The 288358-nt window shown below is 46.3% G+C and overlaps 3 protein-coding genes across 3 annotated transcripts; 1 reads left to right on the top strand and 2 right to left on the bottom strand.

Annotated features, from left to right (window-relative positions):
• Window positions 1-56293: 56293 nt before the first annotated feature.
• On the top strand, window positions 56294-253522 carry LOC144759902 (uncharacterized). The gene is made up of 5 exons (XM_078646507.1): window positions 56294-56429; window positions 88905-89094; window positions 124606-126137; window positions 193192-193922; window positions 253409-253522. The coding sequence occupies exons 3-5, from the start codon at window positions 124637-124639 to the stop codon at window positions 253520-253522; spliced, it is 2346 nt and encodes a 781-aa protein (XP_078502633.1). The 5' UTR covers window positions 56294-56429; window positions 88905-89094; window positions 124606-124636.
• Window positions 253523-256194: 2672 nt separating this feature from the next.
• On the bottom strand, window positions 256195-257137 carry LOC144768997 (uncharacterized). Its single transcript, XM_078653017.1, has one exon. The coding sequence runs from the start codon at window positions 257118-257120 to the stop codon at window positions 256317-256319; it is 804 nt and encodes a 267-aa protein (XP_078509143.1). The 5' UTR covers window positions 257121-257137; the 3' UTR covers window positions 256195-256316.
• A 7430-nt stretch (window positions 257138-264567) lies between these two features.
• Window positions 264568-282611, bottom strand: LOC144759886 (uncharacterized). The gene is made up of 4 exons (XM_078646506.1): window positions 282473-282611; window positions 269328-270870; window positions 268784-268955; window positions 264568-264626 (listed from the first exon to the last, which is right to left on the bottom strand). The coding sequence occupies exons 2-4, from the start codon at window positions 270837-270839 to the stop codon at window positions 264568-264570; spliced, it is 1743 nt and encodes a 580-aa protein (XP_078502632.1). The 5' UTR covers window positions 270840-270870; window positions 282473-282611.
• Window positions 282612-288358: the final 5747 nt, after the last annotated feature.

Below are 288358 nucleotides of genomic sequence, written 5' to 3'. Positions count from 1 at the left end.
CAGTGCTGCGTCCAAGGCTGCAGAACTACAGGAGCTGCACACAGCCTTCAAGGCAGGCCTTTCGATTACACGTTGTTCCGTAACATGCGGCAGCCAGCATTCTGAGGCTCATTCCAGCCAGCCTTGTCCTCTGGTTTTAACACGTATACTGCACGAAGCTCTCAACATCGGGTCCCACTCCCAAGACATGACAACATTGTTAGCAAGTTACAGATGCCCTGATGACAGTGACCCTGCACCCACAAAGGTACTGTGAGGCGGGTTGGGTCGAGCAGAGTGGTAAAGCCGCCCTGCTCTCCTTTACGGGTGGCTTGGTTTCCCTTGGGCAAAGAGACCCGATTCAAGTGGCTCCGGTGGGCTCCAAATTCGCAAGAGCGTGAGGGGCATTTCTTGTTCAGCATTGTCTCTGCTCTGGAGATGACCTCAAGAATGGCGCAGGCCGTCCATAGAGGAGAACTGCTGGAAGACTCAAGCTCAATTACTGTTTGGCGTTTAGTAGGTGCTCCTGTGCCGTACGTTTGGTTTCTAAATCCAATCACTTCAACCACGTTCACTACAGTTACCATATGAAGTGTAATAGGAGCGCAGGTGCGCTGTTACCTATGTTTTCATAGTAATTTGTTTTGTGTTTTTCTCTATCAAACCTGCATTATTTGCACTAACGGTGTGATTTAAGTCATTTTGGTCTTGTTTGATGTACAATATAGAATCTATTTTTACTTAATCCTGCGTGGATTCCCTTTTGTGGTTTACTCACTGTGTTGCTGCACTAGTGTGTTGCACAACTGCTTTGCACATTGCCTCTTTAAACTAGCCTCATTGCTCTGCGCCAAGCTACCAGAGGGTGAGCACAGGTTATCTCAGGTGTGTATCTGGCTCACCCTGACTAGAGTGGTGGATTCTGCCTGGCTTAGGTGCCTACCCTAGCCAACCAGAAACCCCATGTCTAACAGTGGTTCTTGTGAATCACTTGATTTCCCTGCATGCTCCTGCTGCAGGACTAGGTCAACACACTTTATGTAGGAGGACTAGCCACCATTTGTGTCTCAAAGGGAACTGTGACTCTTTTTCTTAGAACATCAATTTTTCCCCTGAATTGTAACTGTTCACTTCTCCATATTATATCAATGCAGCTTTTTCAATAAATATTTTCCATGTGTAATTTTCAATGTTTTTTCTATTTTGCAGAACAACAATCACATCTAGAAAGTATGAATGGGAAAGAAAGCCATAAAGGTTCCGGAGGCAAGATGAATTTTACTAAAAATATCTACTTAAAAAAACGGCGCAGAATGCACATGAGGGAGAGACGCTTTGCTTGTAATGTGTGTGACAAAGGATTTATCAATGAGACACTTCTTGTGAGGCACAAAAAAAAAAAACACCAGCCTCCGGCCATATTCCTGCGAAACGTGTAAAAAGTGTTTCACTCAAAAGGCAACTTTTTTACAGCATCAAAGAACACACACTGGAGAGAAGCCGCATCACTGCACAGTGTGTTCCAAGCGCTTTGCTTATAAGAAAGGCCTTGTACAGCATCAACACATACACACAGGAGAAAAGCCTTTTCACTGCACCATGTGTGAGAAGAGCTTCAATCAAAAGGCAACTCTACTAAAGCACCAACTTATACACACCGGAGCGCGACCTCATCACTGCACTGTGTGTTCAAAGCGCTTTTCTCAAAAGGGAGACCTCGTACGGCATCAAAGTGTACACACAGGAGAGAGACTTCATCATTGCACTGTGTGTGAGAAGCGCTTTTCTCGTAAGTCGACCCTTGTACTGCATCAAAGAACACACACCGGAGAGCGCCCTCATTACTGCACTGTGTGTTCAAAGCGCTTTTCTCAAAAGGGAGACCTCGTACGGCATCTAAGTGTACACACAGGAGAGAGACCTCATGTGTTCCAAAATCTTTTCTGAGAAGGCAACCCTTGTACTGCACCAAATCGTACACACAGGAAAGAAGCTTTATCACTGCACTGAGTGTTCCAAGCACTTTGCTTATAAGGGAGGCCTTGTACATCATCAAAAAACACACAAAGGAGAAAAGCCTTTTTGCTGCACTGTGTGCGAGAAGAGCTTCAATCAAAAGGCAAATCTACAAACGCACCAACTAATACACACTGGAGAGAGACCTTATCATTGCTCTGTGTGTTCAAAGCGCTTTTCCCAGTACGGAAGCCTTGTACGGCATCAACGCGTGCACACATGAGAGAAGCCTTTTTACTGCACTGTGTGCGAGAAGAGCTAAAATCAAAAGTCAATTCTCGTAACACCAAACACACAGGAGAGAAACCTTATCACTGCAAAGTGTCTTCCAAGCGCTTTTCTCAGAAAGAATGGCGATGTATGGCATCAAAGTGCACACACAGGAAAGAGGCCTTATCACTGCACTGTGTGTGAGAAGAGCTTTACTGGTAAGACACATCTTCTACGGCTCCGAAGTTTACACTCCAGTGAGAGGCCTCATCGCTGCACTGGGTGTGAGAAGAGATTTACTCGAAAGGCACATATGCAACGGCACCAAATAATACACACTAAACTGAACCCTATCACTGCACAGTTTATGCCAGGAACTTCACTCAAAACGAAAGTTTCTACAACACCAGTTAATACAAACAAGATAGATCCATTTTCACTGTAACAATCTTATGTCCTTCTTACCCCAAAGTAAGTTTTACTGGAATGTAATTTAGCTAGGGCTTATAGTCAAAAATGCCTATTGGCCAGTGTTCCCTGTAGGGTACGTGCATATAGTGTAATAACCACGAGTGCGCAAACTCCGTTGCGAATCGCATACACTTCACACATCACTGAGGCACAATTTGTAGCTTTTGCTTTTCAAAAGCGAGCAGCGTGGAAAAAAAGATCTCTTGCGTGAAGGAGCACAGAGAGCAGATCTTGGGCCTAGCAACATACCACAGCGGAAGAGGGGAGAACGTTGCAGCGTGCCTCTTAAACGGCAGGTATCGGGTTGCCGAGGTTCACAAGTTGTGCAGCATCTTTCTTCTTCACATGCCATTTGCTGCACTAGTTTCTGAGAGAGGCTGCAGAGCTTTACAGGCAGCTGTGGCACTCCAGGCATGATCCGTCCCTTTCAGATTCATTTATCTTAAAAGGCCATGCACTAATTAGCATTGTTCGGTATTTAAGGGCATGATGTGCGGCATACTGATGTTTAAGTCCCAGCTAAAAGTGTTCAAAAAGCAAGCACTCGGTGCATAATGGTATGCCTGTGCTAAACGTATTTAGAGAAGTAATTTCTGACCCTGCCGCAAGCATGCTTAGTCATATGTGCCCGCAGTGAGGCAGCATCATTCAGATGAGTCATTTTCCCGGCTCCGTAATTGCAGCTCTGGTCACCTGTGAAGCGTGATTGCGAGCAGCCATACAAGAATGTAAGGAGATATGATCGGTAACCAATCACACCCTTGTGTTATTTCTTTATAAATGTCCAGAGCGTTTCTCACTGCTAGTTTATTCTATTGCACCAACCAAATATAGGATTCATTTACTACCTCGCTCACGCCGTTACATGAGGGCACAGCCGCAAATCTCTCTCGCCATCTTACAAATCACACACTAAACTACTACTTACACGTCACAACAACTTTGAGCTCACCGCTAGGGCTCTCAGCACAGCCCCCTATTTGCAGATGCCAATGTGCTAACAAATCGAAGCCCGATGCCCCTCTGCAGCGCACAGAGGTACTCCCCTCGCGGAACAGACTTGCTTCTGTCTTCAGCCCAGGTGCTGCTTTTCCCTTCCCTTCATACCTTTTACCACATATGTTTAAGAGTTAGTAGTTGAACTGTGGTTATTGCAGATGTATGTAGACCTATTTTCCTAAATAAATCCTGCTGTATCTTGCATTTCAATGGGTTCGAGTCAGCATTCTGTGCATTTAAGATCCCCTCCTATAGGGCGCAAATTTATTTTTGTGTCGCTCTGTAAGCTCTACAGCGCTCAGGCTTCGGTAGTGAAGAGTGCTGCTGCAACCAACTGCAAAGCAGCTAACCCACTGAGCAGCCCTGTATCTATGAGTGCCGCCAGGTATAACTTGATTTACCTCCTGTAAGGAGTAAGTACTGTGTCCAGACTGATTTTTTAATTTCTTTTTTTCAGCCCTGCCCTTTTTTGCTTTCCTCAGTAGAAGAATGCAAAATACACCAAGACTTAGGGCAGGACGAACTAGCATCAGAATACCGATTTCTTATTTGCGATACTCTACGAGTCGCAATTTGGAAATCGGGATTCGTAATGTATGAAACTCTTTTGAGTTTCGTTAGCGATTGCTAGCGAGTGCCAAATAGACCTGCCTCATGCATATTAGTGAGGTAGGTCGCAATTTGAGACCCATTTGGAATCAAAACCATCACAGAGATGGAGCCTACTGAGGTCAGCAGACCACCATGTCTATGATTTGGTTTTTAAAAAAGCAGTCTGTTTTTTTTTTAATGCAGCCTATTGTACTTAAAGGAAAATGGGATGCATTTAAAATGATAAAAAAATAAGCAGTCTGTTTTTTTTTTTATGCAGCCCATTTTCCTTAAAGGATAATGGGGTGCATTTAAAAAGAAAAGAAATTAGCTTTTTCGTTTAATTTTTTAAGAGTAGACAGTGGGTTCCGTAGGACAGCCGCCTGCTCTTAAAAATATTTGTTATCCATTCTTCAAAGGACCCCTACCTATTTGCAAATGGGTTACCACCTACTTCAGGGAGTCAGTAAAATTTGATCTTGATTCAGTCGCAAAACATTCATACAGCCAATTCAGATTCAGTCATTGGAAGAGATGCCGTAAACACGCCCCTTTTAAATACTAAATCACACACACTAATTGCGAGTAGGTAGCATGTTACCGAATCACAATTTGTATTTGGTAGATTTGTAAAAGCATTTTTGTGGTTGGACGTTTCCGACTGCAAAAATGCTTTGTACAAGGGGCCCCTAATGATTTACTCCCCCAGCAGGAGAACTAGCCAATAGGGCACTAAACTAATGGTGCAGCGACAGCTTTGCACGTGTGCAGCAACAGCGGTGGCATGAGTACTGGCACATTTAAAAAAAAAAAAATTTAAACAAATGAATCACTGCAAGCATTCATTTATTTGTGCTCCTTAGGCTTGGAGATGTCTCTTTCAGCCTTAGGCTTGGAGATAATATTTTGTTTGAAGTCCATGTTAGTGTTTTCCCAGCGGACGGCAGATGCTCCTGCTGTTCTTGGTCCATTCATCACACACTCCAGCTGGTGCTTGCTGACTCTTCATGCTTCTGTTCACTTTACTAACGGTGCAGCAGGTGCAGTGGCACGGGGCCCAGGACTGTGAGGGGCCTGTTGACCCTGTAAATTACTGTATATTAGCAGCCCAACAACAGTCAAATTGGTGATTTCCTTTGATTGCACCTGAGCTTATGGCATCCTGGTCTTTTTTTTAAAAGATTTTTATTATTAATTTCATTCAGCACTCAGTTGTGAATTGAGCATGGTACATAGCATAATGGTTTATACAGTCAATACACAAATAATAACGATATATTTGCAGAGAGCACCTGGCATAACGTAACATGATCAAATCCAATCATATCCATTTTGAAATAGGAGCACAAACTTTTTGACCAAATGTCTTCCTTTTTAAACCTTTAGATCTATAAATCGCCATTTCTAATTGATATATCGATAACAATTTTAATTGCCAATGATTAAAAGCTGGAGGCTCAGGATCTAACCAGCGAGAAGTAATACAAAAAACGAAAAACTGACATACAGATAAATAAAAAGCCTTCTTCAGCGGCTGATCTTATTCCTATATGATCCGTTTGAAGACCAAAAATAATAATTTCGGCAGTTAATCTTTTAGTAATCCCCAAACTATTATTTAAGAAAAATTCGACATCTAAGATAAATTAAGAAAGTTTCGGGTAGTTAAAAAACATGTATAGAATCAGCAGCTACTGCATCACATCGTTTACATTGATCCCCATTACTGACTTTCCATTTAGCCAATTTAGCCGGAGAGTAATATAAATCATAAATTGACATGAAATGCTGGCTTTGAAGCGAGCCATTAAATAACATCCTAATCGATAGTTCAATAGATCTACGTATATCAACTTTTTCAATTTCAAGTTTCCTCTGCCATTTACGCTCAATCGAACTCAAGTCGTCATCCAATTGATTTACAGTCATCTGATAAACAAAACCTATTTTCTTTACTTTTCTACTGATTTCTAGAATATTATTTTTACTCATACATTTATGGTCAAGAAGACCCTTAGATTCCAGAAAGCTCCGTACCTGGAGGTATTTGAAAAAATAATTTCTAGACAGTTTATATTCTAGTTGTAGATTAGAGAATGAGACGATTTGAGTGCCTTGATAGAAGTCCCCCAATAAACGAATCCCAGCTAGATGCCATCTTTTCATAATTTGGTCATTAAAAATCTCAGGTAACATACGATTATTCAAAACTGGAGAGAAATAGTTTAGATCACCACACCGAATAATTTTCTTTTTTATCTACCTCCAGATTACCGAGGCTGCTATTAAAGTTTTGAATTTAGTCTTTTTATAGTAGCTGGGCTCTACAATTCTTACTAAACATTGAGAGACTTCCTCACCTAATAGCATTTCATAAATTGAAGGGTGGATCGGTTCTTCCGTGATAACGTCTGGAAAGATTAATATCCCCATATATCTTAATGAGATAAGCCAATAATATAGCCTGAAATTGGGGATCCCCCAGACACCCTTCATTCTCGGAAGAGAGCACCATTTCAGGGCCCGTCTGGTTCGATGATAACCCCAAAGGATCCTGGATGCCATTCTATCAATTTTAATAAAATAAAAAGACGAAAACAAAAGAGGTGTTGTTCGAAATAAATACAAACATTTTGGAAAAATCAACATTTTTAATATATTAGCACGGCCATGGAGTGAGAAATGTAAATTATTTAGCCTTTCCAAAATGTTATTTGAAGATTTTAACTTTTTAATATATTAGCACTGCCATAGAGTAAGAAATGTAAATTATTTAGCCTTTCCAAAATGTTCATGGAAGGAGAGTAGATCTCTCAGGACCATGCTCAGATAAAATGATCATTATTACGAGTCACTGCAGTGCCGACGCCTGAGCAGCAGGAACCCTTCGTCTACCTCTTCTTGGTTCATGCGGGACTTCATTCTACCTAAAATATGTTTCCCGTATGTTTCATTTAACAACACAGTTTGCATCCTAAATGCAACTGCAAAGTTAGATTTTAGTGGGATGAACAGCACAGAGGATTATACCTGCAAGCGTTTTGGAAACAGACACACACACGCATCAACCCTTTTAAGAATATCCACACCTTATGTCCATTATACTCCACTCCACGTGTTGTATAGCATTCCCCATCATAGGGAGGGGACGCCTTCACAAAAGAAGGGTCGAGGATGTGTTGCATCTTAAAAGGCTGCAAGCCTGTGCTCTGCGTGCTGCAGATGTCCGCAGTGGATGCGTTAACCATCTGCGCTACATTACATGCTTACTAAGACACAGGAACAACTGTGTATGTGTGTAAATTGTAACTGAGGATCAACAAACTTTTTGGTGGTGAGGATCGCCTAAACCTGTTTGTTTAGTAGCTACAAGCACTTTCTTTCTTTAGGACTTTTCCTTTCATGTTCACTGTGCTGCGGCTAACCATTACCAGTCCACCGAAAACAAAATGCAATTGAGAATTGGTTGCCAGTTGCAGGCTCCACTCATCCTCCACCGTTCCACGTGCAAGTAGTTTGGAGCTTTCATTTATTTAAGGCAATTCCTGAAAATATCAGAAATGGCTGTATAGTCCAGAAACATCTTTCACACTCTCAGGGGCTTCCTTTCTTTTCTTGTCCAACTCCCTTGCTGCTGGTTTTTTTAAAATTCTTTTTATTAACATTTTAAAGATCACACATGCATATTTGACCACCTCTTAGTCCCACTTTATAACATAGTTCTTGTATGATACAGAAAGTAGTACAAAGCATTCAGTGGTAAGTGGCGCTCTTCAGTATACCTTTCTGCTGCTGACAGTCATTCGATAGACCTCTCAGCACACATCTGCCCCACAGGACCTGTCGTCCGTACATTCTTCAACTGCATACATTTGTTCGTTCTTTGCAGGGGTCTGGTGTTACCGCAGCCCCATTCCAAAGCCCACCACGCTGCAGCCTGCAATCCTCTTTTAGTATCCTGTGTCCAGCATCACCCCTCTACGTGCCCTTCCTCATCGGCATTTTCGCTTTTATCCACTAAGTATGCCTTATAAAGGGACCAGTAGTCCCTAGGGCGGTTCTGCACAGACTGAAGCTCATTAAAAGTGTCTAACTACTCATTACTGTGTGCCATGTCCGAGTGCCGAATCCCCAATTTTGGAGCTGGGCAAATAGTAGTCCTATAGCTACTAGCTTTCTTTTTTTGTGTTGAAATGGTTTATTAGCATTTAATAAATATAATACAATAAAAGCAATAAAATACAGAAATGTGCAATATGATAGCATAAATTACATTGGAAGTAACGCATAAAGGTAAATATATATGAATTCATAAGGATGAAGACTGTATCTTATTTTAATACAAGTAATACAATAATAAGATGAAAGGAGGATAAAAGAATTGAGTTGTGAATAAAACCATAAGGTATTTGATTGAAAAACTCCAATGACTTATGGTGAGATAAAAAGTAATTTTTAAGCAAATGTGGGTAGAGAGAAATGAAGAATAATAAAGGAAAGGTATCAATGCAGAAAAGTATAAAAGAATGGAACGTATAGTATAGGAAATTATATAGAGAAATTAACCAAAGATAAAAAGGAAACAATTGGAAGAAATAAGATGAGAGCATTGGTTCCATCTGTATAGTGAGGCTGTTATAGCCGTCAATGCCTGGAAAACTCCCTCCCAGAATTGAAGTATCGCTGGACAGTACCAAGCAGCATGTATAACCCCTGCTTCCTGCTCTTTGCATCGCGGGCAGTTTGCAGATTCCCGTAGGCCAGTGTTTCCCTAACTGGGGTCCGCGGACCCCCAGGGGTCAGTGACACATTCCCAGGGGGTCCACAGGCCGCAGTTTTAAAAGTTCTGCAAAGTTCCTTGTATAATTAGCCATTTTTGGCCAACAATAAAAGTGTCAAGAGAACGCCAGAGAATAATGTACCTGCTGAAGAGAAATTAGAGTGTTGTGCAGTCAATCAATCAATCAATCATGACACTTGTATAGCGCGCTACTCACCCGGAAGGGTCTCAAGGCGCTTGGGGAAGGGGTCCGCTACTGCTCGAACAGCCAGGTCTTGAGTTGTCTCCTGAAGGCGAGGTGGTCCTGGGCCAGCCGAAGGTGGATGGGGAGGGAGTTCCATGTCTTGGCCGCCAGGTAGGAGAAGGATCTGCCTCCGGCGGTGGTTCATCGGATGCGTGGTACGGCGGCGAGGGCGAGGCTAGCAGACCGTAGCTGGCGGGTGGGCGTGTGGAAGGTCAGGCGGTCGTTGAGGTACTTAGGGCCCAGGTCGTGGAGAGACTTGTGTGCGTGGGTGAGGAGGCTGAACGTGATCCTCTTGTTGACGGGGAGCCAGTGCAGGTCCCTCAGGTGGCCGGAGATGTGGCTGCGTCGGGGGATGTCCAGGATGAGTCGGGCGGAGGCGTTCTGGATGCGTTGGAGTCTTCTCTGTAGCTTGGCTGTGGCTCCGGCGTAGAGGGTGTTTCCGTAGTCCAGCCGGCTGGTGATGAGGGCCAGGGCAGTTCTCATATATGTTACCAGTACTAACGAGAGCCAGGTGCACCGCTCTAGTTTAACATGAACACATCATATGAACAAATAAAACTCTTTTAGGAAATGCAAGATGGATCAAAGCATGTGAAATGTGAACGGGGACTGCTCTGCTGACCTGGGGGACGTTAGGGTTTTTACAGTCATCTCTGAGAAATTAAGTTAAGAGCATAAACATGAAGTTTTAAAGCCCTAGGGGGGTCGAAGGTGTAAAGAGACTACAGAGGATCATGGGATTGTCCAGGCCAGCAGCGGTATGAGAGCGGCCGGAGCTAATGATGAAGGGGAATAGAGTGGGATCGTATAAGAGGTGTGACTCAGGAGAGTTGAGGGAGTGTTAGTGAAATTAAATTAAATTTAATTTAATTGGGATAGACCTCTTCCAAGATCCAGAATATGTTAAAATAGTTTATACAGATTTCCAATTGCATCGTACCACGATATATCACGAAATACATTATATACAAAAGAGATTATTATTCTTAATTGAAACATATCTAAAATAGGGGGAGAAACACTTTAAAAAAATTCAAAACTTTGTGACATACAAATTCATCTGGTGGGGTTCCTATAAGCTCAAGCAGATCCATTGTTCTAAAAATATTATAATTTGTGCAAATCGGTTTTAAGAATCAATTGCGGGCATGGACCAAGCTGTTATTTGGACAGGCAAATAGGACATGTACCAGATCTAGGATTCCTCCTCTACACAAATCACATTGGCCGGTTTTATCAAAATTACCACCCCATTTTTTGTTATATCTTTTAGCTGTAATGTCCTCAGTCTTAGCATCAGGATGCAACACCTAACCTTAGGGTCCAGTGTAAAACTCAAATAGTTTGGGATCTCTTTATACTCCACCCTGGCTATTGAGAGCTTATAATGTACTATCTGTTGACAATAAAGTTTATCCATTTCATAGCTCAAGCTCGGAGTAAATTTTTTCAGAAAAAACTTTAGGAATACTGGAGACCAACTTTGTAAAAGATTAATGGAGCACTGGAAGTGCTCCAAAGTAATCTCTAAATTTCCTTTAAACGTATTTATTCCGAGCCCAGCCTTAAAAGTTTCTTGACATATAATTGCCCTCAACGTTCCTTCAGGTGCAAGCAATATGTTATAAGCCCACCTGACAAGGTTTGCCAAAGCTCTTGTATATGCAGTCACTACCCCTAATTCCAGTTGGAGTGCGTGAACAGAAGTGGCTTGACTTGTAGTAGTAAGCATACGTAAGAGTTTTCCCTACTTGAGATTTAAAAAAAAAGATTGATTAATTCTAGGAATATATTCTAAACCATACCTAAAAATAGGGGTAATCTTTGTTCAATAAATTTCAAAGAGGGCTGAAAAATGTTGCCTCTCTGTAGATCAATACAACTTTTTTACAGCACAAGCATGGGATACTATTTTTAGTGCAGTCCGTTGAAAATGCGAGGCAGTTCCAATAGACTGGGAGAAAACTCTCCCTAAATAAATGTAAGTAGATGCTGTATCTACTCAAGTGCCTCCTAATTTCCAGGCAAAAGGTACTATTTTTATTTTTGAGATATTTATTCTTAAACAAAATTTCTTGGAGGGCGTGGCGTGGGGCGTCAAGATGGCTGTCGCACTCTGAGAGTTCTGCGTACCCCTATGTTATCCACTCCGAGTATCCGCCACCATCAGCAGCTGTCTTCCCTTCCAGCGGAGATACCCATCTAACAGCAGCCAGGGGCGGATTTTCGCATGGAGCCGACCCAAGAAACGCAGGGTGCAGCAGTCGGATCCGCCCTGGTCCTCCCGACTGCACCCCTGACAAAATGGCCAAGTACATCCTTTCTGCGCCCTACAGGCGGTGGACCTTAACCCTTACACCTGCATCCTACAGGCAGCAGCCCCCAAGCAGAGCAGGGGATGAACACCTGACTTGGCCCTGGGGGCATCCCGTACCGGGTGTGCAGCTGTCACCAGACTAATCTGGACCGCCCTGACTGCTGGTGGGGGGACGGCCCAGGTGGCTGAGTGGGGAAGGCCCGACGTTGAGTGGAATTGGTCCACTTTCCCCCCACCACTGCCCCCGGCAATGCCCATCATGCCCGCCACTGGAGGCTCAGCCCTGAAGAGAAAAGCACACTACAACCATGGCGGCAACCCCTGGCTTAAACTCTTCCAGGACCTTGTCTTTCCCCTGCCAACCCAATCAGCCCTGCCCTTCACGTATCAGAGAATCTAGTGAAACTTCGGGTTGAAGTGGCCGTATCCCAAGGACTTGCCTACCCCATCCTTATTGTGGCTCTGAGGCATCTACTGTGGGGCCCTGCTCTGCCTGACGTCGGGTCCTACCTCAGCACCGCCACGCGGAACGACCTGGGTGATAACAGGGTCCACTCCAAACGCCCAAAAGACCAGCAAGGACTCACATGAACCCACAAGACGCCTGGACAAAACCAAACATGGGAATCACTGTAGAGACCACCTGACTCTAAGTAGCCCCAACAATATCTATTGCCTGCCCTTCTTTTCTGCAAACCATGGGGAAAGACCGCGGTCCAAAACCTCCTGCAATACAGACCAAAATCGACCAATACACTAGCAACGATGCTCGGCCCCTGTCGGGGACCACCGAGAGGCCTGCTCCGGCAGGATACGACCTTCATACGATCCTGCAAGCCATTAGTGCCTCCCAGGCCTCTGTTGGCAAAAAAGATCGGGGAGGTCCGGGTGGATAAGGCCCTGCTCTGACAGTGTGGTATATAAATAAATAATACCGGATCTATTTTTGGATGAATGAATGAATAACAGATAGCTCAATAAAATAAGAGTCAAGATTCGAGGTAGTAGGAGTATCTGCAGGTTTATTACAGCATAAGGACAGGATCAGGACAACCTGCATGGGATGACCCAGCAGCTGCTGGGGCCGGGTCTGGGATGAGCGCGCTAACTTTTAATAACAATACATTGACTTATATACATAGCGCAAACACATAGCATTACATTGCAGTAGGCGTAACAGTGGGTAGAGCAGAAGGCGTGACGCGTGGCAGTCGCGAAAGATAACAGTAAAAAGAGGTGTAACTGGGAGTATACATAGACATGTGATGCAAACGTAACAGAATATGTCATGAAATGGGGCGGAAACATAGGAGGGGGCTACCTAAGGAGCCGGGACCTCTAACCTAATGGTGCGCGAAAACTGGCAATGACGTGTTACTAGGAGAAGCTGGGGGCTACGAACTCTGTGCTAGGAGCAGAGACTAGAGTCTGGAGGGTCGGAGCGACATGTACCTAAACCCTATCTGGTATCTGATGTTTAGGGAACATGTTGATATAAACTAGAAGTCATGAGGGGAAAAGCTAACTCGACTCTAGGACTGGACCATGCATTATTCTACATGTAGTGCGTGATGAAGAATATTAAATGACCATTAATACAGTATTTCTCTTAACGTGGAGCCGTGAAGGCTAGACAATGACGGAAACTATTGATGCAGTTCAGTAGCTTAGGAATGCAGAGGAGGAGGACTGAACTGATAACTGGAACTATAACATACTCTTGGCAGACTCAGAGGCAGAGCCAGGCTGCACCGGGCACTGCGAGGCAGGAAGTAAGTGAAAGGTCGAGGATACAGGTGGGGGCTGTATCGCTCCTCAGCGAGGCTTTCAGGAGACAGGAGCTGAATCTGTGGTCCGGGCCCTGTTGAGGCCTGGAAACGGGGACTTTATAATGAAATAACGTGTACACTGGGAAACGTGGCAACATAACTTTACATAGGCCTGATATTCGTATTATTCACGAGGACTGGAAAATGACATATCAGAGGTGGACACAACTGGAATTGCGTCATTAATCGGACATGGGGAATAACATATGCATATTGGTCATGCACACATAACATATGATGGATGAGGCGTAGGGACACAGAACATGGCAAAATTTACTTTTCCACATTCCCTCCTTGTCACTACGTTTCCATCAGGAAACATCAATTTTCATGATACCGTCTATCATTTCATACAGTACCATTTGCTCGTCTCGAATTATCCTGGAACGGGATTTAGAACGGGGCTTGGGACTAGGAATACAAGAGGTAGCACACATGCTGCAAATCGCAGGGCCACATTGTATACAGAGGCAGCAGCTAAATATGATCGCTACTGCAATACCTAGAAAGGACAGGACTTTCCATCCCCATGCGGAAATTATATTCCAGAACCAACCGGACCATGTCCAGGTGCCTGGATCTTGGTGTAACAGATGGGCAATTTTATGGAGTCTGGTTATAGCTGAATAAACAGACGGCGCGTTATTTGGAATGAAAATGCAGCAACTAGATCCGATGACTCTACAGGCCCCGCCCCTATCGGCCAGTATGACGTCAAGGACGAGACGATTTTGCAAAACGACAAATCTCATAGCAGATTGTTCTTCGGTTAGGTTACCTAGAGCAGAGGCAGTCTCATTTACTACAGCTTCAAGGGTTCTTGTTAACCTACGGATCAGTTTACTATTCTGGACAGGTCCTACAAAGAAGAAGAAACCTTTATTGAAATCTGTATACTGTTCTAGAGTAGTTTCAGTATAATCGACAATTGGGGACTCCCTTCTATGTCTAATGTGTACTAGATGTGTGTTTCTGTGATAATCAGATGGGGCTAGAAAAACAGGTGGCAGTAGGAAGGCAATGTAACAGGTTCCCTCCCAATCGAGGGGCAGACGGACATATGCAGTTTGACCACAAATAAAATAAGAATGACGTGAAGCTTTGAAAACAGATTTCCCACTGTCACTATACTTGACAATAGTAGTACATTCACTATGACCTATGTGTATGGAACCATAACTACGGACACATAATTCGCCTTTGACAGGTAGTACTGAAATAGCAGGTAAGTCTGGAGTAGTATCAGACTGAACATTCAGGACCATGAGATTCGACGAATAGTTACCTAAATTATAAACTTCATTTTCTAGATCTAAACCTGTTCTGTGGGGGAGACCTTGCTTGTCTGAAAAACATGTACTGTTAAGAAAAGACATATCTGTTGAGGATGACGTTAACGTGGACCATGCTCCACACGAACCATTGTGTGAGAATGGATAAGGAAACAGTGGCAGAACTCCCTTCGGTGTCTGGAAAGGGGGGAGTCGACCACACACCCAACAATTAGTGGCATTGCTGGTCTGGTGTGAATAATGTAACATACGGATAAATGTGTTGTTGCGCATAGCGAGGCGGTAAGAGAGTTCATGAGGAGGCAGATCACTAAACGTGTGCTCTACTGTAGCATTAGCAGACATATTTACATGAGGAACTGGATAATACAGATAGAACGCATAGCTGGTGCAGGAAATCATTATGCTGATGAATAATATGAAACTCAGAAAAACGATACATCTGATTGAACTTTGACTGACTCTCTCACTATGGGGGTCTATTTTATACATGTCAGAAACAGTCTAACCGTTTCACCTAGGGGAGGACTTATACAATCAAACTGACTGACTTATTTTACTAGACCTGAGCTTTAACTTATACTCCTGCTGCGGAGTTTTCTCTAACAAGGGAGGGGTTGTAATAATGTCTTGTGCGGGACAGTCCTTAAGAGCAATGTTCTGGCAGTCCTTCAAATCCTGGGAAATGTTTTTAGAAACGGATTTCAGTCCTTTAAAAAGTTTTACATGAGAAAGGTGGACCCACCCCTTTCTGCCTTCCAACTTGACGGCGGTACGGGTGGTCAAGAGGACCTGACGTGGCTCTTTCCAACGTGGTTCCAGCGGACTTGATCTGTCGAAATTTCTGATCATCACCAAGGAGCCTGGAACGATCTCGTGCGGTGCCACCTCGGTATTGTCTGGAAAGGCGGCAGCAACCTGTGAACGACATGAGTTGAGGGCAGACATCAAGGAAGCTAGGTAATCTGTCAGCATATTACATGAAACATCAGTAATACTTCGGGGTCTAGGAGTACCCCACATGTTAGGGGGGCGGCCGAATACGACCTCATACGGGGACAGACCTGATCTGGAATGTGCGACCATGCGCATATAAAACAAAGCGACTGGCAGAGCTACTAGCCAGTCCACACCTTTTTCTTTACAGACTTTGGCAATGCGGATTTTCAGGGTCTGATTATGTCTCTCTACGAGACCGGCTGCTTCAGGATGGCGTACACAATGGAACTTCCACTGGTACCCTAACAAAAGGGAAACGTGCTTCATTAACTCTGAGGAGAATGGCTGACCGTTATCAGAATATACGACTCTAGGGAGTCCGTATCTAGGGAAAAATTCACGAACCAACTGCTTGGCAGTGGTCGCGGCTGTGTAATCTGGGACTGGATATGCTTCTGTCCACCTGGACAAAGCGCATACAACTACAAGGACATACTTGAAACCTCGACATCGCTCCATCTGAATATAATCCATCTGGAGGACCTCAAAAGGGTGGTCAGGGGGCTGGAAACCACCTTGTTCCACCGGGACACTTTTACCTGGATTAAACTGACAACATATCATACAGGTGCGGACTTTCTGCTTGGCTGCAGCTCGTAAATGCTTGTTGAACCAAATGTTCTGGATACTGTCTAACATAGCTTTTTCTCCTAAATGGGCTGGACTATGTGCGGTATTGATGATGACTTGAACCATAGAGTCGGGGAGAAACCATGTGGCTCTACCCTTCGTTAACCATCCTTGATCTGTCTGGACCCCTCCTTGTTCAGACCATTTCTTGATTTCATCGGGAGTAGCATGTAACTGGATATCTATGACATCTTGCGTAGGGTCCTTAACTGTCATGCATGTAGTCGGATCTGGAGTATGTGTCATGTTATCTGGAATGTCTGGAGTCTGTGCTGTAAGCTTGGCTGTGCGATCTGCTAGATCGTTACCTTGGGAAATAATGTCTGTAACTTTCGTATGTGCTTTGCATTTCATGATGGCAATAGATGTCGGTAAATGTATGGCATCTAACAGGGCTTGAATAAGGAGACCATGCTGAATCTTGGTTCCATGAGAAGTCATGAAACCTCTCTCCTGCCAGAGCACTCCGAAGTCGTGTACAACTCCGAATGCGTAACGTGAATCTGTGTAAACATTAACTTTCAGGTTCTTGGCGTGTATACAGGCTTGTATCAGAGCGACTAGCTCTGCTGCTTGAGCGGACAGGGTATCAATACGGTGTGTTTCAATAACTTCAGTGTCAGTAGTCACTGCATACGCGGCGACTAGTTCTCCTGTACTAGTTCTCATACATGAACCATCCACATAAAGTGTCAGGTCGGGATCTGGTAACGGAATGTCTGTCAGATCTTGTCTTGGCTTTGTCGTAATATTAACTACTTCCACACAGTCGTGTGGGTCTGGATTTGAATTAACTGATGGTAACAGTGTAGCAGGATTCAGAACGTTGCAGCGTCTAATTTCTATGTGTGGCTGGAACAGTGTCAATTCATAACCTGTTAAACGTGCAATTGTCAAGTGCTGTGTTTGTGTTCGGTTTAAAAGAACTTCTACTGAATGTGGGACTTGTACTGTCAGAGTATGTCCTAAAACTATGGAATCACTTTGTCTGATAGCTAGTGCTGTGGCTGCAACTGACTTGAGGCACGCAGGCAACGCCTGGGCGACTGGATCTAATGTGCTCGAAAAATAAGCACAGGGCTTGTATTGTCCTGCTTGATCTTGTGTGAGAACAGACAATGCTGTACCTTCGCGTTCAGTAACGAAAAGTGTAAAAGGCTTACTGTAGTTCGGTGTAGCTAGAACTGGAGCTTGACATAGGGCTTTCTTTAACTCGTTGAAACTAAGTGTATGGTCAGATGTCCAAGGGAGGACAGTCGATACGGCTGCCTCCTGTGTCGTTAACTGTATCAGTGGCTTGGCTAGGAATGCATACTGGGGAATCCATTGTCTACAATAAGAAGTAAGGCCGATAAAAGCACGTACCTCCTTCTGGGTTCTGGGCTGGGGAAGACTCGCTATTAACTGGATACGGTCTGGTGTCAACTGCCTACCCCTCTTGGACAGCAAGTGTCCTAAGTATACCACTTGCTGGACACAGAATTGAAGCTTCGAAGGTGACACCTTGTGCCCCATCTCGGCTAGAAAATACAGGACTGTAAGTGATGCTCGCTCGCAAGCGCGTTCAGAACGGGCTGTGATCAGGAGATCATCGACATACTGGAGCAGGGCAGTGTCAGTTGGCATGTGAATGTTGTCTAGTTGTCTCTTAAGTGCTTGACTGTAAATACTAGGGCTTTCTGTGAAACCTTGAGGAGCGCGTGTAAACATATAGCTCCTTCCATTTAAACAAAATCCGAAAAGAAACTGGCTGTCTGGATGAATAGGAACACTAAAAAATGCATTCTTGAGGTCAATGACAGTGAAAAACATGGCTTCGGAATCAATGGCTGTTAACAGGGATGAGATGTCTGGGACAACTGGGTACTGAGGAATAATACATTTATTAAGCTCTCGTAAATCAATCACCAATCGATATACTGGGGGTGCATTCGGATCAGTACGTTTCATGACTGGAATGATCGGAGAATTACATACATTGGAGTCAGTTTCTACAACTACTCCTTGAGCCATGAGCTCGTCAATAATTTTGGATAAGGCTGCTACAGCCTCAGGTGGCAATCTGTACTGTCTGATTCGGGGTAACACTACACCTGGCTTGAGAGTCACACGATGGGGTGTGATTTGCATGTAACCTACATCAGTTGGACCTTGCGCCCATAGATGCTGCGGAACATTAGACAATCTTGAATCAAAATCTCGTAATACATAGTGACCCTTAAAGTCACGTAGGAACAGACGTATTCCCTCTGGGGAACAGCAAATAACTGCACCTAATTCTTTCAGTGTCTTAATGCCTAATAGATTTTCTGGACATGACTTAGTAAGTAACAGATCAGTAGTACGGGACAATGGGCCTACTTCTAGAGTGACTGGCTTTGATATCTCATTAACGATGGGTTTTCCTGAAAATCCAAGGGAAACATTTCTTGAGCCTGAGAGCGGAGCCCCTGGAACTTCGGCATGACTAATTGTGGTCCTACTTGCCCCTGTATCGATCAAAAACTTTCTGTCTTTCCCTAATACTTGACTGTGAACATAGGGACCTTCTTGATCTACAGGTATCTCGATGAGAGGCAAGCCTACCTCCCTCTCTAGGCTGTTTCATGAATATGACTGGTACTCTGGATACTCAGACTGTGCATACTGATACATCTGCGATGTAACGTGCTGTGTTGCAGCAATAGGCTGCGGTGCTGTAACTGTCTGTTGTGCATTCTGTGGCTGAGGAATCTGTGAAACTTGTTCTTGTCTAGGCGGACGTGGTCTTTCTTTAGTCTTACCAGTAGCTATGTTATGTTTCAGAACTGCACACTCGTTTATAAAATGACCTGGCTGTTTACAATAATTGCAGTTCCCTTTAACGGGAGCTGCAGGATGACTGGCTTGATTCGGACCCCTCTTCTGACTGTCTTGAGGAACAGATTGTGCAACTAGCACTTTCATTTTCGTGTCTTTCATACGTTTTCTCTCGTGTTCTTGCTCTTCTCTGATTCTATTCTGGTGATACTGGAGCATCTGGAGCATCTGGGACGGAGTATTTGCTTGCCAGGTGCTTTCGACTTTCAAAACTCGGTTTTTAATTTGTGGACTTGAATTCTCGACTAATTTGGTAACGAAAAGGTGAGGGTATGACTCACTACTTGTCTTGAGACCACTATTAATACTGAAGCATTTTTCAAATCTAGAATAAAAATCACTAATATCTTCATCTTGTTTCTGTTTACAGGCTGAGATTGCATCCCAGTCTTCTTTTCTCGTTGTCAATAATCTGGGTAAAACTTGAATCAATAATTCTGGTAATTCTTTACATTTATCTCCAAGACCGGTACCTGGTACTCGTGCCTTGTCTTCAGCTTCTAGAGCTGTCCAATCGATCTTTTTCTCTCCCACCTCCCATTCTTTTTCCTTTAACTTTTCATACACCCCTGCGGGTAACAGGACCTTTAACATTTTAATAATATCTGGGTAAGTGTATTCTCCCATACGGAGCATGTCTTTTAATTCTCTATGGAACCCTGCTGGATCTTTGTCATGACAGGGAATTAATTTCTTCATTTCAAGAAGTTCCATCTTTGAAATCGGAGTGTATACAAACACTCGTTGCATTACGCCACCCGCCCCTTGGACTGGGTGGACTTCTCGTAACGGATTCTGTCTGTCTATGTAGAATGATTTATTTTCTGGGGGTGAGACATGAACAAAATGCGGGTTCAGAAACGTTCTATATTTGTGGCGCTGTTCTAGAATGACACTAATTAAATCGGTACCTAGACCTCTCCATCTATACTGGAGTAACTCGTTCAGGACATCGTGTAACGGGCCTGGGTCAGAATGTTGACCCTCATACAGAGTGATGAGGTGCTGAATCATATACATACCCACCAGTCGTTGCTCGGCTGGGGGCAGTTTCAGAAACATTTGTGCCACTATTTCGTCTGGAAAAGTGGTAGAATCAGTAATCCATCGGACTGCTGATCGGGCTAGTTCTTGTTCATGCATAGTACTTAATTCACTGTAACCGATTCGTGATTTCAGAATGTGATCGGTAGCTTGAAATACTTGTTCTAGAGAACCTTGTTCTGGTGCTGAATGATGACAAATAGACTTGTGTTCTAGACGTAAATGGCGATCTGGAAATCTAGATTTTCCTACATACGCTATTCTGGCGGGATTCTCGTCTTCCTCTTCAGGATCAGAGATACTTTCTTTCTCGCTTACTTGTGCTGCTTTACGCTGGTCGTGTAACCTTATTATTTCTTTACGAATTTTCTTGTACATACTCTCCATGGCACCGACGGTCTTGTGCTTACCCTCGGCTATATTATCACTCCACCTTGTCAGGATTCTCATTTCGGCGGGATCTTTAGACGGATAATCTTGTTCTCTTATTAGACAATTGATCAGGAACTTTAATGTCATGAGCTGAATCTCGGCTTTCCTTTGAGACATAATCTCGCCAATACTTTCTGGATCATCCCCTGTACGGATGAAACGATATATTCTGTCTAGATCTTCTTTCATATTCGGTAAGGTGACTAGATACTCGGTCACTCTCCTTACACGTACGGAATATAAAACCATATTATACTCGCCTGGGACTGGATCATAGACACATTCGCCAAGGGCTTGTCTGATTTCTGTGACAGACTTATCACTTTTAGGAGTACGCTGTGATGCTTGAGCATGTAATTCGAGTGCTGATAAACGCTTGTGTGGCGGCGGGGTTTGAGGAAGACCTCCTCCCGCGGCCCCTAAACTGGAATCGTCAACTGACATTCTTCGTCCTGGCAGAGTCGGTAATTGTAACGTGGGCTGGACTTGTATGGCGGACTGGACCGGGGGTACCGTAACAGGTACTCCGGTGTCTGGAGGAGCGGGAAGTGCCTGGTTTACAGGGACTGGCGGAGCGCGAACAGGATTTGCATATTCGGGGACTGTGTCGTCCAAATAGGACGAAATAAAAATATCAGCTGCGGTCTGTTTGTGACGTCGCTTGGTCGGAACTAATGGCGGCGGGAAATTACTGGATGCCTCTGGGGTCGCTTTTGGCAAACCTTCGGCAAGAAGAGGATACATACCCTTAATTAGGGCATGCCTCTGTCTGTCTGACTGTTCGGTTTTGACTTGTTCACCTATCTCGATTAATTCTCTTTCTTGGGCTCGTTCCTGGGATTTTCTACTTAACTCTGACTTTCTGACTTCCTTTTCCGTTCTTCTATGAGCTTCCTTGCGCCATAACTCGATGGCATCTTTCTGTGACTGTCTGGCTTTCTTTTTCCATAATACTTCTTCTACTCGCATGATACATTCGGCATCCCATGTACCCGATACGGGCCATCTGTACTTTTCTTCTAACTGTTTGGTATACTCTACCCATAAATCTAGATACATTATGGCGCTTATGCCATGTTTCTGATACATAAAGTGACCTGGACTGTCCCTAGGCGGGACAGGAACTGCTTCCTCTAACAGACCCTTTCTAGTTTTTAACTGACGTAACTTGGAAAAGAGCGGCATGACTGAACTGTAATCTGGACACAATACAATACACAATGAAACACGAAATCACATCACACTCATACCACAACATTAAAATACATAAAGAACATTATGAAATAACAGTTTGAACAGAATATTACCTGGAATACTGAGAACAGAAATACAAGAATTTTCTCGAGAACGGAACAGACTAGAGTTACTGGATGCACTGCTGTAACAGTACGGAACATACCGGTCCCATAAAGGGACGCATCAAGACCCGTATCCACCTAGGTGAACACTTCGTTTGTGAGTCTGGGCACCACCAACCCACGGACCAGGAGTCAATTTAGATTGGTCCTGTCTAGATACTACCCCAGCAATGGTACTCACCGGGCAGCACGGAACGGAAGGCCTCGGACGGGACTGGACTGCTACGACGACGAACTTCGGACTTCAGTTACGGGTGGGCCTCCGGATACCTCGGACCTTGGACTCTCGGCTTGGGCTCTGGTCGGGACTCGCCGCGTTCCTCCACCGTCTCGTTCGGATGCTGGACCGCCTCCTCCGTCTCCTCCGTGGGCCTGAGGGATACTTGAAGCAGAAATATCTGCACGTGGCCGGTATGGTTCCGTCACGGCTGCAGAGGGTCAGGGGGTCGGCGTGGCTTCACCGACGCGTGGGGAAAGGGCAAGTCCCTGTTCGGGCGCCATTATGTGGTATATAAATAAATAATACCGGATCTATTTTTGGATGAATGAATGAATAACAGATAGCTCAATAAAATAAGAGTCAAGATTCGAGGTAGTAGGAGTATCTGCAGGTTTATTACAGCATAAGGACAGGATCAGGACAACCTGAATGGGATGACCCAGCAGCTGCTGGGGCCGGGTCTGGGATGAGCGCGCTAACTTTTAATAACAATACATTGACTTATATACATAGCGCAAACACATAGCATTACATTGCAGTAGGCGTAACAGTGGGTAGAGCAGAAGGCGTGACGCGTGGCAGTCGCGAAAGATAACAGTAAAAAGAGGTGTAACTGGGAGTATACATAGACATGTGATGCAAACGTAACAGAATATGTCATGAAATGGGGCGGAAACATAGGAGGGGGCTACCTAAGGAGCCGGGACCTCTAACCTAATGGTGCGCGAAAACTGGCAATGACGTGTTACTAGGAGAAGCTGGGGGCTACGAACTCTGTGCTAGGAGCAGAGACTAGAGTCTGGAGGGTCGGAGCGACATGTACCTAAACCCTATCTGGTATCTGATGTTTAGGGAACATGTTGATATAAACTAGAAGTCATGAGGGGAAAAGCTAACTCGACTCTAGGACTGGACCATGCATTATTCTACATGTAGTGCGTGATGAAGAATATTAAATGACCATTAATACAGTATTTCTCTTAACGTGGAGCCGTGAAGGCTAGACAATGACGGAAACTATTGATGCAGTTCAGTAGCTTAGGAATGCAGAGGAGGAGGACTGAACTGATAACTGGAACTATAACATACTCTTGGCAGACTCAGAGGCAGAGCCAGGCTGCACCGGGCACTGCGAGGCAGGAAGTAAGTGAAAGGTCGAGGATACAGGTGGGGGCTGTATCGCTCCTCAGCGAGGCTTTCAGGAGACAGGAGCTGAATCTGTGGTCCGGGCCCTGTTGAGGCCTGGAAACGGGGACTTTATAATGAAATAACGTGTACACTGGGAAACGTGGCAACATAACTTTACATAGGCCTGATATTCGTATTATTCACGAGGACTGGAAAATGACATATCAGAGGTGGACACAACTGGAATTGCGTCATTAATCGGACATGGGGAATAACATATGCATATTGGTCATGCACACATAACATATGATGGATGAGGCGTAGGGACACAGAACATGGCAAAATTTACTTTTCCACAACAGGATCACCTCAATGAGACAGCCCGCATTACTGAAACTGAATCCCGCATCTCCTCGGTTGAAGATGACGCCCAGAGACTGAAAGAACAGATAACCCAACTACAAACCCAAGCCAAGGAACTACATAAAAGGGCTGAGAACAGATCTAGATGCAACAATCTGCGCCTGGTGGGATTTCCGGAGGGCTAAGAACAAGGCCGGGTGGAGTCCTTTGTTGGGCAATGAATCACCTCATGGATGCCCAAAGACTCTTTATCATCTTAGTTTGCAGTAGAATAGGCCCATCGCTCCCTGGCACGAAACCCCTTCTCTCCCCCACGGCCCATCATTGCCAGGATCCTCAATTTCAGAGACAGAGACTCTATCTTACGGCAGGTTCGAATTCAGAAAACCCTATCCTACCAAAACCATACTATTATGATATTCCCAGACTACACAAGGGAGGTCAAAACCCAAAGACGTTTGTACATGGAAGTCAAGCAAAAGTTGTCCACTCTCAATCTACAATATAGACTGCTCTTCCCAGCTCGGCTACGCATTGTCTTTCAGGATAAAACATATTTCTTTGACACCGTGGAATCGGCTTGGACCTGACTGACCGAAGAACGCCCTCTCAGACTCAGAGCCGTGATCCTGCCCTCAAATGCTCGAGCCACCTCCACTACCACCCCTACTTCAAGAGGAGGCGTACGCATTCCTGCAACGGTCGAAGAAGAAGCAGACTTGCCAGCAACTGGGGCCCCTGACCCCCAACGCTGTCCACCGGAGCCTGTCCTTCAGCGCAGACCGGCTCTCAAGATCACTCGGCCATGAGAGACAACTCTCCTAAGATTTTGGGTGCTGAATCCACAGACTCCGACCTCTCCTAGAGCCTGGCATTTCTCGGCTGACATGCCCCGCGAGGAACCATGAACGGTGCCCTCCAGGCCAGGACAACCTCTTTATACATAGACACAACACACCACGCCAATCAGATAAATCTGCCGATATACGATCTTATTCTGTAATGATGGGGTCCTCCATGCTACCCTGAAATTAAACATTATAGTTTAGCCTGTTTCTTCTACAGTTATAGGACGACAGATGCTTCTGTTCTCTAAGTATAGGGTGGAGGGTTGCGGGGTTTGGACCGTTGGCTTGGGTTCGCACCTAGTTAAGCAGGTCAAGGTTCACAGCACTTCAGCCTTGCACCAACACGACCTTACACTCCAACTGCACACCAACAGGCGAGGCCTCCAGCTCCACTAGTAATCGTCCCCAAGCATTCCCTTCACAACGGCAGGACCCCGGGATTCCTTGGGCCCCCCACACCGGCCATGGCACAGATGGTACATAGAGAGCACTCTCTCCGGGGAATGTCATGGAATGTCAACGGCCTGCTGGACAGAATCAAGCGGACCGCTGTTCTGCGACATGCCCAACATACTCCTGCTCCAGTCAACCCATCTCATGGGTAATCTCTGTCCCTTTTAATTATAAAACGACAAACATGAACATTGCCTGCGCCATCTTGCTTAGCGAGAGCCTCTGCGTGCGCGTAAGTGGTGGCCATTTTAGACATCGCGGCCATTTCGTACTCTGCTGGACACCTATGTTTTCACCCTGTCCTCGCTATCATCCCCCCAACGCTCTGACTAAACCAAATCGATGTGCTGGGGGCTGTAAAACCTTGTTATCATGACAAAGCCCCGGTGCCACTTCCCACCCCAAACTTGTTCGTCCTTTCATCTCCGTGTGCAGACAAGTCCTTTTGATCATCTCCCTCACCGCACCTGGCTACTTAATCCGGTCCCAGGTACCAACCGACCCTTACGACAGGACTTGTTTTTCTAAAAAAAGGGACCTGATTTAATCAATGGTACGGACCCTGAGATCTGACCGATCCCACGTGTTTTAAGATCCTGTCGGAATGTCCAGCTGCGAGATAACGATTATCTGTTAGATCTGGGTGGGGGACGATTGCTGCTGGGTTTGTGTGGGAACCTGCCGGAGTGGGGATTCCAAGGATGTGTAAGCATGCTAATAAACTTATGCAATGTACCTAAATACTGTTTAAAAGGCCGAGCCACGGAGATGCAGTTAGAGCACCTCCCTGAGACATCCCGGTGTCTGAGTCGATGTGTTAAACCTTTTTCTTGCCTTCCAGTGCCAGCGCCTGCCTTGTTATTTTAATAGAGAACTAGAAGTGAATTAAAGGTGAGTCTGCGCTGAGCAGCATTGGTGGTCTTAGGAGAGTTGCTGCTTTTCACATCCCTTCCTCGCGAGATATGTGTTCGACAGAACCTGGCACTCAGGCTTCACACGGTGCTCACGGAGAGTGGCGATCCTCCTGAGGCGTAACTTGCCCTTCATACCTACTCAAATCACCAGGGATCCCCACAGACGCTTTGTTGCCCTCTCCGGAACAATGGGCGAAAACTCCCTCAACGTCCTCAACATCTGTGCCACGCACACATAGACTCTAGGCTACACCGGTGAAGTGATTAGCTCCTTGCCGCCAGGAACAAAGGTGGTAGGAGGAGACTTCAATGCAGTCATGCAGCACAGTCTCGACACCACAGGGACCCCCTCTGCCTCACACATTCTATATGCCAAGCAATTGGCAAGCTGGACGGAAGCCATGAGTATTTGTGACATATGGAGGACGTGGAACCCGCAGGACACCCAATACATGTAACCTCAGCAGCACAACGCACTCAGGCCCACATCGACATGATCTTTATGCCGGCTCCCGAATGTGTCTTCAATAAATTACACAAACAGTTATATGTTCAAATATACTCTATTCAAAAAACGTAATCTGTGATGATTTCATCAGTAAAGTTAACGAATTTGTACAGTTGATTTCATCAAAAACAGAATACTGTATTATAAAGAATGTAGATTTTCATCATGTTAACAAAAAAACTAATTAGTTTTAACTCCACATATATACAGTCAGTGACATATGACAATCCCTGTCTGCAATATATTAACAAAAACAATCCCAGCGCATTTCGGGTTCACTCAGAACCCTTGTTCAGGGAATAAGTATCATCACACAATAACTGTGTAGAGTCTGGTATGTTCTCCTCGGGAATCTACAACACAATTATGAACTAATCACACATTATGTCTTAACCATTCAGATATGAGTAATAAAGCAATACATTAAATGCATAGCATTTGCACTCAAAAGTGAAGCAATGAAGAGAGAAGGAAAAGTGGGTGAGTAGTGAGCATGCTGTCCTGTGAGTAGCGAAAATGCACATACGCTAAGATCCAGTAACATAAACCAAAAAGTGCAACCGTTTCCAAACACTGTCGTGCCCTACAGAGCCTCCGTGCTATTCCTGAGAAAACCACGTGGCTACCCAGTATTCGATAAAGTGTCAACAGTAGACTCTTACCCTTCAAGCTGAAAAGGAGCTTGGTGAGTCACTATAAGATAAATGCCATTGTATTATTCTAATGAGCCCCAGGGGAGATATAATCTATGCGATAGATTACAGAGTCGAATACGTCCACAATGAATCTTACCCGACACTACGACCAGCGTGGTCAAAACCAACGCTTCCGTTACATAGATCCGTTCAGGCAGATATTCAGCGTGTCACTAAAATACATGACACAATTTAATTAACTCCAGGAAATCCAATGGTTGAATATAGCAGCAGAAAACATCTGTGAAATATCTTACCTGGCTCAGCTGCCTTATGTTACTAAAAGGGTGAGGGAGCTCAAACGTCCGTCTAAGCCCCTGGGATTACCACCCTCCGGGGCTTTTTATATTTTGGGAGGGGGCCCGCGTGGTCCCCATTCTGGAGCAGCCGAAAGCCTTGGGGAACACCAAACCCCCAGGTGCGGCTCCTGTTGTGTCTCGGGGTGTCTACCACCAGTACACTGCTGTTTGCTATGGCAGGGCGAGAGTTGAGGTTCCCGCTGTGTCATAGCAAACTTGAGGGCATATTAACAAGTGCCATTTCACCGCAATCTATTTTAAAATGCCAAAAATTCGGTGAAAATTATATCGCCCTATTTACTAGGCGACACTAAGATGCATTAATGCATGTTATCAGCCGGTTTGCTAAGGGCTCGCCTCGTATCTCCAATGAGTTGCAATGTAGGTGTTCTCAGTGGCAAGGTGGGTGTTCCTATGACAATATAAAAAGGAAGAGGGAGGTATGACAACAGCGTTGTAGTTAGAAGGCGGCCCTGGACTCGAGGAGCGATAGCAAAACTCTTGCTAATTGCGGTTTATGTCGGATCCTAACATCTGTTCTGAAGTAGACTTAAGCATGTTTAATATTCGAGGTGGATTGATATTTTAAGTCCACAGCCTGTTATTAACAAGCTTTTCACTTGCGAACATGAATTATCGCTGTATTTCTCGCAATATTGGGGGCATATTTGCAAGGACAGCGTTAAAATTATCGCCGCTTTAGAGTAGAAAAGTGCTGTTAAAGCGGCCATAATGGGCTTAATAATAGGCTTTTGAGAATTCGTGACAATTCCAATAGAAGCCCAGGTTTACACCAGAACATTTTAATGCTGTCCTTGTAAATATGCCCATTACAGACTCCTAATTTTACGTTAAAAAAATCACCTACTATTAATTTTCATTCTTCTTCGGGATCCCATCCCACGGGATACAACGTTGGGGACTGTGGGTGGAGGCCCAATGTCCCTACGGTCCCAGTTAGCTCCCTGCATTCTTCGGAAGCTGCCATTACTTTTGCACAAGGTACCTGATAATATGCAGCTCCCCGTGGGCATAAGCATTCTGCTTTGCATTTTAAAAGAGAGTGTAGGTTTTCGCGTTCTCTCTTTCAAAATGCAAACCAGGTCTGCTATGGCAAGGCGAGAGCCTCGGCTCTCACCCTCCCATAGCAAACAGCAGTGTTGAAAAAATTGTCCGGTAAGATAACAAATGATTTTGAAGTCCATTATCGCTGTTTTAGTTGTAGTTTGCTGCCGTCTTTGTAAATATACCCCTATGTTTTATAATGTCGACAATCTCGTCTCCCATTTAAATAGGTGCAAAGTATTTAGTGAATTGCATTGTGAATCGTGAAGCAACACTGTCTAATTGTGATCGATAAAGAATTCGAAGAGTTGTGTACTTCTTTTTCTCGTAATATACATAGGGGCAGATTTACAAGTACCATGCGCCACTATTGCGTCACTTTTAACATGGGAAAAGTGATGCAAAAGTGGCGCAAGGGGCTTGTAAATCTGCTCCACAGTGTTCTGTCGTCTCAGTTTGCTTTCCCCTCTGTCATGTAGAGGATCCTGGGTAAATATAACAGTTTCTGTACATCCAGTACCTTTCAAACCTACCCCCAAACTGCTTGCTGCCTGTTACCATAGTAACAGTTGATGGAACACTTAAGTGAGCACACAGGCCACAAGTTCACCACACAATGTTGCTAATCCAAACAGTAACTGTGCTGGAGTCTTTAAAATTTTCCATAGGAATCGTTAATCGCAGCTACAGACTCTGGTAAAGAGCTGGTAAAGAGTTAGCCTTATTATTATACTTCTAGTTTTAAACATCATTTGTACTTTTTATTGTTTAATGTTCTCTAAGCATTTGATTATCACACTAAATAATAGTAAAATGTTGTCAGAAAAAGAAGACGTATACATTTTTTTAATTAACTTTTATTACAACAAAAATAAATAACTAGAAACATAACTTTAACATACCAATATAATTAATAACTAGAAACGTAACTTTAACATAACAATATAATAAACAAACTGTGAGATTGACTCCAATGGTAGGAGGGTAGGTAACCTGCAAAACAAAAATGAAAATAAGTGTTTAAAATTAGATCGATGTGACTGAATGAGGTCAAAGATCACAAATTAACATAACACTTGGCAATATTGGTTATTTACACGTCTGCAGTGTGCTTGATACATCCCATTCCTCTCATAGGCCAGCGTTGAAGAGGTGTCTGTAGGGAAGTGCCTACTACTTCAGATCTACAGTATGGTCCAGCAGGTCTTTAAAATGATTCAGAGATGAGACAGAATTATGTGAAAGATCACGTCATTATGCATGACAATATTGTTTATTTGCAACACATTTAATTGGAGGCATTGTGAATCTAGGCCGCTCTGCTTACCTTTTGTAAACACTGTGTTCAACAGAGCTCACAACTTAAGTTCTGCTTTGTTTCTACACTGCAGACTGTATTAAATTCAGTCTTGATTAATTTATCTGCAGAGTGAACAGCAGCGTCCATAACTTGAAAAGAGAAAGAGACACAATATGAGAGAGCGGGAGAGAAAGAGAGAAAAAACAACATTGAAAGTGTGAGAGAGAGAAAGTAATAGATGGAGCAGGAGAATATCTTCGTAGCTCACCTTTTTGCCTACGTGTGTCCAAGCACGTGCCGGTACATAGTGTACCCTCAAGTTTAGCGATCTGAAAGATAGTATAGAGTTAGTAAAAGCAGAGTACATACAACTGCACAAGTATTTTTCTGCTTTATGCCTTTGGACACTCCAGATACTGTATTACATCAACTTCCACTGCAAGGTGGTGTCTGTGCTCTCTTTTTCTCTCAGAGTACTATACCCAATGCACTCCCACTCCATAGCGGTGAATTCTTATTACTGCGCACCCAGCCTGTTGCACCCTATTGACTCCCAGAGTCTGGAGGTGAGTGCCTTTTCTTGCGTACTCAAACTGTTCCAACCTATCCATTCTCTCTGCCCGGAGGTAATTGTACATTCCTACGCAGTCAACTTGCTGCACACTATTCAGTCTCTCCGCCCACAGGTGACTTCTCGTTTTTTTGGTAACAAGCTTCTTTGCTCACCTTTTGCCATTGGCATGATTCAAAGAGGGTGCACAAAGTGTCGAAGCAGCCTTCTCAGGCGTTCTTGCGATGGCCACGCATCATCGCAGAATCATCAAACGTTGAGCTTTGGAGGTATTGGGGAGGGGAACGCCAATTTGTGAAACACAACCTGTTAGATAAAAAGGAAGATAAGATTGTGCGTCATTTCTTTAACAAAGGAGAAAGGAAGTGACAGAGTGACTCAACTTTTTGTCACCGGTGTGTCTTCCACCACGTGCCGGGACATAGTGCACCCTGAAGCTCTACATCTAACAGATAGTAAAAGAAAGATGTTATGATTGGTAATTGTCACTATCTTAATGTGGAGTAGAATAACATCGCCCTTTCATACACCTTCCCTCCTGCATAAAAAATACAACTATTTGTACAGTTCCAACTTGTTTAATAGGCTTCCATTTATGAAGAATTAGTAGAGTATTAATGTTTTCCATCCGGTTGTGAAAGCAAGTGGTGCGCAGTGATACACATGGTTTCAATCATCACGAGCGACAAACATTTAATCAACTATAAAAACTTTCCTGATATTGGAAAAAAAATACAAATGCAATAGGATACAGTATATAGGACTGGATAAGCCTAAATCGCTGTGTCGCCTTTTTGTATCCAGTCTGCTACACCCCATCTACTCCCTCCACTGTGTACCCAGGCCTCACTGCTCACCTTTTCGCGGACAGGGTACGTTCCACATCATGCAGTCCCACTCTGCCACCAAGAAGTCTCACATTTGGTGCTTGATATCACTATGGCAAAGGACATACTCGTGCACCCATCATCATTGCAGGTTCCATACCGGCACAGTCCTTGCGGTACCACTAACTCAGTGACCAAAGAGGCCACGCACGTGGTAGTGGGCCCCCCTGTTCAGTAGTTCAGGCCTACATGAGGCATTTGAACGTCTAGGACGGGCCATCACAGCGCTTGCGATGGGAGCAACTCTAAAATGGCGTAGAGCACGTGCACCCCGTCTTTTTTATTAGTAGGGTCACGTGTGTAGTGACGCATGTGCTGGATGGGTGTGGTGTGGGTGTATACCAGCTGTGAGGGAGTGTGTGTGCCGTTCTGACAACTAGACCTGGAAGTAGGAAATCACTACAATGGAAATCTGGGCCATGTAGCGTTGTTGTGTTATCCTGGTAGGGTAAGCGGAATGGGCTGGCCTGACGTATGCCAGTGCTGCGCGAGGCTGTGAACGATGACTCCGGAGCTATGGGCCTCGTTCCGTCTTGAGCTATATGAGAAATCAACTGATTTGGGTGTCCGTGTTGTAGTGTTGCCATCACCCGGGTCTTAAACGCAAATGTGTCATTGTCTGTAAAGTCCCACAACATGGCCAACATGGAAGGTACGGGGAATCACTGATCCTACATTCATCCATAGTTGCACACATAAAAGATGGTGAACATGACGCATTTCTGCGAATATGAATGTTTGTTGTACATTCAGTGGAGTGTTGTAGCTGTAGTAATACAGGGCTGTGAGAACTTTAGGTTGCAGTTTTGGCACATGAAGGGCAGTTAATATATATATATGTATGGAGTCATTCAGGTATACTGTCGAACTTGGCGCTGGAAATCAGTGTTCGAGGCGCGTCCACATCCTGTTATTGTAGAGAAATTATATTATCTACACGTGCCTGAAAATGTTCTGTAAATATGGTGCTCATGTAAATTGCTAATATAGTTTTGGGTTGACTTTGCGCTATATAAATATGCTAAGAAAAACAAGAAATAGCACACGCTTATAAATTTACTATACACTTTCTTTGCAGTATTGTAATGATCCAGTTTGTATGTTCTTATTTGTAGAAAGAGCGAGAGAAAGTTGTATAATCTAAGTTTTCTTACTGGCAGAGGTAAGATGGTTGCATACACTGTTTACAGTACAATAAAATGTGGTAGGGCGCAGGAGCAGCATTTTACAAATATAATAAATTCTCGGACACAGATAGATAGTTGAAGTGGGTACGGGCACGTGTGCTCAACTCCATTTTATTACGTTGCTGTTGGTAACAAGTAGAATAGTAATCAGGATATCATACACAGATATTCAATCCTAAACGATTTATGACTTCTGCTGTACAAAGATAGGAGCAATATATGTGAAATAATACACAGAAGATTCTATCATAAAGGGTTCATGAGTTGTGGTGCAATAAGGTAGTGTCGGTTTGTGTGGAACCTGCGATGATGCGTGGTTCAGGCAGACCACACTGGTAAGAATGTCTTTTGGCTACTGAATTTTGCCTTAATAAGGCCACGTGGCGATTATTTATGATGCACTGAGTTAGTGGTACGTATGGTGCTCACCGTGTTGCCTACTGGACTGCATCATCTGTAATCACGATTGAAATAAAAGATTAAACATGTATGGAATACATTGTCGAAATATATGTTTCAGGGACATTATATTTCAAGGTGTGCCCTGTGCTGTCCGCAGTGTAGACTATCATTGAGTATGCCTTTGTACTTGCAGCATGAATTTTGTTTTTCAACTAAACCTAGAACTGAACTAAAAGAATTTTTGAAGGAAGGCTACTAAAGGGATATTGTGTAGGTTTGAGGGACGTTATACTTTTTTTGGTACTGCACTCTATAAATAATGAATGAAGAGTCAGTTGAATTGTGGTTGAATACGGCCATGTGGCGATGAATTATGCTGCACTGAGTTAGTAGTACCTGTGGGACTGAGCGTGTACGTAACCTGTGATGATGCGTGGTCCGGGCAGGCTGCACTGGGGGTAATGTTTTTTGACTACTGAATTTTGCCTTAATAAAGCTTGTGGTGATCAATTATGGTGTACTGAGTTAGTGGTACGTCTGATGTTTAGCATGTGCTCACCCTGCGATGATGCGTGGTCTGAACGGGCTGCACTCAAAGCATTGACTGTTGCATACTGGACTGCATGTATTTTGAGGGGGGGGAAAAAAGTACCATTGATGGTTATCAATTTTTCAGCAACAAAATGATAAGAATCAGATGATTCTTCCAGTGGTGTAGCCATTTTTGTGTCCAAAAAAGAAATTCAGGTTTCCAATGAAGAAAAAGTGAGGTTCAAATTGTGACCTATGCTGTCCGCAGTGTAGACTGTCATTAAGTGTACCTTTGCACTTGCAGCGTGAATTTTATTATTGAACTAAATCTGTATGTCATTTGAGATGTCATCCGTGATGTCATCAGTGATGTCACTGACCATGTCATGAATGATGTAATACGTGACATCATCACCAGTGGATTGCGGGCGCGAGAGTTACAGTTAGTACAACTAACTATAACGGAGGAATTTCAATGGTTTTGTATGAGTGAAATGTCCAGCTAACTATAACACCCCTGAAACCTATGGTTTTTTCAATGAATATATATAAATATATACACACACACACATATTAATTGAAAAAACAAAGGTTAAAGTAACGATATAGTTAGGTGAAAATGTCAGTATAAAACATACTGTTTTAAAACAAACAAAACTACTAAAATTCATCATTTATAGTTGACTTAAGTATCTATAACTTGCACAGCTTTCTCAACAATAATTTCATTGCAAACATTGCAGTGATATTATCAACAATGTCATAGAAGATGTCGTGAGTGATGTAATATGTGGTGTAGTTAGCAGTGCATGTTACTTGAAATAACTATAACTAGTGAATTTCTGTGGTTTTGTTAGTTTAAAATGGGATGCTTTAACTGATATTTTCAGCTATCTATAACATTACTTTAACCTTTTGTTTTTTCAGTGAATTTAGTTTTTTTAATGTAAAGTAATATTTTATTACCATATCTAAAGCCATCCCCTGCAGCAAAAGCCCTTTGGCCGAGTGCAGCGAGGAGTTGGCTGCAGGGTCTGGCCTGTGGCCAGTGCCTCCGTCTAACAAATTGGTACAGTCCCCCACCCCAAGCCACTTTGGGCCACGGGGAACCCATCCACCGCAGCTTGTTTTCTCTTAAAAGAGGGAGGCCTTTGACCCTCTCCACTCTGGGCCCCAGGGAGCACATCTCCGGGGCCTCACCCACCCCCACTTTAATGAAGGCACCGGAAGCCAATAGTTGTCCAGGGGACCCCATCCCCAGATCCTGAAATTCAATTATAAGAGGAAGGGGCATATGCCTCCTCCCTCTTCAAGCCTTAATACGCTCCGGGGACCCTCTCCCCTGGGGCGAAATCCATTTGGGAGGGGCCTCACTTTCACCCTCACCAAGCCTTAATGGTTCACTTGGAGTTGTAACTTAATAATTTCTTGCATCTTATCTGTATGTATGTGTATTTTTTTACACACAAACCAAAAAAAGTCTACTCGCTATGGCAAGCCAGATTTAATCAGGACAAGCTCGGTTTTGGGCCTACTCGCCCTTTCTAGCGAGCTGAAAATGCAAGAAGACAAACTGACCTTTGACACCCGTCTCTGAAAGCGAAGCAAATGTGACAAGATAACAAGATTAAAAGGCATCTTTATTGGTCACAAAGTGAATGAGCACTAAAGATGCCTTTAAATCAAGTTATCTTGTCTCATTTGCTCTGCTATCAGAGACGGAGGTCAAAAATCAGTTTGTCTTCCTACATTTACTTTTCTTTCTGTGACTGAAGTAGAGGACTTTGATAAGGGAACTGTGTGACAATTGTGTTGAAACCAATTCACGGGTCATGTACAATACATTTTTCAAGGTACTAGACTTGCAGGTCTAGTAAAAATTTTCTGAATTTTTGTCACAGTATTCATATGGGACACCTAACATTAAAAATTGAGGATAAGCATCAATCTATAAGCATGCCAATGTTAAGGAGCTCTTGTTTGGTGCAAACCTGTGATTGTCATGACTTGGTAGTGCAGTGGTTGCTTCTGAATTGATAGTAGGCCAGAATTGAGAAATGTATAGTTGGATGTTAATGTGTGGATTTCACAGCAGGTTTTATAGAGTTGTCTGTCAGTATCCTTCCTCCCAGTTGACCCATTCCCCAGGGTCAGATGGCAGTAAAAGGGGTGGGCAGCATGCACCCTCTTCCCACAGGCTTCAAAGGTTCCTGGGGACCTCACCCCCCTGGGCCGAATGCTATTGAAAAGGCGAGGCAGATCATGCGGCCCTCCATATTACTGGAAAGCTGACAACAACAAGGAGATAATCGTCTAAGCTGAACTGATCACTGCACCAACCAGGACAGGTGCACAATTTCAAATCCAATACATTTATTTATTTAAGGTCTTAAATAGCGCGAACATGACCCAAGCGGGTATCAGAGCGATTTACATGATACTAAAGAAAGGTGAAATTGGTGGCTTTCAGAAACGAAACCTAGCGATATCAATAGATATATTATGGTATTAAAGGAATTCTGGGCCAAACTGACGTCTCATGATACATCTGGCTTCTTGGGGGGGTAAAGGTGATTCCAAAGAGAGCAATGAAGATTCAGATTGAGGCCAGCTGCCAGGCATTCAGGAAATATAAAAAATAAAGAGTTAAAAATGGTGTGCCCTTAATGGATGTCACATAGGATGAGTCATGGAAGGAAGTGTGGCATTATGCCAGGAGAGATGTTTTAACTCGTTTTCTCATTGTACAGAATAATATATTCCAACATATGCATTGTACAGCCCTGTCATCTTGGTAGTTTAAGATCACAAATAACTAATACATCTCTCCACCACTTTTTAGCATTATCATTTACAGATATGGATCCATACTCTATACTGCATGACCATCAAATTGGACATTGAAGAAACCTTCACTACACACTGGATGCTACTGATAAACTCAAGGCAGTCATTTGCAATACCTCAGAAGGATGAAAGGCTTGACACATTTTTACTAGACCCATGTGTTTAACAATGTTATAGTTACGATTGTCAGAAGGTCTCCCCTCGAACTTCTTTCCACAAAGATATATATTTTAGGTACAGATTATTAAGTCAACATAATTAGTTAATTATTTTTTATTTAGTAAAGAGTTGGTGATGGGATTAAGCGATTATTATTATTATTTCCAATTATAGCGTACTGGCTACCCAACGGGTTTCCAGAAGCTAGGCATAGGTAGAAGTGTCTAAATGAGAGATTAAAATAGCCACATTTTAAGGTGCTTGAGAAATAGGAACAGAGAGGCACAGTGTCTTAAGAATTGTAGTAGGCATTCCAAAGTTTAGGGCCCAGGTATGCGACGAATTCTGGGCACACGGCATATAGCCTCATTCTCAGATCTCAGCCTCAGACTGGACTGATAAGGAGAGGCCAGCTCCAGTGCATAGAGAGGGCCAAGCCCAGCTCTACCTTTAAATATGAAGCATAGAGTTTTAAACTCAACTCTTTTCAATTGGACGCCAGTTTAGTTCACGAAGAATATGAGCAGCCATGGTATACTTCGAAAGCTGAACAAGCATTGGCATAGCCAATCGGTCTCGCTTTTGAGTCCTTAAAATCACGCAACAGTTGATGTTGTTGAACCAAGGATATTCTGCTGCATAACTAAACACTTATAGGGTACAAAAAGCGAGACCTATTGTCTATGCCAATGCTTGTTCTTATTGCAAACCAATTTATAGGCGTTTATTTTTGGATCTGAGGCTTATAAAGAATTCTTTGTGTGGCGTCGTCTGTGGATGGTTATGTGAAAGTGTTCATTTTTTCTTTAATTTACTTCCGTTGTTTGTGTGCGTCTTTGCTTTTGATAGTGGGTGTTGTCTGACATGTGTCTTTTTTCTCTGGATGTAATAGTCCCATTTGGATGTAGGAAGACGTTGTGCCAAGCGCATTTTAGACTGTTTGCTTCAGGAGACGTTAGCTTTCCACAACAATTCCAGAGGACATGGGACTGTGTGAGTTATGACAAAGGATGTGTGCAGTGAGTCTATGTATGTCATGATCATGGCAGACATAGTGTGTTCTATACATGGCATTACGAGTGATGCAGACAGCGGGTGAGATGTTATTCCGTGTGACGTTTGGGCTCTGTGAGTGATGGCAGACAAAGGGTGTGCTTTAAATCTGTATGAGAACTGGTCTCGGTGAGTGATGGCAGAGCGAATGTGTGTGATACTATCTGTTTGAAGATTGGGCTCTGTGAGTGATGGCAGACAAAGGTATGCTGTTAATCTGTGTGAGGGTTGGTCTGTGAGGGATTACAGATATTGGGTGTATTATTCGTGTCATGGTTGGTCTATGTGAAAGTTTGACCGTGTGTTGGATGGCAATCACAGGGAACGCTATTGGTCCATGAAGGTTAGTATGTGTAAGCGATGGCAGACACCAAGTGCGCTATCAGTTGGTGTGTAGGTTAGTCTGTGTGAGGGATGCCATACATAGCTTGTGCTATTGTTCGGTGTGAGGGTTGCTCTGTGTGAGGCATGCCAGACACAGGGTGCGCTATTAGTTTCTGTCAAGGTTGGTCTGTGTGAGCTATGGTAGAAACATTGTTGGTCTGTGTTGTGGAAAAGTAAATTTTGCCATGTTCTGTGTCCCTACGCGTCCTACATCATATGTTATCTGTGCATGATTAATATGCATATGTATTCCCCATGTTCGATTAATGACGCAATTACAGTTGTATCCATCTCTAGTATGTCTATTTCCAGTTCTCGTGAATACTACGAATATCAGGCCTATGTAAAGTTACGTTGCCGCGTTTCTCAGTGTGCACGTTATTCCATTGTAAAGTCCCCGTTTTTAGGCCTCAAAAGGGCCCGGACACCAGATTCAGCTCCTGTCTCCTGAAGCCCTCGCTGAGGAGCGATACAGCCCCCACCTGTATCCCTGACCCTTCACTTACTTCCTGCCTTGCAGTGCCCGGTTCAGCCTGGCTCTACCTCTGAGTCTGCCAAGAGTATGTTATGATTCTAGTTATCAGTTCAGCCCTCCTTCTCTGCATTCCTAAGCTACTGAACCGCATCAATAGTTTCCGTCATAGTCTAGTCTTTACGTCTCCATGTAAGAGAAATACTGTATTTAATGGTCATTTAATATTCTTCATCACGCACTACATGTAGAATAATGCATGCTCCAGTCTTAGAATCAAGTTAGCCTTTCCCCTCCTGACTTCTAGTTTATATCAACATGTTCTCTAAACATCAGATACTAGATACTGTTTAGGTACATGTCGCCCTGACTCTCCAGACTTCAGTCTCTGCTCCTAGCACAGAGTTCGTAGCCCCCAGTTTCTCCTAGTAATACGTCATTGCCAGTTTGCGCGCACCACTAGGTTAGAGGTCCCGGCTCCTTAGGTAGCCCCCTCCATGTTTCCGCCCCATTCATGACATATTCTGTTACGTTTGCATCACATGTCTATGTATACGCCTCTGTTACACCTACTTTCACTCTTATCTTTCGCGACTGCTATTGACCACACCCACTGCTCCGCCTATCGTATGTATTGTAATGCAACTGTTTTAGTATATATGATCGTGTATTGTTATTAAATGTTAGCGCGCTCATCCCAGATCCAGCCCCGGCAGCTGCCGGGCCCTGCCATCCTATTCCTATGCAGGTTGTCCTGTTCCTGTCCTTTATACTGTAATAAACCTGCAAACTCCTACTACCTCGAATCTTGACTCTTATTTATTGAGCTATCTGTTATTCATTTATCCATTCAAAAATAGATGTATTATTTATTTATTTACCACATAATGGCGCCCGAATAGGGACTTGCCCTTTCCCCACGCGCCGGTGAAGCCACGCGTGCCCCCTGACCCTCTGCAGCCGTGACGGAACCATACCGTGCACGTGCAGATATTTCTGCTTCAAGTATCCCTCAGGCCCACGGAGGAGACGGAGGTGGCGGTCCAGCATCCAGACGAGGCGGTGGAGGAACGCGGCGAGTCCCGACCAGAGCCCAAGCCGAGAGTCCAAGGTCCGAGGTATCCGGAGGCCCACCCGTAACAGAAGTCCGAAGTTCGTCCGTCCGGCGTCGAAGCAGTCCAGTCCAGTCCGAGGCCTTCCGTTCTTGCTGCCCGGTGAGTACCGTTGCTGGGGTAGTATCTAGACAGGGTCAATCTAAATTGTCTCTGGTCCGATGGGTCTGGGTACGCAGATCTGAAATGAAGTGTTCACCTAGGTGGATACGGGTCTTGATGCGTCCCTTTATGGGACCGGTATGTTCCGTGCTGTTTCAGCAGCGCATCCAGTAATTCTAGCCTGTTCCGTTCTCGAGAAATTCATGTGTTTCTGTTCTCAGTATTCCAGGTAGTATTCTGTCCGAACTGTTGCTTCATAATGTTATTCAATGTATTTTCAATGTCGTGGTATGCCTGAATTGTTTTCTCAATTGTTATTGTCCCTCGTGTATTGTATTGTGTTCAGATTCAAGTTTGCAATGTCCCTCTTTTCGAGATTACGTCAGTTAAAAACTAGAAAGGGTCTGCTAGAAGAAGCAGTTCCTGTCCCGCCTAGGGACAGTCCAGGTCATTTTATGTATCAGAAGCATGGCATAAGCGCCATATTGTATCTAGATTTATGGGTAGAGTATACCAAACAGTTAGAGGAAAAGTATAGATGGCCCGTATCAGGTACGTGGGATGCCGAGTGCATCATGAGAGTAGAAGAAGCATTATGGAAAAAGAAAGCCAGACAGTCACAGAAAGACGCCATCGAGTTATGGCGCAAAGAATCTCATAAAAGAACCGAAAAAGAAATCAGAAAGTCTGAATTAAGTAGAGAATCCGTAGAGCGAGCCCAAGAAAGGGAATTAATCGAGATTGGTGAACGAGTTAAAACCGAACAGTCAGACAGACAGAGGCATGCCCTTATTAAGGGTATGTACCCTCTTCTTGCCGAGGGCTTGCCAAAAGCGACCCCGGAGGCATTCAGTAATTTTCCGCCACCCTTAGTTCCGACCAAGCTACGTCACAAACCGACCGCAGCTGATATTTTCATTTCGTCCTATTTGGACGACACAGTCCCGGAATATGCAAATCCCGCTCCGCCAGTCCCTGTAAATCAGGCACTTCCCGCTCCTCCAGACACGGGAGTACCTGTTACGGTACCCCCGGTCCAGCCCGCCATACAAGTCCAGCCTGCATTTCCATTTCCCACTCTGCCAGGACGAAGAGCATCAGTAGACGACTCTAGTTTAGGGGCCGCAGGAGGAGGTCCTCTAGGAACCCCGCCGCCACACAAACGTTTAACGTTAGCCGAATTACATGCACAAGCGTCACAGCGTACGCCCAGATATCAGTCTGTTGCAGAAATAAGAAAAGCCCTTAACGAATGTGGCTATGATCCAGTCCCAGGCGAGGATAATATGGTTTTATATTCATTACGCGTGAGAAAGGTGACCGAGTATCTAGTCACCCTACCAGATATGAAAGAAGATCTAGACAGAATATATCGTTTCATCCGTACAGGGAATGATCCAGAAAGTATTAGTGACGTCATGTGCCAAAGAAAAGTTGAAGTCCAGCTCATGCTATTAAAGTTTCTGATTAATTGTTTAATACGAGAACAAGATTATCCGACCAAAGATCAAGCCGAAATGAAAGTCCTGACAAAGTGGAGTGATAATATAGCCGAGGGTAAGCATAAGACCATCAGTAGTATAGAGAGTATGTACAAGAAAATTCGTAAGGAAATAATAAGGTTACACGAACAACGTAAAGCAACACGAGTAAGCGAGAAAGAAAATGACTCTTCTACAGAAGAGGTAGAGGACGAGAATCCCGCTAGAATAGCGTATGTAGGAAAATCTAGATTTCCAGATCGCCATTTGCGCCTAGAACACAAGTCAACTTTACATCACCCAGCACCAGAACAAGGTTCTCTGGAACAAGTATTTCAAGCTACCGACCACATTCTGAAATCACGAATCGGTTATAGCGAGTTAAGTACTATGCATGAACAAGAACTAGTCCGATCAGCAGTCCGATGGATTACTGATTCTACCACTTTTCCAGACGAAATAGTGGCACAAATGTTTCTGAAATTGCCCCCAGCCGAGCAACGACTGGTGGGTATGTATATGATCCAGCACCTCATTACATTGTATGAGGGTCAACATTCTGATCCAGGTCCGTTGCATGATGTCCTGAACGAGTTACTCCAGTATAGATGGAAAGGTTTAGGTACCGATTTAATTAGTGTCATCCTAGAACAGCGCCACAAATATAGTATGTTTTTGAACCCGCATTTTGTTCATGTCTCACCCCCAGAAAGTAAACCCTTTTACATAGACAGACAGAATCCGTTACGAGAAGTGCATCCAGTTAAGACAGAGGGTGGTGAAATGCAACGAGTGTTTGTTTACACCCCGATCACAAAGATGGAACTCTTAGAGATGAAAAAGTTAATTCCCTGTCATGATAAAGATCCAGCAGGGTTCCACCGAGAATTAAAAGACATGCTCCGTATGGGAGAATACACGTATCCAGATATAATTAAAATGTTAAAAGTCCTATTGCCCGCAGGGGTATATGAAAAACTCAAGGAAAAAGATTGGGAGGTGGGAGAGAAAAAGATCGATTGGGCAGTCCTAGAAGCTGAAGACAAGATACGAGTACCAGGTACCGGTCTTGGAGATAAATGTAAAGAATTACCTGAACTATTAATACAAGTTTTGCCTAGATTATTGACAACTAAAAAGGAAGACTGGGATGCGATCTCAGCATGTAAACAGAAACAAGACGAAGACATTAGTGATTTTTATTCTAGATTTGAAAAATGTTTTATTATAAACAGTGGCCTCAAGACGAGTAGCGAGTCATACCCTCATCTTTTTGTTACTAAACTAGTCGAGAATTCAAGTCCACAAGTTAAAAAATCGAGTTTTGAAAGTCGAAAGTACCTGGCAAGCTAATACCCCGTCCCAGATGTTACAGATGCTTCAATACCACCAGAATAGAATCAGAGAAGAGCAAGAACACGAGAGAAAACGTATGAAAGACACGAAAATGAAAGTACTAGTTGCACAATCTGTTCCTCAAGACAGTCAGAAGAGGGGACCAAATCAAGCCAGTCATTCTGCAGCTCCCGTTAAAGGGAACTGCAATTATTGTAAACAGCCAGGTCATTTTATAAACGAGTGTGCAGTTCTGAAACACAACATAGCTACCGGTAAAACTAAAGAAAGACCACGTCCGCCTAGACAAGAACAAGTTTCACAGACTTCTCAGCCACAGAATGCACCACAGACAGTTACTGTACCGCAGCCCATCGCTGCAACACAGCATGTTACACAGCAGATGTACCAGTATGCTCAGTCAGAGTACCCAGAGTATCAGCCATATTCATGAAACAGCCTAGAGAGGGAGGTAGGCTTGCCTCTCATCGAGATACCTGTAGATCAAGAGGGTCCCTATGTTCACAGTCAAGTACTAGGGAAAGACAGAAAGTTTCTGATTGATACAGGGGCAAGTAGGACCACCATCAGTCACGCCGAAGTTCCAGGGGCTCCGCTCTCAGGCTCTAGAAATGTTTCCCTTGGATTTTCAGGAAAACCTATCGTAAATGAAATTTCAAAGCCAGTTACTCTAGAAGTAGGTCCACTGTCCCGCACTACTGATCTGTTACTTACGAAGTCATGTCCAGAAAATTTGTTAGGCATTAAAACACTGAAAGAGTTAGGTGCAGTTATATGCTGTTCCCCAGAGGGAATACGATTGTTCCTACGTGACTTCAAGGGTCACTATGTATTACGAGATTTTGATCCGAGATTGTCCAATGTCCCGCAGCATCTATGGGCGCAAGGTCCAACTGATGTTGGTTATATGCAAATCACACCCCATCGTGTGACTATCAAGCCAGGTGTAGTCCTGCCACGAATCAGGCAGTACAGATTGCCACCTGAGGCTGTAACAGCCTTATCCAAAATTATTGACGAGCTCATGACTCAAGGAGTAGTGGTAGAAACTGACTCCAATGTATGTAATTCTCCGATCATTCCAGTCATGAAACGTACTGATCCAAATGCACCTCCAGTATATCGATTAGTGATTGACCTTCGAGAACTTAATAAATGCATTATTCCCCAGTACCCAGTTGTCCCAGATATCTCTTCCCTATTGACAGCCATTGATTCCGAAGCTTCATTTTTCACTGTCATAGACCTCAAGAACGCGTTTTTCAGTGTCCCCATTCATCCAGACAGCCAGTTTCTTTTCGGATTTTGTTTAAATGGAAGGAGCTATATGTTCACACGAGCTCCTCAAGGTTTCACAGAAAGTCCTAGTATTTACAGTCAAGCACTCAAGAGACAACTAGACAATATTCACATGCCAACTGACACTGCCCTGCTCCAGTATGTCGATGATCTACTGATCAGAGCCCGTTCTGAACGTGCTTGCGAACGAGCATCCCTTACAGTCTTGTATTTCCTAGCCGAGATGGGGCACAAGGTGTCCCCTTCGAAGCTTCAATTCTGTGTCCAGCAAGTGATCTACTTAGGCCACTTACTGTCCAAGTGGGGTAGGCAGTTGACACCAGACCGTATCCAGTTAATAGCGAGTCTTCCTCAGCCCAAGACCCAGAAGGAGGTACGTGCTTTTATCGGCCTTACTTCTTATTGCAGACAATGGATTCCTCAGTATGCATTTCTAGCCAAGCCACTGATACAGTTAACGACACAGGAGGCAGCCGTATCGACTGTCCTCCCTTGGACATCTGAACATACACTTAGTTTCAATGAGTTAAAGAAAGCCCTGTGCCAAGCTCCAGTTCTAGCTACACCGAACTACAGTAAGCCTTTTACACTTTTCGTTACTGAACGTGAAGGTACAGCATTATCTGTTCTCACACAAGATCAAGCAGGACAATACAAGCCTTGTGCTTATTTTTCGAGCCCATTAGATCCTGTAGCCCAGGCTCTGCCTGCGTGTCTCAAGTCAGTTGCAGCCACAGCACTAGCTATCAGACAAAGTGATTCCATAGTATTAGGACACTCCCTGACCGTACAAGTTCCACACTCCGTGGAAGTTCTTTTAAACCGAACACAAACTCAGCACTTGACAATTGCACGTTTAACAGGTTATGAATTGACACTGTTCCAGCCACACATAGAAATCAGACGCTGCAACGTTCTAAATCCTGCCACACTGTTACCGTCAGTTAATCCAAATCCTGCCACACACGATTGTGTGGAAGTAGTTAACATCATGACCAAGCCAAGACAAGATCTGACAGATATTCCATTACCAGATCCCGACCTGACACTTTATGTGGATGGTTCATGCATGAGAACCAGTACCGGAGAACTAGTAGCCGCGTATGCAGTGACTACTGACACTGAAGTTATTGAAACACACCGTATTGACACCCTGTCTGCTCAAGCAGCAGAGCTAGTTGCTCTGACTCAAGCCTGCATACACGCCAAGAACCTGAAAGTTAATGTTTACACAGATTCACGTTACGCATTTGGAGTTGTACACGACTTTGGAGTGCTCTGGCAGGAGAGAGGTTTCATGACTTCTCATGGAACCAAGATTCAGCATGGTCTCCTTATTCAAGCTCTGTTAGATGCCATACACTTACCGACATCCATTGCCATCATGAAATGCAAAGCACATACGAAAGTTACTGACACTATTTCCCAAGGTAATGATCTAGCAGATCGCACAGCCAAGCTTACAGCACAGATTCCAGACATTCCAGTTAATAAGACACCGACACACACTCCAGATCCGACTACATGTATGACAGTTAAAGACCCTACTCAAGATGTCATAGATATCCAGTTACATGCTACTCCCGATGAAATCAAGAAATGGTCCGAACAAGGAGGGGTCCAGACAGATCAGGGATGGGTAACGAAGGGTAAAACCACATGGTTTCTCCCCGACTCTATGGTTCAAGTCATTATCAATACCGCACATAGTCCAGCACATCTAGGAGAGAAAGCTATGTTAGACAGTATCCAGAACATTTGGTTCAACAAGCATTTACGAGCTGCAGCCAAGCAGAAAGTCCGTACCTGTATGATATGTTGTCAGTTTAATCCAGGTAAAAGTGTCCCGGTGGAACAAGGTGGATTCCAGCCCCCTGATCACCCTTTTGAAGTCCTCCAGATGGATTACATTCAGATGGAGCGATGTCGAGGTTTCAAGTATGTCCTTGTAGTTGTATGCGCTTTGTCCAGGTGGACAGAAGCATATCCAGTTCCAGATTACACAGCCGCGACCACTGCCAAGCAGTTGGTTCGTGAGTTCTTCCCCCGTTATGGACTCCCTAGAGTCGTATATTCTGATAACGGCCAGCCATTCTCATCTGAGTTGATGAAACATGTTTCCCTGTTGTTAGGGTACCAGTGGAAGTTCCATTGTGTACGCCATCCTGAAGCAGCCGGTCTCGTAGAGAGACATAATCAGACCCTGAAAATCCGCATTGCAAAAGTATGTCAAGAGAAAGGTGTGGACTGGCTAATAGCTCTGCCAGTTGCTCTGTTTTACATGCGCATGGTCGCACATTCCAGAACAGGTCTGTCCCCGTACGAGGTCGTTTTCGGCCGCCCCCCTAACATGTGGGGTACTCCTAGACCTCGAAGTATTACCGATGTTTCAAGTAATATGCTGACAGATTACCTAGCTTCCTTGATGTCTGCCCTCAACTCTTGTCGTTCACAGGTTGCCGCCGCATTTCCAGACAATACCGAGGTGGCACCGCATGAAATCGTTCCCGGATCCATGGTCCTAGTGCGAAATTTTGACCGTTCAAGTCCGCTGGAGCCTCGCTGGAAGGAGCCCCGACAGGTCCTCCTGGCCACCCGTACAGCCGTGAAGTTGGAGGGACGCAAAGGCTGGGTGCATCTTTCGCACATCAAGAAATTTTATGGATTGAAGCCAGTTTCAAAGAACATTTCCGAGGATTTAAAGGACTGCCAAAGTACTATTCTTAAGGACTGTCCCGCAAAAGACAATGTTACTGAACCCTCCCTGTTAGAGACAACTCCGCAACAGGAGTATAAGAAAAAGTTAAGGTCTAGTAAAATAAGTCAGCCAGTCTGATTGTCTAAGTCCTCCCCTAGGTGAAACGGTTAGACCGGTTTCTGACATGTATAAAATAGACCCCCATAGTGAGAGAGTTAGTCAAAACTCAATCCGATGTATCGTTTTTCTATGTTTCATATTATTTCTCAGCATTATGATTTCCTGCACCAGTTATGCATTTTATCTGTATTTTCCAGTTTCTCATGTAAATAAGTCTTCTAATGTTACAGTAGAGCACACGTTTAGTGATCTGCCTCCTCATGAACTCTCTTACCGCCTCGCTATGCGTAACAATTCTTTTATCCGCATGTTACATTATTCACACCAGACCAGCAATGCCACTAATTGTTGGGTATGTGGTCGACTCCCCCCTTTCCAGACACCGAAGGGAGTTCTTCCACTCTTTCCTTATCCATTTTCACATAATGGTTTGTGTGGAGCATGGTCCACGTTAACGTCATCCTCAACAGATATGTCTTTCCTTAACAGTACATGTTTTCCAGACAAGCAAGGTCTTCCCCACAGAACAGGGTTAGATCTAGAGAATGAAGTTTACAACTTAGGAAATTATTCTTCGAATTTCATGGTCCTGAATGTTCAGTCTGATACTACTCCAGACTTACCTGCTATTTCAGTACTACCAGTCAAAGGTGAATTATGTGTCCGAAATAATGGTTCTGTACATGTAGGACATAGTGATTGTACTACTATTGTCAAGTATAGTGACAGTGGGAAATCTATTTTCAAAGCCTCACGTCATTCTTATTTTATTTGTGGTCAAACCGCATATGTTCGTCTGCCCCTCGATTGGGAGGGAACCTGTTACATTGCCTTCCTACTGCCACCAGTTTTCCTAGCCCCACCTGATTATCATAGAAACACACATCTAGTACACATTAGACATAGAAGGGAGATCGAGTCCCCAATTGTCGATTATACTGAAACTGCTCTAGAACAGTATACAGATTTCAATAGAGGTTTCTTCTTCTTTATAGGACCTATCCAGAATAGTAAGCTAATCCGTAGGTTAACAAGAACCCTTGAAGCTGTAGTAAACGAGACTGCCTCTGCTCTAGGTAACTTAACCGAAGAGCAATCTGCTATGAGATTTGTCGTTTTGCAAAATCGTCTCGTCCTTGACGTCATACTGGCCGATAGGGGCGGGGCCTGTAGAGTCATCGGATCTAGTTGCTGCATTTTCATTCCAAATAACGCGCCGTCTGTTTATTCAGCTATAACCAGACTTCATAAAATTGCCCATCTGTTACACCAAGATCCAGGCACCTGGACATGGTCCGGTTGGTTCTGGAATATAATTTCCGCCTGGGGATGGAAAGTATTGTCCTTTCTAGGTATTGCAGTAGCGATCATATTCAGTTGCTGCCTCTGTATACAATGTGGCCCTGCGATTTGCGGCATTTGTGCTACCTCTTGTATTCCTAGTCCCAAGCCTCGTTCTAAATCCCGTTCCAAGACAATTCGAGACGAGCAAATGATACTGTATGAAATGATAGATGGTATCATGAATATTGATGTTTCCTGATGGAAACGTAGTGACAAGGAGGGAATGTGGAAAAGTAAATTTTGCCATGTTCTGTGTCCCTACGCGTCCTACATCATATGTTATCTGTGCATGATTAATATGCATATGTATTCCCCATGTTCGATTAATGACGCAATTACAGTTGTATCCATCTCTAGTATGTCTATTTCCAGTTCTCGTGAATACTACGAATATCAGGCCTATGTAAAGTTACGTTGCCGCGTTTCTCAGTGTGCACGTTATTCCATTGTAAAGTCCCCGTTTTTAGGCCTCAAAAGGGCCCGGACACCAGATTCAGCTCCTGTCTCCTGAAGCCCTCGCTGAGGAGCGATACAGCCCCCACCTGTATCCCTGACCCTTCACTTACTTCCTGCCTTGCAGTGCCCGGTTCAGCCTGGCTCTACCTCTGAGTCTGCCAAGAGTATGTTATGATTCTAGTTATCAGTTCAGCCCTCCTTCTCTGCATTCCTAAGCTACTGAACCGCATCAATAGTTTCCGTCATAGTCTAGTCTTTACGTCTCCATGTAAGAGAAATACTGTATTTAATGGTCATTTAATATTCTTCATCACGCACTACATGTAGAATAATGCATGCTCCAGTCTTAGAATCAAGTTAGCCTTTCCCCTCCTGACTTCTAGTTTATATCAACATGTTCTCTAAACATCAGATACTAGATACTGTTTAGGTACATGTCGCCCTGACTCTCCAGACTTCAGTCTCTGCTCCTAGCACAGAGTTCGTAGCCCCCAGTTTCTCCTAGTAATACGTCATTGCCAGTTTGCGCGCACCACTAGGTTAGAGGTCCCGGCTCCTTAGGTAGCCCCCTCCATGTTTCCGCCCCATTCATGACATATTCTGTTACGTTTGCATCACATGTCTATGTATACGCCTCTGTTACACCTACTTTCACTCTTATCTTTCGCGACTGCTATTGACCACACCCACTGCTCCGCCTATCGTATGTATTGTAATGCAACTGTTTTAGTATATATGATCGTGTATTGTTATTAAATGTTAGCGCGCTCATCCCAGATCCAGCCCCGGCAGCTGCCGGGCCCTGCCATCCTATTCCTATGCAGGTTGTCCTGTTCCTGTCCTTTATGCTGTAATAAACCTGCAAACTCCTACTACCTCGAATCTTGACTCTTATTTATTGAGCTATCTGTTATTCATTTATCCATTCAAAAATAGAGGTATTATTTATTTATTTACCACAGTGTAGCCGATGGCGGGCACGGGGCGCGCTATTGGTCTGTATCTGGCAGCAGGCTTGAATAAAACTGCTCTAAAAGACACTTCATTGTCAGCTGCCTTTGATTCCGGTCACGCGCACACAAGCCCGGAGCAGGATGTGAGCGCAAGCGCTGTGCGTGGTCGTGATGATGCTACAACATGTAGGAAATGCGCGCGCGAGCGTTGTGCGTGATCGCGATGACGCTACAACATGCAAGGGATGCGCGCGCTTCTGGCAAGCTGATCGCCGGCCAAGTAGCATTTCTCAGAGCCCTACTAAAAGCCTCGCCCAGACAGCACATGTGCTGGCTCGGGTGAGACCTAAAAAGGAGTTGGTGAATACAAGTCTTGTCTATTCCCAGGTAGAGAATGTTACCGCAATCCACTCGTGCGAGTAACAGGGCCTGAATAAGCGTTCTTTGTGCCATGTGAGGAATGATCCAAATAATCTTCCTCACACTTCATCGCGACAAAACAGGTGGATGCTGCTTGCGGACGCATAGACAGGGTTTTATCCAGCTAGAATCCCAAGTTTATAACTTGGGGGATAAAGTTAGAAGAACCCTCAAAGACTCAGGTAAATGTTGTGGTCCCTAGAGCTGTAGATTCCTACCTAAAACCATAACCTCGGTTTTATCATTGTTGAATTTAAGGAAGTTACTTTCCATCGAAGAAGCAACTCGTCTTAGACCAAGATGAAGGACATCCACTGTGCCAGCATTTGAATGTGTGACCTGCAGGTTCATAAACGCTGTAGTGAACATGCTGCCCGCGGATCTATCATACCAGGTAATAGGATACATTTCCAGTAGATTTTTACTATGTTACAATGATAATTCTGACAGTATGAGTGGTCTACTGTGCTTTAGCAATCAAAACAATTCCTAAAACATATATACATACTGATTGAGTGTCCTACACATCCGGCGCCCACCGATGAAAACATAGTGCATACAATGAGTCCGCGGACTTCAGCTATTGGTTATACTCTCAGATGAAGGATGGCATTTGATGATCACGTGCATATCTACCTGAAAATAAGTGCAATTCAGTGCCAGGACAGCGTGCCCGGTCTCTCAATCTTCCTTTTTCTCTTTTTATATGTTTCCTTAGTTTCTTTCTCTTTTATAAATGTTTTTAGAGCAACCTGCTGCTCTCCACACAATAAAACTGGGCAGCTTGCTTGACAGACATTTCATTTGTGGTGCACTGCATCCAGAATGATCACTTCCACTAAACTGGGCAGCAATCTTGAGACTCATTATTTTACCACTCCAAGATTTTAGTAACACTGTGTCAGCAAGCTGTGACTGGAAGTAACATTGATACTAAGCAAAATAACATTCAAAGATGGGTGACCATCTTGGAATGATATGTGTTCGGTGATTCGATGTTTAATCGCTGCAAGACAGCCACCATGATTCATTTAAATCTGGCAGTCATGAAGGATCTTGAAAACAATGGGAATTTAATTCCAACACCAGTGAAATCCAGGAGTCTGCTGATAAGTACAGTTTAATTATTTAATGCAAGCATATGCTCGCCATGTTTAAGCTGAGGCATATTTTCTTTTTTTACTTCTTCTCTTTAATCTTCTATATGCCTGTTGAGTTTGTGTGCGTTTTATCGTCAGGAGATAAGTGAGTGAATGTAAGAATGAGCCAGTGGGTTAATGAATGAACACTTGAGTGAAAGCACGAGTGACAGCTCATGTGTGATGAAGTGCCTAAACTCACCTGTGATTTCAGACGCACTTTCAGCTACAAAACATAATTACTAGTATTGTCAAGGCTTGTTGATTAAATAGGGACTTGATTGCTCCATTATAAAGCTAAGCGCTTTGGCTTTCTAGAACTAAATTTGAGTACACAAATCTGCAATATATAATTCTACCAAGACAGCTGGAGTTCTGCAATCAGCAAAGCCAAAGGGGAAGATGGACGGAGTGTTGACCATTGCAAGCACTCACACCAAGTCAACTGATCTGGGTTTAATCCATCATCATTCTTTAGCTCACTCTGCCACCCCAGTTCAGACATGGCCATATGCAAATCAGTTTTCCTGTGCCTTATGGGAACAGTGCAGCCCTAACTGCCAAGCCATGTCTTCCCTGGACCGGGAACAAGCATCATGGGACCGGTTTCTGGCTAATCTACCGTTATCAGCCAGGCTAGCTTGAATCCAGTGGCAAAGTGAGCAAGGGACCCACGTCTGGGCATACCCTGCCAACTTAGGGCAAACAAAGCAAAACCAAAGGGGATGATTGACGGAGTGTTGACCATTGCAAGCACTCACCGCCAGTCAACTGATCTGGGTCTGAAATCAGTCAACCAAAAATAGGCGTTTGCTTAATTATGTACCATCCTAAGACGACTACTTCTTCTTTGCATTAAAACACATAACTTTCTAATGTTAGCAGACCACTTCTGAATAGTACAAAAAATCACTATCAATCAGGTAATATGACAATTCTATTTACAATAACAACCATACATTATTGTACTGATGAAATCAACTACTGTCAATACATTATAAGGGTATGACAGGCCATTGGCGAACTCACTGATCAAAATTAAGAGAACAAAGCAATTCGGCCATTTCCCCCAGGCTTCATCTTATTATGATATGGTTGTTGGCTCTTGTTCACCGGGACCAAAATTGATGTACTTTGCATGAAGATCAATTACTGTAGGAGCACTTTAAAAATGGTGGAAACTACTTAAACTGTGAAAAGCAAATGGAAAACTACACAGAAATGCAACCAAAAAAAGACCCTGCTGTCATTATAAATCAGGCATAGGTGAAAAAACTCATGATACCCTTTCTTAAGATGGGGGTAACTGACTACGCCGCTTATGGCAAGCTAATCCATTTCCCTTAACTACTGTGTTTCACGGGCTGGAGGGACTCGCTTGTGCATGCTGTGTCAGAAGCTTCAGAGTGTCCTGTAACCTCTCCTTATGTCATGAGTTGCAGATAGTTCATTTCTTCACCTGTGCCATAAGCTGCATGATTCACATGGCTTCGCCTTTGCTCCCTGCATTCAAAGGCTGAGGGATTCGGACATGTCCACTCTTCAGTCAAGCAATGCAGTTCAGTTACTCACCTAGAAAGTGTCCACTTCCTCACAATGCTCATGTCCTTTCATACAATGCCTCATCCTCGACTTCACCTACCAGGCTTCCCCTTCATATCGCCCTTCTACTGGGGTCTACTCAGTGGCGCCTCCAGGCCTTGCACCTGCCGTACATTCATGAAGATAGCGGATATCTAGACTATTGTCTTCTCAATTACCCCATTCCTCCCTCCTTTCGCAACTCCAAGTCTAGGCCGAACATCCCCAGACTTGCATGGACCGTTAGCAAGCCCTCCCCTTCTGCCCGGTTGCTTACCGCCTCCAAGGCGTGCTGCAGTATAGGTAGGATCTAGGAGAACATTCTGGAGTGCTGCAACCGCTGCCGGGAGTTCCTGCTAAGCTCTTCCAGCCGCCGCCGCCGCTCCAGGGTCAAGCCGGGCCGGGGGCTATCTCTGCTAAACGGCCTGTTGGGTTCCCGGACACCGTGGTACTGACAGGAGAGGCAGAGCACCGAGCTGGTGCTACCACCGGCGACTGCTCGTGGCACCCGAATCACAAACCACCAGCTGACAACTACTGGGATTGACGTCAGCAGGTGGGCATCCTTCTGCTTGCAGATCACACGGGTAAGGAAGAAGGACACTCAAAACAAATCAGAGGGTCCGCCACATCTGAATCTGGTTGTGCTCCTTTCATTGTATTGTACGAGTAGCATTCCGGTTCTAAAATGGAAAGCATGCGCACGCTAAAAGCAGTTTACCCCATTACAATGCGTCCCCATCTTCGAACAATGACGTACCCATGGCTACCTCCCACACTGGGGGCGTTGAGCCAGCTGGAGCGTCTCCGGGTCAGAAGAGGCTGCTACAGGCAAGGGGTGCGCAGACTTTTCTGTTTGTCAGCTTTCTTATCTTTTGGGGCCAAACACATGGCCCCATAAAGATAAGAAAGAGTGTACTTCAGCTGGAAAGCGGATGAGCCTGTAGAAGTAGGCCGTCTGAAAAACAGAAAAGTGTATGTAACAAAAAGCTCTTTCCCAATGGCTGGCCACCGTTTAGCATTAATGGTGACGCGAGCCAATGGGAAAGAGAGTCGAGGCTTAAAACCTGATAATCAAAGCCCCTCTAAATCATTAGATCTCGCCAGCGAGACTGCGCATGCGCAGCCTACGCAGGCTCAACCTAAAAAGGTATGACAAATGTACTTTAGTGCAGGAATGTGGTGAGATGCACTCCAATGTGTTACACTAACACCTGATGTGAAGTACTGGGTTTTTCAGAACCGAGCGGTGCCAGGGAACACACCCTAAGACTTCGAGTCCTTCCTGTTTCAGACTACAGAAACACAGAGTCTTCTTGGTGAAGTCAAAGATCGTATTTATTGGCTGCAGCCAGTAACCGGTATCCTAGAAGTACAACACGTTGTATATTCTCAGGAGACTGCTCAATCTTACAAAGCCAGCCTTCTCTTTTTATACAAAATATTATGCCTTAGGCAAACATTCCTTATTTTACAGTTGACCATTCACATATTTTCACTACAAAGAAAAAGCAGAGTCATGATGACAAGCCCATATTTCAGTTTGTTCAGCCCACAATCAATTACCCGTCAAGGCCCAGTATTTTCATCAGATATCGACGGGACCCCAATAAAAACGGGCACCTCCTCCTCGTAAAGCAAGTCATAAAGAAAGAAACAGGGACAGGTGTGTGTAAGATTAGGCATGGTTTGTGTGTGATGAAAGGTTTATGATATGTTGTACCTTGATACTAATCTCATTCGGCCACTGGGAAAGGAACTGACCGAACAGGTTTGGCTTCAGGCAGTGGAATCAGCTTGCCCAGGTCACACAGAAGTCAGCAAAGGTGTACGTGTCCTTCAGACTCGTTTTTGGCCTTAGTCATCGGCCTATGTGAGGGCAACCCACAAAATGGCTGTCGTACACAAAATGGAACCCGAGGGTTCAGGACGGAAACTCTGATTTCAGGGTGATTTCGTCACTGGAATATGACGAAAATGCTTGTGCATGATATACTAGTCATTCTCGGTCTGCTGATACCAAAATCGTCATGATACGACGATGCTTATGACACGGGTCCAGAATTTTCAGTACCACAGATGCGCGGCACTTGGCACGGCTGATACTTGAAAATGCCTCCTCCCTGGCGGAACATCATGAAAACTCTTGCACCTAAATTCAAAACGAAAGTGAAAAACAGAATCAACAAAGAACATCTTTCACCTACTTTAAATACAGAAAGGCAGACTCTCTGATCTCCAGAAGATAAGTGGAAGAAGCCATCAGCACCCTCTCCCTATAACGTACAACAGCCTAGGAAAAAGAAACTCCAGTAACATTAAATACAGAAGCTCTTTCCCTTAAGATTAAATAAAAGCACCTAAGAATGAAATATTTCAGCAAACTCCTCTTTTCCTCAAGCATGTCCCTTAATTGCAGATATGTAAAGTGCGACTCATCAGCCCTAAGGGTATCCAGGCGCTGGGGCTGTCGGGGAGATGACGTGAGCTGTGGCCCAAAGTCACATGATGCTGAGCTGCGGCCAGTGAGGGACTCGAGCAGTGAGCCCTGTGCGCCAGAGTCAGCTGCTCTGGCCGCTGCGCCACACCTGTCCCTGGAGCCCTGTGATCCAGAGTCAGCTTCTCTGGCCGCTGAGCCACACCTGTCCCCAGAGCCCTCTGCTCCAGAGTCAGCTTCTCTGGCCGCTGCGCCACACCTGTCCCCGGAGCCCTGTGCGCCGGAGTCAGCTGCTCTGGCTGCTGCGCTACACCTGCCCCCGGAGCCCTGTGTTCCGGAGTCAGCTGCTCTGGCTGTTGCTCCACACCTGTCCCCGGAGCCCTGTGCTCCGGAGTCAGCTGCTCTGGCCGCTGTGCCACACCTGCCCCCAGAGCCCTGTGCTCCGGAGTCAGCTGCTCTGGCCGCTGCGCCACACGTGGCCCTATAAAAGAAAACTACCAGCCTGACACTGAATACTAAGGCTGACTTGGGAAACTGACAGGTTTATTAAGTGGGATGGAAAGTTGGATCCTTTCTTACAATTTTGGCTGTCACTCCTTATATTTACATTTATAAATGGAATTGACACTCTTTAGTTTCTCTTGTTCTTTTTCTTGTCTGGGGTGAAATGTTTAAACATTTAATACAAAGATACATTTAAAAAGGTTTGCTTTTGAGTCACTGAAGGCTGGGCCTGGCAGGACTCACTGCTGGTGCTGACTCTGCCACAAATGACCCAGAGACTATTCACACTCACAGGAAGAGAAGAGCTCCGCAGCCTCCGCTGCTTGTGCTAACTCTGCCATCAATGACCCAAAGGACTCCATTCTACATACAGCCCTGAGAAGAGCTCTTGGCATCCGCTGCTGTCGCTGCCGTCGGTGACCCGGAAGTGAACGCGTTTACATTCGCCTACACTGAGTTTGGAGGGAGCTTCGAGGGAAGAGAGAGGGTGAGTCTGAGGAGGACCCAGAGAGGAAGGGGATGGGGCGGGAGAGGGGGGAGAGGAGGGGCAGAGAGGAGGGGGAGGGGGGCTGGGGCAGGGAGGAGGAGGAGGAGGGAGGGGGCAGAGAGGAGGGGGGATGGGGGCTGGGGCAGAGGGGGCGGGGCGGGGAGGAGGGGCTGGGGGAGGGGAGGAGAGCTGGGGGAGGGGAGGGGGCTTCTATGTTTAGTGGACTAGTGCATAATATTACAATAGAAAGACATTTGCATATTACACTTGAAATTGTAGCTTTAGTTGCTGAAACTGTGTTACCATAAATATAGCTCCTTTCACCATTGCATTCCTGCTACAGCAACGAAAAATCAAAGCACTGCTCGGAGGATTTTCACAGTCCCATCTAATAACTCCCCTTTATTTCTCTTCCCCTGCCTTGTCCGTCTTCACTTCTATATATGTGTAAACCTCTCCAGCTCGGCAGGCACCTGTGACCCTCCTGAGTAAGATGATGGGACCCGCCAGGATACAGGAGATGCACTGAGACTTAAAGAGAAGAGTAGAGCGAGAGACATGAGGTGGAAGGGAGAGACGGAAATGATGTAGAAAGATATGTGAGGTAATGAGGAAAAGAATATAGATAAATGTGAGGTAGCTGGATGGAAAGATGAAGAGTGGTAGAGGAAGATGTTAATGAGAGGTAGAGAAACAGCTAGAGTTTATGGAGAAGGTAATGTAGAGAGGCAGAAGAGGACAGTGTTCCAAGGGGGGAGGTAAAGAGAGAGAGAGGTAATGTATATAAAAGGTGAATTAGAGAGAGGTAAAAGCAGCAAGAAGTGGACGATGCACGATAGAGTGTGCAAAGTGAGAAGAGGTAGAGCACAACATTTCAGGTAACAAGAGTGGAGAGGGGTGAAGTGTATAAAGAGGAATTTGAAAACATATGAACTAGAGAAAGAGAGGTGATGTTAATATGGAGATATCGAGTTGTGGGAACATAAAAGAGGAAGAGACAGTTAGGTAGAGCGATCCGGACAGATAAAGTTTGAGAGAGATAGTTGAGATGGAGGGGGTGAGGTGAAATGGAGAAGGAGGTCCAGAGAATGATGTGTGTTTTAGTGAAAGAGTGAGTGAGACAGAAAGAAAGAGAGAATAGTTAATGGTTGAGGTAGAGCAATCGAGGTAGCCAGAAACAAGTAATATATTTAGAGAGGTGAAGGAAAGGGAACAGAGGTAGAGGGTGAGAAAGAGAGGTGGAGAGATTAGGCAGTAAACTAATAAGGAGTTCAATCTAAAATGTATGTAGTGAGAGAGGGTTTGGTGGGGCAGAGAGAGGTGAGGTAGAGAGAAATGAGCTAGAAAGGAGAAGATAATTGTGAGGCACAGAAAGGTATGAATGAGAAGATGATAGGGTTTAGGTAAAAGGACGTGAAGAGAGGATGGAGGTGAGGTAAAGCTACAGATGAGTTTGTGTGAGAAGGGAAATGGAAGGAGGAGAGATACAGGGATGTAATAGAGAAACAAAATAAGTGTGGTACAGAGATAGGGATGAGGTCAGATAGGATGAGGTAGAGAGAGTTGTGTAAGAGAGCAGGGTTAAGAGTGACAGATTTAGATGTAGGTACAGAGACTGAAGAGAGATAAGGGTGTGAGAGAGCAATATAGAAAGATGGAGCAGAGTGAGGTATATTGAATGAGAGGTTAGTTAGATGAATCTGAGGTAAAGACATCAGAGATAAAAGAGGGTGAAGGTACGTAGAGAAGTAGACATAGGTTAAGCGGGGCGGTGAGGGGAAGTACGGAGAGAGTGTATATGGTATGGTATGGTAATCTTTATTGCTTAATTAATTAAAATTTTAGCAATCTATACAAAAACACATATTTAGAACAAATTCATATTTCATTTAAAACTAAAACTCTATATTCTTGGTCTTGGAATTTCCTATTTACAATACATACACAATGCAAACAACGGAAAAATAAAAGAAAAAGAAAATAAAAGGGTTGTGGGGTAACGGGTACTACTTGGCAGAGTCCACCCGTTAAAAGTCAGTTACAGGCTTGTTTGATTTGGCCATTAAGGCTATTCGAGCATGATAGATGAATTTTGCAAAGTTGGCCATATGCTTCACTGTGTCCAGCAGGTATAGTTGGAAAACAGCCTCTTCTGCCGTCCGTACTCCTATTTGGAGGAGGATAGGTCTTAGATAGATTCTTCGAACTGTCAGGAGTACAGGACAGCATAGTAAAATATGAGATAAAGATTCCCGCTTATATTGACAGAGTCGACATTCCTTGATCTCTGGAGCAGCTTTAACAGATGGATAGAGCTGTTTTAAGGGGAGCGCATGGAGTCTTGCAGACAGGATCCTTTGAAGGGCTTGCCGGCCCACCGACTGTACCAAGTGAGGTTTTAGACCATTTAAAATATGCGGGGAGCTTTGAGTATCATGCAAGCCTCTGATTGTCAAGGCTTCGATGTCCAGGTTTCGTGAACGAGTTCTTACTTGTTTTCTCATGACTGCTTTTATGTTTGTGTATTTTATTATGTTGGGATCCCAGTTTTCTATTGCTAGTTCCAGATGTTCTTTAGCTAAAGTCAGGCAGTCCGACCAGGGGTTACCAGATTTTGTGAATATTTTATTTATTACTTGCTTCATCGAATTCTCTGGAGCTGCTGTCGTTAGATAAAAGTATTTTGCCATGCCAGCCAATTCTTCCAAGAATTGTCGGGTAAGATTAAATTCAAGGCGAATTAGGGCATTTCTTGTACATGCTGGTAGAAAGAATAGCTTTTTATATGCTGCGCAATTAAGCTTTTCAAGGTCTTGCGACAGTTTTCCTGGAAACGCCTGTATACCGTAATTGACTGAAGGTAGTAGTTTAGCTTTCAAGACCCGTTGGATTGCCACAGTGGTCGGGCTTTCCAAGGTTGCGTTTAATTAGCAAATTGCATAGGTTACCATTTTGGCTTTCTGCATAAGCTTGAGTCGATGAGCGTGAGGCCTGCCGGTTTCACTAAGCCATACTCCAAGGTAATTATATGCTTGAGTCGTGGATAACGTGAGCGATCCCAGTCTCCATTTTGTTAATTTCTTGTTTGGGTATCTGCCAAAAATCTGTATTTTGGATTTTGATTCGTTTGCCACCAGTTTATTTTTGGCGTTGTAGATTGCTAGGGCAGTTAGCCCTTTTTGAAGGCCGACTTTTGTATGATCCAATATGACCAGATCGTCGGCATACTGCATCAATTGAAGTCTGGTTTCCCCGATCTTCAGAGTCACCAGGTTTGCTCTCTTAAGGGCTTTGCCCAAATCAGCTGTGTATAAATTAAAAAGTAGCGGGGCAAGGACACACCCCTGCTTTAGGCCTTGATCTGCGTCAATTTTTTCCGTGGCTTATTGGCTCGAAAGTTTGACTCTTACCCACGTCTGGGTGTACAGGGATCTGATGGCTTGTAAAAGTTTCGGACAGATGTTCCAACCTGCCAGTTTGGTCCATAGGATGTTCCGGTCGACACCGTCGAATGCTGCCGTGTAATCAATAAAGCAGGCAAAAAGAGGTTGGGCACCCTGGGCCGTTGATTGTTGAGCAAGGTATGAGAGCACTATGATATTATCTATGGTTGAGCCTCCTGGGCGGAAACCCGTTTGGTGGAAGGGGAGCAGGTTTTCCTTGGTTGCCCAATTTGTTAGTTCTGTAAGGAGAGAGCTTGCATATGCTTTACCTTCCACATCCAGTAGGGCAATCATTCGATAGTTCTTTGGGTCGACGCATGCCCCTTTTTTGTGGATTGGGTGTAGCAGGGATCCCCTCCGCATACAGCAGACTCAGGCTCTCAGTCCAAAAGTTGATGTCCTCTCTGAAGAGAGAGCCAGGGAGGCCGTTTGGTCCAGGTGCCCCATCGGGGCGTATTTTTTTCAAGATTGCTCTCAGAGCCTTGTTTCCAGCTGGTGTTGCATTGGCATTAAAGGGCGTTGGTTCTGTTAATTTGTCAATTAGCCGGTCATCAAGAGAGGATTTTTTACTTGGGTTTGTTCCCCAGTCGTTAGTATAGAGGGATTTTACGTGGGCTACCCACGTGCTCGCATCAATCGAATTCTCTCTATTGCAAGACCCCTGGCTGAGTTTGTTTATATAATGGCAAAATTCTTGTGTCTTGGAAGGAGCGAGCAGTTTGAAGATTGTCAGCCATTTTTGCTCAGTTGCCTCATGTTTCACTTGCCTGACGATTTTTTTATGAGCCTTGGCCGCCTCCTGTAAACCCTTTTTGTCGATTATTGTTCCAGTTGCCCTGTAAGCCCTGCGTTTGGAATTGAGCACTTTTTTGGAGCCCTTTATTGCAGGATGGAATCCCAGTTTGTATACAGTGTTGTCACGAGCTCTTTGATTAGTGTTCCCTCGGAGCTGTTGGGCATGGTCGTATGCCAGGGCACCCCATTCTCCAATTCTTCCCTGGTCCTTATGGTCAGTCTGCCACCCTTTCCATAATGATTTCCATTCTGCAAATTTATGGATCGGGAGCAGTCCCCATTTGATTCTTTTGGGCATTTTGTATAGTTTGTCTCCATTTGAGGATCCTATGTGTTGAATAGGCTGTCTAAAGTTTGCGCTCATGGACAGCTCTAACAAGAGTGCAGCGTGATCACTGTCAGACCGAGGTTGGACGGTGTAGCGTATCATGTGCTTTTGTAAGTATTCGCTTAATAAAATATAGTCAATTGTTGTATGATTATTAAAGGTCGGGGGTATCAATACTGTTGGTTTGTACTTCATGGAAATTTGATGTGTTGTTCCCAATTTGTAGGCTCGCATTAGGGCATTGAGTTTTCTTGTGTTTCCGCTATGGTGTTTTTCATCAGTAGGGTGCCCTATGTCATGCAAGTTAAAGTCGCCCAAAATGATTGGATCCATGGCCGCGTGACATATCAATAGGTTTTCGATCTGTTGTAGCAGGTCGGAGAATTTATCGTTTGAATTTGACCCGTGGTAGTTGTAATAAATATTTATAAGAAGAATTGAAGTCTGACCCTTGGGCGTTATTAAGCCTTTCAAGATCCCTGCCAGAAACATGTCTGAGTCATGCTGTATTACTTCAAAGTTCACCTGTAATGCGTGTCTGATATAAGTTGAAATACCCCCCCTGATGGTCTCCCAAAGATGTTAATCTTTTTTGCGGGTTTAAAATATTCAGCGTAGTTACGTAATGGTGTTGCTGAGATGGCCCATGTTTCCTGAACACAAACTATGTCTGCTCCAACCATAAGAGCTATAGCGTCGGAGCTTTGCAGGGCTTTGTTTAACCCTTTAACATTCCAGGATATTATATTGATGGTTGGATTGTTTGTTGAACTGATTTTCGAGTTTCCACATGTTTTGGAATTTGGTTGTGCAGTGTGATATCTGGTCTCTTGGTCAGAGCTGGTGGTATACGAAGCAGGTACGATGCGCCAGCTAGTGTCCTGCATGTTCATTGTTGTGGGCAGAGGGTTATTTAACGGAGGCCCTCTAATGCTGTTAGGAAGTGGAGTTTAAAGCCTGGGCCAACCAAGACCAATCTTTAGGGCCCTGCCCCAATATTGAGCAGGATCAATGACCACCAGCTGTGTGTTTAAAGATTTGTATTGAGTTACTGACCAACTCGGTTGCTTGTGTGCCTCCTAGTGAGCCATGTAAGATAGATCTGCAGGAGGGTGTGGTTAAACGAATGGTGTGCGTGGTTTTCCTCTCCTTCTTGTCTTCGTCTCCCTGTTGTCTTATTTTTCCTTTCAGGATTTCCGGATATTTCATCGATGGTGGGGTTTTGATTTGTATTCCCCAGTTGTCCAGCTGTATTTTGTGTCACTTCAGGGCCTTCGCCATGTTGGAATTGGCGAAGGTTATCTCGGTAGTTTCATTTTGTTCGCTAGGCCCTGGGCCAACGAATGTCACCCTCTCAATGTCCGTTGATTTTATGCTCTCCAAACCTGAAATATTTTTGCAGAGTTTCAGGAGATTCCCTCTGTTGAGGATGTCCCAGCTCCCTTGTGAGTTATATTCTGGGTATAACCATACTTTTTGATTTTCTGACTCAAAGGCTAGTGATTGGGGGGGATTAGTTGTATTTAATGGCGCCGTGGAAGCCAGTCAAGTCAAGTCAAGTCAAAAAGGCTTTATTTCGATAAAAAATTATCATAAAAGCAGCACAGAAATCACAGTAGAACCATTTTAAAAACGAACGTGAACGTGCAATAAAGATTTAACCTATTTAGAAAAAGTTAACAAAACAGTACATTAGGCAATCAATTAAAAAAATTTAAGCAATCAATATTAGCCTATTAGTTCATTTAGTTTTTACAAATTTGCAAGGCAGTTCATAAAGCAGTTCATTAAAACAGTGAATTTAAAATGAAATTAAACAGTCAATTTTAGCCTTTTGGTTCGAATGGACCAAGCCCATGATAAAAATTTGGCTAAAGCACAAACGTAGGTCGCACGGCTGTCAGATATTAGTATCCTGATTGCATCCGCATGGCTCCTAGTGCCCAGCTGCCGACATAAGTTTTTGAGCCAAACCCTCCTGGGTATTGTATACTCTCTGCACTCGAACATAAGATGTGCCAATGACTCTGGTTTGTCTAGGCATGCTGGGCAAAGCTCTGTAGTTTGTACACGAGATTTCCAACGTGAAGTAAAAGAATTGAGGGGAAGGGTTCCTATTCTAAATCTGAAGTACAAAGCCCTGTCGAAAGGTTTTTCAATAATGTCAAGGTACACTTCCCGTTTGGGTTGATCTTTGAACTTCAGGAAGTCCTCCGTGAGTCTGCCCGTGGTGGTACTAATGTTCCTCTGAGAAAGGATCCAGTCCCAATAAAGTTTCTTAAGAACTAACTTCGGGGGTGAGGTTCTATTTGCCCATGCTTCATTCAGGCCCAAATTTAGTAGCAGCGTCTTCATATCCCTCAACCATTTGATTTTATGCCACCCTGGTAGTGACATAATTTCTGCTAGACCTTGGCATATCTGCTAAGTTCCTCCACACGCCACAGGCGTGCCCATAGCAATAGTGGACGGAATTTTGCAACGTCATCAATTGGGCGGCAGCCTAAATCCAACATTACCGGGACTGTAGGAGTGCCCTGCGGGAGAGACATAATCGCTCTACAAAATTTCCTCTCTGATCTTGGCAAAGCGTCAGTAATGGATGAGCCCCAAAGTTCGGCCCCATAGAGAGCAGAACTAACCCCTTTGGCCGAATAGATCTCAAGGACTGTAGCTATTGGTCTTATTATACAGGAGCGTTGTTCTTTCAAGAGAGCTCCTGTGATCCTCTTATGAGTTAACAGCATTTTGTCCAAGTGTGGGGTCCATTCCATTTTATGTGAAAGGCGTATCCCGAGATAGTCGAAGACCTCTACCCTCTCCAAAAGTTCAGCGTTCAGGGTAGGAGAGCGGACTTGCTTTTTGGGAGGGTTCAGCACAAGGTATTTAGTTTTACTTGTGTTGATTACCAGGCCTCGTTTGGTGCAAAAGGATTGAAAGTTGTCTAGGAGCCTTTGGAGGCCTATGGGGGTTTTAGAGATTAAAAGCGTATCGTCCGCGAAGAGGAGGGTTGGTATACGTTCGCCAGCCAGGGATGGTTCATCTGAAGGATGTTTCTGAAGATGCTCAACCACCCCATTGATGTAAAGGGAAAAGAGGGTGGGAGCTAACACACATCCCTGGCGGACACCTCTCTCAACCGGGATACTATTTGTTTTTCCCCCCCCCTGGGCCCCACCTAACCTGGGCAAAACTATTTTGATGTAACCTAACAAGTAGGGATAGCAAGTAGTGGGGCAGCCCCATGTCAGCCAGTACACTCCATAGGGTCTCCCTGGGTACGAGGTCAAAGGCAGTCTTTAAATCGATAAACGCGAGATAAAGACTGCCCTTGCCTATGACCACAACTTTCCAATACACCATCATGAGTCTAAAAGCTTGTTCAATTGTCCCGGTACCCACTCTAAAGCCCGCCTGATAGTCAGAAAGAATTTTGTTTTCTTCTATCCAATTTAAAATTCTGACCAGCAGAACCTTGCCGACTACTTTTTGACTGATATCTAAGAGGCTAATGGGCCTATAATTGGATGGGTCATCCCTAGAGCCTTTTTTATGGAGAGGGACCACCTCAGCCCCTTTCCACGAAGAGGGGATAGGGGCGCCCCTACAGATAGCAACAAGTAGGGAGTAGATCAGTTTCCCCCACTTCATGGTATCAGATTTCAAGAGGTCGCCAGGGATACCGTCCGGACCAGCCGCTTTTTGGGGAATGTGAGAAGTTGGCCTGATAGGTGATTTTTCCAATTCTGGAACCACCGGTTATCAGACCAAACAATCACTTATGGTGTCTGGTTGTAAGTCAACCTTATTAGACAAGCTATCCTAGGGGTAGCATGGACTAAGCAGCCTAAAGGCTTAACTTAAGAGGTCGTGTTAAGCGAGCTGTTTTACCACATACAATCCTGTAATATCAAATGAAAGGACACCACACAAGTATATATTATAAAAATATATGTGTTTATTACTAAAAACAATCCCCAGTATTCTTTATGAATAAAGGGGCACAAGCGTTAAATCAAAAGCACAGTTTAAACATACAAAGTTGCACAATTATGGATGAGGGCGGGTGGCCACTCAAACCATATACTAAACAAGTGGTATAAGAGATACCAATCGAACAGTGGTTAGGCCTAGGGCCTAGGGAATCGCTGGGAGCAGTCGGGACAAGCAATGCTGAAGTCGGGAGAGGCCCACGGCCAGGTAAGCCTATATTGCCTGAGTGGCCATATAAGGAAGTACCTGCACTAGCATGGGTACCCCCTGTCTCATGGTCCACTAAGCAGTCCCTCACCCTTTGGGTATTAGAGGGTCTCCACCATAGGGAATCACTACCTTGGGTGTGTTTATGCAAAGTTAAAGGCTGGTTTGGATATGGAGTATTGAAGTGAGGCTCTACTAAGTTAGGGCTTGGCTTCCTCCAATTATCTTCCACCATGTGTGCCTTTCTTTCTTTAACTGAGTTGCACTGTGCTCTCAGGGTCAACCTCTGGCTACCTAAAGCTGGAGGCTGGGTCCCTCTGTTTGGCTTGCTGGAGGGCCAGTTCAGGTTTGGGACCTTTGGGTCCCAGGTGTGGCTGTGCCCAACAGAATCCATCTGTGGGAGGTCCCTAACTGTTTTCACCTCACTAGGGCTACTAGTTTTGGTGCCCCTAATCTGTTGATGGGGGTGCTTTATTTGACAGGGGGCCCTGTGGGTCTCACTGTCCTTCTTGTCCTCTGCAGCCCTGGGCTGGCTAAGGCAAGGTAGAGAGGGGCAGGTTACCTGCTCCAGACTGGGTCCCACCTGAGAAGGGTCCACTGACATCAGAGGTTCTGTCAGGCTAGGCCCAACCACCTCTGGGGCAGTTCCTTCATCAGGGGTAAGATCAGTTCCCTGAGGAGGCTGATCCTGTCCTAAAGTCTGGTGAGGGGGAGATTTCTCTTCCTCCTCCATGCTCTCAGTTTGTGTGGAGTTATCCATCATTTCAGGTTTCACAACACACATATCAGTTTGAGTTTGGGCTGTGGCCATCACAGCCCCACCAACCTTTTCAGGAGGAGACTCAGTTTGGGTTTCTGCTGTTATCATAACAGCTTTGCTATTCTGTTCCGGAAGAGCTTTTGCTAAAGATGGGGCAGAGAGTTTCTCAGCCCTACCAACCTTTTCAGGAAGGACATCTTGAATTGGGGCTGTAGCTATTACAGCCCCACTAACCTTTCCATTGGAATTTACCATTCTAGAATGGGTTTCCTGTTCAACCTCAGCCCAGGCTGAGATTTCCAAATCATTACCAAGTAGGCAGTCTACAGGCAAGTTTGATGACACTGCCACTCTCTTTGGGCCAATGACACCTCCCCAGCTGAGACTTACTACTGCCATGGGATGATTTGTTTTGATGCCATCAATGTTTGTTACCTGGTATGTGGCACCAGGTAAAAGTTGCTTAGAGGGGACTATACCATCAGCCACCATGGTGATGCTAGCCCCTGTGTCTCTAAAAGCTTCAACTTTCAAATCATTGATGATGGGTTCTTGTCTATATTTGCTCAAAGTATTTGGGCAATCAGAGAAGTTGGCAAACCCCATGCCAGTCTCATAAACAAGATTATTTGGGGATGGGGACCTGGATAGGCCAGGGTCCTCCTGGGCTCCAAAAGTAAACCCACCCAGATTCCTGGGTGTGCTCCCACTTCCTGGGGGATTACTGCTGACAGTAACAGGAGGTGCTGGAGCTGGCTTTGGAGGTATATTCTCTTTATTGCCATTCTATGGGACAACAGTTGTCTGTTTTGTAATGCCCAACCTGCTTACAGATATGGCAATAGGGCTTTTTCTCTGTTGAAGAAGTGTCTTGGGACCCACCCCCATTCTTGGAGTTTTGGGGCCCTGGGGAAGTCTTTTCTTTATTTTTATCCCCACCCTTATCTTGAGGCTTGGTAGACTCCTTCTTCTGGTTACTGTCCTGATTCTTAGGCCTAATCCTGGTTCTGACCCATTTGTCTGCCTTCTTTCCCAATTCTTGGGGAGAGGTCAGATCAGAGTCCACCAGGTGCTGGTGTAAGAGCTGGTTCTGACAATTACTTAGGATCTGCTCCCTCATAATCAAATTATACAATCCTGTAAAGTCATGTACTTTGCTGCCATGTAGCCAACCCTCCAGAGCCTTAGTAGCACAATCTACAAAGTCAGTCCAGTCCTGAGTCTGTGTCTTCTGGGTGTCTCTGAACTTCAACCTGTACTGTTCAGTGGTTAAGCCAACCCCATCTATTAGAACACTCTTCAGGACTTTGTAATTGTTTGCATCCTCATGTCTAACAGTGAGGAGCTTATCTCTCCCTTTCTCTGAAAAGGAGTACCATAAGATTGCTGCCCACTGTTCCTCAGGAACCTGCTGTACCATGCAGGCTCTCTCAAGAGCAGTTATCCACTTGTGGATGTCATCCCCTTCCTTGTAGGGGGGCACAATCTTTGTCAGGTTTCTACTATCATAGGACCTGAGTTTCTCTTTAGGAATATTGCTGCCACCAGTGGCATCTAAGCCACACAATGTTTGCTCTCTTGCCAAGGCAAGTCTAGCTTGAGCCAAGGCTACCTCCTCCCTCTCTATTTGGAGTTTGACAGCCCTCATTCTGGCCCTATGCTCTAGCTTTTGAGAAGCAGTCATGCCTCTCTGAGATTCTCTTGAGGCACTAGAAATATGAGAGTCCCCTGAGGGAGATCTCACTCTTCTGTTGCCTGGGAGAATGACATGGTAGGATCTGGGGAGGTGCTGGCCCTCTCCATTTCCCAGTAGGTCTAAGTTGGCCTGGTTAAGCCTGGCAACTAGGACCTGGCTACCCCTCTGATCCTGATCTTCTGGGTCCTCTACATCTGAGTCCTCCTCCCCCTCCTCTCCTTCTTCCTCTGGAGGGGTATCAGTTACAGTGGGGTTCACTCCATCTCCTGACTCTAAGGGAACTTCATTCGCCTTCTCTAAGTCATCCTGTTCTAGAATGGCTATCAGGATAGGACAGGTGGGACTTCTGCCCCTTTTTAACCCTCTTGAGATGCACAAGGCAATCAAGTCCTTTCAGGTTAATTTGTCATAGCTGGAAGTTGCCTTGGTAAGGTCAACTGTCACAGGAGTAGACCCTGAGGCTATTCCTGTGTCAGACATGACTCTAGTGTGGTGTAAGTGATGCACCTACCTACACTAAGTGTTTCCCTACTGTACCTTGCTAGTGAGTTGTAGTCAGGGTGTGCTAATCCCTTTAATCTACAACTACTAAGTTCAGTAGAACTTAAATATGCTAAGCTTTTGATTTATATGTACCTAGAGGTACTTGATGTGATCTTTCAATTTGATAAAAGATTGCAATGGTAAAACAACAGCAAGCTCAAATCCGCACCGCTGCTCACCAATGTGAGAAGTTGGCCTGATAGGTGATGTTTCCAATTCTGGAACCACCGGTTATCAGACCAAACAATCCCTTATGGTGTCTGGTTGTAAGTCAACCTTATTAGACAAGCTATCCTAGGGGTAGCATGGACTAAGCAGCCTAAAGGCTTAACTTAAGAGGTCGTGTTAAGCGAGCTGTTTTACCACATACAATCCTGTAATATCAAATGAAAGGACACCACACAAGTATATATTATAAAAATATATGTGTTTATTACTAAAAACAATCCCCAGTATTCTTTATGAATAAAGGGGCACAAGCGTTAAATCAAAAGCACAGTTTAAACATACAAAGTTGCACAATTATGGATGAGGGCGGGTGGCCACTCAAACCATATACTAAACAAGTGGTATAAGAGATACCAATCGAACAGTGGTTAGGCCTAGGGCCTAGGGAATCGCTGGGAGCAGTCGGGACAAGCAATGCTGAAGTCGGGAGAGGCCCACGGGATTCGGGTGCAGTGCGGAAAGCGCACGCATGCACCAATGTTAACCAATGGTGCGTAAAAGTTGTAGAGTTAAAGTTTAAGGACACTTCCGCTGAACCTAGAGGAACAAAACTTAAGACACAGACCCTAGAGATGTGTACCAGTGTGGGAACACCGGCGGAGCAAAGTTACCTCACCCACAGGAAGCGGGTGCACAGGGTCGAAGTTGAGTCGGGTTTCGTCACGCAGGCTCTTGGTGCTTGAAGCTGAAAGGGCTGCAGGCGGGGTGAAAGAGAAGTGTCCGGTGGAGTCCAAGGGTGGACCCAAGTCGAAAAGTACCTGAACGCAGAGGGGACAGAGTCTGGGTCACTCAGCAGTGACCAGGGTGGAACCAGGACGGAACCAGGCAATGTCGGGCGCAATCAGGTGGTCGTCGAGGAGCTTCTCTCCGCTGTCACGTGGGCTCTGGGGCATCTGCGACGTCCAGGAGCGGGTCACGATCTGTCCCACGAGGGCTCTCACCGTCGGCGCAGTCGGCTTCAAGTTTGGAGCAAACAACACTTGGCAAGAGCAATCCACGCGGAACCGGGAGATTGCTTCTCACTCGAACCAGGAGGGTCAGAGTGAGGGCTCCTTTTCAGGGGAGCTGGTGCAGATCTGGAGCAACCAGATTTGCAGGTCGAATTTCAAAGTTCGTCGGCACAGGGGCCACTAGCGGCTGGCAAGTGACCGGGCCAACGCGTTGAGCTAAAAGTAGCAGAAGGGCCCCACGCAGCACTCAATGAGTGTAGAGGGGTGAGCTTCGGTGCAAGAGTGGCTCAGGGTTGGGGCTTCTCAAACCCCGGTGTACAGCTTCGAGGGTCACTCGTGGGCTGCACGGTCAGCGTCTCGTTGTCTTTTCAAGATGGCGTGCCCCACGCTTCCGGTCGCCTCCACGGGTCTCAGCTCTGCAGGGACTGTGGATCGGGCTGTTGGAAGGCAGGCAAGCTTGATCTCGTCGATCTCTGTCGCTCGAGTTCCGGCGGGAACTGCGACAAAGCAGACGTCGATGGCTGGATGGTGCCTGTTTGCACAGGGTGGTCACTCCTTGACCACAAGGGAGATTCTTCGGGCTTCCACGTTGAGTAGGATGTCGAAGGGTCCAGAGTTTCGTTTCTTATGTTTCATCAGGATAATCTGAAGTGCATTGGCACTGCTCCCAGTCTTATACTAATTTTGGGGGCTGGATTACCTGCTAGGTCCCCTCCTATGGGTGGGACCCAGGAAGTGGGTGGATACACCCCCTTCCTTTGATCCAGGCCGCCCTGGCACGAGGGCTGGAGTGCCCCAGAACCGGTTTGGCCGGATCATGCAAGGGGCAGCCTTGTGCGCCCCAAGCAGTGTCTGGTTTCTTTCAAACCTCCCTGCTACAATCCACTATCTCCTGTCTGGAGGGTGGTAACACCCCCCTGCGACAGGAAACCCTTTGTCCAGGCCCCATTTGGCTGAGTTTCGGTCAGCTTCAGGGGGTCAGACTCTTGTCTGTGGCAGAGGCATCCATTTTGTGGATCTAAGGTCCTTTTAGAAATTAACCGCATTTAAGTAAAGTAACATGTCTTACCCCTCTAGAGGGGTGAAATGCTATCCCCGTCGCCAGAACTGGCGAGGGGATAGTATTCCAAATCGTATGACACCTTACACGACATGTTTTGATAAAGCCAAACCAAAGTTGCTATATAACCGCGAGGATTATAAGGCACTTAAGAGTATATGGTATGGCCTTATCCTGAAACAGCTTAGGGAGTTGTTCCCGGCAGCTGCAGACAGGCTCAGCTCGTGCTAGAGCTCCATCTCACATTAAACCACGCACTCTGCCTCCAGGATTGATGAGGCCTCCCATAGGAGTGGCTCACAGGTTTATATGTGTCCAGATATAGGTTTAGATATAGGTATACTATATCTAAGTAAGGGGTGGTTACACCACCTTACCCCAGCTGAGTGATCAGCCAGTTGTGTCAATTTAAGAACCAGCCAGGGGTGGCAAAAGATATGCTGCAGCCCCTGGTAGGCCTTGGTGGCTCCTATGCCCTGGGCACCTATAGTGCATTATACAGGGGCGACAAGGAGTCCATTTCCAATTGTGGTATGTACCTAGGGTACATGGAATCCATTTTACAGAGAGAGCAGATGGCCTGGGGCCCTGATTAGCAGGGAACCAGGTCAACTAAGTCAAAAAACCAGCTAAACACAGGCAAAAAATCTGGGGTAACCATAGTCAGGTAGCCACCTTCCTACAGGGAGTAATAGTGCTTATTGCATAATCCACTTCCTTAATTGTAAAATCAAAGTCATTAGGCTGAATGTCCCAAATTGGGGGGAACAATAGTGAAGCCACCACCCCCCCTTCAGGATCACAAGAAACAGTAGGAGTGAGATAATGGTCATGACGGGTATAGAGTTTTGAAAAGTGTTTGACCCACGCCTGACTTGGGATATTAAAAGTTATCAGGTCACTATCTGGCCTATTACGAGCTCTTATAGTATCCCAAAACCATTTTGAATCTTTCTTAGAGCTAGCTTCTTTAAGGGTAGACCAATGGGCCTCTTCCCACTCCTTTTTTGCTAACCCCAATGTTCTCTTGTGTTCTTTCCTGGCTATCTGTATTAGGGATTGGGACTTGCCCTTAACGGCCTCAATTAGCCTAGTCTTAGCTTTCCTACATGCTACAGTGTACCAATCATGTGTCCCTTTAGATTTGTTCTGGGACATATTCTTCCCTGTGGTACCCTTTACCCAGAAAACTTCCCCTATAGCCTTTACAGCTGCTTCAAAAATGGGTGTTGCCCTATCTGCTGCCGTGACTAAATCAATAGTGTTGATCTCTGCTTGTGAGGCTATAAGGACCTCTTCTATGGTAGAAAGTTTGTCAGCATTGCTGGCAACTTTGTTCCACTTTAAGCGTCTTCCACAGGAGGAGACAGTAACCCTATGTATACATTTAGGTGGTGCTAACAATGCTCCATTAAACCAGGAATTCGTAATGGTTAAGGAAAGCGAATTATGGTCGCTCTCCACAGTCGGTATAATTACCATATCTTTAACCGAACTCCAGAGCCCCAAGTCCAACAGAATATAGTCAATCCTCGAGGTATGACCAACCCTGTTGAACGTTGGAGCACCCATCCGGTCAGAAGATGTACGGCCATTAGTAGCTCTTAACCCAAACTCCAGAGTCAGTGCATTTAACTGCACTGCACTACGGGTCCAACGTTTAATCGGAGGGATGGAGAGTGTTGGAATACCCCATTTACTATCTTCTTCACCTAGGTCAGGGATTCCATCCAGGGGAAGTGGCTCATATGTGCAGTTAAAGTCGCCTGCTACTAAGGTGTGGTCAGCTTCTTTATAATCCCTAAGCTGCACCTCAAGATCGGATATTACAGATGAGGTGCACCCATTTTTAGTGCCTCTAGCATAGACATTGTAAAGATCTAAGGTCAAACCTCTACAGTGGTTAGACAGAGAAATGCCCAGAATATCTGGGTTATTTGTCTGCTTAGAGGTTATTCGGCAGTTAAGAGAAATGCTTACCCAAATAATGAGCCCCCCCGAAGGGCGCCCCTTCCCATGCCTGGGTTTTTCTGCTGGAACAAAATAGGTGACAAACCCAACTCGGTGGAGTGGTTCAGTGCTCCAGGTCTCCTGAAACACACAGATCTTGTGTGCTTCAACCAAATCACTCCACTCGGGCAGACCTAATTTCCTGTGGATCCCCGCGAGATTCCAACTGAGAATTTTTATTTTGTCGTTGATGGTTTCTCCTCTAGTGTCATTAATGTGGGATACTTGTAAAGCGCACTGTTACTCTACCCGAGTGTCCTGGCGCTGTAGACCGCTGGGGAACCCGTCCTGGTTTTCCCTGTGAGATGGTCCCTTTCTGGGTATCTCCAGGGTGAAACCAGGCATCCCTGGCGTCTGTGGGGGGCCGTTGTAGAGATGAGGCTAGCTTAATGCCCAGAGTTACCGAGTGTGTTCCCTGGTTAGAGTAGGCACTGAGGCGAGAATTATCGAGTCCGTTGACCTTGGTCCAAGACCCTGCCGCGTCGGGAATTGAACCCTGGTCCCGGGCCGTTCTCTGCTTACAGGTCTGCCGCCTCTAACCAGTGAGCCACACCTCTCCACATAATAGCTCTAGAGTTATGGGAATCTACACAGTCCCTATCTAGAGCAAAAGGTATTGGCTCGGTCAGGTTGGTAGCCGCCGCAGTTGGGAGATTAGGACATAAGGGGTGGGGTGTGACTGAAGAAACCTCCTCCTCGCCCCTATTAGTATCAAGATGTATGGAGGAAGCTTCGTCAGAATTGAGTCAATCAACCTCATCCAGCGCACAGAATCTATTCCAGTGGGCAAACTGTGAAACAAAGGGGTCAAGTGGGGGAGGCGGTCCATGCCATGGTTGCTGCCACTGATGAGTAATATGTTGTGGAGCATGTGTGTACCCTCTATTAATTGGGAAGCTGAACCTAGGGGGATTTTGTCTTGGGGGCATGGGTAGGAAGTAGGACAAGGGAAGTGGATTAATTTGAGTAGCAGGTCCACTACAGGGTGTATTACATATATAATTCACTGCCCCTGTATCCCTGAAATTAACAGTAATTACATCTCCTGCTATGGTCTTGGTGCTCCTGCCCACCCACTCTCCTCTACGTACAGCAAGAATTTCACCACTCATATGGATGGGTAGAGGTTTGTGCAACTGAAGCCACTGGGCACATTTGTTTCTCAGTTCAACAAAAGTTTCTCTTCTACCCTCCTTCAGTGGTGGTACACCCGTCAAAACAACCACAAAGGGGGAAACTTCCGGCGGCAAGTTGATTGTCTTGAAACGAGCCAGCCTTGTCTTTGGTTCCTGAGTCTTATTTGAGGAAGAAGTTGATGTCAAGTTGGTATCCAAACCGTTTGATCCCTGTACTAGTTGATTGCTCCCTTTTTTTGGGCCAGAGGATGTTTGTATCATCGGGGTGGGACCAATCACACTAGGGGTTGGGGGGGATACAACAGATTTACCCCCTATTTGATTCAAATGCTGTGTTGCTGTTCCTAGGTTATCTGGTGAGATTTTGGCCTTAGTAGAAGAATCTCTCGAAGGCTTGGTACTAGATGTATTTTCCAGAGGCACTTCTTTTGTTATCCCACGCGTCTGTGTAGGTACGTTCCCACTTGTCTTATTGGCCCATTTTGAATTGATTAGCGACGTCAGTCTATCAATTTTGGATATTAAGGGCTTAATTTGAGCCGCTATCGTAGCTTCAAGATCCGATTTTAAATCTATTACCATATTTTCGACCCAGCAAGGTATGCCTGATGCAGAGTTTGGGGTAGGTGAGACAAGGTTATGGTTCCTAATTTTGGTTTTAGGCTTTTCCTTAGTCTTAAACGCGTTCTTAGTAGAACCTGTATTCCCTAAATCTGGCAATACAGGAATAGCTCCTACACTTGATACTTGGGGATGTTTATCTACACTTAACTCTGACTTTTCGGATGATTGGCAGGCTTCTAGGTCTGGAGTGGCCTCAAGATCGACAAATGACGGGTCAGAATCTGATTGAGTTACTGATAGGTCGACAGCGTTTGGGACTGTGTATGTGCCAGCAGCAGTCGAAGGTAAAGGGAGGGAACAATTTGTTAGAGGTTGCTGGACGGGTGAACTTGCAGTTGCTAAGAGGCCCAAGGACGAGCGTTTAGCATTCATAAGGTCCAGGGATACTCTTTTTTCCAATAGAATAATGCTATGGTCAATTGTCTCATTAACCCGGGAAATAAATTGGTCTATAGGCCCAGTAACTTGTGCTACGGCCATTGCTTTTTTAGTATTACTTCTAGTTCTACCGCGCATGGTAGACATTTATTTTATAGAGGCCTATGCACTGAGTATTACCAGTAATAACTATTAGGTCCAAGGGGGGTGGCCCGGTCCGGTCTCTACCGGGCACTAACGGGCCCGCCCTTTGCCCGGGCTTCGCCCGGCGCACGCCCGCGCGCGTCCCGCGATGCGCGTTAGTGGACAGCCTAAAATACTTGTATGGTGAAAGGGGGCGGGCACTGGGAGGGGGCGCGGCTCACGCGGGAAGAGGACCAGCTGCTGGTGTTGAATGCTGGTCCTCGCAGTCCCGGGGCCGCGCCTCTCACCTCCGCTGCGGCCTCGCTGGTCGGCTCCTCTGCTCCTCTGCACGCTGAAAAGCAAGTTGGCAACTCCTGTTGCGTCAGTCAGGGAAAAGGGTAAAGTTAAGGCAAAACCTCACTACGAGCGGCTCCCGCGAAGCGGGGGCCGCGAGAGGTTAAGAGGACTTTGATGGGGGCGGGCTCTGGGAGGGGGCGCGGCTCACGCGGGAAGAGGACCAGCTGCTGGTGTTGAATGCTGGTCCTCGCAGTCCCGGGGCCGCGCCTCTCACCTCCGCTGCGGCCTCGCTGGTCAGCTCCTCTGCTCCTCTGCACGCTGAAAAGCAAGTTGGCAACTCATGTTGCGTCAGTCAGGGAAAAGGGTAAAGTAAAGGCAAAACCTCACTGCGAGCGGCCCCCGCGAAGCGGGGGCCGCGAGAGGTTAAGAGGACTTTGATGGGGGCGGGCTCTGGGAGGGGGCGCGGCTCACGCGGGAAGAGGACCAGCTGCTGGTGTTGAATGCTGGTCCTCGCAGTCCCGGGGCCGCGCCTCTCACCTCCGCTGCGGCCTCGCTGGTCGGCTCCTCTGCTCCTCTGCACGCTGAAAAGCAAGTTGGCAACTCCTGTTGCATCAGTCAGGGAAAAGGGTAAAGTTAAGGCAAAACCTCACTGCGAGCGGCACCGTGGAAGCTACAGTGGGTTCTCTTGGGTTATGAGTGTAATTGGCCCCTGGAGCCCTTTCCTCGTCAGACCCTTTTGTTCTTGTGGCATAATCATACTGGATGGACCCAGAGGCGGTTGTGTGTTCCCCCTGAGATCGATCGCCTTTATTTCTAGCTTGGGTGGTGGTTTGTTCCCCTTGTGCTTTGGATGTTAGTTCCTGCTGGCGGCCGTTATCGGCATCAATCTGGACTGTTTTTAGACTGTTATAGTCCTCAGCATAGTGAGCCGGCATGGTTGGTGCTTGAGTCAGTTGGCTACGTGGCACAGGAGCTCTGTCGATTAAAGTTTCGGGCAAGTTTTCCCTGGGCAAGTTATCCCTGGGGGCGTCTGTTAAGCGTCTGTTAGCCCTTCCTATGGTGGTTATTTCATTTGTTTGTTTTTGGATGTCTTTATTTTGATCTATCGGTCTTAAGCCACGGCCCTTCTCCTCCCCCATATTCGATCCTTTGTGCACCTTGTTTACAGGTGTGAACCAGTGATCAATTTTCTCTTTTGCATAACTTTTATCTTTTTTTGCTTTGTTGAGTTTTTTCAATTTTTTCTTGTTTTTCCTTGATATGGGTTGTTGGGCTGGAAGTAGTGGAGTTAAATCGTCCAAGGTGCTGGAGCTGGTGTTAGTTGTTTGATTGGATTGAGGGTGTAAGTTGGAGTTCAGAAGGTGGAGGCTCCGTTGGCTGTTTGTTTCATATTTGGTATTGCTGGAGGTTACTTTGGGTCTCTCCGGGCTATTCCAGGCTGTAGGAAGGTGGCTACCTGACTATGGTTACCCCAGATTTTTTGCCTGTGTTTAGCTGGTTTTTTGACTTAGTTGACCTGGTTCCCTGCTAATCAGGGCCCCAGGCCATCTGCTCTCTCTGTAAAATGCATTCCATGTACCCTAGGTACATACCACAATTGGAAATGGACTCCTTGTCAGCCCCTGTATAATGCACTATAGGTGCCCAGGGCATAGGGGCCACCAAGGCCTACCAGGGGCTGCAGCATATCTTTTGCCACCCCTGGCTGGTTCTTAAATTGACACAACTGGCTGATCACTCAGCTGGGGTAAGGTGGTGTAACCACCCCGTACTTAGATATAGTATACCTATATCTAAACCTATATCTGGACACATATAAACCTGTGAGCCACTCCTATGGAAGGCCTCATCAATCCTGGAGGCAGAGTGCGTGGTTTAATGTGAGATGGAGCTCTAGCATGAGCTGAACCTGTCTGCAGCCGTCGGGAACAACTCCCTAAGCTGTTTCAGGATAATGCCATACCATATACTCTTAAGTGCCTTATAATCCTCGTGGTTATATAGCAACTTTGGTTTGGCTTTATCAAAACATGTCGTGTAAGGTGTCATACGATTTGGAATACTATCCCCTCGCCAGTTCTGGCGACGGGGGTAGCATTCCACCCCTCTAGAGGGGTAAGACATGTTACTTTACTTAAATGCGGTTAATTTCTAAAAGGACCTTAGATCCACAAAATGGATGCCTCTGCCACAGACAAGAGTCTGGATCCCTGCAGCTGACCGAAACTCAGCCAAATGGGGCCTGGACAAAGGGTTTCCTGTCGCAGGAGGGTGTCACCACCCTCCAGACAGGAGATAGTGGATTGTAGCAGGGAGGTTTGAAAGAAACCAGACACTGCTTGGGGCGCACAAGGCTGCCCCTTGCATAATCCGGCCAAACCGGTTCTGGGGCACTCCAGCCCTCGTGCCAGGGCGGCCTGGATCAAAGGAAGGGGGTGTATCCACCCACTTCCTGGGTCCCACCCATAGGGGGGGACCTAGGAAGGTAATCACGCCCCCCCAGATTCGAATAAGAGTGGGAGCAGTGCCAATGCACTTCAGATTTCCTGACGAAACATAAGAAACGAAACTCTGGACCCTTGGACCTCCTACTCAACGTGGAAGCCCGAAGAATCTCCCTTGTGGTCAAGGAGTGACCACCCTGTGCAAACAGGCACCATCCAGCCCTCGACGTCTACTTTGTTGCAGTTCCCGCCGGAACTCGAGCGACAGAGATCGACGAGATCAAGCTTGCCTGCCTTCCAACAGCCCGATCCACAGTCCCTGCAGAGCTGAGACCCGTGGAGGCGACCGGAAGCGTGGGGCACGCCATCTTGAATTGACCACGAGACGCTGACCGTGCAGCCCACGAGTGACCCTCGAAGCTGTGCACCGGGGTTTGAGAAGCCCCCACCCTGAGCCACTCTTGCAACGAAGTTCAGCCCTCCACACTCGACGAGTGCTGCGTGGGGCCCTTCTGCTCCATTTGGCTCAACGCGTTGGCCCGGTCACTTGCCAGCCGGCTAGTGGTCCCTGTGCCGACGAAACTACAAATACGACTTGTGAATCTGGTTGCTCCAGATCTACACCAGCTCCCCTGAACAGGAGCCCCCACTCTGACCTTCCTGGTTCGAGTGAGAAGCAATCTCCCGGTTCCGCGTGGATTGCTTTTGCCAAGTGTTGTTTGCTCCAATCTTGAAGCCGACAGCGCCGACGGCGAGAGCCTGCGTGGGACAGATCGTGACCTGCTCCTGGACGTCGCAGATGCCCCAGAGCCCACGTGACAGCGGAGAGAAGCTCCTCGACGACCACCTGATTGCGCCCGACATTGCCTGGTTCCGTCCTGGTTCCACCCTGGTCACTGCTGAGTGACCCAGACTCTGTCCCCTCTGCTTTCAGGTACTCTTCGACTTGAGTCCACCCTTGGACTCTACCGGACACTTCACTTTCACCCCGCCTGCAGCCCTTTCAGCTTCAAGCACCAAGAGCCTGCGTGACGAAACCCGACTCAACTTCGACCCTGTGCACCCGCTTCCTGTGGGTGAGGTAACTTTGCTCCGCCGGTGTTCCCACACTGGTACACATCTCTAGGGTCTGTGTCTTAAGTTTTGTTCCTCTAGGTTCAGCGGAAGTGTCCTTAAACTCTAACTTTACAACTTTTACGCACCATTGGTTAACATTGGTGCATGCGTGCGCTTTCCTCATTGCTCCCGAATCCCGAGGGCCGTTCCCGACTTCAGCATTGCTTGTCCCGACTGCTCCCAGCGATTCCCTAGGCCCTAGGCCTAACCACTGCTCGAGTGGCATCTCTTATACCACTTGTTTAGTATATGGTTTGAGTGGCCACCCGCCCTCATCCATAATTGTGCAACTTTGTATGTTTAAACTGTGCTTTTGATTTAACGCTTGTGCCCCTTTATTCATAAAGAATACTGGGGGATTGTTTTTAGTAATAAATACATATATTTCTATAATATATACTTGTGTGGTGTCCTTTCATTTGATATTACAGGATTGTATGTGGTAAAACAGCTCGCTTAACACGACCTCTTAAGTTAAGCCTTTAGGCTGCTTAGTCCATGCTACCCCTAGGATAGCTTGTCTAATAAGGTTGACTTACAACCAGACACCATAAGGGATTGTTTGGTCTGATAATCGGTGGTTCCAGAATTGGAAACATCACCTATCAGGCCAACTTCTCACATTGGTGAGCAGCGGTGCGGATTTGAGCTTGCTGTTGTTTTACCATTGCAATCTTTATATCAAATTGAAAGATCACATCAAGTACCTCTAGGTACATATAAATCAAAAGCTTAGCATATTAAGTCCTACTGAACTTAGTAGTTGTAGATTAAAGGGATTAGCACACCCTGACTACAACTCACTATCAAGGTACAGTAGGAAAACACTTAGTGTAGGTAAGTGCACCACTTACACCTCACTAGTAGTCATGTCTGACACAGGAAAAGCCTCAGGGTCTACTCCTGTGACAGTTGACCTTACCCAGGCAACTTCCAGCTATGACAAACTAACCCGAAAGGACTTGATTGCCTTGTGCGTATCAAGAGGGTTAAAAAGGGGCAGAAGTCCCACCTGTCCTATCCTGATAGCCATTCTAGAACAGGATGACTTAGAAAGGGCGAATGGAATTCCCCTAGAGTCAGGAGATGGAGAGAACCCACCTGTAACTGGTACCCCTCAGGAGGAAGAAGGAGAAGAAGGAGAAGAGGGGGATGAGGACTCAGATGTTGAGGACACAGAAGACCAGGATCAGAGGGGTAGCCAGGTCCAAGTTGCCAGGCTTAACCAGGCCAACTTAGACCTACTAGGGAATGGAGAGGGCCAGCACCTCCCCAGAACCTATAACATTCTCCCAGGCAACAGAAGAGTGAGATCTCCCTCAGGGGACTCTCATATTTCTAGTGCCTCAAGAGAATCTGAGAGAGGTATGACTGCCTCTCAGAAGACTGAGCATAGGGCCAGAATGAGGGCTGTCAAACTCCAAATAGAGAGGGAGGAGGTAGCCTTGGCTCAAGCTAGACTTGCCTTGGCAAGAGAGCAGAAATTGTGTGGCTTAGATGCCACTGGTGGCAGCAATATTCCTAAAGAGAAACCCAGGTCCTATGATAGTAGACACCTGACAAAGATTGTGCCCCCCTACAAGGAAGGGGATGACATCCACAAGTGGATAACTGCTCTTGAGAGAGCCTGCATGGTACAGCAGGTTCCTGAGGAACAGTGGGCAGCAATCTTATGGTACTCCTTTTCAGAGAAAGGGAGAGATAAGCTCCTCACTGTCAGACATGAGGATGCAAACAATTACAAAGTCCTGAAGAGTGTTCTGATAGATGGGTTTGGCTTAACCACTGAACAGTACAGGTTGAAGTTCAGAGACACCCAGAAGACACAGACTCAGGACTGGACTGATTTTGTTGATTGTGCAACTAAGGCTCTGGAGGGTTGGCTACATGGCAGCAAAGTACATGACTTTACAGGATTGTATAATTTGATTATGAGGGAGCAGATCCTAAGTAATTGTCAGAACCAGCTCTTACACCAGCACCTGGTGGACTCTGATCTGACCTCTCCCCAAGAATTGGGAAAGAAGGCAGACAAATGGGTCAGAACCAGGATTAGGCCTGAGAATCAGGACAGTAACCAGAAGAAGGAGTCTACCAAGCCTCAAGATAAGGGTGGGGATAAAAATAAAGAAAAGACTTCCCCAGGGCCCCAAAACTCCAAGAATGGGGGTGGTTTCCCAGACACTTCTTCAACTGAGAAAAAGCCTTATTGTTATGCCTGTAAACAGGTTGGGCATTACAAAACAGACAACTGTTGTCCCAAGAATAACAATAAAGAGAATATACCTCCAAAGCCAGCTCCAACACCTCCTGTTACTGTCAGCAGTAATCCCCCAGGAAGTGGGAGCACACCCAGGAATCTGGGTGGGTTTACTTTTGGAGCCCAGGAGGACCCTGGCCTATCCAGGTCCCCATCCCCAAATGATCTTGTTTATGAGACTGGCAGGGGGTTTGCCAACTTCTCTGATTGCCCAAATACTTTGAGCAAATATAGACAAGAACCCAAAATCAATGGTTTGAAAGTTGAAGCTTTTAGAGACACAGGGGCTAGCATCACCATGGTGGCTGACTGTATAGTCCCCTCTAAGCAACTTTTACCAGGTGCCACATACCAGGTAACAAACATTGATGGCGTCAAAACAAATCATCCCATGGCAGTAGTAAGTCTCAGCTGGGGAGGTGTCATTGGCCCAAAGAGAGTGGCAGTGTCATCAAACTTGCCTGTAGACTGCCTACTTGGTAATGATTTGGAGATCTCAGCCTGGGCTGAGGTTGAACAGGAAACCCATTCTAGAATGGTAAATTCCAATGGAAAGGTTAGTGGGGCTGTAATGGCTACAGCCCCAATTCAAGATGTCCTTCCTGAAAAGGTTGGTAGGGCTGAGAAACTCTCTGCCCCCTCTTTAGCAAAAGCTCTTCCTGAACAGAATAGCAAAGCTGTTATGATAACAGCAGAAACCCAAACTGAGTCTCCTCCTGAAAAGGTTGGCGGGGCTGTGATGGCCACAGCCCAAACTCAAACTGATATGTGTGTTGTGAAGCCTGAAATGATGGATAACTCCACACAAACTGAGAGCATGGAGGAGGAAGAGAAATCTCCCCCTCACCAGACTTTAGGACAGGATCAGCCTCCTCAGGGAACTGATCTTACCCCTGAGGAAGGAACTGCCCCAGAGGTGGTTGGGCCTAGCCTGACAGAACCTCTGATGTCAGTGGACCCTTCTCAGGTGGGACCCAGTCTGGAGCAGGTAACCTGCCCCTCTCTCCCTTGCCTTAGCCAGCCCAGGGCTGCAGAGGACAAGAAGGACAGTGAGACCCAGAGGGCCCCCTGTCAAATAAAGCGCCCCCATCAAAAGATTAGGTGCACCAAAACTAGTAGCCCTAGTAAGGTGAAAACTTTAAAAACTCCTGAAGGAGCCCCCTTAAAAACAGTTAGGGACCTCCCACAGATGGATTCTGTTGGGCACAGCCAAACCTGGGACCCAAAGGGCCCAAACCTGAACTGTCCCTCCAGCAAGCCAAACAGAGGGACCCAGCCTCCAGCTTTAGGTAGCCAGAGGTTGACCCTGAGAGCACAGTGCAACTCAGTTAAAGAAAGAAAGGCACGCATGGTGGAAGATAATTGGAGGAAGCTAAGCCCTAAATTAGTAGAGCCTCACTTCAATACTCCATATCCAAACCAGCCTTTAACTTTGCATAAACACACCCAAGGTAGTGATTCCCAATGGTGGAGACCCTCTAATACCCCAAGGGTGAGGGACTGCTTAGTGGACCATGAGACAGGGGGTACCCATGCTAGTGCAGGTACTTCCTTATATGGCCACTCAGGCAATATAGGCTTACCTGGCCAAGGATAGCCTTATCTCCTTTCGTTTGGGGGGGGGGGTTGTGTAGGAAGGTGGCTACCTGACTATGGTTACCCCAGATTTTTTGCCTGTGTTTAGCTGGTTTTTTGACTTAGTTGACCTGGTTCCCTGCTAATCAGGGCCCCAGGCCATCTGCTCTCTCTGTAAAATGGATTCCATGTACCCTAGGTACATACCACAATTGGAAATGGACTCCTTGTCAGCCCCTGTATAATGCACTATAGGTGCCCAGGGCATAGGGGCCACCAAGGCCTACCAGGGGCTGCAGCATATCTTTTACCACCCCTGGCTGGTTCTTAAATTGACACAACTGGCTGATCACTCAGCTGGGGTAAGGTGGTGTAACCACCCCTTACTTAGATATAGTATACCTATATCTAAACCTATATCTGGACACATATAAACCTGTGAGCCACTCCTATGGAAGGCCTCATCAATCCTGGAGGCAGAGTGCGTGGTTTAATGTGAGATGGAGCTCTAGCATGAGCTGAACCTGTCTGCAGCCGTTGGGAACAACTCCCTAAGCTGTTTCAGGATAATGCCATACCATATACTCTTAAGTGCCTTATAATCCTCGTGGTTATATAGCAACTTTGGTTTGGCTTTATCAAAACATGTCGTGTAAGGTGTCATACGATTTGTAATACTATCCCCTCACCATTTCTGGCGACGGGGATAGCATTCCACCCCTCTAGAGGGGTAAGACATGTTACTTTACTTAAATGCGGTTAATTTCTAAAAGGACCTTAGATCCACAAAATGGATGCCTCTGCCACAGACAAGAGTCTGGACCCCTGCAGCTGACCGAAACTCAGCCAAATAGGGCCTGGACAAAGGGTTTCCTGTCGCAGGAGGGTGTCACCACCCTCCAGACAGGAGATAGTGGATTGTAGCAGGGAGGTTTGAAAGAAACCAGACACTGCTTGGGGCGCACAAGGCTGCCCCTTGCATAATCCGGCCAAACCGGTTCTGGGGCACTCCAGCCCTCGTGCCAGGGTGGCCTGGATCAAAGGAAGGGGGTGTATCCACCCACTTCCTGGGTCCCACCCATAGGGGGGGACCTAGCAGGTAATCACGCCCCCCCAGATTCGAATAAGAGTGGGAGCAGTGCCAATGCACTTCAGATTTCCTGACGAAACATAAGAAACGAAACTCTTGACCCTTGGACCTCCTACTCAACGTGGAAGCCCGAAGAATCTCCCTTGTGGTCAAGGAGTGACCACCCTGTGCAAACAGGCACCATCCAGCCCTCAACGTCTACTTTGTTGCAGTTCCCGCCGGAACTCGAGCGACAGAGATCGACGAGATCAAGCTTGCCTGCCTTCCAACAGCCCGATCCACAGTCCCTGCAGAGCTGAGACCCGTGGAGGCGACCGGAAGCGTGGGGCACGCCATCTTGAATTGACCACGAGACGCTGACCGTGCAGCCCACGAGTGACCCTCGAAGCTGTGCACCGGGGTTTGAGAAGCCCCCACCCTGAGCCACTCTTGCAACGAAGTTCAGCCCTCCACACTCGACGAGTGCTGCGTGGGGCCCTTCTGCTCCATTTGGCTCAACGCGTTGGCCCGGTCACTTGCCAGCCGGCTAGAGGTCCCTGTGCCGACGAAACTACAAATACGACTTGTGAATCTGGTTGCTCCAGATCTACACCAGCTCCCCTGAACAGGAGCCCCCACTCTGACCTTCCTGGTTCGAGTGAGAAACAATCTCCCGGTTCCGCGTGGATTGCTTTTGCCAAGTGTTGTTTGCTCCAATCTTGAAGCCGACAGCGCCGACGGCGAGAGCCTGCGTGGGACAGATCGTGACCTGCTCCTGGACGTCCCAGATGCCCCAGAGCCCACGTGACAGCGTAGAGAAGCTCCTCGACGACCACCTGATTGCGCCCGACATTGCCTGGTTCCGTCCTGGTTCCACCCTGGTCACTGCTGAGTGACCCAGACTCTGTCCCCTCTACTTTCAGGTACGCTTCGACTTGAGTCCACCCTTGGACTCTACCGGACACTTCACTTTCACCCCGACTGCAGCCCTTTCAGCTTCAAGCACCAAGAGCCTGCGTGACGAAACCCGACTCAACTTCGACCCTGTGCACCCGCTTCCTGTGGGTGAGGTAACTTTGCTCCGCCGGTGTTCCCACACTGGTACACATCTCTAGGGTCTGTGTCTTAAGTTTTGTTCCTCTAGGTTCAGCGGAAGTGTCCTTAAACTCTAACTTTACAACTTTTACGCACCATTGGTTAACATTGGTGCATGCGTGCGCTTTCCGCACTGCTCCCGAATCCCGAGGGCCGTTCCCGACTTCACCATTGCTTGTCCCGACTGCTCCCAGCGATTCCCTAGGCCCTAGGCCTAACCACTGCTCGAGTGGCATCTCTTATACCACTTGTTTAGTATATGGTTTGAGTGGCCACCCGCCCTCATCCATAATTGTGCAACTTTTTATGTTTAAACTGTGCTTTTGATTTAACGCTTGTGCCCCTTTATTCATAAAGAATACTGGGGGATTGTTTTTAGTAATAAATACATATATTTTTATTATATATACTTGTGTGGTGTCCTTTCATTTGATATTACAGGATTGTATGTGGTAAAACAGCTCGCTTAACACGACCTCTTAAGTTAAGCCTTTAGGCTGCTTAGTCCATGCTACCCCTAGGATAGCTTGTCTAATAAGGTTGACTTACAACCAGACACCATAAGGGATTGTTTGGTCTGATAATCGGTGGTTCCAGAATTGGAAACATCACCTATCAGGCCAACTTCTCACACAGGCAGTCTTTGAGTCTTTGAGCATTGGTTTGGAGGCGAATTATTCTGTGAGTTTGATTTTTTCCTCCTGTTCACCTCTTGCTTAAGATCCATAACTAAGGTGTTCATTATTTCCGGAAGTTTTTCCAGGGATTGCAGTATCGGGGAGCATCCGCAGTCCATAGTTTTCATCGTTATTTCTGTGTCCGCCTGCGCTCTGCGTATTAAGGAATTTAGGTGTTCCAATTTTAAGTCCACTCCAGAGATAGAGCTTGCTATTGACTGCAAGATATTTACTTGGATGTCTAATTTGTCTGCATGCATTAGTGCCGCATTTCCCATTGATATCAAGGCCTCGTTAATTACCGCAAGGTAGTTTTCTATCCTTTGTGAGGCCAGAGTGGATTCCCAGCCTGGCAAATGGGCATTCAAGGTTGTTATGCTTTCCTCCGACCCGGGAACCGAGTGTTTGTTTCCTTGGGGTCTCGCCTCTGCGTCTTCTACCCCCAGGTTGATGGGCGTCTGCGGGGTTGTTGAGGTTATAGGATTACCCGGGTAAGCCCCAGTAGTTTTGGAGTGGGCAGGGGTTTCTATTTTAGTGTTGAGTTGTTTATTTAGTTCTCTACCCCCAGGGGCAGTAGTGTTTAATTGTTTTTCTGATGGTACGTCAGGTGAGCTTTCAAGTACCAGAGTGTGAGCTCCTATGTCATTAGCTCCAATTGGGTTGTGCTCCTTTGCGGATTCTTCAAATTGTTTCATATTGCCTTTAATAATCAGGATGTTTGGGAAAAGATGGGCTACTGGTACAGAGTTGTGGTTGTGTGAGGTCTTTTCGGCACTGTCTGCAGTTTTGGTGACGTTGTTGACGTTAGAACAGTGAATGGCCGGCTTGGAGACTGCAGGGGATGTGTCGATTGATTCTCCATAAGCTGGAAGGTTGCTTTGGTTCGGTTGTTGTTGCAAGTATTTCCTAATATCATTGTCTCCATTGGTGCTTTTACTATTGCAAGAGATGAGGCTGTCATCGTTTGCATTTGGCTTTTTCTTGTTGCCAGCTCTGGTGTCCGTGTCGTTGTTGTATCGTGGTGTTCCTAAAGTACCAGTGACCCCATTTATACTTGTGTGTCCAGTAACTGATGAAGAGTTAGCTCTTTCTACTGTAGACCTGTCATATGGAGTCGAGTCATGTCTTATGCTGTCTACGGAGTACAACATCTTGGCCTTTTGGCGTCTCGCTGCTTTGTGGGGACGGTAGTTAGAGAGAGGTTGTGTCAGACCGGCGTTCCTTGTCCGCATAATGGGTCTACGCCAGTTGGTACTTGGTGCTGTCTTAGCTCTATTACGCCGTCTGATGTTTAATGCTGTGGCAGTGATGGATGCCGCTCTTATTCCTGCGCTGCACTACTCAAATCAAAGCTGTGTGGGTCGCTGGATGGGATGTTGATATGGATATGGGTGAGGCTGTAAGGCTGTGGGGCTGTGAGCGGAGCACACGGGGGAATCCTGCCGGCGGAGGTGGACCTAGTCACGTCTGCCCAGGTCTTGCCCCCCGGCTCTTACTTAGCGACCGCCTCTATCGGCAGTCGCGCTCACGTCCGTCGTTGCCGCCTGCCCTCACCTCCTTGCTGTTACTGAAGTTAATGGAAAGAGAGGTGGTATGGGCCTTCTATCATGTGTCATTGTGTGGGGCAAAGCGGCTGGGGCAGAGGGAGAATCAGGGGCAGAGGATTAACAGTCTAACAGTTTGCGGCAGCACTGTTCTACCGCCTTCTGCCTTCTGTCTGAGCTCAATTGTGGTCTGTTGTCATGGTGTGCTTTTCCACCTGCCGTTTCCGCTCGAGCCTCCTGCCCGCTTTTAGCCCGCACCCGCTTGCACCGTCTGGGGACGACCGGAGCCCCTAGTGTAATTTCGCGGCCGTTATTTGACTGGTTTTGGTGGTTCTCGGAGGTCCGGCGGCGCAGTCTGGGGGCCCGGGTTTTCCCGAGTTCTCTCCGCTGCTGACGGCACCTGCACTGACGGCGCCCGTGCCGAGCAGCTCTAATACGGCTCTGCGGCTCCGATTGCCGCTGCCGCTGCCTCTTGCCGCTTCCTGCTCGCCGCTCGCCTCCTCGCTCGCCTCCTCGCTCGCCTCCTCGCTCCTTGCAGCTCGTTCTCTCGCGTCTCGTATCTCACGTGATGTGGGCGGAGAGAGTGATGAAACTCACTTATTTCACTGTAATTGCCACCAGCTGCCGGAGAATGTGAGGGTTAAGACTAGGCAGACCACGCATGCACAAGAGAATGTGAGGGTTAAGGCTGGGCATACCAAGCATGCACAAGAGACTGTGAGGGTTAAGGCTGGGCATACCAAGCATGCACAAGAGACTGTGCGGGTTAAGTCTGGGCACAACAAGCATGCACAAGAAAATGTGGAGATTGAGGCTGGGCAGACCACGCATGTACAAGAGAATGTGAGTTTTAAGGCTGGGCAGACCACGCATGCACAAGAGAATGTGAGGTTTAAGGCTGGGTATACCAAGCATGCACGAGAGAATGTGAGGATTGAAGCTGGGCAGACTAGGCATGCATAAGAGAATGTGAGGGTTGATTCTGAGCAGACCGTGCATGCACAAGAGAATGGGAGGGTTAAGGCTGGGCAGGCCATGCATGCAAACTACGGAGCAGATTTATTATTTTTTAGTGCACCGCAGTGCAGCAGTTAGGTTCAGCGCTGTGATGTGCGAGGAGAAGAAAGGAGCGCTGAGCCAGATTTATGAAATACAGCACGCTGCTGCTCACTACCCCTGCACAAGTACACAGTACCTAGTGCCACACAAAACCAGTTTACCCCAAAAGCAGTTTACCCCATTACAATGCGTCCCCGTCTTCGAACAATGACGAACCCGTGGCTACCTCCCACACTGGGGGCGGTGAGCCAGCTGGAGTGTCTCCGGGTCAGAAGAGGCTGCTACAAGCAAGGGGTGTGCAGACTTTTCTGTTTGTCAGCTTTCTTATCTTTTGGCGCCAAACACATAGCCCCATAAAGATAAGAAAGCTTGTACTTCAGCTGGAAACAGGATGAGCCCGTCCAAGTGGGCCGTCTGAAAAACAGAAAAGTCTATGTAACAAAGTGCTCTTTCCCAATGGCTGGCCACCGTTTAGCATAAACGGTGACGCGAGCCAATGGGAAAGAGAGTCGGGGCTTAAAACCTGATACTCAAAGCCCCTCTAAATCATTAGATCTCGCCAGCGAGACTGCGCATGCACAGCCTACGCAGGCTCGACCTAAAAAGGTATGACAAATGTACTTTAGTAAAGGAATGTGGTGAGATGCACTACAATGTGTTACACTAACCCCTGATACGTGGCACTTGGCACGGCTGATACTTGAAAATGCCTCCTCCCTGGCGGAACATCATGAAAACTCTTGCACCTAAATTCAAAACGAAAGTGAAAAACAGAATCAACAAAGAACATCTTTCACCTACTTTAAATACAGAAAGGCAGACGCTCTGATCTACAGAAGATAAGTGGAAGAAGTCATCAGCACCCACTCCCTATAACGTACAACAGCCTAAGAAAAAGAAACTCCAGTAACATTAAATACAGAAGCTGTTTCCCTTAAGATTAAATAAAAGCACCTAAGAATGAAATAATTCAGCACACTCCTCTTTTCCTCAAGCATGTCCCTAAATTGCAGATTTGTAAAGTGTGACTTATCACCCCTAAGGGTATCCAGGTGCTGGGGCCGTCGGGGAGATGACGTGAGCTGTTGCCCAGAGTCACATGATGCTGATCTGCGGCCAGTGCTGGGACTCGAGCAGTGAGCCCTGTGCGCCGGAGTCAACTGCTCTGGCCGCTGCGCCACACCTGTCCCCAGAGCCCTGAGCTCCAGAGTCAGCTGCTCTGGCCTGTGCGCCACACCTGTCCCCGGAGCCCTGTGCTCCGGAGTCAGCTGCTCTGGCGGCTGTGCCACACCTGCCCCCGGAGCCCTGTGCTCTGGAGTCCGCTGCTCTGGCTGCTGCGCCACACCTTCCCCTAAAGAAGAAAACTACCAGCCTGATACTGAATGCTAAGGCTAACTTCGGAAACTGACAGGTTTATTGAGTGGGATGGAAAGTTAGATCCCTTTCTTACAATTTTGGCTGTCACTCCTTATATTTACATTTATAAATGGAACTTACACTCTTTAGTTTCTCTTGTTCTTTTTCTTGTCTTTGGTGAAATGTTTAAACATTTAATACAAAGATACATTTAAAAAGGTTTGCTTTTGAGTCAGTGAAGGCTGGGCCTGGCAGGACTCACTGCTGGTGCTGACTTTGCCACAACTGACCCGGAGCCTATTCACTCTCACAGGAAGAGAAGAGCTCCGCAGCCTCCGCTGCTTGTGCTGACTCTGCCACCAATGACCCAGAGGACTCCATTCTACATACAGCCCTGAGAAGAGCTTATTGGCATCTGCTGCTGTCGCTGCCGCCGGTGACTCGGAAGTGAACGCGTTTACATTCACCTACACTGAGTTTGGAGCTTCGAGGGAAGAGAGAGGGTGAGTCTGAGGAGGACCCAGAGAGGAGGGGGTGGTCAGGGGGTAGGGGGGAGAGAGAGGTGGGGGGGGGAGAGAGGGGGCTGGGGCGGGAGAGGGGGGAGAGGAGGGGTAGAGAGGAGGGGGAGGGGGGCTGGGGCAGAGAGTAGTGGGGCTGGGGCACATATGAGGAGGCAGGGGGGGATGGGGGCTGGGGCGGAGAGGAGGGGGGATGGATGCTGGGGCAGAGGGGGGGGGAGGAGGGGCTGGGGCAGAGGGGGAGGGGAGGAGGACTGGGGGAGGGGAGGGGGCTGCTATGTTTAGTGGACTAGTGCATAATATTGCAATAGAAAGACATTTGCATATAACACTTGAAATTGTAGCTTTAGTTGCTGAAAATGTGTTACCATAAATATAGCCCCTTTCACCATTGCATTCCTGCTACAGCAACGAAAAATCAAAGCACTGCTCGGAGGATTTTCACAGTCCCATCTAATAACTCCCCTTTATTTCTCTTCCCCTGCCTTGTCCGTCTTCACTTCTATATATGTATAAACCTCCCCAGATAGGCAGGCACCTGTGACCCTCCTGAAGATAATGGGACCGATCAGGATACAGGATATGCACTGAGACTGAAAGAGAAGAGTAGAGCGAGAGACATGAGGTGGAAGGGAGAGACGGAAATGATGTAGAAAGATATGTGAGGTAATGAGGAAAAGAATATAGATAAATGTGAGGTAGCTGGATGGAAAGATGAAGAGTGGTAGAGGAAGATGTTAAGGAGAGGTAGAGAAACAGCTAGAGTTTATGGAGAAGGTAATGTAGAGAGGCAGAAGAGGACAGTTTTCCAAGGGGGGAGGTGAAGAGAGAGAGAGGTAATGTATATAAATGGTGAATTAGAGAGAGGTGAAAGCAGCAAGAAGTGGACAATGCACGATAGAGTGTGCAAAGTGAGAAGAGGTAGAGCACAACATTTCAGGTAACGAGAGTGGAGAGGGGTGAAGTGTAGAAAGAGGAATTTGAAAACAGATGAACTAGAGAAAGAGAGGTGATGTTATTATGGACATATCGAGTTTTGGGAACATTAAAGAGGAAGAGACAGTTAGGTAGAGCGATCCGGACAGATAAAGTTTGAGAGAGATAGTTGAGATGGAGGGGGTAAGGTGAAATGGAGAAGGAGGTCCAGAGAATGATGTGTGTTTTAGTGAAAGAGTGAGTGAGACAGAAAGAAAGAGAGAATAGTTAATGGTTGAGGTAGAGCAATTGAGGTAACCAGAAACAAGTAATATATTTAGAGAGGTGAAGCAAAGGGAACAGAGGTAGAGGGTGAGAAAGGGAAATGGAGAGATTAGGCAGTAAACTAATAATGAGTTAAATCTAAAATGTATGTAGTGAGAGAGGGGTTGGTGGGGCAGAGAGAGGTGAGGTAGAGAGAAATGAGCTTCAAAGGAGAAGAGAATGGTGAGGCTCAGAAAGGTATGAATGAGAAGGTGAGAGGGTTTAGGTAAACAGACGTGAGAGAGGATGGAGGTGAGGTAAAGCTACAGATGAGTTTGTGTGAGAAGTGAAATGGAAGGAGGAGAGATACAGGGATGTTATAGAGAAACAAAATAAGTGTGGTACAGAGATAGGGATGAGGTCAGATAGGATGAGGTAGAGAGAGTTGTGTAAGAGAGCAGGGTTAAGAGTGACAGATTTAGATGTAGGTACAGAGACTGAAGAGAGGCAAGGGTGTGAGAGAGCAATATAGAAAGATGGAACAGAGTGAGGTATATTGAATGAGAGGTGAGGTAGATGAATCTGAGGTAAAGACATCAGAGGTAAAAGAGGGTGGAGGTACATAGAGAAGTAGAGATAGGTTAAGCGGGGCAGTGAGGTGAAGTACGGAGAGAGTGATGAAACTCACTTATTTCACTGTAATTGCCACCAGCTGCCGGAGAATGTGAGGGTTAAGACTAGGCAGACCAAGCATGCACAAGAGACTGTGAGGGTTAAGTCTGGGCACAACAAGCATGCACATGAAAATGTGGAGGTTGAGGCTGGGCAGACCACGCATGCACAAGAGAATGTGAGGTTTAAGGCTGGGCATACCAAGCATGCACGAGAGAATGTGAGGGTTAAGGCTGGGCATACCATGCATGCACAAGAGAATGTGAGGGTTGAGGCTGGGCAGACCACACATGCACGAGAGAATGTGAGGGTTGAAGCTGGGCAGACTAAGCATGCATAAGAGAATGTGAGGGTTGAGGCTGGGCAGACCACCCATGCACAAGAGAATGTGAGGTTTAAGGCTGGGCATACCAAGCATGCACGAGAGAAGGTGAGGGTTAAGGCTGGGCATACCAAGCATGCACAAGAGAATGTGAGGGTTGAATCTGGGCAGACTAAGCATGCATAAGAGAATGTGAGGGTTGAGGCTGGGCAGACCACGCATGCACAAGAGAATGTGAGGGTTGAGGCTGGGCAGACCACACATGCACGAGAGAATGTGAGGGTTGAAGCTGGGCAGACTAAGCATGCATAAGAGAATGTGAGGGTTGAGGCTGGGCAGACCACGCATGCACAAGAGAATGTGAGGGTTAAGGATGGGCAGACCATGCATGCAAACTACGGAGCAGATTTATTATTTTTTAGTGCAACTCAGTGCAGCAGTTAGGTTCAGCGCTGTGATGTGCGAGGAGGAGAAAGGAGCGCTGAGCCAGATTTATGAAATACAGCATGCTGCTGCTCACTACCCCTGCACTAGTACACAGTCTAGTGGAGAAGTGTGGCTCAGGGGTTAGAGGCGGCAGACCCAGAAGCTGAGATCGGTCCTGGACCAGGGTTCAATTCCCCGCCTCGGCGGGTCTTGGGCTAAAAAATTCCACGGACTCGATAATTCTCGCCCCGGTGCCTCCTCGACTCACGGGTTCACACTCTGCGACTCTGGGCAATAGCTTGCTTAATCTCCACAACGGCCCCTCGCGGCGGGATGCCTGACTTTCACCTTGTGGATACCCTGCTATCTCACAGGGGAATACCAGGACGGGTTCCCTAAGCAAGCGCCGGGAAACCCACTGCAGGTAGCTGTGCGCTATATAAGCTCAACTACATTTACATTTACCTAGTGCTACACAACACCTTTACACCATAGGGCAGAGGAGTGTGTGCTGTCTTAGCAGAGGATTCGTACTGGAAACACACCATTCCAGTATAAAATCCTATACATAGAGTAATCCTTAAACACTACAGAGTTTGTGTTTGTGCTGTAAAGTGCTACACAGGTTGTGTTTGTGCTGTGAAGAGCAGGGCAGGTTGTGTTTGTGCTGTGGTGTGCTGCTCGCATGCAATGTGTGGAGTGTTTGAAGAAGTTACAGTTTCTCTGTGTTATCACCTGCTTCAATGGCTTTTTGAACATACAATTAACAGATCCTCAGTACTCTCACAATGCGATATTGAACCCTTGTACATTTTTCCATATTTCCGCGCGTCGCTAATATATGAAGTATTGTGTTGTGGTATATAAATAAATAATACCGGATCTATTTTTGACTGGATATAGTAATAACAGATAGCTCAATAAATAAGAGTCAAGATTCGAGGTAGTAGGAGTTTGCAGGTTTTAATACAGCATAAAGGACAGGAACAGGACAACCTGCACAGGACTAGGATGGCAGCGCTGCCGGGGGCAGGATCGGAATCGGCGTAACATTTAATAACAGTGCACAAGTATATATACTAAAACAATTGCATTACAGTACATACAATAGGCGGAGCAGTGGGTGTGGTCAATAGCAGTCGCGAAAGATAAGGGTGAAAGTAGGTGTAACAAGAGGCGTGAACATAGACAAGTGATGTAAACATAACAGAATATGTCATAAAATGGGGCGGAAACATGGAGGGGGCTACCTAAGGAGCTGGAACCTCTAACCTAGTGGTGCGCGCAAACTGACAATGACGTGTTACTAGGAGAAGCTGGGGGCTATGACTTCTGCGCTAGGAGCAGAGACTGAAGTCTGGAGAGTCAGGGCGACATGTACCTAAACACTATCTAGTATCTGATGTTTAGAGAACATGTTGATAGAATCCAAAAGTTATCAGGGCAAAGGCTAACAGACACTAAGACTGGTGCATGCATTATTCTACATGTAGTGCGTGTTGAGGAATATTAAATGACCATAAATACAGTATTTCTCTTACATGGAGACGTAAAGGCTAGACGATGACTGAAACTATTGATGCGATTCAGTAGCTTAGGAATGCAGAGAAGGAGAGCTGGACTGATAACTAGAATCATAACATACTCTTGGCAGACTGGCAGGCAGAGCCAGGCCGAGCCGGGCACTGTGAGACAGGAAGTAAGTGAAGGGTCAGGGATACAGGTGGGGGCTGTATCGCTCCTCAGCGAGGGCTCAGGAGATAGGAGCTGAATCTGGTGTCCGGGCCCTTTTGAGGCCTAGAAACGGGGACTTTACAATGAAATAACGTGCACACTGAGAAAACGTGGCAACGTAACTTTACATAGGCCTAATACTCGTAGCTTTCACGAGAACTGGAAACTGGCATACTAGAGATGGACACAACTGTAATTGCGTCTTTAATCGATCACGGAGAATACATATGCATATTAATCATGCACATACAACATAGGATGGGGAACACGTAGGGACACAGAACATGGCAAAATTTACTTTTCCACATTCCCTCCTTGTCACTACGTTTCCATCAGGAAACATCAATATTCATGATACCATCTATCATCTCATAAAGTATCATTTGCTCGTCTCGAATTGTCTTGGAACGGGATTTAGGACGGGACTTGGGACTAGGAATACAAGAGGTAGCACAAATGCCGCAAATCGCAGGGCCACATTGTATACAGAGGCAGCAACTGAATGTGATGGCTACTGCAATACCTAGAAAGGACAACACTTTCCATCCCCAGGCAGAAATTACACTCCAGAACCAACCGGACCATGTCCAGGTGCCTGGATTTTGGTGTAACAGATGGGCAATTTTATGCAGTCTGGTTATAGCTGAATAAACGGACGGCGCGTTATTAGGAATGAAAATGCAGCAACTAGATCCGATGACTCTACATGCCCCGCCCCTATCGGCCAGTATGACGTCAAGGACGAGACGATTCTGGAGCACGACAATTCTCATAAAAGATTGCTCTTCGGTTAAGTTACCTAGAGCAGAGGTAGTCTCAATCACTACTGCTTCAAGTGTTCTGGTCAATCTACGTATCAATTTACTATTCACGACAGTACCTAAGTAGGGAAAGACACCTTTATTGATATCTATGTATTGTTCTAGAGCAGTTTCAGTATAATCGACAATCGGGAGGTCTCTCTTGTGTCTAGTATGTACTAGGTGGGAGTTCCTATGATAGTCAGGTGGGGCTAGGAAAACTGGTGGCAGTAGGAAGGCAATGTAACAAGTTCCCTCCCAATCGAGGGGCAGACGAACATATGCGGTCTGACCACAAACAAAATAAGAATGACGTGAAGCTTTGAAAATAGATTTCCCACTGTCACTATACTTGACAATAGTAGTACAATCACTATGTCCTACATGTACGGAACCATTATTTCTGACACATAATTCGCCTTTGACTGGTAGTACTGACATAGCAGGTAAGTCTGGAGTAGAATCAGACTGAACATTCAGGACCATAAAATTCGAAGAATAATTACCCAAATTATAAACTTCATTTTCTAGATCTAACCCTGTTCTGTGGGGAAGACCTTGCTTGTCTGGAAAACATGTACTGTTCAGGAAGGACATATCAGTTGAGGATGACGTTAACGTGGACCATGCTCCACACGAACCAGTATGTGAAAATGGATAAGGAAAGAGTGGCAGAACTCCCTTCGGTGTCTGGAAAGGGGGGAGTCGACCACACACCCAACAATTAGTGGCATTGCTGGTCTGGTGTGAATAATGTAACATGCGGATAAAGGAATTATTTCGCATAGCAAGACGATAAGATAGTTCATGAGGAGGCAGATCACTAAACGTATGCTCTACTGTAGTATTAGAAGACTTATTTACATGAGAAATTGGAAAACATAAATGCAATGCATAACTCGTGCAGGTAATCATAAGGCTGAGATATAGCAGGAAACATAAAATAATAATGCAACTTTTAGAGTTCTCACTAACTCTCTCTCTATGGGGGTCTATTTTATACATGTCAGAAACCGGTCTAACCGTTTCACCTAGGGGAGGACTTAGACAATCAAACTGGCTGACTTATTTTACTAGACCTTAATTTCAACTTATACTCCTGCTGCGGAGTTTTCTCTAACAGGGAGGGCTTTGAATCAGTGTCTTTTGCGGGACAGTCCTTGAGAATAGTACTTTGGCAGTCTTTAAAATCCTCGGAAATGTTCTTGGAAACAGTCTTTAGTCCATAAAACTTCTTTACATGCGACAAATGCACCCAGCCCTTCCTGCCTTCCAGCTTGACGGCAGTACGGGTGGCCAGGAGGACTTGCTTGGGCTCCTTCCAGCGGGGCTCCAGCGGACTTGAACGGTCAAAGTTCCTTACGAGAACCAGACTTCCGGGAACGATTTCATGCGGTGCCACCTCGGTATTGTCTGGAAATGCGGCGGCAACCTGTGAACGACAAGAGTGTAGGGCAGACATCAAGGAAGCTAGGTAATCTGTCAGCATATTACTTGAAACATCTGTAATACTTCGGGGTCTAGGTGTACCCCACATATTCGGGGGGCGGCCAAAAACGACCTCGTACGGGGACAGACCTGATCTGGAATGTGCGACCATGCGCATATAAAACAGAGCGACTGGCAGAGCTACTAGCCAGTCCACACCTTTCTCTTTACAGACTTTAGCAATACGTATTTTCAAGGTTTGATTATGTCTCTCTACGAGACCGGCTGCTTCAGGATGGCGTACACAATGGAACTTCCACTGGTATCCTAACAACAGGGAAACGTGTTTCATCAGTTCAGATGAGAATGGCTGGCCGTTATCAGAATATACGACCCTAGGGAGTCCATAGCGGGGGAAGAATTCACGAACCAACTGCTTGGCAGTGGTCGCGGCTGTGTAATCTGGGACTGGATATGCTTCTGTCCACCTGGACAAAGCGCATACAACTACAAGGACATACTTGAAACCTCGACATCGCTCCATCTGAATATAATCCATCTGGAGGACTTCAAAAGGGTGGTCAGGGGGCTGGAATCCACCTTGTTCCACCGGGACACTTTTACCTGGATTAAACTGGCAACATATCATACAGGTACGGACTTTCTGCTTGGCTGCAGCTCGTAAATGCTTGTTAAACCAAATGTTCTGGATACTGTCTAACATGACTTTTTCTCCTAAGTGTGCTGGACTATGTGCGGTATTGATAATGACTTGAACCATAGAGTCGGGGAGAAACCATGTGGCTTTCCCCTTCGTTACCCATCCCTGATCTGTCTGGACCCCTCCTTGTTCGGACCATTTCTTGATTTCATCGGGAGTAGCATGTAACTGGATATCTATGACATCTTGAGTGGGGTCCTTAACTGTCATACTAGTAGTCGGATCTGGAGTATGTGTCGGTGTCGGATTAACTGACATGTCTGGAGTCTGTGCTGTAAGCTTGGCTGTTCGATCTGCTAGATCATTACCTTGAGAAATAATGTCTGTAACTTTCGTGTGTGCTTTGCATTTCATGATGGCAATGGATGTCGGTAAATGTATGGCATCTAACAGAGCTTGAATAAGGAGACCATGCTGAATCTTGGTTCCATGAGAAGTCATGAAACCTCTCTCCTGCCAGAGCACTCCAAAGTCGTGTACGACTCCAAATGCGTAGCGTGAATCTGTGTAAACATTGACTTTCAGGTTCTTGGCGTGTATGCAGGCTTGTGTCAGAGCAACTAGCTCTGCTGCTTGAGCAGACAGGGTGTCAATACGGTGCGTTTCTATAACTTCAGTGTCAGTAGTCACTGCATACGCGGCTACTAGTTCTCCTGTACTTGTTCTCATACATGAACCATCCACATAAAGTGTCAGGTCAGGATCTGGTAATGGAATATCTGTCAGATCTTGTCTGGGCTTAGTCATAGTGTTAACTACCTCCACACAGTCGTGTGTGGCAGGATTCGAATTAACTGACGGTAACAGTGTAGCGGGATTTAGAACGTTGCAGCGTCTGATTTCTATGTGTGGCTGGAACAGTGTCAGTTCATAACCTGTTAAACGTGCAACTGTCAAGTGCTGAGTCTGTGTTCGGTTTAAAAGAACTTCCACGGAATGTGGAACTTGTACTGTCAAGGAGTGTCCTAATACTATGGAATCACTTTGTCTGATAGCTAGTGCTGTGGCTGCAACTGACTTGAGGCACACAGGCAGAGCCTGGGCTACTGGATCTAATGTGCTCGAAAAATAAGCACAAGGCTTGTATTGTCCTGCTTGATCTTGTGTAAGAACAGATAATGCTGTACCATCACGTTCTGTAACAAAAAGTGTAAAAGGCTTACTGTAGTTTGGTGTAGCTAGAACAGGAGCTTGACATAGAGCTTTCTTTAACTCATTGAAACTAAGTGTATGTTCAGATGTCCAAGGGAGGACAGTCGATACGGCTGCCTCCTGTGTCGTTAACTGTATCAGTGGCTTGGCTAGAAATGCATACTGAGGAATCCATTGTCTGCAATAAGAAGTAAGGCCGATAAAAGCACGTACCTCCTTCTGTGTCTTGGGCTGAGGAAGACTCGCTATTAACTGGATACGATCGGGTGTCAACTGCCTACCCCACTTGGACAGTAAGTGGCCCAAGTAGATCACTTGCTGGACACAGAATTGAAGCTTTGAAGGGGATACCTTGTGCCCCATCTCGGCAAGGAAATACAAGACTGTAAGTGATGCTCGCTCGCAAGCACGTTCAGAACGGGCTGTGATCAGTAGATCATCGACATACTGTAGCAGGGCAGTGTCAGTTGGCATGTGAATGTTGTCTAGTTGTCTCTTAAGTGCTTGACTGTAAATGCTAGGACTTTCTGTGAAACCTTGAGGAGCTCGTGTGAATTTATAGCTCCTTCCATTTAAACAGAAACCAAAAAGGTACTGGCTGTCCGGATGAATGGGGACACTGAAAAACGCGTTCTTGAGGTCAATTACGGTAAAGAATATTGCCTCAGAATCAATGGCTGTCAACAGGGATGAAATATCTGGAACAACTGGGTACTGGGGAATAATACATTTATTGAGTTCTCGAAGGTCAATCACTAATCGATATACTGGGGGTGCATTTGGATCAGTACGTTTCATGACTGGAATGATCGGAGAATTACATACATTGGAGTCAGTTTCTACAACTACTCCTTGAGCCATGAGCTCGTCAATTATTTTAGATAAGGCTGCTACAGCCTCAGGTGGTAATCTGTACTGTCTGATTCGTGGTAACACTACACCGTGTTTGAGAGTCACACGATGGGGTGTGATTTGCATGTAACCTACATCAGTTGGACCTTGCGCCCATAGATGCTGCGGGACATTAGACAATCTCGGATCAAAATCTCGTAATACATAGTGACCCTTGAAGTCACGTAAAAACAAACGTATTCCCTCTGGGGAACAGCAAATAACTGCACCTAGTTCTTTCAGTGTCTTAATGCCTAACAGATTTTCCGGACATGATTTTGTAAGTAATAGATCAGTAGTGCGGGACAATGGACCTATTTCTAGAATAACTGGCTTTGAAATCTCGTTCACAATAGGCTTTCCTGAAAATCCAAGGGAAACATTTCTAGAGCCTGAGAGCGGAGCCCCTGGAACCTCGTCGTGACTTATGGTAGTCCTACTTGCCCCTGTATCAATCAGAAACTTTCTGTCTTTTCCTAATATTTGACTATGAATATAGGGACCTTCTTGATCTACAGGAATCTCGATGAGAGGCAAGCCTACCTCCCTCTCTAGGCTGTTTCATGAGTATTGTTGGTACTCTGGATACTCTGTCTGAGCATACTGATACATCTGCTGTGTAACATGCTGTGTTGCAGCGATAGGCTGCGGTGCTGGTACTGTCTGTTGTGCATTCTGTGGCTGAGAAGTCTGTGAAACTTGTTCTTGTCTAGGCGGACGTGGTCTTTCTTTAGTCTTACCAGTGGCTATATTATGTTTCAGAACTGCACACTCGTTTATAAAATGACCTGGCTGTTTACAATAATTGCATGTCCCTTTAACGGGAGCTGCAGGATGACTGACTTGATTCGGACCCCTCTTCTGACTGTCTTGAGGAACAGATTGTGCAACTAGTACTTTCATTTTCGTGTCTTTCATACGTCTTCTCTCGTGTTCTTGCTCTTCTCTTATTCTATTCTGGTGATACTGGAGCATCTGTAACATCTGGGACGGGGTACTAGCTTGCCATGTACTTTCGACTTTCAAAACTCGATTCTTAACTTGTGGACTTGAATTCTCGACTAGTTTAGTAACAAAAAGATGAGGGTATGACTCGCTACTCGTCTTCAATCCACTGTTTATAATGAAACATTTTTCAAATCTAGAATAAAAATCACTAGTGTCTTCATCTTGTTTCTGTTTACAGGCTGAGATTGCATCCCAGTCTTCCTTTTTAGTGGCTAACAATCTGGGCAAAACTTGTATCAACAGTTCTGGTAATTCTTTACATTTCTCTCCAAGACCGGTACCTGGTACTCGTATCTTATCTTCAGCTTCTAGAACTGCCCAATCGATCTTTTTCTCTCCCACCTCCCATTCTTTTTCCTTGAGTTTTTCGTATACCCCTGCGGGCAACAGGACCTTTAGCATTTTAATAATATCTGGATACGTATATTCTCCCATACGGAGCATGTCCTTTAACTCTCGGTGGAACCCTGCTGGATCTTTGTCGTGACAGGGGATTCATTTCTTCATCTCTAAGAGTTCCATCTTTGTAATCGGGGTATAAATAAATACTCGTTGCATTTCACCATCTGCTGTCCTGACTGGGTGTACTTCTCGTAACGGATTCTGTCTATCTATGTAAAACGGTTTACTTTCTGGAGGTGAGACGTGAACAAAATGCGGGTTCAAAAACATACTATATTTATGACGCTGTTCTAGAATGACACTAATTAAATCGGTACCTAAACCTTTCCATCTATACTGGAGTAACTCGTTCAGGACATCATGTAACGGACCTGGATCAGAATGTTGACCCTCATACAATGTGATGAGGTGCTGAATCATATACATACCCACCAGTCGCTGCTCGGCTGGGGGCAGTTTCAGAAACATTTGTGCCACTATTTCGTCTGGAAAGGTGGTAGAATCAGTAACCCATCGGACTGCTGATCGGACTAGTTCTTGTTTATGCATAGTACTTAACTCACTATAACCGATTCGTGATTTCAGAATGTGATCGGTAGCTTGAAACACTTGTTCTAGAGAGCCTTGTTCTGGTGCTGGATGATGAAAGACTTTCTTGTGTTCTAGGCGTAAATGTCGGCCTGGAAATCTAGATTTACCTACATACGCTATTCTGGCGGGATTCTCGTCCTCTACCTCTTCGGTAGGAGAGTCATTCTCTTTCTCACTTACTTGTGCTGTTTTACGTTGTTCGTGTAACCTTATTATTTCCTTACGAATTTTCTTGTACATACTCTCTATACTACTGATGGTTCTGTGCTTACCCTCGGCTATATTATCACTCCACCTGGTCAGGGTTCTCATTTCGGCCGGATCTTTGGTCGGATAATCTTGTTCCCTTATTAAACAATTAATCAGAAATTTTAATATCATGAGCTGGATCTCAGCTTTCCTTTGAGACATGGCTTCGCCAATACTTTCTGGATCATCCCCTGTACGGATGAAACGATATATTCTGTCTAGATCTTCTTTCATATCCGGTAGGGTGTCCAAATACCCGGTCACCCGTCTTACACGTATGGAATATATAACCGTACTATCATCGCCTGTGACTGGATCATAGCGGCATTCAGTAAGAGCTCGTCGGATTTCTGCAACTGACTTATATTTGGGCATACGCTGTAACGCACGTTCATGTAACTCGACTAACGTTACACGTTGGTGTGGCGGCGGGGTACCAGGAGGACCTCCTCCTGCGGCCCCTAAACTGGAATCGTCGACTGATACTCTTCGTGCTGGCAGAGTGACTGATGTGGCGGGAAGTTGTACTACGGGCTGGACCGGGGGTACCGTAGCAGGTACTGCAACAGGTGCCCTGGTGACTGGAGGAGCAGGAATTTCATCATTTACAGGAACTGACGGAACAGGATTTGCATATTCTGGGACTGTGTCGTCCAAATAGGACAAGATAAAAATATCAGCTGCGGTCGGTTTGTGACGTAGCTTGGTCGGAACTAATGGTGGCGGAAAATTACTGGATGCCTCCGGGGTCGCTTTTGGCAAGCCCTCGGCAAGAAGAGGATACATACCCTTAATGAGGGCTTTCCTCTGTCTGTCTGACTGTTCGGTTTTAACTCGTTCACCTATTTCGATTAATTCCCTTTCTTGGGCTCTTTCTATGGATTCTCTACTTAATTCTGACTTTCTGATTTCTTTTTCGGTTCTTTTATGAGATTCTTTGCGCCATAACTCGATGGCATATTTCTGTGACTGTCTGGCTTTCTTTTTCCATAATGCTTCTTCTACTCGCATGATGCACTCGGCATCCCACGTACCTGATACGGGCCATCTATACTTTTCCTCTAACTCTTTGGTGTACTCCACCCATAAATCTAGATACAATATGGCACTTATGCCATGCTTTTGATACATAAAATGACCTGGACTGTCCCTAGGCGGGACAGGAACTGCTTCTTCTAACAGACCTTTTCTAGTTTTTAACTGACGTAGTTTGGAAAACAAAGGCATGACTGGACTGTAATCTAGACACAATACAATACACAATGAACACGATAATTACACCACTTTCATTCCACGACATTAAAATACATGAATGACATTTTAAAATAACAGTCTTGACAAAATACTACCTGGAATACTGAAAACAGAATACATGAATTTTCTCGAGAACAGAACTGACTAGAACAAAAACTAGATGCACTGATGAAACAGTACGAAACTTACCGGTCTCATAAAGAGACGCGTCAGGACCCGCATCCACCTAAGTGGACACTTCGTGTTGGATCTGTGTACCACCAAACCCACGGACCAGAGTCAATTAGATTGACCCTGTCTAGATACTACCCCAGCAACGGTACTCACCGGGCAGCAAGAACGGAAGGCCTCGGACTGGACTGGACTGGACTGGACTGCTACGACGCCGGACGGACACACTTCGGACTTCTGTTACGGGTGGGCCTCCGGATACCTCGGACCTTGGACTCTCGGCTTGGGCTCTGGTCGGGACTCGCCGCGTTCCTCCACCGCCTCGTCTGGATGCTGGACCGCAACCTCCGTCTCCTCCGTGGGCCTGAGGGATACTTGAAGCAGAAATATCTGCACGTGGCCGGTATGGTTCCGTCACGGCTGCAGAGGATCAGGGGGCTTGCGTGGCTTCACCGGCGCGTGGGGAAAGGGCAAGTCCCTATTCGGGCGCCATTATGTGGTATATAAATAAATAATACCGGATCTATTTTTGACTGGATATAGTAATAACAGATAGCTCAATAAATAAGAGTCAAGATTCGAGGTAGTAGGAGTTTGCAGGTTTTAATACAGCATAAAGGACAGGAACAGGACAACCTGCACAGGACTAGGATGGCAGCGCTGCCGGGGGCAGGATCGGAATCGGCGTAACATTTAATAACAGTGCACAAGTATATATACTAAAACAATTGCATTACAGTACATACAATAGGCGGAGCAGTGGGTGTGGTCAATAGCAGTCGCGAAAGATAAGGGTGAAAGTAGGTGTAACAAGAGGCGTGAACATAGACATGTGATGTAAACGTAACAGAATATGTCATAAAATGGGGCGGAAACATGGAGGGGGCTACCTAAGGAGCTGGAACCTCTAACCTAGTGGTGCGCGCAAACTGACAATGACGTGTTACTAGGAGAAGCTGGGGGCTATGACTTCTGCGCTAGGAGCAGAGACTGAAGTCTGGAGAGTCAGGGCGACATGTACCTAAACACTATCTAGTATCTGATGTTTAGAGAACATGTTGATAGAATCCAAAAGTTATCAGGGCAAAGGCTAACAGACACTAAGACTGGTGCATGCATTATTCTACATGTAGTGCGTGTTGAGGAATATTAAATGACCATAAATACAGTATTTCTCTTACATGGAGACGTAAAGGCTAGACGATGACTGAAACTATTGATGCGATTCAGTAGCTTAGGAATGCAGAGAAGGAGAGCTGGACTGATAACTAGAATCATAACATACTCTTGGCAGACTGGCAGGCAGAGCCAGGCCGAGCCGGGCACTGTGAGGCAGGAAGTAAGTGAAGGGTCAGGGATACAGGTGGGGGCTGTATCGCTCCTCAGCGAGGGCTCAGGAGATAGGAGCTGAATCTGGTGTCCGGGCCCTTTTGAGGCCTAGAAACGGCGACTTTACAATGAAATAACGTGCACACTGAGAAAACGTGGCAACGTAACTTTACATAGGCCTAATACTCGTAGCTTTCACGAGAACTGGAAACTGGCATACTAGAGATGGACACAACTGTAATTGCGTCTTTAATCGATCACGGAGAATACATATGCATATTAATCATGCACATACAACATAGGATGGGGAACACGTAGGGACACAGAACATGGCAACATTTACTTTTCCACAGTGTGTCCATGGCGGTGATAGAAAGGAAGAGTTTATTTCTTACAGAATGCTCCACCCACAGATCTGCTTCCTCCTCAGATAGTGACACCTACCAACTCCCTCCGCAGCATTCCACATTGGGTGTTGCCTCAGAGACCCCTGGATGTCACAGCTCTGTTGAAGAGACTGCAAGAACTTTGTGTGAAGTGTTAGCCGTGATTATTTGAGGTGTTACATGTGACTGTGCAGATCTGTGCCCGCCTTGTGCCCACCCTGTGTGTAGGTCTCTTAGAGTAGGTGATGGCTGTGAATGGCCTGGACGAAGCCTAATCTTTCACTACAAAATGTATGGAAGTGATTTGTGTGTGCGAGACAGTGTGTATGTGCTTGTTTTTAATTGTTCCTCTTGGGTGGATACATTATATATGAGCGTGTAAGCGACTGATCCGTCTGATTACTTATTTCCAGTGTGTAGGTCTTTGTGCCTGGAGATCAATTGTGTTTCACGTGTGTGTGTGTGCACGACAGAGCACAATGCATGTGTAATTGTGCAGCATTGAAAAAGTGGTTAAGAGATCTGGTTTATTACATTAATACATTTATAAATAAGGTGTGAGGCTGTACAAGTGAGAGTTGGAGTTTTTTGTCACATCTGTGAGTACACAATTGAATGAACTTTTTAAAGAGCAATTTATTTTGTGTGCGTGTTTGTTGCAAACATTTTGCGTGTGTGTTGCAAGCATTTTGCCAAAGACAAGCCTGCCTGCTGCCAGGCACACCTGGCTGCATTCGCTAGGACCAGGAATCACGTAGTATACTCAATATTTCTCATCTTCAGCATAAGATCTATTGTCTTTCCAGGTTCACAGATTTTAGTATCTCGACTTATCTCGATTTTAGAAGCAAATGGCGTGTATGCGAGCCACACATATCGAATAATCTGGTACTCAACAGCCCTCACTCTGGACCAACAAACAATAAAACTCTTCTACATCCTCAGATTGAGGAGTCGTTGAAAGCAGCTTTACTAAACCCATTCTCCCTAGGCAAAGATAAGGTAGAAATACTCAAATTATTAGAATCTCCTAAGCCGGATATCCTGTTCTTAACTGAAACCTGGTTGTCAGAGGAATCTACTCCAGATCTCCAGAAGCCATACCCAAAGATAACCAAAAGAGAACAAGCTCAGAGGAAGAAGTGAGATAGCAGCAATTATTCACCAGTGGATCCACACATCTCTTTTACAAATTACTCATACTGAAGGGGTAGATCTGCTTCCCTTTCTCAAGTTTGGAATTGATGACTACAACTTGGACGCTAAAGATAATGAATTTGATGAGTTAATGGTGTTGTTGAGTTTACACCAGCACATTACATGCTCCGCTCACAAAAAACGAAATCCCTTAGATCTGATATGGGCTTACAATTTGAATCGACCCAATATAATCATCCCTTCTTGCATATGGTCCAATCAGTATTTGATCAGCTTTTGTATTCTGGTAGATTTTTCTAACTTGATCCACAAGCAGGAAATTAAAACCATATGCAAATGGCGAAAAATAAATACAGACCAGTGTGATCAACACTTTCAAACACCTCCCCCCTCTTACATTCAATTGAAGGCATTCTATTCTCACTCTGTGGCTCAGACATGCTAGTGACCCACACCCCTGCAAATCCAACAGCGTGTTATAAACCGCACCAGACCAGTGCCCTGGTACAAGCCAGAGTTAAAGGAGGCAAAACCTACATTGCATCGACACTGGCAGGAAAAAGATGATAAAGAGAGAGCAAAACCAAATTTAAAATTGAGCTTGAGGAATATAAAGGCACACCCGTTCCATGCAAAGTCCTTTTAATAGGCAAATAATTAAAAACTTGTTTTACATCCTGATTGATTTGTCGCCCTCAGCTGAAATAAAAACTTCCCTGACTCCTATCGAGCCATTCTGTGACAATTTAAATACTTAACAAAAAAAGTCTTCGAAGATAGTATAAACAAATACAGCAGCAGTAATTCTGAAGTTAAGTCTGAAAGAACTCAACCACCTTATCCTTGTTTGAAGAAATAAACAATCACCCTGAATTTGTGATCAAGGTTAAATCCGGGACACCAACTGACCCTTGCCCTCCAGCAGGCATGGACTCTCTGACCTCAGCAATCAATCAATCAGCATTTATAAAGCGTACCCCAATAATATCTGGGCGCTGAGGGTGCTGCCTCTCCGTCGAAAAGCCAGGTCTTGAGCAATCCCCTGCAGAGCGTTTTCATCAATTCAGCAGCTCAAGCTGTTGCTCCAAGCACATTTCAAAATGCTGTAGAGCTCACTGTGAGAAGTTGGCCTGGCATATTCTGTCCACTATTCCAGTGGGCACCATGCACCAGTCCAAACGACCCTTATTGATGGTAGGTTTAAAGACAACCTTTATAGAAAGCTATCCTAGTGGTAGCTGTGGAGAGAAGCCTTCAGGCTATTATTATTATTATTAAAAGGGATTTGGTACCGCGCACATACACCAATTGGTTTCTTGGCGCTCGAGACCAGGTGGGAGAAGAACATTCAGGGTCAGGGCAGCTAACCGTGGGCCAGACGGAACAGGTGGGTTTTCAAAGAATTGCGAAAACAAGGATAGTCGGTGGACAGACGTATAACAAGAGGGAGGGAGTTCCAGGTAGCGGGAGCAAGAAAAGAGAAACAAGCACCCCCATGTTTCTTGCGGTTGAACCTGGGAGTGATCAGAAGATTGTGGGACGAAGATCTGAGGTGACGGGAAGGAACATAGGCGTGCAAACAAGAGGAGATAAAGGCAGGGGCAGGCTAAGTCTTGAAGGAATGTAAAGCAGCTTGTTTTACCAGTCTATAATCTCATGAATGATCAAATGAAAGGAGAACCACACCAGGTATATAAAAAAAATATATGTATTTATTCTAAACACACCCCTCTAGTATCCTTATGAAGCTAGAGGCAAAAGTACAATACAATAACTTAAATAGCACACAGTAAATTAGCACAGTATACGTTTTGCCCTAGTGGCCTCATAAACCATATACTAAGAAAGTAGTATAAGTACCGCTGTGATCATAGAGACAAGGCCTAGGGCTGTAGAACAGCTGGGGCAAACAGGAACCACCGAAGGTAGGGACGCAGGAGACCCACGGGGTACGTGTGCAGTGTCTAAACACAACCGCGAATCACCATTGACTTCTATGGAGAAAGTTAATGTTAGAATTTTAAAGAATAAGGACACTTAGGAGTGGACTACGGTAAAACCCCTTCAGTACTGGACACTTCAAGAGTCAAGACCCACGGGCGCACCGAAGTACTCGTGTTACCTCACCCAGGGAAGCCGAGTTCATAGTTGTCTTTTCGTGTCGGGTTTCGTTGTCGTTTCCTGGGGAGAGCTGCAAAGAAGTGCTGCAAGCGACCAGAAGAAGAGTGTCCGGATAGATCCAAAAGTGGATCGCAGATCTGAAGAACCTGAAAGCAGAGGGGACAGAGTCTGGGTCACTAGCCAGTGACCAGGAAGGCGACAAGAAGATGTGAGAAAAATATAAACAATTGATAATACATGCAGGGAGGAGGGAAGTAGAAAGCACAAGCCCAAAATTGAAAAAACAAACTTGCATTTATTGCTAAGTATACATATTCATGTTAAAAACATCTAATACAAAAACATAAAAGCCAGGTAATCATGTAAATAATCAATTGTAATCGATTCTTGTATTTATAGCACGATTACATGGACAGTGTTAAAACAGTGGCGAACAATATAAGTCATCGACGCGCGTTTCGGCGTTATCACGGGAACGCCTTCTTCAGGAGCCACAATACATTCAAGTTCGTTAAAAAAGACGAAGTTATGCGTCTGGGTACAAAGGAGGCCAAATGTCAGTCTCCAGTATGAATATTATCAAAAATAATCAGTAGCGTGAACCACAGTGCGCCGCACTCAGAATAACTGCTAGCGTCCAGCACCAATGTTTTCCGTACGAATATGGATTATGATAACGTAAATAAGAGGGAGCCACGCTCTGGATATCTGCTCTTGTTCACCTTTTCTAGTTTCAGTACAAATATGTTAGGCGATGCACAATGACATCAACCTGCGGGGGCCAAGGTCCGGATACCTGTTGGCGTCCCGTAGCTGTTGGAAGTGTATCTTTGGTGCGATTATATTGAAGGGCGAACAATAGCATCAACCTGCGGGTGCCGCGTTTAGACTATCTGCAGGCGTCCCACAGCCGTTGGAAGAATATCCTTGGTACGATTACGATGGAAACCGAACCGTGACATCAACCTGAGGGAGCCACGTCTAGGATATTCGATAGCGTCCCGCAGCCGTTGGAAATAATGGTGACCAGTGTCTAAACACAACCGCAAATCACCATTGACTTCTATGGAGAAAGTTAATGTTAGAATTTTAAAGAATAAGGACACTTAGGAGTGGACTACGGTAAAACCCCTTCAGTACTGGACACTTCAAGAGTCAAGACCCACGGGCGCACCGAAGTACTCGTGTTACCTCACCCAGGGAAGCCGAGTTCATAGTTGTCTTTTCGTGTCGGGTTTCGTTGTCGTTTCCTGGGGAGAGCTGCAAAGAAGTGCTGCAAGCGACCAGAAGAAGAGTGTCCGGATAGATCCAAAAGTGACCATTATTTCCAACGGCTGCGGGACGCTATCGAATATCCTAGACGTGGCTCCCTCAGGTTGATGTCACAGTTCGGTTTCCATCGTAATCGTACCGAGGATATTCTTCCAACGGCTGTGGGACGCCTGCAGATAGTCTAAACGCGGCACCCGCAGGTTGATGCTATTGTTCGCCCTTCAATATAATCGCACCGAAGATACACTTCCAACGGCTACGGGACGCCAACAGGTATCCGGACCTTGGCCCCCGCAGGTTGATGTCATTGTGCATCGCCTAACATATTCGTACTGAAACTAGAAAAGGTGAACAAGAGCAGATATCCAGAGCGTGGCTCCCTCTTATTTACGTTATCATAATCCATATTCGTACGGAAAACATTGGTGCTGGACGCTAGCAGTTATTCTGAGTGCGGCGCACTGTGGTTCACGCTACTGATTATTTTTGATAATATTCATACTGGAGACTGACATTTGGCCTCCTTTGTACCCAGACGCTTAACTTCGTCTTTTTTAACGAACTTGAATGTATTGTGGCTCCTGAAGAAGGCGTTCCCGTGATAACGCCGAAACGCGCGTCGATGACTTATATTGTTCGCCACTGTTTTAACACTGTCCATGTAATCGTGCTATAAATACAAGAATCGATTACAATTGATTATTTACATGATTACCTGGCTTTTATGTTTTTGTATTAGATGTTTTTAACATGAATATGTATACTTAGCAATAAATGCAAGTTTGTTTTTTCAATTTTGGGCTTGTGCTTTCTACTTCCCTCCTCCCTGCATGTATTATCAATTGTTTATATTTTTCTCACACTGTTAATTCCCTGTATTACAAATTCAGTTTCTAACAGGGGCCCTTGTTGTTCACATTAAGGCGACAAGAAGATGCCAGCCGATGTCGGGTGATTTCATTTGATGTAGGTGAAGCTTGACTCTTCATCCACGAGGACCATGAGGCGTCGACGACAACCAAGGGCTGGATTTGAGCTGTCCCAAATCGGATGTCGAGTGCTGCAGCGTCGGTATCCGGATTGGACCCAACAAGCCTTGGCAACAGCAACCCATGCAAGATGACAAGATTGGCTTCGGAGCGGACCAGCAAGGTCTGAGGGACTCACCCTTCGGACGGGAGTCAAGGCACGTCTGGAGCAACCAGGGAAGCCCAAGAAACAAAGTAGATTTCTTTGTGGGGTCTCACCAGTCGACCGACCAGGGATCGCGAAGGGGCCTCGAGCAGGAATGCAAGAAGCTGGCCCACGGAACACTCGTGGAGTGTATGCCTCCAAGCTTCAGTGCAAAAGGTGCTCAGGGCTTGGCTACAAGTAGTCCAATGCACAAGTTCGGGAAAGCTCGGGAAGTCGATGCTCTAGCAAATGTGCTGGATGTCCAGGAGTTCCGGTCTCTCGTGATGGCTACAGGTCTCAGCTTTCCTGGGGACTCGTGTCGGCCTCGGTGATGTCTGGTAGTCCGTGTCCTGTGTCGCAGATTCTTCTGGGTCCAGCGGGAGCCTTGAAAATGCAGGCCGGCAAGATGCTTCTTTGGTGCCTGTTTGAACACCCCACACCCAACAAATCCAGTGGAACTATCAGCCCAACCCATATTGTTCCATTTCATCCCTCTTACAGCAGATCAAATTCGGAAAGAGGTGCTCACCACTAATTCAGGCAGCCCAATGGACGCTTGCCCACCTAAAATAATGCAAATCTGCCCAGAACAGCTGAGCCTGTCTCTAGAAAAACTATTTGCTCAAAACCTAAGAACTAACACCTTTCCAGATAACTGGAAAATTATATCGATTATGCCTCTATTGAAAAAACCAAATCTAGACTGCGAGGATCCAAGCAATTACAGACCAATAGCTAGGATTCCTTTCGCCGCGAAAGTTTTCGAGAAACTTTTAAACAAACAGTTATCCCGTTACCTGATGGACGGTAATTGGCTGGGCCATTCTCAGTTCGGTTTTCGCGAGGGACACGGAACGGAGACTGCTTTACTCACAGCAGTGGAAGAACTTAGGAAGGTGTTGGACAATGGAGCGAAGGCCGCCTTGGTGCTATTCGACCTATAAGCGGCCTTCGACACGGTCAGCCACGAGATTCTCCTAACTGGCTTGAGAGCAGCAAAAGTTCACGACTCAGCATGTACCCTCATCGCTTCCTACATAGATAACAGAACCTTTTCGGTGGAATTAGGAGGAGCTAAATTTAAACCATTTCACTCACCATGTGGGGTCCTGCAGGGGTCCTCGCTGAGCCCTACCCTTTTTAACTTCTATGTGGCCCCTCTTGCAGAAATTATAAGGGACTGTGGCTTCACCCCAATATCCTACGCTGACGATACCCAAATCGTGGTGTCCATCAGCAAGGATGTGAAGGAGACAGCAGAAAAATTCCAACTATGTATGCTACAGGTTAGCCAATGGATGAAAAAGAATTGTCTAAAGTTCAACGGGGACAAGAGTGAAGTGATGATACTAGGGGGCGACAAAAACATCTGGTCCCCCGCATGGTGGCCCAATAATCTGGGCAGCTGTCCAGATTCATCAGAAAAAGTGAAGAATCTGGGCATCACTTTAGACACCAATCTCTCCTTTGACACCCAAGCCAGCAAGCTGGCATCAACATTCTGGTTCATCCTAAAAATGATAAAGAAGATACTGCCCTACCTACCACAGGACTCGCGTAAGACAGTAGTGACAGCTTTAGCCTTGTCAAGACTGAACTACGAGAATGGCTTATATGCTGGAGCCAGGACAAAGATCTTAGCCAAACTACAACGCCTGCAGAACGCAGCAGCCAGGCTGGTACTCGGCATACCTAAGTTTCAGCCGATCAGCCATAAACTAAGAACCCTGCATTGGCTGCCAATTGCGAAAAGGGTAAAATTCAAATCATCGTGCCTGGCCTACAAGGCACTCCATGGAACAGGATCGCAATTTTTGAAGTCACATCTAAAACAATACGAACCAACCAGACTTCTTAGATCCAGCCAACTGAAACTCATTATCGAGCCAACGGGGGGGGGGGGGGGGCACGCAGCAAGAACCTGGAACCAGCTGCCGCTCGCTATAAAAATCAGCCCATCCTTGTAGTCCTTCAGAAAGGAAGTCAAAACCTGGTTGTTCTCTGCATAGCTCTAGTGACCTTTCTTGATAGCCGAGGGTCTGTCATAGCGCCAAGACGCCTTCGGGCAATCGCGCGCTTTATAAATTGACAAATCAAACAGGGTAGTCACTCCTTGACCCCAAGGGAGATTTCTTCAGACTTCCAGTCGAAATGGAACGTCGAAGGTCCAAGATATATGTTGCAGAGTTTCGTCCAGGGTAATCTAAAGTCCTAGGGACGGAATTCCTATACTTATACTAAGTTTTGGAGATGGACTAACTGTAAGGTCCCACCTATGGGAGGACCTGGGGAGAGGGTGGTTACACCCCTTCCCCTTTGTCCAGTTTTGCGCCAGAGCTGGGGCTGAGTGCCCCAGCAACCAGTTTGAACTGGGAAATGCACGAGGACACCTAGTGTGCCCCAGGCACTGTCTGAAAAGCATTCACTGAATTCACCCACCCTGCCCCAATACACTAGAGCCTGTCTGGGGAGGCGCTGGCACCTCCCTGGACAGGAAACCTATTGTCCAGGCCTCCCCTGCAGGAGTTCCGTCCAGCAGCAGGAGGTCAGACTCGTGTCTGTGGTAGCAGCATCCATTTTGTGATGCTGGGGCTCTGTTTAACTTTTACCGGTTAGACCAGTGTGCTCTATCTGGCACTTAGTAGCCTTGATAGTTAGGCTTGCCTTTTGCAGGGCATCCAAAACATTTTTCAGGTGGATCAGGTGATCTTCCCAGATGGTGCTAAAGACAGCAATATCATCTAGATAAGCTGCACTGTAGTCTTCCAAGCCTGTTAAGACTTTGTTCACCAACCTTTGGCAAGTGCATTTTTCAGACCAAAGGGCATTACCACATAATGTCCACTAGGGGTTTAAAATGCTGTTTTTGGCTTTGCATCATCAGCTAGTCTGATCAGCCAGTAGCCAGCTGTTAGATCAAATGTGCTCAGAAATTTGGCAGAGGCCAACATATCATCTGCTCTGGTTATTGGATGGGCATCAGTCCTAGTGACCACATTGAGACCCCTGTAGTTTACACAAAACCTCATCTCTCTCTTCCCACCCTGGTGTGAAGTTTGGGTACCAGGACTACTGGACTGGCAAAAGGGCTATCTGCGGGTTCAATTACTCCCAGATCCAACATTTTCTGGACCTCTGTCCTGATACAGTCCCTCACAACAATAATTATGTCCTAGTGCTCAAGGCAGGAACAATATTGTCAAGAAATCTGTGGCATCACAAGTTGCACCAAAATTACAACATACCTCCCCTCTTGCAATGAATTTGGGGTAGGGGATGCCTCAGTCTGCTGCCACTATTAAAATAGCCCAACTCTGATAGACTTAACAAACATTTACAAAGCCCACATTCACCTAGTGTAACATAGAAAAAAGGTGAGAAAGCGAGATGGCACCTCACGGGCGCAACACCAATGGGACCCCTGGCTGGTACTCACCAGGATGGCCCTGTTATCATCATTGGTACCATCAAGCTATAACGGAAACATGTCCTAAACCCAAAGGAAAGATCGTGCATGATGCAGTGAACAAAAAATATATGTGACTCAACGTACAACATTTAACACATAACACATAACACTCAATCAGCCCCGGTTCCAGGACTGATTGAGCGCCGGACTTCTCCTCACTACCGTAACAAGAACGGAGGGAGACTTAACAAAGCTTACCATTGGGAGCTGTGATCCTGTTCAAATTCCTCTCGGCTGGTATGAGAGGCTAGGATTATTGAAGGTGCGCAAAGCCCAGTGTCCTTTGCAGTGGCATTGAAAGGTATATGCCCTGAGGAAATTGCCTGATACAAACCAAGGCAATGAAACATGTCGGCTGTGAGTAGGTTGTGAATCGATTGGTAGTATTCATAACCTCCTTTTTTACCTCTATATATGTTTTGTATGCAACAAATAGGAACACAATTAAAGGAACTAGTCCTAGTTGAAGAATAGAATATGTGTTATGTGTTAAATGTTGTACGTTGAGTCACATATATTTTTTGTTCACTGCATCACGCACGATCTTTTCTTTGAGTTTAGGACACGTTTCCGTTATAGCTTGATGGTACCAATGATGATAACAGGGCCATCCTGGTGAGTACCAGCCAGGGGTCCCATTGGTGTTGCGCCCGTGAGGTGCCATCTCGCTTTCTCACCTTTTTTCTATGTTAAACTAGGTGAATGTGGGCTTTGTAAATGTTTGTTAAGTCTATCAGAGTTGGGCTATTTTAATAGTGGCAGCAGACTGAGGCATCCCCTACCCCAAATTCATTGCAAGAGGGGAGGTATGTTGTAATTTTGGTGCAACTTGTGATGCCGCAGATTTCTTGACAATATTGTTCCTGCCTTGAGCACTAGGACATCATTATTGTTGTGACTTAATGAGTGGAGGGCGTCCTAGTTCTTGTGTTTCCCTCTGTGCTCCTTCTTTTAGTCCTGATACAGTCCCTGACATGATCAAGTTGCCTGTAAATAGTATTTTTTAACAGGCAGACTGTCCCCAGTGTCCACTTCATGGGTGCACCAGGTAGTCTGAGTTGGAGTCAGTGAAAACATATGTCTAAACTGATTTAGAACTTGTCTGCAATCAGTTTGCTGCTGGTCAGTGGGGCTGCCTGCCAAGGCTACTCCATCAACTAATCCATCATCAGGGTTCTGAGAGAGCAGGTCTGGGAGAGGGTCACACTCTTCCTCCTGTCCTTCATCAGTAACCATGAGCAAGCCCATGTCTGCCCTGTCAAAATATGGTTTCAATCTGTTGACATGAAGCACCCTGTGGGGGCTCCTGGGAGTTCCAAGATCGACCAAATAGGTAGCAGATCCACCTCTCCTACACTCATGTTACTGAAAAACCAGGGTGAAGTCCCGGATATAACCAAGAATTTTAGGCCAATACCTCTGCTCCTTTAACCTGCAAAAACTATTGATCAGAGAATTGTTTCCAAGAGGTTCCAGGCTTTATAACTACTCCAGCTCTCAGATAATTCTTATCAATGGAATGTCCGCCTCACCACTCAAGGTTCAAAATATGATGCAATTTGATAATTACTTGATGAGGGTGAATCAGCTAAAACCGTATGTGGACAAAACTGCGATTGTAATTCGAAAGAATAAGGCCAACGTTTGGAACCAACTTTACTCGCCAACAAAAATGAGATTGTTAACAGAGCCTAAACCCACAGCTAAAAGCAAGAACCAGCAGGCTGGAGCAGTAGGAACTAAATGCAGATTTATGCTGAAACTACTTAAGAGAATAACCCCACTCCTCCCACTTAAGGCAAGAAAATCAATAGCGGCGGCCGTAGTCCTATCTAGATCGCATTATACCAACCGAGTATATTTAAGTTTACCCAATAACACCATTCATAGACTACATGTAATTCACACCGACACAGCTTGTTTACTACATCATCTTCTGAGGGGGACACACGCCACACCTATATTAAAATAACACATCCACTATCAGACCCTCTGTCTCAGCCATAAAGGGTCAAAAGGTCTAGCCCCTCACCTCATTGTAAACCAGGTGGAAATGCATGCACCGTTGTTAGATTTGGGGGTCTCTAATTGGCACAGGTAGGTACTTGTGACAAATGGGGACCCTCGCCTCTAGTCAGGATAAGGGGGATTACACTCCTACAATAACCCCTGCTCACCCCCTTGGTAGCTTGACACGAGCAGACAGGCTTTATTTCAGAAGCGTTGTGACCACATACAGTAACCCAGTGACAACACTACAAATGGACACCACCCAGGTTTTATATAAAAAATAAGTATACTTTATATATAGTTACCACAAGACCATAAACAACAAAAATACACAATACTGTTACTTTAAGATGGTAGATTAAGCTTGTCAGCATGACAGTACCAGACTGCACGCAGGCTCTGCAATGGCAGACCTTAGACACATTTTACATGGCTGCTTATTCTGTGGGTGGCACAACCAGTACTGCAGGCCCACCAGCAGCATTTGGATTACACGCCCTGGGCACACTCCGTGCACTGTCCTAGGGTCTGACAAGTAAACCAAACATCCAATCATGGAATCACTAATCAATACATCAATTTACAACAGGGAGCACTCGCACTGTGGCACTGGACAGCAGTGGCACAGTGCCCAAAGCATCTAAAACCAGCAAAAAACATGAGGCAACAGCAAAAATGGAAGGGAGACCCACACCAATGGTGCCAGGTCTAACACGTGTCCCCTCCAACTGAAAAGTGGGGAGAACTACCCTAACTCCTGGGAGTTCTCTTCACTAAGGGGGAAAAATCTGGACAGACCATCAGAAAGGGCGTTGGCGTGTTCTGTACCAGGGCGGTGTTCCACCGTAAAGTCCATACCCTGGTGGGAAATGGACCGCCTCAACAGCTTTGGATTCTCACCCCTCATCTGCATCACCCATCTGAGGGGCCTGCGGTTTGTCTGAACCCAAAAGTGAGTCCCAAACAGGTAGGGCCTTAGCTTCTTCAGAGCCCAGACCACAGCAAATGCCTAACGATCAATAGCACTCCAACTCTGTTCCTGTGAAAGTAACCTTCTACTGATAAAGGCTTCAGGTTAATCTAGACCCTCCTGATTCATCTGTGACAAAACATCACCCACACCATGCTCTGAAGCGTCTGTCTGAACGATAAACTCTCTTGAGAAGTTGGGTGCCAGGAGCACGGGTGCCGTGCACATGGCAGCTTTCAGGGCCTTAAAAGCTTTCTGACAGGTGTCAGTCCAGATCACCTTCTTGGGTTGCTTCTTGGAAGTCAGCTCTGTCAAGGGTGCAACAATGTTGCCATACCCCTTAACAAACCTCCTGTAGTACCCTGTGAGACATAAGAAAGCTCTCACCTCTGTCTGGGTTTTGGGGGGTTCCCAAGCCAGGATGGTTTCAATCTTGGGTTGTAGGGGCGCCACCTGGCCGCTCCCTACTTGGTGTCCCAAGTACACCACAGAACCCTGCCCGATCGGGCACTTACCCGCCTTGATCGTGAGGCCTGCCTCCCAACTGGCACTGAACACTGCGATGTCATCCAGGTAGGCGGCACTGAACTCATCCAGTCCAACCAATACCTGGTTGACCAACCTCTGAAAGGTGGCAGGGGTATTCTTCATCCCAAAAGGCATAACACAGAACTGGAAATGCCCATCTGGTGTGGAGAATGCTGACCTCTCCTTTGCCCCTTCAGTCAAGGCAATCTGCCAGTACCCAGACGTCAAATTAAATGTGCTGAGGTACCGTGCAGCCCTTAGCCGTTCATTAATCTCATCAGCTCTGGGGATGGGGTGCCGTCAGTCTTTGTGACGGAATTGAGCCCTCTGTAGTTCACACAGAACCGGAGTTCGGGTGTGGCACCCGGCGCCGCAGCCTTCGGGACCAAGACCACTGGGCTGGCCCAAGGACTGCTGGAGGACTCAATCACCCCTAGGGCAAGCATCTTTGAAACCTCCTCTTTGATGCAAGCCCTAATCCTGTCAGTTACCCTGTAAGGCTTGTGCTTCACAGGTAAGCTGTCTCATGTATCCACATCATGGACACACCAATGTGTGATACTACGAACCAGGGAGAACAGATCAGAAAACTGTCCCAGCAACTGGCGGCAGTCATTCTGTTGCTCATGGGTCAGGGTGGAAGAGAGGTTAACACCATTCACTGACCCATCGTGCTCTGTGGCAGACAGGAGGTCAGAAAGAGGCTCCGTCTCCTCCATTCCAGCATCTGTTGCCAATAGCATGCCCACTTCAGACCTCTCTAAGTGGGGCTTAAGGCGCTTGACATGTAGAACCCTCAAGGGGTTCCTAGGAGACCGCAAGTCCACCAAGTAGGTAACTAAACTCTTGTGCTCCACAACCTCAAATGATCTGGTCCACTTATCTTGGAGCGCGCAGGGCTCCACTAGGGCCATGACCCACACTTTCTGGCCAGGTTGAAGCTCTACCAGAGTGCATTCTGGTCATACCAGCGATTCATCTCCTCTTGGCTGGCTTCCAGATTCGCCTCAGCGAGTTGCCTGAAACTCCTAGTCTGGTTCCTGACGGCCAGTATGTAGCTATATACATCCTGGGGAGGTTTCCTGGGAGATTGCTCCCAGCCTTCTTTAACTAAACTCAGAGGTCCTCTGACCGGGTGTCCATAGAGAAGCTCAAAGGGACTGAACCCTAGAGATTTCTGTGGCACCTCCCGGTATGCAAACACCAGGCATGGTAAGAGGACGTCCCACTTACGCCTCATGGGTTCCTCAAGACCCATAAGCCTGCCCTTCAGGGTCTGGTTGAACCTTTCAAGCAACCCATTTCCTTGGGGGTGGTTAGGAGTGGTGAACTTGTAAGTCACACCACACTCCTGCCACAGGGACTTCATATACTTGGAAATTAAGTTGGTGCCCCGTTCAGACGCTACCTCGCGAGGGAATCCTACTCATGAGAAAATTCCCATCAGTGCTCGTCCCACCACTGGGGCCGTCACTATCCTCAGAGGTATGGCTTCCGGGTACCGGGTGGTATGGTCCACCAAGACCAGGATTAACCTGTTGCCCATGGCTGTCTTGGGGTCCAGCCCCCACAATGTCAATCCCCACCCTCTCAAAGGGGCTACTGACCACAGGGAATAGCTGGAGAGGAGCCTTGTGCTTCCTCCCACTCTTTCCACTTTCCTGGCAAGTCTGACCGGTCCTGCAATGAGTATCAGAACTCTTGTGCATTTGGGGCCAGTGAAAGTGGGCAACAAGCCTTTCAAAAGTCTTGTCCTGCCCCAAATGTCCTGCTAATGGCACATCATGAGCAGGCCCCAGTAGGAAGGCTCTGAACTTCTGGGGTACCACCAGCACACGGGCTGACCCAGGTTCAGCAAACAAAGGCTCACTATACAGGAGACCATTCTCCCAGTAAATCAAGTGTGACCCTGACTGATCACCTGCTGCCTGGCTTGCAGCCTGTTGCCGCAAGCCCACAAGAGAAGGGCACTCTCTCTGCTCCTTGCAAAATTCTTCCCTGGTGGGGCCTCCTTCTTGCTGCCAATGGGTCAGCTCAGGCAGGTCCCCCAGTTCAGCTACTTGCTCCCCGGTAGGCTCCAGTGCATCCTCCTCAGGTTCTACCTCCTCCTGGGCCGTGTGAACTTCGGGGGCCGGTTTCCCGCACCCCTCGCCACTTCTCTCTAAGGCAGGTTCCTGGGCCTCCCTCTCAGGCTCCAGGTCCTCTTGAGAACCCCTACTGGCTGACATTGACTGGGTAGTCACGCACGCCCAGTCAGGCAGTCCAACCATCTTCAAGTGAGTTGTTTTCTCCACCTTTTCCCAAGGGGAGCTCCCTAAATCGTTCCCCAACAAACAGTCAACAGGCATGGCGGGCCTCACAGCTACCTGAAGAGTACCCAAGACTCCCCCCACTCCAAGGGAACCTGAGCCATTGGACAATGACTCTGTGTTGTCGGCGTTAACAACTCGGCAAAATGCATGAGGGACAATCTGCTCCTGAGACACAGGGTGACACCTGACGGCTGTCACACTGGCTCCTGTGTCTCTAAGAGCCTCCACCTTATGGCCATTGATGGTCACCCACTGCCCATATTTCTTAGTGTTCCTGGGCAGCTGAGCTTCTGAGATCATCTCACAGTCTCCTAAAGAGACAAGGGTCATCTGTGCGGGACCCCACCCACCTTGGACATCAATGATATGATATGATATGATAACAGATACTTATACAGCGCACGTACACCAACGGTTTCTTGGCGCTTTAAGGACAGGCTAGGAGCTTGCACAAGGTATGAACGATTAACTGTAGGCTTGGGAAAAGAGCAAGGTCTTCAGAGCCCTCCTAAATTGGGAATATGAGGGGATTAAACGAAGAGTTGGAGGAAGAGAGTTCCAAAAAAGTGGAGCCTGTAAAGAGAAGCGCAAGCCACCGTGTTTCCTACGTCTAAAGGTACATGTGGACAATAGGTTAGTGCCCGAGGATCGGAGGACACAGGAGGGAGCATAACGGTGGATCAGGGAGGCGATAAAGGCGGGGCCTTGCAAAAAAGAGGGCCTTGTGGATCAAGCAACCGAGTTTGAAGAAGCTACGCTGGGCCACGGGGAGCCAGTGGAGGCTCCTAAGAACGGGTGTGGTGTGACTAGACCTGGGCTGGCCAAAGACAAGTCTGGCGGCCTGATTCTGAATAAGTTGAAGTTGACGCATTTGGTAGACAGGTATTCCAACATAAAGTGAATTAGCATAGTCAATCCGAGATATAACCAATCCCAGAATGACTTGAACAAGGGCGTCTTGAGAGAGAAATCTACTGATTTTCCTAATGCCACGTAAGTGGAAGATGCAAACTGATACCACTGATTTAATTTGGGCCCTCATGGAGAGATCACAGCTAATAGTGACAGCTAATGGTGTTCCAGGGGTTACCAGGGGGCCCTGTCAAGACCAGATCAATCTCCTTCCCCAAGGCTACACTAGCCATCTGCCGGGGCGAAGCACCAGTGGAGGCTTGTTTACCAAACATGCGGCACCTAGCATCATTCGCATTATGACCCAGGTCACCACACTTGTAACACTTCAGGGGCCCCTGGGGAACAGGACTACCTGTTGTGGCTCCTTGCTTCTTGCCTTGGTTCCCTTGGGGACTACTTTGGGGTCCTTTGTGGAACTCCTTTTGTTTACCCTTGTCCCCCCTACTCTTCTGCTGGGGACCCCGCCCACCTTTTGCTGAGTCTCCCATGTGACCCTTGTGGACCCGGGTGGTCACCCAGCGGTCCGCCTCCTCAGCAAGCTTCCTAGGGTTAGTCAGCTTGCTATCTATCAGATGCTGGCGTAGCTCTGGAAAACAAGTATCAGACAAGTGCTCCCATGCAATCAAATCAAAGAGACCATGAAAATCATTAACCTTGCTGCCTTTTATCCAAACATCCAATGCTCTGCAAAAGAAAGTGACATATTTAACCCAAGTACTGTTTTCTAACTTTTTGCATTTCCTGAACCTCTTCCTATAAAGCTCAGGTGTCAAACCATATCTAGACATTAATGCATCTTTCATTTGGCTATATGAATTGTGGACTTCAGATGGCCAGTCTAACAATGTGTCTCGTCCCTCACTAAGGAACCTTCCCCACATCCCCGCTCCCCAATCTCTCTCAGGGACCCGGTGGGAAGACATGGCTACCTCATAGGCTCTGAACCACTGACCAATATCATAATTTTTGTAAAACACCTTCACCACATCCTTGGGAATATACACTCTACTTTCTGTATGTACTGACGGTACACTGCCACCAGAGGGAGTAACTTCTAAACTTTTGGTTTTAAACTCCAACTCCCTCAAAACTTTTTCATGCTCAAACTGCATATTCTTTTCCTCAATATCTAATCTTCTAATTTCTAATTTCAGTTGCCTATTCACCTTGAACTTGGTCATCTCTATTTCATGCCTTCTTGATTCCTCTCTGTCCTCCAACTCCTCTGGTGACAAACTTTTGCCAGAACCAACGATACATGCAGGGGAAGGTACTCTCCTTCCTCCTGAGCCCACTGGCCCTTCCTGTTGCACAATTGCATGGTCATCCTCCTCAATCTCAGGAGTTTTCCTTGCTTCTACCCAGGCCCTCAGGGCCTTGTAGAACTCTTCCTTCACTCTGAACCCAGAGATGGAAACATTGAACTTTCTGCAAAAGTACTTCAGCTGCTTTACTTTGTAGCTCTCTAGCTTCTCTTCTTCCCATTCACAATCAATAGAGGCAATGGATTCTGTATCTCCCATGACAACTGAATCAGGCATCTTTCAAAAATAGAACAAAAAATCCAAAAAGGAATCTACCAAAAAGTATGTGGTATCATTATGGTCTGCACTCACTAAGTAGTGTTCATCAGTCACTGTACATGAGTCACAAAAGCAAATCCAGAATCCTTCCGCTGACCAACAATGTTAGATTTGGGGGTCTCTAGTTGGCACAGGTAGGTACTTGTGACAAATAAGGACCCTCGCCTCTAGTCAGGATAAGGGGGATTACACTCCTAAAATAACCCATGCTCACTCCCTTGGTAGCTTGGCACGAGCAGACAGGCTTTATTTCAGAGGCGTTGTGTGTTAAGCATTTGCGACCACATACAGTAACCCAGTGACAACACTACAAATAAACACCGCCCAGGTTTTATATAAAAAATAAGTATACTTTATAAAGAGTTACCACAAGACCATAAACGACAAAAATACACAAAACTGTTACTTTAAGATGGTAGATTAAGCTTAGTTCAGTTCAGTTCTTAGATGCGAAACTTTGCCTCAATGTACCTTAGGTTGTGTTGCGCTTCCACGACAAGCAATGTCGCAGCAAGGGAAATGCGGCAAAGTTCAGGTGCAAAGAAATAAAAACGTGAAGATCTTCCAGATGCGGCACGCTTCTCGGGGATGCACGAAGTTCTCGGTTCGATGCGTGGACTGCAGCGGCGACACCCTTATTCCGTGATTCGACGGCAGCCCATCCAGCTGCGACACTCTTCTCCCACGATGCGTGAAGTTTCCGCACGATGCGACAACTAAAGCAGCGACATCCAAGATGCGACGGCAGCAGCTCCGACGGCGGCGAGCTTCTCGGGGATGCAAGTTGCTCTTCTTCGATGGGGTGCAGTTTGACAGTTCCAGCGGGGACACCCTCCTTCCGAGTTGCGACGGCAGGCACAGCGACATGCTCCGACCTCGTTGCGAGATTCTTCTCCTGATGCGGTGCAGTATGACAACTACAGCGGTGACACAATCCTTCTGAGTTGCGGTGGCAGCAGCAGTGACAGCGACACGCTTCCTCTTCGTTGCGGCATGTTTCTCTCCGATGCGGTGCAGAGCGACAGTTCCAGCGGCGATACCCTCCTTCGGAGTTGCGACGGCAGGCCCAGTAACAGCGACATGCTTCTGCTCGTTGAGTCGCGCTTCCAGCTCCTTGCGACACGCTGTTCCTCAGAAGGCCCAAAACAGCAGCAGGCACTTCCAAAAGAACTCTGTGGAGCTGGGGGTTCCAAGCCCTTGGAGATCCTTCACAAGTTGAAAGCAAAGTACACAGAGTTCCTTTCTCCTTCCTTTGGCAGTAAGGCAACCACTGCAGGCCAATCCCCCAAGCAGCAGTTCAGCTTGGGAATAGTCTCTCCTCAGTTTCTTCAGGTTCCTCTCGTCAGTAAAGGATTCTTCTTGTAATCCAAAAGTGATCTAATTTCATGGGATCAGGGTCCCAATAATTATACCCCAAAATCCTTTGGTCTCTGAGGGAATAGGGGCCTTTGCCCAGTCCAAACCAATTCTGAAGCACTCTGACTTCTCCTTTCCTTTCACAGTGCAGGGCAGGCACATCAGACGCCCCACAGGAGGTGGGGCCAGCATTGTGGAAGGCAAGTACAGTCCTGGAGCACTTTGTTTACAGGACTCCTTCTCTTCTTTCAGTGTGCAGGGCAGAGACATCAGCCGCTCCCCAGGAGGTGGAGCCAGCATTGTAGAAGGCATGCACAGCCCTATTCAAGGTTCAGGTGCAACTCCTCCCTCCCATCTAGATGCAGATCTCTCTATTCACCACTGGGTGACTCAGCCTGTCTCTTGGAATCCCCCAGCCCTGTCACTCACAAAACCAGACAAAGGAATACACAACCTAGCAGAGGCAGGTTTGAATGGTTAGACAAGCAAATACCTACTTTCTCAAAGTGGTATTTGCAAACACAGAATATTAAAATAAACTTGACTAAAAGATGTATTGTATTATTCTGAGTTCAGGCGTACTAAACTCGAATTTCTACCATGTTCTCTGAGTCTGTTAGGATTATAAACGTGTAATAATCTAACAGCCCATTCTGGCCTATAGAGAACAGGTAACCTTGCAATAGTGAAACACGAAAATGGCGGTAATTCACTAGTAGGACATGCCACACACATCAGGGCTTGCCCGACCTTATTCTTACAATGCACCCTGCCTTGGGGCCTACCATAGGGGTGACTGATATGAAGAAAAGGGAAGGTTAGTGACTGGCAAGTGGGTGCACTTGCCCAGTCAGCATGACAGTACCAGACTGCATGCAGGCTCTGCAATGGCAGACCTTAGACATATTTTACATGGCTGCTTCTGTGGGTTGCACAACCAGTGCTCCAGGCCCACCAGCAGCATTTGGATTACACACCCTGGGCACACTCCGTGCACTGTACTAGGGTCTGACAAGTAAACCAAACATCCAATCATGGAATCACTAATCAATACATCAATTTACAACAGGGAGCGCTTGCACTGTGGCATTGGACAGCAGTGGCACAGTGCCCAAAGCATCTAACACCAGCAAAAATACATGAGGCAACAGCAAAAATGGAAGGGAGACCCACGCCATTGGTGCCAGGTAAAACACCCTTACAAAAGCAGAGATCTCCTCACTTGAATTTTCTTTCTATTCTGAATTTATAGAAGATCAGATCAGGTGGACGCAGCTTTGTGGAACAAGCTCCTTCCATCCAGAGCTCTCTACCGGCTAAATCCATTTTGAATCCAACTTCAAGTGTTTTCCCAGAAATCTGACAACCCACAAGCCTATTCATACTAGATTCTTCCGGGTCTGATTTGTTTTCTCCTCTTTTATGTATTTCTGATTCAGTTCCAAGAAACCTCAGATTGAACATGCTCTTTATATATGCAATGACATAAGAAGCATTTTGTAGATCCTGTGGAGGTTTGGTATGTTGGCGTGTGCTTCTGTCACTGAACCGAATATTGCAAAAGAGAGCTGTACATTGCAAGTGAGAACGATAGCGCAGTCTTGTCTGCTACAGTATTATAAACCTTCGATTGCTGCAAGGCAGTTATAATATTCTCTTTTTTTGGTAGCACAGTGTACAATTTGAGCAGACCAAGGAACAGACATAATGTTGGAAACACATTTCAAATCCGTGCGTTTCATAATATATGATCTATGTTGCGTTTATTGTGAAATTTAATGATTCCATTTTTTTCTGATTTTAGAATGAGCAACAGTCTCTGATCACACTGGGGTTGGTGAGACAGGAAGGAGTATTTTGACAGAGTTGTCCTGTGATAACATGTTGTCTTTCCTCTTTTCCTCTCCTCTGCAGACACTTGAGACTTGAACATCAATTTACCGGAATGGGGAGAAGACGGGCTCCAGAAAAGAAAGCGAAAGCGCAGTGTTCACGTGAATCCGTAAGAGCCACAGTCCCATCTTTTCCTGTCCTTGACGTCTCAGCTTTGAGATCCCGAAATGATGCCCAGAGGGACCAGGACAAGGAACTGCTGTCAGAGAACCTGCCGCACATTATCCTTTTATCCATGTTGGAAGAGTTGGAAGCCAAACTGGAGAACTTGATGAATACTGTGGAGGACGTACCTTCCAGAGTCGCTGGGCTGATTAAGAAAATCTGGATAGAAAAGGATCTAGGTTTCCTAGATAATGGTGCAGTGTCTTTGGAGGTGGTCTGTCCGGCGAGCATTCGAGATTGTGCTGTTAGCCAGTCTCCTGCGACACCTCAACCTGGTAGTCCAGGTGAACCGAGCTTGTGTCTTCAGTCGGTGTTCTCTGATGGGCATGCACCAAAGCAGGATTGTACGCTCTCCTCGCCAACTCATGTTCAAGTGCGTCCAGAGGAGCCAAGCATTTGTCTACAGCCACTGTTGCCAGATCTACATGGACCACAGCAGGATCAGAGCATGCAACCAGTGTTTTCAAATGTACACGAGTCACAGCAGGACCTGTGCTTTCAACCTGATTTTACAGAGGTACACGAGTCGAAGCGAGACCAGTGCTTTCAACCAGGGTTTCCAGATGTACACGAGTCGCAGCAAGACCAGTGCATGCAACCTGGGTTTCCAGATGGAAATGGACTACAGCTGGATTGTACTCTATCTAGGTGCCCTCATACAGATCCTCCAGGCAGATCACTGGGGACAAATCGGTGTCTTCAGTACGAATTTGTTGATGGGCAGACACCACAGCAAGACCAAAGCGTACAGTCAGCCTTCCCAGAAAAGAGAGAACCAGATGAGCCCCTGAAGCAAGAACCATCCCCATTGTCTGCTAATAGCTGGGACCAAAAACAGAAACTCTGCCCACACCCGCTATTTCCAGAAGGACACGAACAACAGCAAAACCACTGTATACAACCCGCGCTACCAGATGGGAAAAGACCTGATGATCACTTGGAAGAAGAATTGATGTGTTTTGATTTCCAAGATACCCAGGAGAACCGCAGACTACAACCAGTGTCACCTGATGGGATGTCATCAGACGAACACTTAGAGTCCTGGCTGTTTTCTTTCGGTGGTGTGGGGTCACAACAAACCCAGTGCCTCCAGCAACACCTATGCTTGAAGCAGGAACTTCCTCATGCGCAGGATCCAAACGTGAACTACGAGCTTGAACCAATGCGCCCTGAAGCACAGGAACCAGAGCAGAAAGACAAGCTAGAACAGACCTGTGCAGGTGCACCGGGTTCAGATCAAAAGTACAAGCTAGAACCTCCCTGTCCTGAGGAGCGGGGTCAGTCTGTGCCTCCATCATTCCTAGGACTGGATACAAATACTGCAGATGAAGACTCAATGGAGATAGGAAATACAAAATCCCATTTATTCCTTTTCGAAGCTACCCCAGGTATGTGTTTCACTATAAATGGACTCTCGGAGTGCAAATAACACATGTAACCTCTTCAAAATGCGTATTTTAGTAAGTCTCCGAGGGGATAATTTTGGCTTGGATGGAACCCACTGAGCGATACTTACCCCCCGAGTATGAGTACACAGGGTGCAGATGTGTCCCGCACTCTTCTCTGTTTCCATACAGGATGGCATCCTTCCTGTGCAGAAACAGGCCTGGTTATGGGACTCTGCATGAAACAAATAGGCCAGTAGCTCTTGTCCTTCCTTGTCCGTCCCTATTCCAGGCTGAGGAACTGGAAATAACGCTATTCATGGGGGGAATTACTGGCCAGAATCACATGTAATAGTCGGATGCAGGTAACGCAGTGGTCATTGAGAATAGCCGACATGCGCAGTCTAGAGAGGGAACTGTTTCTTGTTGCACAGTTACATTGGGTAAGACGCAGTCGTCTCCAGTTCCTGATATAAAAATCCTAGTCTGTATTCAACCTCAACAGCAGGGCTGACCAGTGATGTTCTGGTCACTGCAGGGTTCTCCAAGAGCGCACACCTCCTCATGGTAGACAGATACACTACGTGATTGGTTATGTCTCATTTGTGAGTTCACCACCCAACCTCTAGCTCAGTAAAGAGAGTTAATTGTTTTAAGGGAAGATAAAAGTAGCAATGTTCTCTCTACGAACAAATGGTTTGTCTCCTACCTACAACACAGAACTCAACAAATCAAAATCCAAAACGGTCTTTCTAACCCCACACCTCTCTCCCTTGGAGTCCCCCAAAGATCTATTCTCTCTCCCTCCCTCTTTAACCTCTTCATGGAACTCCTCACCAACAAGCAGGCATCAACTACCACCTCTACGCCAATGACACCCAATGACACCCAATCTATTACAAGATTAAAACTCACAATGACGTACTACACCTGAACAACACCCTCACCAAGTTGCAAACCTGGTTCCATTCGAATCATCTCAAACTTAATCCTAATAAAACAAAAATCATTCTCTTTTCCACTAAAAATAACCCCCTCCCCGTTTAATTCTGGATCTCTGACCTTAATGCACACAACTGCTCGCTCACCCTGTCCAGCTCCGTCAAATCTCTTGGTATCTCTGTCGACAACACCCTAACCCTTAACGTCCACATCAAAAACTCTGCTAAAGGAGCCCTCTTCACTCTCCGTCACCTCAAGAAAATCAAACCCTTTATACCCACCAATGACTTTAAACGTGTAGTTCAGTCACTTGTTCTTTCACATATTGATTATGGTAATGCCATCCTCAACGGAATCCCCAAGGTCCACCTTGCTCCAATCAAAGGGGTGCTCAACCTTGCAGCCAGGCTCATCACAGACTGCAAACGCTTCGATCATCTATCCCCGGCTCTCAAATCTCTCAAATGGCTCCCTATTGAAGGCAGATCTGCCTGCATTACTCATAAAGTCCTCCACCAAAACACTCCGCAGTACCTCTCAAAGAAACTCCTCATTGCGGGACCACACAACCTCTGAAAAGCACCAACACCCTCCTCCTAATCCCACCACTGCATAAAAAGAAATCCACTCAATCACGCTCCTTCTCTGGTAATGCCCCTATCATCTGGAATGCCCTCCCTAAAAACCTGCGCTGGAACCCCTCGTATTTCAGCTTCAAAAAAGACCTAAAAATCCACCTCTTCAATTATTATTGGGGGTCCTAACCTGTGACCTGCACTTGATCTCCAAGCACCATGTTATATTTGGCCAGTAAAATCTGTCCATTTCCTGAACATCATCTACCTAATTACCTGAAATGTATAGCTTTTGCCCCTGTTTACCTATTTGATTTGTCTTCATTATTCCTTAGCTACGTGTATGCCACATTGGCCCAATTATTATTGGGGGTCCTAACCTGTGACCTGCACTTGATCCCCAATCACCATGTTATATTTGTCCAATTATTTGTCAATTTCCTTAACATCACCTACTTAATTACTTGAAGTGTATAGCTCTTGCACCTGTTTATCTATTTTGATTTGTATATTTTGCATATTATTTCATTATCTTTTATCTACTTGTATGCCTTGTTTTCTTTATATCATCTTACTCATTTAAAGCGCTCTGATACCTCTGGGTCTTGCCAGCGCTATATAAAACTTTTTAAATAAAAAAAAAAAATAAATACAGCAGTATCCTGCCTCTAGCAAACTCTTTAACTATGTAAAATGTCATTGCATCATCACAGGTAACATGCTGAGTTTGGGTTTGTACACCCGTCGTGTGAGTTATGGATTGTGGTTCTAACCATAATTTGCAAATTTCAGGAGTTTGTTCGGTTTTAAGTATTTACCATGAATACACTTTACCCTTGTTTTTAAGTGAATTCCTGATTTTTTTTAAGGACCCATTGAGGTGTTTTAACAGAGCCAACTATAACTTCACTTTATCTTATTCAGTAAAAATATATTAGGGATAAAGTACCCCCTGCCGCAACTTAAAAGGATATTGCAAGTCAACAAGGTGTTCCATAACCATATAGAGGAACGAGGTAGAAGGCAGAGTTCCTTTATAAGGTTATGGAACTCTGAGGTGACTTGCAATAATCTTATAATATGCACCAGGTGGTACTTTATCTCGTATAATACATGGTCACACTATCACCTTTCCCACAAACCTTGGTGCAGTAGCTCCTACATATGCAGCAGCTAACATGTGTGCAAATATGAAGAATGAACATAAAACCTCTTGTGCAAAAGTAAACATAAAAACTGTTAGATAATTGTTGCAAAAGGATATTAGAAACAGTTCAATAAAAGTCCATTTAAAAAAAAGCTGCAGTAGCTCGGAACGTGTAGAAACATGCAGAAAGATTCCACCCTTCCTTTATCTAAGGAAACTAATAAACATATTCCCTCTGCTTCTCTTAGTAAGCTAGTTACATAAAGCAGAAGTAATAAAAGCAATGTTCTGTGTGTTGCTTTAAACGACTGCTTCAATTATGCTTCATGACTTGACCTTCCTTTCACATCAGCTGCTGGTGCTGGCAGCAGACATTGTGCCCTCAGAACTCGACTGTAATAACTTATCAAAGCCGAGTTCCGAGGTCTTTTCTTCATAATCACTGACTTGGTGTGTCACAGATTCCTGATTATAAAGAAATTAGAGACTGCCATTTATACAGGGATTACAGAATCCCATTCAATATATATATATATATATATATATATATATATATATTCACTGAAAAAACCATAGGTTATAGACCATATATAGTTAGGAATTAGCATTTACAAAACCTTGAAAATTCACTGAAAAAACCATAGGTTATAGACCATATATAGTTAGGAATTAGCATTTAAAAAACCTTATTTTACTCACACAAAACCATTGAAATTCCATATATAGTTAGTTGCACTAACTATATATCGCGCACTGCTGATGATGTCACATATTACATCATTCATGACATGGTCAGTGACATCACTGATGACATCACTGATGACATCTCAAATGACATCACTGATGACATCACTGATGACATCTCAAATGACATCACTGATGACATCATCCAGTGACTGTGTGTTTCTGTAAAGTTTAAATATGTTTTACATATTGAAGAATGAGTAGATGTATAAGTGTCTGGATGAAGCATTTAGTAGGTGGGTGACTGACTGTATGAGTGAGTGATTAAATGTGTCTCACTGAGTGCATGGGTTAGTGACTAAACTGTCTTAATTTGTGCATTATTATGTCTGTTGTTCTGTAAACTGCTGCATGTGTTGATCAGTAGCTATATGAGTAACTATATGGGTTATTGATTGATTGTCCAAGTATTTGTATGGGAGACTGAGTGTATGTGTGGCTGGCTGGGAGATGTGTGACTCTGTGCAGATCAATGTGTACTTGTATCAATGATTGTATAAGAGAGTAAGTATGTGTTAGTATATGTTTGAAAATGTAAGGTACTCTATGTTTAACTGTATAGATTAGAAAATGGAAGTGTGATTGATTCTTTACAGGACTGACTAGGTGTGTGAGTAACTCCATGGATGAGTGGCAGAGTGTGAGTGTCTGTATAGGTGTATGAGTGCATATGATATTTATTTATTTATTTATTTTTAGCAATTTTTAAAGCGCAAACAAATACCCGTGAGGGTGTCTCGGCGCTAAATTCATAGAACTCACTAAGAGATGTCGGGGGAGTTAAGGCGTAGGATAGTCATGTCTGAGCGGGAGGTTAGGAGGAGGAAAATAGCCATGTCTTGAGGCTTTTACGAAATTTTTGAAGCGTGGGAGCAGTTTTAATGTGGAGCGGTAAAGTATTCCACAGTTTGGCCGTGGCAATGGTGAAGCGTCTATCTCCCCAGTTGGCCCTCTTTGTTCGATGGACTTTCAACAGATAGGCTGAAGAGGACCGTAAAATCCTATGTTAGTGTTGTAAAGATGAGTGATTGTATGTATGAATGATTGTATGGGTGAATGAGTGAATGTGTGTGTAGACGTAGGAATCAGTGAGTGCGTATGTAGTAACTAGTATTGGTGTGTCAATGGTTTCAAAAATTATACTCTGTATTTAACACTGGGTGTAACAGAGGTTATATTAAAGTGTGAGGAGATGCATTGTATTGTCACATTAATGATATCATCATTGATGTGACCATTGATGTCAAATGAGATATCATCAGTGATGTCATTTGAGATGTCATCAGTGATGTCATCAGTGATGTCACTGACCATGTCATGAATGATGTAATATGTGACATCATCAGCAGTGGATTGCGGGTGCGCGATATATAGTTAGTGCAACTAACTATATATGGAATTTCAATGGTTTTGTGTGAGTAAAATAAGGTTTTTTAAATGCTAAATCCTAACTATATATGGTCTATAACCTATGGTTTTTTCAGTGAATTTTCAAGGTTTTGTAAATGCTAATTCCTAACTATATATGGTCTATAACCTATGGTTTTTTCAGTGAATTTCAATGGTTTTTTAATAGCAAATATCATAAGCTGTCGAATGTTAAGTACGTGGTAAGTGAAAACATTTTCGTGTTTATGCACACTGATCTGCTTTGAATGGTGCCCCCCCCTTATTTCTATTAGGAGTACTCTCTCTTTGCACATAGTGAAGGGTAGTTAACGCAGGCCTTTGCCCCCGTTGTAATACGTCGTGCCTGCTTCTCTCTCCATTTGATTGATTGTTATCCAAGTATTTACTGTTTTAGAATTGGTTCTCTTTGGTTCATTCTCTATTTACAAACAAACACAGAGTCGCAATACTCTGTTTAGTCTTTGCAGATAACGAAAAATCGTGTAAAAAAAAAAAGAAAAGGAATCGAGAAAATCAGTAGGCCACTAATGGGATCTCTTTTTGACCTCGCTAAAATAGAAACATTAGGAACAACCCCTCATGACAAATACAAAACTAGTGAAATGAACTGAACTCCACACAATGATGGCTGCAAAACAGCTCGGCTCCGCCACCCACCCCGCCCAAAATAACGATAAAGAGCGGCTGCCATGATTGGTTGCGGAATGGCCACGACGGAGCTACGAAATGGTGCTGCTCTCATGCTAACCCCAGCTTCAGTCTGAAACATCCAGAAACACTGTAGACTACCAATTCGATCAGTTCCGGTAGCGCCCCAATGTAACCCGGTAGAGAAGAACTAGCCCTCCCCTCTTTGACTAATGGTTCTTGTTGCCTGTCCCTTCTGTTGTCATTTAACAGAACTATTTAGCCTGCTGAAAGGGGTTGTGTTCCGACCGCTGGTTGGTGGAGACATTTTGACTATATTCTGGACCTGCGTTGTCGCGTAATGCGTCATATGACGCGCCGCGTTAGCGCATCCGGAAGTCATCCGGGGCGCGACGCGCAGCGCGTAACGTAAGCATAACAGGTCATGTGACTTGTTAATAAAACTTTTCATTGGTTCATTTTACTTTTCTTATTCTAATGATGAAAGGCTTGGTCATATGACCTAAAAATTACGCTTTTTATTACTTCCGAACATTATTTTTTCTTAAATATATGTTATAATGTTCCAGGCTAATGTACTTTCCCGGAAAATTTACAACTGTCCTGCAAGTAAAATATATTCTTTTTTCGAGAAAAAGAGCGTTTCTTCGTCCCATGACGGAGCCGTTGAGCAAAAGAGGGTCGACCTGCTGTCTTAGTCGCCGATACGCCTGAATATGAGATTCTTATCGATCACTTTATGTTGCAGGAATAGAAAACACAACAGCCCTTGACCATTTATCTTTACTGCGTTCCTTCGTATTATACCTTTTACCCTTCATGTAATTGGTCTGCTTTATTTCACTTGCCTTTTAATGATTCTAAAACAGTGACTATTATTAAAAACTTTACCAATGTATATACTACTACCATGTTTTCTTTTAAAAACCTTTATTGTGAAAATTTCATTATACAAATACGGGCCTATAACCACGTGCGCCGGCCACGGAGCAAACTGTAATCGTATATGATGAGTAGCAGGGATGTGGAATTCCTATAGCCCGACTCCCAGGACATATTGTTTGGGGTCAAGGGCAACAAGTTTTAATGTGTATTTTGTCCTTGGGACAAGTAGGCCCAACCCCTTGCAGCACAAACCCTTTGGCTGCCAGTTTGCAGTACCACATTAAGAATCAGGGAAGGGCACTGCCTGCAGTTCAGTTAATATGTGTGTGTATATGTTAATGCTGTTCATGGTTTTGTTTATGGTTTATTAATTGAAAGCCTTTATTTTTAGAGTGAGCGCTCTAAGTAAATGTAAGTTCTGATGCACTACTGACAGTGGTTCCAATATAAAAATGTGTACACACGGTTTCAAAGTTTAGCAATATGAGGTTATGCATATTGCTCCCAGAATGCTCTCTGATTAGATGCAATTATTTGCAGAAGCTTGAAAGCAAGATTAATGATTCTTTGCTTTCAATATAAAATGTTACCCAAAAAATGAAAGAAAAAAAAACAATTTGCTAAACTACTGTAAAATTTCAGGTACCATTTCTTTGCAGCATCATTTATTAAATGTGTTGATGCATGCTCGTATTTCCCAAAAATATTCATATAGGAAAATCAGTGTAACCAATTTCAATAAGATTATGGTAAACAAAACAAGCATTGGGAAAGCCAGTAGATCTGAAATTGGTGGTCAGCTTTTTATTTGGCATTGCGTGACTTGTTTTGGCATGGTTTTTGTAAAACCTTATTGATGTGAGAGCTGGCGGGCCCTCACCATTATAACAAACATTGATAAAAGCAAAAAATATTTTTGGTCTCAAAAAAGCACACGCGGCCAAATTAGTTACTGCCACTGAACAAAACTACTTGTGAAAGAGCAGACTGCTGTCACTCTCAGTGAAGCCAGCCAATACAGAGAGTGAGAGAGAATTTTAATACACACAAAAGGTCATGGTTAACGCCAGACCAAAATGTGGGGCCCAATTATTAAAGAAAGTCTCAAAAGTGAACCTTTGGTATATGTCCTTGCATTAAGTGCAGCTACATGGCTTTCGTGAATTCACAAGAATTTCCAGAAGTAGGGCAAGAAATAGTAAACCTAGAAAATATTTATTAACTGCATTTTAGCATGAGCAAATTTGCATGTGTAGATTTGCTCATGTGAAAACCGGAGTGTTTGCAAGTTCATTTTTCCTCCAACCACTTTTTTCCCAACTCTGGAAGAAGGTTTACATCTGCCTTTGTCAGGAGTGAATTTCCAACATTTCTCAGTATGAGAAAAGATTAGAGAACAGTTTATTTATTTATTTATTTTGAGAGTTTTATATAGCGCGAACAAGATCTTTGCAGATAACAGAGCGCTTTACAAAGGCAGGTGGAGGGCAGGGGAACAAGGGGGCATAGTGGGGAGGTAGCTCAACATGATCATGTACATAGCACCAATATAGTATATAACATAGTACCAATATAACGTATAGTACAGGTATGAGGTAGCAGGCATAGTTGGAGCGTAAGTCCTCACCAGGTTCATGTACATAGCACCAATATAGTATATAACATAGTACCCATATAACGTATAGTACAGGTATGAGGTAGCAGGCATAGTTGGAGCGTAAGTCATCAACAGGTTCATGTACATAGCACCAATATAGTATATAACATAGTACTCATATAACGTATAGTACAGGTACGAGGTAGCAGGCAAAATTGGAGCGTCGGCCATCCACTCGCTGTAAATAAACACGTGCATAGGAATGTATAGGCAATATCATAGCGCCAGACTGGTAATACTGTTCTTAATGTAAAACACGCGAAATTGTTCAAGTGTATTTAGCCATAAGGATACTTTTAACTTCTTTCTTAAAAAGAAGGGAGGAAGAGATGAGTCTTGTTTCAGGAGGAAGTGCGTTCCAGATCCTGGGCGCCATACCAGAGAAGGAGCGTTTGTATGTTTTTTCCTTCCGGAATCTTCGCGGTTTCAGCAGAAGATTGTTCGTGCTCCTGGTGGTTCTGGACCCACCTGAGATTGTCAACTTATGAGTGAGGTAGCTGGGTGATTTCAAGTGTATAGCCCTGTGCGTCATGCAGGCAATTTTCAGCTGAATTCTGGCTTCCAGAGGCAGCCAGTTCAAGGCTTTGAAGTCAGGAGAGATATGCGAATGCTTTTTTGATCCAGTGATGAGTCTTGCTGCCGCATTTAGTGACGCTCTTAGGGGTGCAGTTGTCGTTAGGGGGAGGCCGCAGAGGGCCACGCTGCCATAGTCTATGCGAGGGATGACTAGAGCTTGTACTGCTGTTTGGAAGTCTTTTGCTGGGAGGAAGGGTTTCAGTTTTTTCAAGGTGTTTATTTGGAAGTTCGCCCCCTTAGTAGCCTTGCTGATATGCTGCTGCATGCTGAGGTTTGTGTCTAGTGTTATGCCTAGGGATTTAGCTGAGTCCACGATGGTCGGTTGGACATTGAGTGCCGTTAGGTGCTTAAGCCATGTTTGAGCGGAAGATATTTTCGTGGGAGGTGAGATTAGGAGGAACTCAGTCTTCATAGCATTGAGTTTGAGGTGGTTGTCAGCCAACCAAGCTTGGGTGCTTCTGATCGTTGAATTCAGACTCAGGATGTCTTTGGGGGATTGTAACTTGAGATATATTTGAGTGTCATCGGCGTACATGTGAAAGTGTACATTGGATGCTTGTAACAGAGTGGTGAGAGGTTCCATAACTAGGTTGAACAAAGTAGGGGATAAGCAGGATCCTTGAGGGACGCCTAACGATACCGGTACTGGGGAAGACATTAGGTTTTTGCTCTTGAATTTTTGAGACCTGTTGTGAAGAAAGGAAGTGAACCAGCGAAGCACAGTCCCAGATAGGCCCATTCTTGATTTTAGGAGTTCGAGTAAGCTCTCATGTTTCACTGTGTCGAATGCCGAAGAGAGATCAAGAAGGATGAGGAGGCAGGTATTGTTTTGATCTAACATTTGGATGGCGTCGTCGATAATGTGAGTCATAGCGGTTTCAGTACTGTGCCCTGCTCTGAAGCCTGATTGGTGTGGGTTGAGGAGATCAAACTGTTCTATGTGCTTTGTCATTTGCAGTTGGACGCATTTTTCTAGCAGCTTGGCGAGAGTGGGAATGTTGGTAATCGGACGGTAGTTGTTTAGATCGGTGGGGTCGGCTGTTGGTTTCTTCAGTAAAGGTGTAACTTGACCAACTTTGAGGGAGTCCGGGATGGTTCCTTGTTGTAGTGAACTATTGATAATTTTAGTCCAGAGTGGGAGTAGCAGAGGGATGAAGTCTTTTACGGCGTTAGCAGGAAGAGGGTCAGTGAGGTGATTGGATGGTTTTAGAGTGCTGAGTATTCTGCCAATTTCTCCTTCAGAGTAGGTGTCAAAGGATGACCATGTCGCATTGTTTTTTAGTTCAATGGGTGTTATGCAGTTGGGTATTGAGTACAGGCTTGCGTCATTGCGGAGGTCTCTCTTTATATTGTCAGTTTTATTGTTGAAGAAAGCTGCGAAATCTTCACAAGAAGGGGTAGTGCTGATAATGTCGACAGCTGGGGGTTGTTCCTTAGATTGAGATCGAATTAGTTCGAACAATTTACTTGGACGGTTTTTAGCTTGGTCTAGCTGGATTCTGAAGAACTCTGACTTTGAGCGTTTTATTTTCCTGAAGTATGCATTTCTCTTTTTCCTAAGATTTTGAGATGCAATGTCGAGGGAATTGATCTCCAGGTACGCTCTGCCGATCGCATAGCCCGTCTCTCTTCATTGAGACTCCCGTTGTACCAGGGGTTGGATTTCTTCGTGGATACTCTTTTCAATTGCATTGGAGCGGCCTCATTGATTATTGTGGCCATGGAGTTGAGATAGTGGTCAGTTAGGACCAGCACATCGAGGTGTCGGTAGGGGGGAGTAGGAGATTGCAGCTGTTGGGGGGTAGAGAGTTTGGATTGAGTTTCCTCATGTCTCTTTTCCAGACTTTGGGCATGGCGTATTGCACCGGGATGAGTTTTACCTTTTCCTTGATGATGAATGTTATAATATGGTTGTCTGACCAGTCACAAGGTTGTATTGAGTCGAGTTGAGTGGTGCCTTCTTTGGAAATGACCAGGTCGAGGGTCGAGCCTTTGTCGTGTGTCGGAGTGTTGCAAATTTGAGTGAGGTCAGATGCGGTAAGGAAACTTTTGAGGCTGTTAACTACTGCGTCACTGCCATCATTCCAATGGAGATTGTAGTCACCAAGGTAAATTTGTGTGTGTAGCCGTCCTGCGTTGATTAATATTGTGTCCATGAGTTGTTGGGAGAAGACGAGGTTGTCCCCCGGGGGGTGGTACATGATGTGTAGCGAGCATACAGGTTTATTCTCACTGGTGACATCAAGGCAGAAGTATTCACAGGAGGTAAGAGAAGGGGCGGTGACTTTATTAATAGAGAGGTTGCTCTTGTAAATGCAGGCGATTCCGCCACCTGTCTTGTTGGGCCTGTCAAGTCTAGTGATGTAGTAGTTGGGGGGGACTAGGATGTCCATGATAGGATTGGAGGATTCAGTTAACCATGTTTCAGTTAGTATGGCCAGGTCAAGGTTCCAGTTGTTGAAAACCCTTAAAACATGCATGTTAGTTTGCACAGATCAAAAGGGCATTTCAACCCTGGAGCTATCGCTTACCACTACCTTCAGTCCCAGTATGTGGATCTGTGGAAACCTGGTAACATAAAGGGATTGCTAGTATTCCAACACTACTATGTTATGAGCCCTGGCATAATTGGAAAGGCTATATAAGAGCTCTTATATAATGAGATTGCTAACATAATTTGTCACCGCACTACATGGCACTAAAGGGACAAGTGGATTTTGTTCCAGGACAAGTAGATTTATGAAGCAACCTGCCCCATGGACAAGTAGATATTTTACTAAATTCCACACCCCTGTGAGTAGACATTTACACTGTAGAGGAACGTAACGGGCGGGCCATTAGGTTGCAAGAACTAAGTTGTCTAACAGTTACGGAATCGGTGGACGTACATTTTATAATTAAAATACGACAGAGCCAGTTACAATAAAATTATCTAGATATACATTTGCGGGCAAGTACCATGGGTGACGTTAATTCGAACTTTCAATAGTACAGTAATCAATAACACATCAGAACTTAATATCAATAGGGATGTCGAAATATTCAATCAATTCTCGTCCCCGCCCGCCATGTGCTTCAACTCTGCATACGTATCTCGTGATTTCAAGGTTCTGCAACCAGTACACAACAAGGAGTTACGAGTCCCATTTATTCCGGCGCCATTTTGGGCGAGGACGGGCAGGTCCAGGATATAGTCAAAATGTCTCTACCAACCATCGACTATGATGATGTTCATATGCTGTATTTATTAGAGTAACACTCATCTGTCCACATGAAATTAATTTGCCACAATCTAAACATGTCATTTTAATCTTTCCAAAGTTCTTCTAAATATTTGGGACCGTTTCCCTTGCCTCTGATGCTGTCAGTGCCACTTCTTTGATGAATGTACTAGCAGGTCAGGGGTTCTCCTCCAAATCTCTCTTTTATGCAGCACTATAATTAATTGGTGCCACCTCTCCATATGACGATGCATGGTATAGTTACCATAACTATATTTTTTTTCGGTTCCTCTGGAGAGTTCATCGTGGCAGATGAAGCGTGTAACGTACCGGGCATTTACCTTTTTTTGCATGTACAGGAAAGGAAAAAAAAATCGAGCGTCCGAGTTCTAAGGTGTCCCAGGGCCATTTTAGTGGACCAGGCCCAAATCCAAAGAACAGGCCGCCATTTTGAGAGTCCTGTTGCAGCCGCCTGTCGCTGTAGCATCAAGAGCAGCCGAAACTCAGCTGAATGGCAACTGAAACGGTAAAGGGGCGCCCCACTACAGCAGACGAGCCTCCACCTAGGAAGGCCCGTTCACGCCGCCTCCCCCCCCCCCCTTCGGGCACCCCACGCCGTTATTCGGAGCAGTATTGTAGGATGGCCACACCAGTGCGGCAACTTGCTAGACATCACCTCGGTGGTAACCGAATCTCAGCGCCTTGTGGGGTCTCCTCTTCAGAAAATATTCTTGCGCTACCTTTGCCCCATTCACACATCGGTCCGCTACTGACGCCATCTCACAGGCTAATGGGGCGCCCCACGCCGAGTTTCAGCATTGTAGGATGACCACACCAGTACAGCAACTTGCTAGACATCACCTCGGTGCCATCCGGATCTCGGCGCCCCACTGCAGATGAAGTGCCTCTCAACTATGAAACCACCACGGTGACATCTGGATCTTGGCGCCTTGTGCTGGTTCCGGCCTATTCACACATCGGTCCGCTACTGACGCCATCTCACAGGCTAATGGGGCGCCCCACGCCGAGTTTCAGCATTGTAGGATGACCACACCAGTACAGCAACTTGCTAGACATCACCTCGGTGCCATCCGGATCTTGGCATCTCAACGCCTAGTGGTATCTTCCATACAGAAAATATTGTTGCGCTGCCTTTGGCCCCATTCGCACATCGGTCCGCAACTGACACCATCTCACAGGCCAACAGGGCGCCCCACGCCGACTTTTACCATTGTAGGATGGCCACACCAGTACAGCAACTTGCTAGACATCACCTCGGTGCCATCCGGATCTTGGCATCTCAGCGCCTTGTGGTGTCAGTCAGAAAATATTGTTGCGCTGCCTTTGGCCCCATTCGCACATCGGTCCGCTACTGACACCATCTCACAGGCCAACAGGGCGCCCCACGCCGACTTTTACCATTGTAGGATGGCCACACCAGTGCGGCAACTTTCTAGACACCACCGCGGTGCCATCCGGATCTTGGCGCGTTGTGCTGCCTTTGGCCTATTCGCACATCGGTCCGCTACTGACGCGAACTCACAGGCCAACGGGGCGCCCCACGCCGACTTTCAGCATTGTAGGATGGCCACACCAGTGCTGCAACTTGCTGGACACCACCTCGGTGCCATCCGGATCTTGGCGCGTTGTGTTGCCTTCGGCCTATTCGCACATCGGTCCGCTACTGACGCCGCCTCACGTGCCAACGTATTTTCTCCGCATTTTATACCCTATGCCGCATAACAGGTCATGTGACTTGTTTATAAAACTTTTCATTGGTTCATTTTACTTTTGGTTTCCTAATGATGGAAGGCTTGATCATATGACCTAAAAACAACACTTTTCATTGGATGAAAACTTTTTTTTTTCCCAAACGATGAAAGCCCCACCTTGTTTCTGGATGTTTCAGACTGAAGCTGGCGTCAGCATGAGAGCACCACCATCTCGTAGCTCCGTCGTGGTCATTCCGCGAGCAATCATGGCAGCCGCTCCCCACCAGAAGCCTACAGGAGTCGGGGGCCCCCAAAACTTTTGATGAATCCTCAAGGCGGAGGGGACGCTTTCGAGAATGGGGTCCAAGACCTAGCAGACAAGCGTCCGATTTCCAAGGTGTCCCAGGGCCATTTCAGTGGACCAGGCCCAAAAAGGAAACAGCCTGCCGCCATTTTGAGAGTCCTGTGACAGCCGCCTATCGCTGCACCGCAAGAGTGGGCGCAACTCAGCTGAATTGCGGCTTTTGACACAGTGGACCAAAAGCGGACGGAATGGCAACTGAAACGGTAAAGGGGCGCCCCACTACAACAGATGAGACTCCACCTGGAGAGGCCCGTTCACGCCGCCTCCCCCGGGGCGCCCCACGCCGTTATTCGGAGCAGCATTGTAGGATACCAAAACCAGTGCGGCAACTTACTGGACATCACCTTGGTGCCATCGTTCTGCTGCCTTGGAACTATTCGCACAACAGTTTGCTACTGATGACCCACCCCCCGCGACGCCCCACGCCAGAAATCTGGACGTTGTGCTGCGTTGGGACTATTCGCACAGCCGACCGCTACTTCGTTGTTTTTCCCTAAAAATGTTTATATGTTATTACTGTTTTAGTTTTCTTGTATATATTTATAAGTTATTAAAGTTTTATAATCTTACTACTTTGTTGGAGTGCTATATATTTTTAATGTGACACATAATTGTAAAAACTTTGATGTACAAAGAGTCATCCCTGGAATCTTCCGCTTCAGGCTCGGTCCCCTCCCCAATCACAATACAGGATGGTTTTCAGATAATAGGAACGCGTCTGCTGTGACGGATCTCATCGAGTGTGGGCCTTGATCTACTATAACTCCTTTGAAGAGGGGTGATTCTTTACAGCTGGGGCCATAAACTACATCTGCAGGGCTAGCTGATACCCTAAGACCGGCCTGGACAATCGGACACAGAGGAAAAGGAGTGTCAGAGGGTGCGGTAGTGAATAGGGCGAAAGGGAGGTGTCGGGCGGGCACAGGGTGTGATTCTCAGGGAAGAGCAGCGCAGATGGGGGGTGTTTATTACCCATGCATAAGACAGAGAGCGGGGGTGACCACTGCCTGGGGGAGATGCTTGCGAGGGTGGGGAGTCATGCTAAGGATCGACAGCGTGCACAGAGTGGGTCTGGTCAAGGCATCTAAAATGACTGCCGTGCACGACAAAAGTGTGGCATTTGAAAAAAGGCAAGATAGCGCAGACAATGTTTTTCAACACTTCCTGATTTCCTTCGAATCGAACGTTAACAGACGTTGGGGCATATTACCAAAGTTAAGGGATATTTATCCCTAACGATGCTTAGCAACGATTTTTTACCGCTAAGCATCGTCAGAAATTATCGCAGATAAACCTTGCTATTATCAAGGTTTATCGCAAATACGATAAAAAACGACCGCAATGCATTAATATCGCTGAAAACTCAGCGATATTCATGCATTACCGAGCTAATGCTCTTAGCCATGTTATCCACCTCCCATTGGATAACATGCCTAAGAACTGCTCAGGGCAGGTGCTAGCTTTTGGAGATATTCGCGCTTATCGCGAATATTTCCAAAAGTTGATAATAGGAGATAGCGATGTTAGCGACTGTTTCCAGTCGCTAACATCTTGGCATGCCCACTTTGCATGTCATTAGTGATAAATATCACTCACATGCAAAGTGGGGCCCAAGATGGTCGCTATCTCCTACTAGCCGTCGCTAACTGGTGTTAGCAACAGCTAGGTAATACAGATATAATTTTATCTCCGCGAAGCGGAGCGCTGTTACAGATATATATCTTGTTTTTGAACGTTAATTTCTCAAAATCCACTGAAGCACATATATTGAGACCTAGCAAAGGCACATCGAGCTACCAGTCCCTACAATTTTGCCAAGTTTCGTGCAAATCCATTCAGCCGTTCGATTATTATTTTTTTTTTTTTTGCCCCGCGGGGCCCTTTTAAAACCTCCACATCAAACCTAAGAGGTCAAGGAGGATCTACTATGCCCCCTTATGGTCATTTGCCCCTTCGCTTTGGCCTCCTCTTGTCTCTCGATCCTACCGAGAGACAAGATGGCGGCCGCTACGGACTGTTTGCAATGTTTACAGACGCCGGAGAACCAATCAGCTTCGCAAACCTCCGTTACGCGAAGCGGAGCGCTGTTACAGATATATATCTTTTTTTGAACGTTAATTTCTCAAAATCCGCTGGAGCACATATATTGAGACCTAGCAAAGGCACATCGGGCTACCAGTCCCTACAATTTTGCCAAGTTTCGTGCAAATCCATTCAGCCGTTCGGGCTAAAAGTGAGGCCAACCGCCCTATGGAAAACTCAATGTTAAAAACACGTTTTGGGACCCCCCTTTTTTCTCGGCCCCCCCTTGACGAACCCCCCCCAAGGGCTGCTCAGAAACAAAATGTGCCATTTTCCTGAAAATTTCAGCCAATTCCGTCCACAAACCACAAACGCCAAAGTTATTAGACATAGAATTTTCAAAAATCCCATAGAGAAAAAATCCTAACTATATATACCTACTGGCGACCGCCAGTAGGTAATATATATATATATATATATATATATATATATATATATATATATATATATATATATATATATATATATATATATAATAACTTTGGTACAGTTCAATTCATCTGCACAAAACTATTTGGGATTGGCATGGCTAGTTTCATGCAGTGTTTTTTTGTGGTCCTCAAATTAAGCCACTAGTCATTTAAGAAAGAGCGAGCTGGACCTTTAGCCCTTGAATGGTCCGTGCATCTGGACTCGTGGACCCAAATGTAAAAATATATTGGATCTGATTGGATGAGGGAGCTTGTTCGCCCATCCCTTTCGAATATGTAAACCCAAAGTTGGGTCTGCGGACCTGAAGCTCCCTGATTGGCTGGCTACATCTTGAACCATTACATGATGAAGAGACTTGTTCCCCACATCCTGTAAAAATACTAAAGAAGCCATAAACTGCTGTGGTGCCATCCTGTCTCTCCCTGGCACAGGGGCTGCCTAACGTTAAAATGTAGAAAGAAATTGCTGATTTTGAACAGAGGTTGGATTCCACATCATGACCCTTGAGGTCCGCAAACCTTAGACAGGTGTCTGCACAGGCACAGTAATTGTCCTTGTACCCTGATGGACATTTGTGATGTTCAGAGACCTGCTGCTCGGTCTGAAACCCTATCGATGTCCAATAAGGATACACAAGTTTGCAAGGGTCCAAGATCCCCAAGAAAGTGTCCGGGAACCCATAAAAAAAAAAATAAGCCAGGCCCTTTAGGGAATCCCCTGCTGTGCCCAGGCACCGTTGAACACCTGTGCCTGCTTGGAGTTGGCTGTAGGGAACTGATTCGTGTGTATATGATGGAGAAAAAAACCCACTGAAAACAAGCCTTGTCAAAACAAATAGGTGTCTCCTATCCAAAAGCTATTGGCTTTGGCAACGAGTTTTAGCCATTTTGTACACCAGTGTGATTGCTGTTCGGCATGGGTAAAAGTTAGTGGCACGAGGTCGGGTGGGGTAGATAGATTGGGGTAGAGTGGAATGGGGTAGATTGGAGTCAAGTGGGGTAGATTGAATTGAGGTAGATTTGGGTGGAGTGGAGTAGATTGAGGTAGAGTAGGCTGGATTGGAGTGGGATAGATTGGTAAAGAGTGGGGTGGAATGAGGTAGATTGGAGTAGAGTGGGGAAGACTGGAGTGGAGTAGATTAGAGTGCAGTATATTGGGGTAGTTTGGACTGCGGTACATTGGACTGGAGTAGAATGGAGTGGAGTTATATAGAGTGGTGTAGGGTAGATTGGGTTGGGGTGGGGTAGAATGTGGTGGAATTGATTGGAGTAGATTTGAATGGGGTAGATTGGATGGGGTAGATTGGGATAGGTACGTTTGGGGTGGAGTGGGGTAGGGTAGATTGGAAACCCACAGAAGAAATCTGCCGGACTAATAATCAGAGTGACGCCCTGAAACGACGAGGACACGCACCTTTCCCTGCAGCGGCCGGGCTTGGCTCCGCCGGTCGGACTACACCTTCCAGCAGCCTCCAGGGGGAGGCGGCGGCGACGACATCTACCAGCGCGCCAGGCGGCGCATAAAGCCCCGACAGGGGCCGAGTCCCCTGAAACCCACAGAAGTAAGCTGCCGGACTAATAATCAGAGTGACGCCCTGAAACGACGAGGACACGCACCTTTCCCTGCAGCGGCCGGGCTTGGCTCCGCCACCTAATTGCTTCACCGACCGGCCGGGCTTGGCTCCGCCGGTCGGACTACACCTTCCAGCAGCCTCCAGGGGGAGGCGGCGGCGACGACATCCACCAGCGCGCCAGGCGGCGCATAAAGCCCCGACAGGGGCCGAGTCCCCTGAAACCCACAGAAGTAAGCTGCCGGACTAATAATCAAAGTGACGCCCTGAAACGACGAGGACACGCACCTTTCCCTGCAGCGGCCGGGCTTGGCTCCGCCACCTAATTGCTTCACCGACCGGCCGGGTTTGGCTCCGCCGGTCGGACTACACCTTCCAGCAGCCTCCAGGGGGAGGCGGCGGCGACGACATCCACCAGCGCGCCAGGCGGCGCATAAAGCCCCGACAGGTCCCTCCTCCCGCGAGGACGCGCGCGGGATGCGCCGGGGCTAAGCCCGGGCAAAGGGCGGGCCCTCTGTGGCCCTCCGTGGCCTGTAGTGGCCGGGACGGGCCACCCCCTTACCTTCTTCAGTTGGGTTCCCGACGTCAGGTAACATTAACATTAAGATTTCACGGAGGGCAGATAACCATATATTGAACAATGATGACCAAGGCACAGAAAACCCCGATGGCAACAAGATCTACCACTAGACTAAAAACTGTGAGTACACCACTACCTAATATAACTGCCATTGACATCATGTTGCAAAAAACCATTAACGTAGTGGCAAACTCCATTCAGGATACTGAGAGACGGTTATCTCTGACACCAGATCTGTGTTTTCCGAACTTGTCTTTGCACACCATAAACAACACGCACAATATGGATGATACCCTTAACTCACAGGAATCTCTATTGATGCAATCTTTTTCGGACCTACCAAGATCGCATGTCAAGGATAGTATGCCAAAATCCCCTTTCACTGGTCCTACAGTGAATACACTGGAGAGTAGTCCCACGCTCCTAACTAATTGTGGAAACAATATAATTTGTGTACAAACATCGTCTCCAGATCCCAAAGCCCTATTAACCGAGAGCCACACTTCGGTAATCCACTTGCCAGAAACTCAAACTCCCAATCAGCCTAGGAACTCTAAGAACATCAAGAAAAAAGGTAAAATTAAACACCGCATGAAAAAAATTCATCTTCTTCCAGACAAACCGAAACGCTCAATAAGAGATATGTGGCAAAAACCAACTCAAAGGTTACCCACTGAACTCACTCCCACGGGGTCTCCTCTGTCTATCTCTCGGGTCTCAGACGTATCCAGAAATAATATAAACAATTTGGAGAGGATCCAGGTTAATGAGCTGACAGGGCATATAGTTAAAACAGCTACTAATAAAACCCCCTCAATGAGTGAGATCGAAAGTTTGGTTAAATCTCTCTTACAACCGATCAGTCAACAGATTGCCAATATCGAGAAGGCTCTAGGCAAATTCGAGAGAGCGCAAAATGAAATATCGTCTAGCATCCTCAAATTGCTAAAAATGCCGAATACAAGTCTTACCTTTGTCCCGGCAAGCACAACTTTTAATGCAAAAAACCCAATAGCTGTAAAAAATTCAGGTAACCCATCAAATAATAATGGTATACAGACAAAGACACAGCAACAGGGTCCTGTTTCCAACGACCCATTATTAAACTTACAAACACCACACACTCCAGCGAAGACTGTAGTACCACCCAAAATCAACACGCAAGCAATACATATACATGAGGATGAAGACATTAGTGAATGGGCTACGGAGGTTCTTCCTTCAGAGGCAATTCTGACCTCTGTTGACACACCAAGACACCCCACTATACCAATAGTGAATGCCTCTACTAAAGCAACTAGGGTGCCACAGTCCAGATCGACCTCGATACAAATACCTATCCATATAAATCTACCCCCTGAGTCCAACCCCTATACAATAGTTATGATTGGGGTACCTAAAATGGCGGAAAATAGGGGGGAATCCTATGTAGAACTAAAAAACAAGGTGATGCAATGGCTAACCACCCATAGGCCACTTCCCCCCAACATAATAGGAACTATTTCCCAAGTGAAGCGAGTAGACTGGGTGGGCACACGCTTTAAATCTACAGAGGGTGACTGTATTGTGATCACTTTTAAAAGTAAAGGAGCGGCGAAATTTATTGTAAATTGGAGGAATTCTGCTACAAATAGCCTGATTCGAACAATGGGCCTAAGCTACTTCTACCCCCACTATTCAGACACCCATAGAAATAATAATAAACACTATTATGGCCAAGAAGGGCTTTCAGTCCCGCAACTTTACCCTCAATTTCGGACCACCCCCTCTGAGTCAAATCAAAGGATCCTTAGAGATCCTGATAGATATACTAATGCCCACCCATGGGAAGGCAGAACACATAGCTTCCTACCCCAAATAATACCTGAGAGATCAGGAACTACCCAATACTCACAGTCACGAGATTATAGATATTTTAACTCGCCCTATAATCACCATCTTGGGTTCCCAACCTCAAATAGATACGACACTCTATACCCTTACGATAATCTGGATGAGGTGGATTGACTGTTATGTACCCCATTCTCTGATCCCTCATTTGTCCAGTCAGACACCCAAGTTTACTCTAACATAATATGCAAGGACAATCCTGTAATAACATCTGACCTCTCAGGTGTTAGTGTATCTAATACTGTAACAACGGTGATAACACCCCCCCCAGAGAGTCTTCCCACAGATTATGCTTCTATTCCTTCCATACTTGTAGCAAGTAGTTCTCTCACCTCTACAGTCCTTCATCCCTCACCCACAACTAGAAGCCAATCGATCGACACATTAAGTTACGCTATCCCAAAACTGCAGCCTACAACTAACACGATCACAGAGCCTGCGATAGATCTCAACGAGATCCACTCCATCAAAATCCTGTCATGGAACATCGCAGGTCTGGCAGCTAAAGTAACCGACCCGTTGTGGGTAACTCTGGTTAGAAATTATGCCATATTGTGCTTCCAGGAGACCTGGCTTGTAGATAACAGTATCTTTATTGAGGGATATCAAAGCTTTTTTGTCCATGCATCTCCCTCATCTAGTGGAAGGGCAAAGGGAGGCCTAGCAATATTCATTAGTCTGTCCCTTTTATCTCAGACAAAAAACATACAGCAGGACAGCAGGAACATTCAGATATTGGAGCTCAGGAAGGGCAATACAACTTTAGCTCTGGTTAACTTTTACAACTCTGTTACATCACCAGGAGAATGTAATATCGTTAAACTCCAAAATTATCTCTACGACAATTCAGCAAAGTTGCCCCGGGATAAAATAATCGTCGGCGATTTTAACACACATATCTGTGGCGACCCATCAACGACATCTTTGGGTTCTTTGGGCTGTGGAAATAGGCCAGGTCCTCACTTCGAACACTGCCCCCGAGGAACAAATATGAACACTTTAATAGATGTCTTAAACCTGTGCATCGCCCTGTCCCTGAAAGATCAATCAATCAATCAATCAGAGCATTTGTATAGCGCACTACTCACCCGGAGGGTCTCAAGGCGCTGGGGGGGGGGGGGCGCTACTGCTCGAATAGCCAGGTCTTGAGCTGCTTCCTGAAGGCGAGGTGGTCCTGGGTCAGGCGGAGGTGGGTCGGAAGGGAGTTCCAAGTCTTGGCGGCCAGGTAGGAGAAGGACCTTCCTCCTGTGGTGGCTCTTCGGATGCGGGGGACGGCGGCGAGGGCGTGGCTGGTCGATCGAAGCTGGCGCGTGGGAGCGTACAAGTTGAGGCGGCTGTTGAGGTATCCTGGTCCTTGGTTGTGTAAGGCTTTGTGTGCGTGGGTGAGGAGCCGGAAGGTGATTCTCTTGTTGACCGGGAGCCAGTGCAGGTCTCTCAGGTGTCCGGAGATGTGGCTGCGGCGGGGGATGTCCAGGATGAGTCGTGCTGAGGTGTTCTGGATCCGCTGGAGTCTCTTCTGGAGTTTGGCGGTGGTTCCGGCGTAGAGGGAGTTGCCGTAGTCCAGACAGCTGGTGACGAGGGCCTGGGTGACCGTCTTCCTGGTCTCGGTGGGGATCCATCGGAAGATCTTGCGTAGCATTCGCAGGATGTGGAAGCACGACGAGGAGACGGCGTTGACTTGTCTGGTCATGGAGAGGGAGGAGTCCAGGATGAAGCCCAGGTTGCGTGCGTGGTCAGTTGGTTTGGGTGCGCTGCCCAGGGCGGGGGGCCACCAGGAGTCGTCCCAGGCGGAGGGTGAGGATCCCAGGATGAGGACTTCCGTCTTGTCTGAGTTCAGTTTCAGGCGGCTGTTCGACATCCATTTGGCTACTTCTGTCATCCCTTCGTGCAGGTTGGCTCTGGCGGTGGCGGGGTCGTTAGTGAGGGAGAGGATCAGCTGGGTGTCGTCGGCGTAGGAGATGATGTTCAGGTTGTGCTGGCGTGCGATGGCTGCGAGGGGGCTCATGTAGACGTTGAAGAGAGTTGGGCTGAGCGAGGAGCCTTGAGGAACGCCGCAGATGACTTCGGTGGCCTCCGATCTGAACGGGGGGAGGCGGACTCTCTGTGTCCTTCCGGTGAGGAAGGAGGTGATCCACTCCAGTGCCTTCTCCTGGATTCCGACGTTGCTGAGGCGCTGTACTAGGGTGCGGTGGCAGACAGTGTCGAAGGCCGCGGAGAGGTCCAGGAGGATGAGGGCCGCTGTTTCTCCGTTGTCGAGCAGGGCTCGGATGTCGTCTGTGGCTGCGATCAGGGCGGTCTCGGTGCTGTGGTTGGCCCGGAAGCCAGACTGCGAGAGGTCGAGGGAGCCGTTCGTCTCGAGGAAGGCGGCCAGTTGCTTGTTGACGGTCTTCTCGATGACTTTGGCCGAAAACGGGAGCAGCGAGATGGGGCGGTAATTCTTGAGGTCGGTAGGGTCTGCTGATGGTTTCTTGAGTAGAGCGCTGAGTTCGGCGTGCTTCCAGCTCTCCGGGAAGGTGGCAATGTCGAAGGAGGTGTTGATGATGTCCCGCAGGTGGGGTGCGATGACAGCGTCGGCCTTGTTGAAGACGTGGTGAGGGCAGGGGTCTGTCGGAGATCCGGAGTGGATGGAGTTCATCGTGCGGATGGTGTCTTCGGTGCTGATCGGGGTCCAGGCGCGGAGGGTGGTGGTGGGGGGCGGTGGTTCGGTCGTGGCGTGCGTTGGTTGAGTGCTGAAGCTGTTGTGTATGTCCGCGATCTTGTTGTGGAAGTAGGAGGCGAGGGAGTTGCAGAGGTCTTGCGAAGGGGTGATGTCGTTGTTTCCGGCGTTGGGGTTGGAGAGCTCTTTCACGATGTTGAAGAGTTCCTTGCTGTTGTGTGCGTTGTTGTCCAGTCGTTCCTTGAATGCAGTTTTCTTGGTGGCGCGGATCAGCTGGTGGTGTTTTCGGGTGGCGAGCTTGAGGGCAGTCATGTTGTCCGGTGTTGGGTCTGTGCGCCAGGTTTTCTCGAGTGCTCTGCAGTTCTTCTTGGAGCTCTTGAGTTCGTCGTTGAACCATGGGGCTTTCTTGCTGCCGGGTCTGCTCGGCGGGGTCTTCAGCGGGGCGAGTTCGTCTGCGCAGTCGCTGATCCATTTCGTGAGGTTGGTGGCTGCTTGACTGGGGATCGTTGTGCTGGTGGGAGGGTTCTTGCTCAAGGACGTAGTGAGCTGGTTTGCAGTGATCTTGTTCCAGCTTCTGCGGGGAGCCTGTTGCTGGTGATGGTGGAGCGTGGTCCTTCTGAAGCTGAAGTGGACGCAGCTGTGGTCCGTCCATGGGAGTCCCGTGGCGTGGCTGAAGGCGATGTCCTTGCTGGAAGAGAAGATCGGGTCGAGTGTGTGTCCGGCGTAGTGGGTGGGGGTGGTCACCAGCTGCTTGAGTCCCAGGTTTGCGAGGTTGTCCAGCAGGGTGGTGGTGTTGCGGTCGTTGTTGTTCTCCAGGTGGAAGTTGAGGTCCCCGAGGAGGATGTAGTCGGCTGAGGGGAGGGCGAGCGGGCTGATGAAGTCGGCGATGTCCTCGCTGAATTGTGTGCGTGGTCCCGGGGGTCTGTAGATGATTCATATATCTTTAAAACACAAACTTACAAAGGCTCAGAGTCAGGATCTTATATAGATCACATGCTCCTCTCAGCAGAGGTGACAAACCTGGTCTTAAGCTTTAACATACTTGAAAGCACTCACAGTGACCACAACCCACTTTCACTTGACCTCCAATGCGGCCCTTTTGTACTCCGGAAAAACCATAAAGATCCTGGAGTTCTAAAACTAGTTAACAAAAACCGCCGACTGAAATGGTCCACGATAAACAGCGACACTTTGCAAGAGTCTGTTATAAAGAGTTGTGAACATGAACTTAATCTTTGTGTCTCCAATATCACACCTCCCGAACTCATCTTATCTGCCTTTGCCGTGATCACAAAACGAATTGATCAACTGCTCTCTGTGTCAACAAAAGGATCAACTGCACAACAACCACGATGGTTTGATCATACTTGCTCACTATCTAGTCGAAAATTGAAAACTGCTCTTAAAAACAAACCAAGAAATCTTGCACTGATTAAAGCATTACGTTCTGAATATAAAACAGCTCTGGCATCCCGGAAAAAGTTTATAAAGAGGAATATCTGGGAGTCTCTACTTGATCCCTCAATCTTAGGAAACAGCGCGAAGTTCTGGAGCATAATTAACAAGCCACTGTTTGACGATCCTAATGCCACCAACCTCGGAACTGTTATACCTGAGAATGAATGGATCTCCCATTTCAGCTCAATTTTCAAGAGCGACGTCCCACAAACAACACAAGTTCTTAAATCGTCTGAAGGCGCACCATTGCACTTTACAGTCAAGGAAGTTGAAAAAGGGATCCGTGGTCTAACCAGTAACAAGGCCCCGGGCCCGGATGGCCTTCCCCCGGACTTATTCAAATCAAACATACCCCTCTGGGCTCCAATCCTTACAGCGGTTGTTAACGCTGGGGCCACAACAGGGGTTCCAAAGGCCTGGGAAGCCTCCACCATCGTTCCTGTATTCAAAAAGGGCGATCGAACTAACGCAGCGTGCTACAGACCAATTTCCCTGATAAATTCAGTCGCCAAAGTAGTGGGAGGGATCCTCTTAAACAGGTTGTCCATATGGGCCAAAAACAACAACATAATGGCACCCGCTCAATATGGCTTCAGACACGGGCACTCAACAACAACCCAATGCCTGAATTTATATCTAATCAGTGGCAAGTACACCCTGGCCCGCAATGGAACACTATACATGGCCTTCATGGACCTTTCATCGGCCTTTGATTGTGTTGACAGAAGTAAACTTTGGAACGTTTTAATGAACATGGGAGTTGAAACTAACTTGATTAATTTTCTGGCTGATCTCCACAATGATACACGTGCAAATGTTCGCTACACCAAAGACCTGAAGGTAACTAGTGATTTTAAAATTAATCGGGGGGTTAGGCAGGGCTGTATTTTAGCACCTTTTCTTTTTAATTTATATATAAACGGTCTTGAGGAGCATCTTTTAACAACTGTCACGGACTACCCCTACATAGGAAGAAAGGGCGTTCCTGTTCTGCTTTACGCAGATGACGCCGTTCTTATTTCCAGAACTGCACTTGGCCTTCAAAAACTACTTGATTCTTTTCTTCAATTTATGAATTTGCGGGGCTTGAGTATCAACAACTCAAAATCATTTGTTATGAAGATAGGTTCAGGAATTAAAAAGTCCTACCCATTTTCCATCAACGGGGAAAAAATACCAATCAACTAAAACCTTCTCATACCTTGGAGTACTGTTTGACTCTAATCTTGCATGGGGACCCGCAATAAAGAAAAAGAAAGTCAACCTAATAAGGACCAATGCAGGAATAACGGACTTTGCGCGAAAAATGGGCAACACACCAGTGGCTGCCCTGATGAAATTATACCAAGCAAAAAGTATCGCGGTAGCCTGTTACGGAAGCGAACTCTGGGGCTTTGCCCCTGTGGGCGCCCTTACAATCACCGAAAATAACTTTTTTAAACAGGTCCTGTGCCTACCAAAGTGTACTGCTAACTTTTCCACTCATGAAGAACTGGGAATGCCATACATAGGGGATAAGATCGCTGTAAATCCCTTGCTTTGTTGGCTTAAATGTTGGTTGAACGAAGAAATACCATTAACTCATAACATCCTTCTTGAAGCACTAACCTGGGAAGGGAAATTCAAGATACCCTGGCTAAAATACATAAGAAACTGCCTTCAAGATCTGGGCAGGCTGGATCTCTTTTTAACACCCCAGAAAGTAACCAAGAATGATGTAATATACGTAAAGGATACTTTCCTGTTGAATCGCCAGTTTGCCAGGGAAGAAATTGAACTGAAAAAGGACAGTGTTAAGAGTCACATTTTAATTAAGACTAGCTTACAAATTGAACCTTACCTATCCTGGCCAACCTCCAGGTATGAACGCTTCTTGATGAGTAGACTTCGTTTCGGCTTACTCCACCTGATGTTAGCCGTACCGAGTGGAGTCCACAGAGGGACAGTGTTGCCACCTTGCGGCTGCGACAACAAGTCTCCGCAAGACATGGCACACTTTCTATTTTTATGCTCTTACTACGAGACTCCGCGGAAAATGTTTTTAAAACCTTTGCTTAAAAAATTGAACTTTGTGCAAATAATGCCAGCACTTTTACACCTTCAAATGCTGCACAGTGACTGCACACCGTTTATATACAACTTTTTAAAAACAGCCCTGAAATTCAGAAAAAGTATGGAAGGCTGACCCCTAACTGAATTCTATCACCCCCCAATTAAGTATTTTTTTAAAAACCTATATGTATATTTGACCGTGATATCATATATTCTCTTTATGATTACCTGACGTATTGATTTTTTCTCTTTTTTAACTATGTTATGTATACATATGTATTTTAATGAACTTTTATGACTGTATTTCTTGCAGTCGAATAAAGAATTTTGAATTTGAATTTGATTGGAGTAGGGTGGAGTGGATTAGATTCGATTGGAATGAGGTAGGTTTGGGTAGAGTGGGGTGGAGTGGAATTGGATAGATTGGAGTGGAGTGTTGTGGGGTAGATTAGGATGGAGTGGAATGGGGTAGATTGGGTGGATTGTAGTGGGGTGGTTTGGAGGGAGTGGGGTAGTATGGATTGAGTTGGGTAGATTGGATGAAGTGGAGAGGGATAGAGTGGGTGGAGTGGGGTAGATTACAGTGGAGTGCAGTAGATTATGGTAGATTGGAGTTGGATAGATTGTGGTAGTTTGGAGTGGGTAGATTGTGGTAGGAGTGTAGATGAGTTGAATAGATTGCAGTGGGATAAATTGAAATGGAGTTGGGTAAATTGGACTGAAGTAGAGTGAGGTAGATTGGGGTGAAGTCAGTTAGATTGGAGTAGATTAGAGTTGGGGTAGATTATAGTGGAGTGGGGAGACTGGGGTATATTGGAGCAGAGTGGGGTAAATCTGAGTGGAATGCGGTAGATTGGGGTGGAGTCGGGTAGATTGGGTTAGATTGAGTGTATTAGGGTAGATTGGAGTGGAATGGGGTAGATTGAGTTAGAGTGGAGTAGGTTGCGGTGGGTAAATTGGGAATGGCTAGATAGGGATGGGGTGAATTGGAGCAGGATGGAGTGGGGTACTTTGGGGTAGAGTGGGATAGATTGAAATGGAGTGGATTGGAGTGGGGTAAGTGGTGTGAAGTAGAGGGGTGTGGAGTGTTGTTTCATGGAGTGAGTGGCATAGATTGGAGTGGAGTGGTGTGGAGTGGATTGGAGTGGGGTAAGTGGTGTGGAGTAGAGGGGTGTGGAGTGTTGTTTCATGGAGTGAGTGGCATAGATTGGAGTGGAGTGGTGTGGAGTGGATTGGAGTGGGGTAAGTGGTGTGAAGTAGAGGGGTGTGGAGTGTTGTTTCATGGAGTGAGTGGCATAGATTGGAGTGGAGTGGTGTGGAGTGGATTGGAGTGGGGTAAGTGGTGTGGAGTAGAGGGGTGTGGAGTGTTGTTTCATGGGGTGAGTGGCATAGATTGGAGTGGAGTGGTGTGGAGTTGAGTGGCGTAGTGTGGAGTATACTTGGTGTGGTAGCGCACTGCCATTACAGACAACACATTTTCAATTGAAATGATCATTACATTTACACCGAAATATGGTTTTACTGCACATAAATGATAATGTTTGCAAATGTCATCCCCTAGTGTATTAATGTGTTTCAATCATATTCAAATATTTTCTCCACACTTCAGTAATACAAAACAATTTAACCCTAGGCTTAAAACTACGCACAGTAGCATCTAAATCAACAATATCCTCAGATGCTTTGAAAAAGCTATTTTACATGCTTAACAGCATTTAACCATTTCACAAAAATGAACTTTTACAATGAAAACATTAGGCAATGAGAGAGCTGATGATTTTGGGGTCCCCCCTAACCTAGGGGGAGGACCAAGCAGATTCCTTGAACACAAAGAGCATAAACAAAAAGCACATTTTGTTGAACTTCAGGGGTGGTCCCATCATTTTAGGACCACCCCAAACACAGTTATTGGCAAAAAAACATTTCCAACCAAAGGCCCTGCAAAGCATTATGGGATGAGATTAGCAGTGGGCCGTGAATACTATATAGTATACAATATCAAAATAATTCTACAAAGAGCTGCAGTTCACCTAGTTGTTACTAGATGTCCCTCACGAGTCAAATGCAAAGCATTGAAATTATTCTTACATCAAGCTGCAGTTCCACAAGTCGTTACTAGATGTCCCTCACAAGGCAAATGCAAAACCATTGAAACCCTTTCATCAAGCATTTGCATTTGACTCGTGAGGGACATCTAGTAACCACCATTTGAACTGCAGCTCTTTGTAGAATTCTTTTGATATTGTATACTATATAGTATTCACGGCCCACTGCTAATCTCATCCCATAATGCTTTGCAGGGCCTTTGGTTGGAAATGTTTTTTTGCCAATAACTGTGTTTGGGTTGGTCCTAAGAGGATGGGACCACCACTAAATCGTTCAATAAGATGTGTTTTTTTGTTTTCAAGGCATCTGTTTGGTACTCTCCCCAGGTTAGGGAGGATCCCCAAATCATCACATCTCCCATTGCTTGCTAATTTTTCAGTTTCACCATTGTGAAAGTACTATATGCACTTTAGCATATAAAGATAGAGATACTTATTTTATCATATCTGGTCCTGTACAGGAAGCCATTTGCAATTATTTTGCTAATTTTTCACAGTGCAGACAAGTACACAGTGTCATCAGCTACACTGTGCAGACTACGTGTACTACTACGTGAAGCTACGTGTAGTGCTGCTATGCAAACTCTGCCCCGGCCTAAAACAAATGTGCTTCATTTGTACTAATTCTGATATATTCTGAAACATCAGCACAGTTCTTTTTTTTTAGTTCTTGCCACAACAGCGCTTTACTTTGTGGGCTTACTGCTCACACATTGCTTTTTATTTATTTCTTCGAATCTCCTTTAAACAGCCTTGCTTCCAAATGGCTAATCGTTCCTACTTGTCCCTCCTTTTCGTGGATTGTTCCCTCACACAGAGCACCGCCCGTTACTTGTATTCTTGCAATGGTCCCATATTATCAACAGTTTTAGGCACTTTTTCTTTTTTTTTTGCCTAAGAGCACTTCATATGAGCACTTTTTTCACTCGCTCCAAGCTTTTTTGTAAATGGCTGTAATTCTTGTTCCTATCTCGCCACATTTGCTGTTCATTCACAGACCAAGATCAAATGTCAGATGATGTTTCCCCTAAACAGCATGTTCTTTCCCTGACTTCAAAGAGAGCCAGTTCCTCACCGTCTCACTCATTGCTGCTTGCCTCTCCTTGCTTGTTATTTATAAAAGCAAATTACTTCATTTTCTTGCCTTCACCACCTCCCCTTCCCATAATGGTAGCAGCCGTGTCAACTAAAGTGCTCATGTCTACTGCTGCCGACCAGAAGCTTCCCTGTCGACTGTAAAGTCGGCACCTAAGGTGATGGAAGGATGGCTTGGGGTGGAGGGGACATCGGCATGTACAGAGGGCCGTGCCATTGAAGCATCTTCTGGCAGCTCTCACCAGCAGCATCATGACGCGACCCTGCCACATCTGTACAACGTTTCCGGGCAGAAAGCAGTATAGGATAATAGCTATATATTCTGTAACCAGTCTGTTTGCTACGTACAATGCACTGTAGTAAATGATATGAGATATTCTTAGTACATGTATTTCTAAAATGTCAATGTTGTAATATTTAGGACACATACTATTGTAGTGCAAGTTGATCTTTAGTAATGTTTAGGACATGTATTATTTGTAAAGTAGAAATGCTTTCCACTTAAATTGAATATATGTACTTGGTAGTTTGTTTAATGGACTAATCAAACCAAATGTCAGAAGTACAATGCTATAGAATTGTGAAGAACTCTGATACCCAGTTTGGTCATGTTCGCGCGATATAAAACACTGAATTAATAAATGAATAACACACCTGAGTGCGGGGAGACACCCCCTCCCCCCACACACCTGGTGCCTGCTGTGAAGAAGGTGTGTGAGGGCTGAAAAATTACCTTCATGCCCTGCAAGGTCAGCGCCCTCGATGCTGCCTGCATCGTGGCCATATTGAAGCAGAAAACCATCAGAACATCTCAGGCATTTACACCCAATACCGTGAAAGACGACAAGTCCGTAGGCTGATTTGGAAATTATTGGGCGCTTTGCTAGTGGTATCTTGAGGAAAATAGTCAAGTAAAGTACGGCGGCGTGGCCAAACTACTTTTCAAAAATAACATACTCACACTGGGGAGAGACTTCTCAGGCTCTGATTGTGGCCTGGGATTCCCTGCAACAGAGAGCAACCATATCTAGCTTCTTATCAGACTGATAGTCCCCTTTCCCGGCATTCAGAAAAAAAATGTAATATCAGCATTTTTAGGTGCAGCACCTGAGGAGTTTATTGATGGCACAGTAATAACTCTCAGTTCCCGGCATTCTATTTTCATTAATTATATCCACCACATTTGATTGAAATTCAAAGGGTAGGCCTCAGTAACTACGTGTCAATCTTTGTAACCTGGAAAAATGCAGTAGGATATTTCTTTTTCGACTGATGGGGTGGGACACTGCTAAAAGTCATTTGCAAAGTCAGTAGGTTTGCGCGACCAATTGGCTTTGCCAGTGCTTGTTTTTTCGTTGTGTGCTAGGAAAAAAATCTTCCACCTTCTCCTGTTGTATGGGTACTCAGCAGAAATGACACATAAATTCTCTCATTTCGAAGTCCTAGGAAGAAAAGTAAACACCAAGCTCCCTCAAAGAGAGAGCTTGACATTGGACCTCTGTCTTTGAATGCACAGCAAATGTGACAAGCTAAAAACAAGATTTAAAGGCCTTTTTACAGAAAGTGTGTTAGTGGAAGAATACAGTAAACAAAGTTTGGGCAGCGTGAGAGACGGATGTGAGTTACAAACCACAAATCTAATGGTAAGGAATGGGGGGAATGTATTCCCAGGGATGCTTTCTGAATATCCCCAAGATGTCTTTAGCGTTGTCTGGCAGTCTTGGATCTAAAACTCAAAGGTCACAAGAAGTTATTATTGGGATTGCTTTAAACATCTTAATTTATGTTTATAAATTATTTGAAACTCACTTACAAGATAGAGTGTCTCTCTCTCTCTCTCTCTCTCTCTCTCTCTCTCTCTCTCTCCCTCTTTGTCTCTTCCTCTCTCTGTTTTTCTTTCTATCTTTCACTCTCACTCGCTCTCTCTCCCTCTCCCTCTCCCGCTCTTCCTTCCTTCCCTCCCACGTAGTTTGTGGTTATAAGAGTTTCTATTGTAAAGCAATTATTTATTTGCTAATAACTTTGGAATCTTTTGACAAATCTGCACAAACTTTTCAAAAATATGTTTTTTCTAGTTTCTCTTTATTATACCAAATGTGTTTATTTTGTGGTTTTATATAGTACAATCTTGGCTGAAGGGCATTGAGGCACTTTTCTAAAGAAGAGAGACCAAAATAAGCAACAGAATAATCCCACAGATCACGTCAGGGGAGAAAGTTCAAACAGTTAATATCTGGATACATTGGAAAAGTTGATGCAGAAAAGCGATCACAGATTTATTATTCAAAGCGTCTCTCAAATAGGAAGATTTTGAGTTCCTTTTTAGGTCTCGTCTGCGCAGCGCGCATGCGCTGCCAAGGCAAAAATACCTTTTCCGATCACTTTGTCTTTTCAGCCAAGCACGTGCACGCATTCCATTGCCTTCAATGGCAACGCGTGCACGTCAGGGGATTCACTTGCGGGAGCGCGCGCTGCCATCTGGCAGCAATTATCGCTCCTGCAAGTGAATTGCGCCCGCCCCCCCTTACCCCCCTGCCGTGCCAGGCGCGCATGTTTGTGCTTGTTTCTACTTGTGGAATACTTACGCAGATATGCGTGTGTGTGTGTTTAGTTCTGTCTTCTTGCAGTCCTAAAGTATTCTAAGAACAGGGGGGCGCCTTTCAGCAGAAACTCCCACCAGTGCCGTGGGGTAGCGCTAAACGATTGGGACCCCGATTCTCCAATATCTCACAGATATTCCTTGGTTTAAAGCTGAATCGGGGCTCCTTGAAGGCGTTTCTCCCTCCGCCCCCCTGGGTTACATCCTCTGCCACCAGGTGCGTCAGTGATGCATCACAGGAAAAACGCTTTAGAGGTTGGCGTAGAAAAGAAATCGTGTTTCAACTCCAAGGGTATCAGCCCAGCCGTTCGATAAAGTGCCTGCCCATGGCGCGATGTCAAGGGCCCGTGCGAACGCGCTCAACCATTAATGGGCATTATTTCTCTGGTAAAGATACTCTTGTGAACGTGCCGATCTTTGACACCAGCATAAGCCTAGCATGCCTCTCGTACCCCGTGAACAGCCACAACTGGAGATAGGCACAACTGACTCCTTATTAATCTGGAACCCTTGGGCATCCCCCTCCTCCGCCGCATTAATACCTTTTTTTTATTAGTTTGAATTATTAGTCTGTTTTTGCATTTTGTGAACATACTTTTTCAAATGCATCCCCATTACAGAAATTTAGAGCAGGATTTAATAAACATTTCATAAATGTAAGGCGTTTCTAACCGATGACCCCTATGGCATGTAAGGGCAGATGTGCGCGCTCCTAACTGGACAACCCTATGGAACTAATATTTACATAAACACCTCAATTTTCTAGGATACAGTCACAGTTTGATATGGTGAGGTTAGTAAGTGCTTGTGAATGATGTTTAAACCTCTAGTATTTTCTTTCAACTAGTACAATTCTTCCCTTTAGTTATTTTGGCTTCTCTTATGTTTGATATATATTGTGTAATTTCTTGTCACGTGTCGCTACTGAAAAAAGACTGCCTTGTTCCTCAAAATGTGGAGATTTTGGGTTGGAATGCAGCCAGCTTGATTCCTTGTTTGTGTGTGTTTGTATGTATTGTCCGTTTTCTTGGTCAATATGTAAGGAGAGCGCCCATGCTGTTCCTTCTGCCCGTTCCTGGCCTGCACGCACCACACACCCCTAGGAAGGTATGGCAGTCTGATGTTCATATTAGATCAAAGCTGTGAGCACTCTTAAACTTAACAGGGCACGGGGGAAGAATCGAATCAGAAGAAGATTTGTAACCTATCCTGTAAATTTGTTCTTAGCATGTGGTGCGTGTCCAAATGAGACATAATTCCGCTAAAGTGAGCTCAGCTGGAACATTCTCTCGCTGTACTGCAGCCCTGGACCCAGCTGATGTGTAAGGGATGCTTGGAGCTAAGCGCTCAGCTGAAAGGCTGCCGTGTTTCCGTGAGGGAGCGGAGCTGCGACCTACAAGTAACATTGCATTATCCTTGTGAGTAGGGGTGGGTGGAATTTGCGTAATCGCGTTACGCAAATCTCAGCGAAACAGTAAAAAATCTCTGCGAACACACTGAAGTTCCGCGATCGCGCGGAATTGCTTGTTTACGATGCTTTTTTAGTGTTCGCAATTGCTGTTTGCGTGCTCGGGGGGAAATATCTTGCGAACACGCATTTGGTGGTATTTCTATCATTTTTAGCAAAGAGCTAAAATGCAGCTTCGATCCTATTGACATTCCAGGCTGTGAAGCTGGCCTGTTCAAACTAACCACAAATCCCAACTTCACGCTATCAGGTATACTGATGTATAGACCCCCTGGGAACTCCACCGTATGGGCTTCCACACTAGCGAATTACATCACCCCTTTCATCCTAGCCTCCAAAAATGTTTTACTAATTGGAGATCTAAACCTACATCTGGACTACACAGCTAACTCCACATGTACCAATTTTCCTAGAAGACCTGACAGCCTTAAACATGAGATTATTAAATACCGGACCTACTCATAAGGCGAGGCCTTTACTAGACCCGATCATTACTAATCTCACCGAACTAGTATGGCAGGACACAACTCCCATCTGCTGGTCAGATCACTCCTTAATCTATGAAAAATTGGAAAAATCTTAACATTGTACAACTTAATCAAGCCCTCAGTAATAACCCACCTAAACCGGGCCAAAACATGGAAAGCATTGCTAATGCAACACAACAATGGCTTAGTAACGCCACTGACACTTGCCTACCTTCTCCTCACACTAGAGGAAATAGTCACCGCCCCCCAGCCCCATGGTTCAATGATCAACTAAAAATGGAGAAAACCAAATGTAAGGTATTAGAGAGGCAGTGGAGGAAGGATTACGCACCTGACAAAAAAGCAGGCTATCAAAGTGCAAGAAATAAATACCATGCAGCTTGCAATAAAGCCCGTGCCCTGTATGTAAACACCACTATTATGAAGGCAACCAATAGGTCAAAAAGTATTGTTCAACACTGTTAAGGAATTAGCAGGTGCTCAAACCACAGCAACTGCCCGTCCATTAAATGAACAACAATGTCAGGATCTCGCCACATTCTTCTCCGAGAAAATTGACAAATTAATCATTGACATCAATAGCAATAAAATTCACACCACCCTGCAAGATTATGAGGACTTTGTCCCCACAGTCAAAAACACTTTGGATCACTGGCCTCCCATCACAATTGACACACTTAGATCCATCTTCAAGACAATCAAATCTGGCTTCCCTTGCGACCCTATTCCTATTAAAGTACTGAAACAACTGGACGCCCCCTCTTTGGAAATCATTGTTAACACGCTGAACTCCTCCTTTGAATTCTCTACTTTTCCAGCACTCTGGAAACACGCCATGGTCAGTCCACTACTGAAGAAACCTGCCGCAAACCCAGAGTTGCTATCTAATTACAGGCCCATATCACTTCTTCCCACCTTTTCCAAATTATTGGAAAGACATGTCCATTCTTCCCTTACTCATTTCACTGAGGAAAACTCCCTTCTCCACCCATCACAGTCTGGCTTTCGAGCAGGGTTCTCCACAGAGACGGCTCTGCTGGGAGTCACCGAGAATATTCGGAAACTCCTTGACGATGGTCAAACGGTTGCACTCATTCTTTTGGACTTGAGTGCGGCCTTTGACACCATATCGCACGAAGGCCTACTAACCACACTAAGAAAAAATGGGATCTGTGGTACTGCTTTAGAGTGGATCAGATCTTTTTTGACCCACCGAACCTTCCAGATCACATCTTCCTCTGCTCATTCTGGAATTTTCAGTGCCCCACACGGAGTGCCCCAGGGCTTTATCCTAAGCCCGCTGTTCTTTAATCTTTACCTTAGACCTTTGGCCGATCTAGCGGACTGCTCAGGACTTACCCTCATGACCTACGCCGACGATTCGCAGATCATTTTTTCTCTGTCAGAATCTAGCCCACTAGCCCCGTCACTTCTCAATCAGGGGCTTTACAACATTTTTAGCTGGATGACCACTAACCAGCTGAAACTGAACGGAGAAAAAACGAAGATCCTCCTGCTGGGTAAACAACGGGACCTATGGAACTCCGTCCATTGGCCTTCCCAGATGTGAAACCTCCCATCACCAGCCACTCAGGTACGCAACCTGGGGGTTATTTTGGACAGCTCCCTTTCTATGAAACAACAGGCCAACAAAGTTGCTGGCCTCCGTTTCATAATCATAAAGTGGCTTAGGAAAATCCTGTGGATGCTGCCCACCTCCACCCAAAAAACCGTGGTCAATGCCCTCATCACATCTAGGCTTGACTATGGAAACATCTTGTACCTTGGCTCAAACAAAGCTGTAGTTCGGCGGCTGCAACTTGTCCTGAACTCTGCCGCGAGGCTGCTATGCAGAATTGCTAAAACCACCAGTGTGTCAAAATACCTACATGACCTACAGTGGCTCAGAGTAGAGAACCGGATTAGATTTAAGGCTCTCAGTTACATGTTTAAATCTCCCGGTATCGCAAGATGTGTTAACAAGGTTTGTTGTCTCCAGTTTCTTTCAGCCAATCGGCGTTGTTGCCTCTTTGTTAAGGTCGTTGTTAAACCAAGATCTGGAAGGGATACTTCTTGATGTCTTGAGTTTTAAAGGGGCGTCTATGTCAAGGTGTTTTCCCATTTTTCTGTTGTAGTGGGCGGTGAGATCATCACCTTGGAATTTGGAAACTGACTAATTCTTCTAACTCTGCCTGGGAGATTCAATGTATGTTCCTCACTCAGTGCTTGTGCCGGGTATTTTGGAGGTGGGCCTTTGGTTGGATGGCATTGAGATTAAAAAGTATTAGGTGGTGGTGAGTCCAGTCAGTGGGTAGGATAGAACCGAGGGGTGAGGTGTTCTGCTTAGAGATGATTGCATCAAGGGTAGGGCCCTTGGTATGAGTTTGTTTATTGCAGTGTTGAGTGAGATCGTTTGCTTCCAGGAGAGTGGAGAGGGCTTGTACTGTTGGATCATCGGCGTTGTTCAAGTGCAGGTTCAGGTCTCTTAGTAGAACGGCTGCGCTGCCTTTAAGGGAGTTTTGTGTTAACAGCTTTGTTAAGTCCTCAAAGATTTGTCATTTTTCACCAGGAGGGTGATAGATGACATGAATTTTGATAGAGTTGGAGCCTTTGGACGAGAGTTTAACTCCTACATATTCAAAGGTAGGGTATTTCGTGTTGAGGAATGGAGTTAAGCACAGATAGTTTTTGTGTATAATGGTTAATCCACCGCCAATACGATCCTAGCGGTCGTACGGATGATTGAGAAGCCCTGTGGGAGGAAATTGATAAAAGAGGATGAGTGGTCATTCAGCCAGGTTTCAGTTGGAAAGCTGAAGTCAATTTTGTGTCCTCGGATGGTTTTGGCTATTTGAATGGCATGCTTGACTGCTGACTGACAGTTTAGTAGCATGCAGCAACGCGTAGGTAGTGATCTTGGACCAGGCCGACAGGGTTGGATGGTTGTTATTTGGGTAGACCGCCTGGGAGGGCGAGTGGTGTTCAGGTTTCTACTCGTGCCAAGGATGTCCGGGATCTTGCGGCGGCAAGGCTTGCTCAGGGCATTGTCATACGTGTTGCTCAGCATTTCAGCTTCCCGTTGTCGTGGTGCATCTATGATTGAGCTGGTGATGGATATAGAGGATAGTTTGTCTAGGTGTAAAGGATAGGGTATCAGAGTGTATGTTTGTGGCAGGATCAGTGTTCGCTACAGATGCGTGAAGCTGGGGCAGGAAGTAGGTAATCTTTCCGTTCTTATGTAGTGACGAGATTTCATCCAGAATAGTGTTGATTGTGAGTTCAAGCTGGGCTGTTGTAGGGATCAGTTGAGTTGCGGTTGGGTCAGTGGTAGGAAGTGGACTGTGATGGAGCTCGGCGGAGTTTGGGGCGGAGGCTAATGCAGGAGCGGCCCGTGCAGATATGAGCGGTGAGGCCGGGTGGGGGGGGGGGGCATGTTCAATAGACGACAATGAGGGAGGAAATGATTTATTTGATTTTCCCTTGTCGTCATCTATCGCATTCCCCCTGGCCCCCCACCGCTCTTACCTGCAAAGGCAGCTCCTGGGCTAATGTAGTATCCAGCCTGCTGTGGTTGGAGGACTGAGAGGATTCCGGTGGGATAGATAAGTCAAGCTGGGCAGTGGAAGTGTGCCATGCAGAGGGGGCAAGTCGTTTTGATATCGAAACAGAAGCTTCAGTGCGTCTGGGGATCAGAGAGGCTGTAGGGGAGGTAGAGGGGGGGCAGTGCAAGGGGGTTTGGGAGTAGAAGGTTCAGCTAGTAGATGAGGGCATGCATGGGAGAGGGTGGAAGGGTGGTGGTGGGAGCGAATGGCATGGCGGCGCAGAGAGCCGGAAAGTGGAAAATAGATAATTTTGTTCAGTGGCTTGGATTAGGATGTTCCCATTTCTGTATATAGCGATGGACAGATCTCCGCTAAAGTTCTGGTTCTATAGTTTGTTTAGATCCATAAGGGACATTGGTGGCATTAGTTACTTGAAGGTGTTGAATAACGTTTTCTCTCCTTTTGGTGGATTTCGTAGTGTAGAAGATTAAGTCCATTTTAAGACTTCCGTGTGTTGGATTGTAGATGTCTGTTATTAGAGTCTCTGGGTGTTCTTTAAGGATTTTGTGTTTGTACTTTTTAGCAGCATGTTTGGAGAGGTTTTGCAGAAATGAGAAGGGGGCGTATCTTTCCACCCTCCCAAAGTTGAAGTGATACTCAGAAGTTGTTTCTGGGGATAACCAAAGTTAGACTTCAGGAGAAGCATTAAGAGGTGTGCATAGTGGTGAAGAGGCAGCCTCCAACAGCTGAGATGACCGCCTGATTGTAACCTTGGGCCTTCAGTGGACGGTTGGTGGGCACTTCTTTGGAAGAGTGGGATGTGAGTGTCAGAGGTGTGTGAAAAAGGTCACCACAGCGATCTGATAGGATCCCTTTGAGGAAAAGGGGGCCTTGAATGCCAAAAAGCACCGGTGGGCCTGTTGATATCACTGGGTTCTTAGTGGCCATGGTATCAAGGAGCTGGTGGTTGTGATGGAGTTTATTGGTCAGTCTGCAGAAACTTCCTTTACATTCGAGGGCATATATACAAGTTATACACCCACATCACAGGCAGTATATCAATATCAGAATAGACTAGTAGACATCAGAAAGGATGGGTCACTGCCATAGGCACATGGTACGATAGGAAGCAGCATCAACCTGAGATAACAGTATATGCACAAGATAATATTGGAATAAGATGGGCAAAACAATCACCATGTAGGCTTAGAATAACAGTGTAGATATAAAGACACAGTAGACTCGCAAGAGAACATCTTGCACTTTAACATTGTGGAACTTCGTTGAGAGTTCATTTTAATGGGGAGATATGTTGGGAGGGGTCACTAGGTGTCATTGATGTAAATTGCCTCTGACACTATCATTTTGTGGGACTTTGTTGAGAGTTGTTTTTACTGGCATGAAGTATCAGAAGGGACAGTAGGTGGCACTGGGACCTCATGTATTCTCTTGAAGTCTGCAGTCCAATATTTATACCTGGCGCCCACTAGTAGGAGTTTCTGGAGGCTTCCACCGCCATGACGTGTCAGGCATCCGCTTCCTCCTTGCCCTGGGCCCAGCTTGTCTGGAGTCACAAAAGTCCAGTGATAACTCCTTTGTGAGAGTGCTCATACAGAGCCTTTGTGATGTGCAACTGTGATAAGTGACAGCTTCTCCCCCTCGTTAAGTCAAAGAGGCCTATCCTGCCAACACCTCGCTTTCAAATGAGCAGAGGAATGCTGAAGCACTCAGCGTAGTCCAATGGCCATGCCTTGTGGCCCGTAAAGAAGCACTGCAAAATCAGAGATGTTTGTTGTGATTTATTGTTTTCACAATTATTCACTTTTCTTGCGTCTGAGACATAAAATCCATTACAGACAGACAGGCAGCCGTCTGGTGTTTTGTCATAGAGACTTTTTCAAGGCTGCAAGAGGATATACAAAGTATCTTACACAATTAGAACGACAACATAGGGATAAGAAATGCAGCTGTTAAGTCACCACCACCAGATAGAACAAGAAGAACACCGTTGTGATCCTGAAGGATACACTGTGAAGAGCCAAGTACATAGGGTGAAATCCTAAAACAGATTGTGCCTGATAATCTGGCCATGCTAAGGTATTGCAACTTGCTGTAAAATCATACTACTCCCCGGATAAAGTCATTGTTCGCCAAAACAACAGTAATGAAATCTATTAGCATTTCAGAATGCTCAAGTAGAGTGGCGTCTCCGATTTCCCAAAAATGCTGTAAGGCGGCAATCCCCCAGATTTGGGGATACTAGTATATAATGCGCAGAAGTCCAAGGTAATCAGTATGTTGCTGTCAGTCTACTCACATTTTTTTCTTATTGCTTCATCAACCCTAACCCCTTCTGCCGCATACACCAGAGGCTACACTACAAACAACCCCCTCTCCTTTCGCCCCTTCGGCCATGCCATTTAAGGATTATTTTGTAACTTTAAAGCTGAGTGCGGCGCTCGCTCTTCCCTAGACTCCAACCACTTTTCATCTGTGTTGGACTTGTCCTTTTGGCAGGTTCACCCCTGAACTTTTTGCCTTAAGCTCTGACATGGTGGTAGTGATTTTAGACCTCTTGGCTCTTTAGCACTGTGGCCCAGTGTAGAGTTTGTGCACTCTCTGAGTACGTGTGGTGAGATTAGCCTGCTCTCCCATAGGAATGCATGGGGATATGTGTGTCCATGGTAATTCCTGGTATGAGAGGAGTGCAGGGGCGAGTGTAGTATGTATGAACTCTTAAGAATAAATGCTGCGCAAAGGTGTGCACAGATTTATGGTGACTTGTGGAGAAATGCCACTTTTAGAAGTTTACACGAAAAGGAAGAACCCGCACCTCTATGAATTTCCCACCATTTATTTTATAGGGATGAAAAAAAGATAAGCACTATTTAATGTGTTTACCTTGGCGATTATTTGCGCCAGTTTTATTCATCAATTTTCAAAAAAGGAAAACATGTCACTATAGTCAAGAGAAATCTCAAAGCCTTAAACGTAAAGGCCATTTAGTGTCCAATATTTACAATGAAAGATTCAATATTTACAATGCAAAAATGTGGTTTAAACAGAAAATTAACAAAACATACATAAATTGTGCAAATGTGCAAAAATAGTACACAACTGTCCTTATGTGATATCATTTCACACATAAAACAAGGGGAAGAATTATCCATAACATTTTTTATGAACCAACAGTTTTTTTGAGATGTAATATTTGGCAAAAAAGGAGATTTTTAGTGGTTCTCCAAAAACCAACACGACAACCTCTCGGTAGAAATGTTGATAGGCGTTTAAATCATAAACAAATTTAAATGTGTACAGGACTTGATCCTGTCCGCCTACGCGTTTCGAGTTTGTGAGGGTTCTTCTCAAACTCTCTTCAGGGCCAAATGAATTCCATTCCCCATTTGTTAGACCTAATAGTGAAAACATAACAAATAATGGATACTTAGTGCTGTCTGCTTCCATCAACCCGCTAAAATCTCATCCTATATACACTTTTTTTAAAAAAAATAACACGTACCTCTGGGGACTCGAGGTAGGTTAGTTCATCCAAATACCTTGCGGAATTTCGAAGGATTTCAAGGGATTTATGCGTGTTTCTAGAAAAACAGGGGTTTTAAATGTCAAACCTGTTTTTAACCATAAGGCGCCATTTTCTGTGCGACAGATTCATGTTGTGCTCATACCTGGCTATTGTTGAAATGGCCATCTGCTCGTACTGCTACTCTAGAGTTTTCATCATTTGTAAAATGCAGCGCTGTAATTAAAAAAGGTGGGGGGCTCGTGTTATTTTGTTTCTGAGCCAGCATCAGTGAATCTTATGCTGCTACTGCCCTGAAAGGAATAGCACTTACTTCATTTGTTTTGCCTCGCGCAGTCTATTAGTTCTCAATGTTGTACCAGTATGCTTAACACTCTCACGGTGTCCTCGCCATTAGTCATCCTCTGGCACCGCGGCTCTGTAGGAAAACGAGCGGCAGTCAGCAAAGGATTCCAAGCCGCACTTGAAGTAATGGTGAAGCCGCTAATGCGTGTACTCGCATGATAGCCGGCGGCTCAGTTTACATTTAGATTGGTTGGAACCGCGGTCAAAGTAATTGCTATAAAATGAGCCCGCGCTTTGAGTTAAGCGGGAGCTGCTGGTGTGCGCTTTAACATTTTATAAAGGCGGCGCATACTGGGGTTACATGCGGGGGAGCCCGCGCTTATGGTTTTGATGGCAAAAGGTGCTCGCATTAATGTAAAACATTGCAGTCTGAGGCTGCTGGGCATTATTTTGCTAGCGCGCTGTTAGAGGCATCAAAGATGCGCAACATACCTTTCACTCCACGGACATGAATCACTTCCTCATTCCTTCACATGAAGTGAGTGAGTATCTGGCATTCCTACTAAACGGGCTACGCCTTCGTTGAGGACCAATCACAATCAAGTGAGTTTTGTGTGGTCCAACTGATGCATTATGGGGCATGTAGTCTAGTAGTTTAAAGTCTAGAAAGTTCACTCATTGTGTTTAAGCCTGAGTTAATAGTATCAAACCGAAGTATTAGGTATGCCTCTTTTCGCAGCAGCGCCTCCTCTACATTCGGTGACCTATGCTGTGGGTCAATTGCAGCTAGAACGGTCCACTTGAAATCTGTCTCCTTATGGTTTGCAGTGGTAAAATGCTCAACCATTGGGGCATTCTGCACTTTTCTCTTTAATCTAGAGCGATGTTGTGTAATCCTGACATTTACTTGTTGGCATGTCTTCCCTATGTACAATTTGTTACAACCGCACACAATCCCATAGATCACGTTTTTACTCCTACAGTTTGTATGCAAACTGTGTCTCCATTTCAAGCCATTATGGCTAAATACATCTCCTTCTACAACACTTTGGCAGGCCACACAATTGCCACATTTGTGGTGGCCAGTGATGGGTTTGAGGTTCCATTTCGATATTAGATCACTTTTGGGCTTTTGAATGAAGCTGTCTGCTCTGATGATTTGTTGGCCGACGCTCAGATTTTTCTTCATCGCGAAAATGGGTTTTTGCAACGGGGATTCCAACCCCTCCAGCAAATGCCAATTACGCAGAATAATCTGGCGGAATTTGTTTGTGTGTGCTCCATATGTCGTGACACATACGAGTTTGTCCAGCTCCTTTTTCTTTTTTATTTTGAGCAACTCTTCTCTCGGGGTAAACCGTGCTCTTTTTTTAGAATGTTTAAGGAGTTTTTTAGGATAGCCCCTTTTGGCTAGTTCTTCACAGAAAGTATCAGCATGGATGTTGAACTCATTAAGGTCTGAACAATTCCGTCTGATCCTGAGTAGCTGGCCATAAGGAAGGTTCTGTTTCAAACCCTGAGGGTGAGCACTCTTATAGTGCAAGATTGTGTTCTTGTCTGTTTCTTTCTTAAACAGAGTAGTTGTGAACTTCCCTCCTTCTGTGCCCACAGCTACATCGAGGAATGTCATCCTCTGGTTGCTGTGGTCAATGGAAAATTTGATATCTGGATGTCTCAGATTCAACCATTCATGGAAGGCCATGAGTTCTGACTGGCTCCCCTGCCACAGGAGCCAGACATCATCAATGTATCTTAGCCATTGTTTGATGTTAGAGCTATAAGGGTTATTGTTGTGAATGAATTTTTCTTCGTATTGCGACATGTATAGCACCGCCATCTCTGGAGCATAGGGACAACCCATGGCTGTGCCCTTGGTTTGGATATAAAACTCGTTTTCGAATTTAAAGTAGTTACTTTTAAGTGTAATTTTGGCCAGGGCCAAAATGAAGGCAGTGGGAACTCGGTGTGGTCTCTCGCGTTGTTCGAGATAGATTTCCATCACCTCCAGAGCCTCATCCTGGGGAATCTGAGTATACAATGAGGTGACATCCAGTGTCACCATCAATTGTTCTTCGGGGTCAAATGTCATTTCTTGTAATTTGTTGAGGAAATCAATAGTATCCCGCAGGTATGATTTCACTCCAACTAAGAAAGGTTTTAAGAAGAAATCTATATACTTTGAAGCAGGCTCGAGGGCTGAATCACACCCGGAGACAATTGGTCTCCCTGGGGGTGTTGTGTGGTTTTTGTGGATTTTAGGTAAAAAATAGAGAACGGGTGTTCTCGGTGATTTTTTGTTTAAGAATTGGAATTCTTTAGGACCTAAAAAACCATTCTCCAATGCCTCCTTGGTTATACATGAGATTTTATTCAGAATTTCTACCACTGGATCATCTTTGACCGCTCGGTACCATTCCAAGTTGTTCACATGAGTTTTTCCTTCCAATAAGTACATTGTGCGTGGCCAGACGACCACCGCTCCGCCCTTGTCGGCCGGCTTGATGATAATTGAGGTATCTGATTTTAGATCTTTGATGGCTTGTTTTTGACCCCTACTTATGTTGTTATTGACAAACAATTTGCTCTTTTCCAATTTGTTAAGAGCTGAGAGGACTGCTTGCTCGAAAGCATACACCTGTTTGGGGATATTCATAGTGGGCAAGAACTTGGATTTAACTCTGAGGCCAGTGGTTTCACAATTTGTGGTTGTTTCTGTTCCGGAAAAATAAGTCTTCAATCTTATTTTTCTGCAAAACTCAAGTGCCTCTAATTTGAGTTTTGTGAAATCCGTGCGTTTATTCGGGACGAATTTAAGACCCAAAGTGAGCATCATATTTTCCTCATCTGTAAGGACTTTATCAGAAAGATTCACTATCGTAGATACATCTAGTTGTTGTAATGTTTGTTCCTCGTCCGCATTTCCCATTGGGGTTTGAATCGGACGTTTTGTTGCCCGCCCCTTCCTAAAAAAGGTTGATTCTGACCCTTTTTGTTTTGTTGGCCTTGGTTGGAATCAGTGGACGACCCAGATTTGAGAAGGATTCCAAATCATTTAAAATAGAGTCAGTGTATCCCTTTTTAAAGGAAGACTACTATACCACCGCAGAATCCAAAAGAGCATTGAACTCATACCAGGGAAGGTCGAGGACAAGGTTCACTACCTTCTCCTCCGCCTCATCATCTGGGTCGTCCACTGATTCCAACCAAGGCCAACAAAACAAAAAGGGTCAGAATCAACCTTTTTTAGGAAGGGGCGGGCAACAAAACGTCCGATTCAAACCCCAATGGGAAATGCGGACGAGGAACAAACATTACAACAACTAGATGTATCTACGATAGTGAATCTTTCTGATAAAGTCCTTACAGATGAGGAAAATATGATCCTCACTTTGGGTCTTAAATTCGTCCCGAATAAACGCACGGATTTCACAAAACTCAAATTAGAGGCACTTGAGTTTTGCAGAAAAATAAGATTGAAGACTTATTTTTCCGGAACAGAAACAACCACAAATTGTGAAACCACTGGCCTCAGAGTTAAATCCAAGTTCTTGCCCACTATGAATATCCCCAAACAGGTGTATGCTTTCGAGCAAGCAGTCCTCTCAGCTCTTAACAAATTGGAAAAGAGCAAATTGTTTGTCAATAACAACATAAGTAGGGGTCAAAAACAAGCCATCAAAGATCTAAAATCAGATACCTCAATTATCATCAAGCCGGCCGACAAGGGCGGAGCGGTGGTCGTCTGGCCACGCACAATGTACTTATTGGAAGGAAAAACTCATGTGAACAACTTGGAATGGTACCGAGCGGTCAAAGATGATCCAGTGGTAGAAATTCTGAATAAAATCTCATGTATAACCAAGGAGGCATTGGAGAATGGTTTTTTAGGTCCTAAAGAATTCCAATTCTTAAACAAAAAATCACCGAGAACACCCGTTCTCTATTTTTTACCTAAAATCCACAAAAACCACACAACACCCCCAGGGAGACCAATTGTCTCCGGGTGTGATTCAGCCCTCGAGCCTGCTTCAAAGTATATAGATTTCTTCTTAAAACCTTTCTTAGTTGGAGTGAAATCATACCTGCGGGATACTATTGATTTCCTCAACAAATTACAAGAAATGACATTTGACCCCGAAGAACAATTGATGGTGACACTGGATGTCACCTCATTGTATACTCAGATTCCCCAGGATGAGGCTCTGGAGGTGATGGAAATCTATCTCGAACAACGCGAGAGACCACACCGAGTTCCCACTGCCTTCATTTTGGCCCTGGCCAAAATTACACTTAAAAGTAACTACTTTAAATTCGAAAACGAGTTTTATATCCAAACCAAGGGCACAGCCATGGGTTGTCCCTATGCTCCAGAGATGGCGGTGCTATACATGTCGCAATACGAAGAAAAATTCATTCACAACAATAACCCTTATAGCTCTAACATCAAACAATGGCTAAGATACATTGATGATGTCTGGCTCCTGTGGCAGGGGAGCCAGTCAGAACTCATGGCCTTCCATGAATGGTTGAATCTGAGACATCCAGATATCAAATTTTCCATTGACCACAGCAACCAGAGGATGACATTCCTCGATGTAGCTGTGGGCACAGAAGGAGGGAAGTTCACAACTACTCTGTTTAAGAAAGAAACAGACAAGAACACAATCTTGCACTATAAGAGTGCTCACCCTCAGGGTTTGAAACAGAACCTTCCTTATGGCCAGCTACTCAGGATCAGACGGAATTGTTCAGACCTTAATGAGTTCAACATCCATGCTGATACTTTCTGTGAAGAACTAGCCAAAAGGGGCTATCCTAAAAAACTCCTTAAACATTCTAAAAAAAGAGCACGGTTTACCCCGAGAGAAGAGTTGCTCAAAATAAAAAAGAAAAAGGAGCTGGACAAACTCGTATGTGTCACGACATATGGAGCACACACAAACAAATTCCGCCAGATTATTCTGCGTAATTGGCATTTGCTGGAGGGGTTGGAATCCCCGTTGCAAAAACCCATTTTCGCGATGAAGAAAAATCTGAGCGTCGGCCAACAAATCATCAGAGCAGACAGCTTCATTCAAAAGCCCAAAAGTGATCTAATATCGAAATGGAACCTCAAACCCATCACTGGCCACCACAAATGTGGCAATTGTGTGGCCTGCCAAAGTGTTGTAGAAGGAGATGTATTTAGCCATAATGGCTTGAAATGGAGACACAGTTTGCATACAAACTGTAGGAGTAAAAACGTGATCTATGGGATTGTGTGCGGTTGTAACAAATTGTACATAGGGAAGACATGCCAACAAGTAAATGTCAGGATTACACAACATCGCTCTAGATTAAAGAGAAAAGTGCAGAATGCCCCAATGGTTGAGCATTTTACCACTGCAAACCATAAGGAGACAGATTTCAAGTGGACCGTTCTAGCTGCAATTGACCCACAGCATAGGTCACCGAATGTAGAGGAGGCGCTGCTGCGAAAAGAGGCATACCTAATACTTCGGTTTGATACTATTAACTCAGGCTTAAACACAATGAGTGAACTTTCTAGACTTTAAACTACTAGACTACATGCCCCATAATGCATCAGTTGGACCACACAAAACTCACTTGATTGTGATTGGTCCTCAACGAAGGCGTAGCCCGTTTAGTAGGAATGCCAGATACTCACTCACTTCATGTGAAGGAATGAGGAAGTGATTCATGTCCGTGGAGTGAAAGGTATGTTGCGCATCTTTGATGCCTCTAACAGCGCGCTAGCAAAATAATGCCCAGCAGCCTCAGACTGCAATGTTTTACATTAATGCGAGCACCTTTTGCCATCAAAACCATAAGCGCGGGCTCCCCCGCATGTAACCCCAGTATGCGCCGCCTTTATAAAATGTTAAAGCGCACACCAGCAGCTCCCGCTTAACTCAAAGCGCGGGCTCATTTTATAGCAATTACTTTGACCGCGGTTCCAACCAATCTAAATGTAAACTGAGCCGCCGGCTATCATGCGAGTACACGCATTAGCGGCTTCACCATTACTTCAAGTGCGGCTTGGAATCCTTTGCTGACTGCCGCTCGTTTTCCTACAGAGCCGCGGTGCCAGAGGATGACTAATGGCGAGGACACCGTGAGAGTGTTAAGCATACTGGTACAACATTGAGAACTAATAGACTGCGCGAGGCAAAACAAATGAAGTAAGTGCTATTCCTTTCAGGGCAGTAGCAGCATAAGATTCACTGATGCTGGCTCAGAAACAAAATAACACGAGCCCCCCACCTTTTTTAATTACAGCGCTGCATTTTACAAATGATGAAAACTCTAGAGTAGCAGTACGAGCAGATGGCCATTTCAACAATAGCCAGGTATGAGCACAACATGAATCTGTCGCACAGAAAATGGCGCCTTATGGTTAAAAACAGGTTTGACATTTAAAACCGCTGTTTTTCTAGAAACACGCATAAATCCCTTGAAATCCTTCGAAATTCCGCAAGGTATTTGGATGAACTAACCTACCTCGAGTCCCCAGAGGTACGTGTTATTTTTTTAAAAAAAAGTGTATATAGGATGAGATTTTAGCGGGTTGATGGAAGCAGACAGCACTAAGTATCCATTATTTGTTATGTTTTCACTATTAGGTCTAACAAATGGGGAATGGAATTCATTTGGCCCTGAAGAGAGTTTGAGAAGAACCCTCACAAACTCGAAACGCGTAGGCGGACAGGATCAAGTCCTGTACACATTTAAATTTGTTTATGATTTAAACGCCTATCAACATTTCTACCGAGAGGTTGTCGTGTTGGTTTTTGGAGAACCACTAAAAATCTCCTTTTTTGCCAAATATTACATCTCAAAAAAACTGTTGGTTCATAAAAAATGTTATGGATAATTCTTCCCCTTGTTTTATGTGTGAAATGATATCACATAAGGACAGTTGTGTACTATTTTTGCACATTTGCACAATTTATGTATGTTTTGTTAATTTTCTGTTTAAACCACATTTTTGCATTGTAAATATTGAATCTTTCATTGTAAATATTGGACACTAAATGGCCTTTACGTTTAAGGCTTTGAGATTTCTCTTGACTATAGTGACATGTTTTCCTTTTTTGAAAATTGATGAATAAAACTGGCGCAAATAATCGCCAAGGTAAACACATTAAATAGTGCTTATCTTTTTTTCATCCCTATAAAATATATGGTGGGAAATTCATAGAGGTGCGGGTTCTTCCTTTTCGTGTAAAGTTAATGGGCCCTTACCCCACTTCTGTCCGCATGGGCCATACTCTCCCCTTTTTGAAAAACTTTTAGAAGTTGGCATTGCTGTGTGTCTGCCTGCCTGATGTGAATTGCATGTCTGGCTTGTGAGTGACAGGGGCTGGATGGTGTGGGGGGTTCCAGGAGACAGGGTGAGTCACCCCAGTGATGAATAGAGAGAGCTGCATGCAGATGGGAGGGAGGTGTTGCACCTGGGACCTGAATAGGGCTGTACCTTCCCTCCACAATGCCCCCTGTGGTGCGTCTGATTACTGAGCCCCCACCTAACAATAGGGAAGAGGAGCCTGGTAAACAGAGTGCTCCAAAACCAGTTGTATCTGGTTTCCCAAGCCCAATGCTGTAACATAAAGGAAATTGTCCTATAAATTTAGGGCTGTGACCCCATGAAAGTCTTGTGCTTGTTCTTACTTTGGGAGGACACTCTGCCAGGAGGAACCGCCGCTGGGTGCTGACCTGCCTGTCTGCACTTTGCTGGGGTCTCCCCAGCACCAAGGACTCTCTTATTTCTGCCTTTTTGAGGACGTTTGTGGCCTAGCGCCTCGTGAGCGCAATATTTGGATTGTCTAAGGGGGAGGAGCAGGCCCTGCTGCAGCGCGAGGCTGCGAGGGAATCCCTGCGTGTGGAATTTCCCCCTGAGCTCCTTATTCGAGCGGGTGCCCACCCGCAATCATCTTTATTGAAAGAGCGGGTGCCCACCCCGCATTGCCACTGTTTCCACGTATTAGTACTTTTTAAAAAAAAAAACGAAACCGGAGCCCACCCCGCCTGTCCTAGCCCACCACGTGAGGCCGCCGCCGAGTACACAGAGGATCTACAAGAGGGGCCGCCGCGCTGCCCGCGGTGACCCGGAAGCCAGGCAGAGAGGCCTGGTTGTGGGCGGGCCGCTGTGCAAGAAGCCAGAAGCAGACCGGAGCCTACCCCGTGCTCCTGTGGAAAAAAGAGAAAGGAAGCAGACTGGAGCCTACCCCGCACTCCTTGGACCAAAAGAAGAGAGAGACCGCCCGACCAGGTGAGGCGGGGCCCAGGGGTGGGAGAGAGATGAGGCACGTTGTCGGTGCCTGCCCCCACCCACCGGAACCCAGAGAAATCTGCCAGTGCACCCCCAGTGAGTGAGGGGGTGCTGAATGCACCACTCGAGGCACATTGTCAGTGCTTGTGGCATTTTCTCAGCTGTGCCGCAGAAGCGGGCAGCTGCAACGTTTTGGGCCCTTCTCCAGTCTAATCTCCAAAGAGAGGCTCGTGCTCTTCCCCGTGTTGGCCAGATTTTGTTACAGTTGCCCCGCGTGACAGTGAGCAACCGCAACCTTTGGGGCAGAGTTTGTTTTCAGAGTTCCAGGGCGGGACTTCCATGTGCTTAGTGCCCATCCTCATTGCTTGTGGGGCATTGTTTTGGGTGCCAGAGGCACAGTGAGTGCCAGGACTGCCAGTGCATTCCCACAGCTGCCCAGCGAAGCGCAACCAGCTGCAACGTTTGGGCCCATTAATTTTGTTAGAGTCCCAGTGGGGGACAGAGGGTGCCAGTACCCATCTTTTTGGATTTCACAGCTGCCCAGCAAGTAGTGGGCAGCTGCCACGTTTAGGCCAGCATTCCTATGGGGGCATTTCTGAGTGAGGTAGGAGTGAGATGCACTTCTCTGCCCAGCGCAATTGCAGCAGCCCTGACATTTGGGACATAGGGCATTTGAGCCATTTGAGAAGGCCAGTTGACCAGGGGGAGTAATAGGTTTGTAGGGCGCCAGGCTAAAAGGTGATGAGTATGAGGTCTATCCTAATGTATTTATGCTTAATGAGATAATGTAATGTGTGTATGCCCAAAGTGATGCAGACATAATGTGTTTATTACAGGTGATAATGCTGAGGTCAATATGGTATCAGTAGTTTCTAGTTATTTGATTACTTGTGTTTTACTTACCTGTTCTGATGGTTATGACCAGGGCCCAATTGGCCTGGTCCTGTATATAATCCCCTATGAATATTGCCTAGTGCCAGTTGGCAGAGTGTATATTATGTGATTATGTTTCTAATGTGCTTATGACATTACAAAGGATATTTCTTATATAACCTTGTGTGGAGCTCCTTTTGTGGTGTGCCTAGGGTGTTGCTGCTGTGTGTGTGTGTTGCGCAAACGCTTTACACATTGCCTCTGGGATAAGCCTGACTGCTCGTGCCAAGCTACCAAGGGGGTGAGCAGGGGTTATCTTTGGGGTGTGACTCCCTTGCCCTGACTAGAGTGGTGGTCTCTGCCTGGCTTTGGCGCAAGCCTTAGCCAACCAGAGATCCCATTTCTAACATTGGTGGTCAGCGGTGAGGATAGGACGTGCGTTTACGCAGAACCACAGCAACAACTGGTTGCACTACAAACCCTTCATTTAGATAATCGCATGTTTGGGGATTATTGTTTCCGAGTTTTATTTTATTTTTTTCTCCTAAAAGTGTCATTTTTGAATTACGTTCCCCTGTTGCAGCTCTTGCACTTAGGTCTCCTGTGTTGTACGTGTCTCTGAGCGTCCTGCCAAAATGAAGTCTGCCTTTAATTTCTATGGTCTGTTTAGATACAGTATGTCGGGGTTGGTGGGGTTCTGTGAGGAGAGAGACATAGCAGTGAGTGGGTCAGACACCACGTCAAAACTTCGGGAAAATCTGATCCAATGGCAAAAGGACAAATGAGAACGTGAGCGCAATGAGGAGATGAGGGCCCTAGACGCACGCCAAGAGAATGGTGGGTCTGAGGGGGGCCCTGTGGAGTCTGAAGGGGAGGAAGAAAATGACAGGACAGGGACGCTAGTAGATAGTGAGGACCCCACAGATAGGGAGTCTCTAGCTGGGTCCAGTGTTGGGGGCAGTGCCCCATCCCTTTCCCTATTCCCAGAGGAGTGGGTAGATAGGAGGGAAGAAAGGGAGCATCAACTAGCTTTGGAGAAGCTCAGGTTAGACATGCCAAGGAGAAAGCGCAGCTGAGGGTGGAGGAGAAAAAGCTAGAGACCGAAAGCGTCTTAGCGCAGGAGAAGATGGCGGAGGCTGAGAGGGCCTTCACCAAGGAAAAATTAGCTCTGGAGGGTAGATTATCCCCTGAGTGCAGTTGTGGTTTTCTGGATTCACCAGTAAGGGTGGGGTCCAGTGGTGGCAGCAGTATGGAGTCCAGTGCAGGAAGTCCCATTCCCAGTTCCCAAAATATGGTACCTTGTTCCCAAGAAGAGGAGTACAGGTTGAAGTTCAGGGGCAGTAAGAAACTGTCTCACCAGTCTTGGGGGGAGTTTGCAGATGAATGTTCTGATGCACTAGTTGATTGTGTGACAGTTAACCCGGAACATAATTTTGAGGGACTGATCAATATGATTATCAAAGAGCACATGCTCAGTTGTTATTTTCCAGGGATGTGCCAACATCTGTTGGAGTGTGAGTCCTTTAATCCTTGGGAAATTGCACAGGAGACAGACTTCTGGGTAAGTGCCCGAAGTTCTGCCAAAGCATTGGAGAGTGATTCCAAAAGTAGTGGCTTGGGTATCTTCCCGTCCTGTGTGGGGGAAGAAGTTCAGTGTAGCCCAGCTAGGTCCTAGTATAGTGGGAGGGGTGTAGGGGCTCACCTCCTGTCTCAGTGGAGTAGGAGTGAGTGTGGGACTGTGTGTCCCCAGGTGCCCAAAACCCAGTCTCAGGGCCTGGAGGGTTCCCTAAAGGGAACACCAGGGTGAGGGCCTAGGCTTTACTAGGAAGCCATTTGAGGGGGATCTCCTAGTGTCAGGAGACCCTGGTGCATCTGTAAACGGAGCTCCAGTTCTTCTGGTGTCTGGCAGTGCCACTCCAGTTGAGAGGGCACAGAAGTCCGAAGTGAGGGGTGAATGGGGGATGTGTTCCTCAGTGGTAGACCCAGTGGGTCAGGGGCCAGCCAGAAGGGCTGAGTCACCGATGAATGGCAATGGTGACACCACTTCTGTCCTGGGGGATCTTCACGTGCTGTCAGATAAACAGGGGTTGGGAGATCTGCGCCAGGCAGACTTTCACACGACACATGAGTCATGTGTTACCCTCATGGGGTTCAGGCCATTTGCACCCCCAGAAGTTCTGGCATACCGGGCAATTGTTCAATGGCAGGGGTTGGTCCCTTGGTTGGGAGGACAGGTTCAGGATCTGCCTGACCGGGAGGGAGTGACATACGTAACCAGTGTCCTGAGCAGTTTGGCTTCCAGGGGTACTGCTTTAGTTGGGAGGGTGCAGAACTCTGGAAGGGGGTGTAGAGGGAGGGAGCCCTCACCTCTGACCCCGGTGCAACCTGAGGGTTTAGACCCTAGGTTGGGAGACCAGTTGCTGTAGAGAGGTCCTGAACTGGTGGGAGAGTTGTGTTGTGTTGTGTTGAGGGGGGCCTTTAAATGGACGAGAGTGTGGAACCCTAGGAGGAGAGGTAGTGGGAGGAAAGCCTTGCCCGTGACTTCTGGTCAGCCTGAGGGTGCCGACCCTAGGCTGGAGGATCAGTGGCAGTCTACAACTGCCCTAATGAGGGTGAAGAGTGGAGAATGGCTACTATGTGCCAGGGGTAACGTCCCCCACTCTGTGGATGGGCAAGGACCAGTGGCATCTGGGTGGCCTAGGGCCTGGTCCTGGCCGCGGACAGCTAGGGAGTACCAGTGGGGTAGCCTAGTTGGTCCTGAGAGCTTTTACAAAGGGTACCACATGGGTTCACAGTGGCGTAGAGGTCCTAAGGCCAACGGAAACAAATTCAGCAAAAATAGGATGGGTGAAGGCACCAGTTTGGGGGTGACCCTGTAGAGAGGGCCATGTCTAACAAATTCAATAGCTGTTTTCTTCAAGTGCAACTAACAAGCTTATTCTTGCAGAAGTAGCATCGATCCTACGTACAGATCCACCAAGATATAGCGGCATGGATTAGCAAATTTAGCGGCACAAATATGGAAATTTAGCGGCACGAATATGGAAATTTGCTGCATTTTTGCGGCACGTTATTTTACTCATAATCATTCATTTTCAGCTTTAAAACAATGGAAACTGTTTTAACAGAGTATTCCACTTTGAAATAGGCCCTGATGGGATGTAAATTCCTGTGATGTATAGGGCAGCAATGTGATGTTTATATAAAAACAAAAAATGGAAAACCTTTAGTGTATGTTAAATAGTTGTGTTAAAAAAATAAAACCCTTTGTAAGTGTTCTGGTTATTAAGCCTCTCTCTCACTGCTATTTTGAACCAGTTCATAATCATATATATAGAGTGTCCCTCTATAGGCACAAATACATGCTTTATTTAATTGTGTACATGCTAAATATGTTATGTATAGGGAACTTCACCTAAAATATTGCACACTGTAAAGAAAGAGAAACATACATCGAATTAAGAGTATGCATCAGGGATTATCTCTTTGTGCTGCAGAAGGAGGAACGAGCTCCTGTTGATTATAATTGGAATGGAATGAGTAACGTATGTGATTTGCAAACCGAAGACTTACCAGTTGGATGGAAAGACACACGGCATAGGAGGAGAAGCTACCTGCACACGAGCTACATGAGCTGCTGAAGCTACTGAAAACCCCAACCTCACACTGCCTTGCCCCCGTGCCTTGCTGCCCATCCATTGCTGTTCACCGCTCACCCCTCCCAGGCTCCATGGAGTCATGAGACGACAGGCAGCAGGTGTCTAGGCGAAAATGGAGCCCGCCATATCAGGCATATTCTGCCATCGCCCTCACACTTACGGACAGTAGTTCCAGTAAGGCCGGGTGTCTGGTGGCGGTTTGCCGAAGCTGCAGCTCTGGGCGCAGCGGACTTAGGCCCCATAGCATTTGAGAGAGTCCCTGGTTGCTGATGCGGCCCAACCAGATTCAGGCGTGGCTTGCTACCAGGGTGTGCTCTCTCCCGCACTGTGCCTGCCCGCGTGCCGATACTTGTACTCCTGCTCTTTCTGCCAATAGGTCACACTGCCATCCTCCGTCTTTTTAAATGGGTACAGCTTTCTCCCTTGCCTATCATCTGCCACCCTCTACATTACAAACAGTGAAGAGTAACTGAGACCCTGAGAAATTACTGACCCACATCACTCCCCACCTCCTTCATTTCCGCGGGCACTTAAGTAAAAATCGCTGCATTTTTACAAAAGTGCAGATTTTGCGGGCACTTTTGTAAAAATTGCGGCATTTTTACTAAAGTGCCGATTTCACTGCAAAACACGAAATCGCTAAATCCTGGAGGGTCTGACTTACCCATCCATCGATGGACCCTTTATAACGAGACCTCACCCATGAACCCAGGCAGAAGCCTCGATTCGCAGATTCTCCATTTTACTAGCTCATTTCTTGCCGCCTGGCTTGCGGGATCATATGCCAAATTCTTTTGGAGCTATTTTAAGAATGAGAGACCCGCGTGCATTATGTGGGACTGCTTAACGAGCGAGAATGAACTCAGCGCACCTAGTTTTTAAATTAGAATTTTACTCTTTCACTAAATGACTTTTTTTTTTTTTATTGGGACATTGTTAGAGAGAAATCCAGTGATCAAGGAAATTAATTGACCCACATAGAGTATTGCCTGAGCGCATATTACAAGGGACCCATGTGCCTGCACCGAAATACAAATACATGCCAGGAAAAAGTCTGACGGAACAGTTAACACAAAATAATTATTTAAGAAACGCATTTCTTTGTTCAAAATCGAACAAGCAAAGAAAAATTTTAAGCAAGAAATCAAAAAGAATTATGAGATGATTGTGAAAATAAATAAGAAATATACATTCCTTTTTCATTTTCCACCATATGCACAGCTGAAAAATGGTCATGCCATGTTTGAGACCCTCAAACAGATCTGGTATTTAAGCCAACTGAACTTGACATTCTTGAACGTTTAAAATGACCCACATCACTCCCCACCTCCTTAATTTTCGCTGGCACTTAAGTAAAAATCGCGACATTTTTGCAAAAGTGCCGATTTCGCGGGCACTTTTGTGAAAATTGCTGCATTTTTACTACAGTGCCGATTTCGCGGAAAACCGCGAAATCCTGGAGGGTCTGTTCATAAGTGACTACCAAGGTATATCATTGGTAAGGACGTAAGCGCTGGAGAGATGAGATAAAGGCCGGTGTAGAATGTTGAGTTCTGACATACACGCAGTGTAATCAAGACGTGTTCAACTACTCGAGTACCTGGGCTGGCAGGACACTATAACTGGTGACAAGATAGGGGATACGAAGCCCGTACACTGAAAGTGTTCTTCCAGAGCGTTTGCCGTTGTCCAGCACACTGCTCGTGCGTGCCACATGTGCCTCTGTTGAAGTGCAGAATCGATGCTGGCACTGGTGGAGTCTCAGCGCAGTGCCAGCCTGCATAAAATGCTTAAAGATAAAGACAGCGACACTGAAAGTCTACATGTCGCTGGACAGGAACTGAACGAAACAGCTTGTAATAGAATATATGGCGCCATTACGCAAATTAATACCATTACGCTATGCGGAGTAAGCAAACTAAAGGTGGACAAGGAAAGCACACAGCAGTAATTCAGTACACATTACAGTGAAATTCATATGCTATGAAGCAGAGAATAATAAAAATGGAACCTGTGCACACATATATAGTCATTGATCCAATGATCACAGTTATTCTAGGAAACAATTAATACAGTCCAGGCGGTGGAATCGTTGTTCTTAGTCTTGTCTGTTTTTAATCAAGCGGATGGTATAATTTGTACAGACAGACAGCCGACACGTGTTTCGTTGTGGAAAACAGTGTTCAACAACTCTTCCCGCTATATGATGGCAGTTTAAATTATGGACGCCGAGTAATCCAATCACGATATCAAAGTGGCAGGAAACAACCGGTAGAGTCCCGGTGTAGCACGGGTACGTGCCCTCCTAAACGAACTGCCTCTTACTGTTAATTTGCTTTCCCCTTGGACGCCGAGGGGAAAGCAACTTAACAGTAAGAGGCAGTTCGTTCAGGAGGGCACGTACCCGTGCTACACCGGGACTCTACAGGTTGTTTCCTGCCACTTTGATATCGTGATTTTACGTCGGATTTATAGTTCCTGCATATTACCCTACACGTTTGGATTACTCGGCGTCCATAATTCAAACTGCCATCATATAGCGGGTATACTTACCTTCAATACTACCTACGCTTGAAGTCCTTTTTGTTACCCTGCCAGGTCGGAATTATCACCGGAGGAAGTTGGAGTTGAACACTGTTTTCCACAACGAAACACGTGTCGGTTGGCTGTCTGTACAAATTATACCATACGCATGATTAAAAACAGACAAGACTAAGAACAACGATTCCACCGCCTGGACTGTATTAATTGTTTCCTAGAATAACTGTGATCATTGGATCAATGACTATATATGTGTGCGCAGATTCCATTTTTATCACGAATTGTGTAGTTTCCTATACAGATTAAGGGGTTTGTGAGGGTGTCCCCTTCCTGCTGCACCATTACATTAAGCAATACTACCCATACATTACTTTAATACTGCTTGTGCGCCATTCTGCCTGAATACTAAAACCCGTCCCTAGCTACCTATGAAGCAGAGAATAACCAGGTGTTTGTGAAGAAACATTTAAGCACAAAATCGACCAGTGTTATCTGCTTTCATGTACTTGTAGTGTACAAAGATGTATCTCCTTCTCTAAACCATCAACAAATCCTCATCTCACAATATGCTGGAGAGCATTCCTAGAAAGCGGGTTGGGTTTTACAAGTTTCCCCAGACGAAGCGGCCCACCACCAAAGCTGCTGAATAAGGGGCCCAGAACAACTCCTTAGACAGCCATAACATACAGAGCTCCGATGGAGAGCCAGGACGAGATCCAAGCTCCAAAAGTCATTGGGGTTGACCCCGAAGCCAGCACATCACGAGGCGCTAGAGAAGCTCTGTCTGATCAAGTTCCACAGGGAGTGCCTGAGAGACCACTACTGTCCTCCAATGTATACACGGCTACTGCATTCTTAAAACTGCCAACTGCGTTTGATAATGCAAAAAAAGAGAATATTGGCGATAAAAGGATGGAAAGAGACTTTTGAAGAGTTCATAGATGCAATAGATGAAAAAGAGTAGAAAGTATCTTGAGAAACATTACCGGTGAAGGAGTGAAAGAAGCCATGAAAAAGAATTTACAAGAAAGTGAAAAGACATATGATCAAATGGAAAAGGCCTTTAATGTCAAGTTTAAGCCTGTGCCAAATGTGAATTATAAAAGATACATATTCATCCAAGAATGCCAGAGACCAGGTAAGACCATTGATGAGTTTGTTGAAAGACTGGATGTTTGGTAAAGCACGGTAAATTAAATTAATTTATGATTAGGAGGGTACCCTCCTCAGAGTAATCAATGGATGTCTGTCGTATGCATTTCAACGACGAATGCTGATGGAAACTGAGCTTGTATCAAGTCCTCAAGGCCGCTTGCGCTGACAAGCGTGCCTATCGCCAAATGACTGACATGGAGGCTGTAGGCGCCCAAAGTGCATCGGTCATGACCAACAAAAGTAAGCCAAAGTCCAAGGCAGAGGGGCACACTGTCCTGTCTCCACAGAAAGAGAAAACGTGTTACAGATACGGACTGTCATTTCCACACAAAGGTAAATGTCCAGCCAATGGACAGATTTGCATTGACTGTGGTAAAGCGAATCATTTTGTGACAACTTGCAACCCGAAGAGAAAAGTAAGTGCTTTGCAGTGTGAAGACAAAATGGCTGACCAAACGCTACATCAGTGACGTTCGACGTACTCCCACAAGGCTAAGTGGTCACACCAAATGAGGCAAATCAACGCCAAATGAAGTTGATCATCGTCTAAATCATCGAGTAAGGATTCCTCCGTGGCTGTTTACAATGAAAGGGACAATGACAATTGTGCAATATTGATGTTTACTTCTAAAAGGCATGCACATATGGGGTTAGTCGAATGTGAGAAAAAATCCAAAGTTTAGACAATTCAACATGAAGACAGCTGTGCGTCGATAAATATTATGCAGCTGGAGATTTATCGCAAATTATCTCCAGTACCACAACTTATGAATTCAAAGACTAAAGTATATTCATGGGCTGCCTCCACGCCCTTCAGAACTTTTCCAAGACGTCATTTGACTTATCATATAGCCGGTAGTAAATACATTTAACCATAGTGATATATTGGTATTGTGTGGCTGCACAGAAAGAGCCTTACAAAACTCTGATGCAAGTATGTGGTTTGCTGAATGATGCAGCCTTTACTCTGAATGCTGACAAATGTGAATTCCACAAGAAAATCTTGAAATTCTTCAGCCATGTCTTTTGTGATGGAGGTATGAAACCTGATCCATCTAGAGTACAAGCATTGTCTACTGCAAATCCCCCACATGGCATTTCTATCTTACAATTATTTCTTGGAACGGTCAATTACTGTTCTAGATGCATACACGACTTTGCTATGGTCATTGCACCAAAACTAACCAAAAAGAATGTGTCTTTTCATTGGTCACATGAGTGAATGAATGAATGAGTGAAGAATGAATGAATGAATGAATGAATTTAAGTTTATATAGAGCGTAGCTACCCTAAGGCCTCCTAGCGCTTATGGACCGAGTGGCAGAAGAACAGCAATGTTAGAACAATGCCTAGAAGTGATGGGTTTTCAGGAGCTTGCGGAAGGCCAACAGAGCATCCAGTCAAGTCAAGCCAGCCATTAGAAAGCGCCATTGAAATGCCTGACTTTGATCCCAAACAACATACAGAGGTTGTAGTTGATACTAGCCCTGTAGGGTTAGGCACAATCCTTGCACAGCACAAGGGACCGCCAAACTGCTTTCAGAGGCAGAGGTCAAGTGTCAGTTTGCATTCCTACTCGCCAGAAAGGGCGAGTAGGACCTAAAAATAGCTCACCCTGAATTAATCTGACTCGCAAATGCGAGCGGTCGAGTGAAATTTTAGAGCCCTGCCCCATCTAAGACAGTGGAGAATTATACACATTTATTGTGAAATCGAGCACACCAACTGTCATGTCTTAAGAGCAAATTGTCACTGCCATGAGCCAAGGTCAAGGCATGTCAAGATTAAAAGTTGTGGAACCAGTATTCTAGACCTATCACTAATGACAGCGAGTATATAAGTTCAGAAATGTAAGAGATGACCTTTCAGTAACGCAGGAAGGCCTCATTCTGCAAGGTACACCGACTGTTATTCACCAAAGTCTCTGACAACAAGTAGTCGAATTTGCCCAAGAAGGAGATCGAGGAATAGTTGTCACTAAGAGAGCTCTCCGTGATCGAGTCGGGTTTCCGTATCTTGATGAAAGGGTCAAAAAAGAATTGAAGACTTGTCACATATGCAACTGTCTTTCATCTCAGGTTAGTCAGCAACCTTTGAATATGTCACAATTGCCACATCATGCTTGGGAGAAAATTGCTTTTGATTTTATATGGCCCTCTGGATAATAGACATTATCTTCTAGTTATTGTTGACCAATACTCACATTTTTCATTGGTAGAAGACCTTTCATCCACTACACATGAGCAGGGTTATTCAAAAACTGGATGGCATCTTTGCATCATGACTTGTACCTGCAATCTTAAAATCTGAAACGACCCGCCTTTTAATAGTCGAGAATTCACAAACGTTCTAAATCATCTCAATATAAAGCATCAAAAAAGCACTCCCCTTTGACCCCAGGCCAATGGTCTGGTAGAACGCCTCAAGAGTACTCTAAAGAAAGATGTTCAGCATTCTGCATTGGGGAAGCTCGACCTCAAAAGTGTTTTGAACACTATTCTTTGAGGTTACCGTTTGACCCCCTCACTCAACCACAGAGGAAACCCCTGCAACTATCATGTTTGGAAGAGTCATGACAACCAAGCTTTCCCAAGGGCCTGGGTGTGACCGGGGATACATCTGCATTCATCTGTATGCTGATAGTCTTCTTGGGCTGGGAGAGAGGTGATTCACAATTACATTTGAATAGGTTGTGTCCTGCCCCCACTCAAAGGGCTGATTTACCCCCTACGGATTGTCTGGAGCCAGGAATGGGCTGCAAGGGTTTGTTGCACTCTTCTGAGGGTTCATTTGATGTCACCTGTTCATCAAAGACATTTTTGAGTATATGGACTGGAGCTCTGATCCCATATGTTTAGACACCGCTTGGGACTTGTAACCAGACACTGTTGGCTCTACAAACTGCTCATTGCCATGACGACTGCTGTGCTGGCAGGAGCAACCACTATTTTGAATAACTGCCTTGTTGTGTTGACCTGCTGCTGCAGGAGGGACTGCCAATTTGCAACCTAACTGTATGTGCTGTCTGCTGCCTGCCACCTCCTTTTGTCGCCCGAAGTGTTCTTCAAGGGCTTGTTTGCTTGCCCCCTGTTCTCTCGAGATCTCAGGGCCATCAAAGACCTCATTGCCTCTTTTCTACAAGACTTTTGCTGGATGAGCCCATTTTACAAGGGCTAGCATGCCGCCAGTGCTCCCTTCTGCACCCAGGTAAAATTTTGTGCATTACAGGACAGTGCACCATGGGTCTACAGTGCAGCGCTCTGACCAGGGAAGTGCCTTTGTGCATTCTAGGGAAGTGCTCCATGTTTTACAAACCAGCATGTGGTGAGCGTTTTTAGATATAGGCCTACAGCATTGCTTTAGCAATGCTTGTTTGGCGAGATTATACTAAGGCTTTCAAAAGTCTACCTAAACTGCGGATAAGGTACAGTTCATGTGAGCCAGGCGCGTGCACATCAAACACCATTTGACAGCCTGTGAGCCACTCTCCACACTCACACTTCAAAGGAATCCGCTCCCCGGCCCCCTTCCGCGCAATGCCGAGAGCTTGCTTACACACAACACCCCAGCTGCTTTTGATCCGGAATACGCTCTCCCGTCCCCCTGCGTGCAATGCCGAGAGCTTGTTGTTTATACACAACACCCCAGCTGCTTTTGATCCTGAATCATCTCCCTGCCCGCCTCCGCGCTACGCCAGAGCTTGTTGTTGCCCTCATTCGATAGTCAAACTATATGCTTACTGCGTGATTTTTTGACCAATTGATTCCTATGTCGAGGGAAAAGAGCAGACAGAAAACAAACTTAGCTCATTTACAAATCAGTGTTTTTTGAGAAATCTGCAGAGTAGTTAAAAGCACATATAAGGGCTGCCCTCTCAGCCGGCATGATGAAGCGAAGGAGGCTTCTCAGTCGGAGCGCACTGCCCACTTTAAATGACTGGGAGGCTGGCTTCATAGGAAGGCCTGAAGTGTATTCTCTTCTAGTGCGTTGTAATATTAACAAGTGACCTGTGACGTCACAGCACCTCTGTTCCTGCGCCGACCATTTGCCGCCTCCTTGACCAGTAAGAGTAGGAATTCTCACCAGGGGCCAATGCGCAGCTCGCAGTCCGGGGATGTGTTCTGCAGAGTGACCCTGTAGAGGGCGCTTCTTTTTCACCATCGATATTTCCCCCGGACGCGATACCACTACCAACATCTACAGGGTCCTTTAATTTTCTAACCACACCCTGCTCCCCTATATCTCTTTATTCCCGTATTCCTGTAACACTCCCTGAATGTCTCCTACCCCTTCCTCTCCTCCATTGCTATTACCCTTCCTTAATTTTCACACTCCTCGTGCCTTTCCATTGTCCGCTTATGTTTCCATTTCTCACTGCGTATCTTCCTTCCACTGTCTCGCTTTTCATCTGCCTTCCTTGTCCCTCCTCTCCCACCGTACCCCTTCACTCACCGGTTATTCCTCATTCTTCCTGTTTCCACCCATCCTTCCTTTTTCTTTATTCACCCTTCCTCTGTATCTCGCTACTTCACCGATCGCCTCCATTTTCCACATGTAACAATCCGCTACCACCTCACTCTCTCCATTGGCGTAACCATTCTGCAGTGTAACTAGCCCTTCAATTCTCTTTTATGTACACCTCCTCTGGAGTCTCTCCCTCCCCTTCTCGCCATCATGTATAAATGGATCGATGTACTAGATATAGCAGAACTCTCCATGTTGAATCTGCTTAGGCCTCCTTTCACAACTTGAAACAATTCTCAGTTTAAGTGCAAAACAATGTAGCTCTTTGTTTAGTGTACAGGTGAAGATAGCCGAACTGCCACTTGACATTCAAAAAGTGTGTTCTACACTCAAGAAAGATTTGCAGCAATATTTTCGTGTGTGGAATTTTCCTATAGAGAGATGGGTGTTGCACTAGTGGGAATGCCATGAAACTGTAAGCGCAACAACCAATGCACATTGGTATTCAAACGTTTTTCCCCTGGACTATTCTGAAGAAGGCATATCATTACCCCTCTCTCTCTACACCCCTCTCTCTCTAGCCCCCTTTCTCTCTACACCCCTCTCTCTCTACACCCCATTCTCTCTACACCCCTCTCTCTCTACACCCCTCTCTCTCTACACCCCTGTCTCTACACCTCTCTCTCTCTACGCCCCTCTCTCTCTACACCCCTCTCTCTCTACACCCCTGTCTCTACACCCCTCTCTCTCTACGCCCCTCTCTCTCTACGCCCCTCTCTCTCTACGCCCCCTCTCTCTCTAGCCCCCTCTCTCTCTACACCCCTCTCTCTCTACACCCCTCTCTCTCTACCCCTCTCTCTACACCCCTCTCTCTCTACACCTCTCTCTACACACCCCCTCTACACCCCTCTCTCTGCACCCCCTCTCTCTACACCCCCTCTCTCTACACCCCTCACTCTATCTATCGCTCTCACTCTATCTGTCTATCGCCCTCACTCTATCTATCTATCGCCCTCACTCTATCTATCTATCACCCTCACTCTATCTATCTATCGCCCTCACTCTATCTATCTATCGCCCTCACTCTGTCGCCCTCACTCTATCGCCCTCACTCTATCTATCGCCCTCACTTTAACTATCGCCCTCACTCTATCAATCACACTCACTCTATCTATCAATCGCCCTCACTCTATCTATCTTCGCCCTCACTCTATCTATCTTCGACCTCACTCTATCTATCGCCATCACTCTATCTATCTATCGCCCTCACTATCGCCCTCACTCTCCATCTATCACCCTCACTCTATCCATCTATCCCCCTCCCTCTATCCATCTATCGCCATCACTCTATCTATCTATCGCCCTCACTCTATCTATCTATCTATCTATCTATCTATCTATCTATCTATCTATCTATCTATCTATCCATCGCCCTCACTCTATCTATCGCTCTCACTCTATCTATCGCTCTCACTCTATCTATCGCCCTCACTCTATCTATCGCCCTCACTCTATAGCCCTCACTCTATCTATCGCCCTCACTCTGTCTATCGCCCTCACTCTGTCTATCGCCCTCACTCTGTCTATCGCTCTCACTCTGTCTATCACCCTCACTCTATCTATCGACTTCACTCTATCTATCGCCCTCACTTTATCTATCGCCCTCACTCTATCAATCACCCTCACTCTATCTATCAATCGCCCTCACTCTATCTATCTTCGCCATCACTCTATCTATCGCCCTCACTATCGCCCTCACTCTCCATCTATCACCCTCACTCTATCCATCTATCCCCCTCCCTCTATCCATCTATCGCCCTCACTCTATCTATCTATCTATCGCTCTCACTCTATCTATCGCCCTCACTCTATCTATAAAGTCCACATTTGTAAAGCGCACAATCACCCGTAAGGGTCTCTAGGCGCTGAGGGCCGTCGGGAAGATTAAGCGAGCTATTGCCCAGAGTCACATGGTGCTGGGCTAACCTGCCGCCGGAGCCGGGGATCGAACCGTGGTCCCCAGATTCCAGCGTCAGTCGCCCTGGCCGCGGCGCCACACCTCTTCCTCCTATCTATTGCCCTCACTCTATCGCCCTCACTCTATCGCCCTCACTCTATCGCACTCACTCTATCTATCGCCCTCACTCTATCTATCGCCCTTACTCTATCTATCTATCGCCCTCACTCTATCTATCTATCGCCCTCACTCTGTCGCCCTCACTCTATCGCCCTCAATCTATCTATCGCCCTCACTTTATCTATCGCCCTCACTCTATCAATCACCCTCACTCTATCTATCAATTGCCCTCACTCTATCTATCTTCGCCCTCACTCTATCTATCTTCGACCTCACTCTATCTATCTCCCTCACTCTATCTATCTATCGCCCTCACTATCGCCCTCACTCTCCATCTATCACCCTCACTCTATCCATCTATCCCCCTCCCTCTATCCATCTATCGCCCTCACTCTATCCATCTATCGCCCTCACTCTATCTATCTATCTATCGCCCTCACTCTATCTATCTATCTATCCATCGCCCTCACTCTATCTATCGCTCTCTCCATCTATCGCCCTCACTCTATCTATCGCCCTCACTCTATCTATCGCCCTCACTCTGTCTATCACCCTCACTCTATCTATCGACCTCACTCTATCTATCGACCTCACTCTATCTATCGCCCTCACTCTATCTATCGCCCTCACTCTATCTATCGCCCTCACTCTGTCTATCACCCTCACTCTATCTATCGACCTCACTCTATCTATCGCCCTCACTCTATCTATCGCCCTCACTCTATCTATCACCCTCACTCTGTCTATCGCCCTCACTCTGTCTATCACCCTCACTCTATCTATCGACCTCACTCTATCTATCGCCCTCACTCTATCTATCGCCCTCACTCTATCTATCACCCTCACTCTATTTATCTATCACCCTCACTCTATTTATCTATCACCCCCACTTTATTTATCTATTACCCCCACAATGCTTGTTTCTCCAGTGAGAACAGTGTTGTTTCGCCTGGAGGTGTTACCAGAGAAACAAACACGTCCTTGAGCCAACGTGCTCACTGCAGCTGAATTGTATTGAGAACCTCACCCCCAGAGTCTGGCAAGATATCGCCACCGTCAGATGACACCAAGAACAAACTGGTTTGGCCCCTCTGGTCGTGAGACTCGAGGAACAGCCCCCTGAAGACTTGTACTGCTCTGAGGTGGTACTGTGCAGCGACTAAGGCTGCAGAACTACATGAGCTGCACAAAGCATTCAAGGCAGGCCTTCGGACGACACGTTGTTCTGTAACATGTGGCGGGACAGCATTCTGAGGCTCATTCCAGCCAGCCTTGCCCTCTGGGTTTAACGCATATACTGCACGAAGCTCTCAATGTCGAGTCCCACTCCTGAGACATGACAGCATTGTTAGCAAGTTACAGATGCCCTGAGGACAGTGACCCAGCACCTACAAAGGTACTGTGAGGTGGGTTCTCCTTCACTGGTGGCTTAGTTTCCATTGGGCAAAGAGACGCGATTCAAGCGTCCTGAGGGGCTCCAAATTCGCAAGAGCATGAGGGGCATTTCTTGTTCAGCATTGTCTCTGCTCTGGAGATTACCTCAAGAATGGTGCAGGGCCGTCCATAGAGGAAAACTGCTGGAAGACTCAAGCTCAATTACTGTTTAGCGTTTAGTAGGTGCTCCTGCGCCCTACCTTTGGTTTCTAAATGCAAACACTTCAACCACGTTCACTATAGTTACCGTATGAAGTGTAATAGGAGCGCAGGTGCGCTGTGACCTATGTTTTCATAGTATTTGTGTTTTTCTCTGTCAAACCTGCATTATTTGCACTAACGGTGTGATTTAAGTAATTTTGGTGTTGTTTGATGTACAATATAGAATTTATTTTTACATAATCCTGCGTGGATTCCTTTTTGTGGTTTACCCACTGTGTTGCTACGCTAGTGTGTTGCACAAATGCTCTGCACATTGCCTCTTTAAAGTAGCCTGACTGCTCTGTGCCAAGCTACCAGAGGGTGAGCACAGATTATCTGAGGTGTGTATCTGGCTTACCCTGACTAGAGTGGTGGATTCTGCCTGGCTTAGGTGCCTACACTAGCCAACCAGAAACCCCATGTCCTACAGTGGTTCTTGTGAACCACTTGATTTCCCAGCATGCTCCTGCTGCAGAACTAAGTCACTTTGTGTAGGACTAGCCACCATTTGTGTCTCAAAGGGAAGTATGTCTCTTTTTCTTAGAATATTAGTTTTTTCCCTGAATTGTAACTGTTCACTTCTCCATATTATAACAATGCAGCTTTTTCAAGAAATATTTTCGATGTGTAACTGTCAATGTTTTTTCTATTTTGCAGCACAGCAATCACATCTAGAAAGTATGAATGGGAAAGAAAGCCATAAAGGTCCCGAAGGCAAGATGAATTTTACTCAAAATATCTACTTTAAAAAACGGCGCAGAATGCACATGAGGGAGAGACGCTTTGCTTGTAATGTGTGTGAGAAAGGATTTATCAAGGAGAGACTTCTTGTGAGGCACAAAAAAGGACACACCAGCCTCAGGCAATATCCCTGCGAAACATGTAAAAAGTGTTTCACTCAAAAGGCAACTTTTTTACAGCATCAAAGAACACACACTGGAGAGAGGCCTTATCACTGCACAGTGTGTTCCAAGAGCTTTGCTTATAAGAAAGGCCTTGTACGGTATCAAAGCGTACACACAGGAGAGAGGCCTCATCAAAGTTTACAGACAGTAGAGAGGCCTCATCAAAGCTTACACACAGGAGAGAGGCCTCATCAAAGCTTACACACTGGAGAGAGGCCTCATCACTGTACTGTATGTGCCAAGAGCTTCACTCAAATGAAAATTCTTCTTCAGCATCAACGCATACACACAGGAGAAAAGCCTTTTCACTGCACCTTGTGTGAGAAGAGCTACAACCATAAGGCAACTCTACTAAAGCACGAACTAATACACACCGGAGAGAGACCATATCACTGCACCATGTGTGAGAAAACCTTCAATCAAAAGGAGTATCTACTACAGCACCAAAGAAAACACACCGGAGAGAGACCTTATCATTGCACTGTGTGTTCAAAGCGCTTTTCTCAGAGGACAACCCTTGTGCGGCATCAAAGAACACACACAGGAGAGCAGCCTTATCACTGCACTGTGTGTTCAAAGCACTTTTCTCGTAAGGCGACCCTTGTACAGCATCAAAGAACACACAGTGGAGAGAGGCCTTATCACTGCACTGTGTGTTCCAAGCGCTTTGCGTATAAGGGAAGCCTTGTACAGCATCAAAGAACACACAGTGGAGAGAGGCCTTATCACTGCTCTGTATGTGCAAAGAGCTTCACTCGAAAGAAATGTCTTCAGGAGCATCAACACATACACACAGGAGAAAAGCCTTATCACTGCACCATGTGTGAGAAGAGCTTCAATCAAAAGGCAAATCTACAACAGCACCAAAGAAAACACACCGGAGAGAAACCTTATCACTGCACTGTGTGTTCCCAGCGCTTTACGTATAAGGGAAGCCTTGTACATCATCAAAGAACACACACATGTAAAGCGCTCTGATACCTCTGGGACTTGCCAGTCCTATATAACACTTTTAAAATAAATAAATAAACAGTGGAGAGAGGCCTTATCACTGCTCTGTATGTGCAAAGAGCTTCACTCAAAAGAAAGTTCTTCAGGAGCATCAACTCATACACACAGGAGAAAAGCCTTTTCGCTGCACCATGTGTGAGAAGAGCTTCAATCAAAAGGCGCATCTACAAAAGCACGAACTAATACACACTCCGGCGTCAGCAAGAAACGTTCCCTGCCAGAGAGGCTCCGGTCAGGGAGAGCCCCGCCGACCGCTGGGTGAGACTACAGGCTGGGAGGAGTACCGCTTCCCACCTCGCCTCCACAAGACGCTGCCCGAAGTCTCGCCGACTCCCCCTTTAAGTCCCGGTCCCAGAGGAAGGACCGGGTGAACAAGAGTCTCCCCGGCCGGCCCGCAGGAAGTCAGACAGCCCCGCAGAGGACATGGGCGGGGCCGCCAGGAGACCGGAAGAAGAGCAGGGATTGGATCCCCCGGCCCGTCACCACAGAAGCCGGTGTCTCCCACGGGGCTGCCGAGAGCCAGGGAGAGCCCCTTAGGGATCAGCAGAGGAGCGGCGCCGAGGAGGAGCCCCCGCCCCAGGTCCCGGTGTGTAGGGGCCCGTGTTATTGATTTGGGGAAGAGGGAGGGCGTCGGGGCACATTGCCGCCCCCCCCCCCACACAGTGGTGCTGCTGCTGTTGGGGGGCCCTTTTGTTAACGAGTCCCCCGGGCGGGACTCCAGACTTTAGGGGGCAATCTTTACTTAGCCCACGAGGGCTCTGGGGGCATGCGTGCACAGAGCCCAAGAGGCTCCAAGGACAGGCACATTGTAATCTAAGCCCACGAGAGGCTCAGGGGGAAATTGTTGATCTGAGTCCCCCGAGCGGGACTCCATCATTGTGGGCCACATTTGTTTGAGCCCACGAGGCTCAGGGGGCATATTTGCATATTTTGAGTCCCCCGAGCGGGGCATTTCTGGTGGTAGAGCGGCCCCAGCTGGCAGCGGGCCTCTCCCTCAGTGGTGGCATAGTTGTTGAGAGCCCCAGAAGAGTGCCAGCATCCGTTCTACAGCTCCCCAGCACTTAGTGGGCAGCTGCTACGTTTAGGCCTGGCGCATTTCTTCTTTGGCTGCCTGCAGCCTGCCCTGACATTTGAGACACAGGGCGTCCTAGCCCCAGAGAGGTCAGTTGGCCTGTGGACATTTACATGTTGCTGGCTTATGTGATTTCTGCGCAATTGTTCTTTGGTACACCGCTGAATGTATGTTTATGCATCATGTGTTTTCTTCCCTACACCTCTGAATGTTGTGATGTATCCTGTGTAATGTGTTCATGCTTATACCCCTAAATGTAGGGTGATACTTAGGTGGTTGTTCTTTCTAGTACAGGTGTGCTAGTGAAGTCCAGGTTCCCTGCGTAATATTCTCCTAAGGTGGTTAGGGTTGCGTAGGTGGTACTTACCTGGTACCAGTGATTACTGGTTGTGTGCTAAAGTGATTATTATTCTATGGTCTACACGTGCTATTTCTAACAGTATTTCTAGTTCTAAAAGTGCTTATTCCTGACAGTGGTCCAGGTGGCCCTGTCTTGTACATATCCCCTGTAAATTCTCCCCGTGCCTGTTGGCACATTGTAAAGTGTGTGTTTTATCTAATGTGTTTTGCTACAATACAAATTCTATTTTTATATATAACCTTGTGTGGAGTTTCCTTTGTGGTGGGCCTTGGGTGTTGTTGCTGGGTGCACGCACAAACACTTAACTTACATCGCCTCCGAGTTTAGGCTTACTGCTCGTGTCACGTTACCAAGGGGGTGAGCAGGGGTTATCTTGGCGTGTAACTCCCTTGCCCTGACTTAGAGTGGTGGTCTCTGACTGACTTTAGCGCAAGCCTTGACCAGCCAGGGATCCCATTTCTAACATTGATCATTCAAAAAAAAAGAAATTCTCTGTGTAGTTAAAAAGAGCCTCCATATTGCGTTGCAGCCCAATTGGGGTAAAGTCAAATATAACCACGTCATCACCGTACATTAAAATATGGATTTTTTGTGATGCTAATTGAAGTGGAAAATGATTTACCTCCTGGAAACAATCCGGTAAGTCGCTAGGAAATAGTGAAAAGTGGATGGGAGCAAGTAAACATCCCTGTTTAAGACTATTTTCTGTGGAAATCTCTTGCGTTAAACCCTTATCTCCTCCCATCTGTACCTTACACCATGTGGATGTATGAAGCGCTACTATTATTCTTAATAAGGAACACATAACTTCTGTAATTTTCTCCACAGGGAAGGCCTATCCACCTTGTCAAAAGCTGTAGAGAAATCCACAAATAAACTATAGACAACCTGAGCTTTACTAACTACATATTTATCAATAATATTTTTCAGGATAGCAATATTATCAATCTTAGAGTGATTTCGACGGAAGCCTGCTTGGACCATAGGAATTACCCCCCTGGCTGTGGCCTAGTCGTTCAGATGGTCCAAAATGCTGGCCGGAATTTTTTTTCCTGTACCATCAAGGAAGGCAATTTGGCGATAATTATTTGGGGGAAAACGGGAACATTTTTTCAGAAGAGGGACCACTATACTGCCCGTCCATGAGCTCGGAATTGGGCCAGTTTGGTAGCAGTACATAAATCGAGGGGCCAAGAATTGACTCCATCCTTCGATGTTTTCCTTTAGGACATTCCCCAGGATCCTGCCTGGTCCCATTGCTGCTGTATCTCTCGCTTTCTTTATATATACGGCAATCTTCAGTGGCAACTTTATCTGCTGATCGTTATTGCTGCAGGTTCCATCCCATAGAGATTTCCCTATGTCGAGAGTTGATAGTTTTTTTCCATACAGTTTGGATAAGTTAGCAATCCATTCTTTTTGTGTGACTGGAGTTGCTGTCAGGGATATTTTATTTCCACTGGCTTCTGCAATTATGCCCCAGAAGGCCTTGGTGTTTTTTTGTCACACTGCTTCTGGCAGGTCTACCCAGTATCTGTCCATTCTTCTTCTATTTTCTTTCATGCAGAGCCTTTTTCGTCTTTTCTTCAGGATGGAAATTTCGGCCTTCCTAGTCAGAGCGAAGTTTGTCAATTGCAGCCTGATTAGCTTATTTAATTTTCTAGAAAGGAGGTTAATTATCAAGTTTTACTTTTTTAAGGAACAGTTTTTTATGGGAAGAGACTTCCTCCGCATAGTACACGATATCAAGATTTGAGTACTTTCAAACTTGGAGATTGGATTGGCTCTCTTGTTGGTTTGCTCAAGCGACAGGAACTCAATTATCCTATTAATTTCTTTGTTAATTTGGTTCAAATTTTCGCTACTCCAGAATATTCGGGCTGGCTTTAACTAATACCTCTCCCCTGCCATGTGATAGAGACCATGTAGAAACTGGCTGAAGACGGAGGTCTAGTTCCAGACGAAGTATTGCGTGGTGACGGCTTTGGACAAATTGTGTAGATAAACTGCAAAATGTATTGAATAAGTCATAACTGCTCATAATATAGTCCAGTCTAGATGGCCCTGATGAACCCTTCCGCATATATGAACCTGGCACATCTCCTCTCTTTCTTTCGTTTAAAATTATCCTGTTGATTTCATTGATTTGTTCCAATTTGATTTTCCCTCTTTTATTAGTTTTGACAAGGTCTGGGAAAACTGGTGCTGGGTTACAGCAGGACAGAATTCCGAAATGCAACAAGTAAAGAATTAGAAATGTTTGCATTAAAATCACCCTTTAGGAGGATCTGTGCATTCTCTTTTTAACCTAGGGTGATATTTATTTGGTTGAATGTGTTTAAGAGTATTGTATCGTGTTCAAACCCAGGAAGAACAAAAATGTTAAACAGACATATTGACTTAGCATGAGCATTTTTATCTAAGTGCTTTAGGTTAAGACATTGCACATTAGGACTAGTTTGGTGAATTATTTCAAGGTCCAAGCTTAATTCTTCTGATAACAGGATAGCCCGGCCTCCCTTTGCATGTCCTTGTCTGGTCCTTGTGGCTGGAGTTTTGAAGACAAAGAAGGACTAACCAAGTTTCCTGTAGGCATACTATTGAAGGTTGGATATCTAGCAACCGAGATATTTTATCAAGGTTTAAACCCGCTATGTTCCACGAGACGATAGTGGAGCTGTTGCTAAAAAGGCAGCTTGGCAGTCTTTTCATGTTTGTTTCCATTTAAGTTGTTTGGTAACCACGACCATACATTGTCATTTTGACTGGTACTTGTGTGGTTTTCATCATCTTGGTTCCATATCCGTCTACCTCCAACCTCAATGTTTATTATTAGTTTATCCGGCAATCCCAGGTTACACTGAACAGCATATGCATTCCTAAAACCACCGCTTCCATTTCATACAGCCAAGAAACAAAATATTGGCACATTGTGAACTGCCTGTATTGAAACGTTTCATGATTTCATTGATGCACTGGAAGAAGTAGATAACAAAAATATAATCAAATACTTCAAGAACCTTGCAGGTGAAGGAGTGAAGCAGCTGATAAAGAAAATATTAAAAGCGAACGAGGTTTCCTACCATCAAAGCAAAGAGGTGCTCAATATAAAATTCATTCCAATGGCAATTTTTTTTATTATGAGCAATATATTTTCAGGCAAGAAAAACAGAACGTTGGTGAAACAATCGGCGAATTTGTGGAAACACTTGATATTCAATTCAATCCAAATACTTTATTGCGGTCATTAGACCATAAAAATGCGAGTGCATAAAAATGATAATACATACAAGCACCCACCAGGGCCTAAACTCAAGGCCCTGGGGTCCTGTATTACTATTGCAAGTTATTATCCCGCACCCCAATAAATAAGCAAGGTATATAACAACACATACATAGTGCCGTATTAATAAAATATACAGTTAATACACGGAAATAGATCTGATACATCTCAGAATAATAAAACATTAAAAAGCACTCTTTCAAATCAAATATAAAAATTACTTTAAGAAAGATAGAGGGAGCCCGATTAAAAATAAAAAAAGAGATTCTTGTCAGCTTAATCCTGTGCATTAATTTTCAGAAGCTACTTGCGCATAAACCTCATAGAGAGTAGGACGCCTGACACCGCACATACAATAGGGGATAGAGTGTTGTATTTCAGCAATCTAAATGCCTCTTCACAGTGTTTGGTCCCGAGGTTTCTACTTATATGGGTCAGCCAATGGCTTTTGTGATTTGTGCTGCCCATTCGTTAGAGAGAGCGTGCAGCGGGAGAACCTCATGTCTAAACTGAATATATAGTTTCCTCGCTAGCGCAGGTTGTATCTCATCCAGGACAGACTCTAAGATGTACTGGTCTTTTATTCTCAGAAACGCAACTGTTAGTGAACCTGTTGCTGCGCAGCCCTGTAAGCTCCAAACCAGTTCCTTTCTAGCGATTGTAGTACAATCTTCCTCAGAGTTATGCCATAAACCCGCTTTGCCCGAGTCCAAAAATGAGTTCCTGACATACGATAGCCACTTTAGTTTCCCTGCGCCCTGCAGGCCCAGTATCTTCTTTAACTCGTCCCTATACACAGACAGTTCCGGGGTTACCCATATGTGACGCCAATAAATCAGGGGTCTAAGGGAAATTTCGTCTGCAATTGGCTTAACCCCCAAGTCCAAACGAAGAAGTGTAAAGGGAGAGCTGAGGTGTGGACCAAATAAGTGCCTGGTAAAAGTGTTCTTGGAGTTGGTGATATTTCTGAGAGATCTATATCTCCAGAGTTCAGCTCCGTTCATTGCAGCACCTCTTGTTTTCACTTTATAAGTGAGAAGCGTGGAGAAGCGTGGCTCAGTGGTTAGAGGCGGCAGACCCGGAAGCTGAGATCGGTCGTGGACCAGGGTTCGATTCCCCGCCTCGGCGGGTCTCGGGCTCAAAAAAAATTCCACGGACTCGACAATTCTCGCTCCGGTGCCTACTCGACTCACGGGGTCACACTCTGCGACTCTGGGCAATAGCTTGCTTAATCTCCACTACGGCCCCTCGCGGCGGGATGCCTGGCTTTCACCTTGTGGATACCCTGCTGGGGTATCTCACAGGGGAATACCAGGACGGGTTCCCTAAGCAAGCGCCTTGATACCTTCGGGTGATACGTGCGCTATATAAGTCGCAATACATTTACATTTACATAGATTTCCAAAAGTGGTCCTATAGGTTTATGGAAGGAGTTCCAGAATATCTACATCAACCCTTCTGTGTTCTGAGCTAGCTTCAGACTTCTTTTATCGATTAGGGCTCCCAGTCCATTTTTTCCGTTAAAGTGACCCCAAGGTACTCGAATGCAGAGACCCTATCCAGTGGGATACCGTGCAAGCTGGGATTAGGGCAAATATGAGCTAGTTGGATTAAAGACCATATATTTGGTCTTTTGGCAGTTAATCACAAGACCGCTACTGTCACAGAAAGGCTTGAAGTTGTCGAGGACTCTGTATACCCATTGGTGACTTTGAGAGCAGGAGAGTGTTGTTGGTAAACATCATGGAAGGTACGTTGTAGTTCGCTATCTTGGGTGCATCATTATCCTTCCCCACATTCAATGGATCTACAAGTCTATTTATAAATAGACAAAAATGCAACCCCTCCTTCCCTCGCTTCAAAAAGGACCTGAAACTACTGCTCCTCAACCAATACTTCTCTGACCAAGTTAATCAACCTAGGCATTAATAGACTAATGGTCTCTCCTCTCACTCTGACTTTCAAGGATGGGGGTTATCTGACTTTTTCAACCTCCAGCATTTTTCACTCCTTCAATGTATATTTAAGAGTGATGTCTTTGCTTATATATTTTATGCATCCTCATGTCCTACGATGTAGTGCAACTTTTTCTTTTCCTTTGCTTATGGAAAGCGCTCTGATACCACCGGGTCTAGCTAGCACTATATAAAACTTTATAAATAAATAAATAAAATAAATAAAGGGTGGGCGTTAGCACACCTCCCTGTCTTACGCCTCCATCTATAGCTATGGGAGTGGTAAGTTCACCATGTTTGCTGAACCTGACTTGGGCATAATTGCCTTCGTGCAAACACCTAAACATATAACAAAGATAGGACGCCACTCACAGATCCCTTAAGACAGCCCACAGTCTTGGTACCAGATCGAATGCGGATTTTAGATCCACAAAGATCAGATAGAGGCCCCTATGGTCATTGTTTTCCAGGACAAGAGTTAGAGCCTGAATATTTGGTCTATAGTGCACGTGTTTTTCCTAAAGCCAGCTTGGAAGGGGCTCCATCTTTTAAATTCGCCCATCCAGGTCTGGGGACGATCCAGCAGTACCCGGGCAAAGATTTTCTGGCTAACATCAATTGAACAAATGAGTCTGTAGTTGGAGGGGAAAAGTGGAGAACTCTTCTTGTGAACTGTCAAATTACCAAACCAGTCCACGTTGCTGGGATTGCCATACCCTGACGTACCAGATAACAAGAACAAGGTGCCAATACTGATATCAATAATTTAAATCACAACTAGTCATCCAAATCAAGACAGGCAATTCAAGAATGGGAAACGCTATTTAATAGCAGTTTATTTCAATGTTAATACAAAACACTCTTTTCTAAATTCATTACATAGTAAACAAGGGACATTGAAGCATTATAGGACACACCACACTACCATCACTTAAAAACATCAATTCAAAAGCTCAGGCATATCACAGTCAAACAAAACAACACACTCATACAGAAATATTCACACGCGTTGAAGAGACTTACTAAGCCACAGTGAAAAGGACCTAGGTCTGCTTCTGTTTTCAAAATCAAAAGTGAAAAGTCACTTTAAACTAGTACATTCCTATGTATCTATCATGTTTGATGACAACCAATAACAATGAATCACAATAAGGTAATGTACAACATGGAGCTCCAGGTTCAATTATTTAAACACCCAGATACTCAAGCAAACCAACTAGGAATGGGCCTACGCGTTTCGAATCCCATATCATTCATGAGGGATTCTTCTCAGGGCCTCGACATATCTATCAGAAAAAATGAAAAATATACAAAAAACAATGTTAGAGAGTAAGTGTTTGGAAAATTAAAAGACACAGCAAGAACACTACATTGCACTACTACACCAGCCTCCACAATCAGCTTACCCTAGTTACTGGGAGCATAGAGCGTTCCTTGGTATATACCCAAGATGGAGGAAACGGGGCCTCGAAGGACTAATTTTGAGCCTAAAGAGAAAGGGTGTCTTTTATTATAATTGTGCACGGGATGTCTAATTACATGCTGGGTTGCGTTTTAGAAAAACGGGAAAAAGAGGTAAGCTTACCAGCGATAACAACAATGGTTCCGCGCTTGAAAATACAAGAAAGGAGTTTTTGGACGGCAGTTGAGTGGCCAATTGTACAGTGTTCTTTGACGTGCGAAGGACGAACTCAGTGGACGTTTTTATCTGCAGAGGTTTAACATTAGAGTAAGCGTCAGCTAGGGGCAATGCTCCATAGCAGGGAAGATGAAAGATTTATTGCGGGACTCTCTTACCAAGTCCCGTGTTCCTCGTATCTTCTGTTTCCCGATGCTGTTACTCAAAGCAATCTGTGGTGACACGGCCTGAGGATGGAAATGCATGGCCAAATTATTAAACGTGGTAGTAGGAATCTTTACGATTTCGTATATATCCACACTAGCGAAGCGTGTCTTACCACTATTATTTTATGTGGTTGTTTCGGGACCGGTATTGATGTATACAGTCATACGATTTTAACACTCGGTCTGGAATAAAATAGACATCACGTCATCTAACTGGACAGATGCGCGTTGAAGAATCAGAGTTCGATACAACGAGTGGTTCTTACCGCTACTATTTCATACAGTAGTTTCGGGGCCGGTCTTGGTATAGGCAGTCGTACACTCGGTCTGGAATTAAGTTAACATCACGTTACCTAACTACACAGATACACATGGGGAATCAAAGTTAGGAACATAGAGTGGTTCTTACTGATTAAGACTGTTAGCGTTTTAAGGGCAGTAGGCGGTCCAACACAATGTCCTGAATCTTCTCTCTTCGACGGCACCTCTACGGGGAAATAAAGTGGATAGCTGTTACAACGGTGCATTACTGATGAGCCGGGAAGGGGACGGGAGGCATTACTTACCCGGGGTTAGAACCTCACGACGATGTGAATGGCGTCTACACGGGCACTGCTTCCTCGCGCATTCGTGTTACAAGCAGGCGCGGTAGTGTGCAATTTAACAGAACGCGTCGAAATGCGACGCCCACAATGGGCGTGGCCTCGCTCGGGTGGATGTTAAGGCCATCAATTGGTCTAAAAATGAGTTTTTGATATATATACACAAAGGGGGATTTTTTCGGATTTCATTGAATGGAATCGCAACCACTGTTGAATGCACAATCTGGGGGCGGCCGGAATTCAAACAAAGATATAATAATAAAAGATGAATAGAGATCACCATTTTATGAAGGTGTTCAATAATACAGGTAGAAGACACGGCTTCAGTCTAAAGGAGGCAGGCCTTTCTGGTACTCACCAGTATAACCCTAAATGTTGGATACATTATCCAGGGCACAGTTATAATTTATAAATTTCGGACAGTTCATTTAAGCCCGACACAGCCGTGTCGAACTTGACAATAAGTAGCGCTTCCCTTTTAGATAATTTGAGATTCCAATCACCTCCGCGGGGATCCTTTTCTACTTTGGAAATCACAGTCCACTTCAAATCACTAAGTTGATGTTGCATCTTAGCCCAGTGATTTACCAAAGGTGCGTTTTCTACCTTTCTTTTGAGTCTAGATTTATGTTGGGAGATGCGTTGGCGCACTTCTTGATTGGTTTTGCCAATATAAAGGCGATCACAGGGGCAGTATATCCCATACACCACAAACTTAGATTTGCAGTTGCTGAATGTCTCGTGTTTCCAGGATATGCCTTTGTGCTGGAATACGGTTCCTTCCACTGTGGTCTCACAACACAAGCATGTTCCACATTTGTGGTGCCCTAAAATTGGGGCCAATCCCATCATTTGGCGCAGGGGTGGTTGGGTTTCTAGTGGCATCGCTGCTCGCACTACATGGTTTGCAACACTATTCTCTTTTTTAAAAGCGAATAGCGGTGGGTCTTTTAGGCTCTCATCTAGATTCTTTACCAGATGCCAATTTTGTCCAATAACGCGTTTCAGCTGGTTAGCATTGGGACAGTATGTCATGACACAGACTTGGCATTTTAGATCTGGTTTCTTTTTACGTTCAAGAAGTGTCTCTCTAGGGGTCCATCTCGCTCTTTTCATGCAATTTTTTACAAGTTTTTTTGGGTACCCTCGGTCACAGAGTTTAGATACCAAATTTTTTGCATGTTGATGGTAATCTTCATTATACGTACAATTTCTGCGCACTCGCAGAAACTGGCCGTAAGGGAGATTTTCCTTAAGGCTTCTGGGGTGGTTACTTTCAAACAGTAAAGCCTTGTTGCGGTCAGTTGGTTTGACAAATAAAGATGTTGCTAATTTGTCTGCTTTTGGGAACACTTCTACGTCAAGAAATGGAATTTTAATTTCAGAATGTTAGAGACTAAACTGTATGTCGGGTGTTCTTGAGTGCAACCACTGGTGGAACAGGGTCAAGTTGTTAATTCCCCCTGTCCACACCATGAACACATCATCTATGAAACGTAGCCACGTTCCAATATGATGAACGAATGGATTGTTATTATGTATGTAGGTGTTTTCGTACATAGACATAAATAATACAGCCAACTCCGGTGCAAACGGGCAGCCCATTGCCACCCCCTTTACTTGATAATAGAACTCCCTGTTGAAACAAAAGTAATTTTTCCTTAACGCAAAGGATGCCAGGTCGACTAGGAACTTTATCGGCACTCGGACTGGTCTGGGACGTGAGTCTAAGAAGGATGAAAGCACTGCCACTGCTTCGTCCTGGGGAATTTGAGTGTAAAGGGACGTCACATCTAAGGTGACCAATGTGTCCGTCCCTTCACAAAAATTCACTGTCTCCAATTTATTTATAAAATCAGTAGTGTCCTGTAGGTACGAGATAACCTGATTCATAAATTGTTTCGAAAGACAATCTACGTACTTAGCGATGGGCTCCAGTAGAGAACCACATCCTGCCACGATGGGTCTCCCTGGCGGTTTGTCCTGATTTTTTGGACCTTTGGCAGTACGTAAAACATAGGTGTTTTAGGATGTTTGATCTGTAGGTACTCTAGTTCTTTGGTTCCGACAAACCCTTGTTCAAATCCATCTTGGATTATTGCGAACAACTGATTTTGTAGCTCACTTGTGGGATCTTTACCTATTTTGCAATAGCAACTAGGGTCATTCAGTTGTCTCATTATTTCATTCGTATAGTCGGTGGTGTCCCACACTACTATTGCCCCGCCCTTATCGGCCTGTTTTATAATGACCGTTGGGTCATTTCTTAGGGTTGTAAGAGCAGTCATTTGTTCTTTAGTAGTGTTAAATTTTACAAATTTCTTTTCTCTTTCCATCTCAGAAATGGCAGACAGAACACTTTTTTCGAAAATCACAAGTTCTTTAGGGATCTTATTTCCTGGTGGACAAAAAGTCGACTTGTTGCGTAGACCCGTTACTTCAGTCGAAAAAGCAAACCAGCAACAACAAGGGCAATCACTGAATCCTTTTTTATCGAGAGGCCAGACGCGCCCCAGGGGCAGGGTGAGATATACGATACCTTGGGAGATGAAAACCCGCCGCCTGCACTACAAAAACTAACAGCATCCCCTATTTTCAACCTCTCTAAAAGAGTGCTAACACAAGCGGAGGAAAGTATATTATCAAAGGGATTATCCTTTGTGCCCACTAAAAGGACGGATTTTGTCAGAATGAAAACCGAATTCATTGAATTCTGCCGCAATTTAAGACTAACAATGTTTTTCTTAGAGAATCCTATCTCTTTTCCAATTGGCCACTCAACTGCCGTCAAAAAACTCCTTTCTTGTATTTTCAAGCGCAAAACCATTAATGTTATCGCCGGTAAGCTTACCTCTTTTTCCCGTTTTTCTATAACGCAACCCAGCATGTAATTAGACATCCCGTGCAGAATTATAATACAAGACACCCTTTCTCTTTAGGCTCAAAATTAGTCCTTCGAGGCCCCGTTTCCTCCATCTTGGGTATATACCAAGGAACGCTCTATGCTCCCAGTAACTCGGGTAAGCTGATTGTGGAGGCTGGTGTAGTAGTGCAATGTAGTGTTCTTGCTGTGTCTTTTAATTTTCCAAACACTTACTCTCTAACATTGTTTTTGTATATTTTTCATTTTTTCTGATAGATATGTCGAGGCCCTGAGAAGAATCCCTCATGAATGATATGGGATTCGAAACGCGTAGGCCCATTCCTAGTTGGTCTGCTTGAGTATCTGGGTGTTTAAATAATTGAACCTGGAGCTCCATGTTGTACATTACCTTATTGTGATTCATTGTTATTGGTTGTCATCAAACATGATAGATACATAGGAATGTACTAGTTTAAAGTGACTTTTCACTTTTGATTTTGAAAACAGAAGCAGACCTAGGTCCTTTTCACTGTGGCTTAGTAAGTCTCTTCAACGCGTGTGAATATTTCTGTATGAGTGTGTTGTTTTGTTTGACTGTGATATGCCTGAGCTTTTGAATTGATGTTTTTAAGTGATGGTAGTGTGGTGTGTCCTATAATGCTTCAATGTTCCTTGTTTACTATGTAATGAATTTAGAAAAGAGTGTTTTGTATTAACATTGAAATAAACTGCTATTAAATAGCGTTTCCCATTCTTGAATTGCCTGTCTTGATTTGGATGACTAGTTGTGATTTAAATTATTATTATTTTTTTTATTTTTTTTGAAAACCTTTATTTGCAGCAATAGGATATACAGTCGTGAGCCTACAACCAATGTGGCCGGCTACAAATCAAAAAGCGATCAAAAGTCGTAGTAAGCAACACAAGACCAGTCGGCAGGCAAGCAAACATATTGAAAACATTGCTAAGAAAAGAACACGCGACTTTAACGGCCCAGTCTCAGGAACAATGAAGGTCCATTTTATAATAAGGGGACAAGGCACATGGCAGGTTCATGGAGAATACTGGAAAGCCCGGTGTACAGGAATACACCCTCGCCAAACCGAAAAGAGGGGGGGGGGGAGGATAGGAAGAGACGAGGTCATCGTGGTGTAAAAAAAATAAAAATAAAAAAAATGCAAAATATACGAAAAGCAGACAAGTACTACCAGAATCACATGCCCCCCACCCAATGATACGCTAACAAACGCTAGGGGAGCGGATAAACTGCACGAACTCAACCAACCCGCCATACTAGCCTGGGGAAAAAGGGGGGTGGGAAAAAGGGGGGGGGAAAGGGGGGGAAGAGGGGGAAAACTAGGGGGAAAGGATTCAATAGGGACAAAAACTAGGAAAAAGGGAAAAAAGAGGAACAAAAAGAAAGAAAATAATGGGAGAAACACAGCGTGCAAGAAGGGCGCCACCCCGGGCCAAGCAACCCGTGGCTAATAACACAGAAGAAATAAAAGGCTGGCGAGAAGAAGGGTATGGAAGTCGCGACGGAAAACATCCAAAACTAATTAAAGTTGCATAGCGACAGACTCCAACCCACTCATGCCAGAGAAGCGAGGACAGAGGCGGCACCTCTATAAAGGGATAGAAAAGGGCCATAGAACCAAGAAAATAAACATCTGAAAGACCCCGCCCACCCCGCACCCCTGCAGAAGGCTACGGCCTACCCTCCAAACAGCATGCCTGTCGCCCTAATCCGAAACCCGAAATATAGTATAGAAAGAAAGAAGAATAAAGAGACAAAAAGAAAGGAAAGGAAGGAATGTAAAACAAAAAAATAATACGGGAGGGAGGAGCCAGAGGATACAAACAAATACACTCGGCTGCGGCCCTCCCCCGACCATCAGATGAATAACCACCAGATCAATAGGACACCTTCACATACATCAATAACCCGCAGGGGGGAAGGGGAGGGGGAATTTTGTTTTGCAAAGTCTCACAATATCAAGAGTACAAGCGACAGTTCGACGGACAGGTAAACCAGCAGTCTATCAATGTTGTGCAACTTACCCCCAGCCCTTCCTAACCACGAAACCAACCCAATAAAGAACAACATGGAGCAGACCATCCAGTACAGAATAATCGTAATGCTGACTAGGGTTACAGCAGTGACGTAGAGTAGGGAGAGCCACCATGCTAATGGGATACAAAAAATCAATGAAACAAGTCAATTGTAGCAGCAACAACAGGGCAGGCAAAAATAAGCAGGTGTCCAGTCTCGCAATTCGACAATGCAAAGGCACCCCTCCAGGACAAAGACGTGAATCCATCGAAGCGGGAGCAAACAGCAGTCCACCACAGTTCCCAACTACCCGGGAAGGAGCAGGTCTCCGCGTCGTGTGCAAGTCATCGAAGTCCGGGCGGTGAAAAACTGGAGGTTCAAAAGCCACTAGGCCATCAAGTGGCTGAAGAATAGCGGCATCAACTCTTGGCGCAGCCAGAGGGGGTAAAGCAATGGAGGCAGCAGGCCGATAGGGGTGCTTGAAAGAGCGTCGACCCAAAATGGCGGCGGGCCGTATGGAGTCGGTAGAAGCACCGGGAGCCAAGACAGCATATAAGGACATCAAGGCGTCTAGGACATCTCCGAGTGCGGACTCACGAGCACACGCCCAAGCCCCCGTGCAGTCCGGCCAACAAAGTTCTTCGGTGCAAGGCGGAGCACCCCCCACGCTGCCGGTAGCCATCTTGTGAGTTTCGCCGCCCCGCACTCCACAGTGGGCCTCCAAACGGTTCCCAAATGTAGGACTTTACAAGACTCCGGAGGTTCCCAACAACGGTCTCACTGGCACAGAAAGGGTAGACTCACGAACAGCGGCGGGCCCCACAAGCGAGAGCCAAGCACGGGGTCCAGGGCCGCCGGACAGAACAAAGGGGAAGGGACCCCTCCACACAGTCAGCCCCAACACAGCTCGTCCCCCTCCAGCCGCACGGTCCAAAAATCCGGGCCGGTTCAGGATCACCGGGGTATACAAACAACGGCTCCCACCAGTGGCTCACTCTCTCGGCCGGGCCGGCAATCTCAGCACCGCCGGTCGGGTCCCACAGGCGAGGTCCCGGTCTCGAACACCCGGAGGCCCCAATCTCCTCGAGGACACAACTGCGGACCCACAGCACGCAGGAGCTTCCGGACCAGACGGTGAGTAGGAGTATATCGTTAAGTTCCAATAGCTGTAGTGAAGTATCGTCGCGGTACAGGATAAACTGCAGGATATTCGAGGTTGGCCGGAGGGCCGACGGAGCCGAGCTAAAAGGCGACCATCACGCTCTCGGGCTAGGCTCCTCCCTCGTGATTTAAATTATTGATATCAGTATTGGCACCTTGTTCTTGTTATCTGATAATTCGGCTCAGCCTTACTGATTAGAGCCAGCCCTTGTTTGTTTTGCATTCCCTGAAGTAGGGCGTTAACCAAGGTCCACAAATAGGGGCCCCAGATAGTAGGCTCGGTGTGAAAAAAGTTCTCCTGGGATCTTGTCAATACCTGGGGCTTTGGAGAAGGCAATTTTGCTTATCGCATTGATATCTTCTGTAAGCGTTATCGAAGGGGCCTCGGAGCAGATGTCCTGTGGGGGAGAAAAATCTTTACTAGTGCCCTCATCCTCCAACCTAAGATACAGGGCCTCAAAATGTTGTTTCCATACATCGGCTGCAATGATTGGTTCGATGGCCTGCTTCCATTTACCTTCTACCTGTATTAACTATACACCTGAAAGCCTTCATGTCATGATTGGATAGTGCCTGTTTCAAAGTATCCCACTTGTCCAGCTCCCACAGTTTTTCTGCTTCGGTGATGCTAGCTCTGTACAGCACCGTCTTTTCTCTGATTAGGGGTCTATCTCTTGTTTTGAATGCCTCTATTAATGCTAACTTGGCCATCCGACAACTGTCCTTAAACCAGGGGTGTTTGGTCTTTTTACTTGCCCCTGCAGACTTTAGCTTGGCCCCCGTGGGGCCGGGGCAGATGCTCAGAAGCAGTGTCTCACTTCCCTGCTGTGCTGTTAAACTGAGGCGCCTGGCTGGGAGCAGGTTATGCGGATGGTGGGCCATTATCACCTCAGCTCCCTGGAGCAGCAGCAGCTTTGTACTTTACTTCAGCCCTCCCTGCTATGTCATCGCCCTGAGGCTATACTTGGTTGGGGACTTTGAAGGGTAAGTGAAGGGCACCACTGGGGGCCTATTGTTGGCACCTTAGTGCCAGAGTGTTTCAGGTCTTGGTAGACGGATGGGTGTATGTTTGGATAGGCCTCACTGTGAGGCATCTTCAGTGAGAAAAATTAAGAGGATTTAATGTTAGGGTCAGCGCTGCTGAATTTGGAAATAGGATCCAGTCCGAGCTTCAACGCAACATGCTGTGATTCTGGGCAAATAACCTAATTGCTTAAGGTCTAAAATAAAAATTAATTTGATCTTTTTTAATGTGACTGGTGCTCACATAATCTCTGCCCTCATGCTGAGTTTACTCTAAAATTACAATAAGAAGTAATCTTCGTTTGTCAAGTTTTAAGAGTCTGCATCAGGAGTTCTGGCGTTTCTTCCCCTTTATTTCACCTCACTCTACCAGCCATAAGGTAGTGCTTCGAGCTTTCACCAATGTATATGGCTCTATGAGCTTTAAAATATGTATTTATCAAACATTTCCTGAAATGAGCCCAATAAGACTAGCCAAATGCTGTTTTATAAAAGGGTGAAATCCGCGAATGTGGGGCACTTTTTTAAGGGGTGCCCGGGCCGAATTGTGATCCCAATCCTACCCTGGGTGGGAGTATGGCTACCTGGCATGAGTGAGTGATGTGGGCAAGGTCACACGGCACGGAAGGAGGTGCAGGAGGAATGGCGATATGGATGAGGCTTCGGGAGGGGGATTCAATCCCGACTGAACGATAGGAGTTAGCCAAGCAAAAAAACTAAATAAATAAATAAATAAGGAAAGGACTAAATAAAGCTGCTTCGTCATCACAATAATAAGATAGTGACACCCCTAAACTGTCTAGTCATCAAAAGTGAAGTAGGAGTGCCGAATCTGTATTCAGAAACATAAATAAAATATTTGCCCCAGAATTGATCACAGTATGCTTCTAATCCAATACCAGAATCAGTATTATGATTAAGTACAGACTGCTAAAAAAAAACGTTACACGGCTCTAAATTATCCTTTTGCTGTGTCACATCATAGGTTTAACTACTCCGCATCCACTCTGGTTAATTCCTCCTTATTAGCTGACATTCTTTGGACAGCCATCATTAGCCACCAGAGGCTTAATAACCACTGGAACCAGTCAGCAACACAACAACGTCTAGATTCCCAGGCTCTGCATCAAGAACTCTAAACATCATGTGTTTACATCCAAAGGGAGACTCCAGGCCCACCCTCAGATACCCTCCTTGTCCTGCTACAAGCATCAACAAAGCCCTCCGATGACAAGTCACCTACGTTCAAAGACCTCTCCAAGCCAAGCACCGCATTCTACCATACCATCTCACTTCAAACAATCCCATATACGGTCCAACATCAGATCTCCTAACGTCACCTTGTTCTCCTCTATATCACTGAACTGTGGTTGAATGAGTTATATAAATCCCATTATGGATTCCTTAGTGCCACCGAATTGTGAGATCATTTACAAAGATAGACTCTTCAAACATGGGGGAAACCTACACAAAAATTCCTTCGATTGTACTCCGGTGCCAAGACCTGCCTCATTCACCTTCAAATACTTCAATCCGCACCCTCTCATTACCTCCACATACTCTACCATCCACCTAATCTTAAAATGGGTTTTCCAGCAAACAGAAGACTATACTGCAGAAGAACAGATACTATCTCTGAACAACACATTCGTTGGAGAACTCAGTTCAGATAATAAACTTTATTCGGTGAAAAGGAAAGTACAACCATAAAAGTGCATAGTTAAAAACACACACAAACAACAAAAATCCACTATCCATCTTTATTATTATTATTATTAAATTAGTTTTGTAACGCGCGCAGCTACCCAAAAAGGGTTTCCCGGCGCCCAGTACACAAATTGCTAGCGAAAGAGCAGTCAAGAACCATTTGCTACTGAAAAAGCCAAGTTTTAAGATTTCTTCAAATGCTGAGATAGGACGGGTCATTCATCAGGGACTCCGGAAGAGAATTCCAGATTTTGGGGCCAAGACAAGAAAAGGAACGACCTCCCATTCTTGCAAGTTTAAATCTGGGAATCACAAAGTCTCCGTGGGCTGTAGAGCGCAGGGGACGAGAAGGAATTTAAGGATGGATGAGCTCTTGCAGACACGCTGGTGCCACACGTTGTTTGATTTTAAAGATGTAACACAGGGTTTTAAATTTAATTCTTTGATCAATTCAAAGCCAGTGAAGGGCACGTAAATATGACGAGATGGAAGCCTGTCTAGGAACTTGACAAAGAAGGCGTACTGCAGAGTTCTGGTGTACCTGTAGCTTTTTCTATACCGTTTGGCAGCTACCGAGATAGAGAACATTGCCATAATCGAGGCGAGAGGTGATGAGTGCCTAGACTACCGTGCGTTGGGTTGAGGCAGGAAGCATCCAACCGATCTTACGAAGCCACCTCACGATTGTGAAACAGATGGCAGCAACACTCGCCACCTGTTGTCTCATAGAGAGACTATGATCAATAATGATGGCCAGATTACGGACATGAGTGACAGGTAGGGGAAAGGAACCCATTTCCTGAGGCCAGTGGTGAGGGCCCCATAGGTCCTTGTGCTTGCCCAGGATAAGGACCTCAGTCTTATCCCCATTTAACTTCAAAAAGTTAAGGCGCATCCACTCTGTCACTTGCCGGAGGCCGCACTGAAGGGCAGATGTCGTAGCGCCTTTAGTGGTGGAAAGCGAAAATACAATCTGCGTATCATCCGCATACAGATATAGGGAAAGACCCGCCTCTTCCACAATCTCTGCCAGAGGTCTGACATAGATGTTGAAGAGCCGGGGGCTTAAAATGGATCCCTGTGGGACTCCATATGCTGATACGCAGATCTTAGATGATGCCTTAGCAGAAAAGACTTGAAAAGTAAGACCATCAAGGAATGAAGCAAACCAGGATAGGGCAGTGCCGTCCATCCAAATCTCCAGATTATTTGAAAAGTATATATACAATTGATCTGAATATTCTAGGTAACGATCAATAATTTGAATAGATTTAACAAGTCAGGTAGATCAAAGAGCAATAAGAATATATAGTACTTAATTCCTTAGCTATTGCGACATGCTTATGGTTCTGTCATGGTTTCTAATTGCTTTGAGCAAGTAGCTACAGCTTACTTACAACACATATCCATGATTTGCGAAAGAAGAGAAAATAATATAACACCCACTAAAATTAGAATTCAATAGTCTATTCAGAAAAAATATCAAATAATTATGGCTGTTGTAATTTACAATTTCAATTGCAATATGGAATACGTGACTGTGGTGAAAAAGTGACACGTGGAGGTTGGTGATAAAGACAGTACACTATATGCAAAAACAAATAAGCGTGCAGTAAAAAGAGGGGAGACATGGTTGGTCTCTTAAATGGTGCCTTCCGATTGGTTGTAGGCTTGTTAGTCCCTCCTTATGATGAACATGTCTTCATTTGTGTCCTTCCACAGCTATTGGCCCCTTTATTGCACAGATTACTTTCTTCAGATGCCTCCTGACACCCCCATACTATTGCATTGCCAATGCTTGTTTTATTTGTCTCTCCCCACTCCCACGCTCACTCCCTGCTATGCCAGAGCGGGCGCTGTGGGTGATTGATGCGGTTTTATGTTTAATAGCCAATATGCCGGATCACATCAGTCAAGGGTCAGGCTGGCCACAGCTTGCAATGCCCTGACCTCCATCTCCTTATTAACAGCAGCAGTGGCGGCCCAGATTTATATTGTTCCATGTTTATTGGGATAAAATGTATAGCCAGTTTATGGAGAGCCTTATTTAGGATTGGGTGGGCAGACGCGACAGTATACCCTGTCTATCAAGCTTCCTAGGTCACCTGCTCTATTTAAAGTCCGGTGAATGGTGATGCTTCCGCCGGCGCAGCTGCACTGGTCGCACTTGTGGACCTCTTTCATCCACGGCCTGACTGGTATTGAGCCACTGGTTAAAGTAAGTCAAGCAATTTGTTCGATTTAGGGGGAACCTTCAGGTGCACCTTTTTCTGTTTTGGACGGCAGGCAAAAGACTGGCAGTCTGAAAGATGAAACTAATAATTGAACCAAAACTCTGGAAAAAACTCTTTTTCAAACAAGCTGTATCCCAGTCAGTTTCTGTCAACTCTCTCACTTGAAAAGGTCTGGTTTAATTGACCCTGGAGGGGGCGGGGCTGCACACATCCCCCATCTTACGCCGAGTACTGGTGCATATGATGATGCACGGATAGAAGGGGTCTCGTGCACACATCTCTAGGGGAGCTTTGCAGAAGCCACTGTTGTCTTTCACATACCATGCAGTCCGCAGAAAGGTGCATTCATGAACCGCCTCTCCGGGCACCGCTCTCGGAGGTGACTCCGTGGTTAGGCTAACAGCATCAATCTCCATCCAGACACAGCATCTCTAGCCCTGTGGGAGCTCTTGTGAGAACAGTCTGCTTGCAACAAATGTCTTTGAAAACCTCAGCCGGGATCGATCAATCCATGTGATCCGTTGGAAATAAAGGATAAAGAAAGCAGGGATCCTCGAGGGCTGCTTCTGAGCGCTTGTAAATGCACTTCTGAGCGCTTGTAAATGCACTTCTGAGCACTTGTGAATGCACTTCTGAGCGCTTGTGAATGCACTTCTGAGCGATTGTGAATGCACTTCTGAGCGCTTGTAAATGCACTTCTGAGCGCTTGTGAATGCACTTCTGAGCGTTTGTGAATACACTTGTTTGCGATTGTGAATGCACTTCTGAGCGCTTGTGAATGCACTTGTTTGCGCTTGTGAATGTACTTGTTTGCGTTGTGAATGCACTTCTGAGCGCTTGCGAATGCACTTCTGAGCGCTTGTGAATGCACTTCTGAGCACTTGTGAATGCACTTCTGAGCGCTTGTGAATGCACTTCTGAGCGCTTGTGAATGCACTTGTTTGCACTTGTGAATGCACTTCTGAGTGCTTGTGAATGCACTTGTTTGCGCTTGTTTGCGCTTGTGAATGCACTTGTTTGCGCTTGTGAATGCACTTCTGAGCGCTTGTGAATGCACTTCTGAGCGATTGTGAATGCACTTCTGAGCGCTTGTAAATGCACTTCTGAGCGCTTGTGAATGCACTTCTGAGCGTTTGTGAATGCACTTGTTTGCGATTGTGAATGCACTTCTGAGCGCTTGTGAATGCACTTGTTTGCGCTTGTGAATGTACTTGTTTGCGTTGTGAATGCACTTCTGAGCGCTTGCGAATGCACTTCTGAGCGCTTGTGAATGCACTTCTGAGCACTTGTGAATGCACTTCTGAGCGCTTGTGAATGCACTTCTGAGCGCTTGTGAATGCACTTGTTTGCACTTGTGAATGCACTTCTGAGTGCTTGTGAATGCACTTGTTTGCGCTTGTTTGCGCTTGTGAATGCACTTGTTTGCGCTTGTGAATGCACTTCTGAGCGCTTGTGAATGCACTACTGAGCGCTTGTGAATGCACTTCTGAGCACTTGTGAATGCACTTGTTTGTGATTGTGAATGCACTTCTGAGTGCTTGTGAATGCACTTCTGAGCGCTTGTGAATGCACTTCTGAGCGCTTGTGAATGCACTACTGAGCGCTTGTGAATGCACTTCTGAGCACTTGTGAATGCACTTGTTTGTGATTGTGAATGCACTTCTGAGTGCTTGTGAATGCACTTCTGAGCGCTTGTGAAAGCATATTGTTCAAATTGGAGATATTCCCTTGAGAAGCAGGAGTCAGGCAGCCTCATCATGTAGATACACAGGTCGTAGGTTTATTGTAGAAGCGAATTTACAAGCAGGGCCACTGGAGGTATGTGGCAAAGGACGACCCCATCATGCAGCAGGTGGTTACACAGCAAGAAAAGGCAAATATGAGGAATAATGTGGCATATTCCATAGTAGCATCATTTATCTATTTTATCATTTTAATGCACATTATTATTTTCAAAGTAAAGGTTTCACAGCAGTAGAACCACTCTGGCTATAAATATGATTAAAAACGAGGGTCTAAGTGTTCTCGTTTATTTGGAAACTTTTCATCTGTGCGAGCTAAAATTCCTTTTTGTTGAAATCTTCAAATTAGTAAATGGAGGGTTATGTGTCAATGTGGTAAATCCATTATCCATAATTATACGGAAAATGCTACATTTACAAAATGATATAATTCAAATGGCGCTGGTTGTAACTTACTTGTTTTTGGCTTTTCTTGCAGCGTAATTTAGTCAACCTAGCGCCTTTAGCGCCTTGATGCCCTTGTGCTTAGTTCGCGCTCTATATATTTTCTTTCCTTCATGCATTCAACCCTGATGCATGCTTTGTTGCTCATAATGAAGGCAAAAGTAGGATGTCCCGCCTGGAGCAGCGTTCGCCCAATGCAGCTCATTACCACTACATGCCAACCCAGCTACACAGTGGCACACCAACATCCCAACGGAAGTATTTACAGTGGCTTTGCATGCGTGCTCTCATGGCGCAAAGCGACAAAAAGCATTTAGTCGATTTACTGACCATTAAATAGGCCAAAAAATGCAGCGTTAGTTGTGTATCAGCGCACAAGTGCTTGATCAATCCAAGAAATCTAGTGGCATGGCATAAGAAGCTTGGCCGAGCAGAACAAGAAAGGCATGGGAGAGACAGGTGACTATACTGCACCGACTCACCTGTGAACGGACAGCTTTGCAATTAGGAATGCAAACCTGTTTGCTATATGGTAGTTAGTCATCACAGCTTTAGTCTTATAACGTGACTGATGACCGACTGTTCTTTCATAGCACCATTTTGTTTGTTTAAGGCTTTCAATGGTCTTAAGCACATAGCTACGTGTGACGTTATGTCAGCACTGTGGACGTCAGTCTAAAAACCTAATGTTGAATTTTCAGCAGTGGCATAGCATAGGGTCGATAGGCCCTCCTGCAAACAGTGAAAATACTCCCTCCACCCATCCGTCCGCACAGTTTGTATTAACACAGCCCTAGTTGGCGTCGATAGCCAACATTCCTGGTCTCCGGTGCCACTGCACCTGCTGCACTGTTCGTAGATGCGCCCCAGATTCTTAGCTCAATCAAGGTAAGAATGGTCAAAGGGAAGCTAAGCCGGACATTTCAAGCACAAAAATTGGATCAAATTAGTGGGTGAGAATTAAAACCCAGCCCTGTCACTATGCTGCGTAGTTAAATACATATACGATCCTAATGGCGAGACCGATTGGCATTGCCAATGCTTGTTTTTTGAGGGCATGCAATATATTTGCATGCATTTACAACCTTTCCATTTGCGATTACATTGTAATTTGCGAGTGTTTTGTGCAGTTGCAAAATATTCATACATGCCTCATGAGTCGCTATTAGGAAGGGAACGCCCTTTCATAATAGCAAGTCAGAAAACCTATTTTGCGACTCGCAAAATAGGTTTTATAAGTACGCGCAAGGTTTTAAGTGTGCGCAAACGGGTCTAAAACCTGTTTGCACACGCTAAAAAACATCGTACATCTGGCCCCATATCCTTTAGGCGAGAATGCCAAAGACAAGAACAGAAATGGCGTACTAACCTCTGCCCGGTGAAAAAAGAAAGCAGAGATCGAGTCGGCTGACAATTCCATTAGTATGCTGTTTTAAGTCATGAAGGAGATATCTGAGACACCGAGTACACAGTTGCTGAACCCCTCCCAAGAATTCGGTGATAAGATTGCGGTCTATTTTCAGGACAAGTTCCTTAAGATTGTTCAAGACCTCGTCCCCTCTGGAGAGAAGGAACCGGCCGTTGTGGACTTAACTCAGGGTTCTAGGAAGAATCTCTTCACCACCTTTCCACAGATCATGGTTCAGCAAACGAAGGAACATTGGCAGAGCCTAAAATCGGGCACTCCATCGGACCCTTGTATGCCCTCCATTCTCAAATTGACTCCAGACCCAGTGACCAATTTCCTGTGCAACGTGTTTAACAACACACTTTAATTTGGTAGTTATCTGGCCATCAGTAAGGAAGCCATTGTTTCACCGCTTCTCAAAAAAACCTAACGCTCTGTGCCAAGCAGATGGTACCACGGCCGTTACGCCCACTATTCGAGGTCCAGATGGGTCCATATATACGACCCCAGAAGGTGTTGTGGGGGAGTTTGCGAGGCACTTCACATCCCTATACGCCCGGAAGGAGCAGATCTCTGCGGAAATCCTTGCGGAATTTCTAGTGGACATTCCGCCTCGACGGCTCCCCCACTCCGTCCGGGAACGACTAGAGACCCCAATCACATTGGAGGAATTGACTTGCGCCATTGATGCACAACACCCTGGTTGAGCCCCGGGTCCAAATGGGTTCCCCATGGAGTTCCTCCGATCGCACATGTCTCTTCTGGGGCCTCCTTTACTGGCGACCATTGCGGAAGCCGCAGACCTGGCAAGTTTGCCAAGGGACTGGCGACACGTGGAGATTGTGCTCTTTCTCAAACCTGGTCGACCCCCAGAGGACCCCTCTTCGTATCGCCCCATCTCCCTTATTTTTTATTTTTTTGCAGAGTTTTATATAGCGCAAACTAGACCCGAACCGAATCAGGTATCAGAGCGCTTTACATAGCACCAGTTACGTTACATGAGGATACACATTCATTTTAGGCACGGGGAGATTAAGTGATTTTCCCAGAATCACAGGAGGTTTTGGCAACGTTACCGAGACTCGAACCCAGATCCCCAGGTCCGAGGTCGAGCGCCCTAGCCGTTAGGCCAACTCCACTTCATTTTGAACCTAACCTGCTAGTGAAATTCCTGGCTGATCGCCTTCGGGGATGTATTACGGACCTGATCTACTCTGACCAGTCCGGCTTTATGCCTCAGAGAGCCACTAGGCACAATATCAGGCGAGCCCCTAACTTGGGCCGACCCGCTGCTCTGTTGTAAGCTGATATTGACAAAGCTTTTGATTCGTTGAGCTGGGTATACCTCTTCCAACTACTCGAGGCAATCAATTTTGTGCCTCGCTTCCTGACATATATACGCCTGTTATACACAGATTGAACTGCATCAGTACGGATTGCAGGGCACCGCTCACACTCTTTCCAGATCCAGAGGGGTACCCGTCAGGGCTGCCCACTCTCTCCATTGCTGTTCGCCCTCGTAGTCGAGCCTCTAACGGCCTGGGTTAGAAGCAACCCAGTACTCAGGGGGTTTGACTGGTCCCGGTTGCGATCAGATCGTATAGCATTATATGCCGATGATGTTCTCTTTTTTATGATGGACCCTTGGTATTCTGGACCAAGTATACTGGAAATTCATAGGGTATTTGGTGGCACCAAGGGCCTCCATGCCAATCCTGCTAAGTCCATCTTATTCCCTGCGTGTGGACGTCAGGGTCGCGACTCATGGACCACACTGCTCTCCAGGGCTACAGATGGGTTCAAATATTTAGGGATCTAGATTTCCCCATGCCCTAAGATTTCCTGGGCACATAATGTTACCACATTGTTTACTAGCCTTAAAAATGAAACAATGCTATGGTCCGCTCTCCCCCTCTCCCTCCACGGGCGCTCAGCCATCTTTAAGATGGTTTCTTTGCCTCACATCCTATACCTCCTCCAAAATGTTCCTTACCCTCTCCCTCACGCGTGGTTTGTGCAGGTAAACGGTATACAAAACAATTTTCTCTGGGGAGGTGGAGCAGTTCGTGTGGCACTCCGCACTTGTGCACAGTCCACCTACTGTGGGGGGATAGCGGCAGCCGATATTTACACCTACTATGTCACGTCTCACATCCTCGTAATCAACAAATGGTGGTGTAATTCCCCTGCAGATTTGGCATATGCTATTGAGCATGCAGCAATGGAACAAGCCCCCCTTCTTCACTTATTGTAGAGCTCCACAGGGTTAGATCACTTACCACCGGCTGTCAGGGTGATCATACAGGTGTGGAGGGCCAAAACCAGACAAATGGTATGGAAAGGGGAACTAACTAAACAAACTCCCCTGTGGCACAGCACCTACTTCCAAACAGCAACCACACTATGTGGGTTTCGGGGTTGGGACCTGGTGGGGATCTCCACCCTAGGGGATATTTTATGGGGCACTACCCTAAAATCATTCCAACAACTGCAGACAGACTTTGGCCTCCAAAATCACAATTTATTACATTTCTACAGCTCCGCCACGTACTCTCCCCTCAGATCCATAATATAGAAGCTCTCCTCGAGTTCCAGCCCTTGGAGGGCTGTCTGCTTATGGGGGACTTCGGTCTGCACAAAATCAGACGAATATATCAAACATTGACAACACACACTTCTACCACCATCGACAAAACCCGACTGGCCTGGCAAGCAGACATTCCTGAATTAACAGGCGATGACTAGGCTGAAGCAATTGCCAGCCTGAGGGGCGCGGCGGTCTCCACACGCTACCGCTCATCCAGTTCAAATACTTACATAGAGTATATTACACGAGGGTACGACTGTGACGCATGGAGATTATTCAGTCCCCAGTGTGTTTGAGGTGTGGCTGTGAAGATGGATCCTTCCTACATAGGGTTTGGAGTTGCATGGCCTTACAGCCCTTCTGGAACAGGGTTCGGTCATGTCTAAATGAGGTGCTGGGGTGGGTGCTCCCACTGGACCCCCGACTGTTTCTATTACACTCCACAGACACCATCGGGGGGAACCGCTATAAACAACATCTGTTATTTCTTGCCCTTACTATCTCCAAAATGGATATTGCACAGGGTTGGAAGGCATCATCTCCCCCGACTATAGGCGTATGGAACAACGAATTGGATAAATGTATGGGGGCTTAGATTGCCGTCTTTGAGGCCCGGGGTTGTTCCGGAAAACATCGCAAGATCTGGGCATCATATCGTGGAATCAACCTGCCCCCCCTGCCCAAGGAGGATCCATGAATGACACCCTCTGATCCCTGACGTGTATCACCCTATGGTATATCATTTGGTATGATAAAAAATCCACCAGTAACTTAACCTACCAGCCGCTACTCAAGGTCATATCTGCAAAATTGCTACCCTCCCTAACCTACGGCAGCGAAGCATTGAACGGAAAGGACGCAATAACAATAAACAAAGAAATCTCGAAAACTTTTCGATCTCTTTTCTGTTTACCAAAAAATGCCTCACAGTCCCAAATTAGACTAGAATTTGGCTTGAATAACCAACTACATGCTCGGATGGGTAACACAATTAAAGTATGGTATAGGGTAAAAAATGACAAGGACAATTTAATCTCGGAGCTTTTATGGAAAGAAGTAGAGGGCAATAATAAACTATCTGTTTGGAAGTATCTCGAGAAGGCTTTGGATGAATTTGGGCTGAAGGAGATTTGGATGACCACTATTCCTCAGGAATCTTTCAAAAAAATTGTAAATAAGACAATTGATATCCTATCTATAATAAGTGACAAAGAGTCCCTGGTCAAAAGGAAACATGCTTGGTCTATAATAAATAGTTATAAAAAAAAGAGTCCGCAACAATATTTGAATACAGCTTGGACCTGGAAATATAAAAATATATTCATGAAAGCCCGGTTCGGAATCCTGCCTGGAGAATCTCATGCACTGCCATGGAAAAAGCTTGAAAACAACATATCATGTCGGCTGTGTAATACAGGAGAAGAAAATATCATACATCTATTATGCCTCTGCCCAGAACTAAAAAATTAAAGATTAACACTTTTAAAAAGGCACTTTAACAAAAGATCAATAAGGACATGTAGACAAGCACTAATCCAGTGTCTTTGCTTGGAAGATATATATATTAACTCTGCCCTCTCAAAATTCTTAACAAGTGCATGGAGAAAACTGGAATTTTTAAAACATTAACTATTATACTGTTTATATTTCAGAAATTTTAACATTATGAAATGATTGCTTATTTTTAAAATGACCGCCCTTTTACTGTATTCTAATTGAAATGTTATATTGTGTATTCGTTTTTGGTAAAGATTTTAAATAATCAATCAATAAAACATTTATCACTATGGTATATCATTTGGTCATAGTACTACTCTGCCATGATGTATATTTCGTATCTGATGAATCATGTACTGTATTACGGAGATTGACAACTGTCTGCATATTGGTTGTATTATTGTTTTATTGTTTTACCTGCATGTTCGGCAGAAATTGTTCATTATCATCGCAAGGGTTACCGATGTGATTATTATCCTTATGCTCACACAGGTCATCGGAGGGTCTATGCCCATTATATTGCAAAATACCCAAATAAAATGTGTTTAAAATAAACTAATTCTGACCCCCCCCTGGATGTGAAAATCTTTTGCCCAATTTCTCTTCTCTCCGCCCCAGCTAAAATCCTGGAGAAATTCATCAATAAAGAGCTGAAGAAATATGTTGAATCCCAGTAGATCTTGGATCTGTCTTAGAACGGGTTCCACGCTGGTCACAGCACTGAGTCTGCCCTCATTGTGGCTACTGGCTGTATCCACGCCAAGGTATATCAGGGAGGGGCGGTGGTTTTGATAATGCTCGACCTATCGGCGGCATTCAACACCGTTTCCCCGGTGCATATAGTTCAGTGCATGTGTCAAGCGGGAAAAACGCTGGAAATGTCTTGCAGCTTCTCCATTCTTTTACGTCAAATAAGGCCCATCACGTCAGCTGTGGAGGCTTTAGAGCCGAGGCCTTTAGTCTTGCTTGTGGGGTGCCCCAAGGCTAGTCTTTGAGCCACACCCTTTTTATTCTCTATGTGACTCTCTTGGCCGACCTGGTGCGGTCCTTTGGCTTCCAGGAGCTATCCTATGTGGATGATACGCACATTATCGTCTCCATCTCGAATGACCTGCAATCCGTTTTGGAGAGTTTCAATCAGTGGATGTCCAGCATTATCTGCTGGACGAAGGACAATTCACTGAGGATCATCGCAGACAGGACTGAAGTGCTGGTATTTGGCTCGCAGATTTCCATCTGGTCAAACTCTTGGTGGCCGGCAGTTTGTGGTCCCTCCCAATCCCAGGTTAGGGCAGCAAAAAATGTGGGGGTCCTCTTTGACGATGGTCTCAGCTTTGACGCACCGGTGAACAGCACAGTTAGCACGTGCTCTTATATGATGAGGATTCTTAGAAAGATTTTGCCTTTTATTCTGTCCGAACTCCACCAGTTAATCATCATCACTCGAGTCACCTCTCGGCTGGACTATTGCAATGCTCTGTACCGGAACATCAATGTGTTCTCCCTTAACAAGGTCCAGGTGGCACAGAACGCAGCGGCGGGGCCGAGTCGTAAAATTCCCAAGTGCCAGTCAGCCAGAAATGGAATTTGTTCCCTGCATTGGCCCCCCGTCAGGAAGCAGCGTATCTGCCTTAAGGCTCTGAGCATGGTATTCAATGCCATGCAGAGTAACGGTACGCCACATATACAGAAACTCTTTTCAATGGTACACCCCAGGGAGGCTCCTGAGACCCCCTCACAGAAAAAACTTGTGACTCTCAGATTTTGCAGGACCAGATGGGGTGGTCGCTTCTTTTCGGTAGCGGCCGCCAAGCTAGTGAATTCTCTACCCACCATTACCTCCAGTGTGGACTCTTATCCAGTTTCTAAAAAACATCTGAAAAGCTGGCTTTTCTCATCTTAGGTTGCTACAGGTGTACTTCTTTAATTTCTCCTCCTTTGTCTGCTCTAGCGCCTTGACATCTCTAGGTATAAGTGCGCTATTTAAATAATATCCAATCCTATAATGCCGCACCACCTGTTGATTTAGCTATGAGGTCTGTAGGAGAGTAGGGTCTGCTATCCTATGGTCACCCCATTTGTTTGCTTTTTACTTCACTGGTTTTCGACTTAATGTGGCTGTGGGCCTGCTAATCTGACCCACAGCCCTGCTGTTCTCTCTCTAAATTCACACCATGTACTTTAGGTGCATCACTAATTGGGTTTGGGTCAATCTATGAGTCCCTGTACAGTGTACTATAGGTACCCAGGGCATAGATGCACTCAAGGCCTACCAGGGCCTGCAGCATATCTTTTGCCACCCCTGGCTGGCCATCCAAAATGACACAACTGGCTGATCGCTCAGCTGGGGCAAGGTCGTGTAATCACCCCTTGCTTAGGTATAGTATTCCTATATCTAACCTTATAATCTAAACACATAGGCACCTATAAGTCACTCCTATGGCAGGCCTTAACAATCCTGGAGGCAGAGTGCTTGGTTTTATGTGAGATGGTGCTCTGGCATGAGCTGAGCCCCTCTGCAGCTTTCGGAACCATGTCCTTATAGCTGTTCTAGGATATTGCCATACCATAAACTCTTAAGTGCATTATAATCTTCGCGGTTATTGGTAACTTTGGTTTTGCCTTATCAAAACATGTCGTGTAAGGTGTCATACGCTTTGGAATACTACCCCCTCGCCAGTTCTGGCGACGGGGGTAGCGTTCCCCCCTTCTAGAGGGAGAAGACATGTTAGTTTCATTAATCCCGGTTAAAGTTAACCAGAGCCTCAGCATCACAAAATGGATCCTGCTGCTGGGAGCCCTTCCAGCGAGGGACGCTTGGACAATAGGTTTCCTGTCACAGGAGGGGCTAGCACCACCCCAGACAGGAGCTAGTGGATTGGGGCAGGGAGGGCTGAATGAAACGAGACACTGCCTGGGGCACAAAAGGTGTGCCATGCATAGTCCAGTTCAAACCGGTGCTGGGGCACTCCAGCCCCCGCTCTGGTGCGAAACTGGACAAAGGGAAAGGGGTGTAACCACCCCCTTCCTGGGTCCCACCCATAGGAGGGACCTAGCAGGTGATCCGTCCCCTTGATTTGGAATAAAGGTAGGAGCTGTGCCCTTAGACTTTAGATCATCCTGACTGAAACTTTGATACGAAACTCTGGACCCTTCGACATCCTACTCGACGTAGAAGACTGAAGAATCTTCCTTGTGGTCAAGTAGTGACCACCCTGTGCAAGCAGGCACCATCAAGCGCTCAACGGTTTGCTTTGTTGTTGCTCCCGCCGGAGCTCGAACGACAGAGACCGACAAGAACCGGACTTCCAGACATCCAACAGACTGATCCACAGCCACAGCAAAGCTGAGACCAGTGGAGGCGACGAGAGACGGGGGACCGGCCATCTTGGAAAGCCAGCAAAGTGCTTTCTGTGCAGCTCCTGAGGCACCCTCAAAACTGTGCATTGGGGATTGAGAAACCCCAGCCCCGAGCATCCTTTGCACCGAAGATCACCTCTCTACACTAACCGAGTGCTGCATGGGGCCCTTTTGCATTTTCCTGCTCGACGCGTCTGTTCGGACACTTGCCCGTTGGCTAGTGGCCTCTGTGACGAGGAACCTTAGATTTTCCAACGCTGGTCTGGTTGCTCTAGACTGGCCCTTGCTCCCCTGAAAAGGAGCAGCCCATCATTCCTTGCTGGTCTGATCCAGAAGCCATCTTCGATTCCTGCGTGGGATGCATTTGCCAAGGCCTGTTGATTCCGAATCGAGAACCGACACCGCCATCAGCGAGAACCTTCATGGGACAGTCCGTGCCCAGCTCCTGGTCATCGTCGACACCTCCTTGTCCACGTGGCAGCAGAGACAAGCTTCACAACATCACATGTTTGCAACCGACATCGCCTGGTTCCTTCCTGGTCACTGAGTAGTGACCCAGACTCTGTCCCCTCTGCTTTCAGGTACTCTACATCTTCGATCCACCCTTGGATCCAACCAGGCTCTTCTCTCCTGGTCCCCTGCAGCATCTTTTCTCCAAGGCTCCATAGAACTCCCCGACGAAACCTGACACACTTTGACACCTATGCACCCGCTTCCTGTGGGTGAGGTAACGCGAGTACTGCGGTGCTCCTGTAGAGATTTACATCCCTAGTGTCCTAGTTTTAAGTGGTTAAGTTCTAGTCCAGTCGGAAGACTTCCAAATCTGCAACTTTCTAACTTTACGCACCCATTGACTTCTATTGGTGCACGCGTGTGCATTTAGACACTGCACCCGCATCCTGTGGGCCTCCTGCTTCATAACTGCTGTTAGTCCAGTGTAGCCCCAGCGATTCCCAAGGCCCTGGGCCTTACCATTGTTCGTGACGTGGTACTTATACCACTATTTTAGTATATGGTTTAACGGGCCACCAGGGCCTATCCATATTTGTGCAACTTTTGTATGTTATATTAAGTTACTTGTTATAGCTTGTGCTCCTGTGCTCATAAAGAGTTAAGGGGAGTAATTTAGAAATAAATACATATATATGTTGAATATATAACCTGTGTGGTGTCCTTTCATTTGGTATTAAAAGGTTTGCATATGGTAAAACAGCTGGCTTCACATGCCCTCTTGAGTTTAGCCTAAGACTGCTTTTGTCCATGCTACCACTAGGATGGCTGGTCTATAAGGTTGACTTTACAACCATCATCATAAGGGTTGTTTGGACTGGTGCAAGGTGCCCACTAGAATAGTGAACATCATATACCAGGCCAACTTCTCACAAGGTCAATATGGAATATTGAAACATTTTGCCTGATCGTTTATCGCAGTATTCAAGGAGAAGGGTCTGCTCTGGGAGTGAGCTAGCGCTTAGCTGCAGTTCCTGTTTAGGATTGTGAATAGGAGCATCCTAGAATGAATCAATCAGAAATCTGCTCCTTTGTGGCCGGAATACTTTAGGTTCTCAAGCCGCAAAACTGCAACTCAAAGCAAAAAATAAATAGGAGGCTTCTGGTAAAGAAAAGGCTGCCCAAGAAACTAAGAAGCAGCAGGCTAAACACAAAAGAAAGACTGACTCTCTTCCACTGCAGGAGTCCATTAAAGGTGGATTATGATGAGTGTTCTGTAAGAGGACTGAGTATCGCAGAAAGGACAAGTATATCAGACAGAAAAGTGAAAGTGAACTGGACTCTTGATACAGTCTAGGGAGCCCCCCCTGCCCCCCTCTCAGAGGTCTTGGGCCCGGATTTATAACTCCCTGAAACAAGAACTCAGTTTAATGCACCAAACAAATGAGTCAAAATCCAACAGGTTTTTGACTCAAACACTGCTAGCAGAGCAGCACTGCGTAGGGAGTGTTTTTTGGTAACTACCAGCCCCACTTGATGAGATGAGAAACGCTGTACAACTCCCAAAACTCTTTTCATAAATGAATAACACACTTAAAAAAATAGTATTCCGAAATAGGATGTATAACTCAAAATGTATATTTTAAAATCTTATTCCAGTGTATAAAATACAAACAGGAACCATAAACAATGAAAAAAATAAATGCACCAAGGCATGTAATGGTCAAAGAGAACAAAAGGAACTTTCTGACATGATTAGCAAGTTTCTAACATCTACGACCCTAAAGATGTATCTAAACTGTGCTAAGTTTTGGCTAACGCATTCAACAGCAAGCCTATTTCTTGAGGTTCTTCTTAAGTTGGATTGCATGGTATATCTTGTGTAAGAAATTGGGTTGTTGGTTGAGGGGGTGAAACTCTATTCGATCAACAGCCACAATCCTTCTCAGGGTGAACCACACACAGTCCCTAAATGAACCTGTGCTTAGCCTTCAGGGAGCTTCGCACAAAAGCAGTCAGGCTTTAGGTAGAGGCAAAGTGAAAAGTATTTGTGCAGCATGTTACAAAGGGTGTTTCAGGTTGGCCAGGCAGACTCCATCACTGTAGCCAGGGCAAGGAAGTTACACACTGAAGATAACCCCGGCTCACCCCCTTGGTAGCTTGTCAGGCTTATCCCAGAGGCAATGTGTAAAGTGTTTGTGCAACACACACACAGCAGCAACACACTAAGCACACCACAAAAGAAACACCACACAAGGTTATACAAAGATATTATTTGTTTTATCCAAAAAAACACATTAGATCACACTCACATATATTACTGTGCCACCAGGCACTTGTCATGACTTCACAGGGATTACATCAACCACTTGGCCAGTCAGGCACCATCATAAACATTACAGTTAGGATACCCAGTGACTACTGGCAGGATTGTGCTTCTGGTAAAGCATTAGGTATAAACATCATCAACAGTGCACCATAGCAGCCACTTGTACAGTGCAGTTATCATAACCACGTCATTCCCACCTTCGGCATACCACCATTGCTGCAGATCGCCATCCTTGTACTGTACGTAGGGGGAACTCTGACAATGGATTACCACAACTAAGAGCGGCATCTGCGCTCCTGCTACCTGTACTGCAGCATTGCATTTCCCTGCATAGGCTCTTGGGCTACCTACCCACCTACCACAGGGAATGCGGTAATGTCATACTCGGGGCCTTCCTTCGCCGAGGAACTGGGGCCTTTGTCCAGGGCTCTCACCGTAAGGTTAACACCAGGACAAGTGTCGCCCTCAAGCGATATGTCACCAAGAGGCCGTAGGGGGCACACCCACCTTCCGCTGCTGCGGGGGGATGTCACTCGTCCCCCACTCATGGGAAATGCCCAGGAGCAGGTGCCTCCAACACACGAAGCTGCTACAAAAACAAAACAGGAACCCAATGCAGCAATGATGGGTGCCCCCGTAGCAGCCTCCTCAGGTCAGGACAACAACTGTGGCGCGTCACCCACAAGCCCGCCTCGAGTCATGCAGGCTCCTTCCGGGTTCCAGTGCTTGAAGGGAACTTCCTTCGGGTGCGGCACGGAGGACAGGGCACAGGTAGGCCGGCACATGGGGGCCCCTTAGCAGAGGGCAGTCCCTTCAGCCTCCCAGAGGGCAGGAGCTTAGTAAAAAAAAACAGGGGTTCCTTCTGGCGCGCAGCATTCAACGCAGTGTCTTCTCTCTCATCATGGCATCACAGCCCCTGTACTTATAGTGCAATGTGTTTGTTCTGGGGGGCACCTCAAACACTATTGAAGTGCACAACACCCCCTTTCACATTTCCAGCCCCAGACACACCACAGAAGGTTGAGCCAGCATTATGGAAGACAGGCACAGCCCTATTCAGGTGCAGCTACAACTCCTCCCACCACTCCAAATGCAGACCAGGCAAATTCAGGGTGCAAGGGAAAACTCCTCCCGCTACTCTAAATTCAACCAACATCCATTCAGACTACAGCTGCGTCATCCAGGCAGGGCAGGACACACCTCAACCCACCAGGGACTAGCTGGAGAGAATGCACATCCCCTGTCTCATGTCACTCAGAACCAGACGGTCAAGACACCCAAACAGGGCACAAACACACCTAGCACACAGAACTTCCTACTTCTAAAAGTGCCATTTCTAAAATAGTAATAATAAATTTGCTTTCGCCAATAAGCAGGATTTATCTCTACTATTCCACACATGGCCATGCTACCCCTCTCAGATCAGAAATTACCACTCGAGCACATATCAGGGAATCCCCAATGTATCCCTATGAGAGGGCAACCCCACAGTAGTGAGAAAGCAAACAGGCTGTTTGTCACGACCAGTGCATGCCACACAGTTAAGGCACATGTCCTACATTTTACCTACACAGCACCCTTCCTTAGGGCTAGATAGGGCCTACCTTAGGGGTGACTTACAAGTAGTAAAAGGGAAGTTGCAGACGTGGCAACCCCTTTAAGTGGATGTACGTTATACAACGCATGCTTTTACAATGCATGCCTTTACGACGCAAGTTTTACAATGCAAGTCGTTACAACGACTTGCGTTGGGGGGCGCTGGATAGTGAATAGTTTAATTTACTATTCCAACTCCAGTCCCCGTGGATAGTAGGGAAGGTGTTGGATAGTAAATGAAAACTATTCCCTATCCTAGAGCGCCCCCAGCGCAAGTCGTTGTAAAAGTTGCATTGTAATGGTTGCGTCATAAAGGTACTTCATTGTAAAAGTTGCGTTGTAAATGCTGTTCCCCCTTTACGTGCCACGTCACGGCGGCAGTAAACAGCGCACGCAGGCCCTGCAGTCACAAAGGCCTGAGGCAGGTTTGAAAGACTACTTCGGTAAGTGGTGCAAGCAGCCCTGCAAGCCCACCAATAGCATTTAATATACAGGCCCTGGGTATATGGGATACCACTGTGCTAGTGACTTACAGGTAAATTAAATATGCCAAACAGGTATAGACCAATCTTACCAAGTTGACAAGAAAGAGCACATGCACTTTAGCATTGATCAGCAGAGATAAAGTGTCCAGAATCATAAAACCACCAGCAACGGGTCAGAAAAAACATACAGGAGGAAGGCAAAATGTTCTGGGATGACCCTGCAAACAGGGCCATGTCCAACACAGCACTGACACAGTAATAAAGTAAAAACACAAACACAAGAAAACTCCCACCTGAATTTAGAAAAAAATGGAGTAATATGTTTCTATTGATTTAACACCAAAATGATAATAATCCAACAGGGAGAACTGGAGATATGCAATTTCAAAGATTTAAGGTAGGTACAGCGCCTCAAAGCACAAAGTGCCACTCGTGGGTATCTGGTTGTGCAAGACCGGGGGAAAGTCACAAATTCAGGCCAACCATGTTGGAGCACAGGCAGGATAGAGGGACCAGATTAGACCTACTGGAAAGGTTATTTTCTAAAGTTAAGCATTAAGAGTCCTGTTCATGATGGTAAAGGCCACAGGGACAAGGGACAGCATTCCGCACAGTCGTCACTGTAGGCAAAAACAAGCAGGCCGGGTGACACTGTAGCTGTTGGATGTCACAGATGGTCGTTGTTGTATCTTGGTGGTCAATGTGCGCTGTCGATGCTATAGCCGAAGTGCAGCTCTCACGTACCCAGTCATCAATGGCGGTCGCTGTACCGTGAAGAGTCTGGTTCACCGGAGCTTCATGTTGGTGGTTAGCAAGATCTTGGTCTCAAAGAGGCCAAAACTTCAGTATTTCAGACCTCAACCGATGCCACACCAAGGGGCCAGGACCTGGGAGGCACCTCTTGGGATAAGGAACTCACTCGAACAGAGGCCAGCAGGGTACGCAGGTTCAGTGCAACAGGACAGATGGGCAGTTGCAGGGAGACCACTGGAGCTTGTTGTGTTCCTGTAGCTCAGAACATCAGAACAGGTGGCCAACTAACTAGCCTTTAGAGTCACTCAGGTGGCCTGGGATGAAGGATGCAGGTCCAGTCTTCCTTCCCAGAGAGCAGAGCAGGCCTCAAGCAGTCCTTCTTCTGTAGTATCCACAGGTCCATGAGTGTACTGAAGAGTGGGTTTGAGGGTCCCGGTTTATACCTGGTATCCACTTAAAAGTGGGAGAAACTTCTGGAGCCTTCCCCACTGGAAGGTGTCTGGAAGTTATTGCCCTTGCCCTGGCCCCAGTCTGTCTGCAGGCAACATAGGCTAGTGCAAAGTTCCTTGGTTTTGAGCTGAGGCAGTGTCTTTGAAGTGTAATTAGGGCTGTTCACAGCTACGCCTCCCCATCCTGCCTTGGGTGGCCCAACCTGCCAGCACCCAGGCCCTCTGTTGTGTCGCTGTCTGAGAGGAATACACAAAGGCCGACTGCCAAAAACACCTAGTCTAGTGATCCAGAAGAGACAACAAAATGGCAACTTTCTGAAAGTCCATGAATTCTAACGGGTAAACCCTGTATCCTTCTTAACCAGGGAGAATAGTGCTATACAACAGCAACTGGTTCTGGAGTGAAGAGAACAATTTCTTTTAAGCTAGAGCATTTGGGTCCTGATTAACTAGGATGTGCCAATGAATGGCATGGTATATGCAGGATTTGAAAACATAAATTAAGTTAATAAGCACCATAGCAAAGAAAAAAATGATTCTTTCTGCATAACATTCACATAATGCAGAAATGCAAAGTGCTACACATCACAGACACAGGACTGTTTTTCAGCCCAAATAATAATAATAAACATAAATCAGTACCATACGAAAAATGTGGTCACATAAAAAGTATTACCACATAACAAACAATTGACAATATGCAAGAACAAAAATCACTTAATGCGGTGTCCATTTAGAACTCTTTAGTCTGTTCAAACATATCCTAATTTTTTGGCAGTACATATGTAAGGTTTTGGTATGGAACACCTATTTGTATCATTGACGTTTCGACCACCTGAAATAGGTTTGTTCATAAACATCAAAACAGGTCATCCTCAGGACTAGAAAACATGAATACAGCCCGGTCAAAGTGCGAACATCGTGTTGCTTGAGGTTCTCATCAAAGTATAAACTGGGAAGTATCCCTCCACTTAGTGAAGAGGTGGACAAAGGATCAAGTGTGTCCAAGTTCTGTAAGGGTCCTAAAAAGGAACCATTGAAGAAGAAATCGCATGAGGTTAGATTTATTGAGACAATACGTTTTTCTAAGTCTGTGGTGCTTATTAATTTCATTTGCTGTGTTCAAAAAGCATTTTTCTGTCACACCAATATTTGGCACGTCCTAATTAATCAGGACCAGAATTCTCTAGCTTGAAATAAATTGTTCTCTTCCCTAAAGAACCAGTTGTTGTTGCATAGCAACTTTTTAAAAGTGGCATTTCTAGAATAATGTCTTATAATCTGACTTTACCACTACAGATAGTTTTAAAATACAATTATTCACACACCAAACATGCCATTACGACCCGCTCCCAAACAAACCTTATCTCTTATTAAAGGTAAAAAGGTAATCCAATCTTATCCTTTGTGAGAGGTAGGCCTCACTGTGGTGAAAAAATGAATTTGTGGGTTTTTTACTACCAGGAAATCTAAAACTTTAAAGTATATCTCCAACTATTTAAATACACTGCGCCCTGCCCTATGTTCTGTTCATGATTAGTTTGGCAAGATAATACTGTATTGAAGTATTCCAATGGAATTAAGAGGTAATGGTATTGCATCCCATATCAGCATTCCAAAAGAGTTAGCGTTAGATAGTTAGTGTAAGAGTTAGCGTTAGATAGTTAGTGGAAGATTTAACATTAGATAGTTAGTTGAAGAGTTAGGGTTAGATAGTGAAAGAGTTAGGGTTAGATAGTGTAAGAGTTAGGGTTAGACAGTTATTGTAAGTTGTTAGATAGTGTAAGTGTTAGCGTTAGATAGTTAGTGTAAGAGTTAGGATTAGATAGTTAGTGTAAGAATTAGGGTTAGATAGTTAGCATAAGTTAGTGTAGATAGTTAGTGTAAGAGTTAGGGTTAGATAGTTAGTGTAAGAGTTAGGGTTAGATAGTTAGTGTAAGAGTTAAGGTTATATGGTGTAAGAGTTAGGGTTAGATAGTTAGTGTACGATTTAGGGTTGGTTAGTGTAAGAGTTTACGTTAGATAGTAACTGTAAGTGTTAACGTTATATAATTAGTGTAAGTTTGTGTTAGATAGTTAGTGTAAGAGATAATGTTAGATACTTAGTGTAAGAGGTAGGGTTAGATAGTTAGTGTAAGAGATAATATTAGATACTTAGTGTAAGGGTTAGGGTTAGATAGTTAGTGTAAGTTAGCGTTAATCAATCAATCAGGGTTTTGTAAAGCGTGCTACTCACCTGTGAAGGACTCAAGGCGCTGGGATGGAAGGGTGCAGCTCCGGATCAGTCGAAATGCCAGGTCTTGAGGCTCTTCCTGAAAGTGTGCAGAGTAGGGGACCATCTGATGTTGACTGGGAGCTCGTTCCAGGTCATTGCAGCGACGTAGGAGAAGGCTCTTCTACCTTCTTGAGTTGTGCAGATGCGTGGGGTCATTGTTAGGGCAAGGTCATCGGAGTGGAGGTTCCTTTTGGGTACGTGGAAGGTGGCTCTCCGTTGAGGTATTTGGTCCGATGTTGTGGAGGGATTTGTAAGCGTGGGTGAGTAGTTTAAAGGTTACTCTCTTATTCCCACAGAGCCAGTAGAGGTCTCGTTGGTGCTGGGTCATGTGCTCATGTCGAGGGATTCTGAGGACAAGTCTGGCTGCGGTGTTTTGGATGGTTTGGAGCTTGTGAAACAGGTTTCTGTTTATTCCAGCGTAGAGGGCATTGCTGTAGTTCAGTCTGCTGGTTACAAGTGTAATGGTGATGGTCTTGCTGCATTCGGGGGGGATTCACTTGAAGGTCTTGCGGAGTATGCGGAGGGAGTTGAAGCAGGTGGAGGTAACGGCATTGATCTGATGGGTCATGGAGAGGGAGGAGTCTAGAATGATGCATAGGTTACGGGCATGGTCTGATGGAGTGGGTGGGTTTCCGAGGGCGGGGGGCCACCAGGTGTTGTCTCAGGCAGTGGAGGAGGGTGTAAGATGTGAGTCCAGCAACTCACCTGGAAACCAGGTCCATCTGCAAGGGCGATGACTATTCCTCAACCCACCCTGAGCACCTCTCAGTGCTGCTGATAACAACAGAATCCCTGGCAGGTGCCCAAAGAGGGAAGGGGATTTGGGATGAGAGACAAAGAGAGAGAGACTGCTACGCTTCGTGCTTCACCAAAGGGAGGATGTGCTGTCTGGGCCAGCCAGGTTCTAGAAGGTTAGTCGGCAAGTTACTTGAGATATATACTAAAAAATACACAAAGCGCATAAGCATTGCATTCCCCAATTTCGTTGGGCTACATGTAAAACATACACACGGGTTAATGTGCACATTACCTTTCTTTGTGTGATGCCTTGTCAACTAGTTTGTCTCTCAGTAAAGACTATGGTATATACAGTTTGCTTCTATAACATAAACAGGCATTGTATTAGGCTCAGTAATCTAGATCATTACATGAGATTGTATGCAATAGATGTATTTCACCCTATGATCTCACCTTAATGTATGCAAGAAGTTTCCTAATGTTAATCATGTAATGCTTTGGCCAAAGTGTCCTTAATACGCTGCCAGGATTCTCCAACAACTTGGGGATGGCGCACCTTTAGGGGGAGTTACTTGCACCTTTAATTAAAGTCACTTTTAAAACATACAAAAAACAGTATGCCTAAATCAGGCGACCTGTACAAGATCTGTACTCTGCACACACACTGCCAAATACGAGTACAAACAGGGTTACACACTTTACAAGAAAAAGAATAATGATTGCCTATTCTCAGCCCAGTAACATGTGCTTTTACATTAGGCAATAGTCATACAAACAAAATGATTATTGTCCTTATAAAGGATAGTATTAACAAGATCAATATTGTCCCAAAATGTCCACTCATCAAAAATGCTGTAAAGTCCCAAGCAATTAACACAGAGATAACTGAAGCGGAAAGGAGACGAAGTTAAAATAAACAATAATTGAAAACATAGCTCTTCCGAGTGATTCACGGGCTCTGCAATGTCCTTGAACTCTGTCTGAACTTGAAGTTGGGAGAAATGCCTGCAGGCTGAGTCCCAGTGCTTGCTGAAGAGAAGAAGGCTCTGGGGGATTCTTCCTTGAAGGCTTGAATGACGCAGGGCTCTGTGGAATCCTTGAACGACGTGCAGGAATCAAAAGAGCCGAGCAACCAGGGCTTTGAAGAGCAAGGCTATTTATAGCCTGGATACTGGGGTTTGTCTGGGCGTGTTCTGGCAACGTGTCAATTCAGTTACCAAGCACATGTTTAAGCTGCACAGAGCAGCTGTCTCATTTAAATGCACGTGCTCCCCTAGCTCCTTACTTTCAAAAAGCATTGGCAAAAACAAATGTTAAAAAGGAAAACAATATACAAATAGGCATTGGTCACAGAAAACAGCAACAAATGAATAATGAAAGAAACCACTGGTAACAGTTAATTTATTGTTGAATTACTGCGACATGCTTAATCTTTTGACAACATGTATGTTGTCAAAAGACTAAACATGTCACACTTTCCTTGGCGAGCCAAGGATAGTGTGACAGGATTTCCTGATAGGGGGCCCAAGGACGAGGACCTCTGTCTTCTCCGATTTGAGCTTCAAGCAGCTGTTGTTCATCCAGGCTGCGACGTCCTTCATTCCTTCCTGGAAGCAGAGTCTGGTGTCTTAGGGGTTCTTCATGAGGGAGATGATGTGTCGTCGGCGCAAGATACTATGCTGAGTCCATGCTGTCTGAAATGGTGGCGTGGGGGGCCATTCAATTCAATTCAATTCAATTGATTTATATAGCGCGCTACATACCCAGAGGGTCTCAAGGCGCTTGAAGAAGGGTGGGGGATTACTTGTCGAATATCCAGGTTTTAAGTTGCTTTCTGAATGCTAGGTGGTTCTGAGTGAGGCGAAGGTGAGTGGGAAGTGAGTTCCAGGTTTTAGCTGCCTGGTAGGAGAAGGATCTTCCTCCCATGGTGGTTTTGTTGATGCGAGGTACAACGGCAAGGGCTTGGTTGGAGGAGCGTAGCTGGCGGGAGGGGGTGTAGAAGGAAAGTCGTGCGTTGAGGCATTCGGGTCCAAGATCGTAAAGTGCTTTGTGAGCGTGGGTTAGGAGGCGGAATGTTATCCTCTTATTGACTGGGAGCCAGTGGAGTTTTTTCAGGTGGCCAGAGATGTGGTCATTACGCGGGATGTCTAGTATGATTCTGGCTGAAGCGTTCTGGATGCGTTGGAGTTTTTTCTGAACTTTTGCTGTGGTACCGGCGTAAAGGGTGTTTCCGTAGTCCAGGCGGCTTGTAACCAGTGCGTGGGTGACCGTTTTTCTGGTTTCGGTGGGGATCCAGCGAAATGTTTTTTTGAGCATGCGAAGAATGTTGAAGCAAGATGATGAAACGGCGTTGACTTGTCTGGTCATCGAGAGTGAAGAGTCCAGGATGACGCCCAGGTTCCGTGCGTGGTCCGTCGGTATGGGTGCTTTTCCAATGGCCTTTGGACACCAAGAGTCGTCCCAGGCGGAGGGGGAGGTACCTAAGATAAGGACTTCTGTTTTGTCTGAGTTCAGTTTCAGACGGCTGTGCTTCATCCATTCAGCTACTTCTTTCATTCCTTCATGTAGGTTGGTTTTGGTGGTGTTAGGGTCTTTGGTGAGTGAGAGGATCAGTTGAGTGTCATCAGCGTAGGAGATGATGTTGAGGTTGTGTTGGCGTGCGATGGCCGCGAGGGGGCTCATGTATACGTTGAAGAGAGTGGGGCTGAGTGAAGATCCTTGTGGTACGCCGCAAATGACTTCAGTGGCCTCTGACTTGAATGGTGGGAGGCGGACTCTCTGAGTTCTTTCGGCAAGGAACGAGGTGATCCATTCCAGTGCTTTTCCTTGGATTCCGATGTTTCTGAGGCGTTGTATAAGGGTGCTATGACAGACTGTGTCGAAGGCTGCGGAGAGGTCGAGGAGGATGAGGGCGACTGTGTCACCATTGTCCAGTAGAGTTCGAATGTCGTCTGTTGCTGCGATGAGTGCGGTCTCAGTGCTGTGTTTGGCCCGGAAGCCGGACTGTGAGGAGTCGAGGGATTTGTTGGTTTCGAGGAAGGCGGCGAGTTGGTTGTTGACAGCTTTCTTGATGACTTTGGCCGGGAATGGAAGGAGCGAGATGGGGCGGTAGTTTTTGAGTTCGGTAGGGTCAGCTGTGGGTTTTTTCAGAAGGGCGCTGGCCATGTAGATGTTGAACAGCGTAGGGCTGAGCGAGGATCCTTGGGGTACTCTTGCAGCTGACCTCTGTGGGTTCGGAGAGGAAGGGTGGGAGTTTGATCCTTCGGGTTTTGCCAGAGAGAAAGGAGCGGATCCAGTCGAGGGGGTTCTTTATATACCGACGTTGTGGAGTCTGGTTGCGAGAGTGCGGTGAGAGACGGCGTCGAAGGCTGCAGAGAGGTCTAGTAGGATGAGGAGCCGCAGTGTGGCCTTGGTCGAGCAGCATGCGGATGTTGCTGGTGGCGCCAAAGAGGGCAGTCTCGTGCTGAGGTTGCTGCAGATTCCAGACTGGGAGGGGTCGAGGATGGCGTTCTCTTCGATGAAGGTGGTCAGCTGGGCATTGATGGATCTCTCTGTGATTTTGGCTGCGAAGGAAAGAAAAGAGATAAGCCAGTAGTTCTTTAGGTCCGTCGGGTCGTCCAAGGGTTTCTTGAGGAGGGGCTTGTCCTTTGCCCGCTTCCAGATATTGGGTAAGATGCCAGATTTGAAGGAGGCATTAATGGTCCGGCCTAGCTCGGGTGCCATGGTGGCGGCTGCTCTGTGGTACATTTGTGGTGGGTAGGGGTCTGTGGGGCTCCTGAGTGAGTGTTCTTCATGGTCATGGCGGTGTCTTCGGTGGTGACAGGTTTCCAGGTGGTGATGGTGGGCTGGTTGTTGGTCGAGGGGAGGGGGGTGGTGTCTACAGTCTATTCGCTGATGTTGTCATAGAGGGCCTTGATTTTAAGGTGGAATTAGGAGCTGAGCGTGTTGCAGAGGTCCTGGGATGGTGAGACGTCCGTGGCTTCACAGGGGGGTTTGGTAAACTGCTATATAACGTTGAAGAGTTCTTTTGCGTTACTTGCGTTCCTGTGGATTTTGTTCTTGATAAAGGTCCACTTGGTGGCTCTTATACGCTGGTGGTATTAGGTCATGGCATTCCTGTAGGTGTTCTGATCTTTGGTGGTTTTCCTGTTCCTCCAGAGTTTCTCGAGGCATCTGCAGGAGCGCCTGGCTTCTTGGTGGTCAGAGGTGAACCAGATGGCCTTCAGGGGCATTCTTTGACAGGGTGGCGGTGGGGTGCGAGCTTGTCAGTGCAGCTGGAGATCCAGCGGTGTAGTTTTTTGACTGCGGAGTTGGCGTTGGTTGTGGGGGTCGTGGAGGAGGTTGGTGCTGAGGTGTCCCTCTGTGATCTTACTCCAGTTCTTGCGTGGCAGGCACAGGGCGGGTTTGAGTGCGGTGGTGGTGTTGAAGGTTAAGTGTATACAGTGGTGGTCTGCCCGGATGGGCTGTGTGGTGTGGATGTTTGTTCCTCCTGCGAAGATGGGGTTGAGGATGTGTCCGGCTCTGTGGGGGGGCATGTTGACCAGCTGTTTCAGTCCGAGGTTGGCGAGGTTGTCAAGGAGGGTGGTGGAATCGGGGTCACTGTGGTTGTGGACGTGGAAGTTCAGGTCTCCGATGAGCATGTAGTCCATGTAGGCGATGGTGTGGGGTGCGACGAGGTCAGCAATGGTGGTGGCAGAAGAGGCATGGGGCCCGGGCGGTCTGTAGACGAGGGTCCCATGCAGCGTGGTCTGGGGCTGTTCTGGATCTCTTGTGTGCGATGGCGAGTCCTCCGTCTGGGCGGTGGGCGGTGGGGGAGGTCCTTTCTCTGATTCTTGAATCCATCAGGGATGTCGGTGGCGATGTCAGGGGCAGAGAAGGCATTGGGCAGTGTTTCTGTGAAGAAGGGGACTTCTGGCGAGAGGGTGGTGAGCAGGTCCCAGATCTCTATGGTGTGTCTTTGTATAGAGCACAGTTACGGTAAGAGTTAGGGTTAGAGAGTTAGTGTAAGAGTTAGGGTTAGATAGTTAGTGTAAGTTAGTGTTAGATAGTGTAAGAGTTAGGGCCAGATAGTTAGTGTAAGAGTTAGTGTTTGAAATGCTCTAAAATGATAATTTGGAACCTGAGAGCAATATTGTATGTGAGGCCCGGGGCTCAGATTATGCTTCATTTTTTTTTTACTGAATTTTCACAGCTGCCAATTGTTGGAAATGGGGGTTGCCCAAGTCTCAAAGGGGGTAGCATGGCATCAAGCGGGCAGGCCAAACTTGGAGGACATGTGAAGCACTCACGCAGTACCCTCAGTCAACACACCAGGCACACCACAAAAGAGGCAGGACATCAATTTGAGTTGGAAAATTAAGTAGTTTAGTATCTCCAACCTGCAAGGCAAAAATGCATCGACAGTGTCATCATAACACGGCGCCAACTGGCACCAGAGCCAAGTACTTCAGAGGGGGATTATTTACATGGGATAAAAAGGGTTGAGTCCATAGTCCATAGCTTTAAGGAAAAAGGATGGTTAATAAAACATTAGAACTGGGGCCAATCTGGCGGGGCCAACTCAGGCTCTCATCCTTAGGGGGTTGGCTGAAAATGTAAGATACAACATTATGCATAAATACACCTCATGCATTAGGACGCCAATCCCCACCCCTGTAAAAGAAAACATCAGGGCATCATAGTACCTCATAAATAGGAGCACCTGTAATAAAAGGTACAATCACCTGCACGGTGGCACAAAAACATGCAATTAACCGTTAGATAGGAAAGTGGCCTCACTATAAACGTATAACCAATAACCTAAGAGCCAGGCCTAACCTCAGGGACCATCTGGCAACAGGTAACTATGGCATTTCATCAGGCATGTCACCGGCTAGGTGTATCAAATGTCAGGCGGAACATACATCGCCTAGCATTAACATCAGGTAGGGCCCCCTCATAGATAAGGAACACCTATACAGAAACGGGTAGGCTCCCTCTACCATTAACCTAGGGCAACCCTCCTCGGGGCATACATATAGCGGTGGGATGTCAGGACTAAAACACTCCAGGGAAAATTAGGCAGCAAGCAAAAAGATGCATTCCAATGGGCCTCTCACTTGGTTGTATATGACAACCCTTTCCCTGGGGACCACTACAACCTTCTACCTCCCTCCTGTGATCCTTAGGGTGAGCAAGGGCTTCTATAAGCAGTTCAGTACGCCTCCCTGGTATCCTGGGGCTCTGAGGCAGCAGTCACCAACAGCCTTTAGTGGGTTTCTAGGCACTTGGGCCCCACTTAGTCAATAGAGGCAGGGGGGGGGGAGGCGGACACCGACCCTGTGTCCCGTTGCCCTCTCTACCCCCCACACTGTACATTATTGCCCATACTCACCGGGCTGTCCAGGGCCTCCTTTGCGGTGGGGGCAGGCACCGGCAATGTGCCTCGATGCCCCTGCTGCAACGTGCTCTCAATTGCAGGGCTTCCCTGACCAACTGGGAGCCCTGCGGGTCCTGCAGCACTTTCCTGCGACCTCCGATTCTCCCAGGCCCCTCTTATCCTGGGGGGACCTGGACTGCAAGGCGTAGGGGCAGGCACCGGCAATGTGCCTCGAGGCCCCCTGGCGTAACACACGCAGAGGGAAACTCTACTCCCCTCTGGGGGACTCACCCGGCTCCTTCCTCTTCCCTGGGGGGTCGGGGCGGCTCAATCGGGGCTCCCTCGACTGCACGGGAGCCTCGCAGCTGCTCTAGTCCGGGCGCCTCAGGCCGGGAGGTAGGGCGGGCACCGACAGTGTGCCCCGGCCCCGCCTGCCTCACCGGTCCCTCGCGTGGGGACACAGACCGGCGGGGTGGCCTCCCGCTCCGGTTGCTCCTCTCGGGGCTCCCTCCTTGGCATGGGAGCCCCGCAACGAAGCTTCACCCGGGTCCCCCTCCTACCTCACGGGGACCCGGGGCTTAGACTCCGCTTCTTCCTGTCTTCCCGGCCGCCCGGGCAGGCGACCAATCCCTGCGCGGCGTTGGCGGGGGCGGGCCAATGACGCGGCCGGACGCCCCCGTCACATGGGCAGGTCGAGGCTGGCTTCTCGGGCCCAGCGCGGCCCTTTCTCTACTCCGGCGGCCCTCTCCTCACATCGGGGGCCGCCGCAACGCTGCACACCCCAGCAAGGGGGGGTCTCCTCACGGCGGCGGCGGATTCCGGCGCTACCACGCAGCGCGTGGCAAAGACAAGGGGTAGGCTCCCTTTTAATTAATTATTTATATAGCGACAAAAGCGCGCCTCCTCAGGCAGCGCTATTCACAGCGCACTGCTCCTTGCCACAGTCTCCTCAGGAAACAGCGTTTTCCACCGCGCACTACTCCTCACCACAGCGCTATTCACAGCGCACTGCTCCCTGCGCCCACACGGCAGTTCTGGGGGCAGATTAGCGCTATTTTTCCTCACAGTCTTCTCAGTGCTATGGCGCTATTCACAGCGCACTGCTTGTTCAGCAGTCCAGGGGCAGGTTGACTGAGGCAGGTCAGTGAGGCACAGTTCCTCGGGGGCACAATCCTCCCCGGGCAGCTCCTCCCAGTCCAGCGCTTCCACAGGGGCCACAGCTTCCTGGGGGCACCAACCTCCCCAAACAGCGTCTGACAGGCGCTCCTCACGGAGGGGATGCGAATAGTTCCACAGCCAGCCCCAGGGGCACACTCCTCACCTCCTCATGTGGGCACCTCTTTCCCTCAGCGCTGACGTAATTCAAGGTCCCACAGCGTCAGTGTCCTGGGTAGGGGCCCTCCCTTGTCAGGGGCCCATGGGGACAGCAGCGGGGGGGGGGTTATAGGGGTGCAGGGCCCAGCTCACAGGCCCATGTGGCGGTAGCACCTCACAACAGGTCCCCTCCCTTCCTTGTCCCAGCGCTGACTGACTCTCTGGTGACACTTCACCCTATTTATACCCTCCTCCCAGGCAGTGCCAGGACCTTCTAGAATGTTGGCACATCTAGCCTAAACTGGTTCTAGGGGAGGGGGTGAGCACCCTGGGTGCCAGGCTTTCCCTCCAAAACTAGGGGTAGCTGGGTAATATTATCTAGACCGCTGACCTATGTCAGTCCAGTGGCAAAACCCATGGCCATGGCATCCATTTTAAAAGCAATACATTTCAGTCAGGTGCAGTTTTAAAATGGGGGTGCAGTTTTAAAATGGGGGATTTTACAAGTGCTCACATTATGTCAGGTAATTACATTTTCACAAGGTGTCTCACACCACTCATGGCCTATACAGGTTTAATCCCATGGGGGAGACAATCTAGATGAGGGGGTCAAAAGCGAAACATTTTGGGGGAAAAAGGCCAAGTCCAACACGACTCCCCCCCAGCCAAAAGCCAGGGTAGACATATCAATGCCTTGATGGGCTTCCCTGCTTGGGGCGGAAAAAGGTGGACGCAGGCCTGCAACTACAGGAGCACCTGCAGTCTCTCCTCCACTCTGGAACCCAATGGTTCTCTTTCGCATCCCTCCTTTCACCAACAAAACCACCCCACTGGTGTTCCCTAGTGGGATGTTTCTCCTTCCTAGAGTGGGAGGCTCTAGCCTCAGGCTTGTAATTCCCTTGGACCACTCTTCTCTCTCCAAATTGCCACTGGTCCACCCACCTGGGGTCTACACCCTCAGACTGACCAGCCCTTAGGGGCGAGGCTCTCCTCCCCCTACTTCTCCTCCTAGGGTTCCTCCATCTCCTACGCTGGGGGACACCCTCACACAACTCTCTCCCCAACCTGGAGCCAAAACCCACAGGCTGAACTGGTGACAGGGGCGAGTCCTCCCTCTCCCTGCACCCCCTCCCAGAGTTCCGCACCCTCCTACCCGGAGAAGTACCCCTGGGAGTCAAATTGGTAGGGACCTGAATTACAGGTACCCCACCCTCCAGGTCAGGCAACCCCTTAACCTGGAACCCCAGTCCAGGATCTAAACCCTGTGACTGGTCAGACCCCCGAACCACTGGAGCTCCAATTAATGATGCTCCGGGTCCTCCTGACATGAGGGGATCCTTTCCTCTGGATGACGCATCGGGACAGCCTAGTCCCCCAACCGGAGGTTCTCTTAAAGAACACTCCAGGCCCGGTGACCACAGCTGGGGCCCCTCGGGACACCTCCCCGTCTCACTCAGTTCAGGATCACTTCCCTCAGCCTTCCCAGATGCTCTGGCACTTACCCAGAGGTCTGCCTCCCGTGCAAGTTCCCTGGGGTCTGAGAACCCGCACCGCAACAGATGGTGACGCAGTCTTGGGACACAACTCCTTAGCATGTGCTCCCGGATAACGGCATGGCACAGCCCTTCCCAATCCTCCACTGCTCTCCTCACCACCCAATCCTCCAGTACAGTCCAACACTCCTCCTCGAACTCTCCCCAGGACTGATGGAACAGCTTTCCCCTGCCCCTAAACACTAACCCGTCCTCCTCTTCCGGGGAATCAGGCACAGTCTCTTGGGCTTCGGGAGTGGGACTCCTTGCACTGGACCTACACTCGCTGCCACCACTGGATCCCACCCTCTTCGGTGAATCCAGACTCCTAAAACCACTCTCAGGGGACAACCTACCCACCTGAGCTGATCTCTCCCTGGCGAAGGCCCTCTCCGCCTCCGCCATCCTCTCCAGCGCTAGGACTTTTTCAGTCTCTAGTCGCTGCTCTTCTACCCTCAGCTGCGCTAAGCCCTCGGCATGCCTGAGCTTTGCCAGCGCCAGCTGATACTCCCTCTCTTCTCTCCTATCTACCCACTCTTCTGGGGACAGGGAAAGGGATGGGGCAGTGCCCCCGGGACTGGACCCAGTGCGAGACTCCCTATCTTCGGTGTCCTCCACAGCTACTGGCGTCTCTGCCCTGCTAGACTCTTCCTCCTCCTCATCGGAGCAATTACCTCCCAGGGTTCTGGATGGGGAGCCCTCTCTCTGGTCTCTAACCCACTGACCCTTCAAAACTTCGGGGGGGTAGTCAGACAAGTCCCCATTAATCTCTAAGGGCTCTCCCCTCTTGAGGGCCTCATAGAGAAACAAATTCCTCCTAATGTTCCCTACTGGGGGTATCCCTCTCTCCAGGAGGAAGTCTATCACCTCCTGTTCGGTGTACTCCATCAGTTCCACTTCCTGGTAAATCAACCCCATCGTGGCGAGATACACCCGGGACACACCCTCCCAGTGGAACAAGGGGACAATTCAGAATACTCTTCAGGAGGAAGCAATCAAAAACAATATTCAAACAATAATCCCCACCACAAGGCTCTACTTGTGGTGTAACCTGTGGCCGCTGTGGTACTGCGCAAACACAAGTCCTATCCCACCGCTCTGCCACCAAATGTTGGAAATGGGGGTTGCCCAAGTCTCAAAGGGGGTAGCATGGCATCAAGCGGGCAGGCCAAACTTGGAGGACATGTGAAGCACTCACGCAGTACCCTCAGTCAACACACCAGGCACACCACAAAAGAGGCAGGACACCAATTTGAGTTGGAAAATTAAGTAGTTTAGTATCTCCAACCTGCAAGGCAAAAATGCATCGACAGTGTCATCATAACACGGCGCCAACTGGCACCAGAGCCAAGTACTTCAGAGGGGGATTATTTACATGGGATAAAAAGGGTTGAGTCCATAGTCCATAGCTTTAAGGAAAAAGGATGGTTAATAAAACATTAGAACTGGGGCCAATCTGGCGGGGCCAACTCAGGCTCTCATCCTTAGGGGGTTGGCTGAAAATGTAAGATACAACATTATGCATAAATACACCTCATGCATTAGGACGCCAATCCCCACCCCTGTAAAAGAAAACATCAGGGCATCATAGTACCTCATAAATAGGAGCACCTGTAATAAAAGGTACAATCACCTGCACGGTGGCACAAAAACATGCAATTAACCGTTAGATAGGAAAGTGGCCTCACTATAAACGTATAACCAATAACCTAAGAGCCAGGCCTAACCTCAGGGACCATCTGGCAACAGGTAACTATGGCATTTCATCAGGCATGTCACCGGCTAGGTGTATCAAATGTCAGGCGGAACATACATCGCCTAGCATTAACATCAGGTAGGGCCCCCTCATAGATAAGGAACACCTATACAGAAACGGGTAGGCTCCCTCTACCATTAACCTAGGGCAACCCTCCTCGGGGCATACATATAGCGGTGGGATGTCAGGACTAAAACACTCCAGGGAAAATTAGGCAGCAAGCAAAAAGATGCATTCCAATGGGCCTCTCACTTGGCTGTATATGACAACCCTTTCCCTGGGGACCACTACAACCTTCTACCTCCCTCCTGTGATCCTTAGGGTGAGCAAGGGCTTCTATAAGCAGTTCAGTACGCCTCCCTGGTATCCTGGGGCTCTGAGGCAGCAGTCACCAACAGCCTTTAGTGGGTTTCTAGGCACTTGGGCCCCACTTAGTCAATAGAGGCAGGGGGGGGAGGCGGACACCGACCCTGTGTCCCGTTGCCCTCTCTACCCCCCACACTGTACATTATTGCCCACACTCACCGGGCTGTCCAGGGCCTCCTTTGCGGTGGGGGCAGGCACCGGCAATGTGCCTCGATGCCCCTGCTGCAACGTGCTCTCAATTGCAGGGCTTCCCTGACCAACTGGGAGCCCTGCGGGTCCTGCAGCACTTTCCTGCGACCTCCGATTCTCCCAGGCCCCTCTTATCCTGGGGGGACCTGGACTGCAAGGCGTAGGGGCAGGCACCGGCAATGTGCCTCGAGGCCCCCTGGCGTAACACACGCAGAGGGAAACTCTACTCCCCTCTGGGGGACTCACCCGGCTCCTTCCTCTTCCCTGGGGGGTCGGGGCGGCTCAATCGGGGCTCCCTCGACTGCACGGGAGCCTCGCAGCTGCTCTAGTCCGGGCGCCTCAGGCCGGGAGGTAGGGCGGGCACCGACAGTGTGCCCCGGCCCCGCCTGCCTCACCGGTCCCTCGCGTGGGGACACAGACCGGCGGGGTGGCCTCCCGCTCCGGTTGCTCCTCTCGGGGCTCCCTCCTTGGCATGGGAGCCCCGCAACGAAGCTTCACCCGGGTCCCCCTCCTACCTCACGGGGACCCGGGGCTTAGACTCCGCTTCTTCCTGTCTTCCCGGCCGCCCGGGCAGGCGACCAATCCCTGCGCGGCGTTGGCGGGGGCGGGCCAATGACGCGGCCGGACGCCCCCGTCACATGGGCAGGTCGAGGCTGGCTTCTCGGGCCCAGCGCGGCCCTTTCTCTACTCCGGCGGCCCTCTCCTCACATCGGGGGCCGCCGCAACGCTGCACACCCCAGCAAGGGGGGGTCTCCTCACGGCGGCGGCGGATTCCGGCGCTACCACGCAGCGCGTGGCAAAGACAAGGGGTAGGCTCCCTTTTAATTAATTATTTATATAGCGACAAAAGCGCGCCTCCTCAGGCAGCGCTATTCACAGCGCACTGCTCCTTGCCACAGTCTCCTCAGGAAACAGCGTTTTCCACCGCGCACTACTCCTCACCACAGCGCTATTCACAGCGCACTGCTCCCTGCGCCCACACGGCAGTTCTGGGGGCAGATTAGCGCTATTTTTCCTCACAGTCTTCTCAGTGCTATGGCGCTATTCACAGCGCACTGCTTGTTCAGCAGTCCAGGGGCAGGTTGACTGAGGCAGGTCAGTGAGGCACAGTTCCTCGGGGGCACAATCCTCCCCGGGCAGCTCCTCCCAGTCCAGCGCTTCCACAGGGGCCACAGCTTCCTGGGGGCACCAACCTCCCCAAACAGCGTCTGACAGGCGCTCCTCACGGAGGGGATGCGAATAGTTCCACAGCCAGCCCCAGGGGCACACTCCTCACCTCCTCATGTGGGCACCTCTTTCCCTCAGCGCTGACGTAATTCAAGGTCCCACAGCGTCAGTGTCCTGGGTAGGGGCCCTCCCTTGTCAGGGGCCCATGGGGACAGCAGCGGGGGGGGGTTTATAGGGGTGCAGGGCCCAGCTCACAGGCCCATGTGGCGGTAGCACCTCACAACAGGTCCCCTCCCTTCCTTGTCCCAGCGCTGACTGACTCTCTGGTGACACTTCACCCTATTTATACCCTCCTCCCAGGCAGTGCCAGGACCTTCTAGAATGTTGGCACATCTAGCCTAAACTGGTTCTAGGGGAGGGGGTGAGCACCCTGGGTGCCAGGCTTTCCCTCCAAAACTAGGGGTAGCTGGGTAATATTATCTAGACCGCTGACCTATGTCAGTCCAGTGGCAAAACCCATGGCCATGGCATCCATTTTAAAAGCAATACATTTCAGTCAGGTGCAGTTTTAAAATGGGGGTGCAGTTTTAAAATGGGGGATTTTACAAGTGCTCACATTATGTCAGGTAATTACATTTTCACAAGGTGTCTCACACCACTCATGGCCTATACAGGTTTAATCCCATGGGGGAGACAATCTAGATGAGGGGGTCAAAAGCGAAAAATTTTGGGGGAAAAAGGCCAAGTCCAACACCAATCATAAAGGAGTAATCTCAAAAACAAGATTTATATACTATATATCAGTAACCACTGCCTACCAATCACTGCCTTTTTTTCTCCTCAAATATGGCCGGCATCATCTTGACTACCTCTTTTTTTGCTGCTCAGCAGCCAAAATAAATCCGGAAGTATTGGAGTGCAGAAGTTATTAAAGGAATGTGTCCCTTTTTGACATGGTCACCCCTACTTCATCTAGTATTTGATGCGATTTTGACTGGAAGTGCATTGGGTTCCTTCTAACCAGGTTCCCATTGCCAGATCTCTTTCCCAAAACTGTTCAATTGTTTCCACATATGGCAATATCTTTAGCACCCTCTGTAAGTCCTTAGTAAATGGTACCCCAGGTACCTAGGGCAAGGAGGATAAAGAGGGTACCTAAGGGCTGCAGCATATATTGTGCCACCCTAAGGGACCCCTCAGCAAAAACATACACACTTCCACTTCAGGCTGCATGTCTTGGTACAGACAAAAGTGAAAACAACACATCGCTCACCTCCCTGTGTGCCATGCCAGCATATCCTGCATGTAGTGTGGGTAAGTCACCCCTACAGCAGGACGTACAGCTCTAAGGCAGGGAGCACTACGCTACATGTGTGGACATATCTGCATGAGCAGATATGGTGCTGTGTTGGTCAGTTCAATTACTGCCTGTAAAAGCGAACAGGGAAGCCGTTTTAAGTGCATGTGCAGAACACTGGTGAAAACGAGTTCCCCAACTACATGATGGTATCAAACATCTCGTATTAATAAGCCCACGCTGATTCCAGTGGTGATTTATTAATACATGCACCCAGAGGGCACCTTAGAAAACCTACCAACTACCAGTGTGCTATGCTGACTGGTCCTAGCCAGCCTGCCACCGCAAACAAGGTTCTGGCGCCAAAGAGTGACGGCCTTTCTCTCAGGAGGTCCGACACAAAGCCCGCTCAGGCAGAGGGTGTTTACAACCTCTCCCACAGGATGACCTGTGAATTCGCATTCCAAGGCAGGGAGCTTCAAAGAGCCCACCACCTTTGGGAACCTGGCTTCGCTCACAGGAGAGGATGCTGATCCCTCTTGGCCAGGGTCTGCTTGGCGCCTGGACAAGGTGGGAAAATTAGTAGTCAGACAGATGTGTTTACCTTCAGGATAGTTCCCCCCTAAGATGGGCTACCGGAGTGAACGTGAAATATCAGAGTCATCTTTGTGATAACAGAATTAGGAACTCTGGGACAGAGTAATGCCCACTTTCTCAGGACTTTTTGGCTACTACCCTTCACTCCCCTAAGTCTACTATTTAGGGGAGCCCCTGGCACCATGAAATGAGATCCTGATGACCTGAAACAAGAAGACGGTTCTGAAGATTCGCAAGGAACAGAAGACACTAACTGACTTGGTGCCAACCGGATTGCTGTCCTTGACAACTGCGACAAAGACCACTTTTCCTGCAGCTGCCGTGTCTCCAGAAGCCTGAGAGAAGTGCCACCACTTCACCCACCAACCAGGATCGGCCATGGAGCAGAAGAGCTGCTTCCTTGCATCCTGCAGGCACCCAAACAGGACTGAGAGGACTCCAGACACCAAAAACCCAACACAGCATGCACAATTGGCAAAGAGGACCAAAGGTGTCCCTGAGCATCATAAGAGCAGAGTCCACCTGCTGATTTAGCTTGACTGGCCTCCCTGTCCAAACCCAAAGCCTTTTTTCAACCAGACCGATCCCCGTAGATTAACATTGGGTACCAGATGCTGTATTGCACCACTCACCCGGCCGCCGTAGAACCCCTGGGGGTGACCTGTTGGTGCTGCCTTGGACCTTTCCCCATACTCACCTTAAGTCCAAGAGAGTGATCAGGTGAGACGCTGTAAAGAACTTGTATGCAGCATTTGTTTATCCTCCCTAGGATAGCATTGACGCTTATGTAAATTGCACTGTTACCTGATCGTATTGATTCTGGTGCCTAAATATATATCAGGATATGTGTTATTTTTATAAATTGGTGTGGCTCTCCTTATTGAGTCGTGTGTACCATTTATTGACTCTGTGTGTATCGCAGATGTCTGACACTCCCCTCTGATAAGCCTAAAGCTGCTCGACCTCACTACTCCGTAGAAGAGCAACTTGAGATTGCTAAAGAAAACCCCATCCAATCATGACTCCATGCACAGTATACCTCTTGTTGGTATACTATATAAAGATCCAGTTTCCTACAGTTATCATTCATATATCTGGTTGTGGTCATATCTCCTTATGTACGGTGTATTTGCTTCTTGATTGATTCTTTTATTTGATTGTTAATGTAATGGAAAGAGAAGCTTCTACACTGGTCTGCCGAGTGATGTAATCGGTGGGTAATTGCCACAGCGTTTTCATCTGTGGAGCAGTAGATTTGGGTCAGACTGCACCCTCTCTGATCGGAGGAGCGCAGTCTTCTATTGCCTGCTTTGATGCACGCACCCCAGTGTGCCCACTCCTCTTTGCATGAGTGATAAGCCCATGGCCGAGCTGTGATAATTAGACCAACAAGACTCGTTCAATACCACCTCATTCACTGATCGAGGAACACTGAGGGCCTCATTTACCAAGAATTGGCATACAGCAGCATTGCAAGTCTTTTTTGGTGCACTGCTCTGCGCCGATCGAAAGCGCAGGATTGCACCGTACAGGACACAGTGCATTACTGGCCTTTCAGGCGGCCATTTTGCAGCCGAGCACCAATACCGACGCCCTTGCACCATGGTGCTCTGGGGTCTATGTCTGCTGAAGAACGTGGCACACATGGAAAGAGGAATAAAAGAGGAGAAATGAAAACATTTCTCCTCGTTATGCCTGCTTTGGGGAGGTGTAAGGTTTTGGCATTGCCCCAGGTTTGCTTGAGTGTCTAAATCTGAGGCAGTGTCAAAATAAATGGGTGTTTCGTGGGAAAACCCACAGCAACACACATGGAATACCTCCTTGATGCAGAGTAAGCCAACGCAGCGTTTTGCGCTACATAGCCTTACTCCATATCTAAGAAGCGTTTTGCATCGCCTTGTAGATATGATTCAAAGGCCTGCACCACACGAGCTTTAAAAAAAAAAAAGTGACGCTCCAGCTGGGCAGGCCTCTTGTAAATGAGGCCAGAGTTTGCACCATCAAGATCAAAACTATTTGTCTACAGAGAGTAGCTGTCAAGTACTAGGGTACTCAGCCCATGATGCCCTTACCACTGAGAAGGACTACAATAATTCAATTAAGGGGGGGACCGCCCAGAGCTAGACCTCCCTCCATGCTTATTTTTCAGGGTATATATCATTCCATGTCAAATAACATTTGGGTAGGGGGAAAAGTGAGATATTTCTTTAACAACTGGAACATGTTGTCTCAAGACACCTGGATACTAGACAAGGTAACAGACTTCAAGTTGGAGCTTTACAGCTCTTCAGCTGAGTGACGTTTATACAACTATTGCAGTGTTCCAGGTTAGACAAAGAAGGTAATCCCACCTAGGACCCGGATATTGTGGTTGAACTGTTTGAAACTGAGCATACTCAAATACGAGGCAGTAAGATGGTGCTGGCCATACCGGAGCATAATGGGCAGTGATTTGTGGACTGTGGTTACTGACGTCATGGGAAATGTAGTTTTTAAGTGTACTGTTGATTGGTTGCTGTGCAAATTCAGTAATAGAAAAAGAAGCATTATTCCCACCAATATGTGCTTAATAAAATGTCTAATTCTTGACGTGATAGCTCAAATAAAATTTCTCTCAACACTTATATACAGATACATAAACATTAGGTCTGGGCGGTGAACTCCGCTCCGTTCGTAGAGTTTGTGGAGTTTTTCGCACTCCGCAGAGCATTCGGAGTTCAGAAAAACATTTCCTTGCTTGTGCTCACCAACGTTAAATTGAAGAGCGTGAGCAAGGAAAATCCAGCACTCATGTTGAGAAACCTTCCATTCACGTTGAGGAAGCTGCTGCTCTAGTAGAACTTCTACTCAAGCGGCGGAAATATGCAGCGCCCTCTTGCACTGTGCGTGGTGCTGTTCGCACTGATTTTACTGCGCGGGACAAACATCTGTCGCCAAAAAATCACTGTGTTTTTAGTAAATGAATTTTTAGTCTAATATGCTAGTAACTTGCACTTTTAGAGCCTATGTAAGCAGAATAAAGTTTTATGTCTGGCTGAAATGCCGTAAATGTGCCAACGTAGCTGTAACAATCTTGTGACCCGCTGGCTTGCTCTTGACAATAATCCAGTATCACAGCTTCAGCTGAGGCCCCCAATTCCTAGCCTCATCATCATCCACTTAGCACCCAGGGCGTCTCTTCATTGCACACACATACATGCCACCATTGCTATTTAGTTCATTCCTAGAGATCCACACGTCACTGCAGATCCAGGGCTTGCTACCAGCCATAGCAAGCTGCAGCGCTTGCCCAAATAGGATAGGATAGGATATATGTGTATAAAGCGCTCGATTGCCGTGGCGTCTTGGCGCTAGTGTATGTAGAAAGGAAGTATGGCCTGTGTTACCGGGGGACTATGTGGAAGTGAACAGCCATGTTTTCAAGTCCTTCCTAAAGACCTGCTGATTAGATTGAAATGTCATAGCCATAGGCATTTTGTTCCATAACTTTGATGCACAACTTGATAAAGTCCTGCCATCCCATCTTGCCCGTCTGATCTTAGCAATCTGGATAAGGCCCAAATTAGCAGATCTAAGGGCAATTGGGGGGTATAAGGTAGGAATAATTTTTGGAGATCCTTAGCACCGCCACTATAAAGTGCTTTGTGCACCAGGCATAAGGCCTTAAATTCCACCTGCTGCTGCATGGGAAGCCAGTGCAGTGGCTTAATTCCTGCCGAGGTCGATTGTCCTTTAGGAATGTTTAGAAGTAATCTTGCTGCAGTGTTCTGTAGAGACTGCAGTTTTCTCAGCTGGGTCTTATCAATGCCCAAAAAAAGGGCATTGCAATAGTCCAGTTTAGACAGGAAGAGCGCCACCACCAGCATCTTTTGCAATTCTTGTGAGAGAAAAGGGAAGATTTTTCTCAAGGTTTTTAATAAAAAGAAGCAGGAGGAGACTGTTTACCTGGGCAGAAAAATTAAACTGGTCATCGAAGATGACTCCGAGGTTCCTGACCTTGGGGACAGAACACGGGCATTCCCCAGTCTCAACCGGCCACTAGGAGTCATTCCACAGGCACCGGCCAGGGCCAAACTCTATCACCTCTGTTTTGTCAGTGTTCATTTTCAGGAAGCTATGGTTCATCCAGGTCATGATCTCAGTGAGACAAGCATGAAACTTGGCGGCTGTGGCCTCAGGCTGATTGAAGATAGAGATAACAAGCTGAGAATCATCAGAATATGAGACCAGGGCAAATCCATGCCTCCTGATAAGTCAGGCCCAAGGAGAGACGTATATGTTAAACACTGTCGGAGATAGGGGTGGCGACGTGGGCACTGGTGTCTGAGTGACCCCAGAGCAGCCTCGCACCAGGCATCTGTCCGTCCCTTGCTTCATGGTCACTGATGACTACGGGTGGATCTTGTGGGGGACACTCAACATTCACCAGGATGATTCAAGCCTTCATACACTAGTGCTGTTGCTTCCATATAATAGTTTAGAGGCAAGCCTTGTGCACTCACAGATGGCACAGGGTCCAGAGTAATCAACCTATTTTAAGCCAATCAATACGCTCAGTGAAGGAAAAATGCCCCAAGGGACATAGGTGTTCCCAAAGCAATTACCCTATTAAACTTCAAAAGTTGTCTTGTCTTTGGAAACATCAACAGGGCAAATTGTACTAGTAACGCTTGCCTCACATCTCAGGGGCTGGTGGTGGATGGGCTGCAGGGGGGCGTAAGTTCCTCCCCACCCTCTTCCGTGACAGACTAATCACCAAGATAGAAAACAGACACTCTGAACGTATTGATAAGTTTGAAGTATCGCCCGCCTCATCGCCACATGAAACAGGCAGGCAGATTGGTTTATTAGCAAAGTTTTATTGCATAAAATAAGTCATTCTTGGCAAACAGCTCACTGCGGCAGTGTCCTTTGTCTGGTTGTCAATCTCACCCCTCACACTAGAACAGGACACAATTGACCTCACAAAACACATCACACAATGAGATGAAATACTCCTTACAGTGTCTTTATCGGACAATCTGCTTTGTTTTGTAATGTATGTGAACGTTAGTTTTTGGGTATTTAATTCTGACCAAAATAGCGGCCAAACTCCGGCCGACTTCTACCATATAGTTTGCTTTGCCAGGCCTTGACCCCTTCTGGTCCGAGGTGAAATCTGAGCTCACACAGACCTTGGGTTGGCAGGTTCCACACGATCCCTTACGTCTTCTCCTGGGTGTGTTTGAAGTTTGGATGGCTCTAGAGCGGACAAACATTTTGAGGGAACGGCGGTCGCTGTGGCTAAATGAGATATTGCTGCAGCCTGGGCCCAGCCCAATCCACCTACCCCACGAAAGTCGCACCAGGGAGTGGATTGGTGAGTGGCCCAGGCGGAACATGGTTGTCCCAGAAGGTGCCATAGAATTTGGGGCAAATGGCTGAACCTACTGTTTTAAATTGCAAGCTTTGTCCCTCCCATGTAACAGGGTGCTGCTTTTCAGCTTGGGTGGCTTGCATAAATACTCCTACCCACACAGTGGGGTTTTTTACTGTCTGTTGGAGATGGAATTGGCTTTTCAAATGATAATAAAATGGATTATAAAAAAAAAAGAAAATTCTCACCAGAATAAACCGTCTCAAAACATTGTGAATTGTGTCACGGTCTCGCAGTTGAAACTGCAGAATTATATGGGTGGAGCCATGAATCCTCTTTTGATCTCTCAGCCTGAATGAGTTGTACAGAATATTTACAAAGCCGGTCAGAAGATACTGATAGGGAGTAGATGTTCCTGGTTTAGTGATGGAACGAGTTTATACTTTTTTGTCCTCAAGTGGTTTTTGATTCCTATTTCTTCTCCTAGTTTCTTTTTCCCATGTGCTCAGGTCTTTCAATAATTTGTTGTTGAATCCCAGACGTTATGTATATCAGGACAGTTTATGATCCACACTTGGTAACATGTCCTCAACACTGCACTCATTTCATGAGAGTCTGACAGGTTTAATTCGCAGTGAAGCAGCCTCTGTGAAGTTTGTTGCTTGGTGAAGTGACGTTAGTGACGTTGATGAACCTACATTCTGTTTGGAGACGCTGCGAACGTTAGATTTTGTCCTTTAACTCAAAGCTCTTCTGCCATTCAGAGGAAAGGGAGGATCTCAGCCAGGAAAGATTGTTAGATGTCATGGGAGGTTTAACTTCAGCTGTAGATTCTTAGATGATGTAAAATATCACATTTCTCTTTTTAAATTAAGGTTTTTTGGCAGTGCTTCGAGAAGGCTTCCATCTTGTATGTGTTACTTTAGGTTGTTGAGCACCACCTTTTGTTTAAAGCAGTTTCCATATCCTGTACGGTTATATAGAATGTGGGACCCCCTCTATGGATACTTTTATGACCGGGGAAAAGAGAGGATTACACTATAAATCAAAAATTAACAATGTTCCCCCATGGTCAGTACATAATTCATTTTCTGGCTTAGCTCTCAAAATTCAACAATTATATTGTTTATTCTAAGAAATAAGTAAGAGAGAAAACAAAAACCCTGTTACACACACTGACTAACTTAAATACATATCATTCATACCGTTTCACACTCTTGCAAATCCAAAAACAATCTCTAAGTTTGGGATGACACAGATCTTATATGTTTCCTAACGCCAGGAACAGGGTTTTTGTTTTCTCTCTTACTTATTTCTTAGAATAAACAATATATTTTGTATTATATAAACTATGATATTCACTTTTGCACTATCTAAACTGTCTTGGATTAATACGAATGTCAATGAACTGATGATCAATATGAAAAAAGATTCAAAATGAGAAAAAAACTGTTTTAAATAATTTTGATAAAATTCACATCCAAAAAAAAACAGAAAAAAGAAATAAAAGATATTCAAGTGAAAGATAAAATGTTGTTGTTCCTGTACTAAATGTAATGTCAATTGTTGAATTTTGAGAGCTAAGCCAGAAAATGAATTATGTACTGACCATGGGGGAACATTGTTAATTTTTGATTCATATCCTGTACGGTGTCATGGCCGTCACCTGTGAGTTCTTTGATGGCGTGCAAGGGCTGCCTTAAGATCAAAGCTCCTGCCACACACCGTGCAGTGATAAGGCTTTTCTCCTGTGTGTACGCTTTGATGCCGTACAAGGGTCGCCTTCTGAGAAAACCTCTTGGAACACACAGTGCAGTGATAAGGCCTCTCCCCGGTGTGTGTTCTTTGATGCTGTACAAGGTGTGCCTTCTGAGAAAAGGGTTTGGAACACACAGTGCAGTTATAAGACCTCTCTTCTGTGTGAGTTCTTTGATGCAGTACAAGGTTGGTCTTCTGAGAAAAGGATTTGGAACACACAGTGCAGTGATAAGGCCTCTCTCCTGTGTGAGTTCTTTGATGCCGTACAAGGGTCGCCTTCTGAGAAAAGGGTTTAGAACACACAGTGCAGTGATAAGGCTTCTCTCCTGTGTGTACGCTTTGATGTTGTAGAAGATTTCCCTTCCGAGTAAAACTTTTCTCACAGATATTGCAGTGAAAAGGCCGCTCTCCTTTGTGAGTTTTTTCATGTGTTGCCTTATCAGCAAACCTCATTTCATGCTCAGTGTAGGGATACCGATCTGTGTGTGTTTGTTTGTGCAGTAAAAGATGCGTCTTTCCAGTAAATGTCTTCTTACACTCAGCACAGGCATAAGCTCTTAGGCCGGTGCATATTCTTTTCTGCCTTGCAAGTAGTGTTTTATTGTTAAAATTCTCCCTCCTCTGTATTCCTTGGTGTTTTCTTTCATTCTTTTTAAAAGCAAAATTCTTCCTTCCTCCAGAAGCTTTACGTTTCTCATTCCTATTCATACTTTCTGTCTGCGACTGCTGTGCTGCAGAATGAAATGAACACTGAAAATTATACATGGGAAATATTTCTTGAAAGAAATGCACGGTTATAATATGAGAAAGGTGGACAGTAATATCTAGGAAGGAAGGAAAATGTTACTACCTGTAAACAATCATTTGTTGCTTGTAGTTCTACAGTTCACATGTGGTGATCTCTCATGGGTTGGGTTCTGACTACTAAAAATAAATTAATTTAAGATTGAGTTTTGATCTGGAGAACGACTCGTAATCCCATACCAGAAAGGCATAATGCATCAGGGCGCAGACTCCAATTAAAATCAGTGTGTTGTTTTCTCCATCGGAATACAACTGCTTATATGTGTAAAATTAAAAAAATAAACTGCTTAATCTGAGCAACCTATATACTTTCCAACCATACAGCAAGTGGGTGATGCATGTGAGCCTGCAACATGCAAGTGAGTAAAATTTTCCATTTGCAGAAAGCTGTAGCACATCACAGGTTGTGCCATAACTTAAAAGAATAGGTAAGGTCCAGAACGCCGCAGCCAGGCTCATTCTAGGGACACCACGCCACAAACATATGACCCAACACCTACGAAGTCTCCACTTGCTTCTCGTTGAGAAGAGGATCACCTTCAAACTCCTCACCCACGCCTACAAATCCCTCAACATCGGAGCCACATACCTCAATGACCGAATTTGTTTCCACCTACCAAAGAGGAACCTCTGCTCCACTGACCTCACCCTGGCAGAGGTCCCCCGCATCAGCAGAAACAGAACCAGCGGGAGAGCCTTCTCCTACATCGCAGCCAAATCCTAGAACAAGCTCCTGGTCAACATCAGGCGCTCACCAACCCTCCACACGTTCAGGAAGGGCCTCAAAACCTGGCATTTCGACTGACCCGGAGCTGCCCCCCCCCCCTCCCCCATTGCCTTAAGACCCTCATGGGTGAGTACCATATAAACCGCTGATTGATTGATTGAAAGGAAAGAATGGGTAATTAAGTTACTAATATGCTTAGAACAATTAAACACTTCTGGGTATCTTCCTTGCATTGATGTCACCATAGAAATATTTTATGAAAAGATGCACAGAACCACATTTTTCTGCTTTACAAATATCTACTAGAGGTATGTTGGGTAGAAAATCCATGTTTGCATGTTTATCACACGTGGACTCAGCCTGTGGTATTTCTATGTGGTGTCTCCGCTAGGCCTGGGCGGTAACTTCTGTTCTACTTGCGGCATTTGTGGAATTTGGGTAATTTCGCGTTCCGCGGAGAAAGTGGAATTGCCAAAACTTCCGAGATCTGCAGCTTCGCAGAATTGTTTGCTTGTTCACGCTTTCAAGATGTGTGTTTGCAAGATATTTCCCCCGAGTACGCAAACAGCGTTCTCGAACAGGAAAAAAGCATTGTGAACAGGCAGAAGAAGCAATTCAGCGTGTTCTCAGAATTCTGCGTGCTCACAGAGACTTTTTTTCGCAGAGCTTTGCATAACATGACTACGCAAATTCCGCCCACCCCTAGTCTCCGCACAAGTAGAAAACCATTTGCCAAATTGTGCCGGTGCAAACAACGGTCTTATTTTTCATACATTTTCATGCATGTTTAACTCTGGGTGCATATTTAACTTTGTCTTTGTAAACTTGCAGGAACTGTTCATCTACTTATGGGGCGTGTAGTTTGCTAACTGTTTGAGGAAGTGACTGCTACTAGGTAGACAACTATCTACATTAAGGCTTGCAGTGATGTAGTGGCTTAAAAGGTGGACTTGTTACTCTTGATAAAATCTTAACTGGATGCCAGGGGTGCTCTGGTGGGATAACCATTCCCAACTTTCCCATGAACATTTTCACAAAAGTTTTTTCAAAAGTATTCAAACGTTAGTGTAGGCTTGGCCAGCTTCTTTATGTATGTATGTATATGTTATTTCTAAACAGCAAACCTAGCCTAAAGCTAGGCCCAAAGAGGAGCATAAATTATTTTTAAAGAAGGGAGTCCTCAACTCTTTCCTAAATGGGAGCAATGTCGGGCGATCCTGATGGATACAGGGATGTTGTTCCAGATCATGAGTTCATAGATGGAAAAGACCTGCTAACTTGTTTTTTTTGTTACAGTTCTAAGTCTGCAGCCCGATGGAGTTCTCCAACCTCGCATTGAAAATAAGAACTGAACTTAAGGACAACGAGAATGATGAACAAGTGATAAGAAAGAGGTAATAGCTACAAAAGAGGAACTTTTAAAGGGAAAAGCAAGACTACTGTCCTCAAAGAGTCTTAAACTTTGTAAGATGATGCGAATAAGTAAGGAGAGCAGTCAAAATTCCATGGACACAAAGACGACATGAACTTCTGACAGAGGAATCAAGCTCAGAAGGTGACTTAGACGACTCTACTAGCAACTACCTAGGAAAAAAACCTACTTGCCACTTTTTTCGCTGAGTAGGGTTTACTGAGACAAGGACGGACAATGGAATATCCACACAAACAGAGGCAGAGAAAGACAGGAAAGAGCAAATGGAAAAGATATCTCACCCCATAGGAAGAGAAATTAATTAATTCTCCTTTATTAACTCATCACAACATTAAATGACAATGGATGAACTAAATATCCAGAACCTTGGCTTATATTTCTGCCCCAGTAGGGACTTAGATTACAGTTCATGTAGAATTGACATATTTCCGTTTCTAAGATATCAACATAAAATCAGACCCAAGCCAATGAACATGAGAATAGGGGGGCCCAATACAGAAAACATGACTTGTGTTCAAGAGACACTGATACTTCATGACGTTGGCTGGTCTGGATAATGGAAATATATGTGCTACGAAATAGCGGGAAGCGTCACTTGGAAATGAGGCACAGATAGATCAGGGAAGCCTAACTCTCTTCAAAAAGCAAGCTACATATAACTCCTCCTTGCCTCATGATAATCTGGATGTCTTTAGTGACTTGGTCGCCAAAGACTTGTTCAAATAAATTGTTCACCAGTCAACGCAAGAAGGGAAGAATCAGATCCAACTTGAGTAATGGACAAAGGGAGGACAGTAACACATTCCGTAATGACAACATAAGTACCAATGTTATCCGATAAAGTGCAAGAATGTGGTTTTAATGATGGTTTGCAATTATGAACTAAAGGCTTTTCAATAATTATTAAATACGGATTGTTGTGAAATGGGAATGGCAAAATGTCCATTTGTGTAAAACACTACCCTCTATTGTACCATGCTTTTACCTTATAACAAATGTATGCAAGAACAAGCGGGGCGTATAGTGCCCTCCAACAATAGCTCACTGGAAAGCACAGCAATAAACTAAAACCATGTATTGCTGATTCTTGTGGAGAGCCTCCCATCATATTGTATAGATAGTGAGAAATATTTTCTACAAAAGATATACACAGGAGACAATCATATTTGACAATTACCTAGGATGTGATCTTGCTAATTATGTATACAACACACGCAAGGTCTAAGAGCCTACGAACATGCTTTTTGCAATAGACCAATATCTCCATATGACTATACATGGATGCTTAGGACCATGACTTTTGCCTAAATAACAATATTTTCATATTTAACGATAGATATTACAGACAAATCTCAGGGACAGCAATGGGCACCTGTTTTCCAGCTCTGCAAATGTATTTGTGGTCTGGTGGAAGGAACAGGTGTGTCGTGTAGTTCCCACTAATCTGTAGGACTTGCGCGTTTGTTGGACAACATAAACTTTGGATGAGGTGCCTAGACTGGCTCCGGGCACCTCCGCAGGATGAGTTGGCCTAGAGACCAGCGAGCTCACAGTGCCACCATAAGACTCCCTAACCTTACCAGGAAGCGAATGGTTTCTGGCAACCTCTGAACGTGACGACCTTGACCCCTAAGTGATCTTGGAAACAGAACAGAACCTTTTGCTCAGTCACTCAAGCTTACTTGCTCTCAGAGAAATATACAGAGAATGCATAGAGGGACATTTTCAATATATTTATTGAACCAACGTTATTCTTGTATAGAATACATAAGCTGCAATAATCAGTAGACTGAAGCAGTAGAAGCGATTACAAACACGTAAATAGTAGATATAGTTCTAGCATGGTGCTAAAACAGTGTATATATGCAGGCATGTAAACAAGGCAGTAATCAGGCTGACTCCTACTATGCACTTCCTACTCTGCGTTTACCTAGAGTGTGTGTGGGTGTGAAGCCAAGAATCCCCACTAAGGGACGATCCCACCCCATTACCTGACAGGAGAGAATGCAGGCCACAAATTGGTTACAAACTGAACACCGACCACGGAGATGCCAGCCCGCTGCATAGTGAAGTCTCAGCCTGCACAGACCCTGTATGTCAGCTGTAGCGCCACCTCTACTAATCTATTGGGATGCTCATTATTTATAATAGAAACCATCTTTGTGATGTACGTATAGGTTAGACAATGTTATAGATATGTAGATAGCCCTCTCACCCTGTGGATGAAGATACGACATTTGTACATAGTGCGTCAAGAGGGCTTGTACATGGTGTTCAAGGCATCGTGATAATGTTTTGCGAAGCTAGATGTGTAAACAAAGTAGTGTCAGAGAAACCAATCCAAAATTGTTGTGCATGCAAATATGTGCAAAAGGTCACAGCAGAAATGTTACTGTAAAAAATAGGACAATATATGAAATGAGCTACTTCGCTACATGGGCCTAGCCGGGCACATAACAGGTGGTCTGGACATCACAGAATGAAAACATGACAAACCATGCGCTGATTTGGATCTGGTATATAGATGACCTTTCCCTGCTGTGGGACGGAAGTAGGGAAAAGTCTAAAAGATTACTCCAGAGACAGACAAAAACTGATCTCAACCGAAAATTCACTCATTAGATAAGAAATAAATCTATAAATTATCTGGCTATGCATACTGAGCTAGAGAAGCACACATGGTCACAAGCCTACATAGAAAGGAAAAAGCAGGGAGTTGTGAATAGCGTGCATCGACAGAAACTGATAGAAAGTATCCCCTATGGTGAAATGCTACGGACCCGTAGAAACTGTGATAGCCAAGAAGTGTATGAGAAGGAAGATAAAAGTAAGCGGCCAGCAACCAAGCGAGAACCCAGAACATGAATAAACTACTTTTAAATCAGAGACACCAAAGGAGAGACCTGATATTACCTTAAGGTTCATCACTACATACAATACGAGGTACACCACAGCAAGACAAATTCTAAACACTTGAAAATATTAAAAGCTGATCAGGTGATTGGACACAATATTACCTCACATCCCTCCATCACGTATTGTAAAGCCCTATTCTTAAAGGACAAACAAGCCTATAGCTATATAGATAGTCCAATGAGAGAAAGGGGCCATCTAATCTAAAAGGTTTCAGAAAATGAGGGAAATGTATGGCTTGTAAATCTAGTATCAAAATAAAGGAGGTTATTCTACATAACAGGAAGGAAAAGCAATCAATTCATAACCTGTAGCAAAGATTTCTGTGTATATATACATGAAAGAATGCACACACAGAAAACAATATGCGGCCAACTTGATGTTCCCCATTGGCAAGCGATGGAGCACATGAGAGGCATCAAACAGGCAGACTTAAATTCACCAGTGTCTGGAGATTTTGTAAAATGCCATGATATCATTGTAGACGCGCTCGGTTTCTTTGGCCTTATATCAGAGGAGGTGATCAAGAGAAGAAATTGAAAAGAATCGATTTAAGATCTAATACAGAGCTGGGTACCGAGGAAGTCAAGGGCCTGAATAAAGATTGGGAATTACACGGGCACATAGGATGAATACTGATGTCGAATCTGCAAACTTTCCCACTACTGACACTCTCTGGAACACATGTTAAAAAAAGCCATCATTTCCTTGCAAGATTAAAAATATAGAATTTCTTTACATTTCTCAGTGCACTACTTAGGGTAAGGGGGTATACCTCACAATCATACTAGATTGATAATGCCCACTGAAGGCACAAAAAGTTGGACTTAAAAATCAGTGATGCCACTGCGATCCCCTGCGGCTACAAATTCACCCACAAATACAGCGTCGACCGACCAGCAGAAGGCAAAGCCATCATCCGCAAGAACACCCACCAACTGACCACTTACTCGAATGACTCAACGACTACCATGGAACACCTCCCCTTCCAGATCCAGAGCAACCCCATCACCACCCTCCGTGGCTCCCTAATCTACAAGACCCCAAGCCCCCACCCGACCTTCAACGAAGCCATCGTAGACCTCATCGCACCCCAGGTTCTAGCATCCACCGATTACATCCTACTCGGAGACCTCCACTTTCACTTGGACAACCCCAGTGACCAAAATACCGACTCCCTACTGCAGAACCTCGCCAACATCGGACTCAAGCAGCTAGTCACTACACAGACCCATACAGCCAGACACACGCTAGACCTCATCTTCTCCGTCAGGGGAACCACACCTACAGCCACACCACCGAACTCCTGTGGACCAACTCGCACTTTGTGCACTTAGCCATTCCCACTGTTCACCACCACCCTCACCCCCCCTCCGCCCCATCTTTTGTAGCTGAAACAAGGCCACCGAAGAACTTCTTGTCAACTTTCTCAGCATGACCGCACCACCAGCAGATGCCAACACCGCAGCACACAACCGTCATCAATGGATCTCCAACTGAGCTGACACACCAGCACCCCTGAAGAAGACACCAGGCAGGCAAAACTTCAAGAAAGCCACCTGGTTCACTTCAGCCCTCCACAAGTCCGTACCAGCAGACAACTCGAGAAGAGATAGAAGCACAACAAAATCCCAGAAACCCAAGCATACCACTGTCAACGCACACCACCTTCTCCTTAAAACCACAAAGAAAATGACCATCAAAGACAGAATCAACGCCTACGCACACAACAACACAGAAGTCTTTGCCATCGTCAAGGAGTTCTTCGGGCCCAACAGGGAGACCACAGACGTTTCACCCTCCCTAAGACCTCTTCAACAAACTCATCACATTCTTCACCACAAGATCAAGCAGAACTACGACAGCTTTGACACCCAAGACCCTGCTACAATGCCTGCCACCACCGCACACAACAAGACCTTACCCCAACATATCATGCTCAACTGGACTCCACTCACCACAGATGACACACTCAAGCATCCACTCCAGAGCCCCACTGGATCCTTGCCCTTATCACATCTTCCATTGAGCAGCCGCAGCACCATCAACTGCGCCATCAAAATGGCCACCTTCCCAGCCGCTTGAAAACACACCAAGATCAACCCCCCTGCTGAAGAAGCCATTTGCAGACCCGACAGACCTCAAGTACCTCAGACCTATCTCCCTCCTCCCCTCCCTTGCCAAGGTCATCGAAAAGGCCCTCAACATCCAACTCTCCAAGTTCATCGAAGTGAACCATGTCCTGAACAACTCCCAATCTGGCTTCCAAAGCAATTATATCAATCCTCGACAATGGTGAGCAAGAAGTGGGCACACAGCGGTGGCAGCTCTCCCTTAGCTGCAACGGCCCACAGGACAAATCACGATGAGGCAATGTTGGCAAAGGTGCGGGCATCCAGCGGTAGCAGCTCTCTCTCAAATGCGGCGGCCCACAGGACAGATCCCAATGATGCAAAGTTGGCAAAAGTGCGGGCACTCAGCGGCAGTAGCTCTCTCTTAGCTTCAGCAGCCCTCAGGACGAATCATGATGATGCAAAGTTGGCAAAGGTGAGGGCACTCAGCGGCAGCAGCTCTGTCTTAGCTGCGGCGGCCCACAGGATGAATCACGATGATGCAAAGTTGGTAACGGTGTGGGCACTCAGCGGCAGCAGCTCTCTCTTAGCTGCAGCGGCACACAGGACGAATCACGGTGATACAAAATTGGCAAAGGTGTGGGCACTCAGCGGCAGCAGCTCTCTCTTAGCTGCGGAGGCACACAGGAGGAATCACGATGATACAAAGTTGGAAAAGGTGCGGACACTCAGCGGCAGCAGCTCTCTCTTAGCTGCGGTGGGCCACAGGACGAATCACGGTGATACAAAGTTGGCAAAGGTGCGGGCATTCAGCGGCAGCAGCTCTCTCTTAGCTGCAGTGGCCCACAGGACAAATCACGGTGATACAAAGTTGGAAAAGGTGAGGGCACTCAGCGGCAGCAGCTCTCTCTTAGCTACGGCGGCCCACGGGATGACGGATGGTCTCGACCAGGCTGGCAGAACGGTGGGCACTCAGCGGCTACAGCTCTCTGTTTGCTGCAGCGGCCCACACAGATTCAGTGAAGGTTCCGAAGGTTCATATTCAGGCAGGCTCTCAGCGGTGACAGCTCTCTCTTAGCTGCAGCGGCTCACACAGATTTAGCAAAGGTTCCGGAGGTTCAAATTCAGGCAGGCTCTCAGTTGCGGCAGCTCTCTCTTAGCTGCAGCGCCCCACACTGATTCAGCAAAGGTTCCCAGTCCGCGTTCCTCACAGTAGAACTAGAGACTCCGGATTGCAAGCAGAATTCCTCACACAGGAATTCCGACGGCTGACGGGGTGAAGTCTAATGTCCCTGAGACTTTGGCAGGAGGCGCTCTCGATTCAGGCCCTCGAGTAGTTTCTTAAGCAAGCTTGGTGAAAGTTTCAAAAGCCCTTTCCTCTGTTCACTCGGACAGAGTTTTGTCTTGACATCCAGAAGGAACACACCTGGACAAGGTTCCGAGGCAGTGTTTTATACCTAAAAGGTCTTTGTTCTCTAAAGCCACAAATCACTCGATCCAGTCAGAACCAGTTCGGTGGGGTCGGGGAGAACTTGGTTTATGAGGCGACATCTTGCCCTTTCAGAATACGGGGGTCTCCTATCAGACGTCCAGTGTGGGGGGGGGGGAGGTGGAGCCATCATTCACCTTGCCAAGCACGGCCTTGCTCAGATCAAAGAGTTACCCCTCCCCATGCTCTGAATACCGATCTCTCTCTCCAGCCAGGTCTGACCCAGCTGGCCCTGCTGCTCCAAAACCAGACGGCCAATACATATACTAGCAAAGCCTACAGGAAAGCTCAGGCAAGAAAACACCAAAAGTTCCAGAAGAGCCTTTTTCGAACATGGGATATATAAATGGTTCTTACTAAAAGGTGTATCTCAATGTCCTGAGCATAAACATATCAAACTTGAAGTTCCTATCAGGTTCTGGGGGTTAGATAGGATTATAGAAGGTAATCGTCAACCTGCCCATTCTGGCCTAAGAGAACGGATAGCTTCACGATGGTAACAGTGAAATGGAGGGTAACTCGCTTTTAGAACATGCTACACAGACCAATGCATTATGGTTATCCTAATTCATACAGTCATCTTTACACAGGGAGCATTTGTGCTGTGGCACAAATGATTAGCAGTGGCACGGTGCCCAGAGCATCTAAATCCAGCCAACATAAAAGATAGGAAGCGAAAAGAGGAAGGGAGACCCACGCCAATGATGCTAGGTCTAACAAAACATAATTGAAGCAGCTGTTTAAAGCAACAAATGGAATGTTGATTTCTTTCATCTGCTCTATTTTGCTAGCTTACTGTGACTAGCAGAGAGAACAAGCTTATTTATTCAACTCCTTAGATAGAGGAAATGTGGAATCATGGAATCTTTCTGCATGTTTCTACATGTTCCGAGGTACTGCTGCTTTTTTATGACTTGTATTGAACTGTTTCTAATATCTGTGTGCAAAAAATATCCCACAGGTTTTTGATGTGTTTAATTCTGCACTAGAGGCTTTATTTTTATTCTTCATGTTTGCAAACATATTTGCTCTTTCATATGAAAGAGCTACGCAACAAGGTTTTAAGTGGTTTGTGGGAAAGGTGATGGTGTGAACATGTATTATATGAGATAAAGTACCACCTGGCGCACATTATAAGATTACTGCAAGTCACCTCGGAGTCACATAACCGTATAAATTAACTCTGCCTTCGGCCTCGTTCCTCTATATAGTTATGGAACTCCTCGCTGACATGCAATATTTTTATAATGTGTGGCCGGAGGTACTTTGGCCCACATGCATCATTGTTGGTATTTGCGATTCCTAAATTGCGAAAATTAAGGAATCGCAATTTAGAAATCGCAAATACCTATGCATTAAAAAATTGCATATATTTTTGTGATTTCTTATTTTTTCTTATTTGCGATTCCCAATTTTGCGAATTACAAATAAGGAATCCCTTTACATTGATTCCTATGGGCCTAGAGGCCCATAGGAATCAATGGGAAGGCATTCTCATTTTGCGATTCGCAATTAAGGAATCGCAAAATGAGAATGCAATTTCTAGGGTGCAGGGGGGTCCAAAGGACCCCCCCGCCTGCACCCCTGAAATGTAACATACAGTCCATTTTTCACACATACATGCCCAAGGGCATGTGTTAGTGTAAAATGAAAGTGTCAAAAATGCACTTTTGTGCATTTTTGAAACTTTTCTAAAATTACCATGAAGGTTGACTTCATGCTAATTTAACACTTCTAATCTGCGAATTCACAAATTTTTTCAGATGATGCATTGCATTTAAGAAATCTCAAAATTGCAATTTCTTAAATGCAATCGCAATTTAAGAAATCGCAAATAAATTGCGATTTCTTAAATTGCGAAAAAGCCAAAAAGGTTCATGCATCCCAAAACAAAGAATTGCATTCGCAAACGGCCGAATTTTGCGATTCGCACCGTTTGTGAATGCAAATCAGTTTGATGCATGTGGGCCTTAATCCCTAATATATTTTCACTGAATAAGGTTAAAGTGAAATTATAGTTGGTTTTGTTATAACACCTTAATGGATCTTTAAAAAAAAAAAATTGCTTAAAAAAAAAGGGTGAAGTGCATTTATAGTTAAAACTTAAAACTGATCAAACCACTGCAATATGCAAGTTCTAGTTAGAACCACAATCCATAACTCGCACTACGGGTGTGCAAACCCTACCTCATGATGCGATGAGATTTTACATACTTAAAGAGTTTGCTAAAGGCAGGATGTTGCTGTAGGGAGATCATCACTACTTTTGTCTGCGCATAAAACAATTCATAACACACTTGGGACTGAGCTAGAGGTTGGGAGGGTGAACTCACCAGTGACACATAACAAATCACTTTGTGTAACTGTCTATCAGGAGAAGGTGAGCACTCCTGGAGTACCCTGCAGTGACAAGAACATCCCTGGTGGGCCCTGCTGTTGAGGCTGAATACAGGCTAGGATTTTTATATCAGGAACTAGAGATGACTGCGTTTTACCCACTCTAACTGCAACAGGAAACAGTTCCCTCTCTAGACTGCGCATGTCTGCTATTCCCAATGAACACCACATCACTTGCATCAGACTATTAAGTTTGATTCCAGCCAGTAATTCCCATGAATAGCGCTATTTCCAGTTCCTCAGCCTGGAATGGGGATGAACAAGGAAGGACGAGAGCTACTGGCCTATTTGTCTCATGAGGAGTGCCATAACCAGACCTCTTTCTGCACAGGAAGGATGCAGTCCTGTGTGGAACCAGAGAAGAGTGCAGGGACACATCTGCACCCTGTGTACTCTGGGGGTCTGTATCTCTCAGGGGGTTCCACCCAAACCATATTAATCCCCTCGGAGACTTTCTAAAATCTGCACATATGCATTTTGAAGAGGTTACCTATGTTAGTATACCCTCCTTGTGTCCATTTATAGCGAAACACATACCTGAGGTGGCTTTGGACGGCAATAAAGGTGACTGTGTTGGTCCTGTCTCCATTGAGTTTGAGGGGGCGTCTTCATCTGCAGTAATTGTGTCCAGATCTAGGCATGATGGAGGCACAGGCTGACTCCGCTCTTCAGGACAGAGCAGTTCTGCCTTGCAGTTCTGATGTTGATGCTGTGATTCAGGATGGAGTGGTTTGAGTATGTAGCTCGGATCTGAGCCCTCTGCATCAGTACAAGCTGGTTCTAGCTTGCAGTTCTGATTTGAATCCTGCTCCTCAGTGTGCAGTGGTTCCACCGTGTTGTTCTGATCTGTTTTTTGTGCTTCAGGAAACACTGATTCTCTCTCTCGATCCAGTGCAGCAGTGTGCAGTGGTTCCACCGTGTTGTTCTGATCTGTTTTTTGTGCTTCAGGAAGCACCGATTCTCTCTCTCGATCCAGTGCAGCAGTGTGCAGTGTTTCCACCGTGTTCTGATCTGTTTTTTGTGCTTCAGGAAGCACCAATTCTCTCTCTCGATCCAGTGCAGCAGTGTGCAGTGTTTCCACCGTGTTCTGATCTGTTTTTTGTGCTTCAGGAAGCACTGATTCTTTCTCTCGATCCAGTGCAGCAGTGTGCAGTGGTTCCACCGTGTTGTTCTGATCTGAACCCAGTGCATCTGCACAGGTCTGTTCTAGCTCGTCTTTCTGCTCTCGTTTCCGTGCTTCAGGATGCATAGATTCCAGCTCGTAGTTCACGTTTGGATCCTGCGCATAAGGACGTTCCTGCTTCAAGCATAGGTGTTGCTGTAGGCACTGGGTTTGTTGTGACCCCAACTCATCCAAGGACAATAGACCAGACTCAATGTGTTCGTCTGATGACATCCCATCAGGTGACACGGGTTGTAGGCTGCGGTTCTCCTGGGGATCTTGGAAATCAAAACACATCAATTCTTCCTCCAAGGGATCATCATGTTCCTTCCCATCTGGTAGCACGGGTTGTATACAGTGGTTTTGTTGTGGTTCCTGTCCTTCAGGAAATACTGGGTGTGGGCAGAGGTCCTGTTGCTGGTCCCAGCTATTAGCAGACAACGGGGATGGTTCTTGCTTCAGGTGCCCATCTGGATCTCTCTCTTCTGGGAACGCTGACTGTACGCTCTGGTCTTGCTCTGGTGCCTGGCCAAGAACAAATTCTGAGTGAAGACACAGGTTTGCCTCCAGTGATCTGCCTGGAGGATCCATCTGAGAGCATCTGGATAGAGTACAATCCAGCTGTAGTCCATTTCCATCTGGAAACCCAGATTGCATGCACTGGTCTCGCTGCGACTCATGTACATCTGGAAACCCAGGTTGCATGCACTGGTCTCGCTGTGACTCGTGTACATCTGGAAACCCAGGCTGCATGCACGAGTCCTGCTCCAACTCGTGTACATCTGGAAACCCAGGCTGCATGCACTGGTCCTGCTGTGACTCATGTACATCTGGAAACCCAGGCTGCATGTGCTGGTCTCGCTTCGACTCGTGTACATCTGGAAACCCAGGTTGCAAGCACTTGTCCTCCCGTGGGTCACGTCGATCTGGAAACACTGGCTGTAGACAATAGTTTGGCTCATTTGGACCCACTGGAACATCAGTCGGAGAAGAGAGCGTATACCCCTGCTTTGGTGCATGCCCATCAGGAAACACTGTCTGAAGACACAAGCTCGGATCCCCTGGCCTGTCCAGTTGAGGTGTCACAGGAGACCGGCTAACAGTGCAATCTCTAATGCTCACTGGACAGACCATCTCCAAAGACACCGTATCATTATCTAGGGAACCTTGATCCTTTCCTATCCAGATTTTCTTAATCAGCCCAGCGACTCTAGAAGGTACGTCCTCCACAGCATTCAGCAAGTTATTCAGTTTGCCTTCTAACTCCTCCAGCATGGATAAAAGGATAATGTGGGGCAGATCCTCCAGAAGCAGTTCCAGCTCCTGGTCCCTCTGAGCATCATTTTGGGATCCTGAAGTTGAGATGTCATGGAGAGATTCACGTGAACACTGCGCTGTCACTTTCTTTTCTGGAGCCCGTCTTCTGCCCATTCTGGTACTCTGATTTTCAAGTCTCAAGTGTCTACAGAGGAGAGGAAAAGAGAAAAGACAACACGTTATCACAGGACCACTAGGCCAAAATATTCCTTCCTGTCTCACCAACCCCAGTGTGATCAGAGGAAATTGGGAATTTCTAAAGCCAGAAAAAAATTCAATCATTAAAATTTAACAATATCCATAACATAGTTCATATATTATGAAAGGCACTGATTTGAAATGCATTTCCAACACTATGTGTGTTCCTTGGTCTGCTCGAATTGCACACTTTTATGAAAATAATTTATACTGTAACAGCCTTGCAGCAATGAAAGGTTTATAATACCCTAGCAGACAAGACTGCTCTATCATTCTCACTTGCACTGTACACCTCTCTTTTGCAATATTCAGTTCAGTGACGGAAGCACGCACCAACATACCAAACCTCTACAGGATCTACAAAACACTTGTTATGTCATTACATGTAAAGAGAGCATGTTCAATCTGGGGTTTCTTGGAATTGAATCAGAAATATGCAAAATAGAAGACAACGAATCAGACCAGGGAAGAATGTGGTATGAGTAGGCTTGTGGACTGTTAGATTTCTGGGAAAACACTTGAAGTTAGATTCAAATGGATTTAGCCGGGAGAGAGCCCCATATGGAAGGAGCTTGTACCACAAAGCTGCGTCCACCTGATCTGATCTTCTGTAATTTCGGAATAGCAAGTAAATTCAAGTGAGATCGTAAGTTTTTTGCGGGTGTATCTTGCAATGAAGTGAGGGGCTAGACCTCTCAACCCATTAGGGCTCAGACAGAGGGTCGTAGACTGGATTTGTTATTTCAATATAGGTGTGACGTGTGCCCACCTCGGTATGTGATGTAGTAAACAAGCTGCGTCGCTGTGAATTACTTGTAGTCTATGAATGGTGTTATTGGGTAATCTTACATATACTCGGTTGGCATAATGCGATCTAGATAGGCCTGCGGCCACCACTATTGCTTTTCTTGTCTGAAGTGGGAGGAGTGGGGTTAGTTTCTGAAGCAGTTTCAGCATAAATCTGCATTTAGATCCTACTGCTCCAGCAGCTGGTTCTTGCTAAGATTACTATTGATTATCACTCAGAGGCTTTTAGCTGTAGGTTTAGGCTCCGGTTCAATCTCATTTTTGTTGGTGAGTAAAGTTGTTTCCAAACGTTGGTCTTATTCTTTTGAATTACAATCTCAGTTTTGTCCACATACGGTTTTAGCTGATTCAACCTCATCAAGTAATCATCAAATGGCATCATATTTTGAGACAGGAGTGGTGATGCGGACATTCCATTGATAAGAATTATCTGAGAGCTGGTGTAGTTATAAAGCCTGGAACCTCTTGAAGACAGTTCTCTGACCAATAGTTTTTGCAGGTTAAGGGAGCAGAGGTATTGCCCTATAATTCTTGGTTATATCCGGCACTTCTCCCTGGTTTTTCAGTATCGTGAGCTCTACAGAATTTTGAAACACACTTGGAACGAAAGCTTGAGCTGCTGAATTGATGAAAACGCTCTGCAGGGGATTGCTCAAGATCTCGCTTTTCGATGGAGACACAGCAGCCTCAGCGTCCAGATACCATTACGGGTACACTTTACAAATGTGATTGATTGATTGCTGAAGTCAGAGATTCCATGACTGTTGGAGGGCAAGGGTCATTGCTGACCCGGATTTGACCTTGATCATAAATTCATGAAGCCTGTTTATTTCTTCAAACAAGGATAAGGTGGTTGAGTTCTTTTAGACTTGACTTACATAAGAAAGTAAGAGATAAGGAGGAAAATAGGAAATGTAGGAAGCTGTACAATGAAGCTAGAAAAACTAGGATAAATGAAATGAAAGAGAAGGCTTGGGAGAACATTAAAGAAGCTTCAACGAGTAAAAACAGCTCCCTATTTTGGCAGGGCGTGAACGCTCCTTTTTTTACTAACAAGCCCGATGCGCCTTCCATTGAGGTAGCAATTGATGAAAAAACTTGGGTGGACTTCTTTTTAAATGTTTACTCCCTACTGAATGCCACAGAGAAGGAAACAGACTGCATGCTAGTGCTCAAGTGGGTAGGGGGGAGGGCAGGGGGCTTTTTACGTAAATGAACAACGTAGATGGATTATACCCCTATTAAAACAGGGGGGATGGAGACAATGCCATCAAGCTCTTTTGTATTTACAGATGTTGGATAACTATTATTGCATTGGAACGATGGTGGGTTTCCTAAAAAGCATACTGAGAGCAAGGAACATTTTAAATGTTAGGTGTCTGACAGAAAATATATGGGATGTGTTATTTTTATGTTGACTAACTAGAAATAGCTACAGTAAATGAACTGTTTTATGAACTTATACATATTTATGTTTACCATTGTATTTTTAGAAGTGAGATGAGATGTTTTTAATTGACTGCTTTTATGATTTTACATGCCTAAAATCGAATGAAGCTCTTCTGACTTCAGAATTACTGCTGCTGTATTTGTTTATATTATCTTTGAAGAAATTTTTTGTTAAGTATTTAGATTGTCACAGAATGCCTCGATAGGAGTCAGGGAAGTTCTCATTTCTCATCTGGGGCGACAAATCGTTCAGGATTTAAAAAAATAATTTTATTATTTTCCTATTAAGAGGACTTTGCATGCGCGGTTTTGCCTTTATATTGTGCAAGCTCAATTCTCAATGTGATTTTTCTCTCTTTATCATCCCTTTCCCGGCAGTGTCGAAGCAATGCAGGTTTCGCCTTCTTTTACTGGTACTGGTCTGGTGTGGTTTATAACTAGCCTGTCTGAGCCACAGAGTGGATTATTTTTCTTTGGATAGAATGTCTTCAATTGATGGGAAGAGGGGCGGGATGGAATTGTGAGAGTGTTGGTAACACTGGCTCTGTATTAATGTGTCGCCATGTGTGTATGGTTTCTTTTGCTGCTTGTGGATCAAGTTAGAAAATCTACCGGAATACAAACGCTGATCAAATACTGATTGGACTGTATGCAAGGAAGGATGATTATATTGGATTGATTCAAATTATACGCCCATATCAGATCTAAGGGATTTTGTTTTATGTGAGCTGAGCATGTAATGTGTTGGTGTAAACTCAACATTATTCACTCAGCAAATTCATTATCTTTAGGGACCGAGTTGAAGTCATCAATTCCAAAATTGAGAAAGGGAGCAGATCTACACCTTCAGTTTGAGTAATTTGTTTCAGAGATGTGCGGATCCACTGGTGAATAATTGCTGCTATCTCACCTCCTTTCTCCGAGCTTGTTCTCATTTGGTTATCTTCGGGTATGGCTTCTAGAGATCTGGAATAGATTCCTCTGACAACCAGGTTTCTGTTAAGAACATGATATCCGGCTTAAGAAATTCTAATAATTTTAGTATTTCCACCTTATCTTTGCCTAGGGAGGGTGGGTTTAGTTAAGCCGCTTTTAACAACTCCTCAATCGGAGGATGTAGAAGAGTCTTATTGTTTGTTTGTCCGCAGTGAGGGCTGTTGAGTACCAGATTACTCTATATGTGTGGCTGGCATACACGCCATTTGCTTCTAAAGTTGAGACAAGCATGGGAGATACTAAAATCTCTGTACCTGAAAGACAATAGATCTCATGCTGAATATGCTGAAGTGGAGTGGTGTGGCTCACTGGTTAGAGGCGGCAGACCCGAAAGCAGAGAACGGGCGGGACCAGGGTTCAATTCCCGACGCGGCAGGGTCGTGGACCAGGGTCAGCGGACTCGACAATTCTCGCCTCGGTGCCTACTCTAACCAGGGATCACACTCGGCAACTCTGGGCATTAAGCTTGCCTCATCTCTACAACGGCCCCCCACAGATGCCGGGGATGCCTGGTTTCACATTGGAGATACCCAGAAAGGGACCATCTCACAGGGAAAGCCAGGACGGGTTCCCCAGCGGTCTGCAGCGCCGGGATGCTTACGGGCAGCTGTGCGCTTTACAAATCCCACACATTTACAATATGCAACATTTTGAGTATACTACCCGACTCCTGGTCCGAGCGGATGTGGCTAGGCATTCCTGGGAGCAGACAGGCTTGTCTTTGGCAAAATGCTTGGCACACACACACAAAATGTTTGCAACACACACGCACACAAAACAAAATTGCTCTTTAAAAACTCCATTCAACTGTATACTCACAGATGTGACACAAACTCCAACTCTTCTTGTACAGCCTCACACCTCATTTATAAATGGATTAATGTAACACACCAGATGTCTCTCAAACACATCAAAAATCTTCAGTTCCACACAATGCTGCACAAAGACATACAATTACACAGGCATTCATCTCTGCTGTGCACACACATTTCATGAAACACAATTCATACACAGATTGTACCCCAGGCACAAACACGTACACATTAGAAAGAAGCAATTGTTTTGATCAGACTGATCAGTCACTTTCAGACTCATTTATAATGTATCCACCCAAGACGACCAGTCACACAAACAATCACATACACACAAATCACTTCCATACGTTTAGTCCCGGAACATTAGGCTCATTGAAGCCATTCACAGCCATCACCTACTCCCAGAGATCTACACACAGGGCGGGCAGAAGGCGGGTACAGATCTGCACAATGACATGCAACACCCCAAATAATCACGGCTCACTCTTCACACAAAGTTCTTGCAGCCTCTTCAACAGAGCTGTGACATCCCAGAGTCTCTGAGGCAACACCCAATGTGGAATGCTGCTGAGGGAGTTGGAAGGTGTCAGTATCTCAGGAGGAAGCAGATCTGTGGGTGGAGCATTCTGTAAGGAAATAAACTCCGCCCTTTCTATCACCACCATGGACACGCGATACTTCATATATTAGCAACGCGCGGAAATATGGAAAAATGTACAAGGCTTCAATATCACATTGTGAGAGTACTGAGGATCTGTGAATTTTATGTTAAAAAAGCCACCGAAGCGGGTGATAACACAGAGAAACTTTGTCACTTCTTCAAACACTCCACACATTGCATGTGCGCTGCACTTCACAGCACAAACACAACCTGTGGAGTGTGTAAGGATTACTTTATGTATAGGATTTTGTACTGGAATGGTGTGTTCCCAGTATGAATCCTATGCTAGACAGCACACACACCTCTGTCCTACGGTGAAAAGGTTTTGCGTGGCACTAGGTAGACTGTGTACTTGTGCTGGGGTAGTGAGCAACAGCGTGCAGTGTTTCATAAATCTGGCTCAGGGCTGCTTGCTCCTCCTTGTACTTTATCGTGCTCCAACAAAATGGTGTACACTGTTGCACTAAAAAACATTAAATATGCGCAGTAGCGTGCATGCTTGGTCTGCCCAGCCTCAACCCTCACATTCTCTTGTGCATGCTTGGTCTGCCCAGCCTTAACCCTCACATTTTCTTGTGCATGCTTGGTCTTCCCAGCCTCAACCCTCACATTCTCTTGTGCATGCTTGGTCTGCCCAGCCTCAACCCTCACATTCTCTTGTGCATGCTTGGTGTGCCCAGCCCTAACCCTCACATTTTCTTGTGCATGCGTGGTCTATGCAGCCTCAAACCTCACATTCTCTTGTGCATGCGTGGTCTGCCCAGCCTCAACCCTCACATTCTCTAGTGCATGCGTGGTCTACGCAGCCTCAACCCTCACATTCTCTTGTGCATGCTTGGTCTGTCCAGCCTCAACCCTCACATTCTCTTGTGCATGCTTGGTCTGCCCAGCCTCAACCCTCACATTCTCTAGTGCATGCGTGGTCTACGCAGTCTCAACCCTCACATTCTCTTGTGCATGCTTGGTCTGTCCAGCCTCAACCCTCACATTCTCTTGTGCATGCTTGGTCTGCCCAGCCTCAACCCTCACATTCTCTTGTGCATGCTTGGTCTGCCCAGCCTTAACCCTCACATTTTCTTGTGCATGCTTGGTCTTCCCAGCCTCAACCCTCACATTCTCTTGTGCATGCTTGGTCTGCCCAGCCTCAACCCTCACATTCTCTTGTGCATGCTTGGTGTGCCCAGCCCTAACCCTCACATTTTCTTGTGCATGCGTGGTCTATGCAGCCTCAAACCTCACATTCTCTTGTGCATGCGTGGTCTGCCCAGCCTCAACCCTCACATTCTCTAGTGCATGCGTGGTCTACGCAGCCTCAACCCTCACATTCTCTTGTGCATGCTTGGTCTGTCCAGCCTCAACCCTCACATTCTCTTGTGCATGCTTGGTCTGCCCAGCCTCAACCCTCACATTCTCTAGTGCATGCGTGGTCTACGCAGTCTCAACCCTCACATTCTCTTGTGCATGCTTGGTCTGCCCAGCCTCAACCCTCACATTCTCTAGTGCATGCTTGGTCTACGCAGCCTCAACCCTCACATTCTCTAGTGCATGCTTGGTCTGTCCAGCCTCAACCCTCATATTCTCTTGTGCATGCTTGGTCTGTCCAGCCTCAACCCTCACATTCTCTAGTGCATGCTTGGTGTGCCCAGTCCTAACCCTCACATTTTCTTGTGCATGCTTGGTCTGCCCAGCTTCAACCCTCATATTCTCCTGTGCATGCATGGTCTGCCCAGACTTAAACCTCCCATTCTCTTGTGCACGCTTGGTCTGCCCAGCCTCAACCCTCACATTCTCTTGTGCATGCTTGGTCTTCCCAGCCTCAACCCTCACATTCTCTTGTGCATGCTTGGTCTGCCCAGCCTCAACCCTCACATTCTCTTGTGCATGCTTGGTCTGCCCAGCCTCAACCCTCACATTCTCTTGTGCATGCTTGGTCTGCCCAGCCTCAACCCTCACATTCTCTTGTGCATGCTTAGTCTGCCCAGCCTCAACCCTCACATTCTCTTGTGCATGCTTGGTCTGTCCAGCATCAACCCTCACATTCTCTTGTGCATGCTTGGTGTGCCCAGCCCTAACCCTCACATTTTCTTGTGCATGCGTGGTCTATGCAGCCTCAAACCTCACATTCCCTTGTGCATGCGTGGTCTGCCCAGACTTAAACCTCCCATTCTCTTGTGCATGCTTGGTATGCCCAGCCTTAACCCTCACATTCTCTAGTGCATGCTTCGTCTGCCAAGCCTCAACCGTCACATTCTCTTGTGCATGCGTGGTATGCCCGGCCTCAACACTCACATTCTCTTGTGCATGGTTGATCTGCCCAGCCTCAACCCTCACATTCTCTTGTGCATGCGTGGTCTGCCCAGATTTAACCCTCACATTTTCTTGTGCATGCTTGGTCTGCCCAGCCTTAAACCTCACATTCTCTTTTGCATGTTTCATCTGCCTAGTTTTAACCGTCACATTCTCCAGCAGCTAGTGACAATTGCAGGGAAATGAGTGTGTTTTATCACTCTCTCCGTACTTCACCTCACCGTCCCGCTTAACATATCTATACTTCTCTGTGTACCTCCACCCTCTCTTTTATCTCCGAAATCTTTAGCTCAGCTTCATCTACCTCACCTCCCATCCAATATATGTCACTCTTTTCACCCTTTATATACCTCTCTCTCATGCCCTTGCCTCTCTCTCTCTTTAGTCTCTGTACCTACATCTACATCACTCTTAATCCCCGCTCTCTTACTCAACTCCCTCTACCTCATCCCTATCTCTGTACCACACTTATTTTGTTTCTCTATTACATCCCTGTTTCTCTCCTCCTTCCATTTCACTTCTCACTCAAACTCATCTCCAGCTTTACCTCACTTCCATACTCTCTCCATGTCCTACTACATTACCTCCCTCGCCTTCTCTCTCATCCCTTTCCATGCCTCACCATTCTCCTCTGCTCTCTAGCTCATTTCTCTCTGCCTCACCTCTATCTGCCCCACCAACCCCTCACTCACTGAATATATTTTAGATTTAACTAATTATTAATTTACTACCTAATCTCTCCAACTCCCTTTCTCACCCTCTACCTCTGTTCCATTTCCTTCACATCTCGAAATATCTTACTACTTGCTGGCTACCTCCATTGCTCTACCTCAACCATTAACTATTCTCTCTTTCTCTCTCCCTCACTCGCTCTTTCACTCAAACACACATCATTCTCTGGACCTCCTTCTCCATTTCACCTCACCCCCTCCATCTCAACTATCTCTCTCAAACTGTATCTGTCCGGATCGCTCTACCTAACTGTCTCTTCCTCTTTAATTTTCCCACAACTCTATATCTCTATTTTAACATCACCTATCTTTCTCCAGTTCATATATGTTTTCAAATTCCTTGTTTCACTCTACTGCGGATTCCTCTTTCTACACTTCACTCCTCTCTACTCTTGTAACCTGAAAAGTTGTGCTCTATCCCTTCTCATTTTGCACTCTCTATTGTGCATCCTCCACTTCTTGCTGCTTGTACCTCTCTCTAATTCACCTTTTATCTATATTGCCTCTCTCTTCACCTCCCCCCCTGGAAAACTGTCCTCTTCTTTCTCTCTACATTACCTTCTCCCTAAACTCCACCTATTTCTCTACCTCTCTTTCACATCTTCCTCTTTCTACCACTCTTCATCATTCCATCCGGCTACCTCACATTTTTCTATATTCTTTTCCTCTCTCCACCTCCCATATCTTTCTACATAATTTCCGTCTCTCGCTTCCACCTCTACTTCATGTCTTTCGCTCTACTGATCTCATTAAGTCTCTGTACATCTCCTGTGTCCTGGCCAGTCCCATTATCTTATTCAGCAGGGTCACAGGTAACTGTCTAGCTGGAGAGGTTTACATATATATATAGAAGTGATGATGGACAAGGCAGAGGAAGAGAAAATAAAGGGGAGTTATTAGATGGGACTGTGATACATCTCCCAGCAGTGCTTTGATTTTTCGTTGCTGCAGCAGGAATGTCAATGGTGAAAGGGCTATATTTACAGTAACACATTTTCTGCAACTAAAGCTACAATTTCAAGTGTTATATGCATATGTCTTTTTATTGTAATATTATGCACTAGTCCACTAAAGTAGCAGGTTTCCCTGCTATGGAAATAACAAGCTGGCTGGATATCCACATAAAATGTTTTTGCAAATAAAAGATCTAGACCCACACTCAAAAATAAATATCTTTATCAATGTTTGTGCAAGCTTCTTTTGATAGTACTTGGCTGGTGGACTATAGCCAGCTTGGGCTTTAGACGCTTTTGCCAGCCCCGGGTTCTGTAGGTTTAACAGGATTCAATCTTTTTTTGGCATCATAGGGACTTCAAGTGAGCCTAAAAGTGGTAATAAATTCAAATGTGTTCCAAATAGGGAGCCCCAAATATGTGTCGCCCGGGGTTCTACAAACCCTTAATATCTCAATGAACTGTAAGGTATAGTTTCATATGCTGGTTTGAACAAGCGTCACCAACTGAATGCAAAACAACTGCCTCAAGTCTGACCCAACTGTTCTGACCTGCGGCCCCCATGATGTATGTTCAACCTCTGCCAGTGAGCCCTGGGAGAGACACCCCTAAATGAATGGAGGAGGGGCAGCAGGAGTGGGACAGAGAGCCTTTGACCCCCAAGATACTTCAAGGGCCGATAACCCCAAAATAAATACCCCTTCAGAGAGGGATACTATGAGAGCTGGCACTACAAGAACTGCATTCACACTTCCTAGATTGCACGATGAGTGTGAGAGGCTCGTGGCATGCACACCACATCCAACGCCTAACTTACCCCGCTGTGGGTCATATGACTGTGTGAGCATTTAGTGCTGCCCCCTGCATCTGACCCCGAGTCATAGCACTTCACATCTGTATGAGCTCATGTGCTGTACCATGCAGTGCTACCACTGCTGCAAACAAGGACTGCAGGAGGCTTGGTGCTGCTCAACTCTCTGCACCCAGTGGTTTTTGTTTTTTAGTTTTATATCGCGCCAACTAGGCCCTCCCCCTCCGCCTTCATCTGCCTCGGGCCCCACATTCCCCCATCACTGCCTCGGGCCCTCCTCATCACTCTCCCCAGCGCCCCTCCCACTAACTCTGCACCGGGCCCTCCCCCCTCTATCCAGGACTCTCCCCCCTACTCTGCCCTGGGGCCTCCCCCCTTTGCCTGGGCCTTCCTCCCCCTCTGCCTCAGCCCCTCCTCCCTGCGCCCCTCCCCCTCTGCCATGGGCCTCTCCCTACTCTGCCCTGGCCCCTCCTCCCTGAGTCCCTCCCCCGTCTGCCCTGGGCCCTCTTCTCCCCTCTGCCCCAGCCCCTCCTACCCCTTCTACCCTGGGCCCCTCCTCCCCCTCTGCCTGGGCCCCTTCTCCCCCTCTGCCCAAGGTCCTCCTCCCTCCTCGACCCAGGGCCCTCCTCCCCTTCTTCTGCCCTGGCCCCTCCCCCCTCTTCTGCCCCGGCCCCTCGTCCCCCTCTTCTGCCCGGCCCCTCCATCCCCCTCTTCTGCCCGGCCCCTCCACCCCCCTCTTCTGCCCCGGCTCCTCCTCCCCTTCTGCCCCAGCCCACCTAAGTCTCACCCTCTCCCCTTCCCCTCTCCTTTGCCCCGGCCCCTCCCCCATTCTGCCCCACCCCTCTTCTGCCCCGACTCCTCCCCCCTCTTCTGCCCTGGCCCGCCTCCCTCCTTTTTCCCCCACCTCTGCCCAGGTCCACCTAAGTCTCACCCTCTCTCCTCTGCCCTGGGCCCTCCTCCCCCCCTCCCCCGTCCTCTGCCTCGCGCCCTGCTCCCCCCTCTTCTGCTCCAGCCCCTCCTCCCCCTCTGTCCTGGGCCCTTCGCCCCCTCTTCTGCCCTGGCCCCTCCTCCTCATGCCCTCCGCCCCCCCCAGCCCTGGCCCCTCCTCCTTCCTCTGCCCTGGCCCCTCCTCTTCCCTCTGCACTGGCCCCTTCCTCCCCCTCTTCTGTCCTGGCCCCTCCCCCCCTCCTTTGCACAGGCCCCTCCCCCTCCTCTGCACCAGCACCTCCTCTGTTCAGCCCATCTTCCACTCTCTGCTCTGGCCCCCCTCCCCCTTCTCTGCCCAGCCCCCCTTCCCTGCCCCCGCCTCTGCCCCTCACCTCCCTCCCACTCCTTCCTCCTCTGCTTCAACCCCTCCTCCCTCCTCTGCTCTGTGCCCCTCCTCCTTCGTCCCCCCTCCTTTGCCCCTCCTCCTAATCCTCCCCCTCCTCTGCCCTCTTCCTCCCCTCATCTACCCCCATTCTCCCCCATCCCCCCCTCATATGCTCGCCTCCTCTGTTCCCCCCTCCCTCGGGCCCTCCTCTCCTCACCTTCCTCTGCTCCTCCCCCCTCTGCCCCCTCCTCCTCCCTCTGCTCCCCTCCTCCCTCCACATCTGCCCCTCCCCCCTCTACCCCCTCTCTGCCCTCTCCTCCCCCTCCTCTGTTCCCCCTCCCCCTCTGGCCCCCTCCTCTCTCTCCTCCTCCTCTGCCCCTCCCCCTCTGCCCTCTCCTCCTCCCTCTGGCCCCCTCCTTCCCACTCTACCCGCCTCCTCCCTCCACCTCTGCCCCTCCCCCCTCTGCCCCCCTTCTCCCCCCTATTGGCTCCACTCCTCCCCTCCTCCCCTCCTCCCCCCTCTCCTCCCCTCCTCCCTGCACCTCTGCCAATCCCCCCTCTGCCCCTACCTCATTTCCCCCTCTCCCTCTATCCCCACTCCCCTTCCTCACCCCCTCCTCGCCCCCTCCTCTTTCTCCTCCTCCTCTGTCCCTCCCCCCTCTGCCCCCTCCTCTGTTCCCCCCTCCCTCGGGCCCTCCTCTCCTCACCTTCCTCTGCTGTAAGAACCTGAACAGTTTCACTTCCGGGTCAGCACGCGCTGCTTCTCCCTGGCCTGTGAGTGCAGTAATCACTCCAGGCTTGTTGAGATGTTTAAAGAGTATTTATTGTAGAACAAGAGTACATCAGTAATACAGCCCCACCATGAGCAGCCAGCAAGGCCCTCAGACCTTCTCCAACTGTGGTTTTCATACAACAACATTCCATGTTACATCATCCTTACATGGTTCCACTGGTGGATAGATGGATGATACAAACTACAACATCACTAAAATATAATCCATGTGACATCATCCTTACAGGGTTCCACTGGTGGAGAGATGGATGATACAACCTACACCATAGCTAAAATATAATCCATGTGACATCATCCTTACAGGGTTCCGCTGGTGGAGAGATGTTATGTTATGTTATGTTATTTATTCTTTTGTATAGCGCAACGGTTACTCAAAAAGAGTGTCCCGGCGCTTTAGGTAAGGGAAAGTAATGCAGGATAACATAACACAGTTAAAAGAAAGTAAACGACACGCAGACAATAAAAAAGAGAAACTACCTGGAAGACTACTGAGAGAACAGCCAGGTTTTGAGCCCTTTCCTAAACTCCAGAAGAGTAGTAGCCCCCCGCAGTGGGAGCGGCAACGAATTCCACATCTGTGGGGCCAATAGACTAAAGGAGCGGCCCCCCAGGCGGGCCCTCTTAACACGAGGAACCACCGCCAAGAGTAGAGATTCCGACCTCAGCGAGCGAGCCGGATGATAAAAGGCCAGTCTCTTTTGGAGATACTTTGCCCCCACCGCGTGGAGCGCCTTGTAGGCCAAAGTCATAGCCTTGAAGGCAATCCGTTTGCGGATGGGTAGCCAGTGCAGCGTCAGCAGTAGCCCAGAGACGCTGGTACGTCGATTTAGACCAAAAATGGCCCTGGCCGCCGCATTCTGCGCAACTTGAAGCCGCTGTAGTAGGTACTCTGGTAGGCCCAGGTAAAGAATGTTGGCATAATCCAACCTGGAGCCTATCAGAGCCTGCACAGTCAGCCTCCTATGCTCCTCTGACAGAAGAGGCAAAAACCTCCGCAGCATTTTTAATAGGCCGAAGCAGGTACCGGTCACCCCAAGGATCTGGTCTTTCATCGTCAGCCCCTTGTCCATCTTAACCCCCAAGTTTTTAGCCATAAGGGAAGAGCCGGACGGAGGGAACATGGCGACGGGCCACCAGGCCTGCCAGCTAGGCTCTGTATCGCACCCGAAAAAGAGTACCTCAGATTTATCGGAATTGCACTTGAGGCTGTTCAGTTGGAACCATGTAAACACAGCCCCAAGGCAATTCCGGATACTCTCCCCGTCAAAGTCTGCCCCTCTCTCGCAAGAGAAAAGGAGCTGGGTGTCGTCGGCATACGACACGATCCGGGCACCAAATGACTCCGCCACCGCCGCCAAAGGGGTCATAAAGATGTTGAAAAGGGTCGGGCTCAATATAGAGCCCTGAGGGACCCCGACTCCCAATGGCGGCATCACGGCGGAGTCAGGTGATGTCCAGACCGTTTGCCGGCGGCCGGCTAAGAAGGACGAAAACCATCTGAGCACCGTCCCCCGCAGACCAATCTCAAAGAGTCTTGCGAGAAGGCCATCATGGGGGACGGTGTCAAAAGCCGCCGACAGATCCAACAACACCAGCATTACTTTGCCCCCGGAATCCAACACCCCTTTGATGGTTTCAGAAACCTCAAGGAGCGCGGTCTCGGTGCTACGATTAGAGCGAAAGCCTGACTGGGAGTCATGAAGAATCTCGTGGGACTCCAAAAAATTGGAGAGCACCGACTGAACGTGCTTCTCCAAGATTTTTACCAGAGCCGGCAACAACGAAATCGGCCTGTAGTTAGCCGGGACCTTAGGGTCAAGCCCAGGTTTTTTAAGTAGCGGGATGACCATGGCTTGCTTCCACACGGACGGAACCACTCCCTGACTCAACGAAAGGTTGAGGAGGGGGTTCGCCAGTGGATTAATCACCTCCGCCAATTTACCCAAGAGCTTAGCTGGGCAAGGATGGACGATACAATCTACAACATAGCTAAAATATAATCCATGTGACATCATCCTTACAGGGTTCCGCTGGTGGAGAGATGGATGATACAATCTACAACATAGCTAAAATATAATCCATGTGACATCATCCTTACAGGGTTCCACTGGTGGAGAGATGGACGATACAATCTACAACATAGCTAAAATATAATCCATGTGACATCATCCTTACAGGGTTCCACTGGTGGATAGATGGATGACACAAACTACAACATAGCTAAAATATAATCCATGTGACATCATCCTTACAGGGTTCCACTGGTGGATAGATGGATGACACAAACTACAACATAGCTAAAATATAATCCATGTGACATCATACTTACAGGGTTCCACTGGTGGAGAGATGGATGATACAAACTACAACAAAGCTCAGATATAATCCATGTTCATCATCCTTACAGGATTCCACTGGTGGAGAGATGGATGATACAAACTACAACATAGCTAAAATATAATCCATGTTCATCATCCTTACAGGGTTCCACTGGAGGAGAGATGGATGATACAAACTACAACATAGCTAAAATATAATCCATGTTACATCATCCTTACAGGGCTCCACTGGTGGAGAGATGGATGATACAAATTACAACATAGCTAAAATATAATCCATGTTCATCATCCTTACAGGGTTCCGCTGGTGGAGAGATGGATGACACAAATTACAACATTGCTAAGACATAACAGAGAGTAATAAAGACAGTCAGCAAATGAAGAATTTCACTTCCGGGTCAGCGGCGGCAGCGACAGATGAGCTCTCCTCAGGTCTGTGGGTGTGATAGTGTGGGGTCATTTGTGGCAGAGTCAGCACCAGCAGCAGAGGCTGAGCTCCTCTATTCAAGTCAGTGTGAACGTTTCCGGGTCAGCGGGGGCAGAGTCAGAACCAGCAGTGAGTCCTGTCCAGTCCCAGCCTCCTGCAGGGGGAGCGGCCCCTGAGGGTCTATGCCTCCTGCAGGGGGAGGGGGCCCTGCGGGTCTGTGCCTCCTGCAGGGGGAGGGGCCCCTGAGGGTCTGTGCCTCCTGCAGGGAGGAGAGGGGCCCCTGAGGGTCTGTGCCTCCTGCAAGGGGGAGGAGCCTCTGAGGGTCTGTGCCTCCTGCAGGAGGAGGGGCCCCTGAGGGTCTGTGCCTCCTGCAGAGGGGAGAAGGGCCCTTTAGGGTCTGTGCCTCCTGCAGGGGGAGGGGCCCATGAGGGTCTGTGTCTCCTGCCGGGGGGAGAGGGGCCTCGGAGGGTCTGTGCCTCCGTCTGTGCCTCCTGCAAGGGGAGGGGCCCCTGGGGGTCTGTGCCTCCTGCAGCGGAGAGGGGCCCCTGAGGGTCTGTGCCTCCTGCAGGGGGAGGGGCCCTGAAAGTCTGTGCCTCCTGTAGGGGGAGGGGTCCCTGAGGGTCTGTGCCTCCTGCAGGGGGAGAAGGGCCCTTTAGGGTCTGTGCCTCCTGCAGGGGGAGGGGCCCATGAGGGTCTGTGCCTCCTGCCGGGGGGAGAGGGGCCTCGGAGGGTCTGTGCCTCCGTCTGTGCCTCCTGCAAGGAGAGGGGCCCCTGGGGGTCTGTGCCTCCTGCAGCGGAGAGGGGCCCCTGAGGGTCTGTGCCTCCTGCAGGGGGAGGGGCCCTGAAAGTCTGTGCCTCCTGTAGGGGGAGGGGCCCCTGAGGGTCTGTGCTTCCTGCAGGGGAGAGAGGTCCCTGAGGGTCTGTGCCTCCTGCAGGGGGAAGAGGGGCCCCTGAGGGTCTGTGCCTCCTGCAGGGGGAGGGGCCCTGAAAGTCTGTGCCTCCTGTAGGGGGAGGGGTCCCTGAGGGTCTGTTCCTCCTGCAGGGGAGAGAGGTCCCTGAGGGTCTGTGCCTCCTGCAGGGGGAAGAGGGGCCCCTGAGGGTCGGTGCCACCTGCAGGAGGAGGGGCCACTGAGGGTCCTTGCACTCATCCTCATTTTCAGACCCTCACAGACCTCAGACCGCAGGGGGAGGAAAGGGTCTGTCAATGTCTGCTCAGGGAGGAGACTGTCAGCCCCTCCTCCTGAGTTTAAAGAAAAGACTGATTAATCCTTGAGCAAATCTATGAGTGCTGACCCCTGACCTCATGCCTTTGACCCCTAACATCATGCCTTTGACCCCTGACCTCATGTCTTTGACCCCACTCTCTGTTGAACTGTGCTTAAAATGGCCGCTGAGACTCCATTTTGTGTTGCCATGCTCTCGGCAACCTGGTGAAGGATTGATTTCTGTGTCCCTGTTAGAACTTGCTTAGACCTCCCCGCTCCTTGCGGTTCAGCCGATTCCGAGAAGCTGCTTGTGTACCTCTCCCCCGGTTGTGCCAGAGACTTAGCCACATCCTGTGCACTGTCAGTAGTTCAGCCTCCCACAACCAACGGCTGTGCTCCGTGACCACGACATCTGGGCACGGAAGCCAGAGGCTGTGTAAATTGTGCAATCAGAGACAGATGCTCCCTGGCCACGATTACGCCACTCGAGACAGATAAGGAACTTGTATTCTGATTGGATATGTAAAGGGTGTGGCTAGTGCTATAATTGTGTGTGCGCTGCGGAGTGAAGCAGCAGTGTCCGTAGAATTGTGTTTGTACCATTCTCCGAACCTGTCCTTAGCTCAAGCTAATAAAGTAACTGACTTTCCCCCACAGCTAAGTTGTCCTGGTCTCTTTGGTAATGAATGAGTAAGGAAGGTGAACCCGTAGATTCGAGGTGTCCCCTGCACCACTGGCTTTGACCCTCCAGTGGGGAGGGGTCTCCAAAAGCCGGTATCTCCACAACTTGCCTCTCTTTCACTTCACTGACTCAAAAGCATATGTATCTTTTTAATAAATGTTTAAACATATCTCCATATACAAGAACAAGAACAAGAGAAACTAAAGAGTGGCAGTTCCATTTATAAATGTAAATATAAGGAGTGACAACCAAAGTGGTAAGAAAGATATCCAACTTTCCATCACACTTAATAGATATGTCAGTTTCCCAAGTCAGCCTGCAGTATCAGGTTGGTAGTTTTCTTCTTTATGGACAGGTGTGGTGCAGCGGCCAGGGCAGCTGACTCCGGCGCACAGGGCTCACTGCTTGAGCCCCAGCATTGGCCGCAGCTCAGCATCATGTGACTCTGGGCAACCAGACAGCCCCAGCACCTGGATACCCTTAGGGGTGATCAGTCACACTTTACAAATCTGCAATTTAGGGACATGCTTGAGTAAAAGGAGGAATTTGCTGAATTCTTTCATGCTTACGTGCATTTATTTAATCTAGAGGGAAATAGCTTCTGTATTTAATGTTACTGGTGTTTCATTTTCCTAGGCTGTTGTACTTTATAGGGAGTGGGTGCTGATGGCTTTTTCCACTTATCTTCTAGGGATCAGAGAGTCTGCCTTTCTGTATTTAAAATAGGTGAAAGATATTCTTTGTTGATTCTGTTTTTCACTTTCGTTTTGAATTTAGTTGCAAGAGTTTTCATGATGTTCCACCAGGGAGGAGGCATTTTCAGGTATCGGCCGTGCCAAGTGCCAAGCATCAGGGGTTAGTGTAACACATTGCAGTGCATCGCACCACATTCCTGCACTAAAGTACATTTATCACACCTTTTTAGTATTTCTTGAGGCGTTTTGCTTTCATGGAGGCTTGAGTGCAGCCACCCTGTATTTGTTTAATCTTATTGCAGTCTTGGCTGGGCCAAGAGAAGGGACCGGGTTGTCATGGAAACGTCTTCTGGGCTCAGCTTATTACAATATATGGGCATTGTTTCTAGCGCACACGTCCGGAAACAGTAATGAAAGCGTCTCTGATCCTGAGCACATGCTCTGTTCCTACC

This window comes from Lissotriton helveticus, chromosome 1_1, assembly GCF_964261635.1.
Source record: "Lissotriton helveticus chromosome 1_1, aLisHel1.1, whole genome shotgun sequence".
NCBI lineage: Eukaryota > Metazoa > Chordata > Amphibia > Caudata > Salamandridae > Lissotriton > Lissotriton helveticus.
This window is presented reverse-complemented; position numbering and strand designations above follow the sequence as displayed.

Bases quoted from the DNA above. Each gene is read 5' to 3' on its own strand.
- LOC144759886 (XM_078646506.1), bottom strand. From the start codon at position 270,839: ATGGGCAGAAGACGGGCTCCAGAAAAGAAAGTGACAGCGCAGTGTTCA. The intron at 268,956-269,327 runs GTGGAAACACTG...CCTGAATCACAG, and splicing joins AAAAAACAGATCAGAACACG to CATCAACATCAGAACTGCAA. The intron at 264,627-268,783 runs GTATGTGTTTCG...GGGCCGTTGCAG, and splicing joins GCCGTCCAAAGCCACCTCAG to CTAAGGGAGAGCTGCCACCG.
- LOC144768997 (XM_078653017.1), bottom strand. From the start codon at position 257,120: ATGAATAGGAATGAGAAACGTAAAGCTTCTGGAGGAAGGAAGAATTTT.
- LOC144759902 (XM_078646507.1), top strand. From the start codon at position 124,637: ATGGGGAGAAGACGGGCTCCAGAAAAGAAAGCGAAAGCGCAGTGTTCA. The intron at 126,138-193,191 runs GTATGTGTTTCA...TCTATTTTGCAG, and splicing joins CCTTTTCGAAGCTACCCCAG to CACAGCAATCACATCTAGAA. The intron at 193,923-253,408 runs GTGTGTTCAAAG...GTTCATTTTCAG, and splicing joins AGAGACCTTATCATTGCACT to GAAGCTATGGTTCATCCAGG.